General features: G+C 43.0%; 3 protein-coding genes across 5 annotated transcripts; 1 reads left to right on the top strand and 2 right to left on the bottom strand.

Annotated features, from left to right (window-relative positions):
- Positions 1-10321: 10321 nt before the first annotated feature.
- Positions 10322-26992, bottom strand: lrguk (leucine-rich repeats and guanylate kinase domain containing). The gene is made up of 20 exons (XM_078282241.1): positions 26987-26992; positions 25867-25968; positions 25559-25640; positions 25204-25304; positions 24824-24905; positions 24263-24387; positions 22705-22848; positions 22079-22159; positions 21721-21807; positions 21393-21499; positions 20468-20590; positions 19537-19633; positions 17370-17483; positions 16318-16519; positions 15381-15497; positions 15095-15258; positions 14705-14793; positions 14122-14181; positions 10935-11098; positions 10322-10512 (listed from the first exon to the last, which is right to left on the bottom strand). Exons 1-20 carry the CDS (start codon positions 26990-26992, stop codon positions 10322-10324), a joined length of 2238 nt encoding a protein of 745 aa, XP_078138367.1.
- A 926-nt stretch (positions 26993-27918) lies between these two features.
- On the bottom strand, positions 27919-153914 carry exoc4 (exocyst complex component 4). Its single transcript, XM_071905708.2, has 20 exons — positions 153812-153914; positions 152419-152608; positions 150167-150361; positions 143749-143942; positions 141856-141965; positions 139045-139145; positions 138735-138889; positions 132052-132232; positions 114560-114705; positions 114142-114230; positions 100098-100194; positions 72668-72770; positions 71716-71832; positions 57430-57566; positions 55809-55964; positions 53861-54039; positions 45109-45253; positions 41852-42030; positions 41232-41391; positions 27919-30123 (listed from the first exon to the last, which is right to left on the bottom strand). The coding sequence occupies exons 1-20, from the start codon at positions 153889-153891 to the stop codon at positions 29886-29888; spliced, it is 2952 nt and encodes a 983-aa protein (XP_071761809.1). The 5' UTR covers positions 153892-153914; the 3' UTR covers positions 27919-29885.
- A 7379-nt stretch (positions 153915-161293) lies between these two features.
- On the top strand, positions 161294-236681 carry chchd3a (coiled-coil-helix-coiled-coil-helix domain containing 3a). Of its 3 annotated transcripts, none has more exons than XM_078282030.1 (9): positions 161294-161516; positions 162379-162786; positions 163258-163369; positions 172581-172674; positions 183161-183341; positions 206087-206170; positions 217386-217456; positions 232525-232660; positions 235825-236681. In XM_078282030.1, the coding sequence occupies exons 1-9, from the start codon at positions 161436-161438 to the stop codon at positions 235846-235848; spliced, it is 1191 nt and encodes a 396-aa protein (XP_078138156.1). In that variant the 5' UTR covers positions 161294-161435; the 3' UTR covers positions 235849-236681. The 3 variants fall into 3 exon arrangements, with proteins under 3 accessions (XP_078138156.1, XP_078138157.1, XP_078138155.1); XM_078282031.1 differs by having other exon boundaries at positions 162379-162657; XM_078282029.1 differs by having other exon boundaries at positions 162379-163369.
- The last annotated feature ends 11321 nt before the right edge of the window (positions 236682-248002 follow it).

The raw sequence follows: 248002 nt of genomic DNA on the forward strand, positions 1-248002 counted from the left end.
AAAAAACAAACACTGCGGTGTGTGTGTTTTGTACCCTGATTCATTTATTTATTAAGCTACTGACTTGTGAATCCAGGTGTTTCTGTAAAATAATACTGCTTGGTAAGAGCTAGGAACGGGAATTTTGACTAACCTCAACGCCGATTAAACCTCAGCTATCTCAGAGAGAAGATGCCAAAAACCAGATGGAATTTACAGCTCTTTTCTGTGAATGCCTGAAACAAGCAAACTCTCTACAATCCAGGTGACAGAAGGTTACTATTGGTTAAAGTATATCTAACTGACTAGTATTTTTCTGACCACTAGTATGTCACCCAGCTAATCCACCAGTTGATTAATCATCTCCATCCCTGGTAAAAGCACACAGCATAGCTTGAGACCAAAGAGAGCGCAGTTCGAAAGGTTATCATGTTGAAGTAATTTACTGCAGGAATTATGCTTCGATGTTTTTCCACACAGCTGAACATAATCCAGCTCTACTGAGCAGAGCAGAGCAGAACTGGACTTAACTGAGCTCACACAGCCACACTGTGAAGGACAGTACAGAATGTAATCAGGTAAGCAGTATGGCAGTACATAGTAGAGAAATACAACAGGTGTGTCGGTATGCTAAAGTAGTCTGCTTAAGAGTTGGCACATGTAAACACTATAATCTACTGAATATAGATGAGATAATGTAAGCTCATGTTCTGATTATTAAAACCACAATTATAAATGCTGGCATATGCTGATATTAGTCATGATACTAAGGTATGTAAACACATTATTCCACTGTTGTTGATTTAGTGGGAGTTGTGGCATTCCGAAAATTCTCTTACTTCACGTATGTGGATAGCTGTGAATGGGATTTGAAGATGCATTCTCTATATTCACCATATCCTGAATTGGACCTTAGCCAGGGTATGAGCTAATATCTGGAATACTCTGTGGATGTAAACACACTCAATAAGAAAAAAAAAAAAAAAAAAAAGAAATCCCTCCATCAGTCAGGCAGTGAACTCAGTGGAATGTTCTTGTGTAGTACAATATCACATGTTGGCTGAGGTTGGGAGATGACACACACACACACACACACACACACACACACACACACACACACACACACACACACACACAAGCAGAGACAAGTCTGCTGTGTGTCTGCTGAGAGCAGGTCACTGGAGCTCTGTAGTAGTACTCAATGGAATGGAAAATGGCTGAGGGCGGACCGCGGCGATGAAGGCTGCCTCTTCATGTGCGTTATGCAAAAGAACATGATCGCATCGAGATTCAGGTGAGTCGTTATTGCATACAAACATGGCAGCCAACAGAGACGTGGAGATTTAGATGTGGTTCAGCCATGCGGAAAAAAGACAGTGGCGTAATTCCTAACATAAACTAAACCGCTTCAGTACGTTTCAAACCCCAGACATGGTGTGTGATTTTATTAACTGAGTATAAGGTTGCCATTTACTGACCTTTACAATGTTCAAATTTTATGGAAACGACAAAACCAAAGCGAAGATTTGGCTAAATAATGAAGTCAAGGTAAACACAAATACCAGACACGCACACACACAAACATGCACAGCCTTTCTCATCCATCTGGCCTTTTTTTGACACACACCCCTGCTCACTGAACTTCACACACCCTTCCTTTCCAGGAGTAAATAGATCACAAATTCATCAGAGCTTGAGCATATGGTGAGGTGAAGGATTTCAAAGCGGGGACACCTGGGGGTTTTCACAACAGTCACATAACCTTTGTCCTCATAATCCACCTCTCTCTCCTCCCTCCGCTGTAACAGTCTCTTCTGACTCCTCTCCCCCCATCATCTGGCCTTTGAAATCTTCCTCTTTGGTCTAATTTAATATGTGCGGCACAGTTTGGGGGGCCGAGGACGGTAATTTGTTGAATAGTCTGAGTCTCTTCCTCCTGAGGATGCTATCGAGAGGAAATATCCACTAGAGAGAAGTGGATCACCCAATTTCACGGGAAGTGGACTGCGGGTGTACAACAAGGCAACAACTCTTGAGAAATGAGAGGAGAAAGTGGAGGAGGAGAGGATAATGAGAATACCATGGAAAGGCTGCAGTGATACAACGAGGGAGGAGGAGTGAGGGAAATAACAGGGAAAAGGAATGATTTGTAAAAGACAAGATGAAATTCGAAGATGCTGAACAGAGAGAAAAAGAAGAGTGAAAGAGGGAGAGAAAGAAAGCCAAAACCCCCCAAAAATGTGGGTTATTGTTAACACGTGGCACATTTGTTATATTGTATGGTATAGCGTTCCTGGCTAAAAGGTTCAGCACTCAGTCTCACAAGAGAGGAACGAGTGGGAGACAGAGAAATGGAGTGATGGAGACAACATGTAGTGGAGGTGGAGGAACAGACTGAGAAGGATAACATCTGCAGCAGGAAAGAGAAACACATGGAGGAGGAGGAGGAGGAGGAGGGGAGAGAGAATGGGTGAGACAGAGAGAGTGAGAGAGAGAGAGAGAGAGAAAGAGAGAGAGAGAGAGAGAGAGAGAGAGAGAGAGAAAGGTTCAGGAAAATTGCTGTCATCCTCCTAAGGAGATCGAATGTCAAAGCAAAGGTCAATGTTCGGTCAAAGGTGAAAACCCCTAAAAATAGGAGCAAAGATGAAGTAAGTGTACACATTAACTCTCTCTCACTCTCAAACACACACACACACACACACACACACACACACACACACACTGCTCCCCTGAGGCTGCCATTCCCAGGCTCCCAGGTGAGGTCAGCCCACCCTGGAGGGGGCAGTGTTGTTCCACTAGGGGTATTTGTCTGGACATGCCCACCTCCGCCTCCTGCTGCCTGGATACTACACATCTCCCTCCGCCTGGCCCGCACCCCGGGGCGACCAGCTGGATGGGGCAAGAGGAAGAACGAGGGGTGGGGGTGTGTGGGTGTGTTAGGGAAAAGATACTGGAGGAAAGAGAGTGTACAAAGTTAGAGAAAAGCAAAGATGAAGACCTGTGCCCAGTTGCATGAAGCATCTTAATTCAAGATTTTGCGTACTGTGGGAAACAGCCTCGTATTTCTTTCTTACATAAGAATCAGTGAGATGTTTGTTGCAACTCTGGTGTCAGAGGTGTGGATGGATAGATGAATAGATGGATGGATGGATAAATGAATGAATGGACTGGTGGAAGAATGGATCCCATAGAGTTTTATTCAAAATATACAAAAAAATGACCAAAAAATATATCTGTATATGTAGATGACATTCATTAAAAAAATGTTTTGGCCACTGGAAATCCATTTTCTTCCTGTGCACTGTTGACAAAATACAGCAGCCACTCAAAATATATATTGAATGAATATCATCTATGTCTACAAATCTGGCCAATGTTTGTTTATTTATTTATAAAGATAAACATTCTGTATCTCTAAACATCTGTGAAATGTATTTCTTTCCATATGGGATGGATAGATGGATGACTGGATAGATAAATAGATAAGGCTTTGGAAAATAGAAGGGAAGGAAAGGAAGTGGTACTTATAAAGCCTGTCAGTTAGAATCAGCAGTAGATAATAATTTGAGTAGTCTTGTCTGGGTCATTATTTACTGAGGTAGGGGGTTTCAAAATGCTGCATTCTTTCCACCAAACAGCCGAAAGATGAAGATGACAACCGTTGTCATGTGCCAGTTAGCATTTCTTTTAAAAATGGAAATGTGAAAATCAGCAAGCAAGAACAAACTCGTGCACATGCGCGCACACACACACACACACCAAAACTAATTGTCTAGAATTTGTTTTGTCATTGCACCCAAGAGGATGTCTGTGAATAACAATGTCAGATTCACAGAGCAACATTTAAATAAGCTAAACAGGGAGAGAGGGGAGGAGGAGGAGAATATGGCAGTTTTTCAGAAATCAAACACTGCTGTAAAAGACGGCACTACTTTTTAATAGAGGGAGCAAAAGACCCAATTGAGTGGTCGCCACTGGTGACCACATGGTAGAGTATCTGGTGTGTGTTAGTCTGGAGAAAGTTATGCCTCGTGGGACTAAAAAACCCATGACAGTGGTGGTGATGTATGGCGTGATGACTACTGATGGCTAATAAAGTGCGTCAGTGCTTCACACATGGATGGCTTGACCAGATCGTGCCATCTCTCCTGTATATCTGTATATTGATGAATGGTGAGTTCCTTAGTATGCATAGTGTATTGATTATTGCAATTACACACTATTACGGTTCCATTATTCGCACTGACTGTCTTTAATTACACTAGAGAGCAAGAAGGAGAATGAAAGGAGAGAGAGAGAGAGAGAGAGAGAGAGAGAGAGAGAGAGAGAGAGAGGCTGCACAGATAGATAGATGAAGGGAGACACTGCGCTGAACTAATTAAAACAGAAACTTTTTGTTTCAGCAAGTTGACAGGGAATGAATCTGGCAGGGAATTAATCTGACCGCAGGGAACACAGTGAGGAGTCACACACACACACACACACACACACACACACATACATACACAAAGGGAGGTGCAGTGCAGAGTGCTGTTGCCATAGTTACTGACTGTGGCGCCACATCATGCTGCAGCGTTAATGCAGAGGTGTGTGTGTGTGTGGGTGTGTGTCTTACTTACGCTTTCATTATATCACCGCCCTGACCTATTCCAACATCCACTACACACACACACACACACACACAGAAAGAGAGCAAGACAGAAAAGTTGCAGAGATAAATACAAAGTGCTCTTGTTGAAATAGCTAAGACTTCCTAATATCTAGCTAACAGCTTCCAATTTGCTGGTCATTTGAAGCCAGTTGAAGCACTATCCAGGCTGATGTGCTGGGTGATAAAAGGTGAGAAAAAACCTTTTGGCAAGTAAAGGTAAGCACTTCAATTCAAGTCAAGGCCTAAAGAATGCATTCCTTTAACCTGATGAAACGGATTACTAATTACATTCTGAACACTGGCTTGTGCCTGTAGGGTGTAAGGTCAGTGATTTCTGTGTGACTACATGCATGCTCCCAAGTGTGTTACAGTAAGCGAGTCGATGTGTGGGAGAGAGAGAGAAGAGAGAGAGAGAGAGAGAGAGAGAGAGAGAGAGTCCAGCACAACAAGTACAGCGCTGCTGCAAGTCATCCATAACAACATAACACATTGCCACTAATCCAAGCTTACAAGGACAAATCCAAACCACATGGGCACTGTCCATTCTCACAGCCCTTCAATACCGAACCATTCTCCACCATGGGCTTGCATTCATTATCGGTGAGAACATCTTCAAACGGCACCGTCAAAACAGATCCAACGCACGCAGATTTACTGACGCAAGCTCATTTTCATGCTTTGAAAACATATATACCAGTTCTCAATGTCAGCTACTATTGATTCAGTCAGTGGCTGCTCTTCAAAGCGCTTAACTTCTTAACTTAACTTCTACTTACAGTATATGTCTTAGTAAGTGGAAGTGATCTCTAATAGGTGTGGTAAAGCTAAACTTTGCTCTTTTGGCGTCTGGGAGTTGTGGGAAGAGAGGTATTTAGCATGAGAAAATGAAGAAAAACAAGGACCAATTTTATGAGTGCTGAGGAGCATCCAAAATGGAGAATGTGACTTAAGCTTTGCAGGAAGGATGTGTGTGTGTGTGTCTGAGCATGAAACGAGTAGGTGTGTCCCTGCTCTTCTGTCACATTGTACACCCTGCATGTGTGAAGGTTAGCTGCCAAGTTTACAGCTGTGCCTGTAACATATCATTGTATTTTCACAGACTATTTTCCAAGTCCATCCGCACCCTCATAACACTCCCTCTCTCCTCCTCTCCTTTTCACAAGACATTTTAAAGGGATAATTCACATTAAGGGAAACTAGCTGTAACTGCTGACCCATAACTAGTAACAAATCACTGTCGCTGTAAAAGCGGGGATATAATTGAACCCTTGCCGTAGTGCTTTGAAGTGCTGTGACAGCTCGTAAGGCTCGGTGATGGTTGCGTCCACCTGGTCAGAAGGCCTGCTGCCTCAACGAGGCCGCAGGGACAGGTGAGACTGATCCTCGTCACATGGCAGAGCCGGGACGGAGAGGTTAAACTGAGTTCAGCTATACAGAGCCCATGAAGGATCTGATTACAAAATAAGATAGCGACATCTGATATTTGATTTGAAATGTGACACCTACTGTAACAAAATGATTGCTGGCATTAAAATAAAACTCATAATTAAATATGACTGAAGTTGTTAGCTATGTGAAGACTATCATTTACAAACATGTAACATTTTAGAAGATATGGTAATTTGTATTTTTGAATTGAGCCATAAAAATCACACTTTTTTTTTAGATAGATAGATAGATAGATAGATGGATGGATGGAAGGATAGATAGATAGATAGATAGATAGATAGATAGATAGATAGATAGATAGATAGACAGATAGATACTTTATTGTCCACTTTTGTGGAAATTTGCCTTTGGTGTATATATGCCTAGAACTTTATAATGAAACTCTTCATGTATGAGTTTCAGATTCAATGCTAAAATAGTAGAATTTGGGGGTATCCCAGTGGATTGGTGGATCAGTACATGTGTGCTTGTGATGTCAGATCGGGCCTATGATCTCTAATGTGTGTCATCTCCTCTGTCTTTTACATCTTTGCTCTCCCAAATACTGTACAGTAAAGCAGAAATGCCATGTTGCCCTCCCATGCATACTATCTTGTAAAGCAGAGATGCCATAAAAAATATGATAATGTAAAACATGGAAGATCTTTGGACATGTATGCTCAGTTTATCTGTGAAGGAGGACAACTGAGTGCAAAGGTATTATTCATGGATGTTGTATTGCTTTTGAGTAATGAAGAACTTTGAAATGGCAAGGTCACAGTTACTGTAGATAGACACTTTCTTCAGTTTCTTAGACGCTCTTCAGTATCCTTGTCCCCAGGCGTTTGGTGTGTGAATATCAAAAGCAATGCAGAATAAATAATTGGTGGGCACTGTGTGCATTACGACCTTGATCCCCTCCCAAACAGCAGCTACAGCAGCTCCATTTTTTGTCATGACTTTGCACTGTGTTTCATTGGATAATTTAACTAACACAGCAATCAGAAATTCAAGGAGGGGCAGGGAAGTAAGGCATGGCTTGCTAGCTGTGCAAACGTCTGCATGTCAACGCTTTACAGTAACTAGTGCTTCATTAATCATCTCTTTTTCAAGGGAGACATGGTCAAGAAAACAGAATCAAGGCAAACATAAAAAGTGCAGACAACACAACAATGTACGAAAGCAAAATAGAATCAAAATCAGGTTTAAGTTAAGTCCAAAACTCTATATACAACTGCTCAAAAAGGCAGTAGTCCAATAGCAGTTGAGGGGCCAAACCTCTATAAGTCAGGACTAAATAAAGCGCAGACAGCACCACAGGATCCGCCATCATCAGTTTAAACCTACCAACAGAGACCAGCTCTTTTGGTTTTACATCATTTTGTAATGAGTTCCATGATGAAGGTGCAGAATACATGAAAGCTCATGAGAGCTTTACAAATTTGAAATACAATTACCAAAATTTTAATCAATGTAGATGCAGGGAAGTGGAGTCTTACTATGCAGGCATTACATTACATGTGCTATTTTTTGGAGGCTTTTATCCAAAGTGTCTTACAGTCCCAGGAGCAGCTTGTACATTTTTGAAACGGAAGTGGCCCTAGTTGGAATTAAACCCCTAATCCTGGTTCTGGATTAGTGTTAGTGTGATCCTCTGCCCACTGAGCTACGCAGGATACAGCTATACAAGACCAAGTGTATGGTATCAGAACCAAGTGTGATATTCACTCGAAATGATGCTGGAGTGTTGTTAATTCAATTTCTCTCACTAGCTTATTTCCAGACACAAAATAGAGATTAATGCCACCTCTCCTCCTAGCTCATTTCTTACAAAAATCCTTTAAAAAATGGATTCATAACATGGGGCGTTTCAGCTTTGTGAAAATTGATAACATGCTTCTGCATATTTATCCCATAATAACTCTTTTCAACCTAGCCCAGATATAAATTTCAGATGCAAGCTATTCTTTGTTTCTCCCAGAGAATATGTCCCATTTTCTCTCTGCTGAAAAGTGATGCTGTCTTAGGAGTTATGTCTAGATGAACGAGTGTGACATGTTTCTCTTTCAGCACCTGTGGAAGTAAGCCAAGATTGAGAGTTCCAATAGATGCATGATACGGCAAATGTTGTGCGCGGGTTTATAAAGCACAGAACCCCGCAGAGAGAAATACAGGTGTTGCCATCATAGAAATAAACTTTACTGCATATACTTCATGCAACAGTGATTTACTGCGCCAGCATCAGAAGGCACAGAGAATGATTTAGCAGCCTCGAGTTTTACGACATACCTATTCACTTTTCGCCTAGTTCAACATTTGAGAAAGAAGCGGCTGCAGTGGCTGCTGCAGGAGTCATGGAGGATGGATGAAGGAGATGCTTGATGGGGGGACTCGCATGTCTACCGCTGCAGACATGGAGACACAAAGACTGAAAGACAGACGGTTACGCAGATGTGAAGGCATCAACAAACAGCTAGACAAGCAGGTAGGCGGGTCAGACAGGCAGAGGGTAAATATGATTACACATCCAGAATGACATCCTCTGTTCTCCACCCCATGTTTACATCCCTGCACTGCTATTTCAACAAGCTTAAAGGCGTTTACAGTGCATGACAAATCATCTGAGACTTTCACCATGCACGTAGTTGTACTGTGCATCCAGTGTAATGCTCATGCTCAGGAAGTTGACATGTGACTCTAAGATGAGCTATAAGTAAGGGATGAAGACTGCTGTGTAAGTAGGTTAGACCCCCGGGGCCCTAAAGACACTACTGGTGGTGGAACTGTCGTGTCTCAAACTGCCAAAGAATTATGGCGGGGTTGCAACATCTGCTGCCTGAGAGGGAGACAGACAGTGATGGATGGCCAGGTGTGTGTGTGTAGAGGTTTGACTGCACATACACACACACACACACACTAAGAAACGAACATGCATATCTTCACATACACATGCATCCACAGACTGACTGAGTCACCACTTAAATAAGCAATGCACACATCTGTGACAGATGACAATTTCAATTTACTATGACTCACCAATGAACAATGTGCAAAATGCACAAACGTACACAGACACACAAGCATGCATGGCCGTGTGCACAAACACACACACACACACACACACACACACACACACACACACACTCTTGTTTTGATGGCTCACTGTTTAATACCTGTCAACATCTCCCATATGAATGCATTTCCAGTTGAATAAATAATCCCATCAGAAGAGATAAAGATTAATGATGTATTTATCATCCAATGACAAGAGTTGCACGCTACACATAAAAGATCAGTATCTAGATGTCAACGGCATATCCAATTTGATGAGATTACTGAACAGTAGGAAATATAATTCCACTTCACTGTCAGGGGAGTTAATGCTACATTTATAAAACACTAGACTTGTACTCTGTACTTTGGGGACAAGGAAAGTTTTCCAAGATAAACAAATATCTTCTGTAGTCAGGAATCTTGCACATATTAGTCTAACAGCAAAAGTGCTATTTCCTTAAACACACTTGAACACATTTCAGAATGATTGAGAAAAAAAAATCCATGTGGCCTTGAGGCCTTGGTAATGAATGGCATACTAGTCAATAAAATGTGTGTGCGTCTCTGAGTGTCTACGTTGGCTATTGAATCATGTCAACGTTACACTCCTTTAGGCCACAGTTACACACATTGCCCTCTAGTACCGTCGTATGTCACCCAGTTATTACGTAAAGAGGACAAGCGCAATTCTGTCTATAATTATACTGTAATCATCTTTATATATGGCCATTAACATCATCACCTATCATGTGTACACAATACAACCAGCGCAAAAGACCCAGACGTGTTGTGGCATGAGCAATGGATCACAGCAGAAGGTATGTGCCGACAGTGAAATCCAACCGCAAGTGTTTGGCATTGGCATATCACACCACAGTCTATGCATGTTTGAGTTTGTGGTGAGTTAGGTGCAAATATGCAGGTTTGTGGTTGACGATTAATGTTATTCCTTTTGCAGGTAAAATGTTTTGATGTTCTTTTCATTTTAAAGGCACAGTCCGTGATTTAAGTCCCGAATGAGCAATCACATAGAGAAGAAGACAGTGTCACATTCTATGTTAATGTTCTCGATTTACAATAAAACTTTATTCATAAAAGTAGAGGCTACTGGTGAATATTTACACCTTCGCTAGATAGCTAGTCAGATGCCCCAAAACCTCACAAGCCTTCCCTCCCTCTGTTCCTCTCGTCACCCTCTTTTCTCCCTTCTCAGACTGGTGGGTTTGGGCTGGGTGAAGGAGCCGGGCTGGGTGGTACAGGGGTTTTGCGACCGAAGGGGATGGGGGGCAGGATGGGCTTGGCGTTGGATCCAGGGCGTCCAGAAGAGGGAGTCATGACTGCAGAGAGTTGGTCTGTGTCCGGACGGGGGGCGTCAGGGGTCTGGCCCGATTCCACTTGTTCTGAAAGGGAAACGTTTTACTGGATATAAGCACGGATATGGACACATTATATAAACACATCTATGGTCACTAGAAATAACTAGAGTCAACCTGACTATATTATGCTCAGACGTACAGTCCTGGTGATTTATGGACGGTAATTTGTCATGTGTAGACTCAAATGATTTGTAAGAGGTTTGTAGCAATGGCCTACAACTGTCTGTGACTTGCATGAAAAGCAGAAAAACAGCCTTTTTGAAAACAGAAAAAAACAACTTAAAGCATGTCATTGGAAAGGATAGGCATGATGCAACTAATAACTGAATTTTCTCTCTCAGATGTCCTAGTTGCTAGTGGGATGAGATGCATACCGTCACCTTTGTTACATGCATATTTTCTGGCAGAGATGCCCTAAAAATAATCATAAAAAATGTATTTCTGACCTTTGAGTGTTTCTAGGGTGTGTCCCAGGGCAGAGATATCCAGAGGCTCCACGGCAGGTCCGGAGCCCAGGTCTAAGCCTCGGCCTGGGGCGACGGCCTCGGAGAAGGCCCCTGCTGAGCTGGGCACAGACAGGGCCGAACTGGCACGGGACTCATCTGAGCTGCTAGTGGAAGCAGGGAGAGAGAGGGGAAGCATTGAAGAAGGGAAGAGAACCCAGAGATGAAAGAAGGGGAGAAAGAGAGAGGGAGACGAGTGAATGAGAAGAGTTTGAGTGAAGGGGCAAACAGTTAAATGACAAAAGAGAAAAGGGGTGAACACACTTCAGCTCTTGGAGGATTGAACTTGGGACCTTCCAGTTACAGGACAGTCTCTTTAACCACTAGTCCAACCTCATGTCTACCAGTTTTTATTTTCTGATAACTCTGTTTATTTCCTACTGTACTGAACTATTGATGTATTATTTTTGTGGCATCCTTCCCCATGCAGATCTGTTATCCTGCCCTTTTCCCACCTCCACCCCTTCTTAACACTAGAGAAGCGAAAAGACCATGCCGCTGGGTGTACAGATTTGAAAATTAGATTTCTCCAGCACTGTGTATGCAGTGTACTCATCCGCCCATGGCTTTTTCTAAATATTTGCCCTTAAAATGCCTGTGTTTTTGGAATAGATATATATAAAAAATATGTTTTTTCCCACACAAAACACCTTCCTTCTGAGCTACAGGGCAATTGTACTTCAAGTGTGAATGTCTCTCCCTCCATTGAATCCATTGAATGCCCTCAAAACTCTATTGAAACTAACACACTAACTAACACATTTGATTACTCACATGCCTTCAGAACAAAAGTGTGATGAAGATGATGAAGACTTAAGCGAAAGGAGGAAGTGGCGTTAAATGGGAAAAGGCATGTACTACAATGGGAAAAAAAGCTTTAGGGCTTTGCTGTGTTATAAAAAAGAAATTCAATCAGTATAGCAACCCTAACACTCAGTATCAAAGACCTACAGAAGCTGGACAACATAACAGAAACACCTAACAATATATGAATATCAAGTACATAATAAGAAGTAGGGCCATCCTTTGTTTCCAGAACAGCTTCAATCCCTCTGTGGTACAAATCCTGAACTGTGTGTCTTGGGATATTGGACCATTTTTCAAGATGGAATGCCTCCAGTCCTTTGATATTTCTTGGCCGTTATACAACCATGCAGAGCAATCATCGGACCTAATGACTCCCATGAGAACGCCGCCCAAACTATTACAGATCCACCACCATGTTTAGACAGTTGGAAACAGACACTGTGTGTTGGAGGAACCCTTTGGCTTTCTCCGAACATAAACCCGTCTGGGTACACACAAAAAAAAGAAAGAAAGACAACTCTTCAGACCAGAAGATTCAGATTTTTTTTTTTTTTTTTTCCACTGCTCAGTGGTCGGTTTTGTACTCCTTACATCAGAGTATGGATCTTTGTGAAGCTCACGGCACACAGTTTTTGTTGAGAATGTCACAGAGGTGTTGATTTAATTCTGTGGTAAAACTGTTAATTGTCCATCTATCCTCTGCTTCAACCATCCATATTCTTTGCTAGTGCAGTTTGTCCAAGGTTGGGATTATACAGACTGCTCCCTCGCCACATGAAATCATTTTGCTGTTTTTATTGCGCCTGCAATTCTGACATTGACGATTTTGCCCTTTAGGGACTCTGTTAGATGCCTCATGTTGCTTTGAAAAAACTCACATATAAAAGTGGAGATTGCTGGACCTCTTTGAAAGCTGACACATACTTGACTTGGTATTCATCTTAATATGACTTTCCTGTGTAGCTGCCTGTAGATGTGTTTTAGTTTTAGTTCAAAGTTAAAGTCCTTTTTCATGTGTTGTTTCTGTTATTTTGTCCACGCCATGAATATTGGCTATGTCCCGATACAACGTGTTTCACAGTGATCCAACCACCCCTCCCATTATCAATGCCAGGAAACAAGTCTGTTGTCTCACTTAAGCTACAAAAGTGGGATGGAAGCTGACACCAGTAATAGAGAATGGTCTGTCAAATGTCTGCGGTGAAACACATACACACACACACACACACACACACACACACACACAGCCTATGCCAAAATCCCATCAGAGAAATAGGACAGCCTCCTCTGTTATAATATGTCAGATAGACACACAAGTAAAGACACATCCCTAATAAAAGCTAGGCCAACACAGATGTCTGGAATCCTCTATAGAAATACTGCAGGGCTGAGTAATGCTCACTTCACATACTATAGGTCATGTATCACTCACAATGCCTTGACAGAACATGTACATTGTCGACAAGTTCGGTAAAACTTGACTTCTACAAACATGAAGCCAGTGTTTGTGTTAGTGTATCTTAAATGTCTTTAGATTACTTTTGAGAAAAGGTAATGAAATAAATTTGTTCAGGTGAGGGAATACTGTGTGTGCTTGCATGCACACGCAAGCACATGCACGCACACACAGCACACACAGCACACACAAACACACTTTTCTTGATGTATGACTGCATCAATGTATAACTGATTAAACTCATATTTGCAACCAACTTGTGCAGTAAGCCTGTTTATTGAGCTTAAATATACACAGGGGGAGTTAAAAAGCAGCAAAAGCTATAAATCAGAATTTATGAGTCAGTGTAACTATAACTCTCTGTGTGTGTGTGTGTGTGTGTGTGTGTGTATATATATATATGTGTGTGTGTGTGTGTAAGTTTGTCCCCAGATGGCTCATACCAGTAAAATGAGCTCTATAAAAGTGAACATATGTTGTTAAACAAGCACAGGGAGGTAAAGAACAGTACAACAAAAGCAGTTTTCTGCTTCTCAGTGTTCAGCCTGGGATTCTGTTTTAATAAACTTCTAGACGTCCTGTGGATTCTAACATGAAGGTGGGGAAACAAGCCTTGCACAGCTCTCACCATAACTCAACATGTTATTTCTATTGAAGTTTACAAACCATATACTGCATGCAGTGAAACCTAATACAACTTCAAAATACATCTGTATCTATTATTCACATACAATTCCATCTCTCCTTACTTCAGGTCTGGCAATAATGTGTCTTTTCAATGGGTAACTACCCTTTTTTAGGGTAGGGCATTGGTAGACTGTGAGCATTGGTGAGTGTGTGTGTGTGTGTGTGTGTGTGTGTATTTACCTGCTGTCCTCATATAAATGGGGGTCAGGATCCTGATTCTGAGAGGCAGTTTGGGCAGACCTGAGGTAAAAAAAAAAACACATAGAAAAATTATTTTTTCTTCACAAGTTTAAATGATATGGAAAAGCAATTTCAAACACACACACACACATGTTCGCATGTACTCGTCATACACGATGTACAATGAGACCTCAGACTCTAAAGCCCCCGTTCCTTGACAAGGGCAGCCACCAGAAGAAGGTGAATTTCGACTTGGCAAATTGTGTGTGTGAAGATGATAGGCACAATACCTGTCATCTTCCTTGATCATTCATTCATCCGTTCATTACTTCATTCATATTAGTGTAGTCGATGACAGGTATAATTTAACTTAAATGAGAGCACCACATCACAAACCTCTATTCTTAGCCAACAGTTGGATGCAAATAATCTTCCACTTCAACATCAAGGTCAAACAGCAGCCCAAAATAGGCCATTCAAATGCAGTTAGGAGAAGTGCTCCAATTACACGTAATTTGGCTTAGTGGTGAATGCCCACTCGAATTAAGGACTGGAGCACTATGAAGTGCATGCTACTATGCACCTTTTGAAGAGCTGGCTGTAGGCCCCTGGACTCTTCCCTACTATAGCCTCTCTCACCAGCTGCTCACGTCTTCTGATGGAAGCCAGCTCCTAGGGAGGGGAGAGAGTCGAAGAGAACAAGAAGGAGTAGAGGAGGAGGAGTGGGAAGGTCAGGAGAAGGGAGCAAGAAATGCAGGCAAGAAAGAGGAGAGGAGATGAGGGGAGAGGGAGAATAATATGGAGGTGATGGGGGGGGGGTTAGAAAGAGGAGGGGAGTGAGGTGGAGAAAGGGAGAAAGATATGTAGAGTGGGAAGGAGTCCAGGAGTGCAAATGTGTGAGATGTCTTTTTTTGACATTCACTGACAGGCTGCATTACCAAATAAATGTTTCATCAGAAGTAATGTTACTCACGGCGGGGCTCTTCTGAGGGCTGAGCTGTGCCTGGAGCTTGGTCCAGTAGTTTCTGTAGGAGGGGTCTGATGGGTCCAGGGCCGGGGCTGAGCGAAACTTACTGTCTGATCCTGACCTGCTAGACGGGGCCGAAGCTGGCCTCTCCTCTGGCAGATGCCCTGAGGCTGAGAGAGAAAAATAGATATGTCAATACTGTATGTAAAGGTCACAACATACACACGCACACACACACACACTTAAGCACACATACATAAACACAGAGAGGAGACACTCGGATGGAACACACCTGTGGAGGCGTGGTCTGGGGAGGCTCTGGTGTTGTGGTCCCCTTCAGCCTGCTCCTCCAGCCCCAGGTACTCCTTCACTACCTGCCTCAGTGTCTGGTAGGCTTCTGCCTGGTCATCTACACACACACACACACACACACACACGCAACCACCAAACACATGAGTGCACTTAAACGTACATTAGCATTTACACCCATTAACACATAAGAACACACAGAAAAAATGGGTTCATGAATGTAGCCAACGTGTCTCCCATCTAATGTTAATGAATTAAAGATATGGGGATGATGACCTCAGTATAATGAGGTGCTAGCTAGCAGTGCATAAAAATGATGAGTTACCCACGCTCCCTGTACATTCAGTTCATTAAGAAAACAGCTAACATGTCTCAGTGCTTTCATGAGGGAATGATAAACACAGCCATTCGGCAGCTAATGTGCTCTTAATATATGTGGTAATTGGATTGAAAGTGTAGTGCGCGGGTTTGAGTGAAGTGTGCTCATTTATCTGTGGCTATAGCGATGACACTCAGAGTGCTCTTGGCCAGGGGGAGGCGGGGTATTTTTGACTTAGTGAGACACTAAGATGACACATTGCTTGTGAAGAGAGCAATCACGGCGCAACAATGAATTCCCTATTCCTTTGTCCGACTAAGATGCATCATATGCAAAGCCTGAGCTTTGCATATGATGCAAATGGATGATTGTTGGTAATTTCATTGTGGATATTTACACTTGTACCGTAATGAAACAATAGCAAATCACTAAATTGGATTTGAATCTCCACTGAGAGGGGTAATTTAAAACTGCCTACTAATAAACCGCTATTATTTAGCTCTGCAATCAACACTGAAACCAATAACTTAGCCCTCAACCAACATGAATGGATAAGTTCAGTGCCATGACAGTTCAATGACAAAACGCCGCCTTGCCGTACCACAGGGGATGACGTTATCGAAGAAGCCCGGCCGCTGCCTGTTGGTGTTCGCATAGAGATCTATACGTGCCACCGCCGTGTCTATCTGTGTACGGGTGTAGAGGCCCCGGCTTCTCAGGTGGCTGGTATACTGTTCCACCTGGGTGGGGATGAGCAGGATGTAGCGAGGCTCGAAGTAGCTGTTCTTCAGACTTAACACACCCTGGGAGGACAGACAAACAGTGTGGCTTTGAGGAGGAGGGTTAGCTATAGAGAAGGAAGAAGGAAGCTTCACTCTGTGGTTCATGGGTTGAAAATGGGATGTCTGTCACTCTGAGAGGTTACACTTTAGACATTTTAATCCCACTCAGAATGCAGAACAAAACTGTAGAACCATAAGAACATGATTTTCACACTGGAAGAATAAATGTAACGTTTTTAGACCTCTAAAACTGAATTTAAGCCTTAAAATGCTTTATTAAACTGTACTCAAGACTAAAGACTAAGCTGAAAGGACTAGAGTTCAGATAATATAATTTAAAACATTTTAAGACTGTTTCAGGACCTTGTGAAGAATGCTTGTCTCCTGCTTACTTCACAGTACTGTGTGTTATATACCGTATCTAATGCATTGCTGCTGTTGGGTGAAAACCTTGCATCTCAAAAAAGTCAACTTCTCAGGAATTAAGAAAAACAGCCTTGTTTTCAGGTTTGATGGCCATGCATTTTTTAGTTTATCCAGTTGGTTTTGGAAGGGTTTCATTACCTCAAGGGCTGTAGAATTTTCTCAGCCTATAGAAAACCAGGCAGTCCTTCAATTTAAGTTAAAACATGAAAATCACCAAATTTGGAATTACAAGGTTTTCACCTGACAGCAATAATATACTATACTGTATCTACAGTAACATATACTGCATACTGAAGGTTGTTAGTGGCTAGGTGAAAATCTCTCTGTCTTCCTTTGGCTTTCTCTGTCTCTCTGCCAGTCTCTATTTTATTAAACACACGTGTGACTGCTTGATGTACTCCAGCCTGCACATGCAAGTCTGTGTATAGGCGTTCTCCATACGCACCTCTAGCTCCATATGCACACAGCAGGCCAGGCCTTCGCTGGCTACATCCTCTATGGCGTCCCTGGTCAGGCCGTACCTGTGACCCCCATACTGCATGGTCTGGATAAACTTACCCTGAGGGGGAATTTCCAGTTGGGGGGGAAATAATGAGAGAACTTTTTAGTGTACCATCGCCACAGACCACTTTACTACCACAGTATTCATCATCTTACCACTGTTATGAGCTACATTAATCTCCTCAAGTGGACATAATACTTGACATACATATATGACCCCAGCCTGTTCTGACAAGATTAATAATCTCAGTTACTTCCCTTCCTGCGAGCTGAACTCTTGACCCCAGTGGTCAGGGCAAAAATCCCTCTCTTTGTTACTTCTCACACATGACCCCTGACCTTTTGTCTACCTTCATCTGGGGCAGTTTTATTTGAGCTGCATAATTTATCACTCTCAACAAGCCTATGGCCAGATCCCAGCTTGGAATACAGCATGCACACTTAAATGTAATACCTGTTCTTTGGTTTGGGATAGTAATAGTGAATGCAGACCCACAGTTGATGGCAATAAAATCCAACAAAGTCTGTTTGATACTTCAAATCAAGATGTCCCCTGCAGACCTGAGTCAAACAGGAATTTAAGTTTCATCAAATGCTTTGTTTGTGTGCATCATCCAACCTAAATTAGTCATAGAAAAGCATTCAAACTCTCATTTACCAATGTCACTCACAGAATGGCAGAACCATATTAGATTTAGTTTGGCTGCTGTCTTGTGATTCCATATTACCAGACTTGGCAACCACTCAGCCAAAATGACACAGCATGCTAATCTTCCCTGTATTTACGGCCCAGTGAAACAGTATAATAAGTACTTAGTACTGCTGATTGGGGTTAATTTTGTATAAGAACAGCCACAAGGAGTGGATACAAGAGGTTATGATTACATAGTTACAGAACAGTACATCTGGGGGAGCGAGGGAGGGAGGGAGAGGGGAGTGGAGGGGAAGAGGACGGCTGACAGAGGAGAGATGAGAGCATGAGGAGAAAGACCTGAGTAAGAAGGAAAGGCGAGGAGGGGAGAAAAAGAGAGGAGCGATAGTCTAAGAAGTTGGCAACAAAGGAGACAGATGGATGAATCCAGTAGAGGGAGGGATAGACAGTAAAGTTAAGCTGATCCACTTCCTCTGTTGGAGCAGACAAACGGCATCGATACAGCATCAAAGCCGTGCCTGTGTAAATCACTCCCTGACCCAGACCTCTATCCATCATCCCACCACACTTACATAATAGCAGCTTGAAGAGAGGGACAAGCTGGGAGAGAAACCAAACGTGCCCCAGACCTCAGGCCTCCTATCCAGGACTCATTTTTCTGACTCTAAACAATATTTGATTTGACTAGTGTAGATTTGATGCTTTTGTTATCTTCGAGGAGTATGACAACACGGCTGAAGTGATGAATGAGAGACGGTTACTTTCGATTCACACAAATACAAAAAATTGATGTCTGATCACGCATAGGAAATCTACGGAGCCTGGCAGGGGCCGTCCTGTAAGGAAGATGTATTTCGTGGTATATAAAACATGAGCTCGAGTTACAGAAAAAGTATGTGAATAGATATAAAACATGTGCACATAATAACTTGACCGATGCTCTATAATATCCCTCAAGTCTGCATACTGATGATGGCAGAGCCCATTAACCTACTTACTAGTAATATTGTCTTGCATGGCAAGTGTTTTCAGTAGGTATTGCCTTGATTACTCATCCTCAGTTTTTTTACCTAAAGTAGACTTTAATCAACAAATATATCCAGTATACCTTAACAAAAGCCTCATTCAACTAAATATATCTTTATCAAGAAGATATCAGGACAATTACACTAACTACTACTAAATAAATCAATACAATAAAGTAAATTCTACTAATTATGGCGAGTTAAATCAGTTTGAAACTTGCTCAAGGAGATAAATCGAGCAGTTTTAAAAAACGTGCACATTTAATTAACTTGTGGGAATGTGTTAATTAGTTTGTCTGCATGAATTATGAAATTGTGCGCACAAAACAATCAAATTGTGGTCTCGAAATGTATATTTTATTCTCCTGCGGCCACTCCCAGGCTCTGTAGAATTCAAAGTGATGAACCGAAAGCTTCATGACAAAGTAACACACCATGTGAATCAAGTTCTGGAAATCTTCCTCACTGACAAAATGGTAGTCACTCCCATCCTCCTCTCCAAAGTAGGGCCCCCTTGTGGTGTGACAGGATCTGTGGGAACACACACACACACACACACACACACACACACACACACACACACACCTGAGTCTGGGTCAGTGTGTAACACATCCAGCCATATAATTTACGAGGACTAAGTATTTGAAATATCCTGGGCCTGCAACCACTAAAGAGGGCCGGTAGGGGGGCTAAGAGACGGGACAAGCCCCCTGGGCTCCTGGAATGTTCCAGACAGTAAAACCAACCACCAGGTGAGAGCCAGAGAAATGCCATCACCAGCAGATGCGAGTTTGACCTTCATACTGCCGCATGTGTTGCCACGATATTTAATGTATGTGGGCTATGGATCTATCTTTCAATAAGGAAGCATGCTATTGGTCACTTATCGTGTGTTTTTTAAGATGATTACTTTAAGCACATAAGATATGCTTGACAAGGGAAGTGATATTCAGTGGAGATGGATAGATAATTGAGGATCATTGTGATAATACAGCTTAAGAACATTTTAGGTCAGAACTGAAAATTGTCTGTGGGCTCGTTTATCACTATACACTGATGTTTCTTTTTGCCAGACTCCCACACTGGATCTTGCTAATGCAGAATGTAAAAGCCACAAAAGAGCCAGCTGATATGAGGCATTATTTTACTCATCATACCACTATGGCTACACCAATATGTCCTGTAATGCAAACAGGTGGCCATTTACTTAAAGAACTCAAATGTTGAGAGTGGCTGCACTTTCAATTCAATCAATTTAGGAAGTTACGTTATAATTTTGAAGTGACCTGACTAACTTTAATTGACACCACCTCTGAGCACCAGGCATGTGACTGATGTTATATGTACCAAAAGTATGAGACTGACCCGTAGGCGAAGTATTCGCTGAACTCGTGACAGAGTTTGTGGGCCAGCTCTCTCTTCCCACAGGCTTGAGGACCGGTCAGCACCAGCATAGGATAGGGAGAGTCTATACTGGGCAGGGTACTGCTAGGACACACACACACACACACACACACACAAACAAACACACACAGAGACAAATGTACGCACACACACTCACACATACACACAGGTTTCTGATTAGTTTAGCAGTAAGTTTTTAGCTTCTCTCTCTCAGATGAGTAAGACTTAGTTATTACAATAAAGCATGAAACCAGAGCACAAGCTTCTCCATGCTTGTCAGCCACTCCTACAGTACAGTCAATACAGACGGGAGCCTTATGGGCAATATGGATGTGCTCTCTCTAAGAAGCATAGTGTAGAATGGTGAATTGATTGTAGCTGCAGCATTTTATTTGCTGATGATGGATGTTTTCCAAAAAAGTGCTGATGCATTAACTCATTTTTTTTTCTTTTAGGTGGTAGATAATATGAGCAACATAGAAACACTGCAGATAAAATGTGGCTTATGTCTGAAAACCACATTCTTGGTTGGTTATTTTACAGAGGGCGCTTGATTATGACTAATCCTCACATTGTGATTGCTTGTAAACATCCATATTAAGATCCCTTGGCCCACTTCCCAAACAGCATTTCAGCATCTCACCTCAGACAATCTTTTGCCTTTATTTTCTTTTGTCCTTTTTCTTCCTGAGTTGAGATTATGTCACCTTGACTCAAGTCACAAGGTGGTCTTCAGTCAAAAAAGTCAACTTTCAACTCAAGATCCAATATGACACACTAAATCACTAATGCAATGGAACAAAGATCTTACCACTAACATGTTTTTGAGATACGGGGCACTGGACCAATCAGAAGTGACGATATTTAACAATATATTTATACCAACCTATCATAGAGGACCTGGGGCTGCATCAGCTGATACACCAGGTGGGTCATGTGATCCGTGGCTGCCACCACATCCAGAGGAGGGTCATACTTGTTCACTGATGACACCTGGGATTTAAGGTCAATAACTTGGGGTCATACGCCACCCCACATCCAAGGAGAATATGACAGCTACATTAAGTTGGTGGCATTCATTCTAGCCCTGGACAAAAGGGAATAGACTAATATCCTGATTGAACATGAAAATAATGTGCCTTGATAAGCTGTTGTTTGTGCTGATGTCCAGTCAAGATAGTTTACCTTGTGAAAGATATTATGTGTATTCATACCTTCTCCTTGGCAGTGACTTTCTCCTGGTCCAGTCTAGTCAGGTGTTGGAGGAGGAAGATGATTGACAGTCTGTAATCTGGCTGCTCCTACCAATCACATTAATATAGCATACATTACATCAACATTAGGTTGTGGATCACCCAGTGATGGAGCTCATTTTACTTGAAGGACATTTTCCTCCGTTGTTCAACTTAATACAGTATACACAGCTGCCTGGGTAAAATAGCATAAACCTTAAGAAGCAATACAGATAGACCATCATATAAGGCCCAGGGCTTACAGGCTAGCTGCAGTATGCATGCGTACAGTGAATGTTCCCATAATAGTAACAGTCTGTGGTCAGTAGGATTGGGTTACCTGCACTGGGTTTCCCTGCAGATTGAGGTCCCTCAGCAGGAATAGATCATGGATGTGTGTGCACTCCTTAATTTCACTAATCTGAAATCAGTGAAACATGAACATAAATTCATTCAGTAGAATCATTGTTTGCTGATGCAATGTATTACTATTAAATATTATTTCTAGCTATAAAACCGGTTGGCGGTGTACCTCATCATTTTGTGGTAAAGTTCTGGGCCAATATGAAAAAGGTATTTTAGAACAAGACCAGTGATCCTACATATGCACAGTATAACAGTATAACGCATTTACCTGAACCAGAACCCGTTTACACAACAGCAACATAATGAGCAGCAGGATGGCCTAGTGCTAAACAGATTGACTGGATAAGAGTGTCAGCTAAATGCCTATGAAATTAGCAATATATGCAATATCATAAAAAAATGATGTCAAAATGATGTTTGATGTCAAAATGCATATGCAGGCTATTTCCTTCGTTTTCAGTAAGTTTTACGCCCAAATTTAAATTCACCTTGGCATTTAATTCTTACAGATGACCTCAATTTCTGGAAGGGTTTGGATAAACATAAATCTGCTGTAAACCAATTCTAAGATACTTTCTAAAAATGGTTCCTGATCAGTACCAGGTTGTTCTCCAGGTTGATGGAGCCCAATAGGTGGAGGTTCTGGAGGCCGGACAGACTGGTGATGCGGTTCAGAGACAAGTCCAGAACCTGCAGGCTCCTCAGGTTCTCCAACCCTTCAATCCTCTCCAGCTGGTTCCCCCTCTGGACAGGGAGGAATGATCAGACCGTTACTGAGGACACAAGTAAGCAGACAAGTACAAACATATTTGCACACACACACACACACACACACACACACACACACACACACTTGCACACGCACACACAAACAGCAGCAGTCTGTCTCACAAGAGGCTTCCAACTGCTAGTTCTTCTCTCCCTCCTCTTCCACAATCTTCAGTTCCACTAATCAAAATTAACTGAGTGTCCCCCGGTCGAGCTGCGGGGTGCCTGCCTCCACCTTCTTCCCCCTCAGTGCTGGGATGAGTGGCAGGCCTGCTCCTCTCTGCTAAATCCTGACAGGTGAGGACTGACAGCCCAACAGCTGGCGAGGTGCTAGCGCAGCATGCTAACCTGCTAAAGAACCAGACCCAGGCTCCCCTCCCCTGCCAGGGTCCCCAGCCTCCCTCTCACTCCCTTTCACTGACTAAGGTTGTTATCCCGGCCTCTGGCTACACCTCACCCTGCTCTCGCCAAGCACGTTGCCTGGCAGAGGGCTGCCGTCAGCGGGGGAGGGTGACCGCGCCGGTCCCTTGAAGCTCTGGGGCTGCGGTGTGATGGGCTGGGAAACAGACTGGCTGACAGGGGCATGCTGTTTGGGGAGGCAGCATGCGAGCAAGAGGGGTTAGGGATGGGATTAGATGGATGTTGGATGGACAAGGTGTGCATGAGTGTGTGTGTGTGTGTGTGTGCGTGTGTGTTGAACTACTTCCAGGCTCACTCAAACGCCGGCAGCTGGTCCCAAAGCAAAGCTACAGACAGCGGAGGACACAGCCAGACTGATGGCTGCTGACAACGAGGAAACACTGATAAAGGACAATACACGCATGCGCGCCGCACTTACACACACACACACACACACACACAAAAGCAAGGGAGGGACAGAGAGAGAGAGAGAGAGAGAGAGAGAGAGAGAGAGAGAGAGAGAGAGAAAGCGGGACAGAGAGAGAGAGAAAGTGAGAGAGGCCTGCTGTTGGGCCATATGGTGATTCCAGAACAGGAGGCCAGGGTTTTACTGAATGTAAAAACGAGGCCAAGAAAAGAGACATAAACAGAGAGAAAGACAGAGGAAAGGAGAGAATAGAGAAAGAAACAGACAGGTGAAATCGAGCTTACAGGAGATGAAAGACAGGGAATGAGAAACAACAACTCTATGTGTGTAGATACCAGTCAACACATGGAGGAACAACATCTTGAAAAGTGATGACATACCGTAAATGGAAGTATGTCAACTGCCAAGCGATGGCAAGCATACAGCAAGGTGAATGGAAAACAACTGAGCTGCATGTTTAACATGCATGTTTATAAGTCTGTGTTTGTATGCATGCGTGTGTGCATATGTGTGACAGTTTGTGCTCGGACCAAATGTGAAATAACACACAAGAGGAGGACCTACAAGGCAGAGGTCTATGAGAGGCAGTTTGTCCAGGCCGCTGATCTTGGAGATCTTGTTGTAAGCCAGGCTGAGATGGGTGAGGCTGCAACACTGCTCAAGACCACTGATCTCGCTGAAGCTGTTGTCTGAGGCCAGGTATGGACACGTTAAGAATGATACACAAGGGAAAAAGACAGGAATATATGAAGAGCTTTGTTCCAAAACGAGATATCTACCATTTGAAAAAAGTGATGCCTACTCTTACAAAATGATTGATAGTCCAAAATCAAGATGAATCAAGGTGCTTTTGAATGATAGTGGGTAACTTATGTTCTTGGCTGACAAGATGGTAACAATTTTACAGTCAATATCTTATATATTTAAAAGGTATAGAATGACAAAGTTAAGATAATGATTTCTTTCTAAAATGTATACATAGGGTTTTGGAAAGACTCTTTAGTTTTGTGAGTAAGAGAGAGTGTGTGATTAACAGAGAAAGAGAGAGAGAGAAAGAGAAAGAAAGACAGATAGAGGAAGTGTGTGTGGACATGGATGAATTCAACTGTTTCTCAATAAGGATACAGTCCAGTTCCAGTTTACAAAGAGATGAAAAGGCTGACAAATCCTTCATTTTTGTCATATGGTTGTGGGAGAAATTGACCTCCTGAAAAAAGCCACAGATTAGCATAACCATGGCATAAACATAAGTCGTGAAAGCCACATTGTCAAGAATCTAACTTGAAGCATTTCTTCAACAAAATCCATAGAGTAAGGGAAAGATTTTTGAAACTGGTAAAGTTCATTGTCATCCAAGGACAGTTAATGCCTTCTAAGCATATTCAAAGCGACTACAGATGGGCTATGGAAATCCAGGCCTATCTTATGGGAATAGCCCTATACAGTAAAACCCAAGCCACCAATCAAACATTGTCTTATCCTGTCAGCCCAAGGTCCTTCGTTACCTTCAGGTTCTTGGGTGGCTGGAATCCAAAGAAGTCGGAGAGTTCATTGTGGGAAGCATCCAGGATGATGAGGTAGAGCATGTGGCTCACACAGGATAAATCTATCAGTTGACAAACGTTAAGGGAGTTGGGTTGATCAGAGGGGAAAGACGGCAACATCAAAGTAAAATCATTCAAATCATATCATTCACCTTATCATTCAAATTAAAATAAATGAGTTCTTAATAGCACCAATAAAGTGCATATCTTCGACAATCTGTTAGTAATATGGTCACAGGCTGATATAAACAAAAAAGCCTATAATAGCAGCTGTTTGTAAAGGCATAGCCTATCATTTGAACATTAGAAGGCTTACCTTTGATTTTGTTGTGTGGCAGCTCAAGCTTTTGGACATGGACATAATTGCATAAAATGGAGACATCGCTCAGATTGTGACCCTGGGGTAAACAAAAACACAACCTTGGCTGAATTAAATTTGTCACAAAATGAAATTGCAAAGGGAATAGCCTGACTTAAGTGCAATACAATATGACACAATCATTAGGTAAACCAATTTGTCTGGGATTGCTTTGTCTTGGTAAATCAGATAGCAAACATTATGCTTTTAAGCCATAATGCCAGATGCGCGTGGTGTGTGTTTGTGTGTATATGTGTGTGTCTTACGGGCACTGAGAGGTACTGGTAGTAGTGCTGCAGTCCAGTACCAAAGCTTCCAAGGTTAGATAGGCAGCTGGACACCACCTCTGCAGTTAAAACACCATCCTTCTGTTACCATAGAGAAATACAGTTCAGGGTGACTCAGGATTTTTGTATACATGGTACAGTAATAGAACAGTGAAGCTATTGTCTTTAGCCCTTGCAGCTTTTACAACAGTGTAGTAGCTTTCCTGCAATAAAAGTGTGATTACACAATTTAAAGAGTTTGTCTGCAAGGCACATGGAATGAGGCCACTACAAGCATGGCATGGCGCTCACAGCTTCCTGCCCCTACAAGCACACACACACACGCACGCAAGCAAGCACATAGATACACACACAGATTATGCTGAGGATGCACAGACACATTCTTTTATGTTACAGCGACTAGGCTGCCATTACAAATTTCTAATTATCAATGATAATAGCAATGTGACCTTGCAGTGCTGCTTTATCTCCACAGACCTCTTGTACAAGGTTACCTGCTTTACCTGTTGCATGTGGAATAAATATGAAAGTTGTTCAATGAATGGATACGTTCAAGTGCTCTGGCTCTACTGAATCACTCTCCTTACAGCATTTTCATGGTCAAAGAGACCAAAGGAGAACATCAATGATCCTCACAACAATAACACACACATTATACTGCTGCTCCATGACAACAGTTAACAGTCAAGGAAATCACATATTTATCACAGTAAGATCATTTATCAAATAGAGTGAAATACAGGTTTCAGCAAGATTTTGGCGGACTATAAGACTTGTAATGCCAGTTCAAATTACATTTTAAAGCATTTTCACCCCCCAAAAATTAGCCCGAAGTGTAAAAAAAAGCAGTTAAATATGCGTTTGCGAAACCAGGGAAATGTCTCACTAGAAAGGGAGTATATTAAGTTAGTTAGCGTTAATGCACCGAGAAAGGGGTAAGCTAGCTCTGGAACATGGTATTTAAGACTCAAACGCAAAATGTGGCCGTATTTAAAACCTTTTGAGGCCTTGACTTTATATAAATCAATTTAAAGTATTTTAAGGACTCTACAGACACCCTGCATAGGTAAACTTTCACTGGCTAAGCTGTCATGCTTACCTCCATCTCCCTGTTTCCTTCTTCCACACAGGTTGAAGCCTCTGCAAAGGGAGTGTTGTCAGTCAGTGACCCTGGGGGACTGCAGCCAGCAGTAGGCGACACTGAAGGAAACCGTGGACTCGTTTCCTTCATTATTTCCTGCTGAAAACGTCGAGGTGGAAGACAAAGGATGCTTACTGATTTGATAAGCAGTCAAAAAAGAGAATTTAGTCCGAAAAAATATTCAAAACATTTGTGTACAAGCGCGCTAGCTAGCTTTTAGCTTGAAGCGTCCCCCACGTCGCTAGGCAACGATGAGGCGAGCGTGAGATGAAATGAACTGTGGGACTTGTAGTTATCTTGCTGACTGACAGCATGCCAGGCTTTTGCACATTGAGGGAGGTAGCCAGGGGTGCTGTGTTCTCTATCCAGTTACACATTCAGACTTCATAACAGGGTTTGGGAGTGTCACATTGAGTATTAGTTGGGGCCTCATAAAACCATGCCAACAAGTGTCCAATAAACATGGATATAGGCCCACGCCAACACAGAAAAGAATGCCTTTCTTGTGGAATGTTGTCTGTGTTTATTTTTCTGATCCCATTATGCAGTGCTTTAGCGCTTCATGCGTCAAAATGTCACACAACACATGACACCTGACAGGTGAAGTACATTCCTCAGGTGTTGGTTTTGGATGTGTCTCATTGATATGATATGATACACTCAGTCTGAGTTAGTGTACAACCCAGATAACATCTATGGTGCATCAGACCGTTGACAGACTATGTTGGCATGTGTGGCAGAGGGTTTTTGTGTACATGAATTCTTGTCAGCTGTAATTTTCCAATGGAAAATATGTCTTTGTTTTGTAATCACACAAGACAAAATGATAAAATATACACTGGCACAGTCATTATGCAAAATACAGAAGAGACTCAGACAAAACTGGGATTTGGATTGTTTATTTTTTTCAGCAAGATTAGTGTACGCATTGGCAAATCATCTGTCCTTAATTTAGCGTAGTGACAAATTCAAAGCATTTATGAGAATGATGAACAACCAGAGGAAGAATGAGGATCTGAAAACTTCTTTGCAATTGTCACACTTTGACTTGAATTGAATTCAATACATTCTTTCTTGAAAAATCAAAATGACACTCATCAGACACATTTATGTGCAAAATAATCACGTTTATAACAAAGCAAAAAAAAAAAAAGTGTGTGCTGAATTTAACCTCCACTTAAATGATGGACCTTTATCACATTTCACATATTTTATCCATGAGTCAGGGGCATGAACAGCAGGAGACGTATATATTTATATTTGTGTGACAATAGAGTATGTGTGTGTGTGACATGGTATAGTCTGTAACTTTGTATTTAAGTTTCCCATGTATAATATTACAGAAGTAGCTCTGAACTGAACAGCTGAATGAGCAGATTTTAACTTTACACTAAGTGTACGTTTCAGAGCGGCAGGCGAACCCCTCAGCAGCTCCATGGTTGTTTTCCCATCGATCCCAGCCTATGTGTCATTATGATGGATTGCTCTGTGGGCTTCCGGGAGACCAGCGCTGGGCCCGCTGTATTGACAAGGCTCTCTTTCCCCTCTCCTTCTCTCGTTAAGTACTTCTCTCCCGAGTTAATGAACTAAAAACACGGAGGGGTGCGGGGAGACGAATGATTTGTGACCGTCTCTTGAGCGTCTGTGTGTTCAGTTCAGTTTAGAAGACCTCAAATTTAAGTTTTCAGCACATGTAGTGGGGAGGACAGAAAAAAGATTCACAGCCGCATCAATTTCAGTTTATTGAGCTGGTATGACTGATGAACTGTATTCCCACGCACTAGCCTCAACACAACACACACAGGTCATTCCACTGTGGTGTGCCGCTCCATGAAACATTACAGTTGAAATATACCTTGTTCTAGTTTGAGAGAGGAATGGAAAAAGTAGCTTTAGGTGATGGTACAGTGGCTTTAGGTGAAATGCTGTACTAAAAGTTCAGCAAAAAATCTTTATTACCGAGTCTGTCTCTTTCATCCAATTTATAAAACATGTTATATTAACTGACAACTTCCCACATTAGCCCCATAAGTTTACTGCACAAACTATGAGAAAAAAATGACAGATAAACAGACCATTTAACAGCCGTTAGATATGAGACAAATCTAAGCTAGGGGAATCTTTGGGGACAAACCCAAATTGGCGGCAGGCAGAAGATGCGGCCTCATTCAGACAGTGTAATCTGGCATCTGTTATTGCAGACAGAGTCAGTGGGCCCATGGGGCAGCCAGGAGAGGAGAGATAGACAGTGTAATTGAGAGCAGCAGTTTAGATCTAACAGGGAAATGAGATGAGATGGGGCCCAAGTTGGGGTGGGTGTCCAAGACAGTTGCCTTTTATCTGGAGCTGAAGTCGGGATGAGTGGTGGATTGTTTGACTCACTGCGTGTGTGTGTGCGTGTGTGTGTGTGTGCGTGTGAGTGTGTGTGTATGTGTTGCATTTGTGTGTCTTCTAAAAAGAGAGAATTGACAGTATAGTTTACCATATGACAATGACAACTTCTAATAAGTTGCAAATGTTGTTAGTGTGGATAGCGCCATCTGACCGTTTACATAGTAGAGGAAAATTCAGTTCCAGACCTTAATCAATAAGAATTTGAAATCCATTAGTCTGCCGAACTGAGATGGACACTACTTACTGACCATTCAATTGGTTTCTCCACGTGATGTAGTGTTAGCTGAAGAAGTGGATGTATTGGCTGGTTAGGGAATTTTGTGACTTCACTTGCCAATTAAATCTCAGTGATAGACATATATAGATTTCACACACTATAATGAGCCAAGTCTGGAACACACTGCTATCCCTTTTCATCAGTAACCCCTCTGAACCCCGTCTCTGAACCCCCCACATCACATCGTCACACGGTGGTGATCTTCTTGTCCTTGGTGGCCTGTTTGATGGCGGCCTGCTCGCAGATGATCTCCTTCAGCCTCTGCAGGCGGGTGTTTTGGGTGCCCAGGTCCCCCACGCCCGTCTGGCTGCGCTGGAGGAGGGACAGGGCGTTGATGTACTCCAGCTCCGTGTAGCGGACTCCCTGGTCCACCACCAGGTTCAGCAGCTCGTCCGCCGTGTTGTACAGCATCTCATAGTACTGCCTGGATGGAGGGGTGGGAGGATAGAAGAGAGAGAAGAGAAAGGGGTTGGATGATGTGTGGGGGGTTTATATAGAGAAAATGGAAGAAATAAGAAAAGAAATAGGGAGGGGGCAGCAGACAGTAGAGAAAAGGACAGAATGAAGAAAAAGAAAGAAAGGGAGAGAGAGTTAGAGAGTTAACAACACTTGGTCTTGCATTATTCCAGTGCAACATCTGATGGAGCAAAAACAACAAAGGGGAAACACAAAAGCCAAACTAACTACTGTTGCTGTCAAGCCCAGTTTTGTGAGAAAGGGCTGCGAGGACCTCACCCTGCCAGCACAGAGAGCTGAGGGAAAAGAGAGAAAACATCCACTGTCTACCAACTACTGAGACAGTTTTAATGAAACAATGCTGACAGAGCCAAAAGAGAAAAGGGCTGTGAGTAGAATTAATAGGTCCTTAACCAGGACCTAAAACCACAATGGGACATTTGAAAAAGAGAGGAAAGACCATGAAGTGCATACTGATAGAGAAGAAGAGCAAAGGGAGAGCAGGTGGCGGTGTATCACGCATACTTCCAATGCTGACTGACACATGAGGCATAAAGGTCAGATACACCAGACACAGGTGGGGTAGAGGGAATGTGCGGCACACGTATGTGTGTGTGTTTACTTTCATGTACGCTGTCTGCGTTTCTTCTGTTTAACTGGATGTGTAGTTGCGGCCCCCGTGTGTATGTGAGCACAGGATGGAAATACAAATCGTTAGCATCAACTCACAGAGGAGCACACGGTGAATTGCAATACATATGGATTCTAGTAGGACGGTAACCTCATACAACCTCAACCTCATACACGCAATTCACACACTTCTGTGCACAAAGTGCTGCTTGGTATGGAGCTGGAAGTAATGCACTGGGGAGTGCCGCGATGCAGGGCAGACTATTTTTCTCTGCTTGGGGGCTAAACAGGTCAAATACCTTGGAGAGTGTGTGTTTGAGGGCTTTTGTAGGCCACAACTATGCTATCTAACACACACACCACCACACTGGCACACACACTAAGACAGATTCAGTCCCTGGTCTGCCCCTGGCTACAGGAGAAATCCCATTCACTTAAGATATACTGAATGTTACGCTTCCATAATGGTGGAGGGAGGGAGAGTAAGAGGACAGCAGACAAAGACACACACACACACACACACACACACATACATACTATGAAAAGTATGTTTTAAATTACAAAAGAACAGAGATTATCAAGAACATAAAAATTTTGCATTTTTTTAAAAAACAGTACTTAGCACTTTTCTCACTTTCCCTTCGGCACAGTGTTTCTTTAACAATGAGTGAGGCTGTTTCTTATGGGCCCCGTATGACAAGAGTAGCAATATATTTTAATGAGCCTGTGTCTGCGGGTGACACTGAATATTCTCAGTTTGGGTCCTGGGCTGAAGTAGTCTCAGCTCCAACATTTCTCCTTCTAGACTAAAGAAACTTCCTTTACTAGCATAAATTGGCCACCTTGGCCAAGGGCAGATGCCAGTCACTCAACAATAGCGGCTCCTGCTGCTTTGTGAGTGCAGCAGTTCAGTGGAGAGAGATAATCGCAGTCCCTCACATTGTTAGGCTAAAGAAAGGTGGTGTGGCTGGAAAAATCTTAAGTCCACCTGTTTTTAAATCCCTCTTTTTGTGACAAAGGAGAAAAAGAGTGATTTATATTTCTGTCCATCAAAGCATATGGAGGAAGAGAGGGTTACGCCTGGAAAAGCTCTCTATTGTGCCAGAGGAAGTGGAAAGCACACAGATACAAATCTTTAGTGATTTCTAATGTGGTGCAGGAAAAAAGACACCTTCATAAGAAAAGCTATTCTTATCTCATTTGTTTAGCTCCACCACCCATCCAAGACCCATTCCCTTCTCAAGGTGATTATTTTAGATGCTAACGAGGCGTTAATGAGCACGGTGTTTTATGTGCTGTCATTCTGGAGATACAACGGCAGAGATAGAGGTGGAAAGCGTAAAAGGAATGATAGAATGAATGAGAGGGAGACAGAGAGAGATACAAAGTAAGAGCGAGGGAGAGAGTGATGAAGACACATAAAGAGATGAGTGAGGAACTGAAGTGCACAATATCTGTTTTAATATTTTCCTCTTTCCTTGACAAGTAATGCCCTTGGTCACGGGTGCATTTGCATTCTCGCTCACTCTCCATCCCGCTCTCAATTTCTCTCCAAGGTCTTGTTCATTTTTTCATTCCTAAGCTCATTTCACGAATGAGCTTGTCAATATTGATGAGGGGTCACATTGGTTCACTCCTTCACCGTGGGCATGACGGCAGCCAGGAAAGAACCTGCTTAAAAAGATGGGTCCCGCTTGTGCTTTTATCTCATAATGAAATGTGCGGTGTGTTTGTGTATGTAAGTGTGTGTGTGTATCGGTGTGTTTGTCTTCCCTTCTGATAGGTGTCTGTAAATGTCGGTGCCTCTGGATGTGTGTGTCTGCTTTTGTATCCGCTTGTTTGCGTGTGTGTGTGTGTGTGTGTGTGCAGTGTGTGTTTGAGCGTTAGCACATTCACCTCACAAACACAGCAAAACACCAACTCTAAAGCATTCCCATTTCATTCCCCACACCCAGCGATTAACTGCACGCTTGAGGCAAATTCACCTCGTTATATGATCTAATGGGAAAACCACACACGACCAAAACACACTCGCTCGTTTCTTTTGTTGAGAGAGGGAGCTTTGAACAGAAGGCTTCCCTCTTTCAAATATCCATCCGTGACTCTCAAAGGGAAGCAGGATAGCAGAGGAAAAACATGTTGATTTGAAAGAGAGCAATAAACAAGAGTAGAAAGTGCACCTGTCTAGCTGGGACTATTTCCATTTGTACTTTTTAAAGTGGCTTTGTAGGTTTAACAGTTGTTTTGAAGCTATGCAGATGCATGCTAAGTAGCTATATATGAGATTTTGATATATTGTTGAAATTATTTGCCATGACACATTCCAAATCTAAAAAAGGAACCCTTCTGATCAACTGGTGACTTATGCACAGGGTAAATCAACCGCAAATATGCCTGCTGATGGCTGAAATGATGACTGTGGCCACTTTGACAGGTACCAACCACTGTTTGGACATTCTTCTCTGTTCAAAAAAAAAAAAATGATTTGGCTGGTGAAAGCGCCTGGTAAAATTTGGAATCGGCCTGTTGATGTAGCCAGGAGCGAATAAAAAGTACTTTATAGGAGCTATAAAACACAGCACTAATATAATAGCAACTATAATTCACTTAGCAATGATATATTTAGGGAAAATCCTACACAGGTTACCTTTGAAAAGGATCTGCTATAGGGCCCATTTATAATTGATGATTGGGTACGAAATCCACTGTGCAGTTTGTTGTTCCTATTAGGTAGGATCCAATATCGCAATAGAAAAGGAGTATCCACTGCCAAACAATGTGCTGGTGTGTCGCCTGCTTGTTGGTGTGTGTGTGTGTGTGTGTGTGTGTGTGTGCATGTGTGTGTGTGTGTGCATGTCAAAGGGTGGTGAGGACACCTGGCAATCTGCAAGCCTCTGTTCAGTACAAAGGGGAGGGGGAGAGAGGGTTGGTTCAGAGAGAGAAAGTGTAAGTGAGTGTGTGTGTGTGTGTGTGTGTGTATGTGTGTGTGTTTCTGTCTGTGTAATGTAAGTATGTGCTGAAAACAGCCAAACACTTCCAAACACTTCATTACCCAGGCGGTTGGAAAGCCATTTGCCAAACAGCGGAAGGGCTGTTAATAAGATTAAAATCTCTAGGCACCCCACCATCAAGACAGAATCCCCCGCCCCCCGTCAGCACCACCTACACACACCTACATACACACACACACACACACACACACACACACCTATTTATCCATATAGATATAGCTAGTTAATGAAGAAACCAGTGGTACCAAATGCATTGTTGTTTGCATTGTCCCCTCCCTGGAATTCTCTGTCTCTCACACACACACACACACATACACACACTCAGTCTCTGTCACACACACACACACACGCACTTACTTCACTAATTTCTACCTGCTTCCATCCAAACTCCCAACCACAAGAGCTCTGCTTCCATAATCAGCTTGCGTGTGAGTGTGTGTGTGTGTGTGTGTGTGCATGTGTGAGAGTCTACGTGCACTAGTGTGCCAGCTTCCGCGGTGTGCTTTCTATTAAATTTTAATTAGCCCACCCCGCTTCCCTCGTATACAAAGAATATTAAGTAAATTTATGATGCGTGGATGCAGCAGAGGACGGACAGATATGTATGTCAATGGCGCGCGAGAGGGAGACAGATGGGGGGAGAGAAGGAGAGCGGGAGGAGGAGAGAAAAGAAAGAGAGAGAGAGAGAGAGAGAGAGAAAGCGGGAGAAAGACAAGAATCAGCACAATTCATTTCCCCTCATTTCCAGCGTGTACAATATTAAGGCCATTACAGGCTGCCTCTGTCAGCGCATTTGGAACAACACATTAGTTAGTGGAGGAGAGATGAGGAGGAGGAGGAGGAGGAGGGATGGAAGACTCTCTGGATGATCCTCTCCATCAGCCGGAACCGAGGCTTGTTGCTGCGGTAACAAATGCCGAGGCTACCGACACCGGCGACAAGGCTGTTGACTTCCCTCTCTGTTTCTTTGTCTCTCTCTCGGTCTGTCCATTCCTCTATCTCTTTTCTCAACCACTCTCCTATCTTGTCCTGCTCTCTCACTTCCTAATGTCTCTCTCCCTCCCTTCTGTCTCTCTCTCCCTCCAGAGCGGAGCATTTGTCTCTCCTCTGGTAATGAGGAAAGGTCTGCAGAGACACAGACTGAGGCTTCATCAGCAAAGACCAGTCTCATCATGCTGCGCCATGCGCATGCACAACACACACACACACACACACTTTTCCACACATCTACCCTATACACAAACACACATGCACACTCTCAGACTTCATCAGCAAAGACCAGCGTCATCACGCTGTGAGACGCACACACACACACACACACACTCTTTCTCTCTCACAGGTTTCATCAGCAAAGACCAGAGTCATCATGCTGTGAGACACACATACACAAACTCGCACACAAACACACACATGCACACACGCACTCTCACGTCTTCATCAGCAAAGACCCATCCCAACATGCACCTTGTGCCCACACACACACACACACACACACACACACAGGAGCAGAGAAAGGGAGGGGTTGGAAGGAGAGGGCGAGAGAGAGAACAACAATTCAGCAAAGATGGTGCAGGTGGTTGGACGGTAGGAAAGAAAAAGAGACAAGGAGGGAGAAACGAAGAGAAAGAAACTGAGAGAGGAGGAAGAGGGAGATAAAGAGAGAGACACAAGGTGACAGGAAGAGAGGAAGAAGCAGAGCAAAGTGACAACGCACCGAAGCCGGGCCTAAATACAAACAGTTTTATCTGTTGACACCCACTACCTCCTGACACGGCCGTCAACTGTACTTATTACCACATTCTCTGTAGACACACCAACCTGTCACCCCAACACACACACACACTGGGGTTTAGACACACACACACACACACACACACACACACAACCAAAGACAGTTTATACACTGACACAAGCACCGGAGTTCAGAGACACACAGACACAGGGGCAGGACACACCTGAACAAGAAAGTACACACATGCACAGGAAAGGCACACACACAAAGAAAGAACAGACAAACACACACACACACACGCACCTAAAGACACCCTAGTAATTTCCAGTAGCAGACAGGTGGGTGCGATGTGCTGAACCCTGGGGCATCTCTGCAGTGAGCCTGTCAGACTGGTGTTTAGCCTAGCTGCGGGCTAAGGGGCCTGGCCAGTTATCGTCACCACTCTGGACGCTGCTAGCTAGGGATGTTATGACAGCACCGCAACCTGCCAACACGGGTCACTGGGCAGCTCCGCTCCGTGTGTGTGTGTGTGTGTTCGTGATAGTGTGTGTGTCTGGTATTTCTGTGCGTGAGTTTGTCATTTCCTTGTGCGCGTCTGGAGAAACATACCTTAAGTGTTGCTGCGCCAGACATAGCAGACATGTACGCACACAAGCCTCACACACGTACTTAGACATCGCAGTAACACATGCACGCTCACACACACACACACACACACCTTGTAGTACAAAATACATGTCTGTAGTGTGTAGTGAGTGTCCTTTCAGCAGCGCAGCCTCTCTACTGGTGTGCTGCAGTAAAAGTTGCTTGTTCCAACAGAATGGTAATTCCGGGCTTAGTCGACCTGTGTGTGTTGAATTGCTAAGCACCCACACTATCATACAGACACACACACACACGTTATCTAGCTACTTAATAATCCCATACTTCGGCGACCAGTGGAGATAGCTACAGCCTTCAGTGTCATTTTTTAAGGAATTACATGTCTACTACATTTTGTCAAACCGACGGAGCTTTGTGACGTTAATCCAGTCAGCCTTAGCCAACCTGATCTAAAACAGCACACTGCACCATGATCATGCATATAAAGCTACTGTACAGCCACAGGGGAAAAAGATGGGACATTCAGACAACATGCACACACTATGAGGACAATGTGCTTCATCAGAATGGATGTTGACTACAGGTTCCTGGTGGGTGTGTGGAGGACTGATTGGTGAGTTGAGGAAAATACAGTGAGGAGAAAACCCTTCAACCTAAAAAGTTAAGAGTTGCAACACCAAGGGAACTAGGACATCTTTAAGTTTTTCACTTGCTGGCCAAGCTGCAAAGTAAACAAAATATGCTTTATCTTCAAATCTCTGTGACAGCAAATTATTTTTGGATCCCTATTTAAGGTTACTAAATTTGTTGCCAAGCAAAATAAGCAAAAAATCTCTCTATAGGCTGGAGTGGACTGTTGCCAGGCAACACAGGTTTATTGAACCTTTTATTTAAGATTGGTTGGGAACTATTAAGGCTTCTGTTGCTTTCCAGATAAAAGACTCTCGAACATCTTTGCCCATTCATCTCATCACTCCCTCTGTCAGGAAACCAGAAAACAGCAGAGAGAGAGAGGGAGAGGAAGAGAGAGAGAGGGACCGATAGGAGAGTGAGAGGAGATATCAATGGAGTGACGAAGAGTAGGGAGGGAGAGGTGGGGAGTTCAACACACACACACACACACACACACACACACACACACACACACACACACACAGATGTGACGATCACATTGCAGTGACACACTCAGGTCTCCACGATGGGACCAAGCTCCTGTACAATCTCTGAGCAGATGGTCGGTATGCACTTACTTGTGTGTGTGTGTGTGTGTGTGTGTGTGTGTGTGTGCGTGTTTGGGCTGACCTTAACCCAAGAGCTGATCTGGTTCCAAAACTTCTGACTGAGAGGCAAAAGACCCCCATGGGCCCTTGCTACACACACACACACACACACACACACACACACACACAGCATAAGCATTTCTACACCCATTTATACATAATAACATTGGACCTATGTTTTCAATGGATTTTATACAAATGTAGAGTACATGCATTTAGCCACTAGGTGACACTGTTTCCCCATCCTTCTTCACAACCTGTGAGAGTGTGTGTGTGTGTGTGTGTGTGTGTATGTGTGTCCTCAGGAGTTCTGCAGTGCTGGTTACCGGGCCTCTCCTTAGTTTTAACTCAGATCAATGGTTATTACTGTGTCCTTGCCTGGGTCTCTCTCTCTCTCTCTCTCGCTCTCTCTCTTTCCCACACACGTACACAGATGCAGACAGACAAGCCTAAACACACACTCACACACACATACACACAGATAAGAAACACAGAAATACACAGGTACATAACACAGGCAAGCATCAGCAGCCTTTCACAAAAACAGGCTTCCTGCTGCTATCTCTTCTCTTCCTCATCTTTCTCGTTTCTCCAGAGGTGCTCATAAAATACAGATGAATATTCCCTTTTCAACCACTCTTCCTCGGCCTGTTTTCCACTGCTGCTCTCCTCTCTCAGGCAGGTCAGGTGATAGGAGCAGAGGACATGTTTTACTTCCCTTTTCCACTGTATCCCTGTCAAGAGGCCTGTTCCAAAATGCTATATATCCAATTTAGAAAACAATCATCACCTGAAGCCCATCATTCACTGTCTCTAAAATATAGAGGATCCCGTTTGTTAGTTTCATTTTGTCCAACAAGATCTTTAGTTGCCTAATACCCTTGAAAAGTAATAATTATGAGTAGTCAAAATGTGTAGATGTAGATTTTGTGCTACTAATTTGTAAGAATGTGTCACATTTTCAAAAGGGGTGATTTTTGGGAATGAAACTCGTCAATCTCTTTTCCCTCTTCTACTCTTCCCTTCTCTACATCTGTTCAATCTTTGCTTTGCATTCTGTCTGCATTTCTCTCAGCCTCTGCATTTCACAACTAAAACCCTTAATGCAGTATGTTCATGTAACTTAAATACCATAAAACTTTGTTTATCCAAACTTCTGACTTCTGAACCAGCCAACTGAGCAGGCAGAATGGGCTGAAAACCTCCCAAAGTGTGCATTCAAGCATAGGTACAGTATATATGTATATATGTATTAGAACGGTAGATTATTATATTTCAGAATGCATGTGTTTTTTTTTTATTTTGAATAAGCTCTAGCCTGGATTTAAATGTATTTTAGAAATCTGAAAATATTACTTCCCTCAATGACCTCTATTACCAAGAAGTTCAAATAATCAAGGTTCTACTTCTTCTTGTTAGAGCACCAACACATCATATAATCTTATTCACATAATCATATCACTCTTTTACAGGCAATATGGTCTGTTCCACAAGTGGATGTATGCTATACTCACCGAGCACTTTATTAGGAACACCTTACTAATACTGGGTAGGTATCAGCTTTCAGCTCAATGTCAACCGGCTACCAAAGTACCATCCGCCTCCAGGTTGGACGTGTTGCATTCTGAGATGCTTTTCTGCTCACCACAGTTGTAAAGAGTTGTTTATCTGAGTTACTGTAGCCTTTCTGTCAGCTCCAACCAGTCTGGCCATTCTCCTCTGACCTCTCTCATCAACAAGGCGTTTCTGTCTGCAGAACCGCCGCTCACTGGATGTTTTTTGTTTTTCGCACCATTCTGTGTAAACTCTAGAGACTGTTGTGTGTGAAAATCCCAGGAGATCAGCAGTTTCAGAAATACTCAAACCAGCCCGTCTGGCACCAACAACCATGCCACGGTCAAACTCACTTAGATCACATATTTCCCCCATTCTGATGCTTGATGTGAACGTTAACTGAAGCTGCTGACCTGTACCTGCATGATCTTATGCATTGCACTGCTGCCACACGATTGGCTGAATGGATAATTGCATGAATAAGCAGGTGTACAGGTGTTCCTAATAAAGTGCTTGGTGAGTGTACATGAATATGCATGTCCTATGCATGAATATGGTGATTTGAAAATGCTGATTTTCTCGGCTGAGTGTCTGTGCATGGGGTGAGAGCAGGGGATGTGTGTGTGTGTGTGTGTGTGTGTGTGTGTGTGTGTGTGTGTGTGTACAGTATGTGTGTGTGTTTTGGAGCCGGAGGCTGGTCAATCCAAAAAGCCATGAATGTGTAAACAATGTGCACTGCAATTCCCAATCAACACCTACACACCGCCCACGCCTCGCAATCACAGAGAGAGTGGGAGAGAGAGAGAGAGACAGAAAAGCCATCACTGGCATTTCTCCATAATGAAAGTTGACAGAGGGGAGAAATAACATACTAATCAATGGTCCACCGCCTCCAAACACTGACAACACATGGACACACATACACACATACATATAAGTACGCACACACTCCAAGGACTGTATAAAGAAAGAAGCTGATTAACCCTACACAATTTCAAAGGGACAACATGACAGACACGAGCAAATACCCCCCCCCCCCCACACACACACACTCATTCTACAACATGTAACACTATGTATTAGATGCAGGGAGACTACTCATCTCCTTACACATGAGAGAGTGCAACAGAAAAGAAGAGGGGAAGGGCAAGACAGAGAGAGGGAAAGAGAGAGATTACACATTGATCCCTCTAACCAAAAACTGTTATGTCCTTGTGCAATTCAAGCCTCCAACTGACAAAGTCTGATCTCACGCTACCCCTGTCTTTCTCCTCTCACACTCTCCTCATTCCAGCTTCACCTTTTCAATAATTTCCTCTCTCCGTTTTTCAATTTCTCTCACCCCAAGCCCTCCCCTCTTTCTCTATCTTTTCCATCACCCCTTCCTCTCCCATTCTCGCTCCTGTCAGGGAAACAGACACGTGAAAGAGAGAAATCATGAATACTATGATTCACACTTCTCTTTCGGTCTTCTTCTCTCTTTCCACCATCCTGCTCTCTCCCACTCCGCCTCCCTCCCTCATGTACTGTTCAGGAGGGTATCAGAGCACTGGTGTGCTGTCAGGGCCGGGCAGCACTGGGCAACAGCAGGTAGATTCACAAAACATAGATGTATAAATAAGAAATAAACACCCACATGCACGCACATATAGACGCACAGTGTGTTTGACGATCTGCTTGTCCATCTGTCTACCTCTTTGACATAGTTGCTGTTTGAACTTGAGGACATACTGTGTGTCAGCGTGTCTCTGAGTGACAGTGTACTAGGGTTAGACTGATATATCAACCTATATAGGCTGAAAAATTGCTTATTGGCCAGTTAGTGTTGTCTATTTCTGAGGTGATGGATACGATGTGGTTTTGTTTGATTACATATTTTGTTGTATAATTGATCAATATTACACTCAGATTGTCTATGCAAAATCCTTAACCTGAACTAAGGTTAATGCACCTAATGGACTATGATCGGATTCCGCACAAGTATGCATTATGTGTTAATATTACTATTTTTATGATTATTATTATCCTGGGTTTTAATGGAGAGTTTTAGTCTATGGACTAAATGCTGTTTCAGAGGCATTTTCACCCTGACAAGAATAAAACTTTGGGGGAAACACTGAATACTCGTAATAAAAAAAAAAAAAAAATGGCATTAAAATAGCAATTAAGACTTAAAGATATTGAATATTGGCACAAAATATCAGCAGCTTCAATCTAATCACAAAGCCATATCGGTCAAACCCTAGTGTGTACGCCTCAGTCTGACCTGGCGAAGTCGAGGTCGGCCTCCCTGGACATGGTGATGTTGGTGAGGTTCTGCTGGAGGACAAAGATGTTCCTGCACATCTTCTTGATACCAGACTCACTGATCCTCTTAAAGTACTGGGCCCCGTTGATCAGAATGCAGGAGATCAGATGACCCAGACCTAGAGGGAGAGAGGAAACGAGAGAGGGAATGAGAGAGGGAGTGAGCGAGGATGAGGGTTGTGGGGTGAGAGAAAGGGGGAAGCAGTGGGAGTGAGGGATTCCTCATTAGTCATATCCTCCATTTACCACAAAATCTCTTTCAAAATCCATTCACCAACATGCATCTCTCCAATCCATTTTCCCATCCCATCCTTTCCAGCCCCTGCCAACCCCAGTCTTCCACCTTCAAACCCCATCGTAAACACTCCCATCCACAACTACCTCATCGTTGACCGTTCCCCTAACACCACAATCTCCACAGGTCATGTTGTGGTACATAAAACCACACTGTGAATTCATATCATAAAGATTTACTTTAGCTTGAAAAAGGGTGGGTGAACTGGATATCTCAAATATAAAGGTGGGTGTGCTGCATTTAATTGGGGTTGGCCCTCCGCTGCACCTCTGGCCTACACTGACCTTCGAAGATGTACTGGAACTTGTGCTGCTGCAGGGCGGCCCCCATGGCCTCCTCTATGGCTGAGATGTCTTTATTCAGTTTAACCACCAGCGGGTCGTAGTCCATGCTCTCCACATTAGCCACGATGGCATAGTTGCCCTGCTTGGCCAGGGGGATCAGGTAGTGGAAACAATGCACCCTGGACAGAGAGATGGATAGAGGGAGAGGAAAGAGAGAGTGGAGGATTAGATGTTAGAATAACATATCATATAAAATGTCTCAGTTTCTTCTCCATCCATTTAAGCCCTTGTGATGAAACTTAATAGCCTATGGGGGAAACAGTGCGCCCAAGATGGACAGAGAGAGGGAATGTGGTTGAGGGAGAAAAGTGGGTAAAAGGAGTATTACTCTCTGTTTTCTATTTTGGAGAGAACAAGATAGCATGCAAAATCAGTGAAAACAGTACACTGTAGATGTCTAATGAAAGGTAAAAGCAGACAAGGATGTTGTGCTTTGATATATCAATGAAGAAATTGTATTTCACTGGATAGTCTTCAGCCCTGAAATCAAATTAGTTGGGGACAACCTGTAATTTCATCTTATAAAAAGGTCTTCCACTTGAGGCCATCTGATGAAACACAGCAGCCTGCCGTTCTCTATGAGTCTACTTCATTCTGTAGACAGCTCTTTTATGTCCAGAAATAATGGTGAATCATGCCTTCAATAGGGTTTCATACACCTATTCATAGTATTCTGTTACATCACCACACGGCCATCTTGGTAGGAAAATAACAGCTGATTATAATAAATTAAGTCAACAGCCAATGAGCTGTGTATATGGTAAAGCACCATATTGGTAGGAAATGCATGTGACATCATAGAAGTACTATGTACAGAATCTAATGTCAGGGCACATTGAAGCTGTTCTTACCAGTGGTGGCCAAACACCATAAGACACTGGATTACAGTGTTTCCTTTATTTTAGAAATTACTTTTTTTTTTTTACCTTGATTTTTCCAGGGGAAGTTGACTAAGCACACACCCTGCTTGCCACTCACACTGTTAGACATTCACATCTGGGAACTCCCCACTACCAGACCTGGGTCAAATAGTACTTTTTCTTGTTTTGCAGTATTTGTTTTGCCATGTTTAAAGGGCCAGATGGGTGGAGTTTGTAACATGTATTGATATTTAGCATCAGGCCAAATTTATCCAATCAGAGAATGTTTGTCTGAAAGCTTCCAAAATACTGTTCTGTGAATGATAACTTTCCTACCCAAAAATAGAATTGTATTAAAAGTCAAACCCCACCCACCTGGCACTTCAGGTTGACTAAAATTAAATTATTAAGTATTTCATATAATTATTTGACTCGGGTCTGCCCAGTACAACCACAGACTTCTACTGTTGGCCAGTAATTGTAATTGTGGGTTAAGAACTTTGCCCAACGGTACCTTATTCACTTTCCTCTCCCAGATTGTCCTAGCTGGTCTGGGAACTGGCTACCATACTTCACACTTCCCTAACCTCTAGGTTGCCCCCTATATGTGACAAATCGCCATGAACCCAGACTCATTTAACTTTACAGAAGATTTTACACCAGAAAAAGTCAAAATGCACTTTCTGATTGCAAAATAATAATAATTCAAACAAAATAATTTCTTGATCCTATTATGTAATATGACATGTTTACGCTCTAAATGCAAATAACAATAATCTATGAGAAACAAACAAATGGTCACATGGTATGTATGTGGTGACTTACGACTTAGTTACCTCTATTTCTGTGATGGGTAAAAGAGGTTGGATAAGAGGATAAGGTGAATCTTAACCTATGTCTAATTGTTCTCTATCCATCTAAAGACTTCCAGTAAAGGTCGTCAGTGATTAAGTTTAGCTCTATAGACATCTCTTTATTGTCTAGACATAAGGAGTCAATACTCTCATAATGCCACAATCACAGTGCCTTGAGCAGAAGGCTATAAATGATATGAGTGAATGCCTCCACCCCCGAAGGCAAAACCAACATCTACTCCCTTTTCAGAGCCTCCATTTCTGCCCCTTCTCTCTCTATCTAAACCCAAGTCTCTCATTTCTCTTACTTAGCTACCTCACTCTCTTCCCTCTCCCTTCTTTAACCCCCACCCCTTTAACCTCCACACCCTACCCCCCCTCTCCCATCTCTTCCTCCTTCCTCGCTTGCTCTCTTTCTCATGGCTTCATTTAGCTGGTACCACTATCAGGGGAAATTTGCTAGATGGGGAGAGGCAATGGAGTGTAGCATATAGCTAGACATCAGCCTCAGGGAGGGCTTTCTGCTCCAATCATAAACAATATTGCATAAGCTACACAATACCCTGAGGGGAAAAAGTGGTAGATGGAGGGATGGAGAGAAGGAGAGAGGGATGATGGAGGTCTATTAGTGTTAGTGGAAGGAAAAAGTACTTGGTGTGGTAAATTAACTTGGACATCATCATTCAAATCACATACACAAAACACAGCGCAGAGGCTCTGGCAATCTGACAGATGAGTAGTATCAACATACGGACCCGTGACTGCTTGCAAAGGAGGAGAGAGTAGGTGTTTCAGTTCGAACAAAATCATCCTCTTAATTACTGACTCCGTGGTTTTGGCCACATCTAATTAGCTTCCAAGACTCTTTCGCTTCAAAAAGTCTGGTTAGTTTGGGCGAAGCAGATCACTAGCCTGGAATAACCTGCAATGAAACATCTACAACACAACTCTTTATCTCTTACCAGGTATACACACTGGCATAAAGACTGTGTGTAATTTAATGCATGGGCTAAATATGAACCATATGAACCCCCTGAAGAACAGCTAATAAACAACATCAAATTAAATTTGATGACAGAAATTGAACAAATTGATGAACGTATGTCTCAAATGGATATCTCAATGGATATTTGGCGCAGCAATTTAAAAATACTAATGAGCTTCTTCTGCATAGCACTTTGAAAAAAATCAAACATCATGCACATGAAATCATTTAAAACATTAAAGCACAAGCCATCACAAGAGTAAAAGCAATATAACTGTACAAATAGCTAAAGACATCACACAAAAGCCGTTTTTTAAAAATAAATTTTAAGGAATGGTAATGTTTAATGAAGATGATCCTGCTAAACTATGTTCCTGAAATCCTGTAATATAGCGTAGACCTACCCGTGCTTTAAAATACTTGAAGATGTAAAACATTGATGTGTATGTTTTCATTTCTCCTGTTCCTGTGATGTGTGTGTGTGTTCGTTCTGCGTACCTGACCTCCAGGTGCAGGGCAAGGAGGCAGCGGTCAGCGATGTCCTGGAAGCCTCTGGACAGGTCGCTCAGGGTCTGGAGGATCTGCTCCCTGCTCCGCTCACTCTCACCCACCACCTGGCTGTCTGCCGAGCCTGGAGACGCACCTGAATGACACACACACACACATAGAACAAGATATGTATCAACACACACAGGAGGTCAGAGTCAAGGTCAAGAGAAAGGAAAGTTTCCATATAGACATCATTACATCATTATTACTGTGGCCTGTATGTGCGCACATATACTGCATACATAGGTCACTTGACGACAGACATGTACGCAATTCATGTCAACATCCCTAGGGAAGAGAAGTGTGCGTGTTGGTGCATATACTGTATATGTATTTACATAATCAGGTAAACAACACCAGCACACACACACACACATATGAAAGCAAGTTGTTAAACTTCACACAGCCGTGGAAACTTCCTGAGTCCTTCAGCATGTTCTTGCACTTTCTTCTCGTCACTTCTGCTGAGATAGCAGGAGCATGTGTCAGTGCACTGCATTGTAAAACACACAAAAGACCTGTGTGTGTGTGTGTGTGCGCGTGTGTGTGTGAAAGAGAGAGAGAGAGGGCAAGGGAGCATGATGAGTGTATATAAATTCAGCCCAGTGTAGATCAATGGCCATAAATTAGCGAGGGGAGGAAAGGGAGAGAAATTGGCCCCGTCACTCATATGTAAGTCTATTTGGTCAATGAGGCGGTGTGTGTGAGTGTGTGTGTGTGTGTGTGTGTGTATGTGTGCGTGTGTGCGTGTGTGTACGAAGAGTGACTGTTGAGCGGGAAAGCGCAGGGGTCCACGATCGATGTGCCGCAGTCAGGGCCAGCTCCCCAGTTACTCTTCCTGCCCTTCCGAAGGTCACACACACACACACACACACACACACACACACACACACACCCACACACACACAGACACACACACCCACACACACACAGAGATACAGAGTGGCACCAAATTTAAACTGAGACTGAAATAATCTGGCAACCATCTGGCAACCATGTCAAAATCTGTACATTGATTCATTCACATACAGTATTTATTTATGTTTATTTGAAAGAGGAAAAAAGCTCACACTATCGCCATGTAAGTCTGAGATTCCCTGCATGGTGTGTGTTCTTGTGTATCTGTGCCTGTGTGTGTGTGTGTGTGTGTACATTTGTGTATGCACTGGTGTGCCTCTGTCCCTATTAAAGTCATTTTAAATTGGCCCCTGATAAGCGGAGAGGCCATTGGCTTAGGCAAACAGCGCTGAGGTGTGTGTCACGGTGGTCCAATCTACAAAGCAAACACACATACAACATGTGACATCAATGACAGCTGCGCTTATGGCCAGTGTGTTTGACATGCAGAGATGACGACTGGAGATTGTAGTTCCTATTAAAGTCGTGTGTGTGTGTGTGTGTGTGTGTGTACTGTATGTGTGTGTGTGTCTGTGTATGTACAAGTGTTACATGTATCTGTGAAGTCACTCGCTAATTAACTGTCTCCTTGGGTAAACCTCTTGATAGTGTGTGCCTGTGTGCTGTGTGTTATGTGTGGGGGCACAAAGAGGTAAAGAGTACTGGAAGATTTGCGGCAGTCACAGACATTCTTTAACAGGCGGCTTCAAGTCACAATGAAAAAGAAACTGGAATAAAAGACCTGCCAGAGAAATCTGTTGGCAAGAAGACCTGGTTTATGTGACGGCTGGTGGGTTCTTTAAAGGAGAATGTCAATCAAATTCAGTGCTATTCCAAAAGAACATATGACAGCTACATTTGTGGTTGCCTTAGAGGTGGAGATATTTTCCACTATTCCATAAGAATAAGAGAGCCATGGATCGGTTTATTGGTCTAGCAATACCACAATTAATCAATCCTAAAAGAGCCACAGAGACAATACACAAGTGTGGGCTTAACAAGGAAAAATCCACAATGATTTCTCAAGGGAGGGAAGCATAATGATATTATTTGACTTCATTTGATTGTATTTAGCCCATGTTGTTAATTTCCCCTGGTCAGCTTACAAGATCATTAACAGATAAAGAAGCCAGCATTAAAAATGCAACACTGCCACTCATACTAGTGGCCACACTCAATGATATACTTTACCTATATAGCTGATCAACCTTAAAGCTGCATTTATCTATGACTTTTATCGGCCTCTATTGGCAAAAAAGGAACTGCAACATCAACAGGTTTCTGGAAGCTTATGGTGGCCTGCAACTGACATAAATAATAAGTCACATTTTCACAATACAGATGAGCAGCCTAGCTAATTAGTTAGTAAATAAACAGAGTACGGGCCAGAAAGCGAGTTTTGAAAATTTGAGTCATTGGTATTGATCAACAACCCTATCAAACCCCCACAGATATATTATGGTCATTTTGTGACATGAGTAAAAATCTTACTTAATGCACCTTTAAAGAGAGCAGGTGTTTGTGTGTATATGAGAGAGTTTTGCTCTTTTGCTGTGTGTCTCTCTCTCTCTTACGTTGTGTTTGTGTGTGAGTGTGTGAAAGAGAAAAAGGGTAAGAGCGATTCTCTCGCTTGCTCTGTGTGTGGGAGGGTTTTCTCTCCCAGTGTGTGTGTGTGTATGTGCGCATGTGTGCGTGTGTGTGTGATGTGAAGGCTTCTGTTTCCTCTCATGTGCATTACACTCACTCACTTTGGCAGCAGAAGAAAAAAAAAAAGGTCTCGCTGTGGCACATACTGCTGGAGGTCTCTCCAGGGGGTGTCCGCGAAACACACACACACACACAATCGCACAGACACACACAGAAATGCACACACACACACACACACACATAGAGAAACACACACAGAGGCCCGCCACCTCCCAGGCTGTGCTGCTTTGATGATGCGAGGGAGGCGTCGCAGCATGGGGGCACCATTAGAGTCAGGGACAGACGGGCAAAAGGAGACGACTCATTGGTCCTGACTGACAACTTTCTCGCTCTCTTTTTTCTCCCTTTGCTTCTTTCCCTTTCTTTTTCCTCAAACCGAATGTCTCCCATCTCTTATTTATAAGGTCTTTGTGCGTTCGGCATGCATGATTAAATATGTGGATACGTATGTGCGTGGTGTGTACTTATTTATGCGCTCATGTGTAGGCATGCGTGTATGTGTGTGTGCGTGTGTATTGCGCTTATCCAATTATTTTCCAATCCCATCTAAGGGAAACGTCTGTTGCTTGCCATCTGCAGGAGATGAGGGTGGCAGACATTAAGGGAGAAGATCAGTGATGGAATTCACACACACATGCGTACGCACACACAAACACACACACACACACACACACACACAAACACATACCCAAGATGCTCTCATGGCTCTGCTTGTCATTAAGGACACATAATAGATTAAGAAAGAAGCCAAATAAGAAAACAAGTTGATTTGACATTTTCGATGGCATTAACAAATATAGCAGCCGAACATTTAATAAAAACCCTGACCCAGTTGTTTCTTATAAAAATAAATAAATAAATAAAAATGCAACATGCTTCAACAGAAAAGAGGAATGGGAGAAAGAATGGAGAAAGATAAGCAAAGGACGGTATATCCTGCAGGGGTGGAATGATGAATGATTCATAAATGACCGACTGACAAAGAGAGGAGAAGAGTTAATTATTTTGCTGCCTCTGGTATGGGATGAACATCTGTACCAGGAGACAGAGGGATCTGAACTTCTGACCAGAGAGAGAGAGAGAGAGAGAGAGAGAGAGAGAGAGAGAGAGAGAGAGAGAGAGAGAGAGATTTTGATAACCAAAGGCTTCCTAAAAAACATTTAAAGGTGTCTTGCAAATAGAAGTCAAAAGAGGTCAGAAATGTTGGGAAAAAAAAAAGTGGAATAAAATTACATATGGAGGAAACACAGCAAAATATTTCTACTGTTTAATAAAAAAATGTCTCCCATTGCAACTGCTCCCTCAGGCCTTTGCTGTAAATAAGAATGTGTTCTTAGTCAACTTGCCTGGTTAAATAGGGGTTAAGAAAAAGAAAAATTCTCATTGCTAGAGGAGAAAGACCTACGCTTGCCACAGTCAAGGTTAAAAAAAAATAAAGGCTTCCATGAGCCTTTCAAAGCAGAGCAACCACTGAAGAAAGAAAGGAAGTGATTCCCAAGGGAGAGCAGATGATAGAGACACAGAGGTTTGTCCAGAACCCCTGCAGCACAGATTAGAGAGCTTCAATTCATTTAAACACAGCTGCTGCATGTGGAAAGGCACACATCAACAACATGGTGCGGTCTAGGGGCCAAAGATACACACCTAATGATGGTTTGGCCTCAGAGACGGACACACACACACACACACACAAACCACTCAGACATGTGGTTCATGATAAAATGTATGCAGATACATGTTCAGTACACTAGGATACAACAGAGCTGCCAGACACGTAGCAAATATTTAAAAAAATGCCCCAAATTCTGAAGTGCCCTCACAGACACACACATAACAGCAGTCAACAAAAAACGGCTGTCATGCTGGCAGTGCCCCCTGGGTGTGTGGTGTGTCTCTGTGTGTATGTGTGTGTGTGTGTGTGCGTGTGTGTGTGGTCTCAGGTAAATATTGTCACAGAGGATTAGGTGTCCAGTGCTGCGACCAGATGGGCGATAAGACCCTTTCTCCTGCCACCTTCACGCCCAATCACCATCAGTGTCTGCCAGTGTCTGTCTGTACACACACACACACACACACAACAATAGTCCTCATTGCATGCACATGCACAGGCACGCTTGCACATAGAAAAGTTCACACACACACGCATGCACACACATTCAGTGCACGCACACACACACACTTGCTGAACGAAATTAAGATTGAATTAAGATTCAGCACCTTGAGGAAGATGGAGGGATCAAGTACGAGTGCATTTATCATGCTAATCTCCATGCCTTATTCCGGCCTTAGAGCACAGCAGCGTGTGTACTGTATGTTTGCTTTACACATCCAGCAGGGTCCAATGACATAGGAAGGTGATCAAACTAAATGTCCACTGCAAAGATCACCCAGCCGTGGACTGAAAATTCCCCTTAATCTTCCAGGCCGTTACCACTCAGAGAAGAAAAAAAAACTGTCCACACTCCTGGGATGAGGAAGAGACAGACGGAGAAAGAAAGAAAGAAAGAAAAAGCAAGAAAGAGGGGGAGGAAAATGACTTGTTCATACCTGACTGCCTCTGTAATATAAAATCCAATTTGGAGGGGCATGGACGTGGGGGCGGGGGGGTGGAGGTTGAGATAAGGTGGGGTCCTTTTCCCCTGCCATACCCTAGTCTCATCTTACACAGTGCATGCTTATGTACACACACACACAAACACGCACGCATACACACACACTCATACCCACACACACATAGTCCGTCATCAGCTTGGCAAACACTAAATAATGAACAATACGGAGGCTGTCCCACCATGATAAGTGACTGCCCTATCCTTCCCATTAGTGCCACCCGCTAGAATTAATGATAATTATGTCACGTCCCCGCCCGTACTCTTATTGAATTCTTATCTATGGACAGACGAAGAGAGCTGGCATGAGAGAGAGGGAAGGGAAGAGTCTGAAAGAGAGAGAGAGAGAGACAAAGTCAAACCCGAATAAGAAAATCTGAAAAGTCTCATTTAATTATTTTATGTCTAAAAGGAAAGCTGCGATATGGGACAGCAAAATAGGAAAAGCTCAATGGGCAATCAGAGGTCTGGAGCTGGAGAGCTGTGACAATGACTGATACAAGGTTAAAGCTGTCTATACCTCAAGGGAGGGTGCATAATTTCACAGAGCTGTGCCAGAAATCCAAGGCTCTACAGTGAACACTGCTAAAAGTTTCTCCATGGTGCTGTAATACAATAACTACAGAGGTGGATGAGAAGGCTCTGCAAAGAAAGGTGACAAAACTTCTACATGCCATTTTTATCAAATGTGGTGATTATTGTGGGGTTCAATGTGTTGAAAGTGAACACAGATATACTCAAAAACTACAGAAGTGATAAATATAAACAAAGTAGATACCAAATATCTAAATGCAAATGTCTTTCAACAAGAGAAACCAAACAGGGCTCTGACAAATAAACTCCTTTTAAGACAAGCGTAACATCATTATGTCAAGAATGATAATATGCCCCCACCCAAATCCAGAAATTCAGCTTGGAGGCATTTTTTTTTAATCTTAAATAGATGAATGAGCTTAATAGAAAGACATCATAAACATGTGTCAATTAAACATGACTTCTAAACTCAATGTGAAACCGTAAAAGGGTTTCTGACATTTGCATAAACACTGGAGTAAAGCAGACATACTGTGCATTTATAGTTTTGATGGAATGAGAAAACAACTTATTTTCCACCTATAACTCCTGAAGAGCCAGGCTCAAAAACAAAACAAAGACTGGCGCTGCAAGCTATAAAAACAAACATGACCTTACTGTAAGATGCCCATTAATGGGAGTAACAACTTGCTGACTGCTTTCATATGAAGCTAATAAAAAGATATAGACTTGAAGAAGGATATTACAAGATGCTAAAATCTTTATTAGGAGATTGAACATGTACTCAGTGCGCTAATGAGGATAAAAACACCACTGTAATGATCAGTGATTAACAAGACTGTGTTGGATGGACGGACACACACACACACACACACACACACACACACCTCATTTTGATCAGTGATTAACAATACACAAATGATGAATGTGTATTGTGGGGAATGTGTGAAACGCTTCTTAGACTCGTGATAGAGGTAGACATTTATGCACACACACACACACACACGCACACACACACACGCAGAGGCAGAGCCAAGGATAATGAGTGTGTGTGTGAAGTGCTCTTTGACAACTCCAGTGGAGACGGTAATGAGTGTGTGATAATACACTCAAACAAGAACTTAATGAGGCACAGGTAAGAAGTGCTGCTACTAAAGTAGCTGGGGAAGAGAAAACTCCATGCCCCTGAATGTGATCTCATTTACACCATCCATATCTGTCGGAAAAGGTGCAATTCAGGCTTGAAAAAAATGCATATATATATACAGTATATATATATGTATACATATTCTTCTGGAGATATTGTTTTTGAGTCTGGCAGGTATTCTGACCAATTAGTACTTGGTGTGGGTGGACTCCTGCACCTTCTGAGAAATTGGTGGAATTGTCTCCTGAAAAAAATCTCCAAGAGGTAACATTGCACTATACTGTAAAATATCAGTGGGATAGCTAACAAAAGCAAAACAATAGCTGTGAAACATTATATAAGAGCCTCTTCAACACCTAACAAAATGCAAACTAAGGTCGAAATGGAAGTTACTGGATGTCATGGCTCACTGGCTCCTTGTGGTGGGCAGAATCGCTAGCATCTTGTTTATTTTTTTTTTTGTTTTTTTTGTTTAGTATACAGCATTTACCAGACTGACAAGCAGCGAAAAGTACAATCAGAACCTGTATCGTTCCCCGTGTGCATTTATCCCCTCCAGACAGGAGATTGGACATATGTGTATGCCAGAGTATGTGGAATGTATGGGAAGCAACCCATCTGTTGTTGACAAACTAGGCTAAATGTACTCCACAGGTTGCTGCGCATGCATGTCTATGTATGTGTAGCCGTGTGCATTGTGTGTTGTATGTGTGTAGAGTATATATGTGTTAAAATATACACGGATAGCACAGAGAATCAAAGGCATACATGTGTCATATGAACCCTTGCATGCTCAAAACCCACACACACTGCATAAGGCATTTAACACCTGGCATTAATATACATATATATGTTCTTACGAAATTAACACTGTCCTACACACTCTCCCCTCTGTAGTGTATGTGTGTATTTTGTGATACTCATAGGAGAAATTCGTGTTTTTCCTTGCCCCCCTCCACAGGAAGGTCAAAGGTCAGGTAAGCTGCAGAACACTGACCATGGAGCTACACCATCGTGCTGCCACAAGCTGCTGGATGTCACATGAACTTTCACACATTTATACATAAACATATAACTGGGTTTTTCCTGCATAGGAGAATTTCTGGCAGCCATCAAAGCCTTCACTTCGAATCATTTGACTTTTGGCGCAATGCAGCCATCCGACCAGCAGAATGCATAATCAGAATGCATAATCAATGACACCATACGGTAATTCACTGAGAGCAGCAACAGCAACAGACGTCTCCGCTTTGGCTGTAGGCAGGAAAGGTGTGTGCCAATGTTTGTATCAAAAAGTGTGATTGTACCTTGTTGTGCTCAATTCAACTTCATCAAGGGATAATTGCTTTTAAGATATCCAGTAACTAGAGATAGAGTTTAGAGTCAGGGAAATTCAAATGACTAGGCTACATCAATAGACTAAATATCAGCAAACAGTCTGTCAATCAGTCTGTATTATTATCTGCTGATATTACAGCTATTTGGCTATGCACAACTTATCTATTAATATTATAGCTTAATTATGGAAAGAAGGATGACACCAGTAATAATATCTTTCTTTGCCAAGACAGCAAGGAGAGCAGAAGATGAGGAGAAGAGTTGATGTTACCCATAAACTTTAGGCTATTACCACAACAGCGCTCAAAATGACAAAGTGGCCAGTGAGAGACTTCAGCCTGAGCATCAGTGATGAACGCTGACAGTGCGCACTGACCCTCACAACAGGGACACGTCTAAAGACCCATTTTATGGCAGAACAAACCCTGCACACCCCTCCCACACCCAACACAAAGCCTCCCCTACTCACTAGTGGCATGAGGCAGGCTGGAGAAGAAGGTCTTGAGGCGACCGGCGAGCCACTCCATGCTCTCATGGAGGTTGGCCAGAGCCTTCAGGTCACTGACGTCACGCAGGATCTCGTTCTGGGGGATTAGCTTGTCTCCTAGGTTACCGGTCAGCACCTCCGACTCCTTAGCGAAGGCCGCCCTAGACGACAGAGAGAGGGTGAGTGAACGATGTAGGGTGGAAGACAAAAAATACTGTAGGTAAGGAAAAACATAATTTGACCATCACTGTCATCATAATCACCACTGCCACCATCAAATATCCTATATACACAATGACTACTATCAAAGAAGTGTTACAACAAATACAATTCTGATGATTTTGAGGCATGGCTGTGGAAGAGCCTATAATCTGTCCATAGTAATAACTTATTTGAAGTCAATTATCAATCAAGGGTTTGCTGGTCAGACTGCAAATGTCTGGTCTACAGAGTGCATGACTTACATAAATGCTATAATTGAATTCAATTTTCAAAAGCATAAACATAATGGATTGCTGGATGGAATTGGCTGTGTGAATGTGTGTGTGTGTGTGTGTGTGTTTTATAACAATCCCACACTTCTGTGCACAATGGCTTGCTGATGTGGAGCTGAATTCAGGTCTCGCCCTTCAGTGATGCACACACATCCCAAAGTAAACCAGTTGCACAGAAACTAGAGGAGGTGAGTGAGGAGTGGTGCACGGAGATTGTGAGAGACAGAGAGAGAGGGAGAGAGAGAGAGAGAGAGAAAGAGAAAGGACAGAGGGAGGGATGGTGAAGAGTAGTTGCTTTAGAAAGATGGAGAGAGTCAGAAAAAACAAACTAGTAGTTAGTTAGATAGATAGTAGGTGGGAGAGGTGGGGAGCATTTACAGATGGAACACAAACAGATTCACACAGAGTGGAAAAACACAAAGAAATAAAGATCAAAAAGCCTTGCTTCATGATATTTACAGGAATTTCTGGGTTTGGCAGCATAATTGACTTTGGAGTGTCAGAAAAGATGGGCAGAGAGCAGGGAAGCTAAAACCCACAGTGCTGAGAGCACATGGTATGTGGACCGGCCCCGAGTCACCAGGATGCCCACAAGATCAGGATCCTTTAAACAACAGATGGGGCAAAACGCCAAATGCACAGGCAAACAAACACTCTCTCACTCACACACACACACAAGCATGTGCAGCTTATTAATGTGGCTTTATCAAAGCACTGGGTTGCCAGTCGCACGGAAGCTAATCCCCCTTTCAGAGTGATGAAAACGTCCATGGCTCTCAAATCAAAAAGCCTTATGCTCTCTTTCCTGCTATCTCTGCGCTCGCTCAGTGTGTGTGTCTGTATGTGTGTCTCAGAGAGAAAGAGAGAGAGAGAGAGAGAGAGAGGGAGGGAGAGAGAGCACACAGAACAGATTGACTTTCTCTGGCCACATAACCAATTTATTTATTTACTTTACTATTCCGCTCCAATGGGCGCCAGCGTTCCCTGAAGAGCGTGCACATTCAAAGGCAATTTCGATAAGGCTGACCCCCCCCCCCTTCCTCCTTTCCTTCTATTTTCCTATTTTTCCATCCCTCGTTTCCTCGCTTCCTTCAGATAGATGGTGCTTAAAAGAGCAATCATGACTTCTTTTATGACTGTGTCTTAGTCAACAAGGGAGGGTTCAATAATATGTGAATAAAAGAGCAAAGACGGGAAGGAGGGATTGTTTGCGTGATTGCTCTGTGTGTGTGTGTACTTGTTTACCCCACTTGCTTGAATATGGGTGTTTTAGTACTATACAATATGTTTATGTATATTTGATATAGCATAGTCCAAAAATATGAAAAGTTCTCTGTGTGTGTTTATGCACTAGTATACAAGTGTACACTATTGTCAATGTGTTTGTTTGAGTGTATTACATTTGTGTGTGTGTGTGTGTGTGTGTGTGTGTGTACCTGGTGAAGTCCTCTTCGTCCTCTCTCTTCTGTCGAGTTTGTCTGGGTTGGGCCATATTAGCCCAGTTCGGGAGCGACTGGAGCAGACGGCTGATGTCTTCGTCTTTCGACCAGGAAGCACTGATGGTCAGCTTCTCTTCACACTGGACTATTCCCCTGAAGACACACACACACACACACACACACACAACAAAATGCACACAAACACAGTTCAAGAAGTTATATAAATGATCATATATATTTGTATGTCTCCGCTGTCAACAGACTGTAAGAAGGTAAAGATGAATAACTATGTCATACTAATGGGCATAAAGACAGACTAGGACCATTGCTAGTCAGTTCATTGTACGCTGCAATTACTCGCATGGCCTGTGTGCATCTGTACTGACACATAATACATAATTACAGCAGCTCTGATTTGGTGTGAAGAAGAATTGGGGCAGACCGCCAACATGTTTTTGCTTTGTTTGCATATGTCTGGGGTGGAGAAACTGCTTGGCTCTGCATTTAATATCATACTAATACCTTGTACTTGAGACACAAGCTCTCTTGGGTTTTGCAATCACACACACACACACGCACAGAGAGAGAGAGAGAGAGAGAGAGAGAGAGAGAGAGAGAGATAGAGATACTTGTTTATGTGTAAATGCACACGCAGGTAGACAAACACACACTGCACACACACACACACACACACGCACGCACTCCTTGGCAGCCTCTGTTGGGCTTGTCTTTATTGCTCGGAGGCCCCGGTGAGACCGAGGCTGACCTGTGACAGTGTCCAGATGGACACCCAGCAGTCCATCAGTCCTCTCTTCTGCCTCTGGCCCCTTCATCACTACATCCCTCCATATCCTCTAGCCCTCCCTTCACCTGGCCAGGTGTTACATGCTCCCAGGGGAGGATGAATAGACTCTCACAAAGCAAATGTGTGTGTGTGTGTGAGTGTGTGTTTGCATGTGTGTAAAAACAAGGAATCATCCATTTGTGGACACTTCAATCCTTAAAACTCTAAAAAAAAAAAAGTAAACAAGAACATACTTATATACCAATAAAAGGAACTCATCCCTGTTGTGGAAAGCTCATAAACAATGCACATCAGCGTTTCCCCCTGAACTTTTCCTTGGCGGGGTGGAAAAACTTCTGAAACAGCATTTTGCTGTTGTGAGGTGAAAACCAGGTATCGGTTTTCAGGAATGAAAACCGACACCGAAGCTTAGTGGTTAGAGGGACTAACCCAAACATTCAGGTTCATTGCCCACAACCACCTTTGTCCAGTCCTTCAGAGAGACACTCAACCCCTGCTCACTCTGTGCTCTGTATAAGCTAAATGCCTAAAATGTAAAATAGAAAAATGTAAGATAAGAATGCTTATTTTGTCTCCACACCGATTTTGTTTTTTTGTTTTTTTAATCAGTTTTTTTATCAGGTTCCAATCGTCCAAGGATCATGAATCTTACTCAACACAAAAATGATTGTATGAACTTTCTATTCAAGTGATAAGAACAACTTAAATTACGTGGTGAAACAAATAATAATTTTAAATTGGACTGCAGCTCCTCATTTAGTGACCCACACTGGTGATTTAAGGATAGTGGAACCAGCCTCTCCCTTCTTTTACCTGTAGGCCGTGTTGCAGATGTCCTTGTACTCTTTGAGCTTGTCACAGACCATCTCGAGGAACTGGTTGGAGTAGGCACTGAGGTCCTGCATCAGATTCATTAGATCCTGGATGGACTTCTCCACTACCACCGTGCTCTGGAGAAAGAGAGAGCAAAGGAAAGAGAGCAAGAGTGAGTTCACCGATGGGTGTTTGGTTGTTTTTACTTAGGGAGAGAAGTAATGGAAGAGTTCAGTTAGGGTTTTTTGAGGGATTACTGACAAAAGATGGTCGCTGGATCATAAAGGTTGCCAAAATAACAAGTTTCAGCAGTCTTCTATGGTGCAGTGTATAAAATTGTTCCCTCGCAGCACAAAGACACGTCTTCAGGTCTTTTGAGGTGAATATAACACCACTAATGGAAATCGAGTGTAAAGCAGACAGGCTCTACCATGGATGCTAATGCCCTTGACCCACCATGTCCACTTCCTTCTACTGTCCGTCTCTCCTCAGCTCACAACAAAACTTTTTTTATTATTTTTTTTTTATTAAAGAACTGGACACAGAAAATGACAGGAGGTCTCTAGAACAGTGGTGTTGAGGTGAAGAGGGTGTCAGGTCAGATCTGGTCTGTGATAAAGCTAATGTAATAGGATGACTCTAAATTCACCTGTCTGTCTGTCTGTCTGTCACCTGCGGCTGGGCTGATGACTGCTCTTGGAGAGCTTGTCACTGTACCATGTGTGTGCATGTGTGTGTGTTTGGGTGTGTGTGTTCTGAGTTACTGTTTTCTGTGCATTCTGAGAGTGCGAGTATGTGTGTGTTTTGAGTGTGTGTGCATGTCACACAGCACACCCGTCACCAGGAGCCACGGCAGGCTGTGACAGCAGCCATTACAGATTAGCCACTGCTGCGTGACTAATAGCTGGCCCGGGAACAGCGGTGCGACTTCATGTCCACACACACACACACACACACACACACACACAGCAAACTTTCCAAAACACACACCTTTGAGCAATTCAAGAGCTGTTAAATGAGATTACAACTCAGTATGTTCCACTTTGCCTGCTCCTAGCACTTACCAATCTTTCCAACAACTCCAATAATAGTGATAACCGGCTATTAGATAGGCTGGCCGCACTCACACTGAAAGTAGCTAGCACTATAAGAGCAGTACAGCGGCTGGTGTAGGGTAAAGCACACACAAACACACAGAGGCAAGCTTAAGCACAGGAGGATATTCATCCATTACTCATAGAGTGATGGATGAATACTTACATCTTACATTTAAGTTTTTATACTTCTGCGTTGATGTGTGCGTAGCATGCCGTTAAAATCCCATACACAGGGTGGCAGTGTTTAAAAAAATTTGTATTGCTGTATCGTGGTAAAAACAAACATGGATGCGACTATAGCGATGCAGTTGGAGGAATGGGATGTGTTGGAGCAGTTTGAGCGAGGAGTTGGACGATCGCCCCTATGATCAACCAATCAGAGCTTGCGACTCAATGTAGACTCGACACAAAGTTGAGATTCTTGGGCAGGAACGCGACACCTTTTCAACCCCAAATACACGTCAAATAGTGCCAGTTTACGTGCAGAGACACTATTTTCGTTAAAGTATAAAATGTGCTTTACTATTCTTGCTGTGTCAACGTTTGCACATTTTGCGCTTTCTCCACTGTCAACAGGTTGTAAAATGGAAAGAATTAATAACTTAATATATAAACAGAGAATGACCCATGTATTTCTATATTTGGTAGTTAGAAGAGAGATAGAAACAAAAGCAAAAGTAGAGGCATCGGCAAACAGAGGCTAGCACTTTCTGTTTATTGCTGCCCGCCATAGCCTGGCAGAGAATAAAGGCACATATCAGAGTCTAAACCTTTTGATGCCACATGACAACAGTAACATGCCTGAATCTTAAAGCTGGATAATACATTTTTCATTTGGATCACAGGCTACAAAAACATGTAAGAGTCTGAGCTCTGCATGCCAGCCATAATAATTAGCATCTCTCTTATTTTTCTATTAATATAACGAGTATTTTTTTTTTATGTTGTCCCAAGTATCAGATCCCCACTCTTTGCCACAAGCCACTGATATGCAAGCTGACATTCAGGGCAAGTGGCGAGCTGCCAAAGTGACAGAACGAGACTGTAGGGGGCAGCAGTGAATAGAATTGATCAGCAACAAATGGAGGAACCCCCGATGCGATGGGGTGATATTAATATTAATAAGTCTTTCTCTGTTTCTCTTTTTCCTCTCACTCTTTCTGTCACAAGCAGGCAAGCAAGCACAAACACATATGCACACGCGCGCACACACACACACACACACACACAGAGCAGCTCCACTGAGGGAAGTAATGATCCATTGCGGTGCCCATGCCCATGCAGTGCTAACCAAGGCCAAGCCTCTGCCAAGGGAGCAGCCCTTACTGTCCATGCCTGCCTCCTCTGTCAGCCTGCCAGGGCAGAGGGAGAAATACACACACCCTGCAGGAGGGCGAGCTGGTAGTGCAGCTCTGACTGCAGCTGCTACCACAGCTTGGTGTGGGCTGCTATACCGCTTCCACTACATAACGCAGTTAAAAAAAAATAGCCACGGTAATGACATTGCTGCCAATTTCTGTTACCGTAACTACAGTGATAATGCAATTAAGGAACTAATATTACTTTATTGATCCCTGAATGGTCAGCTACAGAACAACACCGCTGGAGCTGGTAGGGATTCGGTATGATGACTGACAGACAACAACATGAATACAGCGCATGAAGGTGCAGCGGAGTCATTTTACTTTGCATGGATTATTTTAGATTACATCAGATTATATTTCTGGGGGAAAAACTGATGTGTATATGCGGCTAGATTTAAACAGAGCAGGAAATATTCCATATTTGATCAGAAACGTTTCTGCAATGCGAAACATGGATTGTTGTAGTGATTTTTCCATGTTTTAGCACTATAACAGTTGTTGCTGGCTGTGAGAAGTCAGCACAGTTGCATGACTTCAGGATATATAACCCAAGGCATACAGACACACACACACACAAACACATAAACACACACACATCAACGACACTGACAAGACACACACACACACAGACATACAGACACACACACACACACACACACACACACACACACACACAGTAACACACACCTTTCCAAGTCTATGAAGGAAAATTAACAATGATTTAGCATGCACTACATCTAAAAGACAATGAGTGATACTCCAGTGAACTAACTTTAATCCACAGTAGCAATAGCACAGGAGCATTACTCAAGCACACCACTATTCAGCTCTTGGTTCAGAGTCAATAAAAATAATAATTATAAAAAAAGTTTCTTTAAAATCCCCAAAACCAATGATATGCCATTGTCAGGATGTCTCTCCTCTTTCTTGTGTACTCAGAATTATCCTTCTGGGTTTGAACAGTGGGTCTCCTCTTTAGCTCTCTCTACTTTGAGGACACAGAACTCAATAACAGGCCAAGTCAGCGAGTGGAGAAGGGTAAACAATGGATCCCCGATCCATTACTCCTGCTCTAACAAATGCTCTGGCGCTCGGCTCCCCTTGTCTAATTCTGCTCATTTAACACAGCCATTTGTCTTAGGCAGCAGAAATCATTAAAAAGTAATCAAGGGACAGATTGAGAAAGGGAGGGAGAGAGAGGGTGGAGAGAGAAAGAGAGAGAGAGAGAGAGAGAGCATTAGCAAGGTCCTGCTGGGTCTCCTCCATCTTTTTTGACTGTCACATTGGAGAAGAAATGCACTGTGGAGGCTCCTCTCTCTCTCTCTCTCTCTCTCTCTCTCTCTCTCTTTTTCTAATAGTCTAAGCCTAAAGCTATATCATACTGCACTATCATGTAAAAAACTACAACCATATTTCTGTTGTAATTCTACTTAACTGCACTGCATTACCCCTGAAATTGAGCTTGGCTCCACTTTGCCTCAATTCCTTTATATTATCCCTACATAAAAGCACAGTCATCAATGAAAATTAGTCCTCACTCTTGCAAATGGATCTCAGAATTTCCTGGGGTAAACTGCTGTCGCTGAGAGTGAAATGAAGGCCATGGCCACAGTGGTTTAATGATAGCAACAAGGCACGACTGGCACTCAGACTGGCGCCTCGGTGGAAAAAGCTGTTGATGTATGGTCATCACTATAGAAACTGCCCAGCGTGGCGCTAAAAGTAGTTATTTTCTTTGTGGAGTGGGTAAAAAGCACAGCACAGGAAATGACATTAGCACAGTATAAGTGCAGGGATGTGATTGTCAAGCCTCACTGTGTTGCTGTATTCTGCTGGCTTAATACAAAGGATGATCTGAAGGTAGAGAAACAGGGGTGAGGGGAGAAAGTGTAGTTCAGTCACTCAAGGTTGCTTTGACTATGTGAGTACATATTACACCAAGCAGAATGGCAGTTTGCTTGAAGGGTGGGTGGGTAGGTGGGGGTTGAATCGGAAATGGATCATGAGTTTCCCCATTAAACAGTGGGGTGCCCCTCAAAATTGTGCGGGGTCAGAGTGTTTAACCCCGTGCTTTTTGCCATGTCACTCACACCCTGACCCCAAACCGCTGACTCGTGTAATGCCTCTGAAGCACCATTTGCGTATGTGGCCACGGGTTGCCACAACAATACACACACACCAGTGCACGCATACAATCACACACACACACACACACACACACATATGTATACATGTTTATATATATATACACACACAAACAAAGATAACTTCTCTCTCTACCTCCCCCTCTCTCTCTCCCACACACACACACACACACACACACACACACACACACACACAGTCTTCCCCTCTCAGGGGTAAAGGGGAGCTGGGCATGAGTGGGACAGCATCTTGACAGATCATTCATCAACGTCAGGGCAGAGGCACACTTGGAAAACTCCCCTGACACACACCGGATGGCCCACATGCTTCTGCCTGCTCAACTGTAACACACACTTCTTTGTATGTGTGTGTGCGTGAGAGTGTTTGTGCATTCGAGTGTGTTTGAGCTTTGTCATCCAGTTTGTGCGTTTGTGTTTGTTCAAGTGTGTAACGTCACAAAATGAGAGGCCATCTAAAAAAGCACCCACTGAGCAGTTCCCCATGTAAACCCTCATGGGAAAGCATTAAGCATGCTCATGTCTGCAATGTAAAATCTAAATTAAATGTATTATATTATCAATATTTCTTAGGTCCTGATTAAACTTACTGTTCTTAAGAAATCTGAATTATGCTGTTTCAGAATCAGAAATTCATCACTTTATAAACTCCACACTTAAAAGACTTACAAGCCTTAATCTTGTTTGCATGCAAGCACACAAGATTAACACATACACAATACACACACACACACACACACACACACACACACACACACACACCAGGGTTCTTCCTGCATGACCTGGAATGCACCAATCACAACCTGTCACCTCTAATCACGTCCAATCAAATTACCCTCGGATGGACTGCAGCGCAGATCATAGCCAATCAATCATTTTGGGCTGGAAAAAGTGCTGGTACAACAGTGAAAATCAAATAACACTGTATACAAGGGTTTAGTTGTGATGATTACAGAAGGGCTTAATAAACATGTAATTATGCAATGAATAAAAGTATAAACTTTCTGGGTGGACAAATTTGAGCTAGTGAAAGAGATCGACCATCTTCACCATCATCATCCCTACCGTAAAGCTTAATGCAGTGTTTGTAGTTGTTGTAATTGAGAGATGAAGACCAATATCACACTTGGCTGACTACAGATGGGCTTCCATACTACACACACACACACACACACACACACACACACACACATACACATACACATACACATACACACACACACACAGACACAGAGTGAAATATGGAGGTCCTGCACGCTACACTAATCCTAGGAATCACCCCAGTGTTCAGATTATATGCAGTTTGATGCCGTATGCTAACCCAAAAGTCCCTCCTACTAATCATCCCATGTTCCTCTGAGGATTTCTACACTGATCATCACATCATTACCTTCGAGTAGCGGTGGGAGGGGCTGGAGTGTCTCCTCCACCCCACACTACATAAATCTCATAGCAACCGCTGGGTTGGGCCATCAGTATGGAAATGTTACAGCAAGTGTGTATGTGTGTGCCTGTGTGAGCGAATGAAAGTTTGCATGAGAGAGTGAGAGAGAGAGAGAACGTATTGTATTTTAATGCTTTCTGCGGGGGGTATATGTTCCCTCTCTGTGCTCCATTAGGCCCATATGGAGCCATTGTATTGGCCCACGTGCACAGACCCAGGCACACCCACACACACGCACACAAACAATATGTGTGTAGTGTGCTCGCAACAACACAAAGATTGTCATTTGTAAATTCAGCGCATTAACTTGCTTCTAAAAACTCAAGCTGTAAGTTTTATCAGACGCCCACAGCTGAAACCTTCTTTCCTTCAAACCAAAGGGCATGTTTGCGGTAGAGCTGACATTTCAACTTCTCTCTCTCTCTCTCTCTCACTCACTCACTCTATCACTCCAAAGGCAAAGATTATGTCTTGTTGCACACAGTGACTCCGTCAGCGGTAGCACTGCATGGTGGGAACCTGTTCTACCTTAGGCTGAAGTCGTTCTGTTTTTCGAGACTCATTCAGAGCCTCTCTCTTTCACTACAAACACACACTCATGCACGGACACACATACACACCCACACACACACACACACACACACAAACAGCTGTGTCACATTTGTGAGAAAAGAACATCTCCATAGCCCAGGCAGGTTGGAGGCCCTGGGCGGCTGGGCACAAGCCTGGGGAGTACATGTGTTTGGTGGGAGATAACCAGGCGAAGGTAGGTGGTTGGGGATTGTTACACCTTGAGTAGTGAGGAAGGAGGTAGAGGAGAAATAAGGCTTTGAGGTGAGCCAGCGCTGTCCTCAGCTAAAGAAACTCCAAGTCAAGAAATAGTCATATCAGGATTTTATTCCATTTAGTAGACAAATAAAAAGTGACTTCTTCCATATTACTGTGCTGGGGCAAATCGAGTTTATCAAAGAAGACTAATACATATGACATATGTGTGAAGTTTATGCTGATGCCAGATATGTACTTTTAATTTTCAAGAAAGAACTCATACAATATGTTTAAAAACATTTATAAATCGGACTAATCAACTGATAAAGTCTTGATCCAACGAAAAATTTTACCAAGACGGGGAAGTCCAACAGGCGAGCTAGGGGAAGATGAGATGAGATCAGAAACACATACTGAGCAATTCCAAGAGGTGATTATGTGCATATATACTACAATGTGTCTCATGTGGCATGGTGCAAAAAATAGAAATTAATTTGTTCGTTCATCTATTTGGTCAGCCATGCGTCCATTCATTCATTCATTCATCCATTCATTCATTCAATACTTGTAGACTGACTGGAAATAATTATCTGGATTTCAGTACCTTTGAACTGAAATACTGACCACAACATGGATATCAGAATGGAGAAAAAGACCTCTTCTCCTGACATATTACCCATTTATATACATATTAAAAAGTCATATTTGAAGCACTAGAGGACTGGTCCCATGACAGGGACCCTCTTCAATGATTTTGGAGGAGGAGACAAGAACAGAATTGACAAATATGATATTCCTGTAACCTTTTCTTAACCTTGTTCAAGCGAGGAAGCAATTCTTTTCGTTTGACATGCTGCTCATGCTTGAAGTTCAACCGAGGCCAAGATGAGATCATAAAATCAAACCACCTTTGGAAACCACCATGCTCCCTTAGTGATTACAACTTTATCTCTTTTTGGTAGAGGAGGAAGAGGAGATTGGGGCAACTCATTTCAAGTGCAGCCAAAATTGCTGCAAGTAAGTGTGGCACTTTTTATTAGGGTGCCAAATCCCTTGATAATTCTAAACAGCTGTAAAATTGTCAACTGGGTGCTTAGGCACAATCCATTTCATGACAGATAATGCGGTAGAGGGCTCCAGAAAACATTTGGGCTAAATGGAATAGCATTTAAATGATTTCTTTTACTGTGAATAGGCCTATTTTGCCAGAATTAAATTGGGTGTTCTGCAGTTTCGCTGAGAATCTCTTTTTGCTAATAAACATGGGAATGGCTTTTGGTTGTGTTTCCGGTAATGTTTGTGGTGTGTGTGTCTCTGTATGTGTAGAGGTGGCATGTGTGAGTGACTGCTTGCGTATTGCATATTTGTCTGTGTGTATGTGTGTGTGTGTGTACACAAACCACCCTAATACTCCCCTTTCCTCCTTCCTCCCACTCCCACTTGTGTCCCAATCACAGGGCACGGCTGATGCAGCTAACAGGTGCACTGTGTTGTGATTGCTGTTGTTGTTGATGGGAGCTGGGTGCTGAGAGGCTCCTTAATAAAGAGATCCCCCCCCATGCCTTGGTCTCCACTGTGTGTGTGTGTGTGTGTGTGTGTGTGTGTGTGTGTGTGTGTGTGGTGGCGGTGATGGGTGGTGGTACAGCAGGGAGCCAATCAACAGGAAGCGATCAGCCCCCCACAAATAAACATTGGCTACACACACAACATCACAAATAAAAAGGTCAGTGTCATTACAGTTACTGGAGGTGGGTGAGCGAGTGCGTGTGTGTATGCACGCGTGTGTGTCTGTGTGTGTGTGCGTGTGTGTGTATGTGTGTTGTTGTGTGTGTGTGTGCAAGTAAATATGTTTATATGTGTGTATGCCCATCTCCACCTTCCTCTCTCACACAGCTACATGTAAATAGGAAATTTAAAAGGTCAACATCATTAGCAGGCCATTGGCAGCTGAACACATCTGCAATACAGTGAGCGTTTTGGCAGATGACATGGACTGAATGAAATCAGTCATTATCTGGCCACACAACAAGTCATGTGTGAGTACGAACATCCATACACAGACACACACACGCACACATGAATAACAAATGCAGGCATATACACTTAAATACACACACGCGCAAACATACACAAACACACACAAACACAAACAGACTAGTTAGCGGCTATTGTGTAGAGACGGCGGGGGGACAAAGCTGAATGATACTTAGCAGCTGGAGAGTGGGAGCCAATGTGTGGGAATTATGCTTAATGTAATTATGGCTTTGGTGTGGTCTTGGCTGATGAAGTAAACAAACAGAACACAAACAACGCACTTCATCCAAACTCACAGTCTCTTTCTTACACACACACACACACACACCAAATGAGTTGGCATGTAGGTGGCTTGACACCAGTGTCTTACGGAAAGAGAAATAAGTTAGCCTATTTATTGCTTTGGTAGGTTTGTCTCTTTGCACTCGCGTGAAACTGCATACGTGCATCGGGATGTTAAAGCGTGTGTGTGTGTGTATCTGTTTGTATGTGAGTATGTCACAATGTAAGTGTGTAAAGGGGACGTGGGGGGTTCTACCAAGATTAATGGAGCCAATCTCCAGCGCTATCCAGCGGAGTGACCATACCCCCCCTATCCTCCTCTCTTCCTCTATTCCATTCCCCCTCTCCCTCTCTCCTACCTCTTTCCCCTGGATCTAACTCTAATTAAATGAATCAATCAGTGGCAACGGCAATGCTGGACAGATAGCATCACACTGCTAGTGCTAACAATGTGTGTGTGTGTGTGTGGGAGGGGGGAGGGGGGTAGAAAGAGGATGGAAATAGGAGAAAATGGAAGGAGGGAAAAAGTAGCAGAGTGAGAAAAACAGAGAACGTGGAGGATAAACAAAAGGCGACAGAGATAAGTAGGAGTAGAGAGTGATGAGATGGAGACAGGACAACAGAGTCCAGGACACCAAACAGAAAATGCTGAAAAATAAGAGCAAAATTGATAGGAAGTAAACGATCACGATCACAAATAAAAAGACAGGAGGAGGAGATGCGTGGCCTGGCTCTCTTAGGATCACTGCTCGTCTAGAGACTTATCAGGCCAGTCCATGCTATCACACACACACATGAATGGACATTAACCTTTCCAACTGAACTATACTGCCACACTTAGCCCTTATCTTATTGTCCTAGTGGACAATATATAGCCACTGTCAAGCTCATATTAATATCATACTCACTATGATCACATCACTACATATATATGTACATTATATGCAGTGCTTTGACACTTCTGGTACCTAGTGATAGGCAAATCATTTCCTATATCCATATCACTTATTAACTTAGGTCCCAGACTGCATGCGTATTGCTTATTATCTGCTGTTTAACCAGACCTAAGGTGTGATATTCACCTTGACTCCCATACAACGTTCCCCCAAAGTCACTTTGTCCATTTCTACCAAGCAGGTATCAGTGACAAAGGGTCAAAGGACCCATATAATAGAAATCTATTCAATAATACGGGTCCAGTCAAAAGCTAATGCTATGGAAATGCATTCATAAATATTCTCTTCATGCTGCATTGGGGTAGCAAAACTAACCTGAAGGCAATCTCACACCTTATAGCAGAGGGTCAGAAAAGGATAGAAATATTATATATTTGTATACTTTGATACTTCTAAAAAAGAGAAAAAAGTACCTAACTGTGTATATGTGTGTGTCTCCACAAAAGAGTCAGTGTGCATTGGCATATGCATATGTGTGTTCATCATCTGTGTGTGTTTGGCAGTGAAAACCTAAACTCCATCCCAGAACATACAACCACACATGCTGAACGCTAATGTCTTCCTCCCATTCGAACCGATGCACATGTTAATGTGTGCTGCGGTGGACTGGAGAGAGCAGGTGCGTCTATAAATGCGCTCCCCTATGGTTTTCCCTGTGTGGTGGCAGCCAAGGTGTATGAGTGTGTGTGTTTAATGGTGTAGCAATATTGAGCGTCCTCCCACCCGTCTCTCTCTCCCATCAGCCACACTGGTTCTGATGCCAATGGTGTGTGTCTCTCACCGATAACACCTGGCACAGGAAGTTTCATGCCACCTAAAGGGAGCACATACATGTATGCACAGGAGAACACACACACACAACCACATCTGCTCCATTATTAGAATCCCTATCAACCGTTATAGAGTACTGTCACTACTAGGGCCGGGTATCGAGAACCAGTTCCAATGTAGTCCCGGTTCCAAATTGCCTAATTCACCGGAATCAATAAGCCACGGCACTGACAATACCTCTTATCGATCAATGTTGAACAGCTGAATGCTTCTGGGGTAGCTGTGCTTTTTACGCTTTTGGTGTGCTGTCAATCGCAAATGATGATGTAATTGGGACGGAGGCGTTTTGTGACGTACGTACTCACCTTCATGTCAGTCATCACACTGGTGAAGTTTGTATGTCCATAGAACATACAGTGAGTTGGCTAGCACAGCTCTGTGGCAGCCTTCTTCAAAACAACAGAAGTTGCTTGAGACCGTTTATTTAGAGTTCCAAAAATGGCAAAAAAACATTTAAAAAATAAAAAAAGACCATAAAATTACTCCAAACAGCTCGTGCAGCATATGTGTTTTGAAGCAAAACGATTGCATTATGGGTCCAAAAGTCCAATATTACATTTTCCTCACTTGTTCTGCACCGCACCAACCGTCACAACAGCAGCTGTAGGAAACATTGTAATTGCAGGTAGAGCACGCAATAAAGTGGTAAATACAAATGGGAATCCAATTACTTGAAATTTTTTAACTTGTGCTTATATTGTGTTCTTTCAAGAAAGGCATTATGCCAAATGGGCCTTAGCTGTTTTGAAAAGTAGAACTGAAACAAAAGTGAATGTACACAGCAATGTCTTTCTTGAGTATTAAAACAAAGTTAACTCCACTAAAGCTGTCTGTAGTCTTTTACCACTGGCAATTTATACAGTAGGAATCGATAAGGGAATCGATAAAGAATCGGATCAATAAGAAGAATCAAAATTGGTAAAATCCTAATGATACCCTACTCAAGTCACGTTAAATAGATAAATAGATTCACCACCTGACCTAACCCACACAGGTAGCAAGACCTTCACTCACATCCCTTTGCATAAATACACATGGGAACAGAAGCTCAAGACTCACAGACACACAAGGTACAAATGTATTGAAAACGCACTCACACACACACACACACACACACCGTCCTGGCCCTATAATGCGCGTGGCAGGAGAACAGGAGCGGAAGCCTCTTTGATTTAGCCTAATTAAAAAAGGCAAAAAGCCCAAACAAAAGGAGCGTTTTATTGCGCGCCCCACTACCAGCAGAAAGGCTCATTAGCCCCAGCAGCGTAATTAGCAAGATGCTGCAGTCCTCGTTAAGGAGGGGCCCGAGCCGTAAACAAACCCTGCTGAACTCCAAACGCCCACGGTCTCTCTCTCTGTAATGAACTGCCACCGCTGTTCCCTCCCTGTGAGAGAACCAGGCACAGAGACAGGAAGGGCCTGACAGGAGCAAACACACAACATAACAAAATACACACTCACAAACACACACACACACTGACAAGCACAGATGCAATACCCGCAACATAAACACAAATAAACTACCTCTCTAAGACACTATGTCTTTATTCATGTTTGCGTGGACAAAAACACCCACACACAGACACGTATAGACAATATGTGTGTGTAGGCAAATACATGGACATGAATGCTTTATTTGCAAACAGCAATTCTACTGTTTCTACAAAAGATTTCAACAATATGAGTTCTTTGCAATACTGGAGAGACAGGGGGGCATCCTCCAGCGCACAGCCAGACTACCTGACAGCTGAGATGGAGAGAAATCTTGCCAACTGTCTGGATCTTGTCTCTGGCAGTGCTGTAATCCTCAGGCCGCCATCAGCCTGTTTTGAATAAGCAATGGCTGCCAATATCAGCATCATGGGCCCCTGTGTACTGTGTACCGCGGTACAGTATGGCTGCTATGCTTTATGTTCAATGTTTTTTTAATTAATAACAGTCAATAAGGCCCTCAATATCAATTAGTTTCATTAATGAAATAAATCAAACATACATGACATAATTTGATCACCAAGTTGAAGCATGCTTTACATGCTGAATTTCAAATGATATCAATGGGATGCTGTATGTCTTGACGCATCACTCTGACACTGGCATATTTGTATTGGAGCGTTCAATAGTGACCAAGTAATGGCTGGTATTTCAACTGTTAGAGAAGCCTTGATCCATGCGCAGCTCAGAGGAACAGCATATTTCTTCAATCATAGTCACATGCACAGTCACATGTGCCTGATTGAAAACAAAACACACCGAGACACAAACATAAATTCTTTCCCCCCCTTGGAATTTAGTCCAACAACACTTGCGGAATGTCAAGATCCTAGTGCATTCTGGATGGCCCTTTATAGAAAATAATGAACCTCAAACACATACACACACACAAACACACAGCTAGCACCATATAGAAAGACATCCCCAAAACAAACACAGTGAAGCCATGTAGAGGCACAATCATGGTGAGTCTGTGTGTGTGTGTGTGTGTGTGTGTGGGCGTGTGTGTGTGTGTGTGGGCGTGTGTGTGTGTGTGGGGGCGCATGTGTGGTTACAGAGTGAATTTGAGCCAAAAACCCTCAACCTCTCTTTGTAGGACAACCATCGTAATCATAGACTTACTTTCTGTAGGAAATGGCCTTGGGGAAGAGAATGGTAGATACAAGTGTTTGTGTGTGTGTGTGTGAAGTTATATAACCACCAGTTAGCAGCAGGTACTGACTCGAAGAGGATCAAGCGCTATTTCAGCCGCAATTATGATCCTGGGAGATAGGTGGCAGGGTGGGCAAAATGATCTAGAGAGAAAGAAAGAGAGAGAGAGAGAGAGAGAGAGAGAGTGTGTGTGTGCGTGTGTGTGTCTGCTGATGAACCAACGAAGATCATAGAGAACTACAAGGTGAGTGCAATCAAGAGAGCCCTCCTACAGCGAGGTACAAGGTATAAGGTACAAAGGTGGTGCCAAAGGGTGCCAAACAAATGGGCAGTGCAAACCTGTTTGTTTAGCCTCTCTGACTATTCACACATGTATGTGCTACACACAACATCAGAAACTATGATGTTGACTAATTGAATTGTTGGATCCATATAAAGCACACCTGTCAAAGCAGGTCTGTGGTGGTGGTATGGGGGTAAATATAGCTGAACTACAATTTCCTTGCATGATTTTGAAATGCTAACAACACTGGTTTGCAAAGAATGTGTTTCTGGGTAAATTCACTTGCCATTTTATTGAAAGCTGAGATATTTAAATTCTAAAATTCAACACAGTCGTCAATTGAGGCCTCAGCCTTTTTAGTGTTTAAAGTGTGTTTGTGTGTGAGTGAATTTGTGAATGTACATGTATAGCTGGACATCCCTCACCTGCAGCAGGGGTCTCTGGACACCCAGAACCTTCATGGTATCAGCGTTGGCAAGGATCTTCAACGGGTCAGATGCCTTGCTCACCGCCTCAATTTCCTTGTTGATCTCTGTTCGCACCTAATGGATCGATGACAAAGGTTTACATTAAATGGGCAATACTAAATGCGCAAAAGACAGGAGGAGCACACACACCACTGTGTTGTTTGTGTTTGAGTTTCGATTTGTCACTTCCAGTGGGCGGAGAGAGGATTTCCCGCCAGTTTACACACCCGTCACCAGAATTTCATTTGGGCAAACAGGGTGAATCTACAGCATCCAAATTAGAGGGGACGGGATGCTCTTTGCTATCGTAGCTCGACTTTATGATTTATGCTGAAAAAACAGATGTATTTTACAAAAACAACTTTGCTTGGTGAAGCTTGGATTGGATGTTGAAGAGTGGGTAAATAAGAGCAGGTATGTTATTGGGGTTATACTAAATGGGCTTAATAATACCATGTTCTCCAGCACCACTTCATTGTGTTATTTAAGTACGTTTTGAGATATTGTGAACAGGTACAACATTCAGGTCGGTTGACATTGAGGAACAAGCCCAACAGGTGAGTCAGTTGAGTTTTTATAACCAATAGAGTATGAAAGGTTCCAGTTGTAGGATAACAACTCCCAAGAACAGACTGTAACTCCCAAGAACAGACTGCAACAAAGACTCCTGTCAAAAGGCACAAAGCTTATCTTGGGTTTTTTTCTGACAAAAGAGTACCATGCATTAAAACAGAAAAATAATGGTCACAGTCTGTTCTTGGGAATTGCTGGTGTCCCACAGCTGGGATTTTTAATATGAAGATATTATCTTTTTGGACAAGCTCCCATGTCCCACCAAAGTCTTGTTTGAAGTGCTGGCACACCACTCTGTTAGACAGTATGGAAGTCATCATCCTGTCATCTTACTGACCTGGTTGAGGAAGAGGTCATTGATGTAGTAGGTGAGGAAGGTTCTGAGCTGGCACTGCTTGGCCTGGCCCGGCCCCATGTTCATCTCTATCTCCTGTATGAACCTGGAGACAGTCAACACAAGGAAACATCAGAACAGATTGGAGACACAAACTAACACCACCTGGAAATGGAAGCAAATTCACCAACACTGTTACAATGATATTACAGGAGCAATGACAAATGGGCTTGTGACCAGAAAGTAAGAAAGCTTGTGTCACTGGTTCCAATACATGGAATACCATACCATACCATAAAATAACCATTGTTATTATAATTAATATAAATTAATTCTAAATGCAAGCTATACACACACAAACACACATGCACGTTGACTCCTTAATGATATGAATTAGATCAGAACATGCCACGATATGCTTGTCCAGAAAGCTGGTGTTAGGTTGGTCAGACAGGGTCAGACAGTAATGTATGAGTTGGCAGAGGCATACACACACACCTCGTTTGTCAGGGAATCACTGCTCAATAGCCTCGTCTCACACACTAACACACACCACAGGGCAAACCATGCAAGAGCGAGTGTGTTCTCAAGCGCTCAGCACACATAAATGCACAAATAAATCAAACTCCTCACAAAAGAATGCTTTGACCTATAACAAGACCTGAACTTATGGAAAAGGAGGGAGGGGGAGAGAGAGAGAGAGAGAGAGAGAGACAGAGAGAGAGAGAGAGGAGGTATCATACGATGAAAACCTAAAGTAGGGAGAGAGGTGGAAGACAGAAAGGGGAAAAATGAGACAGGAGTGAAGGTAAAAAGATGACTCCAGATGGTGATTTGGATGGACAAAGCCATTTGTACAATGGAGGAGGAAGGGAAAAAAGACGTGTTTGCTTGGAGATAGCGTCTGTGCTCTAGTGATGTGCAGGAGAAGGTACAGTAGAATCAGGAATCTGCCGGACTGCAGACAACCAGGGACATGAAGCCAGGCAGCAGCTATAGATCAGTGGATCTGGGTGATGGATTAGCTAAGGTTTACCATGCATGTACACACACACACGCACATGCATACACATGCACACACACACAAAAAACACACATTCACGCAGACACAGAAGGAGTAGGATCATACTACTCAGCATCTGTACCCAATTAGTCAGCAGAGCTGAGGCAAGTGTGTGTGTGTGTGTGTGTGTATATGTGTATGCTTGCGTGTCAGAGGGAGCGAGAAAGAGAGAGAGTGAGCAAGGAACCTAGACCTAAGCTAAATCCTTCATTGATTCCCACTGAAACTCTACCACAACAGAAAGTTAAGCAGGAGAAACTCTTCTGTGGCCCCATTAAAAAAGTCAAGCTTGCAAAACAATGGAGGCCAGGCATCCAGCGTCTCTGTATAAATATGTGGAGAGCATAGCTTAAACGCTACTCCTTTACACAAAATACAATTTCTGCTGACAACTTCATTTCCAAAAATCGATCTCAGGACAAAAGTTGCCAGTTTAAACGTGCGTCGCGTTGTTCCGAGATCCATCATGCGCTGTCATTATTGTCATTGTTTCAATACGAGCGTCAAGGTGATGGATCTTCAAGTTAGTGTGTGTGCACAGATGGATTTTTGTAGGCAGGGGTGATAACGTTTGAGTAATGTAGCAGGGACGAGGCAGTAAAACGGCTTTGTCTATCCGGACGGCCATCTGGAGCCGAGCCCCAGGCCCCTTCACGAGGACACTGAACACACACATGTCGCACTGAGTTTAGCTGAGGTAACTGGGCTAAATGAACTGCTGGGACCCCCGACGCTCTGAGAACTTCAAGGCCACAAAGTCGGGAAGTTTGTGTTCTGAGAGTATTGCTTTAGTGACCAAGATAACAAACATTTGAGATTTGAATACAACATACAAACTCTTTCTGTGAGAGGATTCAAGGAAATCGTTTGGAATGTGCAGTCGTCGCATTGGTTGAAAGGCAAACTTATAGATAAAACGGGGCAAAGCACAGCATGAGCTTAAAGATCTCTGAATGGATCTTGAAAGAAAATCTCTCCCAGCTCATTATCATTAGAACCACATCTTCCCGTCTTCTGCCTTACTGACAGATGGCGTGACATACATAGGATAACAGCTACTGGTGATGATGATGGTGATGATGATAATAAATGACACTAAACGACCAAACAGACGCATGTACACACACACATACATACGCACATGCGCACATAAACACACATTCCAAGGCCGTCAACTCGTTTCAACTACAAATGAATCAGAAATCACCAAAACTTTGCACTATCTGTAGGTTGTTGCCTGTCCAATGCCGTTTGCAGAAATCCTCGCCCCGAGCCAGCCTACAGAATTCTAAACCACCTCCACAAAAACATGGTGAGACTGTCTGAACTCTCACTGGAGAATGACATCGAGCCTCATTTGATCTGCAAGGCTACAATTGAGCTTGACATTACATTGGTCTAAATTGACATTTTCACCAGTTGTCGTGAGCTGCTGCTCGATGAATCAAAAACTGACCTGGTTTGATAGATTCTCGAATTGGCGGGCTAGATTTGCCTTCATATTAACAGTGAAAGCTTGGGGAGGTCTGAAAACATTCTGTACATCAAATATTCAAAAAAACATTTTCAGGCTCATTTTTGAAGGGAAAAGTAGCACTGTTTCATAAAATCATGAATAATGTCAGTCAAGCCCTGCTATGGTTACTGGAACAGACATGCTTGTACAATCTAACTCACCACACACTTTAACAGCTTAACAAGCATACCATACTACTTCACCACACAGCTGCGTATAAAGCTGCATTCCTAATGAAAGGGCCCATTTAATGGTTACCAGTTCCATAAATGGAGTAAATATTTCCCTAAATAACCTCCATTTTCCTGAAGAAAAAAATACTTGCTTATATTACTCATTCATTCAAAGGACGCATTAAAATCCATTCAGAACCACAAGAATTCAGAAATGATGTGTACAATGATGTGTACAGTTGGACCCAATGTGACATTAACGACATCAATTTGGTTGCCAGGTGACAACACGAAACACCAGCCGACCATATGGCACCTGACACAGCTGAGGTGTGAGCCAAGTCGCTAAGGAGATGCCACGGAGACGCCATGGAAATGCCACGGAGATGCAGCAACTACACAGTATGGACTCGCCCCTGTCTGTGAAATCTTAATTAATAACCTTAAGTAATCTGCTTATCTACCCTCACACACACACACAGGCAAACAGTCAGATACCCTTTCCAATTGGTCCAACAATACTGTAGCACACATACCCACACACACAGGCATGCAGCAGAGGTTAGAGCAGTAGGCATCAGTCTTAACAGACAACAGTGTCTGTGGTGCTTATGCTAAATAATAATAACAATAATAATAATAAAACAGCTGGGTGGAGGCTTGCTGAGATGGCGAAACAGACTAAGACATGGGCACATATAAGTACCTCCTACTTCAATACCAACATAAGAATCATGTTTCTAGCTTTGGGAAAGAGTTGTTCATTTTCACAAATACTACAACTGGGATGTAACATATTAGAGGCTAATTGTGAAATTTGTGAAATAGTTTAACTACTGTTTTCATAAAATTCAGTATACATTAAACAAAGTAGAATAACAAAGCTGTGAGTTTCCTGATAATATATTTTTTAAGAAAATAAAATGACTGATTTTTTTTATTGGTGGTTGTTCATTTTAGTGGTCACCAGGTAGAGATGAGAATAATGTGATGTGTGACTGGCATTCCTGAAAACCTGAGTAGCATTCCCCCTCATACTAAGGTGAGTTTTTAGAGATCCATCCCAGCAGACTGTTCATTTTTTCCTCACCAGAGGCACAACAACTACATTGACCAAGCAGATAGGACACACAACCTAAACCAATTTGTCCATCTAGAAGTCTAAGACCGGCTCCGGCATTAAGCAGTCTGCACACACACCTTCACTAGTCCATACACTCATTACTGGGCCCACAGGCCCCAAGCAACCTATCACTCACACTCAAACATGCACACATACACACACATGTATGCACATGCCCCACACACACACACATACAAACACACACACGCACACAGACTAACATTCAAATTCAGAAGGAGTGTGCAACAGCATCCCTGCTCCCTTCAGGGCATGTTGTCTCCTCTGGATCCACCATGGCTCTACCAGTCGTACTCCAATCCCAGTTCCTTAGCGGCGACTGCCGTTGATTGCACTTGACAGCATCTAATTATCTGTCATTAGGAAACAGATGTCAGAGCCTAGGGTCTGGAGCTGGATAATTGTAGATGCCATGCCCTATGTGTATGTTGTTAGAGGAATAACATTGCTGAATGGCATAATGTACTTATACCAACGGGGATTTGGCTGATTAGTGAACCCACTGCATCCTAATGGCTTTAAGATTATTCAGTGATGTCAAGGTCTGATTTTTTTTAGAGAGGATAACTGAAACAAATGGAAATGGACATGGACAAAGATATAGCAGCCACGCTGAATTGGTTTCCCATTGGAAGCTAAACCTACGGTAACAAATGCTTCTTTAAATGGAAAGGGTTGGGATCCCATCATCGATCTCTATCTGCAGCGCTGCCGCTTTCAATGGTGTAATGATACCGAAAGAGAAATGGGATAAAGACAGAGATGTAAAGAAAGACAGCAGAATAAGCGAGTGCGCCAAGATAGATTAGAGGACTCAGCATTTTTTAAATCTCCCAGAATTCCCCCCAGGCACCAAGCTATCATGGTGGCCATGGTGAATTCTGATTTCCCCGCTCAGTGAGGGAGGCTTGTCCTGCAAAGATACACACCAAGGACAGGACACACCGAACGTCTGGGGGGGGGGGGGGAACACACACACGCACGCACACACAGAAACACACACACACACGTCTAGCCACATGCCAATACTTATATAGACCACATCCAGTGAGTGCAAACTTGAAAGCACTCGTCTATCTGTGGTTATTTTTACAACATCATCACCATCAGCGCTAGCCAGTCACCTCAGGAAGATTTCAAAGTCATAAAAGGAGTTTAATGGATGGGGAAACTTTATGGGTTTTATGGCACATCCAACATTAGCTTTCATTCCAGCAGAATGAGACAATGAATTCTAGAATGACAGCTTTTAATTGTTATCCAACTGCGAATTCAATATTGACTCGCTGGGAATATTATGCACTCCAATACACACTACTTAGTCATTTCTAAAGCAGTGTAAAATTAACTTAGTCACAGGCCAGCATAAAAAGACCTATTAACTTAAACAATTTCAAAGCACACAGCTATAGCACTGCATTAAAGAACAAGACAATTGATAGGACGGATGAGGACAAAGCATATGTGAACCAATTTGATTGGCTCCCGGCTTGATCCAGAATATCCTTTTATCCATAAAACTGCTATTTTTGATACAATTGGCCCCTATCATACTTTTCATTGAATATGACTTCAAGTCCCGCAGCAATTACCACCAAGGCCACTGGATGGCACTGTGACAGCTTTCTCTACCAGCTCAAGCTGCATGACCAGTTGACTGAAGATTATTTTATCACAAATGGTTTTGAGGAAGAATTAAGATTCCATTTGGTGGGTTACCATCTGAAACCTGTACAGCATTTGCTGTTTGTGTGCACATACACATACACGTGTGTGTGTGTGTGTGTGTGCGTGTGTGTGTATGTGAGAGAGAGAGAGAGAGAGAGAGAGAGAGAGAGAGCAAGAGAGAGAGACAAAGAGAAAGAGAAAGGGATGGGTAAATATCGAGATTGTTTTTTGTGAGAATACTGTGTGTGTGTGTGTGTGTGTGTGTGTGTGTGTGTGTGTGCGTGCTCATCAGTGCGCAGCAGCAGAAGCAGAAACAACAAGGCCTGGTGAAATGCATATGGTCTTCCCACACACCGCCCACACCTCTGCCAGTCTCCCTGCTGTTTATGCCCTGCGCTTGCCCCTAATTCTGCATCACATCCGTTGAAGGCTCTCTCTGCGTTCGTGCGTGTGTGCGTGTGTATGTGTGTGTGGGTGGGTGGGTGTGTAAGTGTGTGTTTGAGTAAGAGAACAAGAGACAGAGAAAGAGAGGTGGTGGGGGTGCTAAGATGCATTATAGAAATTATGCGAGAGAGGCAGGGGAGTGTGCGTCCACTGTGTGTGTGTATATATGTGTGTGTGTTTGTGTGTGTGTCCATCCATGCACATGCTGCAGCCGGTATAAATGGGCTTCATAATCAGGATCTTTCCCTGGGAGAGCCAGAGTAATAAGAGATATAAAACAGGCCCATCCTCCTGTAAGCCAACCTACAGAGACTACTCTGTATATTAGGGTAAGGACTCTCACCTCTATATAACCCACAGATGTTATTTGCTCCCTCTGTGTTATTTTTCTGCTTGGCCCCACCACACAAAAAGAGGAAAAAAGATCAACTTCTCAGATTCCAATGAAAAAAAACATTTTTAGATCATTAGTGCAGGGCTTCCCAAAAGATTTTGTTTGAGAAGAGTTTTCTTGTTGGATGTGATACAGAACAGGACATTTTTTTATACTGAAGGTGCGCACATAACCGTGAGGAGAGTTAAACCTGATCAGAACAATGATTCCTATAGCACTCTCTCTCTGTCCTGACTTAATAATAGTGAACTACTCCTCAACTTGCTGTATCGGTACATTGTCATATTTGCCCGTCTCCATTGTCAACAGACTGTAAATTGCAAAGAATTAATGCAAACAGGCATGAAGGGAGACTGGAAGCATTGCTATCAAGTTAGCTCTACCCCTCAAGAACCCTAATGGGCCAAATGCATCTATATATTGGCGCTGATATTAGCGTTTAGTGAGCATGTAACTCTGTCATAAATAATGTATATTACAAGCATTATGAAATCTGCAAAACACATGGAAATGCTAGATTGTAAATCTGGGGCAGTTGTAGGAAAATGTGTGTGTTGTTCATTAGTGTTTATCTGCTTGTGAAACAGAGTCAGGTATAGGTGCATATTTATATATTTGCACCAGATGTTCATTCAATGTGTGCATGTGTGCTTTTATGTGTTTTGCGTGCGTGTGTGCGCGTGTGTATGGTTGTTTGCATGCACATTTGTGTGTGTGTGTGTGCACTTATTTCTGTGAATGTGTGTACTTTCCTTTGTGTGTGTGTGTGTGTGTGTGTGTGTGTATGTGTTTGGACCTGTCGCGGTGTGGTGCAGACCAATTAAAACGGGGGAGATTGATGACCCGGGGCTGTGAGTAGCAGCAGCAGCAGCAGCGCTAGCAGACAGCTGCTTCCTGCAGACAACAGGAAATGAGATGGCCTCGTTTAGCTGACGCCGCCAACACCAACACCGCCGAGCCACAAAGACAAATCACCACCCTACTGCAGCTACTGGCCTACTACTCCATCTTCCTACATCCCGCTCTCCATCCTCCATCTCTTTATCTCTCTGTAATTCCACCCTATATTGTCTATTCTCATTAGTCTTTTCTCAAACAGTAATGCAGTCAAGGTGTATTCAAGTGATATAGCCCAGATACTAAGTATAGATATGCACAGAGAGTTGGGTCGAGGCCACTGATATACATAAGAAATAGATGCTACCTCTGCTGTTCCATCCTTAAGTGCAGCAATATTCGTCACTACTTCACTGTTCTTGCTGCCATTCTACTGTAGTTTGTTCTTCCCACATTGGTGGCATTCTGGGTATGCGAGCCTTTACTCAGCACCACCAGTCAGAGGAAACGTAACACTAGCATCAAGCCTGTAGTCAGCTCCACCAAACACAAGTGATGTATTAAGACAAGAGTCAATTCCGCCTTAGCTGGCTTGGTCCAAGATAATAGCATGCTAGTCAATTATGGTCTACTGCCCGATTTTGAGTCATTAAATTTGCAGGAGTGTGTGTTGGGTCTATCCACGACTGCAGCATTCCCCCACTCTAATGAGACCTGGCTTCAAAGACACGCGCCTTCCCTGACCCCCTGGACAAGGCAGGGAAAGCACAGCAGCAAGGGCACAAACCTGTCCACTGCTGGTACATTCCCATTCACACCACAGATTTCTACATTTCCAGTGAACCAAATGTAAACCAAATCTTACTATTTTTAATGGTCTGTCATAATAAAATTAGCCGTCACAAATTTTCCAATTTTTTTTGTCATGCTAACAGAATAAAGACGGACTCGTCGCATCGCCAGTGGTTATGGCTATTCGAGACCAATTATTATGATACAAAGTAGCACCTTGATAATACATCAAAGGGTGCAGAAACTTACACGCTGCTTAATGTTAAAGTGCTAGTTTGTCTTAATGTTATATGCTTTGAAGTTTGGACTTTGGGATACATGTTCATTAATCTTGCAAACACAATCTGCTATCCCAGCCACCGATACTTACAATATTTTCAAATCTGAAGCATCAAAGGGATCATAAATGTTTGGTATCGCCATTTCTATTGAAGTTAACAATAACACTTTATTTCAGTCAATCCCTCCATCTCGCTCCCTGTGTCTCTAACCAGCTGCATCAGGGTTGGGATTTTTAAGAGGTTTATTTAGTATTTCAGTTTTTTTGGACATGCTTCCCCCATTCATTATTGAAAAAGACAGATTACTGTTTTCCTGCGTTTCCATTTTCTTTTACTGTGTTTTTTAATCTTTTATTGTCCTATGAATGGAGAAAGACTGTGGGAGGCAGGGGTGGCTGTGCTCTCTCACACGCTACATTGAGCCATTAGGCCCACAAAGTGGAGAGGACGCCCCCGCATCAGAATGGGAGGCTACGGGGCCCAAATAACAGCTTTTGTGCATACTGTACAATGTCAGTCAATCCAGACAAAGAGGCAGGTGACAGCGCTGTTCACGGTTGGTTAAATGGTGTGTGTGTGTGTGTGTGTGTGTGTGTACGTGTGTGTGTGTGTGCGTGTGTGTGTGTGTGTGTGTGTGTGTGCGTGTAGGCACCATCAAACCCTTTGGACAGGCCCATTTCTTCTAGGTTTTTCTTAATAACAGATACCAATTGCTCACTTAGGAGCAAAACGTCCCTACGCGTACACGCACATACACACATACACACATACACACACACACAGTCACAGACACACACACTTGCCTAAAAGTCGGATAGGGCAGGTGCAGACAAATATTTGGTGTGTTTATACTCTGCTAAAAGCTCCCGCACTGAAGCATTCATCTTTCCTTATTAAACAAGTCTGATTCATAAGCAGAACACTAAGTGGCCTCCCACAGGTGCCATTTACAGAAGCAGGGGAAAGGAGAGTATTTTAAGAAAGTAATACAGGACAATAAAAAAAATAAAGCAGATAGACTACAGCACAGGAGCCACCAGTGTGTTTTTCATTCACACATACACTGCCCCATATTCTTATCCATGGTTTATCTCAAAAGTCTTGAACATGCATTTTTTCTGTAACTGCTGGCTTCCAGAAACACATCAAGGTGACCCTCCGTGGGAAACGTATGGCTTAGGCCTAATGCTTTTGGCATTTCTCTCCGCGAGTCACTTCTCAGTCTCAGCAAAAAGTGAAAGGCTTCGGGGTCAAGGGATGAAGAGAGAAAGGGAGGCTTCGGGCCTAATTAAAGGTAGTATCTGCACCGTGATTTAGTTGGCTCTTCACAGAGCCAAAGAGAGGAGGGAAACAAGAAAATACAGTCAGCGCTTGGCTCATACGATACACAAATCTTAAAGTTTGTTTGGGGCACTGATGCCTTGATTCACATTCTCAGCCTTTCCAGTAAGTCATTTCACAAGTCTAACTTTATAAGTGGTGAAAGTGAGAAGTGGGAAGAGAGCAACACATAAAGCGTGGGAGCCAAAATGATTGAGTCAGTGTTAGGCCAATTGACAACAAATCAATCACTCTCCTTCTCCCGCCTCCGTAAACACAGATACACACATACACGCACGCATCATATTCTTCCTTAACAATCAGGGTTCAAGGTGACGCTCTAGACTTTTGAACCACTGAAGGACTCGCATGGTCCAGTGAATGACTCAGCAAGACTGAATTGGACAACTATCCCTGGGAGAGCCGAGTGCAAAGGCACTTTTCAACTCATCTGAAACTACTGAGAAAAACACTTAACCCCCACACACAAAGGGCTGGTGGCAAAGATGGACATGAAGAGTCTATTTTGGCCCAAAGGGGGAGTGAACGGAAAGTGGCTCTGAAGAAAGCAGGCAAGTCCAGGTCAAAAGTGTAAAGGGCTTGTTGTGAAGAATTGGCAATGGTTTTGATATTTTCTGTATTTTTTTCTCTGAAAGTGACAATGGCCAGAGGTGAAGGAAGGTGGATGTGCTGTTAGGGTTGTAAAAAAAAAAACACACTTTTGCACAAACAGAGAATGTGCAGGTTTCCTCTCACCATTCCCATTCTGGTTGGTGTGTGAGCATGACGGTTTTTCTCCATTCCTCCCAGCAAATGCACAGTATGGAAGCAATGCATTGTATCGTAGACATCTACAGGTTCATCCTTTCCTCCAAACAGGTTGCTAGAATTGACCATTTCACATCATATTCTCCTCTGATTAAAAAAAAAAACACTTTATATTTATCACCTCTTCCCTCCTTACCGCATCCCCTTATCTCCCCCCCTCTCTATCTCTCCAACCATTCATTCCACTCTTCCTCTCTCCCTTGGTGTCATCTCTCCTGTTCTCTTATCCCCTTTAACCCTTCAAACTCTTCCCTCTCGCTCATCTTTCTCCCCTCGCCGTCTTTCCCCTAATTCTCCTTCCTCTCTCTATTTTTACTGCTCCATTGCTGTTATCTCTCTGTTGCACCGTTCCAATACACAAACCCCCCGCCTCTCTCTCTCCCCCCCCCCCCCCCCTCTCTCTCTCTCCCTCCTCCATCCCTCCCTCGGCCTTCCATTCCATTTAGACCTTTATGGTAGCGCAGGACTTTCCATCCCGTGGCGTGCAGGTAGTAAATTGAAATGGTTCTGGGGGCTCCATTGAAGGCTGATTGAATTCAAAAAGAAAAAGTGCCATAAAGAGAACTGGTGGAGGGAGGTCTGTAATACACTGAAGGGCTCCCCAAGCTATGACAATGTTGACAGGGAGAAGAGGGGAGCGAGGCGAGGGGAGGAGGTACGAGAAGGAGAGGGAAGGGAGGATGGAAGAAGGGGAGAGGAAGGGAAGAGTGCGGACAGAGGGAAGGGGGAAGGAAGCAGAGAGAGAGGAAACAGTGAGGAGGGAGTGAAGGAGGGAAGGAAAGGGAAAAGGATAAAGTGAGAGAAGGGTGAGAAGAGGGAAAGAGACAGAGAGAGAGAAAGAGAGAGAGGGGGAATGATTGAAAATGTATAAAACTCTTCATCGGCATGAAAACCAACCTATTACCTATCACACCCGGGCAGATAGACAGAAACACAAAAACCCTCACAAGCGTGCACCCTTGATAGTGACACCTCGCAGAAATGCCTCAATCACGGTGTGCGTGGCCTGGAGGGGGTGAGGTGACAGGTCTCATACTGGGGACGGCCGACAAATGCAATTCCAGGAAGTCAGCTCTGGGGCTGCGTGTCTGTCATATCTACAGCTCGGATAATTCTCCCACATATCACATTACACTGCCGCAATAGCCACCCTCTCAGCATAGGGTACACACAAAATGAAGGTGGAGACACACGGACACACAGTCACATGCAGGCCTTTCTGTATACATTACTGTCTGGGGGAATATGATGTTAGGGGTTAAATTATTCATTGATCCTTTCATAGCCTGTCCGAGCCTGCTTGTTGTATTGTGGTGTCTAAGGGTTTGTGTGTGTGTGTGTGAGCCCGTGTGTGTGTCCACTTGAAAGGGCTCTCGGGGGAGAAAGACAACCTTGAGCTGGCACTGACCTTTTACTGCGCGTGCTTCACTTCAAAAAGTGACAGGTGTGTGTGTGTGTTGTATGTTCATGTACACGGCCATATGGGTAAATAGAGCATCCCCTCCATAAAACAATCTAGGTTATCAGGATGATCGGAGGGTGATGGAGGAGAGGAGAGGAGAGGAGGAGGAGAGGAGAGGATGAGGAGAGGAGAGGGAGAAGAGAGGAGAGGATGAGGAGAGGAGAGGGAGAGGATGAGGAGAGGAGAGGGAGAGGAGAGGAGAGGAGAGGAGAGGAGAGGAGAGGAGAGGAGAGGAGAGGATGAGGAGAGGAGAGGGAGAGGAGAGGAGAGAGGGATGTCCTCATCTGAGTGGAGGGTGGGAGGAAATAAATGAGTGGAAGAGAGGCAGTGGTGCATTCAGAGTTATGATGGCAAATCAAAGACCTGTTTAGCATGAGGTGTGTTTGACTGACAAGAAAGGTGAACAATAAGAATGAGGGTTGAGAGTTACATTACTCCGACATGGAGTCAACCTCCAGGGCAGCTGTATACTACAGAGGTAGAGATAGTCCTCTACTGTATCTCTACTGTACATACATACTAATTTAACTGTACAAATTATGTGCTCCATCCAAACCAAAATATGTGGTTTGGATATTAATCTACAATCAACAAAGTTTTCGCAACTCAGCCACACCTTTCCATGTGTATCTGTATCAACAGACTGTAAATGATGATGTAATGTGCTTCACATCATTGCTTAGATGAACTAGACCCAATGGACATACTCTAACCAAGCAAGATGGCATTATAGTATCTTTCAGTGTGACAGACACTTTAGCCAGCCTACCTCCTGGAATGCTCTCATTACTGATGTGCAATTGCCAAGGGAGCCGGTGTGATATTCAATACTTCTGTTTCCCATCCCTCCAATCTCATTTACACTTGACACCTGACATTTGCATAATGGGCTCGCTCCATCTCCGATTGTATGAAATAGAGGGTGGAGGTGAGGTAGTGCGTGTGTGTGTGTGTGTGTGTGTGTGTGTGTGTGTGTGTGTCTGCATGCGCTTGTTTGGTTATGATGAGTACATATGCCTATCTAGATTGTGTGTGTGTGTGTGTGTGTGTGTGGGGGGGGGGGGGGGTGTAGCGCAGGCAGGGGTTAAACGACTTCCTCCTTAATCTAGCTCATTAAGCGTGCAGAGAGCTCCGAGTGCGCCACATTGGCTGATTTGGGACAATTTGCGGAAATGTTGGCAGGAACACATAAACGTGCATGCTAATTAGGAATGCCATGACCCTAATCAGTCAGAGATGAATACTAAGGTGTCAGGAGCAAGGGAAATGAACACGGGTCTTTGTCTTTTTATAATGTAACCAAAGAGAAGGGTGAAGTACTGTGTGTGTGAAAATGGCACTCAATCAGAATGTCAGAGTCTGGCATCAAACTGGTCTCTTCGTTCATTAAGAGTGGGAGCAGACCTCCTGCTTTCTTATTCAAAGCATCACCCACTCAAGAGTTTATCAAGCACTCTGGGCACTCTGGATCAAGAAGTAGCTGCGGCAGAGCATTCTGATGTTGACACCGTGGTGAATAATATCAAGTTAAATGGCTGAACTTGCGAGCAAGTCAGCTTCAACTCAGCAACACACTTGAGGTAGGCATTACTGTGCGGAAATAATTTACTGACACTTTTCATCTTCTCCAGCTTAAAGAAGAGAGCATTCTAGGTCCTTTGGCACCGAGCACAAACATTCAGAGGGGTTTCTGAACAATTCAGATTAGAGCATCAGATTGCATTTAGAAAAACCCTCCTGGTGAAGTCAAAGTGTCTGAGAGATGACAGAGGTAAGAGAAAGAGAGAAAGATAGACAAAAATAGAGAAAGTGCAATATGGAGGGGAAAATTAAACTATACTAAGATTAGTCCCACTGGTTAGATATACAGTACAACCAACTCCACCCTTAATAATAATAAATAAATAAATACAATAGACAATAAATAAATCTGAAACAGCAGAACAATTCATTGGAGAGTTCCCTAAAGCAAAGGGAAGTGTTTGGAAGAACTCAATATGGGAAATGGAAGTTACACTGGTAGTTGATAATTGTGAGTAAAACTGATCCAAGCGGAACGTGGACTCTTTCACTGGAAACACTTCTCCATTTCATGCGTCAAAACTCCTCAACCACTCCAGTGGGCCCCTGTACAAAGTCTTCTGCCTGCTGCCTCTCGTTAGAGAGGAGTGGTAGGAATAGGAGTTGCGGACACACACACAAACATAAACATACACACAAACACACAATAAGAATGGCATATCGCTGCTGTGCAAATGCTGAGCACATCTACACCCCAAGAGGTTGTTGATTGAAAGAGAGCCTGTATTCACTCACAAAAATAAATAAATAAATCAATAAATAGCACGTACACATGCACAAACATACATACACACACACACATGTACTACACACACACACACATACACAAAACCACACTCCCATATGGTGGCGATGTTCTTCGCTTTATACCCTCGCACATCTTATAGAAAGAAACTCTCTCTCAGAATATGATATGAATTTGTCAAAAGTGCTGTGCCTCCAATATCTATCATGATATCTTTATCTAGACCGCCCAAAAGAAAAATAATATAATCCTCCCCCACATCCCTTCCAGCCAGAAAGCAAGTGAGCTAGAGAAGAGCGAAACGTCGTACTTAGCAAATTGCATTTGAAACCGGGGGGAATAAATACTACAGATAAAGACTGCTCTAATGTGCTCAAATCCATTAGAAATCTCATATTCACACATAGCAGAAATCACATTACAAGACGGCCCTAATGTCATTTCACAGGGTTTTTCCACCAGCATTCGCTGCCAGGGTGAGACAGTAACATCAAACATAATGGATTTTCGCCTTTTTCCCTTCCCTCCCCGCCTCCCTCCCTTGTTCGTTCCCCTCTCATAGTCTATTCTGTTCTAGGTTGAAATTCCGTTACAATCTTCATTGCAGAGGATGTGGGCTCTGTTTCAGATGGATGTAATGAATTTAGCCAAATAGTTGTAGAGAAAGGAAGGCTCACAGCCAGAGGGGGCTATGGTGAATGCGCTAGATTTCCACTGTTCATCAACCCTTCAGGAACGCATTGCAGCTCAGTGTTGAGAAGTTCTACTTTACCCCAAAGGTGTATTTCCCATGCTTGGCTTATTCCAGTAATAAAAAGGAGAATGGATGGGGCAATGCTGAGATATATTGTGGCCTTCTACTGGTTTGGATAACACCCCTCATAATGCGGAGTATTCAACACTTATATTGGTTCTTCCTCTCCTGAAGAGTAATTCGACAAGTGCTTTCTTTTTTCCCCCCATACTGTCTTGAGACTTGTGCCCAAAAGCTTATCTTAAAATTAAAAAAAGCATCAGTAACCTTTCTTGTGGATTATCTCATTAATCTAGATATATTGTGAGCTAGGCAATTGTCAGAGGAAAGTCATGGGATCATAGATATGTATTTAAATAAATGACCTTTCATTAAAAAAAGCTAGTGTATGAGCCTCTCATCCCCAGACACACTCCCTGCCTTTACTGCAGTCCTGCCTTTGTTGCTCTTTAGTCAACCCAAGTTCAACCATATCACTGTTTGGAAGAAGCTCAAACTTATGACCTTCCATTCAGACAAAGGTATGCACCTCTTCTTCAATTAACTTTGCCCTTCAGTCTTCAGCGAGGTTTTATAACAGTGAGGTCTCATAACTCAGCTCGAGGTTAACCTAGAGAACCTGAAATGAGACTCAGGTTTAGCCTTGCCTCTCAAACCAATAACCTTTGATTAAGGTGTTGTGAATGCTGAACCCTTCAGTTTCAGACCCCAATGAACTTAAGTGGTGTCTTGACCCCAAATCAGCATGAAGGAGTGTCATAGATGCAGATTTAAAGCCATTAGTGGGGGTAGAAAAAAGAAGAGATGCTTGGTGTTGGGTTGTAGGTGAAACCACTGGAAAAATGTATGATACTGACATAGCACAACTGTTGCCATGTCTTCACTGATGCACAAATTAACCATATAACCACTGCTGAGGATAAAGTAGTAGCTTTAAAGAGGAGAAGAGAAGAGAAGAGAAGAGAAGAGAAGAGAAGAGAAGAGAAGAGAAGAGAAGAGAAGAGAAGAGAAGAGAAGAGAAGAGAAGAGGTCGCTGTACAGACTCAATCAGAGTCTGCCAGTTTGACTTTTCCACTGGGTGCACACTCAACAGGCACACCGCAACTTCAACATGACTGGTCGGTAATCTCTGCGGTACAGATGTGGGCGGGGGTTACCCAAGAAGTCGGACCAAGAAGGTCCAAATCAAAGGCTACAGCAACTCAAATTCAAATAAAATGTTTGTCCAATGACTGGCTGAATTTGCCTCTCTTCATACCCCCAAGTGTGACGTATATATCCGTCATGTGAATGATTAAATAATTAAATTAAACAAAGCAAATTCAATTACAAACACTGGGGTATCAAGGGAGAGAGAGCAAGAGAGAGTGAGAGAGAGAGAGAGAGAGAGACAGAGAGAGAGAGAGAGAGAGAGAGAGAGAGAGAGAGAGAGACAGAGAGTGTCTTATCATGATGTAAAGAAAACCATGACCTTTGTGTAACCTTTACACTTTAATATTGTCCACAAACACACACACACAAATGCAAACATTTTCAAACTCCAATTATTAGCTGTGAGACACTTTGATTTTTATTTAGCGCCAATTTGTCTCCTATAACTGCCTGGCTTCTGCTTAGCCACTATTGGATTGCAGGCTGCATTGAGTGGAGACCATCTATCTATGAGGATAATTAACTATCCGTAGAAAGATGGACTAGCTTATGTAACCACCAATTAGGAGATCATAAACAATCCTTTCAGAGGGAGTTGGAGAATTATAATGAGCTTTAATGACTTGTTGATTGGTTGTTAGGTTTGTTTAGAAAAGTACACAGGGCAGATGTGCTGGGCGAGAGTTGGAAAAACAACCTTCCTCCACCGCCTCCCTCAACCCCTTTGCTACCTCTTATAACCGCTGCAACCATACTATACAATACCAGAAGTGCGTGGGTATGTGTGTGCGTCTGTACAGTATTTCTCACTTGGCATGTGGGTGTGTGTGTGCGTGCATGCTTGTTTATCTAGAGCTCCCCTTGAGAATCAACACTACCACCTCCACTCCACCGCCACCCCCACCCCCCCACACACACACACCCGTCCGGGCTACTTCAGAAGCCTAACCCCCAGACATGGCGAGCGGATCAATCAATTACATCTCTGCTCCAGCAATCAAACAAGGTTATTATCAGGCAGCGGCTCGCCGACCTGGAAAGGCCTGGCCAATCAAAGGCTGCTGTGATGTGGGGGCCGGCGCTCGCTCATGCGACGGTAACACAGAGTGGCAGCTCATGCCGTCAAGGGATGGAGAGATGGAGGGAGGGATGAGAGATGAGGGAAAGAAAGGACAGAGACTGAATGCAAAGGAGAGAGATAGAGCAGAAGGGAGTGCGTGAAACAGTGTGAGGGAACAAGAACAGGAGAATATGTGAAAATCTCCCATCTCCAACACTCTGTCTTCACCTTGACATTACACTCTGAAGGACAGAAGACGAGAAACACACAATACCTTTTTAGTTTTTTTTGTCAAGATTTCATTTTTAGTGGACCTACAACTCTCATTCATTTCAACTCGGAGATTACTGTTCTACTTTTGTGTAGCTGATCACATCCCTGAGAGATGCAGCAAATCAGACGAGAGAGAGAGAGAGAGAGAGAGAGAAAAACAGAGACAAAGAGAAGAGTGAGAGAGGTGGCAGAAAGCAACACATTTTTGAAACATCTCTTCATTGTGGTTCAGTAATTCTCTTCTTGGCAACAGCTCCCTCCGGCATTCATTCAGTGAGCATTAAGGACATTCTGTCTCCCACTTGTGTCCTTTCATAGCAACAGGTCTGAAGAACCATATTAGGCTTAATTAAGTTATTGTACACTTTCAAATGGAGCCACAAGATTCCCTTTCATTAAATCATTGTTGGTAACACAACACACACACACAGACACAAAAACCCACAAATCTCATGAGAATACAACTAATCCCATTCAAACACAGCCAATCAGGGACAATCATGCGTTGCGGGGGGCAACATCGGTGGGGACGGCATGACTGTGTGAACATCTGTGTAATGCTGACCTGGTCTTCTGGCCAAGCTTCAGATGTCTGTGTGTGTGTGTGTGTGTGTGTGTATGTGTGTGTGTCTGTGTGTGTCAGGTATGTTTGTCTTTGTGTCTGTGTTCCAGCACAATTTCTGCCTCTAATCTGACCTGGCAACGCTTCCCAGTGTCCAGCGTTTGCCTCCACACAGGCCCAAAACCCTCAGGGACCTTCAAAGCCGACTTCATAAGAAGTGCACTGCTGAGCATTCAGACAAACTAGTCCCCCTTAAGCCCCGAGTGACGACTGTCTGCTTCGCGTGGGCCTGTTGGGATGGTTGCCTTGGGAACAGAGTCTGATTCCATTATGGGATGGATAAACACAATCAAAGAGTTTATCCACCTTTTATAGCCAGAGAAAAGACCCCCGCAATGATGGATCTAATCTCCTGCACAATACCTTTGTGTGTGTGTGTGTGTGTGTGTGTGTGTGTGTGTGTGTGTGTGTGTGTGTGTGTGTATGAATCCATGCGAGTGTGTCTATGTAGTGTATGTGCCCCGGTGTGTGTCCGTGTCTCCATGCATCAATGTGTGTGCGTGCTTGTAAGACATGAGAAGATTGAAAACTCTGCACCGCACCAGAAAGTGGCTGAAGTTGCACTTTTGGAAAGCGATAAAACCAGCAGTATTATTTACAACATGCTGCGTGTGTGCATGTGTCTGTGTGTGTGTGTGTGTGTGTGTGTGTGTGTGTTGTCCTGTGGGGAGGGCATCACAGAGATAAAAGAAAGACGAAATGGCGGTTGCCGCGGCTAGCGACAGGTAGGTGCAACCTCATAGATTCATAGCAGGCTAGCATGGCACCCAGCAGACATCCTATATAACAGCCTCTCTTTTTCTATACACACTTCCTTACTTCCAATCTGTCTTTTGCTCTGCTTATCTCTCAGTCTACTCTCCTTCCATGTATGCTTTTGTTTCTTTCTCTCCATTCTCATCATATTTCTCTTTGTTTTAATTGTAGACAGTATCTGGGTTACTGTATTATTACTGTTTAGTCGTCTCAAGTCTCTCTGTTCTGGTCCAGTAATACCAACAGTATCTAACTGTACTAGACGGTGCTAATCAAGTGTATATATCAATATATGTGAGTGTGTATGTGCACCTAGGCACCTCAGATTCATAGCAGCACAACAGCCAGCACAAATGCTATCTAAGAGCCTCTCTACTCCTCTGCACTTTCTTTATTTCCTTCTGTCTTGTCTCATTCTACTCTCCTTCCACCTGTCTGTTATCGCTCTCTTTTTTTTTCTCATCTTCTCCTTTGTGTTTTTCATTCACTGCCTCCCATCTGTTCTCTTCTCTGTTGTTAGTTTCTTTCTTCTAGCTTCTTTATCTCTCTCTCTCTGACCTTTCCAGTGTAAAATCCCCTCTCTCCCTGATCTATAATTCCCAGCTATGCTCCCAGTCTTTAATGGGTGCGGGATAGAAAGAGTGAGAGAGGGCGGCTGCTGTTTACTGAGGAAAATCCTCCTGAACGAGTGAGAAAAGATTAGTAAAGAGAGAGAGAGCTGGCAGAGCGGAGCAGTACGTGCTTGTGTGTATGTGTGAGTAAGACTTAAGACTAGACATCCATGCTGCATTTTAATACTGTTTATGTGCATACACCTGTTTGAGGTGGGCTAAAGATAGTATTGCTGAAGGAAAACTGTATGCTTTACCAGTAATCATGAAGCTATTGCCTGACTTAATGAGCGTGACTTCAACCCAAACATTAGCTGAAAACATATTTCTGGTCATATTTTTGTTTGTTGAGAACCAGTTACATTTTGTGTATTTTGCCATTTTCACTAAGACCGGATTTCAAAACTCAAAAGTTGTGATGCAGCAGGAGTCTTTGTATTTGGACCATGTTCCAGACAACAAAGGTCACACACACAATGCAACTCTGAGCACCAATGTTGCCAGGGAAGTCATCCCAGCAATGTGTCTTTGATCAAAAAAATCTTGTTGCCTGGACATATTTGAAAAGAAATTCAATCCTGTGTTTCACTTGTCTGTTACTGGGAGTGTTGCCCATTCGCACTGCCCAATAAATTGCCTGGTGTATCAGCATCTTAAAAGCTGTGTGATTGCACAACTTCTATGGATCACAAAGACCAATGTGTCTCCTGCCATGCAGCAGGAGGGACCAACTAGACAGGTTACTGTGGCGCTGCTCTGACAAACAAAGCATTAATCAAACTTGTTTTTCTGTCTGCTCTTCATCAGTGACCAATAAAACACTAGAGAAAAATCCAGATGACAGGCTATCAAAACAAAACTCCCTGCTTCTATGGTGTGCCTAAAAAAGTATGCTACTTAAACAACTTTTGACAAAGTGTGACTACCTCACTTGTACTTTGAAAAATATTTAGGCTATATTGCTTTGGTGTCACATAACTCTTAACTGTTAAGGCAACCAATTTTAGACCAGGTCAATGCTGCAACTCATTCCCCTCACATTTTCATATGAAGCATCTTGTACATGAAAGAAGCCACAGAGCATGCAATGATGCCTCATCACTTTGGATTGCAGCGGTGGTTCAGAAAAGCAAAAAAGAATTTATGGCAACACCAGTATGTTCTTGCAACACTCTGAATGTGTTCCCTTCAGTTCATCACCACTGATTGAATTTGATTTGCAAGGTATAATTGTCTTCCCAGGTGTTTGAGAAATAATTATCATTCACAATGAGCTCACATGCTTTTAAAATATTGTTTTCTGAAAATAATGAAATTCAGCACAGCATAGTTTTGTCCTTCGAGAAATAATGGACATCAAAGTGTCAGCAGGAATGTGGAAAATCAAAATAAAAAAGGCCCTCTCCTTGGGTGTCTTGTTTGAGAATTCAACAGTGTGACTCAGCTAAATCAATTGAGAAACCTCAAGTACTTCTCGAAAACTTCTTTTTAGATACTCATTTTCACCTCTAACTCTTGCTCTTTCTATTAAGTCTCTGTCTCTGTCTGCGTGTGTGTGTGCATGTGTGTGCGTGTGTGTGTGTGCTTGCGCAGGAGGGGAGTTAATGAGAGTGTGAAATTAGTGCAGAGTCATGGTGTGTGTCGTTTTCACCACAGGCTACATCGGTGGGAGGCAGAGCCCTTCTGTCCTTCTTTTCCCGTCATCTAGCTTTCCATCCTCTCCTCCTTCCTTTCATCACTCGTTCCATTGTCCTTCCCTCTCTGCCTCCCTCGAGCGCTGTCAATCTCCGACCTTCTGCCTCTTTTCTTTCGCTCGCCCTTTTTCAGTCGACCACGTACACTTAGAACTGACTTTCTCCTCTGTCTTCAGTTTCCCTTCACTGTTGTGCCAACTGTTCTGGGGTGCTAATTCGCACACACACTGTGTGTATGTGTGTGTGTATCTGCGCAGCAATCGACGTGACTACTTTTAATAAGTTGATGCTGTGTGCGTGTGTGTGTGTGTGTGTGTACAAAGAGAGATGACAGAGGAACTGACTAGCTCAACCCAGTTCACCTACCAGTCCAACATTTGCTGAAGACCAGCGACCTACCAGCAATAAGCTTCACTAATGTGTACACACACACACACACACACAAAAAAATCCATACACACACACATACGCGTGCACACACTCATGCACACGCACACACAAAAAGGGCTTAAAGTCATTTCCTGAATGAGAGACGATAAATGATTTGGCAAGATCATTGGAACATTAGAAAAACCATCACCACAGGTAATTTTAAAGTCTAGGTCGAAAATCAATTTCGAGTTAGAACTAATAATTAGAAAGCAGCAAGTTCAAAAGCCAAGCGAGGTCAGGTAGAGAGGAAATTAGCCAAGCATAAGTCTGTTATTATAACGTTACGCCCTTCAGCAAGCAGGTTGATGACTTTGAGTTATTAAACCTGATTATTGTCTCAAGAGTCGATGCCAAACAAGCCAAATCTCTCTGCCTCGGTAAGAGGTGTCAAACCCAAAAGTTTGGCAATAAATATTAAAAGGCACAGAAAAAAATATCAATATCCACTTTTTACAGGCTTACCTATTGCATTTTCAGGGGCACTAGAATAGTTTCACACAGCGATGGTAAAAATTGACAAAGAGATAATATTATCTGTTGAGGGCCAAAAGATACGAGATGTGTGAGAGGGGAAATTAAAAAGGTGTGAAATATCTCAAAAACTTCCATTAAGTTAGGCCGAGAGGGTGAAAAAATGAGGGGCTGCGTGTGTGTGTGTGTGTGTGATAGCATGCCATTTAAAGCAACTTCTCTCATTTAAGCGTGATCACACAGTGCACTACATGTGTACGTGTGCGTGAACACACACAGAGACACATGTAGACACTCGCACACAAACACACAGGTACTCAGACACGAATATACACACACACACACACACACACACGTCTACGGGCTTGGCCGTGCCTGGTCATCCTGTGGGTATGCATGGTGAAGAGGGAGAGATTAGGGGCGTGCTGATGCTTCTCAAAATGCCAACCTCGGTCAGGGCAAGGGGTGTAAATACCACTCAAATGTCAGCAGGAGACCCCACAAGTCAAACTAAATTGCCTGCAACCTCCACAAACACTCCCCTATGCCTGTACTGTGTGTGTGTGTGTGTGTGTGTGTGTGTGTGTCTTTACAGGCATCCACTCTGACACACTTGGTTGCATTACTATACTTGTGAGGGCATTCCATTAACCTACCTTTTTCCATTCACTAACCACAAGCCTTAACGCCACTGAGCCTAAACCACTAAATACCTAGCTCAGGCCTTTACCTGAACCCTGGCATGGCCCTTTTCCCAAATCACATCAATCTGTGTATAGAAACATGGAGAACATTCCCAGAGAGAGGACGTTTTGTCAGTCCTGAGGACATACAATACGGTCCTCACAAGGATAGAAGCAAAACGAACGCACACACACCTAAATGCACACACGCAGAACTCATATACAAAGTTTCAGCTGCGTTTCTGCTCTTCAGCCTCATCAAAGCCCTGTGATTCAAACATAGCCATTTCCTGGTGACATTCAAACACAAACACACATATCACGCATGCATGCACACACACACTGCTGATGCTTGGCCACTGACTGTTGACACCTGAAAAGGTGCAAAGCATTTTTTCCTCCCTCAGCACCAATGCGAGTTATCTAAAAGGAAAATCCATATGTTTTATTAATACATTTTTTTTATTGTGTATAGTGTACTGTACTGTGTATTGATTGCTTCAGAGAGGCATATGCCCTAGGGCAATATCACCCTGTAGATACAGACAGAGAGGCAGGGCTTAGCAGGAAAGTGCACTGGGAGAGCACACACTGGTCCCCCACTCATAGATTCCCATGCAAAATAGGTATTTTTAGATCTTCGGTAAAACAAAACGAAAGATCTATTGTGTGTTTTTGTATGCCGATCATGATGTTAACCATGTCAGTTTTTACATGTGTGTCTGTCTCTGATGTCAAAAGACTTTAGCACGTAAAAAAAATAACTGTCTGATGCTAACAGGTAGAGATGATGAATATTGTCAAGGACCTTGTGATACAGATTGATTTCAATACTATGGGTCACAATAAGAGATATGATTTGATTTAATATGATTCAATACTTCTTACAGTCCCCATATTAGATAGAGAATACATGTGTGAGTTTGCAGTGAACTGATACAAACTAAAAAAAAAATTTTTTTTTAGTACTGTGACACATGTTTATGTGCATTATTGATATGGATTAGGGGACAAATAAAGGCAAAACTGATTTCAATATTTCCATTCCTCTTTGTTCGGTAAATTAAATGTCAACACTGAACACTTTGATGTGCTGTCATGTAGCCTACTGAAATAACTTGTAATAATAAACATGCACACTGAAAATGAACAACTCTTTATGAGTTGAACTTAAACACACACACTGATAAACAGGCTCACCCATCAGATTAAACCGCAGGCTGTTGGAAAACATCCGAGTGGCATCTACAGGTCAGGTACATGCGTAAATTAAGTGTTTTACCACAGTAATTTAACACTGAATGGCAAAGCTTATGGATAACATTAATGATACTCACCAATGGTTTGAGCAGAAGTACTCAAGTCAAGTGGGGTCGCTATACTCAAAGCTATAGCAAAATATCACTAGAGTGACACCTACGGGAGTGGAGGTCATTATAAAATAAAAAAACACAATCTCCTCTGTAAAACAACTTTTAATATTATCAATATTAAGTATTAATAGTATTAAGTATCAACAGCCTCAATAGTCCACAATGCAATGCAGTCACAAGACATATTACGTATTGATTAAGGGGCATGACTCTCATTTTAAAGTCGACTGGAAAAACTTACTTTCTTGCTGTTACTATTGCTATCACCATTGCTCTCTCCACCTCTATGTACTGAATACAACAAGTTCAAGCATCTTCTCTGGAGGTTGTACAAAGGCATTCTGGGAAATCTAGGAAATCAGTCACTGAAGTAGAAGTACACAAGGCAGGTTGACAGAGATCGGTGCACCAAAAAAGTAAATTACAACATTTAATCACAAAGTAACTACTAGAACGCACTGAACATCAGAGAATGATGATATATGTGGCATTTGTTGTGGTTCTTTGGATACCAGATATGAGCAGCACACACAGACACACACGCACACACACAAAAACACATTCCCAATTAAACATTAAGACTCTGTTGTCTCTCGTTCACCCAGGCACGTGCAGTGTCACACTCACACACACCACTGATTTCCTATGTGCCAACCCCCAACTGCTTTTGTCATTAAAGCTGCCATGAGTTGCATGGCTGGCTGCAGTAGGTGTGGTGATCCATCAGCGGAGTGCCAGGGCCCAGCCATTAGAAAACCATCTGCAAGCAACAGCGCTCCACTGGCACAAGCAGTCTGGAGAGGGCAGGTCGGAAAGAGAGAGAGAGAGGGAGAGAGAGAGAGAGAGAGAGAGAGAGAGAGAGAAAGAGGGACACAGAGAGGGAGACAGAGACAGACAGACAGAAAGAGCAACAGAGAGAGACACAGAGACAGAGAAAGAGAGAAAGAGAAAGAGAGAGAGAGAGAGAGAGAGTGAGAGAGAGAGAGAGAGAGAGTGAGAGGGCCCTGTGTGCTAGGCAGTTTACTGTGATTGATATGAACCATTACAGACAACAAGGGAGAGGTAGGCAGAGAGCTAGTCACCGTTTTATTTTCGGTCATTTGTTCAGACAAAAGCTAGGCTAGATCCACAGTAAGCAGGGGATGCACGACAGCATGTGTTGTGTTTGAGAGAGAGAGAGAGAGAGAGAGAGAGAGAGAGAGAGAGAGAGAGAGAGAGAGAGAGAGAGAGAGAGAGAGAGAGAGAGAGAGAGAGAGAGAGAGAGAGAGAGAGAGAGAGAGAGATTCATTTTGGGACAAGGCCGAAGCATCTGTGTTCAGTAATGGGACACGCACACACACACAGAGGCAACCACCTGCACAGCAAGCGACTATAAAACGCACACACGCACAAACTCGCCCACACACACACACACACACACACACACACACACACACACACACACGCACACACGCACAGTCCTTTCAGACATACATAACCAGAGAAGTCCTTTCAAAGAACATCAATCAGGCAAGCAAAAAGCAACATGACAAGTGACAATACAGCTTAGGTGAATAAGGATGTGATGAAGAACAGGAATGGATCTGATGGATGACATGCAGTCTTAGATTAACTAAAAATACACTACTTCTGATTATTACATTGGCTTTCATTCCAAGTTGTTCTCAGTCTCTCATTCGGTTGCCAGTAAACATGCACATTGTTTAGTTGCTAGTACAATTGAACCAAAAATAAAATCTGATGTTAGCCATGTTGGGTTTTACTGTACAGATTTGTCTGTATTCACCGACTGTGAGATGCAATAACTTTGTAATGCCAACCAGCATAAAGATAGCGCCACTAGCAAGTTGGCTGTACCGCGTTGTTATACAGTAAGTACCCAGATGGCCTGTGTATAGCTATAGCACTACTGGCTGTGAATAATCAAGGGACTTTTACTGTCAAATCACCTGTGAATTTCCAAAGTCATAGGATTTTTAAGAGATAAAGGGAATGGGTGCCAAACACCAAAGCCCATTCATCCTGCCGTAATGCATTAAAGAAGATGGGCCATGCTGTAAAATTTTAGTCATAGAGTATATGCCGAGCAGCATAGTGAGGAAGTAGGAAACATGCCTGTTTAATGGATCCTAGAAGGTAATGTATCGCTGCATGGAAGGCCAATCTAATTAGATTGCTTCACTATTAGATTTACACTAGTCTACTGGGACCACATTGCTATATAGGAAACTACCAGACATAGAGAACATTTACCACTAAAGACAATCCCTCAGCATGCTTGACTATACTGGGAAATAAAAGCGGGGGGTGGGGGTGGGGGAGTGGTGGGGGGAGATCCCTGGACTATATCAACAATACATTCTGAACTGAAGGTATATTATGTCATGTATGATTTAGGATATCCCACTAAACATTAAAAAGGTTAAAATCGATAGACGGCCACTAAGAGGTTGTGTAATCTAATTAGTCCACATTTTACTGGTATTGAGTCATGTCCCAGCCTTCATTCATTGTGAATGGCTTGGCTATCCTTCTTTTACAGATCAGTATGACAATAGGACTGAACAATGGAGTTAAAGGCTACATGTACATGGAGGAAGCTTCTTGAAAGGCTTCAACTGATTGTGTCAGAAACAACAGTCAAAGGAACTCTGGAGAGCTCTGACTTTCAACTCCCTACAGGCACTGGAGGCTTCACTTAACTCATGAAGAGCTCTTAATATATCTGATTCATTCATCTTATCTTGTGATTCCGCTCAGTCCATAATCATCATAGCACGATAATGCAAACAGTATTTCAGCTGCTCCTCATAGATGCAGTGTCATACTAGCAGCTGAGAACATATCATAAAGATGAGAAATAGACAGTCATTTTGCACCATCCCCACGATCACAGCCTTGCTTCATTATATCCCAGAGTGTAGTTTTAAAGTTATAAATTTATTCAAGCAGGACGCCTGTCTAGCAAACCTGGGCAAAATACAAGGTTAATTTGTATTCAGTACTTGGAAAAAACATGATGAGTGCTTGATTTATCTTATCTTGCTAGAGATAACTCCACTTTGAGACTGTTTAAGCAAAAAATGAAATAAACAAGAGTGTGGATTTTTTTTCATTTGTCAGGATTTCAGGTTATTTGGACACATAACTCCCATTAATTGCTGATAAGAGATTACAGTCTTCCTGCTTTTTTGTGTTCCTGATCACATCCCTGATAAATAAAACGCACCTCAACCGGTTGACAAACTTGAAACCATATTCAAATCTATTTTTGCTCAGATCTTAAGTGTATCACTCAGCACTGTACCTGAGGAGAGGCTGGAAGATCACAGTGATGTTCCTGGCTCCTGGTTTACACACAAACTTCATTTCTCCTCCTTCAATCAGGTTGTCATCTGCTCCGCCTAGAACACAGGAAACAGGACTTGACTGAATCAAACATATCAAAATGAACATCTATTCATAGTAGTGTTGGTGAGTGTGTGTACACTGTACAACATGTGTAACGTAAGATATAACGCAGATATATACATAGGGTGGCTTAGTGGTTCAAGTTGGTTCAAGAGACCATCTTTCAACCAGCTGACCCAGGTTCAAGGCTCATTTTAGCAAGCATCGCCCTGCCCCCTAGTGTCCTTGAGCAAGACACTAGACACCTGTTCTAGAGTCACTGACCTGTATCTGACCCTGACCTCTGACCTCCCTGAAGGGGCAAGCGGAAAGAGTATTTCCCTACGGGGATCAGTAAAGTATCACATTATGGTGAATAAAATCTCACATTCACTTCCCACTGTGTGTGTGTCTTTGTGTACTAGCATCTGTCTGTATAGGAGCGCACCTCCAGCCATGATAAACACATCATCCAATCAGCTTGGCTCTCCATCACGACTCTACATGCTTCCCACATGCTCACACTCTATGCCCCTGCGCCACTGCGTGGGTGAACCCCACAGCTAACAGGGTTAATCAGAAAATCATTGCCGTGTAACATGCTCAGACCGGAGCAAGGGAGTGAGAGAGTGGGGGGAGGGGGAGTGGGGGTGGGGAGGGGAGGTAGGGAGAAAGGGGGAGAGGGTAGATAATAGGGGAGAGAGAGAATACCGCAGCTCATTACCTCCACTCATCCTGAAGTAATCAATATAATTGACGGAAAAGAAATTGCGGCTCGCTGTCAATACAGCAAAATGTCGAGCAAAAGAGGAGGCCGTGTGTGTGTGTGTTATGCATGTATGAAACTTGTGAGATTGTGTGTACTATGCATGGGTGAATGCGTGCACACATATACTGCATATGTTCATATTAGTGCTCATATGCAAATTGTGATGGGTTGATGAATATGAATAGTACAGAGGCGAGGCGGTGGCATTTCTCTATGCAGTGGGGACAATGTTATTCATTAGAATTCCTCGATTTGGGTTTATGGTGAGGTCCCACGCCACTCAGCAACATAATATGCAGGAGAATGGAAAAAGCAGACAATGCAATAAATAACCTTCTAGATTCAAAACCAGAGGGCTCCAATTCATTAACAATTGAAGCTTGTGGGTGGAAACCTTAAGAAAAAAGCATCCTAGATTAGACTGGGAGTCTATTAGAATTATACCATCAACATGACATTGACTTCAGCTCACTATTACACCTGTCCTGGTCAGCTGACATGTGGGGCAAAGTGTATAGGAGGAATGAATGGACACACTCTGGATAGAAATCACTCGAGATGATGTGATCAAGCTTACTTTGATAGGGGTTTGGACTGGGCAAGAGAGCGTGTGTGTGTTTCGAAATGGTGAGATTTCACTCGGGTACAAAGCCTTGGCCTGCTGCCTACTTCTATCTATCTCATTTCCATGTCCAATAAGGCCTTGCAAAGCCTGTGTGATACAACACAAAGACACCTCGCCATGGTGTGAAAGCCTGTCCCGCATTACCTGCACAGCCCGCATAGCCTTGCATTCAAATGCATATCAACTCATTGTTCCCTGTGCCTGGCTCCATAATACATTTCTAATGGAACAAGTTTCAATTGAAAAGAATGGCAGACAACACTCCCCTTATTTTCATTAAAATGACAAGGGAAGCTTTCATTCCATCTGAAACTTTCAGATGATGGGTTTCTGATTCTGATCTGTTGCCATGAAATTCACCTGCGCGGTAAGCCTGCGTTCTTGTTGCTAAGTGGAAACGGAGATGAGGTCCAATTCACTCAAACTCTGTCTCTATCTCTCCATCCATTCATCCTTCCTTTGGTGCCAATTCAATTAAGACTCAATTACAGGCTCCTAAACAAAGCTGCCGCCAACGCACTCCCTTGCTCAACCTAACACGCTCTCTCGCATTCTCCGTCTTTCACGTTGTTTCTCGCTCTCTCCCTCTCTATCTTCCTTTGAGCTTCAAGGTGGAAAGAGTTGACTCAACTTTTGTTTCCTTGTCATCAACTTGCAAACATCAACAAGTCACAGAGTCTGGAGAAGTTGGCTTTACTTGCTCGCTCCGAGAGCCATGTCTAACCAGTAACTACACACACACACACACACACACACACACACCGAATTGACTGCCGTGTGTGTATTCCCAATGACAGTGACCAATTTAATTTCATGCTCTAAACATCTGCATCAGTGTCAGACAAAGGAGCGAGGGAGAGACCTCATTGATCCGTGGGGCCTGGGACCAGCTGCCAACAGGGCATAGCACTGATGAATATTAAATAGGCCAGCGTTAATATGCATGGGATTCTTCAGAGTTGTCTAGACGTGACAGGGTGGCTCCGGTTGCAGGTCAGGATGCCACCAAACTGCTGCCAGCTCTCTCTCTCTCTCAACGTAATGTGTGCAAGTGCGCTTTTGTTTGTGGATGCGCGCCCGTGTGTATGTGTGTTTGCGTCCCCCGGTGTGTGGTCTGATCCAGGATTAGCAGGAGGGGTGTGTGGAGGTGCCCTGCCCGGCGGGACAGCGGCTGGCGGCTGGAAAGGAAGGAGTGACACATTCTAATGTGGCCAAATCCGCCTGAAATCCCCCTCGAGGACCACTGCTCCTTCTGCAACACAAACACCTCCGCAGACACGGCATATGCCTTCTAGCCATATACACATCCATGGATTAAAGGGGGTGCGTACACACGGGGGCAAATGTGTATACATGCATACAGTCTTTAAGCACACACACACACAAGCTCACGCACACACTGACACCCCTCCAGCCCCCTATAGTGCCTTAGCATGCACTCCCCAGCCCACATGTAATCAAGTCAGGCAGTGACTTAGTGAAATTGCATTAGCCACACTTTCCTGAGTTTGATGAGAAATGGGTTTGATCCTGTGATGTATTCCGGCCCTGCCCAGATCTAGGCAGGGAGAGAACGGACGTGTGATGCCTTCTTTAACACACTCCTACGTCTCCTAGGAGCGGTGTGTGTTTCTGTATGCGTGTGTATGAGCGTGTGTGTGTGTGTGTGAGAGAGTTGAGGAAATCCAGACAGACCAACACAGGATCAGTCATAATCCCTAATTTACAAGTGGTGTGTGTCAGTTTGCTATGTGTAGCCAAGTGTAAATTTGTGTACGTGTGTCTATATGCACAAAAGGACAACAGCAAACACAGACAGCCGTCCAAATAGGCTACCCATAATCCACCTTTGGGAAGGTGTATGTTTGTGTGTATGTGAACATACTGTATATATACTACATGCATGTTTTCATGTATTGTATTCTTGTATTGAATAACAAACACAGTATGAAAAGCCTTCCAAACATTCAATCCTCCAACTGTGCAATCCTCCATTTACACAGTGTGTATGAACTCTGTGTGATAGCCATCCACACCGTGTGATCACAATTGTAATCTCTCATTTATAGCCAATGTAACAAGCTGTGTGTGTGTGTGTGTGTGTGTGTGTGTGTGTGTGCGTGTTATCGGAAAGGTCAACTTGGAAAGATCAAAGACACCTGTGATGGCTCTCTCTAGGTTCTTATTGGTGTGATGGACTCATAATTCTCTCTCTCTCTCTCTCTTTCTCTCTCTCTCTCTCTGTCTCTCTCTCTCTCTCTCTCTCTCTCACACACACACACACACACACACACAGATACACATACAAACTGAAACACCTTGGCTGTTGTAAGCTGGACAAATGACAGTTTCCTTCAACATATACTGTCTTATTACAAAACAGTACTGTTGAAGGAAACACCAAAATACAAAAACACTGAGACAAACGCGTTTGCAAAAAGACTTTCAGATACACCCATACATACACAAGTTGAAATATAAAGGGATCAGATGTATTCAAATGTATATTTGTGTGTGCGTGCGTGTGTGTGTGTGTGTGTGCGCGTGCGTTTGTGCTCGCATGTTTGTTGAGAATGAGACTGGCAGTCGGCTGCATATACACACAGTAGAAACCTGCTGATCTAATGAGATCAGGGTCCAGTTCAATAATGCATGAATCTCCGGTCAGTCCCGGGCATCCCATTCCACTCAGACGTCTTCATGTCTGATTGGCTCCTAATGAGAGCCTTCTATTATTAAAATTAATTTGACGGGACGGTATCTGCTGCTCCACCAACCAGGACACCAAATCAACCCCTCAGCCAAGAATAAACGGTATAAATAAATGACAATATGAATAAATAAATTCAGGTGTAAATTGAGTTGGATTAATTATTAAAAGTGTCACTGCAGCACACACTGCGTCTCCGTGGTCTTGGTTTTAATGAATGCACATCTGTCAGTGGTGAGATGACGACAATGCACTCCAGCACCAGACTGGTTATTAATTACGCAGAATGTCTCTTTTGAGACGGTAGTAAGTGTCTTCCTAAACAAGGGACATTTTTGAAAAACCCTTGAACAGCTGGAGATGTATGTTGTTTGTCTTTCAAAGATCAGGAAGGTCAGTGCAGTTTTAATCTGCCGACAGTTGGTGGCAGTGTTTTGAGTTGGAATACTGTGAAAACTGGCTTTGTATTGAAAATGTCAAAAGTTGAGGTTACATATTACACAAGCTTTAGTTTGCTTCAAGGCAACAATACTGTACATCTGTTTATTCTGCAAATTACATTTAAAATTTGTTCAGTAATGCCCAGGTAGAGATTCACAATCAGGTTACATTAGTCAGAATCCTAATTCTTACCAACTGGAAAGAAACATCTGCCAATTGGATAAACCTGTCGGCTCCCATACGCACCCTCCTCCCTTCTCCCAGACCTTTGTGCTACCATTACTGAGATAAATGTCAAATTGATACAACTCATTTATCATAATCCTAAAATATTCCTTTCCATTTTCTGTTTGTTCATAAGATTATGAGGGTATAGTGTTGAAACATTTAGGTTAGGTTAGGCTAACTCACAGTCTAGGATTTTGTCAGCCTCTTTCAGCCAGCCTTCATGCTGCAGCACTAGGCCTATTCAACCCCTTACAGCAGCTAGGAATGAGTTCTCCAGTCTGAGGAGTGAATCTAATATGTCAAGCTGACTGTGATTTAGGGTGAAAATCTATCCTATTACATCAATCATGACATGAAAGATACTGTGGATCAAGTGGCTCTCATAAATTTTGACCAATTTCAGGACCAATGACTTGGATGAGAGGAAACAAAATTAACTTGGCTATTTAAATGCAGTAGATTTGCCATTCTACTTCACAAAGATAATAGCAAGCAGTTGCCAAGCTACTAAGCTAAGGCCCACATGTATCAAAATCCGTCTGAAACTGAATCTTAAAAGAAGATACCAGTGTCAGTGTTTAGAGTTATAGCCCATTTACTACATTTCCCCCAATCATTTTGCAATGCATGCCATATGGAATTAGATTTTTTAACATGTCATTGTTTTTAAAATACCAATTTGATGATGTCAAACCTAGCTTGAAATTAACTGTTGTCCTGGCTAACAAAGATGCCCTAAATTAAAAACATGGATGTGACAATAAAGTTTATAAGCCAACATGTTTTGAAAGATTATTTCCTGGCGGAGAGTTAAATTTCTTCCTGTGGGTGTCAGGTGATTGACAGAAAGCAGAGTGTAACGTAATGTGCATGTTGATATGAAAACACTCAAGTTGGGCACAATGAAATAGGAATAAAACAGAAACTTTGACAAAGCCAAATTAAGGCTTCGTGTTTACTGTGATGGTTTATCTAGCTCAGGCAATTTTCAAGTCTGTGGAAACTCTTTTTCATACCTTACAAGAATGAATGGTAGCAAATGGATTCTTCTGAAGGTAGGAAAATGAGCCCTGATATCTCCAACTACGTTCATTGTGTGCAGACACCATGAGGAATAACATAGAGGGGAAACCTAGATGATTGGCACAAACTTTAAAGAAACACCTGTATTATCCTTTAAAGAGGTGAGTAATAGGAGATAACATATTCCCCAACAACATGTGGTTATATAACAAAGTCGACAGACCGGTCCTTCAATTATATGTATGAGAGCAACTATTCCATCTAGTATCATAATTTTGTTATATTCAGAGAAAATCCAGCAGCACCGTGCACAAACCAATCACTGAGGGTGTAAAAACACTCTAAATACTCTTTACTACTATGGTCTCTTGAATCTGTCAACCATGAGAAGGCATTACAAATGATTGAGTGATTGCGTAAATGTATGTGCATGGGTGCGTGTGTGTGTGTGCGTGTATGCGTAAGGATTGGAAGAAGTAATGGGCCAGAAAACCAAGTGTCACCACACTCTTGATTGGCCCCAGCAGGGAAGCAGAAAACAGATTGTGAGTCCTGTTCTTCACCTGATGAACCTGCTGCACTCTGGGACGGTAAGAGAGGTGCGTCCGCGTGTTTGTCTGTCTACCAACCAACCAGTATAGCCGCTTCTGTTCATGTGCCAAGGTCTGCCTCTAGCCTCAAGCCCCCGTTGCCCTTCTTCCACCCTCACTTCCCTCCCTCCGTCCCTCCTCCCTCCCTCCATCTTCTTCAATCAGCAGGTCTGAGATTAAAGGTAAACACAGGGGTGACAGTCGAAGCCGCCGATGATGACAAGTCCAACGCTGATTAAAATTAGCCCCGGGTTGGGAAAGTACACAAAGCTCTCTCTCTCTCTCTCTCTATGTGATTAAATGTCTGCACTCTGTCAACTATTACCATCGCCCAACTTCTGTTTTCTCATCACATTTAATTTCTAACTTCTCTGCATGTCACCTAGCCAGCGTTCATCAAAAGCAAGGTAATGAATGAGTGATACAATGCAGTGTTTCGTGGCTCTTTCAAGGCTCTTATTTGGATATTCATTCATTCTTTCTTAACATTTTTTCTAGCTGTGGGGGGCCGCAACAGCAAAATGTATGTAAAAGAAACAGCAGATAGGGTACAATATGCATTGCACGAGCATTGATTCTGTAGATTACAAAACCACCTCTTTCCGGTAGGTACACAAACCTATGACATTACAACTGTGAGTCAAATACTGGCAGTTTTAATATCGGCGTTAATCAAATCTAATACAAACTGTTCCATGAACCTCTCTTCAAAACCCCTGCAGTGTCTTCTCCACTACCACTCTTCTATCCATCAGTTTCCTAACCAGGGGCTTGGTCTGCTACACTACAATAAAAACCTGATATTATTATTACAAGGCACAGTGCATTTCCCACACTATCTCCCTGCTCCAATCTCATTTCAGCACCAGAGCTAATTCAATCACTGGTCCCAACACAGATGAAAACCCAACACTATGCCTTTATCTGTGTGCTTGCATGCGTGTGCGTGTGCGTGTGCGCGTGTGCGTGCGTGTGAGTATGTGAGTATGTGTGTGTGTTTGTTTGTTAGAAGAGTAGAGGAGGGAAATCACATCTCTAATGTTGTTTTAACCATTATCATCATCCTTGCTGCAATCTATGTCAGGGCAAATTGAACATGATGTGTCCAAGCTAATACACACAATATGACTACTGTGAGGTAGGGCTTCTGTGACGGTGTGTGTGAGTGTGTGTGTGTGTGTGTGTGTGTGTGTGTGTGTGTGTGTGTGTGTGTGTGCATGTTTGCCACAATATGCATAACTGCTCCATATTCGCTTTCATGCTGAACACAAATAAAGCCTTTTCACTGTAATAGCCTGTCAGGTAACGGAGGTACCTTGCATTTTATCTACAAACCCAGTTATGTCGCTGCTGGAGCAAAGCAATTCAAAAAGGTCTGGCACCAGAACAAGAGGGGAAACATGTCATTTTCCAGATATGGGCTTTTCAGCGACAGTCCTGTGGTGCATAGAACTCGTGTATGGACTCAATTACAGCATGTCATACATGTCATGCGACATAACTTACACGCATATGATATGTAGAGTACACACACAGATGACATGTCAGGCCAACATGAAAGCACTCATCAATCTTGGGGTGACATGTCCCCAACCCTTTCCCAAACCACACAGCATCATGGGTAATGTCCCACTAACAGCCCTATGAAGGACAAAATAGTGAACTGTTGAACCTGATGACATTCTGTATACAAAGAAGATTTTATTAAGTTGTTTACCCTTTATTCCTTCCTCTTTGCTTTAGCATAAGTCAATGTCAAAGCTTGTAAGCAAGCATTACCTTGAAGATCAAGAGGTGGTTCCTATAATGTATTTGTTACCTCAACTCTGAGACTGAGGTTATGTTGAGAAACAGAGAAGTCTCTCAGCAACCTGCTAGAAAGTTGTGAATTATTAGTGAATACAACATTACCTCCTATATAATTCATACCCATCAATTTCAATCTGTTGCACAACTTCAAACAAGCTGGGGCAAAAAATGTAAACAAGTGTTGGAAGAGAGAAATTGGCTCCATGGAGGATAGCCTTTTATTTTCACTTTACAGCACGTATGATTTAATTTAGTTTAAAGCGGCCAGGGGACTAAGAGCTTATAAATCAGTTAAAAGAGGAGGCCAACTCAGTATTCAAGCTACAATGTTTTTGCTCATCCACAAGAACTGACAACAAAGGGAAAAAACAGTGGCACTAGTGTTTGAAGTCTTTTGTCCTTTTGCTCTGAGAACCTGTAATATAAATACTGAATTAATATTTTGATCGACATCGGTCCATTAGTTAAGTAAGATGATTCATAGGAACGTACGGCATGTTGCTTACTTTAACAAGATTTGATTTGTTCATTCTGAGTATTCCATATTCAGACACCTACACACACACACATCTATAAACACGTCAATCTCCAATTAGCAAAGAGCAAGTGAAAGTTAACAACAAAATGAGAAACATGAGCATGAAACATGAAATCCTGACAGAGCATCAGCGTACAAGAAAGACAGCAAGAGGGAAAGAGACAGAGAGGGAGAGACAGAGACATCAATCACAAGTGAGCATGTGTCTAAGACATTCCAGCAATATAATCCCCTAATAATTATTGACTTCTCTCCCGAGGAAGTTCAATTCCATCTAAGGTTCCATTTATGAATATGATAAATCATAATTGCAAGGTCGGCAGAAGTCAAGTATTGATTGCTCTACGAGATGAGCGAACAACCGTTATCCTTGAACGGTGGCAACAAATGAAGGAGAGACTGAATGATTGAAAGGGCAAGTGAGTGGTTTTACATTAAAAACAGATTTAAGAGCCCTGGTGGTTCTGGAGTGTGTGCAAGGGATCTAAGACTCTGTACAAATCTGACAGTGGCTGTTTGTGTGAGAGTTGGGATTAGAGCTAGAAGGTATAGGTTAGCTTTGCTGAGGACCTACCTGAATGAATAAGATGGGGTATTTTTAGGATATTGTGTTCTCATGGTAGGGCTGCACAATTAATCGTAGATAATCGTTATATAATCCTAATAATAGTTTCCACAGTTAATAATCATGTAACTGTAATATTGAAGGCTTTGTTATATATTAAATTATCCTGAAAGTCCCACTGTAGTATATCAAGCTCTCCCATTACGTGGGACCAATCACAAACTTGGAATGTGCAACATGCACCCATGTGACCAAAACGAAAGTTACAATGGAGAAGCAGATAGCTCCAGTGGGATAGAAAGAGAGAAACCTTACATGGACCCAACTTTGGACAAATGTAGCGATGGGTGAAGTGGAAAAGAATGGAATGGCTCAACGTTAGAAAGGCAAATAGTTTTAGTTCCTAGACCACAATAACAGTTAACGGGCAAAAGCACAAAAAGTGGCAACTAATCATGATTAATAATCGTGATAACAATATTCAGCAAAATAATCAAGATTATAATTTTTGCCAGAATCGTGGAGCTTATTTTTGGACAAAAAGCCAATGAGTCAAATAGCCAATGCCACCTTCAGCGACCACATCACCCTGTTGAAATTTCTAAGCTTTTCTGAAAACTGTCCTTTCCAAAAACATGATATATGTCCTCCCCAACAATCACAATCCCAGTTTGGACTAGGTGTGGAACATCAGACTGTATAGGTAAGCCGTTTCGCTTGGCAGGAATAAGCCGTTACTCCTACTTCGCTCTATAAAGCAAAGGTTTTGCTTGCAACACACACACACACACACATACACACACACCTCTCTTTGAACACACGGCTATCAACATCTGCCAACCCCACCCCAGAACCCCCACCCCCGTGTCTCCCGCTAGACATTTTTCCATTTGCACCTCTTCTGCCTCCCCTCCCCATTGTGCTGTACAAAGCAGCTTGACAAGAAACACCACTTCTGGTCGCCCCAAGCAGTCACTCACTTTCCACTCCTCCTCTTCCTATTCCTCCCTCTCTCCAGGGAACACAATGCTATTATACATAAACAAGAAGCCCCTAATACAACATTGGCTTTTTTTTCTTTACCTCAGACTGAGCATTAGGTATTAAGGGGTGGGGAGAAGGAAAGCTATTTGTAACCAGATTGAATGAGCAGGGGACGCAGCAAGGCTGTTCTTTTTGTTTGCCGGACACCCGGTGAACGAGTCTAATTTGAATATCAAAAGGAAAAGGGGGAAAGTGTGAAATAGATTTGAAACACAGTAGATTATGAATACATCTTGGGAGGGGAGGGAGGTCAGAGGTGGGAGAGAGTTGGGACTGGGAGTGTGTTTGAAGTGTGTATGTTTGTTTATGTGTGTGTGTGTGTGTGTGTGTGTGTGTGTGTGGCGATAGGCAGGCTTTGTGTACGGCTGTCACACGGAGGGTTGTCACTTGGAACGTGCCCCGGGGCAAGGTAATATTGCACGCAACACAATGAATGACCGCAGCACGAGGAAAAATAAAATCAAAAAGCCCGTAAATGCATTACTGACTTGCCGTGGTGCAAGACCGCGCTAGTTATTGAGATGTATTCACACTTCACCTCCCAGATGACCACTGGGGCACTCCGAGTCATCCACCGCCTGCACAGGCGATAGAGAGGCAATAAAAAAGCAGAGGGCGAGGATGTAAAAGTCTAGTAGTTGAGAGACATACAGGGGCATGATAACATATCCATAGCTGGGAAAGTGTTATTTTCATCATTTATTCATAGGGACCGTGATTGAATCCGGATGTGGCTCTGTGATTCTGGAGTGGGGGTTTACAGAGGACACAAACACACACAAGCACACATGCATGCCTACACCCTTATATATACACACAACCACCAATCTGACGCATATGTGAACATTATGTCCCTCCTAGACAAACCTTGCCCCCACCCTTCCCCGACCACTACCACCACCACCACACACACACACAAGCGCGCACACATACACTAGTCGGCAAACTCACCTACATAAGTGTAAGCATCATGTTCTAAACACACATTTCCTCTCACAGACACGCAGCGCTGTCTATCCAGATGTGGCTACATATGGAGCTGTAATGAAGTCTTTAGATGAAGCATTGGATTAATTGAAGCGTATGGGACGTGCTTCAGTGGAGAAGGCAAGCAATTAAGTCCCCTAAGCTCCCTGTGTGTGTGTGTGTGTGTGTGTGTGTGTGTTCGCGTACATGTTAATGAGTGCCTGTGTATACGTGGGTGTGTGTGTGTAACGAGATAGATGGTGGGCCCTTAAACACGTATACAACACTCAGGAGACACATGCTACAGATATTACAGATTAATTTCAAATCCATTAGAGATGTGTTGTGGGTCTGGATAAGTTACAAAGTCATTACACATATTTTATACCAATGCTGCTGCACAGATTCTCGATCGCAGAAGATTTGGGAACCAGCAGAGAGATACTGTGTGTGGTGCATTCTAACCTTAGAGCAATTGTACTTTAGGAGCAGAATGGAGATATATTACATATCTGTATGATCAACAAATGGTATCACCCACAAGTCAGAGATATGAAATGTACTTCCCATATACAGCAGTGGCTTTTGCACAAGCTACAGGAGGATTTGTACTTCTGACTTTGTACTCTATTCAGTGCATGACGATTGTTATTCATTTGGTAACGGGGCATAGCTGGATTTAGAACGAACAATCAAACTCCTATTGCCAAGGCTATGTTGGTGAGCATCTGACTTAATAACTATATTGACTTGAAGCAGATTGTTGAGAAAGAAGAGTTTAGGAAACTCCAAGTAGAGAGAGTAAGAGACACACATGACTAAGCTTTAAGTGTTGAGTAATCCCGTAGCCAGAAGAACTCATCAACTCAATCTCTCATTTCTAACTCTTTTCCTCTCCCTCTCTCTCCCTACAGTAAGTTTAATTTGAAGAGAGAGAAAGAGTCCCTTTCCACACCATCTCAATACATATTTTTCTAATTTCTTCCTTCAGAAATCCCTTAATGGCTTCTTCGCTGGACCCTGATGAAAACAATGACTTTTAACCCTCCTCTCCCTCCTTCCCTCCATCCATCTCTCCCCTCCCTCCATCACAGTCGACTTATTTCACTTTCTAAATGATTTCTTACTCCTTCAATCTCTTCACAGCCATTCAGGCCCCGGCCTGGTCTCGTGGCCGGCGCTACGCATTGTGACAGGCGAAATGAAAGCCCAGAGAAATCTCATCTTCTTATGAACGCTCCGAGGCATTCAGCCAGTCAAAAAAAAATATTTTTTCCCCCTTCTTTCTGAGGCGCCGACAGAAGGAAGAAGAAAAAAAGTGAGCTGTTATTTGAAGACCATTTGGGGTTTTTCTTTATCCAGAGTTAATCAATGCTGTTCTTTTTTGTGGCAGGGTGGGGAGTTGAAGCAGTTCATTTTGCATACGCTTACCAGACTAGCTATAACTGGCATTTCTTATAAAAAAAAATTAAATAAAATAAGAACCATAGCTTGGAGGGCGAGGGAGCATTAATACGTCCTATCCTGTACAATACCAAATGAGCTGTTCGTCAAGTCAATCTCCCCCTGGTTGTTTTTAGGTTGAATACCTGGAGAAGCACATCTAATATAAAATCATTTACTTTTAAAAAGTTTAGCCTCAATTCTAATTATATGGATATTGTCAAAGGACCATTTTTGCGTGCACCGGGGAGTAGTCTCTATGGATTAAAAGCACTTTCCTGTTGTTGACAACGTCTCTCTCCGTCTCCTACCTCCTCTATTTTATCCAGACAATGTCAACGAGGAGCTGGGTGTGAAAAAAGAAAAACTAGCAGACAAACCGTGCTGTCAGGCACCGCTGATTGAAACCTCAAGGTCATCGCAGAGCTAGGCAGAGAAACAGAGAGGCAGAGAGCGAGAGGGAGGGAAAGATTGAGAGTGAAAGAGTGAGAGAGCGAGAGTAGGAGCAGTGGAACAGCAGAGACTCTCCAGGGTCTGGCTGTGTAGCTAGTTCTCTCAGTGTGCTTTTGTGTGTGTGTGTGTGTGTGTGTGTGTGTGTGTGTGTGTGTGTGTGTGTGTGATGTGTGTGCGAGGTAAAAGCTGAGCACAAGAGCACGCGGTGTAGCTGGGATGCATCGGCTATCTGCAGAGAAGGTTTTCAAGGCCTCTCCCTGTAGGCGGATTCTGCAAAGTCACCCTCCTCTCTGCTTCTCTTCAATTTCTCTCACTCTCTCTGTTTTTCTCGCCTCACTCCTCCTCTCTTGTCTGCCTTTCTTTCCCTTAGTGTAACTTCCTGACCTGCGACTCGCCCTTGCTATCTCCTCAACACCTTTTTGTTAAGGCTCCCTCATGCTCTCCATCTCCCCAAATCCCTCCATCACCAAACTTGACCAAAACCCTGCTCACTTCACCTCTTTCTCCATCTCCATTGGCCATTTCTTCATCACCTGTATACTCATTCCTTTATCTGTCTTCCCCTTTATCTGTCCCACCTTTTTCCTTCCCACCATCGTTCCCTCCCTTCATCTCGCCATTCTTCCACCCTCCTTCACGCTGCAGGTTTCCATTCCTGCTATTCAGGTGTCTTCTGCTCCCTCTCTCTCCATCTCTACCTCCCATTCCCCAGTCATTCCCTCTCCTCACACTTCCATCCCTCCATCCCCCGCCTCACCTTGTAATTCTCCACTCTTGCTGTAGAGTTCTCTCCTCTGCTCTCTCAGGTAGGCGCTCATGCTGATGGCGTGAGAAGATGACTCGAATCTACAACACACAGGAGATCAAGCCGGTGGGCACAAAATACAACAGTACAAAACAAAAAGCAACAAGAGACTACAGAAAAAAAAACTACAGAGGGCAGTGGCCTTGCGGTGAAAGTGAAAGAGAATAATGTAACCTTACATACATTTTTGGCCATTTAAGCCTTTTTGAATTTCAAAGCTTAACATCATAAAATATTGTCAAGGTGAATTTGTCTGAACACTTCTCTTATACAGAGGATAATTTATTCTTTCCAGAGCTTCTGAGAAAATCTCTTATATTTGGAAGGCAGGCAGCATTCAGGACTATGGAGTGAAGAGTGAGATCCTTACTTGAAGAGGGATTGCTTGGCACGCTGGGGTTTTTTCTTGGCAAAGAAGGCAGCAAACTCGCTGCCGGTGCTGGCGTAAGAGAGCTGGGCCGAGGGCTCGGCGGCACTGCGGCTGTTCTTCACATCTAGGTAGTCCATGAGCAGAACCTAGACAACACACAGCACAAGGTCAGTGGCTGGCAGAAGAACAACTGGATGATCCGGGTTCAAGCCTCTGTCCTTGCAAGCATCTGTCCTGCTGGTGTGTGTCCTTGAGCAAGACACTGATTTTCTAGGGGTGCTGTCCTGTAGCTAACCCTGACCTCTGACCTCCATGTGGAGGGGGACAAATGAAAAAGACTTTCTAATCATCATATTATTCATTATTATCATCACTATCCATGGTGGTGATCCAATGCTTCCAAGTGGGCTAAGAGGATTCGGTCACTGTCCAACAGCCTTGTCAAATGGTCTCTAACTCTAACACTAAGCACCAACTCCTCTAGGTGAGTCTGCAAACACTAAACCTGTCCATGAAATAAACCTAATTTCTGGAATGTCATGTTGTCACTAGTAATGGGCTCACTAAGATATTTTGCGCAGTCATTTTAAAACTTTATGATCTTATCCGGCTACAACACCAAAAAGCTGACAATTTTTGTGGCACTGACCTTATGATGTGAGCAAATATCTCAACAATCAATCAGTCTTTTATCATTCACCCAGGATTAGAGAAACTGATCATCGCAACTAATCCTCAATTATGGCCATATATATTCACATGCTTCCTCCCAATATCTCTGTGCCTTAGACACTGTATCATAGTATTGAGCTTACTACTGACCATAAAGCTCTCACTCATCATTGTATCTTGTATGCTTGTGTTGGCTGGCCTGCCCTGTCCACTCATCAGCTTATTCATTGGTACCTTTTTATCTGTGTTATATATATCTGTCTTTATATCTTGTCAGTCAGGATTTCTATTGTCATATGTCCCTAAGGTCAGAACTAAATTTGGCAAAAGTGCCTTCATGTACTCTGCTCCCTCTGATATGGAGCTCACTGCAAAATGAAGCTGAAAGAGCTGGTCTCTCTTGGTGAGTTTAAACTGGTAATGAAGGATCTAGAGGCAAACTCATTATGCAGTGTTTGATTTAAATAGGTTTGGCCCATTAGCCTGCTGGCTTGATACTGCCTACTACTACTGCCTATTGCAGCGCTTACAGAGAACATTTTATGTACATTGTTGTATGTCGTTTGTCTTAATGCCGCTTTCTTGGCCAGGTCTCCATGGGACTGCCTGGTTAAATAAAGGATAATTAAATAAAGTATAATGTAACCAGTTCCTCTGTATTTTTAGACAAAAACGTGGGGTAATTTTAGTTTGGTCATCAAAAACTAAAATTCACATCCATCCCTCGTTTGGCCCGATTTACAGTTCTAGGGCAGATTGTGGTGATAAAAACATTTATTCTCAATATTAGCATCACATTTTGTTGTGTTGTAGAAGGAAAGCTATATTATACTGCTATTGTAATATCACATTTTATGTAACAGTGGTGAGTATTTTCTTGCTGTGATGGCTCACCACTGCTGAATGAATACACAGGAACCATTGGTATTACTACATTACACTGTATCACACTTTATGGCAACAGGTAGTCTACAAGGCCAAACTTCAAAAACTAAACAAGATTCCAACTTTGAGAGAGAAACAGGCCAGTGGCATGTCCGGGTGGATTTTGATGACTGTCATAAAAAATCCTCCATTTCCCTGATCTGTCTGCATGATCCATGGCAAAATCCATCAACGTCAGATCACGCTTCATAAAAATCTTATCAACTTCTAACAATAGCTCAGGACAGGCACATTCAAACTGGCCAAACCGAGAAAGTTAACTTCCTATACTCTATCATTCTATCTCCATGTTCTCTCTGTCGCTTTCTTTTGCTCTCATTTTTCAAAATCTCTCAGTACTTCATCTCTCACATTCCTATTTTTTCTCTCTCCCTCTCTCTCTACCTCAGCTCCTCTTTCCCTTTCTCTCTTACCCTTCTTCATTCCTCTCTCTGTGTGAATGCATATGTTCTAAAATAGCCTCCCATATCTAATAGCTTCATAATTTAGCAGGGCCATTTAGCCAGTGTGCGTCTAATTCTGAGGCACAGCGCGGGTCAGCCCAGAGAGGGACAGGAGTAATGGCCAAGCAGATGGAGATCCATCCTGCCCATAATGATGTAATTAACGCTGCAGAGAGCACCCCCGTCATGCATGGGAAAGCCTTCACATGCACATACACACATCAATGTTAATTCAAGTGCACACACATGCACACATATTGTATGTAAGCGCATAACCACACAAAAGGACGTAAATGGGACTCAACACGGAGAAACAGGTACACTGTGGAAGAAAGATTTTTTGTTTTTCATAGATTATTGATTTTTGCATTCAGAGCTTTAAATGGTATATTACATAAAAGGGGTAAATAAATTATTTTGTTTAAATTATTAATAACTGAATCAAAAAAACAAACATTTACCCCTCTCAACTGGAACATTAAAATTCCAAGGTCACAATGTGACTCCAGGATGAGATAAATGTAGAGTAACATGGAAGCTCTACTTGAATTTCTGAGTTTGATCATTTAGGAGAGAGAGAAGAGATGGCTCTGTTTTTAACAGCATTTAAATAGCAAAATCACACAGTAGTCTAGTTACACGTACACTATTGACTGTAGTGAAACTTACAAATCTCTACAGAAATAAAACTATACAGGCAGCACATTATATTAGATATCGTTATTGATATTGTTTATTGAGAAGAAATGCAAGACAAAGGGGATGTGGGGGGGGGGTTGGAAATGGATGGAGGGGGGTTGGGTGTGTGAGGTGTTAATGTGCTCACATTGAAGAATTGGAGAATTTGTTAGAGTCTGAGTTGAAAGTTGACTCCATCTTGTCCTCCTTGTTCTTCTTCTTTTTCTCCTTACGCTTTGGAGTAAGGGCATCAGCGATTCTACGCAGCAAGCTACGTTTCTTTTTCTTCTTCTTCTCCAAAAGTTCATTGAGGTCCCTCTCGAGAACAGCAAGCTTATCCGCCATGAAGGCTTTTCTCTTTGCCCACTCTCGCTCTTTCTCCTCCAGGTCCTGCTCGTTGTCAATTTTGGCCCTGAGGAGACCGGCCCTCTCCTCCTGCTGCTGGAGGAGGCAGCTCTCTAGCTTCTGCTCAGTGTGCTTCAGAGCAGCTGTGATTTCCTGGGCCTTTTCCTGGGCCTGTGCCTGGGCCTGGACTTGGGCCTGTTCCTGGGCCTTTTCCTGGGCCTGTTCCTGGGCCTTCTCCTTGGCCTTTTCCTGGGCCTGGGCCTTTTCCTGGGCCTGTTTCTGGGCCTTTTCCTTGGCCTTTTCCTGGTCCTGGGCCTGTTCCTGGGCCTTTTCCTGGGCCTGTTCCTGGGCCTCGACTTGGGCCTTTTCCTGGGCCTTTTCCTCGGCATGGACCTGGGCATGGACTTGGACCTGTGCCTTTTCCTGGGCCTGTTCCGGAGCCTTTTCCTGAACCTGGGTCTGTTCCTGGGCCTCGACTTGGGCCTTTTCCTGGGCTTGGACCTGTTCCTGGGCCTGTTCATGGGCCTGAACCTGGGCCTTTTCCTGAGCCTTTTCCTGGGCATGGACCTGGGCATGGACCTGGACCTGTTCCTGGGCCTCGACTTGGGCCTTTTCCTGGGCCTGGACCTGTTCCTGGACCTGTTCCTGGGCCTGTTCATGGGCCTGAACCTGGGCCTGTTCCTGGGCCTTTTCCTGAGCCTTTTCCTGGGCCTGGACCTGTTCCTGGGCCTGTTCATGGGCCTGAACCTGGGCCTGTTCCTGGGCTTTTTCCTGAGCCTTTTCCTGGGCATGGACCTGGGCCTGGACTTGGACCTGTTCCTGGGCCTCGACTTGGGCCTTTTCCTGGGCCTGGACCTGTTCATGGGCCTGTTCCTGGGCCTTTTCCTGGGCATGGACCTGGGCCTGGACCTGGACCTGTGCCTCTTCCTGGGCCTGTTCCTGGACCTGGACCTCTGCCTTTTCCTGGGCCTGGGCCTGTTCCTGGGCATGGACCTGGGCCTGGACCTGGACCTGTGCCTCTTCCTGGGCCTGTTCCTGGACCTGGACCTCTGCCTTTTCCTGGGCCTGTTCCTGGGCCTTTAGCTGGGCCTGGACCTTTTCCTGGACCTGTTCCTGGGCATTTTCCTGGGCCTGAGCCTGTACTTGGGCCTGTTCGGCCAGGCCCATGAACATGAACTGGAGCTGGGTCTGGGCAGAAGAGTCCAAGTCCAGAATCTCCTTAAGATGTTCATCTGCCTCCCTCATAGTCTGGTATTCCTGGCTGGTCCATTTCCTCTGGGTCTGTTGCTGCTTCTCAGCAGAAGAGTCTAGGCCCAGAGCCAGCTTGAAATATGCTTCTGCCTCTATCATCATCAGATGCTCCTGGCTGCTCCATTTCCTCTGGACCTGTTCCTGGGCCTGGACCTGTTCGGCCAGGCCCAGGAACATGAACTGGACTTGGGTGTGGTCAGAAGAGTCAAGGTCCAGAATTTTCCTGACATATTCATCTGCTTCCCTCATCGTCTTATAGTCCTGCCTGCTCAATTTCGTCTGGGTCTGGGTCTGTTCCTCGTTCTGGACAGAAGAGTCAAGGCCCAGAACCACCTTCAACTGTTTTTCTGCCTCTATCAGCAGCAGATGTTCCTCGCTGCTGGAGACTGGGTCCAGGAGCCCAGTTTTCCTCTCCACAGGGAATTCCAGGTAGGTCTGCCGTGCAGTGCTGTGGGCGGAGCTTACCTGGGCATCCTCCGGCTCCGTGTTGTGCTGGATCTCCATGTATTTATTTCTCTTGTCTCTCTTTCTCTCTCTTTTTGTCTTGTGTGTCGCCTCCATCGCGCCAAAAAGTGAAATGCCTCTGTGCTCTGTGCACTTGGAATTATAACATCACAATGCATTCACTGCCCTCACTGTGACACCACAATGTATGAAGTTAGTGGGATTCCAAGTTCCCCTTGATTGACAGGAATGTCAAAGATTCTGTGTGTTTTGATTTGATTTTTTTGTGTCTAGCTTCAGTTAAGAGAATAAAAGTGTATTTTTTGGGGTTTAATTACAAGAAGTGTAATGTGATTTAAGATCATTCCAGTTAGTGAGTGTTTGGAAAGAGTATTTTGGTTCTTGTTGAGAACCACTGCACTATGTCATCTAACTAATGTCATCTACACATATATAAACATCTGGCAAATTTCAACATATTTTCAAGCATTTCTTTAAATATATTCTGAAATATACAGTATGTGAAATGTATTTTTTGCAGCCTGGGATAACTCTGATGTCACTGAACTGCATCTGATCCCAACAAGCATGAGCAAACCTGAGAACTGCATCTTGACTTGATTTCTTATCGGTACTGATTTGACAGTATGAAATATTTATTATTCTCAGGCAGGCTGCAGGCAAAACTCTGACTGGAAACAAATCACTTAAATTCCAAACTACAATCTCCAGTTAGACTTTTCCATGTAACCTGAGAATTCATAAATGGTTTCAATTAACTGTGCAAAGGACTAACAAGTGCTGAGATGAGCATCCATAACACTTCAATTATCTGCATTTATTTAAGCATCTACATAGCAACAAACATAACCTTGGGACATATAGGCTACATCAGTGATTCTCAACCTTTTTCATATCAAGGACCTCTAGTACACATTAGTGCCACAGACCCCCATTTGATTGAAGGACCCAAATCTGAGAATATTTTTATTGTTAGATATGATTTGTATAGAATTCCATGACTACCTGTATTGTAGGTAGAGAGATAACAGTGAAACTATGATCAAAACAGTCATTCTTCTACATTCTCTATTTGTGTTAACTTCTTGTAAATGAAATAATGGTGAAGTTTAACAATTCATCAATTTGGGTGGGGACCCCCTGGAGCCCCCTCAAGGACCTCTGGTGGTCCCCGGATCTCACGTCTGTCTACTGTACTCTACCAGACACTTCTATTGTGAAAATCAAAGTTAGTGGTTAAATAGTGAATTTTGGAAAGCAGCTGGTTTGTCTCCCTGCTGATGGTTTTTGCCCAGATCTCCCTCCAGACTGAAGGGGCCCCCTCCGGCCCTCGAAGGCCCACTGGCCATCAACACCCGACTGCAGAGGGGCCGCAGGCTCTTCACTGGGAAACTACACGGACCAGAATCCTTCACTGCCGTGTGTGTGTGTGTGTGTGTGTGTGTGTGTGTGTGTGCGCGTGCGTGTGTGTGTGTATATGTCAAACCTTTCCTGACTTAAAATGGGTTAAATGAGCCTGGGTTCATGACATTTGGTCACAAATAGTTATGCAAATATGCTAAACACACGCACACACTCTTCCACCAAATACATACAGCAGTCACTCTCCAACACACACACACACACGCACTTCCCCTCATCACAATCACTGCTCCAGCCCCCATCACACCCGCCCTCCCCAACTGGCAACACCAGGGCCTCCACTTGCCACTAGCCTCGTGCTGCAGCTAATCCTATCAGTGTATTAATTACTAATGATGAGCTGATGGAGCGAAGCCCCCACTTGCTAGCAAGCTAACGCCCCAGCAGACTTAATGAAATGCCAGCGCTGGGCTGATGAAGGGGCTCCGACCCTACTTAAATTGCATTAGCCCAGAGACAGAGTGAACTTTGGAGGCAATTAACTGGACTGCTAGGACAGAGAGAAAGAGAGAGGGAGAGAGAGATGAGAGAGGGAGGAAGTGAGACAGAAGGAAGGAAGGAAGGAAGGAGAGATAGACGTGGGGAAGAGTCGTGGGGGAGAGAAAGAGCAAAGGATTTGAGGTGGAGACAGAATACTGAACAGAATGCTAAAGAAAGGAGGGAGTAAAAAGAAAAGAGTGAGGGAAATAGAAATGGAAGTTAGTAAGGGAAAGAGGGAAGGCGAGAGAGAGACCAATGAAAGATAAATAATAAGTTAAATGACAGTTGTTGCTGACTTTAGACCTCTCAGTGAAGTTAAAAAGTGTGGTTATGACTACGCTCTAGGTTGCCCTACCTCTATTTAAGGGGTCTCCTACCAGCTTTGGCAAGGGCACAAGCCTTTAGAAGAGGTAGATCGTCTCACTACTCTATCTCCAATCAGTAGCCAGAGCTAATAACTCCTTAGCAAAGAGACGTGTTCGCTGCCATCACCTCAAAACAGCCCAATTATTTCTTTAGCCATCACAAACCTGCCTTGGCAACAAGTGCTCTATTGGTCCTAACGAAGTTACTTTGTTGTAAAGCCAAACTGGCAAATTCATACTTTGTGGGTAAGATGACATTTTGACTAAATATATCTCAATCTCACTGTGCACTGTGTAAACTAATTATAAAGAGCAACAACAGAGAACAATTTCAGAAGTTGAAGCCCTTATCCTTGTTTGTCAAGAATCTGCTTTAGTTTCTCTTAGAGACAGCCGATTTAAATTATGTCTAGTAATGTGATGCCTAGTAACAGTAATCAGTTACTAGGGAGTTATCCTCTCCCTTCCTCATAGCTGCACATGTACCTTCCAACACATCATGTCAACCACTATATTTAATTAATTAGACATCTATTTTTGAAACAGTATATTTATATGTTCGCATGAGCACTATATGACATGGTTGTGTGTGTGTGTCTCCATCCAGGCACAGGATGATCTCCCCTTCCTCTTCCCTCCTCCCCATCAGGTCAAGCACGTTAAATCTTATTAAAATCACCTTTACTCCAGCAATAGTCCATCTCTCTTTGACAGGGCCTTTTTCCTGGTTATATTAGATCTTATTACTGTCACCTTTGTGTGGCCGGGCAGCTCATTAGTGAGGCACACCTCACACAGCCACAAAGAGATACCGACACTGGGGGACACTAGCTTCAGTTGAGCCAACACTGGTGGAACCAGGAGAGACGGGAGTGTAGGAGAGAATGAAGAGAGGGAGGACAGAAAGAGTGAAAGTGAGAACGAGACAGGTAGAAGCAGAAATTAGGCCTAGGCTGGCAATAGAGAACAGGCAGAAAAAGGACAGAAAGAACTGATGGAAAGACAGAGAAAGAGGGAAAGAGAGAAGGAGAGAGATACATGGGGACATATTGGAAACTGGGCATGAGTAGAAAAGCATATAGAATAGAGAAAGAAAGAGAGAGAGAGAGAGCAAGCGAGCCAGAGAGCGAGAGGTCCTTCTGTCACAGCCAGCTTAGGGATGATGAACAGCAGCATTATCACAGCTGCCAAAACAAAGAGCTGCCCCAGTCACTGCACCCAGAGCCAAGCACCACAGCAAAGCAACAGAGCAAAGATCCACATGTGACACAAACAAACAAATTCAGTGGTCTACAGTACTGCCATTTTGCAGCGCTTCTTGAAAGTCATGCTTCTAAATTAAATTGTGCTCCTCCACTCAGACATACACAGATCAAATACATGCAAACCGTCATTACATAACCACGTTTCATAAATCTCTGTTGTGAACACATAAATATATGAAAAACATACATACACAAAAGCCCCGTCACTGTAAAAGCTAGACAAACCAAGTGACTAAAACGAAGGAACGGCGCCAAATGGCATCCTAAGACACACTTAAGTGACACTGGCAGAGGTACCCTGTGATGCTTATGAATGCAAACATCAAAATAATACTCTGTATGTTCCTTCCCCATATCAAACACTCAGATTCAATTGAATGAATGCTTCTGTACATCTCTCTTTGAGGCTGTTTCATAGTGTGAATCTCTTGCCAGTGCTTCGTATCAACAGGCAATCCTTGTTAGTTGTTGAGCCTCTGCTTAATTTCCATTGCATGCAAGACTTGTTTTGTTGAGTAAAAGGTAGGTCAGTCAATGGGCAATAATGTTGAATGATTAAAAAAAGAGTTGGCTGCTGCTAACACAGCCAATCATGTAATCTTGCCAGCTTGTAGCTTTCCTGCTGAAAGTAGCCAAGAAAATAAGTTGCTAAAGAAACCTAAATATTTAGTCAAGCTAAATTCCTGTCACCCACACAAGCCTCACATGAGATTGAATTCCCTCTCATATAACCAAACCATTTCTGCATTTTAGTGTCTAACGTACAGTAACTTGGCGCTATGCAGCATCAGTGCAACCCACAGATATTTTAGGCGAGCATCTCTCTCTTTGCCAGGATGTCTTTTCACAGGTAGACACAAACCATGTGCAGGAAACGGATGTCATGTAGCGTAACCACCTACCTTCTAGATGCTTTAGAGTTCTATGACAGAGTGGACAAAGAAAGGCCCAGCTCCGCTGATCCCTGGCTAAAAAGCCTCATGCAGAGACCACAGATTGGCCCGGTAGTGTCAGGATGAGAATGCCACAATCACTGACACAAACCTCAGTCGGGGTGACTGACTGGTACCAGGTAGAAACAAACTCCTGTCTCTTTGGGTGGAAAAATACTGTAAAGTTTCTTGCATATTTCTTGAGCTACATAAGTTCCAAAGTTGCTGACCCAGGTTAAGTTTGCTCAGTGTGCCCTGAGAAGAATCTGCTTTTTCACCTGATCTTCTAACATTAGGTGGGACAGGCTAACTGGGGTTGATTATGGTGAAAATGCATGACCCCCATTTTTTTTGAAGATCAGGATAAAAATCCTGCATAAGCATAGTTCTTAGCAGCTTCTTCAGCGTACCTAGATCTTGATCATTCGGCTGGGACGGCATCTCTGTGCTTCCACTAAAACTTTACATTGTATCTCTGCCCACACTCCAAGATTAGAGACTTGATCGAGAGATGGGAAGGAAGTGGGCCGTTTTAATGCACTGAAAATCAATATTCATGGATGCATCTGTGAAAGCGTGGATGGGGGGAAAAAAGGGGTGGTGTGTAAAGATGTGAGAAATGCCAAATGGCTCTTCACACCAGATAAGACCGAGCTGCACAGTTCTTATCAACTCAGTATTGTGTGTTTGTGTGTGTGTTGTGTGTGTGAGTTGGCGCGTGTGCTTTTCTCAAGGGCTCCCCTGGCCCTGACAAAGACAATCATTTCCACCACAACTATTCAATGTATTTCTATCAACCAACCTCATACTGCACTTGAGTGGCTTGGGTCTCGTCCCAAACTTAAATCAGCCCACTGGGCTGAGTGCTAAGTTCTATTAACCAAGGGGAAAAGCTTCATGGAAGTGTGCCTTTGTAATTCATTATCAGCACTCCCTCTATCTCTCGCCAACCCAGTGTCCTGATGTCAGCCTTTGTGCTGGAAGAAGAGGGTGCATGTGCTCATCTTCCATTCTCTCCATTAGGGCCCTAACACCCAACAAATCAGCGCAATTAATGGAGAGCAGCACTGAAAGATTTGCAGGTGAACACTTGTGATTGGATGAACTCAGCAGTCAATTAGCTAAAATGAAAGGATTAAATATCACTTTATTTTTCCCTTCCTCCTTTCCATCCTTCGTTCCCCATCAAGTCATCTTAAAAGCAGCCGAGAGAACAATCACAACACTTTGTTTCCTTCTCAAGGCTTTATTGAAATCGGTTCTTTGTTTTTCCACTAAATCCCCTGGCTGGTGTCTTGTCGCAAAACTTATTGACTGATAGCCCTTGCTGCTTGCTTGAAGTTGAAGCCAAAAGCGTCCTTGGCCGTCAAAAAAAGGGTTCTGTGTACACCCTGTATTGATCGTGTTCCAGAAACTTCAATAACCTTCCTTTTTTCAGACAGAACTTCAGCCACAACCACTCCCTCAGCACCAAACTACCGCTAACCAGTGGGGGTTCCCACCTGGAGCGTACCACATCTAGTCAATCTTTTGAAGGCTATCTTGTTGACGGTGGAAAAGAAGATGTGCCTGCATGTTCACTGAAACCCATTTTATTCATCGCTGTGTCCTTGCTTTGTCCTCAAGTTGTTTTGATGTCAAAACATTGGCATTTTTTTTTTGTTTAGAATAAAGGAGACAGAGGCAGTGTGATGGCAATAGTGGCAATAATGTAATAGTCAAATGAGAAGGATATGAGTTATTCCAGAAGCTAAGATCATACTTAGACTACACACAAAAACACCCACACAGAAGAGCAAACACAGAATGGACAGACCAACTACAGACATTGCAGACATGTGACCTGCAGACAATTACTGTCAAACATTGACCGTTTAAATTCTATATTAACTTAATTTACCATCAAGTTTACCCTTAAGTTAAAAGAAAAACAACTCTATCTGTATCTGAGCCCAATCAAAGTAATGAATAATCTTTATCTGCTGAACTCAGAATTTCATTTCTTATGAATATGTAAGATGGCATTTCGCTATGTGGTGGGGCATTACATGTTATGTTGTATAAGATAATAGAGTTTTATATTGTACTTGACCACATTAGATATATTTTTGTATATACACATACCAGTATGTCTGTGCATAGATTGTTTTTTTATTTATCTGCAAATTGTAAATGCCTATTTATAATCCATAATTTGATTTGTCAGCCCATGTTAAACCCTTTTCTTATTTTTTTATTTATTTATTATTTATTTATACATATATATTTTTTTCTTTTCTTTTTTTCTTGTACCGTCATGTCTTTTTTCTTTTCCTACACGTCTGTATGTCTATTGTTAAACCGCAAAATAAAATATATATATAAAAAAAAAAAGAATTTCATTTCAACTATAACATACACTATATCATGATATTGACTGATATATAAAAACCTGAGATTATTATTAAATTGCCATCAAAAAAGCTCTCTCTAACCCATATTTCCGTTCCGTTTGACGTTAACAGAAACCTTGTATTCTCTGATTGAAAGCTGACTGCTGTAGATGTGACCATGTTATAACACCTGTACCTGCATGGATATAGATGAAATCTGAAGAGTTAGGTTACTGAAGTTATAGTCAAAATGACATTCATAGAGCTAGGTCCTATTATACCAGAGACAGAAGACTGAATCAACATGTAAATGCATTGGTTGCAAAGAACAACATCAGCATTTGAGTCTCCTGTGAGTGTGATACTTGAGTGTCCAGCCTGAAAACGTGTGATTCATTCGAGATATACTGCTAGTTGTAGGGGGAGGGGGCTGAGCACGGAGAGGAGACACTTTCCGACACCGTCGATATGCTAGATTTCACTGCGCTCCAGAGATATGTAAATATGACAGCGCTTTGGAGGGCGGAATAAATGTGACACATTGATTAAAATGTTGGGCGAGAACAACGTGGCAATGTCTGTGCTACATATCTAATTAAAAGCGATCATTGTCTTCTGGCTGCTCCCTGGCAGTTCTATTCGCCTCGTTTTCACTCTGTTGATGAGTCGAGAGAAGGCCCTGCATATTTAAGCCCCTTGTATATTTATATATTTCTGGCACACACATAACACCTCTCCTTTGTCTTGGTTAATCTATTGGCAATGGAAATGATTTATTTATTAAGAACAGAGTTGGACTAAGCTTTAGGCTCTGGCCTGTATCTGCAAAGAGAGAGAAGGAGCATGGATGTGATAAGGAACACATAAAAGAAGGAAAAAGGAGAAACTAGAACGTTCCATTAGAAATGAATGGGAGCAGTGGGTTAAAAAAAACTGCAATCCCACAAAAACCCTGAAAAATCACAGCCCTGAAGGAGAGAGGACTTTAGTATTAAGTGTCAGAAGGCATATCTCAAAGCAGCGACAGTCACCTAAACTTAAACCTTATCATAGCTTTCTTTTCAAAATTGTACTCTTTATTCGGAGCCCACATCAAAAAAGTTCAACCCCTGCTGCTAGCTTTTTTATCTCTTGACACAATATTGAAATTGTTGATAAAGCACAAGTTTGAGTACGGTGAAGTTTGTGTGATCTAGGGATCAGTTCTTTCAGAAAGCAGATAGTCAGCATCTATCCATATTCTTGAATACAGACTCAAAGTTTCTTGTCTGGAAGACACTCATTAAAAGTGTGATCTGCACTCTGGTCACACACTCGCAGCGGACAACGGACGTGGCAAGCAGTCACCCCAGCCACGAATCGCCGCAGAATGCGCAAATGGCGAGCTAATTAACTAACCAACACGCCTCAAACTGAACGCCCGACAAGGTCAAAGGGTGATGGGAGTTGATAGCACGGCGACACGCCATGCCAAATACAGATCAATTAACACACTCCCACTGGGTGGTCTTAATGAAGGATGCATGGAGGGGCTTATGAACTGTGATCTTGTATGAACTATGTTCCCCAATTACCTGATAGTGCATTGGTGACTACCTTCTCATTAATGATTCAAAGGAATCTTCTGGATTATTTTACAGGGCACGTAATGTTGTTTTGACTAACATTTTAACTCTAAAGAACTTTAAAGAACATCACACTAAACCTGTCAGCGTGACAGATTTTCTTTTTTGTGTGATGCTGCTATAGCACATGTTTTGGGGAAGAAAGAGAAGCGTATCAAACATTACCGGATATACAGAGATTCCACTCACTGTGATTCCTTTGAAAAAGTGTAGAATGCTTTGAAGAACAGGACAGTTTTTGATGGAAGAGGGGAAAAAAGGACAGTTGTAGAGAGTGAGATAGAGAGAGCAGCAAAAGCAAGAAGTGGTGCACACTTAGAATTTAAATTCAATAATGGTGTGAATAATCAATAGCTTTACTCACACACTCTCTACAGAAAGCCACTCTTAAAAAATATAAAGTGATGTTATAACACTTCATCCAGCACCAATACTGCTGATTATCACTCAGTCTTTTATGTCTTGAATCAATACATCCACACTGAAATAAACACACAGGAGAAGCATCTCCAGCATTTCTGAAGAGGGATTACAACCACTACACGGACCTTGACTTTCAAACGCTCGTTTACAGACTCCCCATTCTGTGCCTTGCTGGGCTTCAGTCGCACATCGATGTATGGCGTTTCTCAGCCAAGGCCTTGTAACTGGTTGCCCCCCGTGTTTCTGTCGGCTCTTGCATCTGTCTGCTGGCATGTCATGTGGAAAGGTCAGCCTGGTTTCTCCATTTCTCAAAGTGGGGGAAAATAACACTTGCCAAGAGGTTTCTGTACATGTCAAACGTGTGAACTGCAATAAGCAGGAGGATTAAGACAGGTGGGGATTCAAATGATTTAACTCTAAAGGGGGAAAAAGATGGCACCAAAACATAGGCTTCCAAGTGAGTAAGAACAAGATGGACAAAAAAAACTTTTAACAAGCTGCAACAGTCTCAGCAATAAGATGACACCCTCCTCAATCCACCCAACTGGGCACCAGCAACATCTAGACAGATCTTCATCATCAACGTGTTAAGTTATCTTGCAGATGCTACCAGGAAGCTACTTGCCGTTTGTCCAAACTGTGTTAACAAGATGCCAAGGTATCGTCAAACCCTGTGGGAATCATTTCTTTGTTCACGCCTTTACACCAATTATAGAAGTGCAACTTTTAAACTGCATGACCTGTCTGTAACAGTGAACTACTGCTCGGAAAATTCATCTTTTGCTGTCTGACAAACCAACAAGAGAGATGCATGATTAGGGACCAATACTATATTCTGACCAAATCCCCTGCAGGTACATGACTAGGATCCTGTCACTGTGTGGGATGAGATGAGAACAGGCTCAGTATCCAATAAAATTCAACACAGGCACTGTGGGAGCAGTAGGAATTTAATTTCTCTCATTGTTGATCTGTGACTCTCCAAGACAGAGTGGGGTGAAGGAAAGGGTTGAAAGGGAGTGTGGGAGTTAGGAGAGAGAAAGAAAGCAAGATAATGAGATTAAGAAGGAAATTACAAGGAGCGAGAGGGGCATGCAGAAGGTACTGGGAGAATGAGAGACTGTATTAAAGAGACAGCAGGAAAGATGCTGAGGAAGGAAGGAGAAAGGGAAATGGAAACGGAAAGTTAAGACAGAAAGAAGAAAGAACAAGCGAGAGATGGGGGAGAAATGGAGAGAGGGAGGGCGGGATGGACGAGAGACTTTCATATAGATACAATCGGCCAGGAAATAATAACACGAGTGAGTGAATAAGAAAACCTCATTTCACATAATGAGTATTCTAATCAAGAGATTACATTATCTCACATCGCAAAGACAGGGGAGCGTGGAGCCCCTGGCAACTGGGTGTTGGCAGTGGTCACATGCTGGGGAATAGCTTAATGCCTTCTATTACTGCACTGGTACAGCAGAGCTATTACAGTACATGCCTACACACAGTCGCACCCTCACAAACACACACATACATACACTTAAACACTCCTGCAGTCAAGCATCCATGTATGCCAACTGGAAAAAAAACACACAGGCACACACACACACACATGCACACACAGACCTGCCCAGACCCCCCCCCCGCCTCCCCCACAGTTCCCTGGTAGTCAATGCTCATTAAGACAGTGTCCATCCCTAAAGATAACTTTTGCTAAATTCGCCTGCAAGGCCTAACTCTCTGCAGTGGCAAAGAGCAGAAGGCAACCTTAGCAACAGTTGGCAAGGCAGCGATGCTTTTGTGTTTGTAAGGGGGAGCCAAATAGAAACAGAAAGAGACAGGGAGGGGGGTCAAAAAATAGAAGTGGCATAAAGAGACAGAAATATAGGCAGACAGAAAATGAGCGAGAGAGAGACAGGCAGAGAGCGAGACAGGCAGAGAGAGAAATGGAGATAGAGAGACAGAGACCGAGAGAAAGGCTAAGAGCGAGAAAGGCAGAGAGAGAGAGAGAGAAAAAGAGAGCAAGAGAGAAAGAGGGATAGAGAGAGATAGAGGAAAGAGAGACTGATTCAAAGTCAAGGTCAGACTCCTTGGCCGCCTAGTTGATTCAGTGATGTCAAGCCCATTTACTCAGTACCAACCTGCACCATTCCACTCCTCTCTGCCCTCCCTGAGATTTGCATCTAATCTTTCCTCCTTCTCTCTGCTCATTTCCCTCTATTTATGGCTCCGGTAGTTGAAGAAAGCTGGAATGTGACTTAACATGAAGATGCAGGAAATGAGGCTACTAAATAAAAAGAGGGAGAGAAACAGAGCACAGAAAAGAAAAAAAACAAATTTGGACCACCTCCCTTTTTCCTGCCCCTGCGAATACTACATATACTTTCATTGTACATACTGCAGAGAAATCCATCATTATGTGCATCTGACTGTGACATAACATTAGTTTAGTCTCTATTTTTTTTTATTATTGCCATTGACTGGATATTCATGTGGGACACGAACGACAGCCAGCAACAAGATGCTGGTAAAGCCACTTTGGCAGGTAATCAGTCATCGTTTGGATGTGCTATTCTATTGTAAGAAAAACTGCTAGAAGTAAATTTGGGGATTTACCATCCATTGTGGCCTGTAAGCAAAAAAAGTCCCTATTTGCCCTATTTGAGAGAAACATATATCCAGTTTGTATTTATCTTATACATTTATATACTTATATTTATCATATACATTACATAGGTGAGGAAGAACTATTGATACAACTAAAAATGAAGCTACTGGTCCTCTTCAACAGAATCATGCACTCTGGCAAATTTAAAGAAACAAGAGTGGCTGTAAACTGAAGAACACAAGCGATGATTCAGAACAATGACAGAGGTTAAAGTCATTAAAATAAGTCTGAGAAAACAAGGAAGCATCAGGTAGAATGAGGCAGAGAGAAAGACAGAGAAACACACACACACACACTGCGTGCTTTGCGAGCACTGACTGCCACGGATTTTCCTCAGAGATCTGCCATAGGTCAGCTCAACAGCTGCTCATCTCCTCAACCAATCAAACGGGAGCAGGGAGCAAGAACCGGGCATAAATACACGCCAATTAAAGAACCTAAAATTAAACCAAGCAATCAAGCTTCCTGTGTCTTTTTCTCTCGCTACTTCTTGCTGACAGATTGAATGCCATCCATCACATCACAGCCAGTTTCTCTGCTGATTAATTTACTGTGTGAGAAGGTGAATTAAATTCGGGGTTTTAAGCAAAGTGCTGGGTGGAAAATAAATCAAGGGGAAACAAATCTCTAGGGCAGAGGATGAAAAATAAGAAGCCTCGGGGTATGCCAGTGAGGGAACACAACACAAACAATCCAGAGTTCACAATGAGGACGTCAATGGTGAGATTTATGGTAAGGTGAAGTGCTGCCACATGCTTCTGTACGGATACTTGTAGCAACGGTAAATCTAATGGACACTAAAAGAGAACAATGCAGTATTTCATGAATATAGGCTCACTTTGTAGGCTACACCAGCTTTGATCACGGAAGGATTAATCTATATGAATTGAACTGATTGAAATGAGAAAGCCAACGTTTTCTTTGTGTAACCCATTTTCCCTGTGGGGATCATTAAAGTTTCATCTTTATTTAATCTTTTTAGTTTTATAGTTTATTTTTTTACAGTTCCATCTTGTGTGTGTGCAGCTGTTCGTAAAACAGCCATTTGCCACAAGCTCTTTTACCATCTTACAGTATCCTGAGCACATACATTCCCGGTCTAAGTACATTGTCTCTATCACTGTTGCAAATGTATTGCCCAATATCTGACCTGCAGCACTGTCTGGATCTTGGCAGAGACGTCGGCCTGCTCGTAGAGCTTGATGCCCTCCTCGTGGGCCCCGCCCGGGCACTGCACCACGATCTGCTGCAGGTGGGCCAGCACCACACTGTGAGCCTGGGCCACCGCCTTGAACTTATCAAACAGCAGCTCCAGCAGTTCCAGCAGCAGCCTGCAGAGGGAGCCAGAGAGAGCAGAAAGGGAGGGAGGAAAGGAGAGATGGAGAGAGAGAGGGAGAGAGGAAGATCAAGAGTGGGTAGTAAGGAGGTGGGGAGGGAGGGGGGAGGGTAGAGATAAACTTATGAGTTGTGAGTCAAAGTGATATTTAGTAGAAATAACAAAATACGACACACTTTTTCACTATCAGGATCCCAAAATCACCCCAAAAATCCCTTTTTTCATTTTTAAAGGAAGATGAAATACAATACTCATTTTCCAAGCATTTATTCCATGGTCTTGTTTATCATGATCCAACAGCTAAGAGATAGACCCAACATACACGACTCTCACTAGGCAGTTTATTAGTTGAACTCCCCCATTTAAGAAAACAGATAGCTCCTAGAATGAGTCACTTGGCCATGGTTTGCTATACAAAGCAGAAAATTAGAATGGGCAAAACAAGTGGAGTGTGGTATTACTTCTGGTGCCAGGTGCACCAGTTAAACAGAAATGGCTGCCCCACTGGTCTTTGACGCATGGCAGTATCCATGGTTTACTAACGATGTTGCGACAAACACAAAACATCCAGTCAGCAGCAGTCATTTGGGTAAAACTAGATCACTTATTGGAGATGTATAAGAATGAAAGAGAATGGAAAGTCATGCAAGGTAACAGGCAAGTCACAAACAGGCAGGTCGCAGCATGGCCTAATACTTCCGATAACTTGGGAGAATCTGTGATATGTAAAATTAAAACTAACCTGCAGACAAAGACGGAATTAACAAATAGATAAGGGAATTAAGAGATAGATAATTCTACCTAATAAAATCATTATTGACTGTATTTCACATTACCCATTAGATTTTGCAGTTCCAGGTTTTTATTCACACTGTCCTATTCAGCAGACACTCACAGCTGCCTAGCCTGCAATCACAATCCAGCACTTGGCTTGGCTACTGGAAAATAAACAGTGCACCGGCCCACTTGGACTAAACAGAACAGCTACTCTCATTAGTTCTAAATGGCACTGGCTGAAGGAAAAAGCACAGCCAGAACCAAACTGACCTTCCGCTTGATCTGAGTGCTACGTTCTAGATTGACCACTCACAGTTGCCTCATCTATGCTAATGCTTTCATATGGACCCCGCTTTTCAGTCTAGCACTTCAGTGCAAGTTTCAACCACACAAGGACAAAGCTTTCAAAGTAAAGAGGGAAAGTAAAGAGGGAACACAGGCTACATTAGTTGTGTCTGAATGAGTATCCGGTATACCAGTGCCAGTGAGTGTGCACTTCATTTTAGTGAAGGTACTAGAGTTCATATAAGCACACTTGTGATCAAGTATATACAAATTGTTTGTCTAACATTGGTCTTTAATACCCTCCTCTGCCATTTTTTTTTTTTTTAAGATAATTTTTTTGGGCATTTCTGCTTTATTGGATAGTCACAGTGGAAAGACAGAGTAAAGACAGGGCAGAGGGAGGGGATAACATGCAGCAAAGGGCACAAGCCGGATTCGAACCCATGCCACTGCGATTAGGATTTAGCCTTGATATTCATCAATATGTAGTGTAGCTTTCTCTGGCCGTCACAATGTGTCCCTGAACTCGTTTGCAAGCAGTAGAATGTTGATTGAAACCAAACATCGCAACATATTTGTTGTTAATACACATGCTAAATTGTTTTCTCTCCACCTGCAGTTGAGTAAACAAAACAAAAATGTCAAAGTGAACCTTTAACAGGCATTGTGAGCAAACCCTTTTTTCCGAGTGACTCCAGCTAAACAGTTAGGGATATTGGCAGGTTGAAGTCCCTGACGCACCACAGGCAGCTGTTTCTCACAACAATTAACAGCATCTGTGGAAGTGTGCAGGTCCTCCAGGATTGACAGAACATCTGGAGCAGGTTTGTTTTCAGGGAGGTAGAGACACGTCTGACGTTATTTACACAGTAAGGATTGAAACAATTCTTATCTGAAGTTGAGAATAATGAGGAAATGCATCGCATCTCTGTGTCAGCAAATGTGGATTAATAGACATCTTTCCTTTCTTTGGCAGCTGAACAGTTTTCATGGGTTTACAACATACTGGGTCATGAGGGACTACGCTTTTATTTCTATCCTATACTTCAATCCAGACATCTAATTTCACCCCAGGAGTGAAGCCAGACACACTCGACTCACAGGCACCAGAGGGGTACGTGAGCTACGTCTGCTATAGCATAACTCCTTGATATTGGAACAAGTCCCCTTGGTCTACAGACATACTCATAATATTAATAACCTATGGGCCCACTTGCTTTCTATTGACGTAGAACAGCTTATGCTTAAAACTTTGAATATCAATTCAAATGCACAAGATTCATGCATATTATTTATAAGTGACTCTACATTGTGGGAAATGGGCACATGCTTATCTACTAGCAACTACAAACAAGAAAACAATTGTTCCCACAGCTTATTATGGCTGCCCACTCTTTTCATGAAACATTTACACTCTTTGATATAACGCACCTAGAGGAACTGATGATGTTCAAAATCTGAACCTATGGGGTCCAGAGTTGGTACCTCAAGTACTCCTAAGAAAAAAATCTGAGGCAAGTTGACTGCTCACCTACCTGTATAAAAAAAAAAATCACCACAAGCTGGAAATATTTGGGTTGAAAAAGTCTGTACTGCTATCCAGAATAAGGCTCAGGTTCCAAGTCATCAAGGATATGGCTACCTAAAACCATCTGAGCCCGTACCTCATCAGAGTCCATACAAATTACCACCTATTTAAAGGTTGCAAGGAAAGAAAGCATGCTAAAAGTTTTGGTAGGTGGCCAAGGTTTCTTGGCAAGGTATGAGGATAATGTAGAGGGGAGATGGATGTTTCACTAGGGGGCATTTTGGTTGGCTGTCTGTCACTACACTGGCAGTAGCAGAGAGTAAATGTTATTAATGGAGAGGAAAGGGGGCACAAATCACTATGAGCTATAACTCGGTGAATGGAAGATGTTCGTGAGGTGGAGAGAGGAGCTGTGAAATGCCATAGACCGAGCATCTGAACGAGTGAAAGTATACCTCACTCTGTCTCTCGCATATATAAACACAGAGGACTCCATCCATATAAAAGCAGTCAATCCAAACAAAGTCACCACCAACCTTCAGATATGGACAAAAACATACATGTTCATGTGCACATTGCATGCGCGCACACACACACACAAACACACACTTACTTACACACACATTTCACACAATTTACTGCTCTGACCTTGTCACCTCTCCTTTTTGTTCGATCTCTAAGCAGCCCCCCCTCTAAGTGAGGACAGCCCAGTCTTCCTCATTATCTCCCAGTGGAGGCCATCCTAATCCATCTCCTCTGTTCTTTGAAGCCCTAGACCTCATTTCCCCTCAGGATCGAAGCTGACACACACCTGGCTGATGAACAGTAGGGAGAGAGAGGATGGAGCTCGCACGTGGTCAAACAGTCACTGACTGACTGACTGACTCTGTGTGTGTGTGTGTGTGTGTGTGTGTGTGTGTGTGTGTGTGTGTGTGTGTGTGTGTGGTGAGTGTGTTTGTTACCTCCGCCAAGGAGGTTATGTTTTCGGTGCCGTTTGTTTGTTTGTCTGTTAGCAGGATTACGGAAAAATTACTGGCCCGATTTTCATGAAACTTCGTGGAAGGGTGTAGCATGGGCCAAGGAAGAACCCATTAAATTTTGGAGCGGATCCGGATCCGACTCACGAACAAGCAATAATAGCCCGAACCTTGGCGGAGGTCTGCGCTCTCCGAGTGCCCTTCTAGTTTCATTTTGGGATTATGTTGGACCTGAGAAGACCTGGTTCAAATAGTATATTCCTAGTGTTTGTGTTAATCTCCTTGGTGCACAAGATGGGTGGAGTTTAACATGTCAGTACAATTAGTATTGGGTTGGTTGTCAATCACAGAAAACTATACTATAGCCCACTAATGGGCGTTCAAGGTACCCCTTACAAATATTGAGTGTGCCAGGTTATCCCACTGCAATACACAAATGGACATATTGCAGAACCACATTCATGGCAAACCTCAGACTTCTGAACTGACCGGTCTACTGAACAGGTAAAATAAATGAAATGTTCAATACAAAAGATTGACATATGACTTAATTACATGTGACTGTGGTGCTTTCTAAATGGGATTTAAAGTACTTTGCCTTTTATTTTAATCTACTTTGGTCATTCAAGCACTTACTTTACTTTGAACTAATGCTCTTCCCAAGGGGTTCAGATTAGCAAAGTTCTCCTATATAGCAAAAAAAAAGGAAAAAAGAAATGAGTGTCTGGTTTTTGTAATTAAAAATGAAAAAGGGAAAATGAGTTCAACAAGTCTGATTTGATGTCATTTAAATGTGACTACTCATATAGACCAGCGGTGCATGCTAATAACTTTGCCGCATGGAGTGGGAACCTGTATGGAGTCTCTTTCTGATGTGAGAGGAGTCAGAATTGAAAAGCGCTTCCAATGAGGCTGATCATGGAGAACGTGAATGAGAAAATCATCTTCAAGGGCATTTTATCACAGCAACAGACAGCGCTATATGCTGTAAGTGCCAAGTGTTGTCTGCTAGTGTATGGTGCTATAGAATATAGTGTGCAATATGCATGACCATTGTTCCCTACAAGTGGTACATTGGTAGGAGTTTCCATAGCAACAAGCCTTGACTTTAAATTGAAGTGAACATAGGCAGGGCTAGGTGTGCGTGCATCCAAACGCAAACACACACACAATCCTCTAAGTGCACACCCAAATGCAATTCTGCATGCACTTACACAAATACGTTGTTAAGCACGCGCACACACACACACACACACACACACACACACACACAGGCAAACTAAAAACAATCTGTAAGGAGTAGAGCTGGGAATGAGCTACACGGTGGCCTATTACATTGAGGTCAGATGAGATTCAGCAGGCAACAGGAGAAGGAAGGCAGACGAGGCCTGAGAGAACATCCCTGACAGAAAACAAGACGTTCCTCTTAAATGGTTCAGGATCAATGGACTGAGACCTGCGCTTTCCAAGTCTGCTCTCTGTATGTGTGTATGTGTGTGTGTGCGCGCGAGGTGTGTCCGCAGGAGCTGACGTGACTGCTTTTAAAATGTAGCAGTCCTCCACAGCAGATGTGAAATTGTTTGTGTGTGTGTATGTGTGTTTAACCACTGCTTGTCTAGGTTTAAAGCAGCAGAGTATCTGTTTTCATGGTCTGAGGCAGGTGTGTCAGTGTGTCCCAACAGTCCCAGCCTATACAGTGTTTCATACCTGGTTGACTGTCTGACTATGGACACCCTGGGACTGCATTCAAAACATGTTGCCTATTGCCATCAATCTCAACTCCACAGACCTAAAACACCGGCATAACACCAACCACTGCGACTAATCCCAGACATATTTGTTTCCGTAACCACCTGTATTGTATCAGTGAGATGAAATCTGCAGGGGGGAAAGGTAATTGGCTATCAAGAAATGTAAACCAAGTCAATATACAGAACTGTACCACTTGAGACAGTGACTGCCTTGGAGTTAGAAAAAGACAAAAAAGCAAAAAATAAAAAAAAGCATTCCCCTTATCAGCTGAGAGGAAAGTGCTTCTCTTAGGTGCTGTCATTGTATCTCTTTTCTCTCCAGCATCTTTTGTTCTTTTTTTTTGCTCTTAACTGCGCTGACCTCTGTGGTGAACAAGAAATGAAAAAGGGAGCCGGGTGTCTTGGTTTTATAGATTAACTCCATTTGCTTAAATAAGGGAGTTATGAATAAGAGAGGGAAAATGGCTGGAATTGATCCTAGTGGGGATAATAATATAAGCGAAGACAAATAAGCAGGCAGACTACTCTGATAAAAGGACTTGGGTATAGATAGAGTACTGTGGGGATTACAAGTGGTGGCTTTATTAAGGGGCATTTTTCCACTGGTGGGAAACAACAGTGGTTAGATACTATGATTGAAATTGATTGTCTATTGAAACATTGCTAATACAACTACTTATTATTCTCTACCAGGCTACAATAACAGTTTCAAAGTATTAGCTTTTTCATCTTTACCAAGAAATGCTTACATGAAGAGTTCCCTCTTCATGTAGGCATGGCTATCTTGATGATGATGATGATGATGCATTTTATTTGTATAGCACTTTTCATTCATAGTGAATCTCAAAGTGCTACAGAGTTAAAAACATAAAAAATGAAAACAAAGAAAAAAGAGATTGCTAACAAAAGTTAACACGAAAAAGCCTTCCTGAATAAAAAGGTTTTTAGGCCTGTCTTAAAAGAGTCCAGGGTCTGCGCTGCCCCTCCCCTCTGCTTTTCCATCTTCATCAATTATTCTCCAATCTGCTGCATTTTTCCGCTAATCTGAACCAAACCTCATTCTTTATTCTCCACTCTGTGGAAGACATGGTCTGCTATCATGCTCTTCCTTTCTCCCCATCCATCCTGGCCTCCCTCCTTCCATCCACCTCCCTCATCCTCCCCGCCTCCCTCCTGTACCTGGGTTGGCTCTCCTGTGCCAGGTTTTCTCCTCTCTGGTAAGCGTGGTCTGCTATCTGGGTGGTGGACCTCTTGACGATCTGTTTCAGCTCAGGCTCCAGCCGCTCCATGATGGCCTTGATGGTCTCTGGGATCTTCTTCAGCTTGGCTAGAGCCTGGAAAAAATACAAACATTGTATTCAACTAATTCTGAATTCTGTAACATAGCTGAGTCATTGTAAGAATTTGTGTGTGTGTGTGTGTGTGTGTGTGTGTGTGTGTGTGTGTGTGTGTGTGTGTGTGTGTGTGTGTGTGTTCTTCATGTCTGTACCTTGATAAGGATGCCCATGAACTCAGCACTGTTCTCCTCTGGATCCACCTCAGGAATGTCTGTCTGGTTCAGCTCCCGTACCTCCTGTTGTAGCTCACGCACTGAGGGGGCACAAACACAGACATACACACATAAATACATATACACACATTTATATATAGACAAATGCAGGTTTCTACAGTGCTACTATGTCCATAGCATACACTCAAATAGGCACATAATATTTGTACAGATACTGTTCCAATTTAAGACCTTGTCTTTTCTCTGAAATACTGCAGACCCCTGGAACAGTGTGTTTTTTCTAATTCAACAGTTTAGCAACTGAATGTAAATCTAGCAATCATGACTAAAACATCTCATTTTTATTATTGTAACAAACCCAACCAAATAGATCATAGCTGTAACTATACTCCTCCATCCCTCTCTCTTTAACACACACACCTGCAGCTATCCTGTCCTTCTCCTCCCTCTCCTGCTCTCTCCATCAGACTTAGCCACATTAGCGGCTAAATTGAGAGTGGAAGCATCGAGTGATGCTCTAATTTCCATCAGATGGGGCCTCCCAATTCCCCATCAAAGCATGCTAAGAGAGTTAATGTTTATGGCAAGTTAATGGACTTTGGGTGTATTTCCTCTTTTCCCCCGTTCTAACTGTAGTTTGCATAATAATTACGACAATTACTAGCTACAAATGAGATGCTCTAAGGCTATTAGACAAAATGGCAAGCTACGCCATTGATGGAAGCCGGCTGCTGCGTCGCTATAGTTGCTAGCATGACGGTGTATAGGCACTTATGGCCCGGCAGTAGCTAATTGCTAGTGTTATTTTGTATAATGTAGGGAAATCTGTGGTTCAGCATTGACTTTTAGGTCCAGGGGGTGAATTGAAGGGATACTTAACCTGTATTAGTGTGAATTTGCGCATTTGTGTATGTGTATGTTGGGGGGGATAGGCACAGGTTGGAGGGCTGGCTGATGAGACACACGGAGTGAAAAAGCAGAAAAAGCAGATGTATAAAACTCTGTGTAGATTCAAGACTACGCGTTTTATAAATCTCAATCATTGTGAATTTGCGTATGTGCACAAGCCTGATGCCGACTCCCAAAAACTATTTCTATGTGGAAAATGGCGTATGCGTTCTTTTTGTCTGTATGCATCATTTCTACATCTGGGCCCTGGTTTAGCATAAATGGGTAATTGTGAAAAAGTGGAGTGCAGTGCAGTTAGTACAGGGATTATGGGAGGTGGTGGGGGGGTGGCGGAGTAAGGATAGAGAAAGATGAGAGAGGGAGGAAGTGAGATGGAAGGAAGGAAGGAAGGAAGGACTGATAGAGAGATAAAGAGGTGTCAAGAGCTGTGGGGCAGAGAAAGAGCAAAGGATTAGAGGAGATAGAACACTGAACAGAATGCTAAAAAGAGAGGAGGTAGAAAAAGAAAGAGGGAGGGAATAGACAAGTCTGAAACAGGAAGTAAGGGAAAGAGGGAAGGCAAGAGAGGGTAAAAAAGAGAAATGACAGTTGTTGCTGACTTTAACGAGATGCTGAAAGTCCATTATTTTTTTATGAGCTGAGCAAGGAATTCTGTCAGCGTAGACAATGGTCAACTTTTTGATGGCAAGGAAATGTTGGCCACAGCTTAGCTTTTGTGGCAACTTTGCTTGTCAGGAGTCAATCACATGCTAAGCATTGTTAAATGTACAGCCTATCACTGCAACTCTAACGGCGTTAAAGCCAGCAATCACCTAATCTGTCATCAAATGGTTGCTTGGTATGCCGAGAGCTCAAAACAAGATAGCGAGTAGCTAACTTAGAAAGCAAAGAGTGGGTGGTGCAAAGAAGTGCCATGCTTAATATAAAAACTCAGAAACACCAAGGGAACACCAGGTTATTGCAGGATTAACTTTTTTCATTATCTTCTTGTTTGTGTTCCCCTGTGCTCTGCCTGGAAGGAATACGGAGCAGACTCTATGCCCCTCCAACCAACAGAGAATTCATACATTCTTGAATGCAGTTACATCTGCATTATCAGCCCCTGTTAAGCGGTAGTAACAGTGTGAGCATAATGAATGCTGTTCCCCTGCTGTGATGACAGAGATGCAGGGTGACTAATGGTACAGATAGGGGGTACGAGATGATTACAATGTTAGGGAAGGAAATGTATATTATGATCATAGTTTAATGATGTTATGATATATGTTGAAAGGAAGGAAGCGTGTGCGCGTTTGTGTGTGCGAATTTGTGTGCATGTGTGTATGTGCAAAGGGGCATCAATGATGTGTTTACTCCTTTGTTCAAAAGTTTGTATCATTAGCGGTTTCTGTGTGCATTCAGTGATTTAACTGAATGCACAGTGTGTGTGTGTGTGTGTGTGTGTGTGTGTGTGTGTGTGTGTGTGTGTGTGTGAAGGTTTGGCGGAACACACCCATAATGACATGCTAATGGATGTAATGGCAGGAGCCAGAGTGATGCTAATGACTTCATTATCACTATGAACATCAGCACAGTGAAAATAAAATTGCAAACTGAAATCCACACACTTCGAGTTATCCAAAGAGACCAAGAACAGCACTGCGTTGGTGTGTGTGCATCTGTCTGTGTATCTCTATAATACTCTTAATGTATGCAATGTTAGTGGAGAGCAAACCATGTAAAACTTATGGTTATTCATAAGGCGCTCTTCGATAACTCTCATTCCCGCTAACTCCCTCTCTTCAACCGTTTTCATCTTCCCCTCCTTCTGGCAAGCCAGCACTCATCTTTTCTCCATCTTTCCCCCTTCCTCCCCTGTTTAATATGTTCTTAGCACCGCACCACTGCTGGTTCCAGGGGTGCCGAACTGCGACGAGTCCAGGAGCTTGCGTGGAGTGGACAGACTGCTGACATCCAGCATAGGCATTGGAGACGCGTCTTTGGCTGCGGAGCTGTGGAGAAAAAACATAGATCAGAGAACATCATGATCATCAAGATAAAACAACAAAGTCATCATATCAATATCATCATCATGACTGTTCAAAGTGAAAAAAAACAGCCTCCTAATGTAGTATAACATCATCAAAATTTGACTATCACAGCAAAGCAACTGCATGAGAGAAATAGGCTGAAACTAACCCCAAAGGTCTGGGGGAATAGCTACTTCTGGACATACAAAAGTTTAGTATGCACCAACAGAACATCCAAACCCTACAGTAAATGTTCCCAATACCCTGCCCTTCTCTAACAAAACCAATCCACCCCTACAACAATAAGCCTTGCATCTCTGGGTGGGAATGGTGCTGCTTTCCAATGAGCCATTTATCAAGCCTTAAGCCGGAGGTGGAAGCAATCCAGGCCCTTTAAGTTGGGCGGTATAAACACAGTGTGCCTGCTAAGTGAGTGGGGCGTATGGAGGTTGGCTTGTTGTTAGAGGCGACCCAATACAGAGAGGCCAGGACCTGTCACTCGCTGACCCTCAGTAATAAATCACTGTACCTCACCAAGCCACCGCCACCATAATTACTGCACCACACAAACACACGCGCACACACACAGGTGTGTAAACGCAAACACGCACATAGGACCTCACAAACAAGTACGAACATACGCTTAGGCTGAGTGCTTCACATTGAACACAACAGCAACAACAACAGTATGTTTAAGGCCAGTGAGTTACATTGTCCCTAATGTGTTATACGGCTGCATCATGTAACTGAGGAATTGGCTTGTTGCTGGTTGCCAGCCCATGTGTCATTCAGGCAAAGCTTAAGTTATTCTCCTCATGGCTGCAAAACCTACATTAGCATTCAAAACATCATCGGTGTCACACAGAAACTGTGCATCTCCAATTTTGGCATTTTGTTTATTTACTGGCAGTAATTGGCAACTGATATTGTCTCCCATGTGTAATAAATGTTTTAAGCCCCCATGGATATACAATGTGTAGATAGGACGCTGATGTTGTTAGCACCTATCATCACTGTGTCTGCATTCCTCCTCATTTCCCATGGATGAATTAGTGTTGTTTGCTTCTTTACAATAAATGATGTGAGGTGTTATTCTTCAGTCTCTTTGGAAGTTCAGAGCGCACGGTACAAACATGACAAAAAAGTAGAGCGACAAGTAATACAAGGTCTAATTGTTTTTGTCAGTAATTGGCTTGTTTTTCCATACAGTAAATAATTGGCTAGTTGCACTTAGTTGTCCCAGCCATGCAATAACTTATAATGAAGGCACATCTAAACAGTCTAAACTTTTCAAAGAGGCAAGTTCTTCTTTGAGACTACATTATTTCTGTTGACTACATAATAGGCCAACAATAAAGGCTTTTTAGTACCTCTGACCAAACAAACTGCCTCAAAGTTATCCCTTTTCAGCATTCCACATCTTTTTCCTCAACCTCACCCTTATACCTCTCTCTGCCTCTCTTTCTCTCTCTGAAACCTTGCACACTTGGACCTACACACCTCTCTGCTATGGTATACTGGTGAGGACATTCTATGCAATTAAAATAATCTCCAAATCCATAACCCTAACTGATACTTGTCTTACCTTAACCTCTTAACCAACTCTAATTCTAACCCCAGTCCCTTGAGCTAAAAAAAAAAAGACCTCTCCTAATGATGCTGCAGAACCGTTTTCACATGTTTTGCATTTTCTAGTCCTGCAGGGACACTTGGACCCCACCAGGTAGTAAAAACATAATCAAACACTATCCCGACTGCCCCTTACCCCGGCAGGCGAGCAGCATTCTTGTCCTTGTTCTTGTGTCCCAGGCGACTTGTGGACTTGATGTAGAGGTGTCGGTGCAGCTCATCAATGAGCACCAGGTGGATGTTGAGCTTCTTGCTGTGGAGCTCCAGGCGCAGGTCTCCCAGGCCCTCCACCTGCAGCAGGGGGCCCTCCAGCGACTCCACAGCCGAAACCTGCATAAGGGGAACGCAGAGTTAGCCACAGAACTAGGTCCAGAAACCAATACTCGCCACCACCCAAACATTATTCATAGCTGTGATTGGCCAGTCTCATTTTGTCTGGCCACTTTGGCGGGTATTCAACCGGTTCTTTCCATTATCAAATCTACCAAGGCAGCTTAGTAATTTAATTGAATGACGAAATACTACATTAACTTGACACTGTGGCCAAGTTTTGTTTCCAGCGCACTTCAAACAACAAACATCACGCAACCAACATCTGCTTAAACCTATAATAACTGCTCTCCTTGTAACAGTGGGACACACAGTCAGTGGGCGTTGATAAAGTCATACAAAAGTACATTACTAATACAGGCCTATATCTGTCTATCTATCCCTCAAACGCCAGCAGGGGACAAATGCTGCAGTGGACCGGAATACACTCCAATAATCCAGTCTGTTAAACATTTGCCTTCGCTCGACAAAATTTGCATGGTGATGGAAGTCAAATTACTCTGTCAGGTTCCTGCTCATGATCTACTCTCAACCTGCAGCAGTATCTCCATGCACTTTCCCTTATTGGCCACGAGTCGCTAGACTAGGAGCAATAGTCCGTCATGACAAGAACCGCCCACTAGATGGCATTATCAAAGGCAAGGGGTCCACAAGCTATATACAGTATGCCTTATTTTTGGCACATAATTTGTTGTCAAGGTGTTGACATACATAAGTATACCATTTGATGGTACAAGGTCTACTGAGATAACGTGCCTTTTGTTCTATTTGTGTTACTTAACGTCACTTATAAAAACATTCATTTTCTATACTTTATATTTGCAGGGAATCATGGGAAATCTTGCATAAGTAATTTTGATTGCGATTGGCTATGTTGTACGCAAATGGATTGTCATTGGTTGTTTGAAAAAGGGCAGGGAATGAATCACACTAAAGTTTTTTTCATGGGGGTATCCTTAGAAGCTAACTTCTCCTTTTGGCTATTTTTCAATACATAGTGGTGGGAAATTGCTTTATGCACTTTTTAACGCTACATTTCCACGCGATTTGCATTGTTCCGCTTTGTCCTAACGAAAATGTGTTGGTAGATCCCAACGTTAGCATTAAGAATTGTTTCAAGTTCCACAACGTTAACATTCTTGGCATCCATGAAAAGGAAAATTATAATTTTTCAACATTTGATTGTTTGAGTTAGGTTTCCATATTTTGTGTGCAAATGTTAGGAGAGATATTAATCACTAGTTTTGATGTTTTGGAGCTATTTGTATTTTGTCGTTCTCGGCCTGGCTTAAATGCTAGCGACATATTCATTTTGCTGTCCTTGACCAACAGTGGTAACACACGATAGAACCCCTACTATTCTTGTTAAGCTTGCCACTAGGTGGAGAGCTTTAATATGTTGGTTCGTCTGTAAGGAGGACCTTTCTGTGAGACAATGTTCATAGACTTCCATTCATTTTGTATACTCATTCAGTTTAATTCACTTATATCTGTAGCAGTTACCTCTACTGGTCAGCAGATAGTGCTATCTCCTATGTGATTAAAATCATGGATTGGCCTAAGCAGATGGCCTTGGGTCTTTTTTTATTTTTGTCATTTGTGTGATGTCATCAGCTTAGCCTAGAGAATTACTGAAAATTGTGAATGTGAACTTGTGAACTTTGTCAGCTTCACAGACAAAGAAAGTGACGAACTTGAAACTAGCACTAAGCTAGTTTTCACTTAAGTATTTAGGATGGAAGACCATGTCATTGTTATCTAGCTCCTACACTACACCATTGCTGTCCCATAAATTAATTTCTCCCCTCAATCAGAACAGATGTTGTCAAGACACAACAGACTAATAAAAACATCAATGGAAAAACATAAACCTTATTTATTCCTACCACTGGGCTTAGGTTAGGCAGGTTTTCAGAGATTCTTTATTTCAATGACACTTATGCAGTAAGCTTCCCCTTCTCTATATTTCTCCAACTCCAAGATGTACTGCGAAAAAAAAAACACGGGATAACTACAAACCCTAACCCGTGGTTACAATGAGATGAACAACCATCCATATTACATTACAAAAACCCAATTGTGTCAGAGTGCCATTATTTTGTTTTATTTCCTTCATGGAATTGACGTCCACCTATACATACCATTATGTATACAATTAATTTAAATCACAGAGATTAATATTTGCTGGAAGACACAGATAAACTATTTCAATCAAATAATGGGTGGCTAAACTGAACGGAGCACTCCCACTGTCCTCATGAGTCACTCCCTTTATCTCTCTCATTTGGCCTCTCTCTCCCTTCCTCCCTCCCTCCCTCCCTCCCTTTCTTCAGTTTTCATTAACAGCAACAGCGGTTGTGGCATGTTTGTATTTAATAAATCTTCATGGCACTAAATGAATGTGTACATGTGCTTGTCCGTGTGCGTATGTGTGTGTGCATCTGTGCGTGCATGTGTAGATGTTATTATTGGAGGGCACTAATGGCTGGATGATAACGCTGTGGAGAATGTGTGCATGGCTAGGGCAGGCCAGAAGGGAGCGGGTAGCAGGGAGAAGGAAGCTGGGCAGGGGGCATGGGTCAAGTGTGTGTTGATGCAAATGAGAGCCACATTAGTGGAAAGATGTGCTAATGCACTGCGTGATCAGCCCCCATCGGCTTAATAGAATAACTCGGCATGCCTGCATGGCTCTGTGTGTGTGTGTGTGTGTGTGTGTGTGTTAGAAAGAGACAGGGGGGACACAAGGTGTCTGTGTGAGATGTGTCTGTGCATGATTGCGATTATATGTGTGTGATTGTATGACTGTCAGAGCTCTGAGAGAGAGAGAGAGAGAGAGAGAGAGAGAGAGAGAGAGAGAGAGAGAGAGAGAGAGAGAGAGAGAGAGAGAGAGAGAGAGAGAGAGAGAGAGAGAGAGAGAGAGAGAGAGAGAGAGAGAGAGTATATCTCATTACCATTGGGCTGGGATGACAGAAGAAGGCTGGTTAACATCATTAGGGGGCCCAGCCTGTCAGCCTAATCAAGGATATGAAGCCTCTAGTGAATTAACATGGGAGAGAGAGGGATGGAGGGAGAGAGGGATGGAGAGAAGAATGGAGAGAGGAGTGAGGGATACATACAGGAGGAGCAGAGAGAGAGAGGAAGAGGTAAAAAGAGGGGGACTCGGATAGAGGAGATGGAAGAGAAGAGAAGAGAAGAGAAGAGGAGAAGAAATAGAGAGAAAGAGGTAGAAAGAAGAGGACTGAAAGAGGAGAGGAGAGGAGAGGGTGTGACAGCTTATCACAAGCCTCTGGGCTCCGAGGGGGGTGTCAGCAGGTGTGTGTGTGTGTGTGTGTGTGTGTGTGTGTGTGTGTGTGTGTGTGTGTGTGTGTGTGTGTGTTTGTGCGCATGCCTGGGATGCCTGTGATATTACAGGAACAAGGGAATGGAGGGAGAGATAGATGGAGGGAGGAGAAGGAGAGGACAGGAGAGGAGATCTTTTTCTGGAACCGTAGCCAGTGTCGTTCCTAACCAACCCCATGGGGTCCAAGACTGCCATTCAACAGGAGACAGAGAGCACAGTCTGAATTCTAATTGTCAACCCAGGGAGATAGGATAGAGACAGAGAGAAAGAGAGAGAGAGAGAGAGAGAGAGAGAAAGAGACAAAAACTAGGAAAGCTATTGTCTACTCCTGCCACAGTGCAAGGCAAATAGAATTTGAATTAGAAAGATGTCTTTGAAACAAACATTAAGGTACTAAAGGTGTTATACATGTGTACTGTATGTGCAAAGGTATAATATTACAACTTGCACACATTTTATTTATACAAACATACAACATATTATACACAGCACATTAGGCACCTGTGTATTTTATTTAATCATAATCTTTTTTATACTTTACTTGCGAAAGAGGAACAGAGACAAAATAGAGAGGATGAATAAAAGAGGAAAGAAGAAGCAGCAGAGGAAGCGGAGAGGAGGACAGAGGGAGCGTGTGAAAGCCAGGGAGACGTTAATCTGACAGATGAGTACAGTAATGACTGACAGCATGATGGGAATAAACACATCAGGGACTCTCAGAGGAGTGACACAGTATGGAGTTACAGGAGAGAGAGAGAGAGCTAGTGGGAGGAACGTGACTCACCGACAGTATATCAGCCTCCAATAAAAGTTTTGCACTGCAGAAAATGTCAATCTTAACTCATTCTCATATTCTCTCTAAAAATAAACAGATTTTCCTTAAAACAAGTGAAAAACGCTGCCAGAGGGGTGAGATTTCTGTTTCACAATTAAGTGTCAATATCTTGACACAAGGTAGAATAAGGCAGATCACTCCTCAAGCATGATGAAAACGACATCTGATGCAAGAAATGTGTGAATCTATTCAAACAAATTGATTTGCATTGGAAGCAAGTCTCAGTATCTCACCCCACCAGCAATTTTTTTCACCTGTTAACAAGAAGACAATATTTTATGACTCATTACCAACTTTCTGGAAAATAAGCTCTTTGATCAATTTACCACTGTGTCCTGAGAAGACCGTTTGACCTCTGAGTGTCCAGTATTTATGAAATTCACTACAGTGCATGCTAACATTTTAGCTCACTGTGTGTGTTTAGTTTGTGCTAGCTTTATATTATGTCAAAAGCACCGAAACACAGTCACCAAAAACAATGGTACGTTGATCAAAGAGCTTATTTGCAAAAAGTCGGTGGATTAATTTACAAACTAACCAAATCTGTTAATCCAAAGAGGTTATGCTGCGTCCTTTTTGTAATCATGGCCAATATTGGCATATATTTTTTGAAGTGATTGACATTTATCAATCATTTTACATGATTTATTTATCAACATATATATGTCACCATCATCCTTAGTGTACTATTTTACCTGCTTTTTCTGCTCAGGCACTACGGGTGCAAATGAGCTCTTTAGCTAACCCCTGCACATTTACATTGATGTTCCTGTAATGTTATATTGATGTTGATTAATGTGCACTGTCCCAGATAGATAAATAAATAAGTAATTAAATAAATAAATAAATACATAAACTGAAAGGTAGAATGAATGCATCTGACTGCATTTCTTCACGTAGAGGAATAAAAATGTTCCATGAAGCAAAGTTCACGTTTCTGACCAAGCAGAGCACATTTCAAGTTACTAAGTCTGACTGACTTTGAACTTTCCACAACCTTTCAAAGCATACTGTACTGATTGAGTACAGGTTGAGTGAAGTTCCGTTTCTTTCCACCTCCACAAAGAGGGCTTTTCATAGTCCTTTGGGCGCCCCATCATCCCTCTTTTTTCCTCCTCCTCAGATAACCCCATTCTAGCAAACTAATTATTACCAAAGTCTGAAGGAAGACGTGTGGGAGTGAGGAATGGAGTGAGGAAGAGAGAGAGAGGAAAGGAACAGAGAGATCACAGAGTCTGGTCGTTTAGTCCTCGGTGCCATCCTCCAGCCCCCCCGCTGAGCATACTGCAAAACACACATCAAAAGAACAGGACTACACACACACACACGCTCATACACCTGCAGTGCCCTCTTAGCCACTTTGATGAAGTTTGCTTGAAGGAAAATAGATGCGTCCACTGGACTGTTGAAGGCTAGAAAGGGATTCTTTCAAGGGATGAGAGGCGTCAGGAAATCAATCTAAGCAGCAACACTTCATAAACACTGGTGTTTATGTATTTGGACCATGCAGAGCCTGGGTCTCACAAGCGCCCTATCAGTACTGCCTCATATCCATTTGTGCTTGCCAATAAGTTTTCCCACAATTTCAAAGACTTGTCAAGCAAACAATCTGTCCCTTTCTCTATTTCTCACTTTCTTCACCTCTTGTTTACCACACAGGGAACATGCTGCTGAATTCAAGGTCCATCCAACCACAAGTAGACAATAGACTTTTACAGAAAAATATTGGCAGGCGTCCTTGTGGATCAGTGGTCTAAGGAGCGTACCATGTAAACGCGATGTCCTGGGTTCGAATCTGACCCAAGACCTTTGACATGTCATCCCTCTCTGCCTCCACTTTGAACTGTCCAATAAAGGCAAAAATGCCCAAAAAATTATCTTAAAAAAAAATATATATATATATATTGGCAAGTGTCTTTCTTCTGTCTCTCTCCATCACTTATATTCACATCCATAGCATCCGGTTCTCACAAAAACTCAAGCGGACACACAGGCACAGACACACACATATACACATGCAACCACACCTCAGCCTACCAGCCCACTCACCAGCATATCTGTGGCGTGGAGGTAGTGCTTGCTCGCCATGCAGGCTTCCAGCCTTTGAGGCACCTGCTTGATGCTCTCGATTTCGTCCAGCAGCTGGAGGACGTGCTTGTGCTCGATGCCCTCTATCCACAGCTTCCTCAGCTCGTCCCTTTTGCAGTGGAGCAGCATCTTACAGGACAGCAGGTTCTCCTTCACCTGGGGGAAAGGAGGAGTTGACATCCTACAAGTGAGACATAACACTAAGCCCCTATGTCCATTTGGCACCTTGTAGCTAGCAGCACTAAACAAATGCATGCGGGAAGTGCTGATTGTGGCTACTGCTGTTGCTAAGAGACTATTGAAAACCCATTTGAAGCACAGCGCCGTTCTGATGACAGTGGAATTATGAAACAAATAGTTCTGGTCCACACTTGTGATTGGCCGAGTCACACTCTAAGCCATTGTAAAACCAAATATACACCTGACCACATAACTGTTCGTTTAAATATTCATGCTCAAACCAACAATTAACAACTTGTCTGTTGACTTAAAACAGTGATTTCACAACAGCTAAGTGGTCTAACAACACATCTTAGCTGTTCTGAAATCACTGTAAATTGTGGCCTCTCCTGGCTTATCATTTAAGTAATTTTTAGTTGTTGGTCCCAAAAATTAACGGTGCAGGTGCCACTGCGGGACACAGCTATAAAGACTCTATGAACGTCATTTTCAGTTTAGCTCGGATGGTAAAGCATACGCTAGGTTTGCAACACCAGAGACCTGAGTTCCAAACCTGGGTGAGTCGATTTAGCAAACGCCAAACTGGTCACAGCTTATCGCGGATTAGATGCTTGTTCATTTCTTGCTCTCAGCACTGGCAGGAACATGCAATGTTCATCCATTCCAATGACAGCCAGTGCTGTAAAGAAATATCCCTGGTGGATATGCAGCCTAAATATACCCCTTTCTTGCACCTGCGACAAAAATAACTGGATTTTACTTGTAGGTTCTTGTTCACCTAAGTGATGATGTCATTCCTTACTGGTAACATAGGACAGTGAGTGTCATTAATGTGATGAGACATACCTAAAGATACCCCTTGAAAGAAATTAACATCATATCAATGTCCCTATGTGGGGGGAATCTCTGAAATGCAGGTGACACAAAGAATGGGAGGTAGTGATCTTATCTGAACACTCATTATAACACTGTGACTTTGGCTCAGCTGTTGGAGTTAATACGAATTAACAAATTTAGCATTCACAATGGAATTTACAAAGCCAGAAGAAAACAAATGAACACAAACAGCCCTTGGAGAAGAGGTTGACATCACACTGCTGTGAAATCCTCTGACAGGCTCTCCCAGAAGCTCTATTAGTGATGGAAGTGTCAAAGGCAGTGGTATAGACACACACACACACTCACTCACTCACTCACTCACTCACTCCAGAGTAATCAGCCAAACCCTGACCTCACTCATATTCAAATTTCCACTAACGTCCTTAATGACAAACTCCCTGGCACCATCACTCCACCTTCGCTGTAAATATGCATTATCATTCAACGTGTGTGTGTGTGTCTGTGTGTGTGTGTGTATGTGGGTGGGTGGATAAAAAGAGTGATTTTTCTTTGATTCATGAGTCGATTTGATTGCCTTCACCCAAGATGGCCTTAAGCTGAATTGGTATGATCCTGGTCTGCGTAACAATTTGGTTAAATCAAAATTTTATCCAGATAATATAAAGCATTGGGAATGACTTGCCGAATCTGTATTAGCCTTTGTTAGGTTGGGAGCGATAGACTGACCTCAAAATTGTGAATCATTTTAACAAGTATGATAGATTTACTTTCAAGTCTGATAGAGAAAATAGTGTCCAAGTAAAAAATAAATAACAGGTATGATTTGCCAGATTTAATATTAGATTAGTTTATCAACTTAGATAAAAAACACAAATGCTAAAAAGATACAAATAATTCCGCCATGTGTAATTCCATGAGTTTGTTATGATTAAAGTAGACAGTAGGCAGAAGGCAGTTTTCCTCTTGGGTGACCAGGATTTGTATGAATTAAGTCCGTTTTTCAGTCATGCAACATTAAGGCCTCAAAACTGAGAAAGGAATACTTTTAATGAATGAAGAATGAAGAAAGCCTTTTTGTTTTGTTATGCAGCTCAGTGTGCTCTGAAATCCATCTAAGTCTATGTAAGCAAGAATTCCATTGTTTTCAGTCCAATGTCCATTTTGTGTATGTATGGGTGTGTCTCCCCTGCTACCTGTTTGATCTTGTTGCGGGAGCTGGTGATGCGCTCGGTGATGCTCTGGTAGGTCCTGATAGCAGTGGTGAGCTCAGCGTAGTGCTGAACAATCTGCTCATCCAGGTCCCTGTCACATTTCTCAAAGGCCTCCTCCAGACGCCCCTTCTCTGTCTCCCTGTCCTGCACATCATCACTGTTGGACAAAGTCCTGGATTGGGAGAAGAGGGAAAAGGGAGGTCAAACACAAACACAAAGTCCAGGGATCTGATTCCAGCATCAGCACTTTGACAGTGGAGAGTAGTGAATCTGAGTCAGAAAATGGAAATCATCACTGTATGTAACCCTGCCTTCAGATGCTGTCAGAAATACTGTAATTATGAGCACGCTACAAGTAGGTACTTATGAGGAGCACTTGAATGCAGCATATGGTGAAGGAATTGTGGTGAAAAAAAGAGTGCATGGAAGCAGGAGCAGACAATTGTACACACACATTCACACGCCAAAACACACCTAGAGACAGCAGAGTGGACTGGTAAATTTATGCTGTATGTTGCAGCAAATGGGTCAAACAGCAGCAGCAGATTATTCAACAGGAAGGAATGGCATCAACTATTATGGCATCCATTCATATCAGGACTTCCCAAAATTTGTCCATGCCATAGACACACACTAGGTAGCAGATCCTCATTTGATAAGATTTTGTCCTACAGAAATTGTACTTGTCAATTAAGATCTAAAATAGAATTAATAGAATTAATAGAATTACATAAGTGTCTATACTGTAGGTAGGGTGATAACCACAATGTGGATTTCTCATCCTGATTCCCATTGTGCTGTATCTCTAGAATGAGCAGTAAATGAAATAATGGTGAAACAATAGTGAAATTAAACTATTACTAATTTTGCTAGGAATTCCCTTAAGGACCCCTGGAAGTCCCTGGACCCGACTTTGGGAATCACTATCTAACGTTACATCATTAAAATATCTGCAAAGCTCCGTTTTCCTCCCAGCAGCAGGGTTTTAAGTAAGGAAGGTAAGGAAGGTAAGGAAGGCTACTGAGACTGATGAATGACAGACAGCTGTCAAATCCGTTAGGCTAACTAGCGTTAGCTAGCTAATTAGCTTGATAACAGTCATTGGTGACCTTTTTCTTCCCCTTCGAGACTAAATAAAAGTGCTGTCACTATTAGGTGATGTCTAACACTAAACACAACAGGAAAACAAACTGTAGACTCGCGTGCTGTCTAATTTCTTCAATATCATTCACAATACAGGAAGGATGTAACATTAGCTTTAGCATAAGAGCTAGCTGACAAGCCATACCTGAGAGCAAGCATAAGCCCGGAAAAACAGCTGTCAAAAGTCTCACCGTCCCCATTAACTCTATACAATGAATGTGACAACTCTTACCTTATGACAGAGATTAGCAGACCAGAGGGGTCTTTGCTTTTGTTAACAGCACTCCTGTATCTCCCTGTCTCAGCTGCCATTTTTCCAGCTGCTGCACCCAAACAGGAAGACAAATGCGCGAGGGCACAGAGGGGGCTGCTGGGAGTTGTAGTTCAATCAGAATAAGACTCACGACAGAAACGGAGTGGAGTTCCAAGTGGATGGACCAATAATGTTCAGCACTGTCACAACTAGATTGACATATAGCAAAAGAAGCATAAATGACAGATGTGCAAAAAAACAACTAGGTTGATAAATAGCCTGAAGTATGTTAGATGTGTATTTTAGCAGGGTTCAGTTAAGTCTCTGATCAGTGATATGCAGGTGTTCACAAAAACAATGCAATTATAGATAAACTACGCAGTGCCAGAGGAAAAGTCTATTTCTCTGTTATAATAAAACATTTTATTGAATTACTTGAAAAATTCAAACACTCGACTAACGAAGTTTTAATCCATTCATTTCAAATCATTTTTCAATTTGTAGTTTGAATTCATACAAACTTCATAAAGATAGTGTATTATGATAAATTACTCCATGGTACACAGTCAGCCTGTTGTGCATGATGTCAAGGATTTTTAACCTGGGCTTGTTGATCAGAGTCACCACTGAGGATGGTGGTGGTGATGATGATGATTATTAAGATGATGAGGAGGAGAAGGATGAGGAAGAGGTGGTGATCATGATGTTGGGGTGGATGATTAGCATTATGATTAAGGGCTTGATAATCAGAGTTATTGATAAAGGCGAGAGTGGAGGTGGTGATGATGATGCTGCTGATGATGATGATGATGATGATATTTCCAAAATTGGACATTTCATACATATGAATACAATTGATTTCAAATATTGCTATTCTACAGTAATAGTTTGTATACAGTAGAAATGCTGTGATAGGAAAACCACACTGTTTCACTGTAACACTTTCAATCCGATCCTTGTGAGACTGATAAAAGAAAGGTTGAGCAGAGAAGAAAGGAGAGAGACAGTGTGTGTCAGCGAGTTAATGGCCTCCCCCATTTAGAACATATAGTGCTGCATTTGGCGGAGCTCTCCTGCGCTGTATCTCTGACAATCTCTGCTGTACCAAAGAGAATGGGAGAGGGCATTGATTTTGGAGCGAAGGGGTCGATTCCCAGCAGCCTGGGCTCTGATTGATGCGCCGGTGGACTGACGAGATAACATTGTGGGCGATCTTTGTGTCCCCTCCAAAAAAAGAAACAATCACTGTGTCGTGCAGGAGCCACTTTTTTCTTTTGAAGGCGCCTAGCTTCCCAGGGCCAAGTTTAATTTCGAAGTTCTTATCACCTTGCCCTGCAGCAAATGTCCCATCAGTCCAGCTAATCTACTGGGCTTCCTCTCTCCAATAACACAGTACCAAGGTTATTCCTTTCAGCTGGATGTGTGTTTGGACACTAAATGATTGCTTTGACTGACTGACCTGTGTGTGAGTAAAAGACAAGGGCAATAAGGTCTGAGTAGGACTTGCCTTTATGATCTATTAATGTATAGATCTAAATGCAAATGATGCACCTTTGGTGCTTAGGGTGATGATTTAATGGATACCTCTGACTCCATTACTCCATGTCCTTCATCTCATTTGCAATAAAGGAAATTAAGAATATATAGTGTTGATATATGCTGACATGTATTTCAGGTGGACTACACACTTTCCTTAAAAACATGAACAAGTGTTTCCTCTTCCACTGAAAAGGCTCACTTTGAATAATGGAGCAGCCACCTTGCCAAAAACAACTTAATTTGTTTAAGCTTCAGTAGATAGTTACAGTATCTAGCTCTTAGAGAAACAGTGGATTAAACTGGATTACAATAAGAGGAGCTCTGTATTTTCAAAAGCATATATTTAAGAAGCTGCTTCCATGCAAATATGGTTCCAGTGTTCCTATGCTTATGGTGGTCATAGGAATATATTTTGCTATGATTTTTGGATTCTAAAAATTTATGATTATAGCTATAATAATTACTGTAGTTGAACTGAGTTAGATGGCAAATGCTACAGAAAAATAAGAAGGTTGTGTAAATATAGTGCATTTTTTTCCCTCTCCAATTATATCCAATGGATACAAAAACAAAGGCGAAAATACTTGTTTCCACAGAAATATGTGTGAGGGAAACAGCATGACATTGTATCTATTATATTCCTCTGCATTTTTCACATCATCTTGAATTGAATGAACAAAATTGACTTAAATGACTTGTATATAATGGTCATATCTCCAACAGACTTAATCACATAGACCCACCCACATTAAGATACAACACCTCAAACTCACATCTCATAATTTAGGGGTTTCATCCCAAAATGCTATATTTTCCATTTTGAGAAAGAAATGTTTGACTGACATTTCACTTAAGTAGAGGACTCCGTTTGCAGAAATGCGAGAGAGTGATGGGATTTGAAGAAAATTTAAGGATCCCAGAGGGGAAATCAAGTCAAAAAACAGCAGATCAAGACTAGGCTATAGATAGAGATTGCAAAAAGCAGACAGCAGCGATAAATAAGGTTAAGAGGATAAGCCGTGTCCTTGGCTTGCCACCAGGAATTTTACAGGTACAAGGATATCACCAGTTACCCAATTCAGTCCAGTACAAGGTCATGCTGGGTGTGCAAAATAAAATGTGCTAATGTGCATCTACATTTCAGACACACAGATGGAGCAACATATGACCAGAATGTGACCAAGTAAAAAGGAAACTGTGCAAGCTAGTGTTTTCTCCCTTTATGCACATATTCAGTCATTGTACGGAAAATTACAGTTACAATCAGAAAACCAAGCAGCGTAATCACTCAGTGTCACAACAGTCATCATGAGTCAGTTATAGCAATGATCCTGTTTACTATTATAATGCTGTCATAAACAACAAGCTGGGCTCCTTTTCATCATCTACTGTTCAATCACTTCTCTATTCTATAAGCACTGTACACAATAGAGCCTGAGGCTTCCCAGAGAGCGCCCAGAGGGCATTGCTGCACATGGTAATGCTTTATTATGTAATCTGCTCACAATACACAGCCATGTAGAGGTAAGAGATTCCCCTTGGGAAAATATCATTCCCACTGTTTACGGGAATTGTTATTGACGTGGCCTCATTGAAAACATTTGAATGCCTATTATAACAGAGAACCAGTGAAAAAGGATAAATAAAACCTTAGAATGCACACGTGTTGTGGTGCGGTGTGTCGTGGTGTGGCGGGGTGTGTCATGGTGTGTGTGTGTGTGTGTGTGTGTGTGTGTGTTTGAGAGATTTGAATGTACGAAAATCTGCGAGTACAATCTGCCAAACAAAACTGACTTTGACAATGCCTTTGTCCCTTTTTCATGTGGACTTTCCTTCTCACGTATGCAACATGAATATCAAATTCAGACCCTGGTGCTGGGGCACACGGCTGCGAGGGCATCTGCACCCCCATCGCTCCAGGCCATGGTCCATCCCCGCAGGCCTGGTCATCCCTCCAGCCGGTCCAAACTTTTCTACCTTCTGTCTCCACGGTGTTGGAGTGACCTTCCGCCTTCAGTCACAACAGCAGAGTCGACCCCCATCTCGTGTTGTGGGCTGAAATCTTTTTCAGAAGTACCTTATGTCACCTTCTCCCCTCTGAATGATATCCTCTAACTCCCTCTAAAATCCCCTCTACCTCTCTCCCCAGCTTTGTTTTCTTGGGACTTATACTTCATATCTTTCAGAATAAACCCCTTGCCCTGTTCTCAGCCATTAATACAGTGAAATTGAGCTTTTTACACTGTATGTACAGAAGTATAATCATCATCTACTTCTTCTTTTTTTTTTCATTTTTGCAAAGTCTAGTTTAAAGTCAAAAGGTTACTAAGTATTCTCAAAAAGATCACCTAAACTTTGGAACAATCGATTTGAGGAACAAACTTTGTAAGACAAAGCAAACAACTATACAGTATATACACCTATATATTAAAAAACCTACCTAACACTTATATTGGTGTAGTTATGCAATATTAGTAGGCATTTTTTAATCTGTCTAGGTGTTCAATGTGAGATTTTGTTGAGTGGGCCTCAATGAGCCAGCTCTATCGTTGTAGCTTTGGCTTTTATTTGATGATGTACTTAGTGGTCATCAACCTGCTGAGTGAACTTTCAGTGATGTTATTATTTTTATGTGGGCACATAGCAGTGTGTTATTTCTGTTCTCTTGAGCAGGTCTAAATGTAGCCAGCACTGCACTTCTTCCCTTTATTACAGCAGAATGATAAAGTTAATCTAAAACATATCAGGTTTTATTAAGTTTCACAGAACTGCATTCCGTAGTTTTTGAATAAGATTTACATTTTTGTTCAAAGACCAAAATGTTTTTCTATAAAAAAAAAAAAAAATCCATTATTTTAGTAACTCATTTTCAATTTGTCTTTGCGATATTGATTTCAAGAACAGGGCTACAGTATATGATCTACAAAAAGTTGTGACTGTGAGTCCTCTGTGTATATGAAATTTCTCAACAATATTACACAGTACCCCAGTGAATTCTTTAAAAGGCTTTTATTGATTTATTTTTGCAGAGCACGGCAAACATACACAATGTACACCAGTCTTTGCCTGCAAAACAGAAAAATCAGCAGAAAAAAGCATTATGATTGAGTGTATTATGGAATTGTGTGTATAATATATCAAGTTTACAGGATGATTCTTATGAATTGTCATTTTTTACGGGACCTTCTCTTTGCGAGGCATATTAAATTTTCAGCTGCACTTTTTTGTCCTGCAAGGCTGCATGAGTTTCTGAAAATGCATAAGGCAGAGAAAAAAAAAACTGGAACGTTATGATTTCACAATGAGTTGGGATTATTTTAATCCACTAACATTTTACTGATCTAAAAATTTGAATTTGAAATGACTAGGCTTGAATAATAACTGATTTACTGATCATTTGATGAAAACCCATGCTCAAATAGAATGATGTAGTTGGAATCAAAGAGCAACCCTGAGCCTACTTCACATTTCTACTAACTTCCAGTCATCATCATTGCCCTTCAAAGGATGTTTTCTTTTCTTTTGTTATCATTATGCGATGCTTTTTGAGTTTTGAGGACATTCTATTCTTTGTCCGCTTTTCAAATGTTTTGTCAGAACACTTGTCATACATCAACTATTCCAGTTGACTGTGGTTTATCAAACCAATTGGCTGTGATAATTGACAAGGATGGGATGATGCCGGGGCTGGGGATTTAGTCAACAAACCAGGTAGCTCAGTGTCCTTGGGAGAAGGCCTCATCATAGCTGGGATCTGTTTTACATTTCCTCGGCACCCTTGCACACAAAAAAGTCCCCATCTGCTCCCTGTGGAATCAGGATTTTGAGGTGTATCATAGCCCAGAGGGATGAATGCCCCCCTACTGGTCCTCCAAAGCCACCAGCAGCACCTTCTAATCTGCCTCGCTCCAAACACAAACAGTGTAATGCAGAGGATGTGTGCTGGCTTTAGACTTCCTTTTTATATCCCTCCATTCCCTTTTCCTTTTCCACATTGTCATCTTCTTCTTCAGTGTGTGTCTTGCTGCCGTTTTCACCTCATATATGTAGATTTATGGTGTCTTCTTCTCAAATCTGTCAGATTAGCTGGATCTGTCCATAGCAACACCACTCAAGTTCATCTTCCATTTCGATACCCCAGTCTTCCTCTGCCATAATTTCTGATGATTCTTCTGCTGAGGTGTCACCAGTGTTTGTCCATCCATCTTTTCTGACATCAGTGGATAATGGATAACAACTCTTAGACCCCATTCTTATCTTCTACCGACCTGGAGAAGGTCATCCATGCCTTTATCTTCTCTCATTTAGATTACTGCAGCTCCCTCTACCTCAGTCAACAGTCCCTCTCATGCCTCCAGCTCACACAGAATGCACCACCAGGGTTTTAACAGAGACCACATTACACCAATCCTTGCTTCCCTTCACTAGTTACCTGTCACTTATAGTATTGATTTCAAGATTTTACTGATCATTTAAAGCTTGTTTAGGTCCCTAGCTACATCGCAGACCTTTTAACCCCATATGAGCCAGAACGCATCGGGCAGAGCTCTTTTGGACGTTCCTCAGTAGACTGAAAACAAAAGGTGACTGGGCATTTGCCATTAAAGCCCCTACACTGTGGAACGGCCTGCCTGGGGAAATTAGGCTAATAAAGTCAGTGTCTTCTTTTAAATCACTTCTCAAGACACACTTTTATAGACTGGCCTTTATCTAACTGTTTCTCTTGTTTTTAATCTTGTGTTGTTGCCCTTATTGTTTGTTCTGTTCTGTTGTGTTTTATTTCCCTCACTCTCTGTAAAACACTTTGTAAACTCTGTTTTTTGAAAAGTGCTATATAAATTAAGTTTATTATATTATGTTATTATAGACACAGCACTGTATTGATATTCTTCCCACAAGTCATTGTCCTTCATATAGCTGAGTATTTCCTGAACTGGGAATTCCTCACTCGCAGCAACTTGTTCATTGTTAATTTTTTGACCGTCACCAACAGAATGAGCAGTTTCGTTTTCATTTTCCATGACAAGTGTCTCTGAGTGTTGCTGTTCCATTTCTGAAACTGCCTGCAGCCTCTCATTATCCCATTCTGCAACTTCAGAGTGAGTCTCAGGCTATTGGACCAATTCTGAAGCTTCCTGCTCCCAACCTGGATTCCAAAAATATCCAGATATGTTCAGAAACACAGGAAACAGAACCAAAATTCAGAAACCAAATTCAAATATAATTTCAGCAAGTGCCACACAGACAGTGTTTCCAAATTCATATCATCACAATTATGAGTGCAGTTTCATGTGAGAGACAAATTTATTCTTTGGATATATGCCTGTGCTTATGCTATGCATGAATGCTCAGAGTTTAAATATTGGGAGGAGCATGTATTATTTCATGTGCTAAACCTAATAAGTATGGCGAAAAACTATTAAAAAAACAAAACAAAAAAAAAAACTATAGCAATCCTATAATACATTTTAGGGTTTTGTACAAATGTCACATGAGTATAGGAATATTATAGGAAATAATTATGGTGATACTGTAGAAGATAGAAAAATACCATTACGTATAATAATGTCACTACTGAATTCTACAATCACACTATTAGTGTCTATAAGAATATTACAATGATTATGATAATGATTTCTCATTTGGGCTATTCAGAAGTCTACTGCATGTTCTCAGTATTGATCATTGATGCACCTCGCATACACACCGTATCGAAAATATAAAAATGATTAAATAATAATAAAAAATCTGTAATGGATATATTAGGAAAAACTGAGACACTGATCCAAGTGGTGTCCCATTCATTATTTCTGCCTCTTGTAGCGAACCCCTTAACCAATGAAAAACGCTGATGAAAAGCCGGGTTGCGCTTTTCTCCAATCAGCTCTCACTTTCTTCGATTACGTCATGCTAAGGAAGTATTACCGTACATAGGCAGAGGCGTGCGGCCCCAGCCACCTGCCACTGGCTTGAAAACAAATAAACTTTACAAAAACACAAGTGGATGCCAGTAGTTCACATTGCATGTAGATAATTGTCGCTTTTGACAGCCTGCGGACTGACAATGGGAGCGAACAACAGTACCCGCCGCGTATCATTTGAGTCAGATGAGAACGACAATATAACGGTTGTGAAGGGCATACGGGTGAGTGACAGTGTACAAACACTGCTTAGTGTTGGGTAAACAAATGTTACACGACTGCATTGAAGCAATATTATTTAACATAATTGTGTATTGGGCAGCTATTAATGTTATGTGGTATATGGCTAGCAAGCAGCTATGCTAACTGACTTGCTAGCAGACTCTTGGCTACCGGTGTTTGTTGTTATCTCTTTATTCAATGGAACTTCACAGATTATATAAATTAACAACACCTGATAGCCAGGGAGTTTATGACATTCAGACAGCTACACAAAAACGTTTGTTTTGTACAGAGATTGAGATGTCCAAGTGGTTTTTCTGTCATTAGGAGGAGTGGAATGTTGACGTTGACGTCATCAGCCTCATGCCCTGCCCACTGTAATTTAATGAATGAATGAACTTGACCTGAACAGGGTAGGACAGGGCAAAGCAATCTTTGTTCTATACTTTGGAAGTTTTCATATAATCATGGAAACATGTGAATTGATATTATAAATGAAGATGTTTTTATTTTGTGGGACCTTTCACGAGTCCCTGCATGCCACAGCCTGCTAAAGTTAAATATAGGTTGAGAGGCTTTAGTCGATCACATAAGACTTGGGTGGCTCTGTCTATTATAAATCACTCAGTTGGCCAGCCAACCCAGTCAGGCTAAAGTTGTCTTCCTACTCATGTGGTGTAATCCCCTCTCATGCCAGTGCAGTTATGTTTGTATTGTTTGTCTAAACAGCCTCAAAACAAAACTCAGTCTTCCCCCTCAGTCTTGGTGGTGTTTTTAAAAACAATATATAGTTTTCCATAGGAACACTCAACAACTTAAATCAATCTTACTCTTAATCTTTCTTCCTCTCTCCCTCATTTGCAGCTTTCGGAGAATGTCATCAACCGCATGAGGGAACCTGTAGTTCCCCCGCAGCCCCAGTCACTCCCACATGCCACCACTCCTCCTCCTCCCCCTGTGGCTAGCCTCACTCCCTCTCCTCTCCTGAGGCCAGTGCCTCCCCCCTTTGACCTGGTCACCTCCTTGCCTCCTCCTCCTCTTGTTGAGCCCATTGTACCTCCAGCACCTCCTCCACCAGCTCCATCTGCTACGGAGACGGTGGTTGCACCTGCACCACCTCCTCCTCAACCTCCCAGGGAACAGGTAGCAGTGCCCACCATCACTGACATGGTGGTCCCAACCGCACCAGCCCCAGCTGCTGCTAATGCTGTTGCTGCTCCTGCTTTTGAGCCTGTGGCAACACCTCCTCCTCCTCCTGCTGTTGTTGAGCCGGTAACTTTGCCTACACCTCTCCCTCCTCCTCCTCCTCCTCCTTCTCCTGCTCCCATTGAACCCTTGGCTCCTGCTCCCTCCCCTGCTCCAGTTTTGGTGGAATCCATAACTCTGCTTGCTCCTCCTCCCCTTGTAATCGAACCTCCTCCTCCCATAAATGAATCCATTGCTCCCTCTCCTCCTGTAATTGAACCCATTGCTCCTCCACATGTGATTGAACCCATTGCTCCTCCCCCTGTAATTGAACCCGTGCCACCTCCTTTTGCTGTCATGATTGAACCCATCATTGCTCCCCCGCTTCCTGAAATGGAGCTCATCTCCTCCTCTCCTGCCGACAAGCCTGCCACCCGCTTGCCACCGCCTCTCCAGCCTCCAATGGACGCTTTGTTCCCGCAGCCTGCTGAGCCAATTGCTGCGCCTCCCCTGGCTGAGTTTATTGCTCCTTGTGAACCAGTTGCACCTCCTCCTCAGCCCCCGGTGGAACCAGTATCTCCTATTGCTGTCCCTGAGCCAGTGGCAGTCCCGGAGCCATTGGCAGTCCCCGAGTCATTTGCAGTCCCGCCACCTCCTGCTGCCCCAGCTGGTGAGTTGTATTCCACTACGCTGATTCCAGTGTCACATTTTATAAATACCCAGAACATATTTGATTTGCAACTGACTGAAACTGTGGTAAGGGGGAATACTACTTGATTTATTGCTTCATATGTTTTTGTGGAATAAGATGTTAAAGGTCCCATATTCTACACTTTCCAGTGTTTTATTTTATGTCTTGAGGTCCATTAAAAGCTGTTCGTGTGGTGTCATGTATCAAAAACGCTCTCAATACATTTATACATTTTTAATTTTCCAGCATCTCTCTGAGCCTTACCAAGAACAGGCTGTTTCTGTTGCTGTGTCTTTAAGGCTCATTAATATTAATGACCCTCTGTTCTGATTGGCTAACCGTTTCAAGAGTGAAACGTGAGACACCACAGAGCCGGCAGCTACAGGTAGGGAAAACTCTCTGGTAAATTAACAATGGCAGCCGCTCAACTGCTTTGAAAAAAACACTTTGTTAGCCTGTTATTTCTTACAGAAATGATAATGAGCGAACCTTTGTGAGGCCACAAAGTTACGGAAGTCCAAACGGCTCGTTTAGAGGCTCACTAATATGGATTGTGTGGATTTAGTAGGTGACTGTGTGTTTTGATACTTTCACAATGTTTAGATAGCACATCCAACTCCTTTATAATGAAAGAGGCAAGGGAAATCCCGTTTTCCACAATATGGGACCTTTAATTCAGATGTTCCTCCGGTGGATACCTCAGTTGATGTTTAGGAATATGCTAAACTAAAAACAAGATGACCAAGGTCCCACATCCTGGGGAAGCTTTACACAGAACAAATGGGCCCTGATTTTTGTGGACTAATTGAATGTTTTTCGAGCTCATACATAATAATGCTAACAGTTTGAAACCAGAAAATTGTTCCCTTACCCCCAGATAATTACTCTGGGTGCTTTCACTGATACTATTTCCAACTTTCCACTTAATTCTCATTGGGGCTGTGCATTAGTGTGACATCGGAGGGGGTAGGACAAACTTCTCTCTTGTTTCTGTTAACAAGGGACAGGAGAGAATGTTCACTAATACAAATTGAAAAAAATGAATTGTCCTTGCAAATGGAAGGGACATTTGAATACTGAAATTATATGGGATCCCTCTTCTGTAGCATGGTTAATTAGAAGGCAAAAGTTATGAGGGACTGAACTGTCCGAGGATTTACTCTAAGTCCAGCTATATATTGAATTTTAATGATGTTTATTGTGTGGGTGTTTACTTTAAGCCACCTTAAGCTTTTCGTCTACAACTTTTCTCGCAGATTTTAATTAGTCTTCATTCTCAAAATGGGCCTCACAGTAGCCTTGGTCATATTATGATTCATTGCCATTGCCCAACTGTTAATGGAATGATTAATTCTTTCTTGTAATAACATTAATGAATTGATGCTGTAATTAGTGGCCATCCATTCTGGCTCATCACGGTGGGGCTCAGGTTGTCATGATAACCCCTCTTCTTCCTGCAGTTTGTGAGGGCACTCATAGTCCTGCCGCTGACCTCAGCAGTATTTTCCCCTCATTTTTTGTGGTAGTGTGGACTTTTTTCAAGATTGTTTTTATAGCTTTTCCTCTTTTATAATAGTTATGGTCATACTTGAATTTTTAAAGTCAAGTTTATGGACCTGTGTTTGAAAAATCCTCATATTTACTCAAGGGAAATGCAAAGGAATTTCAGAAGAATGTGTGGCGATGTGTGACCTGTCAAATATTTTAAAGTTAACACATTTGGCAGAGTAAGTACTTTATCATTCTGAATAATTTCAGTATCAAATTCCATTGATATTGCTGAGTTGATGGAGTTCTATTGTTTTGGTAGAAAACATTTTTTTGCACCAATTGTTGACAGTGCCAGTGGAGGGGAGGCGCTGATGTGAAGTTAATGAAAATACTGCATATCCCCCCTGGCTATGCATGGGGATGACATGCTCCAGTCAGAAAACACACACACACACACACACACACACACACACACTCACACTCACACTCACACACTCACACTATATTTATTCTCTCTCTCTCTCTCCCTCTCTTTCTCTCTCTCTCTCTTAAAGTAAAGTTTTGGCCTTGTACTGTGCCTACTGTGTGGGCGCCCCCTCTCTCTTGACGTATCAGGCAGAGGACATTTGAATGTTACCTGTTCATTAGACAGTAGAGGATGGGGCGTGGGCGCAGGTTCTTCAGAGGGTGACATCCAGGGTGTGGGCAGGCTTCCCCATCCTTGACGGTGCTCAATCGGTAAGGTAATTAAAAAAGGCCAACTTATGCCACGCCACGCTGACTCTGGTGATTAAAACGACACCTCCGCAGTTTCACACAACAAACCACCAGGCCTCATTAAGAGAAGGAGGTGGTGAGTGTGTGTGTGTGTGTGTGCAACCAGGTCCTCAACTTAAAATCTTACCCAGCAAACCCCAACCACTTATCAACAGTTTTCATTTGGCCATAGGCTTTCTCTGATATGAGACTGAATTCTGTATGTGAGCCACTTGCCTTTTTGTTTGAGAACATTGGTAATACAATTGGACACTCAATAGCATTTATTCATGTGAATTTAACAAAAAACACTTTTTGTAAATCTGTGTTTTCCATTAGCTGCGAGGCCACTCTCAGAATGGTCTTTCATTTCTCTCCCCGTTGAATAAAATGATTCCTCCATTGTTCATGTTAATTGGTTTTCAGATTAAAAGATAAATACTACAATATCTCACTTAATTTTGTATCAGGTGTGGAGTGTGTTGAGTGCAACTATTATGAGAAATTGCCAGCCGCTTTCACAGCATTGGCCTAAATTTTTAAAAATGCACTTTAGGGTTTTCAAAAAAGATTAGCGGTCTACTTTTCCTTCCTCTTTTAGTGGTCAGTTATGGATGTTAGCCCTAAATTCTGAATTGGAAGGCAGGACGGTGTCATTGCTGCCGTGTCTTTCCATTCCTTTACAGCGAATTTACAGATTAGAAACACTGATAGGAAATGTGAGAAGAGGCACAGCTCTTTCTAAGATTAGAGAGTAGAAAAAGTGTTTCTCTATTCTCCTTCCTCCTTTTGTGTGTGTATGGGTGAGTGAGTGTGTGTGTGTGTGTACACGATGTAATATGTGGGAAGTCATTGGGTGCATTGTGTTTTTTCTTAGTATTGAAAGAGCTTGTACTGTCCAAGGTTTGTTACACATTGCTACATATTTTCTCACTGGGACAGATGTCACCACAATTGGAAGTATTTTTTAAACCACAATTACCATTTGAAGTGTTTGAGGCTGACTCCTTGCTGTTATTGGCCCTTGTATTCATCACACAACAGACATGTGGGTTGACATTTACTCAGGTATTTTGAATGCACTCTCCTTGCAAGGTCACCTCACTTCGCTTAATACGTACCAAGCTCACCAACCGCTGTGAAGGAGAGGAAAAAAGTCAACTTGCACCATTGATCCAGCCTGCTCATTTTAAAGAAGGAAGAAAAAAAAACCACAACGGTATGAGGGTGAATCTCGTTAAAAAGTTGCAAAGTTCAGCCCAATCCTGAAAGGTTGTGACCTTAATGAGGCGGACATTGATTATGTGTGCCCACGAGAGGTGGGTATCGAGTGAGGCTCTCAGCGGGCCGGCTGTCTCTAAATCATGCCCTGAGTCAGTGTGTGTGCTGATTACACCACAGTCAAGGTTGAGCCTCCTACACCTTCTCCAATGTGCTATAAATATTCATATGCCAGAGCCCACACACTGCGCTGGACTAATAGCCTGCTTAAAGATGTCTCCCAGGTGCACCAGAGAGAGGAAAAAGGGGAGAGACAAAGGAAAATACTAGGAGAGATGTGAGTGAGTGTGTGTGTATAAATGTGAGTGTGAAACGTGGTAACATATCACTACCCTTTTGAAATTGACTACCCTTGTCATTTTGTGAAAATGTGAAACGATCAGTTATTCCATAACGTGAGATTGAATTACAGGAAAGAGGGCGAATAAAAGAGAGGGGGGGGAAAAAAAGTCAGAAATGGCACCTGCCTGCCAGGGCTGGAAGCTTGCTCTTGGCGCTTTTCTTTTTTCCCCATTTGAACGTGGTGAAAGGTGTGCGGGGACTCGACTAAGCGCGAGCCAGGAGCGTGAGGAAGTGGTAATGTTACAGATTATGCCCTCCGTGCGGGTCCTGGGGTTAATGAAACTTCTGATGAGAAACGCAATTTGCCTCCGTCTATTATCTCCACCGTCCGCCAATAGCCTCTCCTCCGCCACCTCCTCCTCCTCCTCTGTGGGTTTTTCCACAGGGTTTAGCGATTGGAGGAAAAGGAAAGGAGGGGGACACGTCTAAAAAGATGATGAGTTTTTAATCTCTTTAACATTTACATGTCCTACTCAGGATTGACACGGGCTCTGTCGATCTGGAATTGTCTCTGACCCCAACCAGCTTCCCTCAAGGACCCCAGACAGTGTTTATCATATCAGAACCTGTTCTCCGGCTGACCCTGCGGGGCTGGAGAGGATGTGGTGATGAATGAGGAGTTGCTCAGATTTGCCTAAACTTAGCGGACTTTTAAAACTTGGTTTTTTACTGGTCAATATGTAGCACTGTGCTACAGGCTACAAGTTCTCAATGCAATTGTAAGATATTTTAAATATCACGGCTGGTCTGATAGCCAGATGCAAAAATACCAGCCTTACCCATTGGAAAAAGTTGTCAATCATTATGACAAGACTTGACCTCTGGCCTATGGTGCCAGTTACTACTGTAAGAGAGTTGGGGCTTCTTTTGTTGCCCAGTACACTTTGTATTTTTTATTTATTACTCTGCACATCTTTGGAATAGACAATAAATTGCTAAAGAGATTTTGCAAAAGGGACATTGTATTATTTTACAGTTGCTAGTTTCATAGTGGCCTAAAGCAAAATTATTGTTTGCACTCGTTGACACAGTTTTCATCATGGCAAGACGTGACATCTACCTGTTAGTCTTGTTGTTGGGAGTTGGAAGAAATGCTTGATTTTACCTAAAGGGGACTTAAGGTTATTTTTTTCTTGGTCTCCAGTAGACTGTTATTTCACTGCTATGTAGATGACAGTCACATTTACACATTTTTGTTTCTACTTATACAGCATCGTCTTTGGAGTCATAGAAAGCTCATACCATGTCATCTTATGGTTGCATGTTTTCCTGATGCAAAAATAGCATTCTTATTTCTTCCTTGACACACGCCTCTTTATGGCAGGACATACGTCAGGATGTCTTATCTGCCCTACACGTTGTCTTCCTGCCGTAGCCTTTAACAGAGCTGTAATTAGACTGTCCTCTGCAGCGAGATCAATGGTGCTTCTGACTGCTGTCAAACATGATGGATATTAGTTCCTCATGCTCTGTTTGGACAGTAGGTGACAGCAGTCTCTCTCTCAGAGGTTATACTATGCAGCGAAAAAGTTGTCAGCTGTCAATCACCTCCTCTCTCTGCACCAGTGTTTCTTCTGAGGCCCTGTCATACTAAACCTCCCTCCTCCTGACGCTCACTCATTCTCTCTACTGTATTGAGTCTGTTGTATTATGTACCGACTGTAGAGTGGGTCGTCAGGCTGAATGTTGCTGTTGTGTGCTGTTTGGTGGCTATAAAGTAAAGAAGGAAGCTATGGATAGAGATTAGAGTAGGAAGAAGAAAACACAATGAAGAGGGATGCAGAGAAAATGAGGAGTGGGTTTATTTTAATTTTATGTATTTAACCAGGAAGGTCAATTGAGGACAAATTATTATACACAATAGCCCCCTTTCCACTGAAGGCCAAAACCCCAAGAACTTTGGCCCAGGAACTCTAGCCTGGAACTTAAGCACTGGGCTAAACTTGTTAAAGTGTTTCCACTGAGCAACCTGGTCCCTGCGTAACCATGACAACTAACTTACACAACTGCTTGTCATCAAACATGGCAGACAACGCTGTTGTCAAATGTACCGTATAATCGTTAACATTAGTTTTAAGTACTTTGTGGGAAGTTTTAAAAAAGAAGAAGGTTGCAGGATGAGGCTAACATCATTCATATAAAAAAAAAAAGTGTCATTGCTGGGCAGTGATTTAAACGCCTACTGAAGGCGTTAAAGTAAAAAAAAACTGCCTTGCCTGCGTAAGCAAAGGCATTTTTTTCCCCTTTAACATTAGTCCTTTATTACTGTGTGTGTCAAACTTTGAAGTGAGTGATAGTAATTGCGGTATTTTCTAGACAGCTAAATAAGGCCAATGTTGGTGTTAATATACGGTATCAGGCTAAAAAGTTGTTTCCAACTCGTAACAGTCTTATTTATTTATTTATTTATTTATTTATTTATTTATTTATTTCTAAGATAGCAGCTGAAAGTAATGCAGATTTAAGAATTAACATAGTTAATTAACCTAGTTTCTAACAGGTAGATACTCATTAATGTAGGAATGGCTGCACTCAGTTACAGACGTTACTAAGCAACACCCCCTATTTGAAAATATATAGATTGTGATGATGTATAAGCATCAGGGCTAACAGCTTTGGCCCTGAGGATTTGGAACGGCCAAGTATGGGGCTTGAGTTCCTGGAATAGCCCTGTTTTGGCCTAGGCCAACCCAGTGGAAAGGGGTCAGGAACTCTGGAACTAAGTTCAAGCACCAGGTTTGGCCCTCAGTGGAAAGGGGGCTAATATGGACCTGACATGGCCTCTGAAGGAGCTGAAGGAAGACAGATATGACACAAGGTAGAAATGGATAGATGGAGGGAGAGATGCATGTTGATGACCAGAGATTTCACCCCCGTCTTTGACAACAGTTGCACTACCTGTGGATTTCTCTTGGCTATCAGGCGTGTATCTTTAATTCACCTTTATCAAAATATCAGCAGTCTCTGGAAAAAAAGACACCTGGAGGCTCCATTACTCCCATCTCCTCTTTGTGATTGGTGCTGAGCCAAGGCTTACACTGATGGATGGTATCAGACCTGGTATTGTCACGGTAACAAGCAGCTAGCTTTGGCCTTGAAGATTTCTGGCGAGCAGCACTTACACTTGCTGCTTCAGTTTAGCTGCTAACTTGCACAAAATGTTTATTTAGAGAAATAGCCCATATTGCCTGTTATTATGGAAAAATATTGATTGCTGAATTGAGACTAATAAACAACAACTAACAGGGAGGTGAAGACTTGGGTTTGAGTGTCACCGAGTCATGTGAGGGTTGATTTTTAGTACGAGAGAACTGCAACGTTTGAGCTTCATCAGACAATCAGGCTGGCTGATTCTATGCCAGACTGGTAGTGCAGGAATACCTTGCAACCACAGTGATAGACTGCCAGTTTAATTGGCACATACCTTCCTCCTACTGAGGAGAGTTTGCTCAGACACACACACACACACACACACACACACACACACACACACACACGCACGCACATGCCCACGTACATACACAGTCAAGTGTGCTCTAGCCAAGGCCACTTCCTAGGTGGAAACTGATGCCTCCCAATGCCTGTAGGGAAAAAAATCTCTCTCTTTTGCTCCTGTTGCTCTCATCCCTCCATCTTTCTCTCTGTCCTCCATTAGGAGTGGATCTTTATTTTCAGTCTTCACAAGGCCAAAGAGCAGAATACCCCAAAGGCGCTCCGAGGCTTGGACTGGTACAAGCAACAGTCACGAAATACACTCGCTAAAATGGAACAATTTTTCCACTATGAGGCCTTGTGATGAAGAATGTTTTTTTTTTTTTGTACACATTCACAGGTTTGATATAGATAGAGCTCGCCAGGCTTTGACTGTACTTTTTCAGCAGTATTGTGCCAGCACACCAAGAACACCGCCACTGCTGCAAGACAAAATGTCAAATTAAAATAATTTACATTTTAATTTACATTTAGCTATAATATAGAAGTGTGGTCCTAATGTTTACAAATAAGGTTTTTATTACCTCCACCAAACTGTTAGTTTGTAAGATATCTCAAAAACCTAAAACCTCTGAATGGATTTCCATTATGCACTAGAACCATAAGTTGGACTTAAACAGTGGACTCAAGACTTAAATGACCCCCAAGAGGAACTCCTTCATAAAATCACAGAGTAAACACTGGAACTAGACACAACACTGTAGCATAAAAGGCAGTTTCGCTGTAGGACTTGGAGGATTTCTCTCGATGGTGTTTTGCTGGAATATGCCTGCTGGCTATATAGCTACAGCCCGAAGATGATAGGAAAGGAATGTCCTTGTACATTTTATATGTCTTATAGATCATCTGATTTAGTTGAAATAGGGTTTGTGCATGTGTGTATGTGCTTGTGTGAGAACGTGTCCTTCACCGGCCTGCTGTTGCCACGTGTTACCAGGTAATAATGGACTTTGACAATAGGGATTATCCCCTCTAACTAATGCAGTGGGGGAGTAATCTTGACACAGTCACACACTCCCCCCACCGCTGCAGTGTCGCAGCGCACCGCATGGCTCTTCTGCCTTCAGAGCACGTTTTGGCCCGGTCGCCGGCTGGCTTCTTTACTTTCATGCCTAATTACCTGCCAAGATAGGAGGCTGAAGACATGCAGTCAGACATGTATGACACCACTGACATGAATATAGGAAGATGAGGATGGGGGGGGTGTGTATCTCTGTTATCTCTGTTTTGGAAGGAAGTTTGTGTGTGTGTTTTGTTGTTATGCTTTAATAGCCTCAATGCTGATGTGCGTTGTCGCCACTCTAGACACTCCCCTCCGCTCTCCCTGTACGCCTCATAAGGCATGGCAGCCTGAGGGCCAAGATTTCTGTCCCACCTCACTACACTCACAGCAAGCACATAGCGCGCACACACACACACACACACACACACACACTCCATTACATTTTATGGCTCACAGCAAATGTAACAGCCCAGGCCAAATCACTCCTGCAAAACATCGACTGCCTTTGTATTCATAACTAAATCATTAAGCTGTAAATGTTCATTTTGAACAAGTTTTTTTTTTTTTTTTAATAAATGCAGATTTTGTGTGTGGGCCTAACACCTGTTGGGAAAACTAGCGTGCCTCTCTCTCTCTCTGGCTCGCTTGCTCTCTTGCTCTCTCTCTCGCTCACTCTCTCTCTCTCTCTTACTTCGTGGAGAGTATCTCTCTGTATTCAACGTCCACGCAACCGCAATATGATGCTCGTCAACAAACAATTTGAAGCGGTTTACTTACAGAAGTCTCTCTCTCTCTTTCTCTTTCTTTTTCTCTTTCTTTCCCCAGTTGATGAAGAGGCCTTGAGGAAGAAGATCACTGATGAGCTGTATAAAGGCTTGGAGCAGGAGAGGGCCAAGGCAGAGCGAGAGCTGCAAGCCTGGTAAGACACATACGCACACACACACACACACACACACACACACACACGCTCCTTTTAGTGAGGCATGCTGAACCGGTAGTAGGCTGTGAACCTGTACAAAATAGTCATATTTTATTTATAATATTAAATTGCTGTGTTTTGTATTTTCATTCTGTATAAAAATGACACTTATCGATGTGCGTTGCTGATGTTTTTAATTTATTTTGTTCGGTGCAGCAAAACATTTTATTTATTTATGAGGTTATTCCATTGTTCTGATGTTGTTTTTTGGAATTGAAATGAAGATCCTTGGGCTTATTGAAAGTCAAAATTTTGGTATTGTGATCGCACACAAACTTTGCTGCTCCTTGTGTGGTGTGCATCTCTCTCTCTCTCTCTCTCTCTCTCTCTCTCTCTGTCTCTCCACTTTCTTTCACTCTCTCTCTCTTTATTTTTCTCTATCGCACCTCCCTTCTTTGGATCATGATAGATTGCATCAGGGTACCGCTCCAGTGTCAATTCTAGTTCCAGGGTTTCATTAGAATCCAACGACATTTTCAGATGTGACCATTTTCTGCTTTCATTAATAGTCAAAAAGGTCAGCACCAATCTTTCCGTTCCCCACTGTTTCCAATCTACCTCTCTTCCGAAGCACATCAGCACTTTTTCCTCCCTCTATCTCTCCCTCTCTCTTTCTCTCTGGATCAATTAATCATGCCTGAGAAAGGAGGGCGCTATCCTGAGGTAATTTCCTGGGCGCTGAGTGGGCGATCCATTAGCCGGGGCTGATGAAGAATCAGACTCTTCATCTGAGAAGCATCTTCCCATCTCCTCCTCCTCCTCATCTCTCCTCTTCTCTCCTCTCCTCTTTCACCAAGAAGGAGCAGGTGCACATACCATAATGTCCGATAAATACATTGCTCCCCCTTTTCTAATAGGTCTGGATGAGCTCCAACAGACTCTGATGAATGAACAACTGTTATTAGTCACTAAACGCACCCCTGTACTGTATGGGGGGGGGGGGTGAAACGCACCTTTTTACATCCAGGAGGAAGTAGTGTTAGGCTAGCGATTAGCCTCGTTTTTGAGGTTCATTCAAGAGGGGAGAAATTAACGAGGGTTTTTGAGAAATGATTTGTCTATTGATTTTTTTTCCATTTGTTTTATTCTTTTGATGTAACTGCTTCCTGCGGCCCACTATTGATGCCTATTCAGAGGAGTAAGTACATCAAAATTACGCCCTCCTCGCAATTAATTCAAATCGTGGCAATGATTGTTCTGGCAGCGCGGGCCTGTGTGAGGGTGGCTTTCAAGCCCTCCATTTGTGTGTCTGCTTGGCGTAGGCTACCTTTTCACTTACAAAGGCTTTAGTGAACATGGAATGGTAAATAAGCAATCATCAGTTAGCTGTTAGCCAGCACTTGTGTATGTGTGTGTGTGTGTGTGTGTGTTTATATAATTCATGTGTGCCACTTTGTATGCTGTTTGATTCTTTTCTCTTTTGCTCATTTCTTCCAAACGGTTTCATTATGTGTGTATGTGTGTGTGTGTGTGTGTGTCCATTTTTCCAGCTAATGGTGAGGCAGGCAATAAAACAGTCAGTGGGTCATTTTTGTTGATCCAGCACGTCACTCTGGTCAGACCCAAAACCACCAACCTGGACAAATCACTGTTGATGAAGAAATGTATTGTTTATTGTGCCACTTTATAAAAAAACTAAATGTAAAGTGAGTATCAGCGCTGGGTTGTTGTTTTTTTCCCTGCCTTCTTTAAACAGCATTGTTGCCGCGGTCACAGGGGGCAAAAGTGCCGTGTTGCATCTCCCCACAACACCGTTAAGGTAGAGTAGGGGCTTTATTAACCATGAGGGTTTGCTTGGACAGACGTAATCAATATTTCCTTTAATGCTGTCTCTTTCGTTCCGCTAAGTTCTCTGGCTTATTGTTTTTTTTTTTTCGTTATATATTTCTTTTACAATGTTTGTGGTTTTTGTTGACTTTGAAAGAGCCGTCAGAGGCAGTAGAACAAGGCACTACCAAGTGTTTTACCGCCCTACTACCTGACAAACTTTATATTCCAATAAACTGGCCCTATACCACCAGCCTGTTCAACTGAGCCCAGCTGAATCAAACAGGAGGGAGGCGTTCCTTTGTTTTCAGTTGATGTCACAACTACCATCTGTGGTCATTCAGCAGTGGCACTAGCCATTTGGTCCAATTTATTTGTGAATACAAAATGGTGTGAGTGAAAACAGCCCACGATCTTGGACTTGTCTGCTTTCATGGTCCTGCATTTAATGTAACAATGTAAAAGACAATGTTTCAGGTTGCTGTATGAAATCAGAATGCACCACAGGTAGTTTTATCTAAGCAATCTGATTGGTCAAAGGCATGTTTGAACTATGCTGATACTTCCTAGGCAGCTAATCATCAATCTATCTTTCTGGCTGTTTTATATTACTATGTATGTATATGTTTTTGAAGAAAACTTGTCAGTCAATACATCATCATCAGGGTTGGGTCATACACCGACTGCAAATCAGTTTTATTGGCCAAATAGGTTTGCACATACAAGGAATTCGACTTGATGTGTTGCTCACGTAGGTCACATTCAACACAACAGAACACCAAAAATATAAAAAGTGTTCAAATGTAGAAATTCAGGAAGTAGTTCTCTTTTAGGAGTAGTATATAAAGAGAGAAGTATATAAGTAGTTTACTATATAGAAAATCTATAGAACCTGACTGATTGCACTGATGGGAAGCTGTCAGTAACAGAATATATATACAGATCCACAGAATATTGCACTGAGTTCTGTTTTGAACAAAAAAAGAAAAAAACTGTACACATGTGTTGGAATGGTATGAAGAGAGTATAAATATGTATAAGTGTGTAACTATGTATCTATACAGCCAGAACAGAGTAGAGTGGTGCTGATACTAACACTACAGTGCTGTTGTCCATTGTGGTGCATTAGGATTGGTTGGCACTGCTTTGCTCCTCCTATTTTGCTTTGTAAACCAGTGATATGCTGGGATGCCTTTTTGTACCTTTTCAAACTGGTCGTGAGGCTGCTGGTAGGGGGCTGTTGGACATGGATTTCCCTGCACCTTATCAAAGTACTGTTTAGGCTGAACCACTGCTCACTATACCTGTAAATTATCTCAACGCTTTCAACCCTACTCTGACACACCACCACCCTTCAGGACTGCAAAGCTCTTACACTCCATTTTTCATCCTATCACACCCAGTACAGTAGATGACTGTTTTTTTTTTTTTTGCCATTATTGAATTTTTCTATTCATTTGTATTTATTGGGAGAAAAAGGTGCCTGGTGCTATCATTTAATTGAAATAGATGGGAGGCACAGAAGGCCGTTTTTTTCTCAGCTGGGCTGTCAAAAGGTAATTGAATTGCGATGGTATTTCGCGTTCCCACAGCGCGGGGAGAAAACTCCACAGATTTTTTGGTTATTGAAGGTGAACAGCACAGTGACTGTAGCCTTGGCTGCAGTGGAAGAATCGTCGCTTGGAGACTGCTTTGCTTTTGCAGCAAAATTGGAGTAAGTGTTGTTGTTTTTTGTGTGTGTGTGTTAGTTTGTGTGTGTATCAAAGCTCAGCTAGCCAGATCACACCATGCCTCACCAGTTTTAGAGCTCTGTGGTGAAACCGCTGCACAGCTTGAACACAGGACAGTGGAAGAACACATGGACCACACTGCCACCGGTCACAGGGAAAGGTCCTTGAGCAAGACACTGAATCCCTACCTGCTCACTCATTGTAAGTCGCTCTGGATAAGAGTGTCAGCTTTTATCAGACTATAAAACAAAGATCCATTGAACCTATAGATTGACAATTTTCATTAACGAACCCTATAACTAAGTACTCTAAATTTCCCTTTGCCCATTGCTTGCTTCTTAACTTGGTCACAAAGGCTCTATCTACAACTTAAAACTTGGCCCGTTACACTCTCGCCACTCGTACCATAGACCACAGTACACACTGTCGGGTCATTTCTGATTGGTTAAGGTCAGTAGTAGATCAATAGTTCTTGCATTCTTTGGCTGTGCACGCCGTCTTGAACTTTTGTTTTTTTACCAAGTACCCAGTACCATTTTGGAGAAAATAATGTTGAAAAAGAACATGAATAATTTATTAATGTGATTCGGCAGTGGGATAAGAGCATTGGATTAAAAGGTGGTACAAACACAGAGGAAACTGCCAAAATAAGCATCAAAATAATGTCTCCTTAAAGGACGTTAGACCTCCATGAGCCACCAGAACAGCCTCAGTTTGCCTTGGTGTGAATTCGAATTATTTCCACACTTTGTACAAATCTTCCTAAGTACGCCTTGCGGTGTTCGCTGTGTAGGGACATGTGCCCCCGTTTGAGAAACAGTGCTATTCGGATTAGGCAATATTTCTACTGTTTAGCTATAGGGCCATAAATGAACTCCAGGGACCTGGCTTTGCATGTTTTGCTCCTTTAGGAGTCAAGTAAGGGCTCTGTGAGGAGTTCTCATTTGGGTGCAGCCCGAACTCATTTGTAGTGAGGAGCGGCTGCAGGGAGCAGATTTGCCTCTGCCGCTTCTCTGTGAGGCATTGGAGCAGAACGACTGCAGAGAAAAGGATGAGAGAAAGAGGGATGAGAGAGAGAGAAAAAAAGAGGAGAGAACTCTTACACCGTCCTCCCTCTCCTCCCTCTTCCTGACTCATCCTCTGTCGCCGTTCAGTCTCTCCCTGTCTTTCAGTTTTTCCTTCTCCCAGTCTTTCTACCTTGCCTTCTCTCCCCATCTCTTGGTTTCTCTGTCTCCTCCCTCTCTTTCTCTGTTTCTCCTTATCTCCTCTCTTTCTCTCTTTCCCCTCTCCCTTTGTCCCTGTACTTCTTAATCTCTTCTCCCTCTTTACAATTTTCTTCTCTCTCTCCCATCTCGCCACCCCATTTCTCTCCCCATTTCCTTGTCTCTCTGTTTCTCCATGTCTTCTCCCTGCCTTCCTCCTCTTTCCTTCTTCCACTCTCTTTCTCCATCTCTCCTCTTCCCCTTCCCTGTTACTCTCTCACACATCTGCCCCATCAGTATTCTGTCGGTCTCCAGGTGTTAGCCGCTAGCATGTGGTGTGTTGCTGGTCCCTCAGGTATGTGTTCCTGAAGGAAGTAGCTCAGAGAGGATTGCACTCGGAAGAAGGGGGGCTTCTTTCAATGGGACACCTGAGAACTCTCCAGGGGGCCTTTTAGATGGGCCTCTAGGATGTGTGCTGCTATTTGGAGTTAGGTGTGTTAGTGTGTGCCTGTGCATGTGTCTCAGTGCACGTGTCCCTGTGTGAGTGTACCTAGTGTGTGTGTGTAGGGAGTGGGGGAGGTGGCACGTGTGTTTGAGTGTCCAACTCTGGCACTTAAAGGTTAGCCGCTGTTGTGAAACTTTTGCCCATTATTTCAGCATGTAGTCAAACAGCTTGTGTTGGCTTGTGCGGTATAATTGCATGTCAGACTTTTGAGTGAGAACACTGACCTTCTCCCAGAGCCTCTGTCTTCCCTCCCTCCTTTAACCAACCCGCCTGTTGAATTCTTTATTGCTCCTGGATCAGACTGATACAGACAGATAGTCTGGTTTTTATCCTTCACCTCATCCTCATATCCCCCTCTTTATTTTCACACACTGTCACACACACACACACACACACACACACACACACACACACACATATACACATATACACATATACACATACACACACACAAACTGTCCTACTCTGTTTAAGAACTTGAGGTTGTTATTGTTCTAAAACAAAAAGTTTCCCTATCCAACCTAATTTAGCCAGGATTGTGTCTAGAGAATCTAAGGGATATGATTCTCCCTTGGCAACATGTCTGAATCAGCAACACTGCTTCTCTCTGATCAACTCTTCTCACACACACACACACACGCACACACACACACACACACACACACACACACAGAGCAACCTTAATACCCTCAGGCTCCTACACTGAGATCATTTCACACTCACTTCACACATACATTTCTCTATGTTGCTTTTGTTTCTGGGGGTGAGTGTGTGTGTGTGTGTGTGTGTGTGTGGGTGTAGGTAGGTGTGTGTGTGTGGGTGTAGGGTCTCTTTGCTACTTGCACAAATTGATGTAATTCCCAACACAGCACTTCCTGTCCAATGATGGTCCTTGCCTGTCTTAATCCTGGTCATCTGATTGTAAATGAGTTCCCACCTTTAGTAAACAAGGTCATTTCAGATGTAAGAATAACAGCGAATGTAGGAAACTGTATGAGATACATTGTCTCGTGACTGAAACTACAGCATTTCTCAGTTTATTACCTTTTCCACTGCAGCCTGCTGTTGACCGATTCAGTAGAGCAGTTATGGTTATTGACTTTGTCCAATCTCCTAGCAAATCTGCTATCTATGGTAGTTATATTAACCAAGCCAGCCTAATACAGAGCAGATTGAATCAGTTTGAGAGAGTTCAGCACAAATACAAAGTAATTTCCTATATTGTCCCAATGGTTATGGTCCATAAAACTGGCAGCCTCTTGAATATCCTTCCGGCCTCCCAACATATTCAGCAGTACAACGCAGAGACAACATTCGCTCTGGCTCTTCCTGTCAGTCTGAAATGGTTGGATGTTGATGTGTGGATGACATTAAATCAGGAGGCTGTGATCTTTATGTACCAGGTCTGATGATTGTAGTGACAAAAAGCGCAGCACGAGACTGAAAATGACATCCACTTTTGACAGCATGCCACTGACGAGGGTTGGTCATAGTGCACCGCCCCTAGAGCATTCCTGTTCTCATTTCATAGTTGTTGGAACTGTAGAGGATGAGGACAAAATGGCTTTTACATCCACTCAGCAGTGTGAGGACGCCTATAAATGAATCTTCTCGCTATACTATCCTGAATCTCCCGTATCCCCTATTTCCACTCCCTCCCGGCATTCCATAGCACCCACGGTCAGGTGTGGTGTATGTATGTGTGTGTGTATGTGTGAGTGCATGTGTGTCAGGGGGAGGGCATGGCTCCATAAAATATTCATAGCCAGCATTCAGCGACATTATTCCTAACATCAATATTGCATGGGGCCTTTAAACGCCTTTGTTCCAAGGCACTTGGGCCGAGCCTGCGCTGTTACGCAAGTCTGTCAGAATCCATTCTGCCAGGCAGACTGCATCGAGACACAAGGCTTGGCCAGATGACAGGTAGACAACAGGAAGCATTAATGAATGAAGGGTTTAAATTGGGGCTGAGGGGAGAGGCGGAGATGGAAGGAAAGAGATGGAGAGATAAAAGGGGAAAATGTGGGAGACATAAGTTTGGAATTTCCTTTGTTTTGATGTTTGCAGGAGGAGGGTAATGTGTTTCAAATGGCTCCCGGTGGAATACTAGGTGATGACTGCTTAATGTATTTGAATTGGCTCATGCGATATTGACCTTAGCGCAGCATTTTTGACCGTGGCTGCATTTATCTTGGTTATTGGAAAGTGTGCACGCCCACAAACACACGTGCACACATGCTGCATGCCCGGCCCTAACTTTAATAGGCACTTGACCCCAAACTGCAGTATTTCAGCCACACTGCCTGTAAAGCTTTCATATAAACTGCCACAGGCCTAATCTCTCTGTCAACTTTTAAAATAGTGTCCTAAAGTACCTGAAGCATTCCCCAGTACTTTTTGTTCAAGGTTATCTGCTAAAAAAGAGTGCAGAGAGTTGCTTTTCTAGAAAGGCCGACGCGCAGACCTACACACTTACCCTCCTCCCCACTTCAAATTAATGATACCTCGATGGCTCTCTCTTGCACACTCGCTTCTTTCTCTCTTGCTCTCCTTCCATCTTTCTGTTTTCAAGGCTCGATCCACTGAGCCATCAAAACACAGGTTGCTAGGCCAAGATTATCCTCTCTCTCTATCCAGTGCCGGGGCAAACATCATCCACTTATCCGCCAAAGAGATGATACTTTTTTCTTTCCCCTACATAGGCGCTCTCTCTTTCTCTCACTCCGTCTGTCTCAACCGCTCTCTACCTCTACCACCCCGCCCCCCCCCTTTTCCTGCCCAATGCCAATCTTCTACAGTCGAATGAAAAATGCTTCCAATATCCCAGGGACAGGGCAATAATGACCAGAAAGCAATAGAGGTGAGGCAGACAGATAGCATCCAGCTAGTGATAGCAGTCTTTGCTTGGGTTAGCACTTGTGAGGTAGCAAGTTGAAAGAGTTTTCTGCTAGGCTGTGTATTTTCTTGGCCTCATTTCTTCTCATTGTTGTGGTTGTGACTTTCTGTCCGATGTTGGCGCTTGTCTAGCTTGGTTCCAATGAATTAGGCCTACGCATTTTTAGTTTCACTTGTAGTTATAGTTAACAAGTAAGCATGAGTGAAAATGAGAATGAGGGGCTAGAGTCAGGCTGGGTTTTCCACAATTTTCCCTTCAAAGCTATTGGTCGTTTCTGCTTGCTGTCCCTCCTATACTGTCCCTTCCCTGCCATAGTCGCAGCAGCAGCAGCCATAGCTTCTTGAGTAAAGGGAGCTTAGGTGCATTAGCAGTGCAGGCAGGGAGGCATGGATTGTGGGGAAATGGTGAATGTAAGAGGCCATTAGGAGGCTCCCTGTGTGTGTGTGTGTGTGTGTGTGTGTGTGTGCGTGCGCGTGTGTGTGTGTGAGTCAGAGCCCAATGATGGATGGAGTGTGCTGACGTGTGCAGCCCAGTGGACTGTGAGACTGGACATGGCTGGTCTCTCTCTCCGTCTCCCTCCATCTCTTTCTCTCACTCTTTCCTTCTCTCCCTCTTTGCTTCACTTCCTCAGGGCCAAACAACATGTCATGTCGCCACTGCTCACTCTCTCTCTCTCTCTCTCTTTCTCTGTTTCTCTCTCTGCTTGCCCTCTTTCTCTGCTCTCTCTCTTCCTGTTTCTCTTTCCCTCTCTCTCTCTGCTGTCTGACATTCAGCGGTGTTGCAGGCCAAACAGCAGCTTTTAGACATGGGCCATATTTTTATCAGACCGGTGGCCACCTACTAAAGGCCAGTCATGGATTTGGTGGTCAGTTAGAATGGTCTGTCCATCATGTGAGTCGGTATTGTCAAGTAATCTTAAACTGTATGTGAAGAAACAAATCTAAAATGTATTATAATTTTATACTTTAGAGGAAATTTTGGCTATATTCACAGATAATTTTGAACAGATGAATAAGATTAGTGTAAGATTTTTAGAATTTTGTTAATCCATGATAACTTAATCATGTTACTTTAATGTTTATGATCATAAAAAAATCTATAGACTTTTACACCCTCAAAATCCATGTAAAACAGACTTTGTATCATGACAATAAAGAGAACACCATGTAAAACCATTATTGGCGCAACAGTGTTTCAGCTGTGCGCGGCCATATTACATACAACAGATTGGACCTCTGACAACTGATGGATCACAGATGGCTCATTTGAATGTACAGGAATTCAGTACTGACACTGCTGAACCATTTACATACTTGGATGTCTTCTCATCCGTAGCATACATCCCAAACACCAGTCAACATTCACAATCACTGAGTCAACCCGTTACTCTTCAAGACTATCTTAGGCTTTTTTGTAGGCAGAAGTTTATTAAGCTCTTAACTGTCTTCATTCCCTCTGTCGACATTCGCTTAGTCTCACTCAGTCTGTTCTGTGTTTATTTTACCTTTCCACCACTGTTTGATTCCTAACAGAGCAAGACTTTCAGGGTTTCAGGGACGTTCCTCCTCTTCTCCAATCAAGCCCACCGTCGCTGAGCAGGGAGTGTGTTGCTAAGCAACTATGAGAACCCAGTGACAGGGTTCAAACGGTGGTCGTGTGTCTGCAGAGAGAGTGCTGCCTCTGTCTGTATCACTGTTTCAATGGCTGAATTATTCTACTTTTTGGAAAAAGTTATATTATAGCCAAATATCCATCCATTATAAGTTATTTGGGAAAGAATCTGAGTCGGTTTGAAATGCTGGACAGCTGTCAACTGACTGGTGCATCAGATTTTTTGACACTTGAGTCGTCAGATTCAACCTTGGACTTTTTTTTAAATGCTGATTGACATTAACTCCTCAATGTTGCCCCCTCTCTGCAAGCTGTGGAACAGCAAGAACAGCATGACATGTTACTGTACATTGTGTATGGGTGAATCTGACTTGAAGTCCGTCCTTGCTGCATCTGTGCTTCATTAGCACTATCACCACATTGACCAGTAGTACATTAGTCCTGAACCATGGGGTACATAGTTGTAGTAATGAGATGCACAAAATAAATTGGAGTAGTTTAAGAACCTGCATTCCTGAAGCTGAAATGTGTCATTGTCTGTGAAATCTGAAGTTACACTGGGTTGTGCAGGCGCTGTAAGTAATGCGAGTAATGCAAACACCACTACTGCTGTATCATCGAATAGAATTTTGAAATGGCAACGATATGTAGGAACCCTGTTAGATGTGCTGTAACTAACTCCAGTGAAATGTGTGTTGTTGCTGCTCCCCAGGCTGGAGGAGGAGAAGGCCCATGCGTCAGCGCTGGCTCAGGCCGAGGCCCAGTCACGGGTCCAGGATGAGGTGTCCAGGATCCTGACGGTGGAGCGGGCCGTGGCCCAGGAGGGCCTCCAGCACGCCATCATGAGGGAGAGGGTCACCGCTGAGGACGAGAGGCTCCGCGCTCAGCTCTACGTAAGTCAGTCCAGAAACGGTGTAGAAGTGTCTTTTAGCATCTCTTTTAGCATCAGCATTTATTCACATAAATATGCACTAAGGTAGTTGAACATACAAGCTGTCTCAACTGACTACAGTGAACACGAATACGAAGACAAGTCACATTTTATGTTCACTCCTGTTCATACACACACACACACACACACACACACACACACACACACACACACACACAAGTGAACCTATTTGCTGGATTCGACAGGTCGTGCCTGGCACAGTGACAAATGTCAGGGGTGCGAGTGTGTGAGCATAGCCGTGAGCACTAATCCATAGAACCGTCTGGACTGTGTGACCACACACACACACACACACACACACACACACACAAACACAAACACGAACACACACACACACACACACACACAGCCCTCTGACCCCTCTCTGGTATCAGCCAGTTTTCTTTTTCACTCCCAGGCCTCTGGAATGAGCCGTCACCACGACAACAACACAGCGAGGAGAACATAGGAGCCCAGGGGGGTCTGGGCTATTAAACACACACACACACACACACACACACACACACACACACACACACACACACACACACACACACAGTAAATTTAGCCAATTATTTTCAACATTATTTCTAGATTGTAACTATTGCTACAAACTACAAACTTGGAGGACAATTTCAGTTAGTTGTGAAAAACATACTGTAAGTAAACACAGTTTTTCTGTGTCCACAATCTGTAGTTCGATTTTTGTGTCCTCTTCCATATCTCTGCCTGTTCATCCTGCTCTATTACTGAAAGCTACCTTCATTTTGAGCGGCCTGTGACTTTATTTCCTGTAAATTGCCCTTGTAAACATTGTCAGCGAGCGTTCCTCACCACACACACACACACAAGCAGCGTAATGTTTTCAAAAAGAAAACACATTTTCCCTGGAGTGCGGCTGCTGTTTACGAACCTATGCTATTGATTATATAGCTCATTTCACACGCTCATCGCCGTAATAGAAAAATGAATCATTTCGTTGAGAGAGAGAAAGAGAGGAGGGTTGACGTGATTCCACGCCGCAGGACAAGTGTATCAGGGATCCCTCATTTGGAACGGCGATCAAATCAAAAGAACAAAAAAAAAATAAGACGGCGAGAGAGAGAGAGAGAGGGCGAGAGGGAGGGAGACACATGACGTGATGTGTTTTTCCCTTCAGCAGCTGTGAAGAAAGCCGTTTCAGTCCTGGGTTTTCTGTAATTTAATTTCTGTTGCTTTTGAGAGGGAGGGAGGCAGGGAGAATGAGATGAGAGGAGAATGAGGAAAGAAGGGGACAGGAGAGGAGAGGGGGAAGGACAGGAGCGCAACACCTGCCTTGTATCTGTACAGTATGAAGCAGAATAGTGGGTGGTGGTTTTTACTGAAGACCCTCTGTGTTTGTGTGTGTACGGGGTGCACATGCAAGTCTTTGCGTGCATGTTCCTGAAGTACTAACTCAAGGCTGAGCACTTAAGAGAACTTTCTCCTCCTAATATGCCATGAAGCTCATGCTTGTAACCCCAAGGCTAACCTAGGGCCATTAGCAGCCTTTGAAACTACCGATAGCAAGCACTACAGTGGCTATGCATTCATTACACAGAGAATGAGCATGCACACGTGTACACACACACACGCACATACTTATATTTTGCTCTCATCTATACAGTCTTCTTTGTCTCACTCTGTCTATAAAAGTAACTCAGTGCACATTTTCTGTATCAATCCAGTTGATAGTTTCTCGCCTCCCTCTCTAGTCTCTCTCTACTTCCTTTAAAGCACACATACTGCAGCCAAAGAATCACTGTCAGAGGGTCTTACTGCTTTAAAATGGAGTGTGTGTCTGTGTGTGTGCGTCTGTGTGATAATTTCCTCTGTTTGAGCATTCTTTTGGAGTGCTGGAGTTTTAATAGAATCCGACGGGTTATCAGTGGAGGCGCAGCGCTACTCGCAGTACTCGTGTAATTGTCAAGTCTGTCAGACACTTTCATACAGCCACTGTTCTTTTCAACTGGAAATGGACTTTTCCTTTTTAAAAGACAGCCTCTCGCCCAAGACTTCCCCCACCCATTGTCATTTCTCTCTGTGTTTGCCAAACTCCGGGATTGCAGTACCCTACCCGAAGTGACGAAGGCAGTTCCTCCGCCAGAGCCATTTTTGATGAAACATAAAAAATGTTTTTCTCTCGGTCCGTCTGTCTGTCTGTCTGTCTGTCTGCCATCCTGCCTGTTTCTGTGTCTTTCTCTGTGACCGTATCTTACTTTGTCTTCCTTTCTATGTCTTAGCGTGAGACTAATATGTGAACATATAGACTGCAGTAATGAGTTTGTTTGTTTTTGTTTTTGGCTCATTTGCACATGGGGTGCATGATCTCTTTTTAACTACCCCTCTCATCAAGCACATATCACCCGGGCATAGGCTACGCAACAAATTACATTTACATTGTTGTAAAGCACATAAGCATCAGTAATTGGAAGGTGAAATAGGTTTGGATTGCTGGGTATAAGTCGATAAGTAGTTGGAGAATGAGCTCAGGGGAGAGGTTGTGGTTTGCTGCACTAAGCACACAATCTAGTGGCTGATAGAGCTTTCAGAGGTGATTTGCCCGGTCCTTTGTCCTAGTGAGCCCTGGACTTGTTAACACCTCGTGTATTATCATATATATGTCCTTTAGCCATTGATCAGCACAGAAGATTAAATGGACTTCTTTGTATTCTGACTGATTTAGTCTTTGTTCTTGCTTTTATTCACTATTCACCCTGCTGGCATAGTCCCAATATACACATTAGTAAAAGCAAAACGTCAGACTCTACCCTATTGCTGAAGCAATTAATAACTCTGAGATGCTGTTTGGGAAACCCCGTGACATGATGGTTATCCTCTGTCTGGTTTGATGGCCTCACACACTTGGGCTTCACCGAAGTATTTTTTCTTAAAACGGTTATAAAGTGAAACAATATGCAAATGAGGTGAGATAATTTAGTTTGAATTATCAGATAATTTAGTTGAATTATCTCACTGCACTGGCAGAAAGTGAGATACTAAGACTGAATATGAGACTATATGGCTTGTTGATGACATTTTTTGCAGTGCTGTGGAGAGTGACGGAAATGTTGGGAGATGGTAGACTACATAAGCCACACTCAAACCCCTGGTCACATGGCGTGCGTCTTAGCTCACTGAGCCACCAGAATGCATCAAACTGTGGAGTACTGTTGTTGAAATGTGAGCAATATGAAGGGCCTACTCACTGAGACACCAAATTCAGGAGGAAACAGTTGAAGGAGAACACCGCTCAGTTGAAGAATTCATATTGATATTCATATTACTTTGTTCTCTCAAGTCATTTCTCAAGTGTCAAAAGTCATTTTGGCTTTTTTATGTGATTTTGAAAAGAGATTCTTAAACTTGTGTACATGGAAAAACTCTCTCCCACTTCCTGAAGCCAGAGAGTTAAGACTCAATCTTGTGATGTCATCAGGTATAAATTTGAGCTGCTCAATAGACAATGAATGGGACACTGATATTGTTGAACATTTCAGTTTCTATACCATAGAGATTTATTGTATATTAGTGCTGTCATATCTTAATCATAATATAACCTTGCCCCTCGGTAATGCCTCTGGCTTCTTTCCCAGTCAGCAGGTTTCCCATGGGCCTTGAAAATCCTGATTTGAGAAAAATAAAATTTGGCTTTAAAAGTTGTTGAAAATGAATCGATGGCCTTGAAAGTACTTCTTTATTAAAATGTACCGCCCAAAGTCATCAGTATGCCCAGCGCTCTGGACCTCTCTCTGTCCCAAGATCAACATTTCCCAAAAAAAACCCTATGATGGATATTTGCTTTGATATAGCAGCAGTTCTGAAATGAATTATTTCTTTCCTTGACAAGATCATGAGTAAAAAATGAGGCCTGTATGATGTCTAATTTAGACCAGTGTCATGTCTTACCCCAAAACATGTCAATTTTGACTACTTAAGTTTCACCAAACAAGACCTTGAAAGTCATTGAAAAGTCCTTGAATTTGATGTCCAAGTGATGTAAGATTGCTGTCCCAGTCACATTTACCATCTTTACCAATTTATTCTCTACGGGGCAGCTCCAGACATTATACATCACACGTTTGTTTAGTTCTCTGGTTTCTGGTCCTTTGGAGAGAGTTGTTCATGTTAACAAATATGGATTAGACTGTCCTACAGCATAGGAATAATCTATAGGAATTCGTAAACAACTGGGTTTCCTTGAGGAATGAAAGAGAAAGCAGAATAAACCAAGAGAAAGAAAAGAAATAGTAATAAACAGAAGTGCTAGAGTCAGGTCATTTTCAGTCAAGGCAGGAAATGGATTTGCCTCCAAATTTAAAAGCTGGAAATGTTTTGCCATTAAGTATCTAGTAAAGAAAGTAAAGTAATTAGTGAGAATTTCAGCCCTGTTTGTTATATTGACCATTTCGTTTTACTTTTCAAATTGTTTGACTTGAACGTGAATTGACCACAACCTTGTTCTCCACGTCCGCCGCTACCACAGAAACGTTTGTCTGCGGCCGCACTAGTTGTGTTCTTTATCCAGCGCAATATTGATTTGCCCCCCTCATCAAGATGCAGGTCACGGTGGGCAGCGGGACCCCATACATCCCCTCCTGTACATCACACACAATGAGAGAGATGCTGTGAGCGCTAATGCCTCCCCACGCTCACCTATAATGGCCATAGCCGCCGCAGCCTTAGCCGCACCAATTACACCGACGCCCATCTGGGAGAATTGCCCCGAGACGAGGGGTCACACGCATTATGGCTGTAATTTCTCTAAAGGTTATTTTTAGTGTTATGGCAGAGATGGTGTTTGTGTTTCATTGTTGACATACAGTAAGTGCCACATGAGCCTGGATAGCAGGGGCTATAGTTGTTCTGTTCAGTGCACTTCTTTGTTACTTATATCCATAGTTGGGTATAATTTTTGGAAGGGCCTGAGCCTTGCTGTCTCTCCCTACACTATCTACTAAAAGAACTGGTTATACTTGTCATTTCAGTAAGGTTTTTGACATCAAGTCATTAGAAATCACTAGGGTTTTTTGACATCAGGTCTGATAATAGGACACCCCAATATTGAGCATCTGCATAAGTGTAAAATAATAATAATAGTCATAATAATAATAATACAACAAATACTAACTATTTCATGTGAGAAGGAACAGAGAATTTCCCTACAGGGATCAATAAAGTATCACATTAATTGTATAGCATGCAGTAGCATTTTATACACATTTACTAAGTGATTATAATGAATAAAAAACAATAACATATGGTGAATGTCAGACATGAAAACAAAGTTAAAAAGGAATAAAATGGGCAAATAAAGGAGTAAAATAGAAACTGAAGAAAGCCTGTATATCAAAAAATGTTTGCAGAAGTGATTTCAAAGACAACCCTAACTTAGACAGCCTAAGCTCCTCAGGCATTTCTTGCGGTTATGTAAATGTAGGTCCACATTGCTTTTACCCCCCATCTCTTTACATTCATCTGTATGAACATGGTCGCTGCGTTGTGTCTGTATTGTAGCATTCTTATCACAGTGTGAGTCTGCCATCCGCTAAACTGAGCTGTGAGAATGTTGAAGCAATGCAAGCAAAATCCAATATTTGTGTGTCTAAACCTGTCATTTAATGCATCCGGCATGATTTGATAAAAGTCGCAGTACTGTCAAGTGTAGCCGGGGTCCTGGATATTCTCTTTCTCTCTCTACCTCCCCAGTGTGAGCGCTTCTCCCTCAGGCCGATCCGCTACCAGTCACTCCCTTCGCTGACAGGTTGACTGGCGGTAGGTAGCTAGCCAGCTAGTCTACCAGTAATTGAAACTTCACAGCAGCGCGGGCAGGGGTGTGTGTTGTTGTTGTCACTGTTGTTGGGTTCCTGGGGTTCTGTTGTCTGAGGGGAACGTGTTCTGTGTCAGCGCTCACACATGTCCTGCCACTCAGGGGGAACTGCAGTAACGGAGAGGGGAACACAGGCGCACTCAAGAGGTTGGCGGTAGTTAGAAGCACTGTATTGCTGTATCTGAGATTTTGGAGACTCATATTTTAGGCTTTGCACATTGTTTGTATTCACCTTTTTGTGTGCTTTGATTGTATACAGGAAGGATAGGAAATGAGGTAAGAAGTTGAATATAACTTTCAATGTTTAATTGAATGTTTGAAATTGAAATTAGACTTTTATTATCCATAGTTTTTGGAGAAGTGCATATGTTTCTTTTGAGATTTTTGGTATTTAGCTGACACTTATCCAGATCAGTGAAAAAGCTTCAACTCCTAGACCACCACTGTTACAAATAGCCAAGGGTCAAAGTCACACTGCCAAGATGAGACAAATTTCAGACCTAATTGTCTGTTGTCATGTCTTCAGCATGCTTGACAACCTAATAATGAGACTGTATCTTCTCATCATCCAGTCATTCGGAGTACTTTCTAGATGTAGTATAATTGAACGGGTAGACAGTGTGGTATGGAAGAGCTCTGAGTGGTGGCTTTTTATGGTCAAGACGGCCTCATCAAGGAGTTACTTAATGGAGTCATTACGCACAAATAAATCCTTAATTAGATAACAGGTCAATTAGCTCTTAATTACCCAGCAACATCAATTAGGAATGTATTATTCCTTTTAGAGGATAAAAGCTTAAGGCAAACCAGCACAGATCAGTGTATAAATGAGGTCCATACAAATGTAATCTTGTTTTTTTTTTATATGTATTGACAGATGAAGAGTTTAGAGAGAGAGCTTACTGGCATATGGCTTGAACAAGTCTTGTCATGCAACTCTCTCATTCACAGCCTGCATCCATCCGTCAGTCAGCGCATCTGTGTTTTAATGAAATCATAGACTCCTGCCATCCCTTCTTTTGCTTTTCAACGACTTTGCTCCCCGCGGAGCCAAACTGGCCCAGTGGCCAATCAATCACCGGCCACAGCATTTCACCCAGACACAGGCCCCAACCCTGAGGCAGACATTTCAATCAAACCCAGAGTCATCAATCTTTTATGGCTCCAAACAGTGGCCTGGGCGGGGCCTGCTCTGCCTACCTGGCGGCAGTGATTTTGTTTACTGGTGACGTTTGGTCCAAAACACTCAGTCCCTACATTTTCATTATTTACATTTTCTGCCTTTAGCTGACACACACTGAAACTTTCAATGAGTGCAGGTGTAGATTAAGCTTTGATTCCTGTATTACCAAAAATTACACGTAACCAAAACCAAGAGTGCAAGGTCAGGGTCTTGGTGCTCTTACAATATTCAGTATCCTTGTGACCATGGAACAATCGTGAGAAGAAAGGAGTGAAGTGCTCGGAAATGAATACGATGACAGCTAAGGAGAGAGATAGAAGGTTTTTTTTCCCTAAAGCCTCTCTGAATATTAATTTATTTTAATTTTTTAAAGGATAATAACTGAGAAGAACTGCTGAGTGGGACACAGATAGGGATCTTAACCATTTTAGCTTCTCTTACACAGCACTCCCATTCATTTATAAACAGATTACTATTCATCCTTTTTTCTTTCTGTGTTACTGATCAGATCCTTGTATGTGCTTAAGTAAGCATAAAATGGCTGTTAGTTTCCCACCTCACTATGGCAGGTGTCTCTTCTTCATCCTATAGTGTAACAGTGAAGAAAGGATTGTTCATATGGAGATGAGGCCCCATGAAAATATAGTGCTGATATTTCCATTCAATTCAAAGGCTTTTCCCATTATCAACCTCAAAGTTGTTTATCATGCTTTTGTTGCTCCCTCTCTCTCTCTCTCTCTCTCTCTCTCTCTCTCTCTCTCTTTCTTTCACACACACACACACACACACACACACACACACACACACACACACACATACACATACACCAGTCGCTAATGTGATTTTCCATGGTTTTTCCATCACCTCTGCTTTCACAGCAAGGGCTAATACGGCATGCTAGGGGATGTTTGTTTATCCCCCCCCCCCCCCCCCCCCCCCCCCCCCCAACACACACACACATACACACACACACTCCAAGTCCATCCTCTCAGAGCTTCTGGAGAAAATCAGTACCTACTCTTTCCTTAAACTGTGTTCTATTTGATGCTTGGTCGACTTGAAAATGACTTTGGTTAAAGCTTAACATTTTTAAGGCAACAACCCCCCAGCCCCCCCTCCCCTCCAGCCCTCTGAAAAAGTGCAGTCTCCAGCAAATGTCCTGCTTCTTTGGTGAATCTTGTGTACTTCAAATGCCCACTGTTGCATTTTAGATACAGGCGACTGGGCCTGGCTGATAATGGGCCGACAATTTAATTTCCCAGGTATTAAAGGAGACTTGCTGGGTTTTGAATTGGTGCCCGTTGGTGGTATTTAAAAAAAAAAAAAAAAAAACAGCGCTCTTTTTCTCTCAACTTATTTTTTTTCTCTCCTCACCAGAGAGGGAAGGAAAGATGGGGGGGGAAAAAGGTGCCTCATGTCTTAAAATGAGATAAAGCAAGGTAGTGGTACACTGTGATTTAAATACATTTCAAATTTGCTCAGCTCGCCTGGGACAGATTGCGTCCTATCTTTGAGTTCAATCCTGTGGGCTGTTGTATGGAGTAACCTTATCAGACTTGACGTAACATCTGGATTTAAGGGAGCCGTCAGTCTTGTTTTATTATTATTAATTTTATAGATTATTTTTCAGGTATTTCTGCTTTATTAGATAGTACACAGTGGAGAGAGAGGACAGATGGAAGAGGGAGAGAGGGGGGATGATGTGGCATAGATCATGGGTATGATTCAAACCAATAACCAACATAAAAATTCTTGGATTTTGCACAGTACCAGAATACCAGACTAATATGTTTAGGTGGCGATCTCAAACACCTTTCTATCTTAGAAAAAAAAATTGCAGCATCTTGCAGTTTGGAGTTTGCAGTAAAATGGGGATTTTGGCATTGCATCGATTTATTATGCAGCTCTGTTCACCACCCAGGCCACTTTGACCACAGGGGGTGCCCCGGCCTTTTAGCTAAACTGCCTCTCACATCTGATGTCTGAAAAACCCTCATAAATCTGATTGTCTCCACTGCTGCACTGAGGGCATCACAAGGCAAATTCAGGTCAGTCAGTCAGGCATCACTTCACTCCTCACTGCTTCATTATGGTTTACAGCACTTGAGAAGATTTTCTACAAGTAATGTCAGTTTATTGAGCTGTATCTACTTAATAAAATGAAGTAAAAGTGCTATCATTGTGAAAAGTTAACCTTAAGTATCAGTCTTCACACCTTGGCTGCAATTTTTCACACAGCTCCTACAAACGTCTTATTCAGAAAGAAATACTCTGTCTACTCTATCTTCGACTATTCATGTCAACATCTGAGGAAAGAATATTCTTTGTGGTTTTTCGTTTGTTTTGAATGAATACTATTGGAGTATATGTATATCTGATCCACCAAAAGGCAGGACTTTTTTGTTAGACCCTCTCTGTCATGGATTAAGGCAGATATTTGCACTTTGAGAATGTGTTTTAAAATCATTTTTAGCTTGCTAACTGTAGCTTGCAAAACCACAAATGCGCCTTGGGAACAGAACAGAATTTATACTTGTACTTGAAATCCAGGAGGAGACCACTGATTGGTCTTGGTTTGTCAGTTTGTTCAGTCATCTGCCCATCTATCACACACAATATCTCAGACACCATTGATCGGATTTTGACAAAACTTAGGGAAACGATGTCTCTCACTGTTGTACTCTAGCATTTTTGAAATTGCATTGATTGGCCCAAGGGGGGCGCTACAATTACAGGTCAAAACAACGTGACATTGATTTGCCCAGAGGGGGACTGCATCATTCTTTGGGAACATGTTTACTGTTGTCTTTTTTGTTAAAGTTTACATGGTCCCTTATATACTGGTTAAGTTAAACCCATTGAAAACCTATTACATAATTTAAAAAATACTCAAGTGCCAAAGGGAACAGCAGATATTTTTTTCCCTCAGTTCTTGAAAAGTTGCCTCTTTGGAACAGCAAGGCTTTCGTCCATCAGCCACACTCTTCTGTCTGGTGAATCTTGAAGGGCTGCATGTTCATGAGGTAGAGGTGTGTGTGTGTGTGCTTGTGTGCATGCATGTGTGCTTGCTTGTTGGATACAATAGAATTTTAAGTGTAGCTCTCTTGAGAATGCCCTGCTTTGGTTTGATTAAATATGTTTGTGTACTGTAAGAAGTCCACTTACATGAGCACACATTCTGTCTGCAGCGGCTCGTTTCATTGTGCACTACTAACGATGCACACGGCTACCTCCATGTCTTTTTGTGTGTCCACTCTTTTTCCATCTTTTCTCCATCTCTCTCTTTCTTCTTTCTCTTTCTGTCTCTCTTCCTCTTTCTTTCTTCTCGCTCTCTCATGCTCTCATTTGCTCGCTCCCTCTTTTGCTCCTTCTCACTGTCATTCTGTCTCTCTGTTGCTCTGTTCTTCCTCTCTTGTGTTGGAGGGTGTCCACCCAACCGTCCTTTACATATTGGCCGTCATGCCCACTCCTCACCCCTGGCCAGGCTGTGGTGCCCACACACCGTGCCAGTGTTGGGGTTAGGCGGGAGGTCAGACTCTAATTGGCTGGGCCCGTGGCTAGCACCCGGCACCAGGCCCTCACCCTGTCAGCTAATTGGCACCGCGAGCTGCCAGCGCCGGCGCCAGGATAAGGCAGCGCTTCGATTGATGGATGGATGCAGGCATCAGGAAAGCTGCTTTCTGACAAGAGAGCTTGTAAAGTCAATTTACTGCCTCAAAAGCAATGGGCGGTGTATGTATGTGTGTGTACACGTTCACCCCCCATTTATTCTGAAAATTTTTAAAAGCTGAATAGAATTACCACTGAAAAGAAGAGAGGGGCAAAAACAGGACTGGGATGTTGTATGGTTAAATGTTTTTCCGCATTCTGAATAGTTTATTGTACATATATATAGATGTTTAATATTGGCTGCTCAAAATACTTTGTGCTTTGCTACGTCATGCCTCGGTGTGCCTCAGGAAAAAGCATAGAAACCTAACCAGTGCTGCAAATTGTTCATCGATATAACAGTCTGAGTCTACAGGATCCTACTGTGCTGTGTACTTTTTTCACGTCTGTCTGAACAATGAATGCATTTGACTTTTGCAACCAGCAGCTAACTATTTAATAACATCTCTCACACAATATGCATAACTGAAAATTTGTGAGGTTTTCAGCTGAGAGTGTGAAAAAAACGCAGCCTTTGAACTTTGACGCTTATCTCTGCAAAATGATCAAACAACTGAAATTATGGTTTCTCTTGGTCTTTCTGTCTAGGAAATCTGGAGGAGAGGTTACAGATCAATGGAGAGTTAATATAATGATGATATCGGTTGATGTGATGACAAAATATCTCCATAATTGATTACAAATATTTCCAATTTCCTTAACTTTCACTTCACTTTTGTTGGTAACTGGGAAGTTACACTCACTGCCACTTTGCTGCCAGTATTTTATTCTCTCTCTCATTCTCTCGTTCACTCTCTTTTATTCTCTTTCTCTCACTCTGGCTGAGACTTAATTGGCCAGATATTGAGGCTGAAAGGTTAGGAAAGTGTCCTGATATAAGCATACTTTTATGTATGTGTGTGTGTGTGTGCGCGCGCATGTTTGACTCTATAACTGTTGCACAGTACAGTAGACGCCTCGGATGTGCAATGTGACAGGTATTTTCTTTTGAGCTTGTTTCTTGCCTTTTTCTCTGTCTTTCTCTCTGTTTTCCCTCTTGGCTCTGACAGGAGAGTAGTATTAATGAGGTTCTATGGAAGTGAACAGTTGGCTTAGCTAATGGTGCTAGGGGGAGAGAGGAGAGATTTTGATTGAACGAAGGGATGAATTGAAACATAAGGAGGGAATGAGAAGGGGAGGGGAGTCAAGAAGGCTACGAACAAGCTGAAAACCTAGATGAGTTATAGAAGAAGTGGGGGAAGACGGAGAGAAAAAAGGATAAGGGGGAATAAATTGTGGCATGTGGAAAGAGCAGAGAAGAGAGAAAGAGATATTGATTCAAAAAGCACTTTTCAGAACAAGGTTACAAAGTCCAATTAGGAAACAAACAAATCCAAAACAACACTTAAAACTTAATTAGAAAAAAGATTAGTGTAAACTTTGAACAAAGATAAAGAACCTGAGAAGAATAGGTAAAGCATTGCACTGTTGTTAGACAAAAAACGTCTATCTGTCTGTGTGTGTGTGTGTGTGTGTGTGTGTGTGTGTGTGTGGTGGCAGCAGTGATGAGCAGTTAACAGTAGGTACGGAGGGAGTGGAGGAACGAGGAGAAAGAGGCCTGTATAGAGAGAGGCATATATTCTGCTGAAGAGGTCAGTGGATTGGAGGTGACCCTGAGCCGGCCGGTGTGTGCTTGATGGACAGAAGCCAAAGGCGAGCGGAGACCACCTCCCAGCTTCCTCAGGCCTGGGCGGACCCCCCACTGCTGCAGGGAATGAATATGCATTAACGCACAACATGGGCACACACACATGTGCGTGCAGACACACACATAAACGTATGCACCGAGCCATATGTATGAAGGGATTCACTCACGCACTCTGAACATACACACACACACAAGGACGCAGGAACTCGCTTACACACGTTTAATACTGACCCAGGTATGCAGGGATTCGCTTCCACACACTCCCGACACACACACACACACACACCTTAGGAGGTCAGACATATGGAGCTGGAGTCCATGAGGTCCAATGTCACCGGCACATCCTGAGGCCATCCCTTTTCTCCCCGTACGTCTTTCCCTGTCTCTGCCTATTGTCTTCCCCTCTACACTCCTTTCACCTTCTTTCTGGGTTGTTTCCCCCCCCTTCCCTCTCCTCCACCAACTCTCTTTCCCCCTCTCTCTCTCTCATTCACTTTCCTCCCCAGGGACTTCTGTCGTCCGAAGGCAATGTGCCTTTCTCCTCTCTCAGGTCATTCACTGTGTCCTTTGCAGTCAAGTGAAGGAATTTTCCGCCTCTACTTTATGTGTCTGTCTGAATGCGTGCTAGGCATTCTCCACACTTGTTTTCACCCGCCACCTTCTTCTCCCCATAACCCATTATTCTCATTGCTGTCTCAGCTAAGCAGGGATGTGATCAGAAATACACAAATAGCAGGAACCCAATAATCACCCATTAGAAAAGAATGGAGGTTGCATGTCCAAAATAAATCCTGAATCCTGAAAATAAAACAACTAAAAATATACATCCCAGTTGGGAATATTACTACTACTTTGTGTGTCTCTTTCTCTGTGAGTAAATCCTGTCTTCATTGAGAGTATTTGAAAGGTGGTTCCTCTTCTCTATGCGTCTGCCTTGATGAATTACGTCTCCTACTGTACTGGTGTTCGTCCTCCATTATTTTCTCCCTATGCTGCCATTGTTCTTTGTATGGCCACACTCCTCCATCCATACCATACAGGAGTTTCTTCCTCTGCTTTGTGTCTAGCTCTGTCTCTGTCTCTCTATCTCTACAAGCACCAGAGTATCTTATCCCTCTTCCATTCATCCTCCACTTTGTCCCCATGTTCCCATTGTTCTCTCGGCATGCCCCCTGTTCCCATCTCTTGGCCGAGTCTTCCTCCATGCGTGCCCCCCGTGTCTCGGTAATGAACCCGCAGCTCCTCATCTCTCCTCCTTCTTCCCCTTGTGTGTTGGACATGACAGATGACTGGGGACCTCCAGAGGTTCTCTCTCCAGGGCTCTAGATAAAGGCAGCTCCCACCCCAAGATGATCAATCAATCAGTTTACACCGCAGGCGCCTGATCAGCCAATTAATCAATCTCTGAGCCAGCAGATGTTGTTGTCCCTCAGAGAAGGAGCTGGCAGAAGAGCGGCGGTGCTGGTGTCTCCAACAAAGGCCGAGAGGCTTGGAGTGTCTGGGAGTAGAAAGGGAAGTGATTTTTCATGTTTTTACCAGGATTTCAGGCCTTGTGAGCACAGGACTCACCATTGGTTTCTACTGGAGAATCCTTTTTTTCCTACCCATATTATTCCCTGCGTTCCATATTACATCCCTACAGTAAAGCTGGTAATCTTTTCATCAGCTATGCCACTGTGAGCACGCTCCTTTCGATAGAGAGTGAGTTTAGATGTAAATGATTCCGCTTATGTTTGCAATATGTTAAAGAGATGGTAAATGTGTGTGTGGGTTGGTGTATTGATCTTTCATGTGTCAGGTACATACAGCAGACACTAATGGCCTTGGTGTCTCTCTCTCTCTCTCTCTCTTTCTCCCCCTCCCTCTCCTACCATCATCAAGGCCAGCTGGTTCAGATCAAGCCCTCTATTGACCTCTGTTCACAGTCAATGAGCTACAGACTCCACAAGGGCACTTCATTTTAATGTGCCCTTAAACAACGAGCAGCTACATACATGCACACACACACACGCACACACACACACAAACATTCACACACCCACACATACACCACCTACTCCTCTTGCCCCTTGGTCCCTGTCCTGGGCAGGTCAGCCCTCTGACCCAGCAGGTCGTCCTATCATTACTCACTGCCCTAAGAGATCCCATGGGACAGTCCCGCGGTCTGCAGCCTGTGGCTCTCATGTCTCTTTCCACCAGCTCCAAGATGATGTTCAATGCCACATTCATTTGTGTGTAAAAGAGATGTAAACGAGTCAGTGACCAAAGTTGCCAAATGTATAGATGTGTGTATCTAAACAGTGTCACACCTGCATGAGTATTCTGGCACAGGGACTGATGATAAGGATTTCAGAATCAGAATCAGGTTTATTGCCAAGTAAAGTTCACAATACAAGGAATTTGCCTTGGTATGTAGGTGCATACAATAAACATGGAGAAAAATAGGAAGTAGAAGTAAAAAAGCACAACAAGTACTGTAAGTCAAAGTCAAGAATATAAATATATAAAAAAAACAAAAAGAGATATTTACAATACAGAATGTGAAGAAAAATATAATAAAAAGAAACATGTGCAATATATCTGCCATTGAAGTGACATGGAAAATGGGAAAGCTGTACAGTTAGTGCAGGGATGTGCAAAATATTGGCCAGAGGAATGTTTACTGTACAGAATGTATAAATGAACGCATTGAGTCAGATGTGGAGACTGTACGTTTCTGTAGCATGTAGTGCCTATGGGGGGAGGGGGCAAGAGTCCGTGTCAGTGGGGGTCCCGGGCCTTGTTGATGAGGCCAGCTGCAGACGGGAAGAAGCTGTTCTTATGGCGTGAGGTTTTGGTCCTGATGGACCGCAGCCTCCTGCCAGAGGGGAGTTTTTCAATTTCCTGATGGCCCGGGCCCAGTAAGACGTTGCCTTGGGCTAGTGGATAGGTCAGCCGGTGGCCCAGTTTATTTCTCACCCGGTGATAAATCTGTTACCTTTGCCCCTCTGCTATGCTATTGGCCCATCTCATTTTTTTTTTGTCTTAAAATCAGATTGGACGCCTCCTAAGAGTTAGTCAGAGACTTGCATGGAAGCTAAAATTACAGTACAAAGCGAAAAGAAAAAGGCTGTCTTTCAAAGTTTCCTTGGGTTGAAAATGCTGAATCAAACAGATTTGCTGGCCTCGTGAATTTCCCCTCTGGTTTTGTTTAGTTTTTTCCATGTTGCTTCTGGTTACATTTACAGAAAAGCTTCTGTTATTGTAACTGGTTAGTCTCCATGGGAGCTAGTAGGGTTATGGGCAGTTAATTGAGTAAGGGTTCACCTATGAATACGGGCCAACTTATGCTTTAGCAAATTTATTCACAATCAATCAATTATTTACTTTTTGTGTTTATTTTTAATAATTTCAATAATTAAAAATGAATACATAGATTTGAATATCATACACATATTAATAAAATACTCAGATTTATGAAAAACTGGTTAGTTAAATTTTTGCCTTCTAGGCCAATGGTGCAAGTAGAACTCTTATCTCCTGGCCCGACCGGGAAAGTGGAAAAAAAAATGTTAACGCTGAACCTGTTGTAGGAGTGTGAGGGATGAGAATGCACTTAGTTCCCAGGCCTGTGTGTGTGTGTGTGACTAGTGTGTTTGTCCTTTAGTGCGATCAGTCAAGGTTAAGCCCATTAACTGACCACAGTATATCTGACATCATTAAATCGCCCATAACCCTACCACCTCCCGTGGAGACTAATAGCCAGCCATGAACCTAACTGTTACTGCCTCTCAGTAAAACCCCATGATGCTAATTAACCAGCCAAAGTGAATGGTTTCCAATGGAGTTTTAGTGCTATTGCTACCAGGACCTATGTTTTATTAGTGACTCTAAGGGTAATGCGTAATACTGCTGCCAGTAAGGTCTGTGTTGGGTGATATCATTTTACACTCCATCACTTAGATTTGATCTGCCAATGATAGCTTTTAAAGATAGTGGTGGATAGCATTGTGTAATGGTTTTAGAGGCAGTTATAGGATGTACCAAGATAAGTGGGAGGATCGTGTGTGTGTGCGTGTCTGAAACAAAGTTTTGAGGTGTGTATGTGTGTCTGAGACGGAGAGTTTTGAGTCTCTGTGTGTGTTTGTCCACGCTTGACTGTGTGTGCATGCTGTATAGAGACTGTGTGTATGGAAACTTTGTGTGAGTGTGTGGTTGAGGAAAGTGCGTGTGTGTTTGTTATCGAACCACCTCTTAAAATATTCTCCAATCTCCAGATTTGACATGACTCCCGACAGCTGTCAAAAAAAACCCAATCCCACTCCTCCCAACTATCTTGTCATCCATATTCCATCCGCACATTGACCCGTCTCTCTCCCTCCCTCTCTCCCTCCCTTTCATCTTCTCTACCCCTCGCTCCCTCCCTCCCTCCCTCCCTCCCTCCCCTCCATCCATCTCTCACCTCCCACACGCCACCTACACCTCCGCCGTGCCAATTAACACCGGAGTGCGGTCACATTGGCCCGACCTTTGACCCCCTCCCTGCCTGTCGGAGCACGGCGGACCCCAGGCCTGCGGCTTCAGTATTAGTTTGTCACAGGGCCCTGTCGCGCAGCTCCGTGATAAATGGGCCCTGGCGAGCAGCTCTGACCCGCCGTGCTGCTGCAGTCACTGGGTTGGTGTGAGGGAGCATTGATTATGATGCTACTGGTGACAGGGGCGAATCAGGGCTGAGCTGATGGTGGCAGGGGGAAGACAAAAGAGACCGAGGTTATGGATGAGGTGCTGTTAGTTAATGTGATGAGATTTGATTTGAGCTCTATCGATCATGGCGTCTAGCAAGATTATTTTCATCTAGCGTGATTTATATAGCATATAGTTGGCAGGCACTGTAACAATATGTCATCGCACGTTATGTTACGATACAGAAGTCGTCATTATTGAGATGTAAAATGAAAAATGTATTGAGTAATAATCATGGCCATAATCTGATATGACCTGGTGTAATTGGATAACAAAATTCAAAAACAATGTTAGAATTTGGTGCCAAAGTAATATCACATTGCCTTCCTTTTCACTGCAGACATGAGTTGCAGAGCCTGTTGTTAGAAGTTCTGATTTTAACATACTGTAGTGTAGGTTTTCCCTAAGTTAATTAATTTCTTCATGCTCATTCGGAAGTGTACAGTGTATCTTTAAAAAGAGATGCAGGAAACATTCTCAGGAGTGCTCACATTATTATATGCTAATGTCTTTATTTTAACATCACTCACACACACAAATGCATGCACAAACTGATGTGCGCACCCACATACACAACATACACAAACACACATGCAACCGCTGTGAGCCCGCTGAACGCAGCAGGCGGGAGTTATTTTTATTTCCTTCCCTTTGGAACGCTTCAGAAGAAAAAAAGTCAAATAACACTTTATAGGAAAAAAGCAGGTGTGAAAGAAAGTGGAGTGAAAGGGAGCAAATCAGCAAGAGAAAAGAAGGCCTGACGCAGCAAAATCCGCCTGTTTTATCCCCCTCCCATCCTCCTCTCCACTCCTCTCCTCCTCTTCTTACCCTCCACCCTCGTTCTCAGCTCAAACTGCGGCAGTCGGCTAATTAAAAAACATGGCTGCCCTTAATTATTCAGCGGCTGGCTAATTGATATTCACAGAGGCGTTCACCTCGCCTAAACGATCCGTTTAATCTGACCACCAGGGTCTCACTCTCAACCCGCCTGCCACCCCCAGCCATTGTGCTACTGTACTTAATAAGAGACCAGGGGGAGATGGATACAGGAAAGGGAGTGCAAAAGTTTGTTGCTGTTGATGTTAATGCGGTTGCCTGGGGTAGTGAATGGTGGAGTGTGGAGTGTTTGGGCACTCAGTGAGAGGGTGCTGTTTTGAGTGTGTGAATTTTTACCCTGGTTTTATTTGTTTTTTGTTTTTTTTAATCTTTTATGTAGTTGCATCCACCATTTTCTACCCCCCATGCTTCATGAGCTTTCCTGCTTACCCCTCCCCATCCTCTCCACCCCCCACCTGCTATTCTGTGCTTTGTTCCCTCCATCTCTTATGCAGCAGGGGGAAATTAGGCAGAGTAATGAATTACATCATTCCCTGATCTTGCAAAGTTTTGGATATGCACATAAAATCTGGAAAACTATTGGAAAATATTGTCGTTCAGTCCTGGTAGACACATGAGTACACATTTTATGTAGTTGTAGACCCACTGTCATTTCAATTTGTATTTTGTTGTTGTTGAGGAAGGATTTTCAGCAAGAGTGATACAGTGTAGTTGTCAGTCATATCGGTGTATACTGACCAAGATCTTCACTTACACTTAAGAAATCAATGTCTGCAGAAAGTCTGGAATTTTAAGATGGAAACATGTTTCCTCCTCAGCCATCTGCAGACACTTCTCTCTTCCTCTCTCTACCTTTTTCCTCCTTTTCTCTCTTCCCCTTCCCTCCCTCTCGAGTTGTGATAGAGATCCACTTGGCCCGGGCCACATGTCCCGTCCTCTTGACTCTGACACCTCCAATGATAAATCACCTTTTATTGTCCCTCTCTTCCTTTCATCCCCTCTCTCTCTCTATTCTCCACTCTCAAGTTCGCTTTCATTTTCTTGTCCAATTCTGCCCCCCTCTCTTTCCCTTCCTCCCCCTCCCTCGCCCCAACTCGCCTCCTCCACCCGCGACCGCCTCTTCATTAGGGGAACAAAAGGTGTGTGGGCAGTGGTGAAGTCTGTCCCATTGTTTGGCCTTTAGTATGATTAGATTATCTTTAAAGCCCGCTCAATGGGGTTAATCAGTCGGAAGTAATCCTGACATAGTGTGTGTGTCTGTCTGTGTGTGTATGTGTGTGTGTGTGTGTGTGTGTGTGTGTGTGTGTGTGTCTCAAAAGAGGAGGGACAACCTGCTCCTATGGAAATTAAACACATACACACAGACGCACACACACACATACAGACACATGCACACACACAAAAGTGAAGAGAAAAGAAAATCCCTGGGTACACATTTCTGTCACAACCTCTCCTCTTTTAATGACCCCTTTAGTCTCGCCTTCAACGCACATTTATCTCTCCACCCGCTCTCTGTGAGTACAGCTGCTCCGGCTGGTGTGTCTGTGTGTGTGTGTGTGTGTGTTTGTGTGCGAGCGTGTGTGCACCGATGTGTGTGTTTGAGATCAGCGTCTGAGCTGTTGTTTGTGTCTCGGCGTCTGTGTGCATCTTTTGTCTTTCTCTGTCAAGCTGAAGGCTTTGGTAGCCACCTATAAGCGTAACATTGAATTTGGACACACTCGTGACAGTACACAACCCCCTGCCACTCCTTTCCACTGCGTTTCCCTCCATCTCTCCATCCGTCCCTACTCTCTCCTTCCTAAATTGAGCTGTTGGTGGGAGACAGTTTTTTGGCACCTCAGCCAGCTTAATCCAGTCTGCCCAGCACCAGCGTTGGGGCTCATACAAACTTTGCCAATCCATCCCAGCAGCCCTGATTGCACACTTGGAATCAATAACACATTTAAAGACCAAATTAGTCCTACTTCTAGTGTACTTGAAGCTTACTTTTTAGACTATGCTTTAGAGTGCATTCACTCTGCAATGATGCTGTGTCCAGAGCCGCTACCATCCATCTACTCAGTTGCATTTAATCCCATCATGAAGTGCAAGTGACTTTCATGAGCAGACGAATGACCCTGACGGGCCACACAATAGCACTTTTGCCTCACAATGGGACTCAATGGAGACAATAGTGGCACTGACTGCCACAATAAGGCTGGTTAATGTTAGGTTGTGCTGAGGGCAGCAGAGAGGCAGACAGCAGCACACTTTGTCATGGTGTTGCTTTGCTGAGGGTTGTCAGGGAAAGGATAAAGTAGTGCAGCAGTTTTTTTTTCTATATCTGACTGCTGCTTTGGAGGTGACAAAATGGTGTGTACGCAGGTGCTTGTCTGTGTGGGTAGGTTGTGTGTGTAGAGGGTTAGCTTGCAGTGCACGCCAGTGTAACCTGCAGCATCCCCTTGACTTTGAAACTTCCCCCGCTCATCTCAAGCGTAGACTGCCCCTCGGTAACTCTCCTCGCCGCTCCTCATCGCCATGCATGGAGCATGCAGCTCCCCCTGCACTGCGCTGAGTAGCCAAACACAGATGGTTATCAGTGTGGTGGTGATTGAATGGGGGAATGTGATTTTTTCATAAGTTGTATTTTCTTCCGGCTCTCTCTTTCCCCTCTGGCATCCTATAGTGATTAAAGAGTAGGCTCCAAGGCTCTATCTGCATGGCTGCTGTCCCACAGGACACGCTGCTGCATATACAGTCAATATGGTGTTCCATGTGTGTGTGGTGTGTGTGTGTGAGTGAGTGAGAGAGAGGGAGTGTGCATGCACATGCTCACCACATGCATACACAAAATGGTTTGTATGGGATTCCATTTTGTGTACATATTCGGTGTGTGTGTGTGTGCGCACACGTACGTGCATATGCCAGTGAGAGAGTGTTTGGGAGATATTGAGGGTGAAGTGTGAGTATTCAAGCAGAACAGCGTGGCAGCCAGTCACCCCTAGCCTCTGAATACTAAACCTCTCCAAATGTCATTTTGAAGAAGTTCATGGATGAATCAGCGCCTCTTTACACTCTTTCTCTTTCCCTCTCTCTCGTTTTCTTTCAATGCTTCCCTTATTCAGGAGATTGGATGCAAGGTAAGTCTGGAAGTCTGTGCCTTCCAACAAATCTCTTTCTTTTTTGCTCTAGGTTTCTCTCTCACTCTCTCCGCATGATAGGGTAGTGAATTTCCTTTTTGTTCCATTTTTCTTTCCACTTGGTTTTTCAACCGCTCCATATTTTTGACGTGACCCTCTCCCAACTATTTCGCTCCTAATGCTTTGTAGAATTATAAATGAGACGACAATTTCAACCAGTTTCTGTAGACTTATTAACAAAAGGGAACAATAATACGAAATGCTTTTGTTTGGCTCCTAAAGTGCAGCTTTGAATAACACAAGTCAGTGTCTTGTTTTAAGTTTTTCCATCTCCCTCCACTTTTATCTTTTTAGAATACCACAAATGCTTATTGTCCTCAAATCGTAGCCTAGTTTTGCTTGATTTGAGCAAACCAGGTTCCGATTCAACCAGTTCTTTATGTCAGAGAAAAATGTCTCTTAAGCTTACCTTTAAGTGACATGATGCCAACACATGCAAAACCCCTTTCTACCGATTTATCCATCCTGCTTTATCCCTGTTACTATCCATAGCCATCCCCTCTCATTCCTTCCCATGGCCTTTGACAAGTAGTTGGGGTTCACTTCACATTCAGAAGACTTTCTTACAAATTCCAAAATGGAAAATCTTTGGCCTTGAAAAGTTTTTTATGTCCAATCTATCAAGAAAATGAAGGCACTATCACTGTTGAGTGAATTGAAACTTTCATTTCTATTTTGATTTGAGTGAATTGACCCCAACCCTGATGTATGGGTCTGCTGTTTTTCCCTCTGGGAGCTGATACATCCAGGTCTTATCTCTCCTGTATATCACCCAGAGAGTCAGCCGTACGTTTAGTGAAGGTCACAGCAGAGGGGAGAACAGTGGAGATAGGTAGGCTGGGTAAATATATAAGCCTGGCCATGGAGTTCTGTTGTGCTGAGAACTGATGTTATCCTTTTGGCCTGATAATGGTTTGGGTGAAGATTGAACATCTGAGGACAAAGAAGCACACACATGCCAAGGCATGATCGGACTCTCTCTCACACACACATAGATAGGTTTATTGTCCGCACATAAAGCAAAATGCGCACGCTTCCTCCTACATATAAAACTCAAGCATACGGTGTGTACAGGCTTTCAGGCACAGACACTCACATCATTAAATATGACATAAAGAAACTCACAAGGTTACGCCTTTGGAAGTAGCGGAGGATGTGAGAGCTTAAAATCCTATAACTTTCCAACTTCTCCAACCTCATCTTCCTCCCCAGTATATCCATTTTAGGTCCATCTCCCCCCCCCCCCCCCCCCCCCCCAGTATTTCACAGTTTAATGTATGACAAAGAGGAGAATGCCTGTTTCTGTTCTGTGTTGTAATGTGTCATATATCATCATTCTCTCCTTTTAGACACACTTGTCTGAGTTCTCTCATTATGGGCTTCTCTTGCGTGTGTGTTTGTTTGTGTGTGTGTGTGTTTGTTTTGAGACGGGTATGTCAGATTTGGCAATGCTCCACTGAGCACATAAGTAATGGTTTTTCTCCTCTTCCTTTATGTGCGCATGTGTGTATGCTTATGTGTTGTGCTTACACATACTTTTGTGTGTGTGCGTGTGTGTGTGTGTGTGTGTGTGTGTGTTCAGGCCAAGCAGCTGGAGGCCAGAGAAGCAGAGCTAAAGAAGCAGGATGCTTTCTACAGAGAGCAGGTGGCCAAGCTGGAGGAGAGGGTAAGAGAAACAGTCTGCACCACACACTAGTGGGACAACTGTCTGAGTATGTACGTGAATGTGTAACCAAGCGCCACAAACCTAGTTCTCATTTAACAATATGGGAGACATCAAAATGCATTTTATATAATCAGTCATTAAGTAAAAGTAAAACAATTTTACTTATTGATCTCTATTATGTAATATATCATTTTAAAGCTCTGCATGCAAAGATCAATTATCTGTGAAAATCAAAAAACTATCTTCCACAACGTGTCTACTTTCCATGCAAAGACACATGGTTATTTTTCTGATAACTGCAGAAAAAAGTAATATCTGATACATCTGACTGTGAAGATTTATTTTTGTGGTGTCACTGTTACTCAGTATCATCATTATAACCCCTCTCTGGACCAGATTCTCAACCAGAATTGTAAAACACACTTATATTCATGGATTTTTGTTTAAACTTGTTTTCTCTCCTCAGAGGTCTAGTGTATAGTAAATGAGAAAATCTATTCCATATGACATTGTGCCAAAGACCCCTTTTGTGTGGTGATCTTATCTGTGCTTTATCGGTGGGGGAAAAAGCCGATACCGACACATCTTTAAAAGCCCAACACCCGCCGATAATATAAGCACACTGAAATAGCAGTTGGGCCCTAGTCTGCATTATACACTATTAGCGAAGAGCAATCTGCACCAGACACTATTAGCAAAGAGCAGTCAGTCTATACCACAAAGTACGAGCATAAACTGGTGGATTTGTTCAAACTTGGTGATGAATGGTGTGGAAGTTGGGAACTGTTGCCCATTAAATTCTCTCTAAATATCCTGCTTTTTGTTTTTGTATTGGTATAAGTTGACATTAGTACATGTAATAAATAAGAACAGAACAGAGCAGAGTAACAGAATGGGATGAAATAGAAGAACCTAATTATCCATGCAATATGGGGAATCCATGCCCAGGTGAGGCCAAAGACAACTTTCCATTTTATGTGGACAATATGATTCTATTCATTTATCAATACACAGGATATGATGTTGCTATTCCTTGTGCCATTGAGGCCCAATTGAGAGTTTAACAGAATGATATACTACCATACAAATGATAGAAAACATCAGGCTATACTGTCATAAATCTACAGCACTATAAGACAGGCAGCAACATTCACATTTCAGGGTGAGTGAGCGTAGGCAAGTCGTTGGGGTTATCAAGTCTACCGTATTTCCTCTAATAGTGGCCTGTAGTCAATTAAAAGCCGGGTCTCCGATAATGGCCGGGGCCGTCGTCGACACGAACAAATAAAGGCCGGTCTCAAATACAGGCCGGGGGAAAAAACAAAGGAAACAAGACTAGGTCAAAACCTAGTATATGACTGCACCGTGTCCGTCTCCTCTCTCCGCCGCTGCCTCTCCACCGCGCCCACGGCCCGCATGGATCCTCCCGATCCAAGCCCCGGACCCCCGCCGAAATCTCGGCCAGATCACCGGGAACACATCGGCGCCCAGGTTCAGTTAGCTTCAGTTAGCTTCAGCTTACATGCAAACAACGGTGGATACCGGTAAACTCCTGGTGCCTGTTTGTAACTGTAGTTTGTAGTAACGTACAAGTGCCACAAGATGGCTCGGCCGGCGGAAGTCTCTGGAGCGTGCCGTCGTCGATTACCGTAATTATCGTAATGCATTGCAGTAACAAAAAAACGTCTACCTAACGTACCCCAACAGAAGCAGATCAGAAAACAAGGAGGCTTCGTACTAAAATATGAGCAAATATACTTATCAAACAGAGGGAATTAGAAATAAAGGCCTGTCTCTAATATAAGCCTGCTTCCAATAAAGGCCTGGTACCCTCTGCAGTTGAGGTAAATAAAGGCCCGGGCCAATATTAGAGGAAATACGGTATTCTATATTAGTGACTGGTTTGATCAATATCCATATTGCCTTTTGACAATGAATGATTAGTCTATGATTATCTGACTATATTGTTTCCATGCCAGTCTTTATTCAGCTTTCCTCTGCGGCTTCATTGTATTCCTCTGACCAAAAGAATATACTTTAGCTTTTCAAAGTTAAAACTAACTGCTGCATTATACATTCAGCGAGCACGGTGATATCATCTCTATTTTCAAGAATATACGTCACACGCTGCAGCTCAAGCTGCCGCCTGGGGAAAAGTTTTCATAATGCAATGCACTGTTCTCTTCACGCACACACAGGCACACATAAACACACATGGCAGTGCACACACACACACACAAGCAGGTACAGGTTTGTGCACACAGCCCCAGCTGCCATATAGGCTTGGCCACCACTGGGCTCAGCCAAACTACAGATCAAAGAACCTCTCCATAAGAAATGTCACATTTATTCTTGCTTTCTATCCCACTGTCCCACTGTTCTTGTTTTCATCCTTTAAGTGAAACTCCCCATGCTGTTCTCAGTGTGGTGTGTATCTCTCTTTCTCTCTTGCTCTCTGCCTCTGTCTCTTTTGCTCTCTCTGCCTCTCTCTTTTGCTCTGTGCCTCTCTTTTTCTCTCTCCTCCTCCCGCCATTCCTCCGCCTGAAGGATAAAGGGTTAAATCTTTCTCATCCCAGTGTGTGTCCTCCTGTCCCTGAAAATGACACTACCCCACTGTTTCCTGTCATACCAGTGTCCTATAGAGGGGGACAAGGGTCAACCACTTTGCTTAGCCCACTTCAAATGGCAGCTCCATGCTGGTCCCAGTGAGAGATGCCTCCAAGGCAGGGGACTAGGGTCAAATGCCCTGTTAAAGTGTGTTAAAAACGACACCCTCACGCTGCTCTGAAATCATAAGTGTGTCCTAGGGAGGATACAATGCCCTATTTATGTGCTTAAAATGACACCTACATGCTGAGAAGGAGTTTTGTTCCCTTTGGAGGGTGCAAGAGTCAAATGCCCTGTTTAATGGAAGTAAAATGGAAGCTTCACGCCATTTCCAGCAAGATGTGCGTTCTGGCAGAGGGAGACTCTTCTCTTTGCATATGTTTATCCTCTAAAGCTAACATAAACACAAGGCTGGCAAAAAAATCACATGCTCAGTGGGCACATTGTCCTAGACAGGACTTGTCCGTGAAATGATTTGGACTTTATTCAAATGGCTCAAAAGAGATTTGTTTTTTAAAGGGGCAGCCTTGTGTGTGCTTACACATGCACTTACACGCATCATTATTAAAGATATTGCTTTGAATATATACAGTAGCTTCTTTGCTACTTAATCATTTTCTTAGCTGATTAAAGGAGCAGCACAATTGAAATGATTCAGTGTTGCAATAACCATGCTTGCATAACAGCTATCTTCAGTGTTGTTTTGTTATTAAAGTGCTCATTATGCGCAAGGCTTTCTCCCTTTGGGTCAATAAAGCTTGCAAATTTTCCTTCACTCACGGAGGCTGAATTCCTAAGCCAAGCCATTGGGTATTGAGTGGTAGTGGACTTCTATCAGTAATTGGAAGTGCACTGGTCTGTACAATTCTGGTTGGGCAGCAGAGAGGAGAGGCCATTTGCTGACGTCAGGGGAAGGTGTTGATGAATCGATGGATCATTTGCAAAGAAAAACAATGGAATATGACTTTTTCCTTCGCTTTTGTTGTCAGATTGACGCCTTGGAAAAAGACCCAAATATGTTGAAACGTTACAAGATGCAGGTCTACTTCGTATTTGAACAACTCCAGCCTTAGAGCTGGGCTTGTCTAGCTTCTGTTCCTCCGCTCTTGTCGCATTATCTCATCTTGGAACAGTGCAGCTCTACTGTATCGTACTGTAGGAGTCAGTGTGAGCGGTGATGGTAAAAGTGATGAGGAGTCCCACTAACACAGGCATTATTGACTCCTAGCAGTAGTCATCCATCAACCATGTTGGCCTCTGGTCAATATCCCTTAGACCAAAGTGTCAACAAATCACCTTCACACCTCAGAGAGAGACAGAAGGGAAGAGTGAGAAATAGATGGACGGAGGGAATCGAAAAAGAACAAGGTGGGGTAGAAAGAGACATGGGAGAGAAGCCATAGCATGTGGAGGAAAGAGGTACTAGACATTGAAGGGAGGGAAAGACAATGTAGAAAACAACATAGAAACAGGTTAGCGGAGACAAAGAAGGGAGATAAAGCATAGATGCTTGTAGAGGAAAAACAGATATTAGAAATTAAGATAGAAAGAAATTAAGATAAAATGTAATTGAGTGATAAAGAATAAGTTGAAGAGAAAGATGAGGGATGGGAAGTAAAGGGAGGAGACAGAAGGGCAGTAAAAAGATAAAATGTCATTGAATGATAAAGAGCAAGAGAGTATGATGGAGACAGAGATGGAAAGACCAGAGCACTAGATAAAGCATCACTGAATAGTAAAGTGCAAGAAAGGAAGCTTAGAGAGAGTGAAAGAACGAGGGAACGAGAGAAGCAACAAGGATCTATGAAAATGAACACTGCACACGGTCAGCCGTCTATCGATTTACGCACCGGGATTTACATGATAAATGAATTAAATTCCCAAAGCACCTTTGTCCTCATAATTTACACACAAACACACCGTTTCAATTTGTAAATGACTCCATCGGGATTTGTGGTGTTGGCCTATTGTATGTTAGCATAATTGAAAAAGCAGAATGATATTAACACACAAGGCAAACACTGTGACCAGTGGAGGAAAAACAACAGATTTGAAAACCCGTGTGTGTGTGTGTGTATTACCAGTGGCTCGTGCTTGTGGTGCGTGATCCTGTGTGTAACCGAGGATCAATGGTGGGCATATCGCGTGTTGTCTTACTGTGCAGTAAGTGCCTTGGGAATCTGTAGGGGATGCAGTTTGTTTGGACTGTGTTAATAACGCTTCTTCTTCTTGCTCTGTCTCAGCAACCCCCTCCATCCTGCACTCTGTCCACTTTCTCTTCACTGCCTTTCTCTTCGGCCACCTTTACATTACCTCTCGTCACATTGCTCTCTCTCCCTCCCTCTCTCCCTCTCTCTCTCTCTCTCTCTCTCTCTCTCTCTCTCTCTCTCTCTCTCTCTCTGTGTCTAGCTCCCTCCCTCATCCCCTTCACCCCAGGCTTCCCCCGGCATCTTTCACACACGCAGAACGAGGGAGAGGAACCCGAAAGAGCGAGGGAAAGAGAGAGAGAGAGAGAGAGAATAAAAGTCTGATATATATTACACGTCTGTTCCAATCCAACATGGCCATTCATCAGAGGGGCTTCCAGTGACAGGCCATCACCAGGCTCCCAGACAGCTCAGCCTGCTGCCTCTGCTGCTGCCGCTCATTGGGGCCCCAGCCACCAAATAGCCCCTGAAAACAATATCTATATATTTATTACATTTTCACTCAATACCTGCCCCGCTGTAAAACAATCTCATATTTAACAATCAACTTGCCGGTGTTTTTTTTTTTTTTTTTGTATTTTTTCTTCTTTTTTTTTTTTTTTTCAATGTCTCTTTCCAGCCCTCTCCTCCTCTCCCTCCCTGCTTCACCTGTCTTTCTATATCTCTCCCTCTCAGCTTTTTTTGAGTGGTGTTTTTTTTTTTCTTTTTCCATGGCTCACTTTCATTTTTTCAGCAATGATTTTTCTTCTCTTTTTTTTCTATCTTTCTTTTCGCGTTGTATATCGATGAAATTGGATTTTTCTGCTCTCCCATGGAGGACAATCACAGCAGCAATTGCCATCTCATAGCAAAGTTCCACAGCACTATGAAAGGAAGAAATACAGGGGAAAGAACATTAAAAATCAGTAATGGCTTCTCTCTGTCTCTCTCTATCTCTCTATCGCTCACTTGCTATCTTCATCTCTCTCTCTCTATGTCATTTCTTTATTCCTCTCCCTCTCAATCTCCTGACCTCTCTCTTCCCCTCTTTCTTTCTCTCTCTTTCTTGAAGGGAGGGAATACAATTATTAGTATATTGTTTTAATCTTGTTTTAATATCTTTTTTATTAATTATGATTGGGTTAATCAGTTGTCTTTACATTAGCTCTCGTCACATTGCTCTCTCTCTCTCTCTCTCTCTCTCTCTCTGCCAGTTGTATAGCTGGAGACACAGTAATCCGTAGTGAAGACATGACAGTGTGCTGTAGTGTTGAATTATTATGTCTGTGACTGTTTGCCGTTATGGCCGCATGATGGGATTCACAGGGATTTAGCAGGAAGTCTTTTCAAGGAATGGTGATTTCACAACAACAGAGTGGCACAGTCTTAAAGCATCTTACAGCAGTGACGCTCCACTGTACAGGCTGAAACAATTACATGAAGAGCTACAAACTTGTTTGAAACTATGTTAGTGGAAAAGGGGGGCACTGTGAGAAAGCTGGTCAGCGGTGTTAGCCTAAATGTGTGTGTGTGTGTGTGTGTGTGTGTGTGTGTGTGTGTGTGTGTGTGTGTGTGTGTGTGTAAAGCATGCATGCATACATACTGTGCTCTCTCACACACAAGCATACCAACCATAGGGCCCTTTATATTCTTATCCTCATTTCATTCTTAGCAACTTTGCATAGGCCATGCTTAGGCAGTTGAAGGTTTTTCCTGTTGTGTCTTCAGGCTTATGATTTTTCCTTATTGTTTACATTGTAAAGGTAAACACACAGACACACACACAGACACACACACATACACACACACACACACACAGGTGAAGAGCTTTTGGCAGCCGCAGTTCTTAGATGAATGTAATCCCACCTCCAGAAGTCAGCAGCCCCGTTCCTGGGATGTAGCTGGCCGTTATCAGCCAGCTCTTTCAGACAAGGGTTAGAGCAATGGGCAGCCTCTTTCCTGCTGTACACACACACACACGCACACACACACCTAATTTAATTACAAGAGGTTTATCAGCAGATAAGACCTCAGCAGGGGATGTCTGCATTCATTCATTAAATTTTCTGTATACACACACACACACAGTCAGTCAGTCACTTGGGCTGGTATAAATGCTTGTTTTCTCTCTCACACGGTGTCTGACCCTTAAAAAGAAGACACACATGTACATGATGAGGCTCAGTCACGCGGTAATATGTTAATACGGAGCCCCCGGGGGTCTCTTGGTGGGGAAAAAAGTCAATGTGGAAATCCGTGCTCTTTGGTTTTGCAATCCTTGTACAGTTTAACAATCTTTGCTGTCAGTTTTGAGAACTATGAGTTCGATTTACCAATTCCGTGCCCTCAAACTTTTCCAGCAAATGGACTTTGTTACACAAGCATGTTTACTATCTCAGAAAAGTGCATTTTAATATATAGTAGTGACACAGCTGTTCAAAAAAGCAGTAGCAAAAGCAAAGTAGAATGGGAGCTCCATTACATAGTGTGAATTAAGCAAGGAAAAGCACAAAAAAATGTCCAAAATCTTCTGATTCTTCAAGCAAACCTGAGCACAATAACACCTGTGCTCAACCACACACACACACACTCAACCCTTACCACACACACCACCAACCCTAACCACACACACACCCAACCCACCTACATCCATTTCCACCACCATCAAATTCCAAACCCTTCCCTATTTTTCCTGAATAAAAGATATCAGCAATGATATCTTCAAAATAATGTGCTGCCTGTATAGTTTTGTTTCTGTAGAGAATTATGTATTCGTGAATTATGTATGCGTAACTCCATCAGTTGTGTGGTTTTGCTATTTATATGCTGTTAAGAATAGAACCTTCACCTCTCTCTCTGCTAAACGATCAAACTCAGAAGTGGAGCTGACCGGAAGTCTTCCCAGTCTCACCTGCGCTTAATTGCTGAATCGAATGAAAGAATCAGTTGAACAAATCTTTTCACTGAGTGACTCATAAAGAACTGAATCTCATAAAAGAGCCAGTGTAAGTGGATTCGTATGCAAGCATAGATTGTTCCACCATTGTAGTGATGGTAAGCCACTGCTTTCAGCCCTGCTTTCCCATGTTAAAGTTACAAAATATTTGTATAAGTGGTATATAAGTGTTTCTTTCCTTCTTCTTCTTCTTCTTCAAGAAGTCATCTTCAGTCGTGTTGAGCACAGCAAGCTGTGCAACAATTAGATTGCAACTCTGGTTGGCTTCTCTATGCATCTCCACCTTGATAAGTTGTCTTGCCCTCCTAAACAAAAGAGAAAATTCTGCTTAGTCAATGCTGTCTCTGCAGGATAGGCTTAATAATAATGTAGCAGCCCCTTTGCTCTCCTTGTGGGCCAGTTACAGTGTGTCACATGGTAACACTCATTTTCACTAACACTGCAGAACCGTAATGTCAGCCGTGGTGGGGTTTCTCCCCATTTCGGCCCTCCTGCTCAGCAGCAGATAAGAGAGAGAAGCCATCAGTATGGGGAGTTATTTGTTTTACTCATTAAAAATTGGGAATTTTTTCTCTAAATTGAGCTGGAGCCTGTGTCTGGGTGCAGCTTATATCTTCTCCATATCGCTGGAGTGCATTAGCAATAATGACTTCATTTGTCTATGACACCCCCCACCAGCATTTTTGTTTGGCTCCAGATGAGCTAAAAACCAAGTGGAAAGCAAATAGAGTAAATAAGAGAAAAATGAACGGAAGCACTATATTTTATTCCTGAAGAGGTGCCTATGTGATTGCATATGGGAGTATAGACAGTACTGGGTTCCTGTAGCTAGACAATGCTGTTCATCCAATGAGAAAGAATTGCTTGGCACTAATCAAAGAACATATATTCATCAAACTTATATCAAGGTTGCTGTGCTTTGCAGCCCCTAAGTAGAATTTATTTTTGGGCGAGCGAGTAGTGTTTTCAGCCAAGTGTGGTCTCTCTTCTCTGGGCTAATAAAAGGTCAGGGCTACTCTCTAAATCAGTTTGGGGAACAGCAGGAAATCACAATTTGAGACCACTCAGTAATCACACACAATAGCCCCACAAATTACTCTGTCCGGTGGTGAGCGAGTGAGTGAGTGAGTGTGAATGTTGAGTGTGTTTTTATTTTTGTGTGTGTGTGTTTGTGTGTGCGTCAATATATCTATCTAGCCACGAGGATAGGTGTGGATGTATTTGACAGTGTGTATGCAGGTGTGTGCCCACGCTGTGTATATGTGTGTGTGTGCATGCGTGATTTTGTGTGTATTGTGGCAGGTCCTGCAATCACTGTCACGCGTGGCCTTTTGTGCTCCCAGGCGGATTAGAGTGCTGATTAGTGCCAGCTCTGCCATTTAGGCAGGTATTATTACCTTACACTTAGTATTCTAGACAGACACAACTCTAACTCGTTCTCTCTCTCTCTCTCTCTCTCTCTCTCTCTCTCTCTCTCTCTCTCTCTCTCGCTCTCTCGTTCTTTCTTCCAATGGCTCAATCTCAACACCCAGGAGAACTCTGACTCTTGCTTCTTTAGCAATCCCAAAAATCTGTCTTTTTAGTCTTTTTTCGTTCTTAACCGTTTCTTTTTACCTACACTGAAAACCACTTGATTCAAGGCCAAGAGGGCACACACACTGTGTGTGTTTGCAAGTTAACTCTTAAATGGGTGCACTCTTCTCGTTTATTTTACATACAAATTACTATTGGCCTGAGGGACAATTATAAATGTCAGTCCAAATGAAGAGAAATCCTCAAATCGCTATCAGACCCTCTGTCAGCATTGTCATGTCCCATCTCCTTATAGCTCTATAACACATGGCTATTGATCTCCTCAGCAGCTCTGTTCATTCCTATTGATCTAATCTGAACTATGATGAATGTCCTTCCTACTAGGAGGTGAAGTCAGAGCAGATAGGACCGGACACCACAGCCCGGATTTATAGGATCTAGTATAGCAGTAATTGACGCAGAATTAGTTAAGTGTTTGGTTTACAGTGGATGAGCTGTTCGTAGGTTACCTGGTCAGTGATTCAGTGTGCTTTCCGCAGTGCAAATTCTTAGCCAAGGGTTAACCTCAGGCCTTGGCTAAGAGGTAGCCCAGGGATAATTTATCTTATTTTTACACTGCATCCGTTAGCCTACAGCTAAGTTTTAGTATTCCATTGTTAACCCTGAAAAGTCTGGGTTAACACTTCTCCAGAGCAGGGCCAGCTACAGTAGCTCTGGGCTAAAGTAAGGTTAGCCCTCTTCTGAATGTGTGAAATTTTAATGTGAGAACAATCTAGATCAGGCCTCATTTCGCAATAACGATCACTCTCAGAGGTAAAGAGTGTTTTTAAGCGTGATCCTACGAAGGTGCGTTCATTACCTTCACGCGTTTCTCAAAGCAACTCTTAGGAAACACCTCACAAACTAAAGAGGCTTCGTAAGATGGATACTACGAACATCTTAGCCTTAAGATGCTTTTGGGAAACGAGGCCCAGCACTATAGCATACAGTACTGGACAGACTGTGTTTCGGCAACGGAAGTCCAATCTGTCTAATGTAGTAGATAATATATTTATTTTGTTTGCTATCACTGTCTTCTTTATGTGGAGTCTTCCACAGTAAGACTTTTGTAGCCAACTGTTATGCCATTTTTTGCCCGTGGATTAAACCTCATGCCACTACTCTCAATCAAGCTATCCATCATACTTTACAGCTTCTCACCATTTGATCATAAATGTGCATAACAGCCACTGAGGGCCGACAAAACATATCTTCCTAGAGTAGTATAAATGGTGCAGGGGCTGGGTTATACAGCCGTGTTTGAGGAGGTAATTCAGGTTGAGTGGTCCTGCTGTGGGTTCGTTTGCTATGGGTCACCAGGGGGTTATGACTGCTGCTCTGTAGGTTGTTGACTAGCGACCCACTGACCTTACAGGATTGCTGTCTGTTATTACAGCAGTCTTTTGCGAGGGGATAAGCACAAACACACACACACACACACTGCATACACACACACTCACATAGAGAGAAAACATATGCCCGCCATGCACATGTGCACACACACGCCTACACAAACATATACAGCCCATACAACCTTCTTACCCACAAACACTCCATGGCATACACCCCACTTACAAGCCACATACACACCAAGTATGTTTTGCTCAACAATGGTACACCCATTTCATAAATAATCGTTTGGGAGATGGGGCAGGGCGATGTAGGCTTGGCTCCACTGTAGGTAGGCCTATATGAGATCTATATCAAAGGGGAAAGAGGCGTCATTCAGCTGGAATGTTTCCATATGCCCAAATAGCTTCAACCTGGAGAGAGGGAAGATGTGAACAAATTGGATGTACTTACCTGTTTTATGGAAGAGATTAAAATCTGATTGTGATGCATTTCTCTCAGTCGCTGACTATTTTTCTCTCTTTCTGTGTGTCTCTCTTTCCAGAGTGCACAATTCTACAAGGTCACCACAGAGAACTACCATAAGGCTGCGGACCAAGTCAATGCCAAGTTCAAGTAAGTTCAGACACGGTTGACCAAGGTTGTTCAAAGACTTGAGATAGCAGCACTTTTATAAACTGCTATTATTCAGAAAAACCTCCACTGCAGTTCAACAAAAGAGAATTTTCAGCATTTTTCTTTTGTGTAAAAAAAAAAAAAGAAGTTGTTCATTTACAAAAGTCTTTCTTTTTCATAATAGCATATACAGGTGTTTGCGTTTGGTGAGCTTCATGTCTAAATGTGCACTACAATGAAGCCATATATTCATATAAAGCCTTACAGTTTTTACATCATGTCAGAGCGCTAAAAGTCCATTTGAACCAGTGAATGCATCATCAAATTATGTTAGCCGCATGCTAACCTATGCCTTTCAATCAGAACCACATTAGCCTGGCCCATTAGCTCATGTTGATGATGTGGTTCACTGATAGCCTCACATGGGCATGTTGACAACACATAGGTCAAAAGCTGGGCTGTCCTTGTGCTCTCTGAATTGAACAGTATTACAAGAGCATCATTTACTCGGTGACACTGACTCTCCAACCAGATGTGGGTCAAACAGTATTTGCAAATAATTGGTAGCGTTTGTTCTCAATCTACTTGGACAAGCAGATCGGTTGTGTTTACCGCATCAGGATAATTCAGAAAGTGTTAGATGATTGTCTTATGTTGCAAACCCACCCATCTGGTACACTAAATTTACAGACAAATACTATTTAACATATCAAGATATTAACTCTTGTCATTTGGTGACCACTTTTATCCAGAGCGTCTTACAGTACCATGAGTGCATACATTTTTAGCATGCATCTTTAGCAATTGGAATCCAACCCCTAACCCTGGCAGTGTTAATGCCATTCTCTACCCATTGAGCTATACAGGAGCCAAGTCTGTCTCCAGCACACCTTGCAGTGAAAGGAAAGATTATTCCATCACAGCTATTAGAGGAGGTAATATTAAACATCCAAGCTGTCATGGATGTAGCACATATCCGACACATATATGTAACTCAAGAAGATGCAGAATCCCTTCCCATCCGTGTTCCATCTGTCTTCTTAATAAGAGGCCATTAGGCTCCATAGTAATGTAGGGAAAGTGGATGAGGAGCCCGCAGGAGGTGGGGCCTGGCTCTGAGCTCTCCTCTAGGGAGGCTAGGCTAATTGTGTTAGCTTGTCATTAGCCGGCGCTAACGCTGGGATCATTGTCTCCCTCAGAAATGCTGGAAACTGATTAGCCTAGCCCACCGGGGTTTAGCGCTAGACTCGAGGAAGCTGGAGCTGAGACTTCCCAAATCACATTAAAGGAAAAAATACACTGGAATAACATTAGTGCAAAATGACAGCGCTAACTGCAAGAGAACATTGGGCTAACGTGCGGGTAGTCATGTGACACTGGACTTTGCACGAAGAGTCGTGATTGGTTGATTGGATTATGGGAGGTGCATTAGCAGGGTTGTGATTGGATTAGAATGGTGGATAGGTAAAGGAGGAGGGTGTGTATGTGTGTGTGTGTGTGTGCTAATGAAATGGCGGGAAAGTCTGGTGTTACAAGACAGGGGCAGGGAGGCAAAGAGGGATCTGAACGGAAGATAATTGGGTTTCACAGGGCGTGTTTGGTGCCATCCTTATGTCTGCTGGTGTGTGTGATCTCATGTTTGCTAGTGTATGTTTGTGTACACTGATATGTTGACCATCTTATTTTGAACATGGTGTGTGCTCAAGTGTGTGTGTGTGTGTGTGTATGGTTTCTCCAGGTACAGTATTTGTCTACACCTACACCGAAACCTCATTGCCTGTCCTCAAAGGTCGCTACTGCCTTTCCCAATGGATATTTGCTGTTGCTCTCTCTCTCTCTCTCTCTCTCTCTCTCTCTCTCTCACTCTCTCTCTCTGACACTCTCTCTCTCTCTCTCACTCTCTCTCTCTGACACTCTCTCTCTCTCTCTCACTCTCTCTCTCTCTCTCACATATGACAGAGAGCCTACGGAGATAAGATCCTATCTGTGGCCTCTGTTGAATAATAAGGGGAGATATTTTGTCTCACACAGGCTTTTGATTTCCTCAAAGTTGAAAATGCCCTCCGGAGATAAAAAAAAAAAAAAGGCAGACAGGGCTGTATCCATACTTGATAGAATTAACATGGGTTTGATATGATAATGTGGGGCTCTTATAACGTGTGGGATGTGTCTTCTTTCTCTTATTAGAATGTCTTCATTTCCCCACTCTGGGCTCATGTCAGTGCCAATGTAAAGAGAGTGATGATACTCTTACTGTGAGTCTGATTAGTGTCATTGATAAGGTTGATATTAGGCTACAGTTTATTATAGTCTAGGAGGAGATGCGTGGGACCAGAAGGGGGTTAGTCATTATTATATATAGTTAGTTATTTCTGTTATAATATCTGTAATGTATCTGTTGTTTATACACTACAGTCAAAAGTTTGGACACACACATTTTTCTTTATTTTTACTATTTTTCACATTTTAGAATAATAGTACAGCCACAACAATCAAAACAAATCAAAACTATCTTATATTTTAGATTATTTAAAGGAGCCATCCATTCCAATTTAGAAATCGGTGATACTGTATGTTTCAGCAGGTAGCCAACATGCATCACACGATACGTTCCATTCATTGCAGTGGTACAGTGTGGACGTTTTCCTTGAAAATGTTGAAAGGGAAAATAAAGTGTTAGAGGTAGGTACTCAGGGGAGAGAAGGGTGTGTGTGTGCCATGTGAGTTTGTGTATGTGTGCTGTGGTTGTTTGCGTAGGTGTGCGGTGCAGCTGCTCCCTGCCGTTCTCCTGCAGTATTCCCGCCAGAGTTCTCTGAGAATGATGGAGCTCTCCCAACCGGAACGCTACTGCATCACTGTGACCTCATTACATCCGCACACACACACACACAAACACATGCACACACACACATGCACACACAAACATGGAGAAACACAGAGAAACTCTCACACATATAGAGAAAGACATACACACACTACATCCATTCACACTTGCTCACACGTATATTTCTACACATAAACCCATAGTTACACATATTGAATGAAACCTTACTTCTCAGTTTTTGTCATTCCTACCTCAGGCGACCTTAAGTTGGAGCCATGGCAACCAAACACTTATGTTTTTTCCACAAAATGATGGGCACCTGAGCAATATTGTCTGGAGCGAGCATATGAAATGCTTAAGATAACACTTGAGATAAAATCAATCTGAATAACATGGGATTTGAGGAATAAAAGCATGAATAAATTCTGTTCTCGACAGTATATTGCCTCCAATTGTTGCTCTGAATCATAAACTGCATGGTATCCAGTGGCCCATGAAGACAGGAGACGCTTTGATTCAATGCTTCTAGCCTATGGTGTACGGTTCTTCAATATATAAATGTACACTACATGTAACAGATAATGTAATAACACAGTATGTTAGACACACACACACACACACACACACAGAGGAACCAAGCTTTTATTCATCCTCCTTGTGACACTGACTGCAGATAAGAGTTCCCAGTTGGCCGTGGAAAGGAGGCTATCTCTCTCTGCTCCTGATTTATATGCTGCCACTTTCACCACTAGTTGTTTATCCAACTCTGATGCAATATCACACTGTCCAGCACTGAATGTATGACCTTTACTGCACCACATGTATGTAAGAGTGAGAGGGTATCTGCGTATCTGCTTTTGTATGTGAGCGTGCATTCATTGAAGAGTGCCCGTGTATACACGCATACGTGCACATGCTGCATGAGAGAGTGTGTGTGTGTGTGTGTGTGTAGCGTCTCGACGGGCTGCAGTGACCCAGTGGGGCTTTAGCTTGAAATGCAAGCTGACAGGCATGGAGGAGAATGATAGATGTAAGATTATGCGAAAGAAGGAAGAGGGGAAAGAAAAAACGGTAGCGTAGTCCTAAGCCTCCTGTCAGTGGTAACCTTTGCCGCGGCTTTGGGCTTCTTTGTTGAAGATGGTCACTCCGTGTTTGTCCTGGATCCCCTGCGGAGTTGAGGATTGGACTGGGACATCACAAAGTGGTGAATAGGTGGGTCTGACAATGCCTTCTAATGCTGAGGATTGAGCCCTCTCCTCCTAATCTCTCAATCCCCCCTCTGCGCTCTCTAAAACTTGGACCCCTCCAAGAGTTTTGCCTTGGTTGTGACATTTGTCATAAGATCAAAAAAGGCAAGGTATTTGTGTGTGTGTGTGTGTGTGTGTGTGTGTGTGTCTGTGTGCGTGCGAGCGTACAAGCCCAGCATTTCAGGTCCCTGATCCTTCCAGTGGCCAGAGAGAATGAAATCTCATTTCAGTCTGTCACTTCCCTGTCACTCCTCTCCTCCCTCCGGCTACACACTCACTCCTTTTGTCTGTTGTTTATTTTTTTGCTCTTTTGAATAAATCTTTTTTTAATTTAATCCAGTTGACAATAACATCAGCCTCAGTCCTCGCCTCCTCTCTCCACACACATACACACAAAGGTAAGAAGAGGGGGTGGGGAGAAAAACTTGCGGAATATACGTAAATTGCTCGTTGTTTTTCTTCATAATGCCGGTGTTGTATGCTGTCTTGGTCAAAAGGCCACTCCTGACAGTTTGTCTTCTCCTCCCCTCCTATAGAGATGAGACTCTCACTCGTTCTTCTTCTTAACCTCCTCACCCATCCCTCCATCCACCACCTTTAACCATAAACATTTAGCAGGTGATCTTTTACAGAGCCTCATCCTATTCATTAATTCATCTAAATCAACATATAGAACAACATGGAGTTACCAACAGGCTACTTAACAATTTACATGTTCTTCATCAGAGGTGCTGCGTGTAGCATTGTAAACATCAATATGTCATTGTCAAATTAATTGTGATACCTTGGTATAATTACAATAAACAAATGAGACCATGATCGAGTTGATTGGTAGCCTGGATCTCATGCCAGTGGAAGGTTATTCTTACTGCTAGTGTTCCTCAAGAGTAAGACCAGATTTCCCACATTTCCCATAAACCGTTTGATCCCTGTCACAAAGAGTTGTTGGTCCTTGTCCCCCTTCCCCCTCCCTGGTGTCGCTCTGCATGCGTTTTACTGAGGAGGATAAATATGCTGGAAGTGATTTGTCCATCAGCCTTTCACTCCTTCCTCTATCTGCCTTTGCAAGAAACTCTGGCAGCTTTGGCTCCATTTGCCCTCTACCTGTTTTGTGCCATAAAGCAATTTCCCTTTGTGCCACAAAGCAAACCAGCATATTTCCTGTGAAATCCAATCTGCTGACACACAGCGTAAAATGCAGTGTAGAGGCTACCAATTTTCTTAGTGATGGTCTTGTTTGTTTACAATAATTGTACTAATGTCTCAAATTTAATGTAGTAATGATTTACTGATGTTAAAATGCTGCATGCAGCACCTTTTAATTATTAAGAATGACGATATGAGGAATTAAATGAATGGTAACATTCATGTCATCATGTTATCGCCCAGTACTTCAGTATATTTCAGCATTGTATACCAACCTCACTGCTCTAAGGGGAGCTGATTTCCTCTGAAGGAACGAGGCAGGACAGACTGAGCAGCGCTTTGACTCCTCTGTCAGGTGAGGGCAAACCAGAACGCCGTAGCTAGGCAACTTGGAAACAGGGACAAGATGGTGGTCAGCTGAGGAGACAGAAGTCAATAACCGCTTTAAAAGCTCTTCTCTCGGCCTTAAGAGCTTCGCTGTGCTGGCTGTAAAAAGCACACGCACATCTTGGGACCAGCATGGATACACACACACACACACACACACACACACACACAGCCTTTTAGTGGCTGATTTAGTGCCTTTATTGCTTTGCAAATGGTTGGGAAACCCACTCACAGTTTTTATTGCTTTCTTTTATTATTTTATATGTTTTTCTTTTAATATAGTATACAGCAGAGAGACATGAATGATGGGAGAGAAAGGAACTGACATACAGCAACAGCTGGACTCAAACTTGTGATGTCCAGAGTGCATGGTACTGTATGTGCCTTTGCCAATCACAAAGCACCCCCACTCCCAGTTTTTTATGAACGTCGCATGCTTGCAAGGCACCGCACGTCTCAAATATTGATCCCTAGTACTGAACCAATGTACCTCTTTCAGCTGGCAACAGTCAAAAATATATATGTGTAATTCTCTGGGTTTATCTCAAGAGTTTCTTCTGTTTGAGGCCACAGAGACCGGAGATCCTTGTGTGAGTGTGTGTGAAGGCAGGTCAGCGAGGACACACACTCCCTTTTCTCTTCACTCTCACCCGCTCATCCTTCTTTGTCTCCCTCGCTGCTCACTTAGGACCAGTGTTTTCTGTCTTTATTTTCCATTCTCTCGCTCACTCCCTTTTTCTCATTGTCTGTTTTTGTCTGCCTCTCTCACTCGCGTACTCCATCTCTGTCTGTGTCTCTGTCTCTCTCTCTCTCTATTCTCTTACAATCCTTTATGTCTCACGCCATTCTTGATTCTTTATCTCTTTCTGCCCCATCCTCCCTCTCTCTCATTCCATCTTTTATCTATGCTGATGGATTTCACTGCGGGGGGTCACTCAGGTCTACTTTTAAGAAGCGGCGTGAGCGAAATGTGTCTCATTTTTCTCCTTAACTGGATCATTTGTATTTATTTACCCCCCTCGGTACTGACGCCTGTCTTAACTAGAGAAAACATGAGAGCTTTTTAAGGGAGAACCGGCGTCCAACCCTTAACCCTATTAACCCCTAAGTGGACCCAAATGATGATAAATAGACAACGTAGTGATTTGGAACTTAATCTGGTGGTAGGCTTGGGTAATCCATACTATCTATCGATGTAGCTATGTGTTGTTTGTCTGTGTGTGGGTGGGTGGGTGGGTTGGGGTTTTTGTATGTGTTTTTTTTGTGTATATGTTTGTGTATGGGTCTTTGTTTTTGTGTATACAAGGGCATAGGAAGGAGTTAGTGATTGAGGGAGACAAACATTGGCGTGTGTGTGTGAGAAAGAGAAATCTGATCAAATCGGATTATTATGAATAGAAACTTGGTAGAATGATATAAATTTTGATCACACTATTTTACCTGATGTCTTGTATACTCTTTCCCTGTCTCGGTCCATCTCTAGTTTCATTGGGGTGAGGAGGAAGCTCTCTCTGTCCTGCATTGAGCCAACACATAACATTTGTTCTAGATCTTGGAGGTGGAAGATGATTGATATTGAACATCTAATGCCTGGAATCGGGACAAGCAGTTCACACTATTTTACCTGGCTTCTTACATCCTCTCTCCCTCTCTCTGGTTTCATTGGAGCGAGGATGCAGTGGTGTCTGTCCTACATACAGTTGTGGCCAAAAACATAGGCACCCTTGCAATTACTTCAAATATCTCACAATTTTATCTGAAAAATCTTGAAACTGATAAAAAAAAATGGTTCAAGCATTATTTTAATTTCATGGTCAATATTACAAATCTCTTGTTTTTGAATTAGAACTTAATACATCCTTGTAAATCCAAAAATGAATAAAAATGGCACTGACAAAATTACTGACACCCTAGACTTAATATTTGGTAGCACAGCCTTTGTTCAAAATAACTTCGGTCAAGCGCTTCCTATAACCATGTATTAGCTTCTGGCAACTCTCTACTGGCAATTTGGCCCACTCTTCTTGTGCAAACTGCTCCAGTTCTCGCACATTGGAAGGGTTCCTTCTCCCAACAGCTACTTTCAGATCTCTCCACAGGTTTTCAATGGGATTTAGATCTGGACTCATTGCTGGCCACTCCAGGACAGTCCAGTGTTTTTTCTTGATCCAGTCCTTGGTGCTTTTTGAAGTGTGTTTTGGGTCATTGTCATGCTGGAAAACCCATGACCTTCGACGAAGACTCAACTCTCTGACACTTCTTTCAACATTGCGCTGCAAAATGCCCTGATAATCTCCTGATTTCATGATGCCAGGCACACATGCAAGGCACCCAGTACCAGAAGCAGCAAAGCAACCCCAAAACATCAGTGAACCACCTCCATGTTTGACTGTGGGGAAGGTGTTCTTTTCTTTGAACGCTTCACCTGGTTTTCTGTAAACATAGAGGTGACGTGCTCTACCAAAAAGTTCTACTTTGGTCTCATCTGTCCACAGAACATTCTCCCAGAAGGACTTTGGCTTGTCCAGGTGTGTTCTGGCAAAATCCAGTCTAGCTTTCTTGTGTCTCTCTTTCAGAAATGGGGTCCTTCTGGGCCTCCTACCATATAGCCCTCTTTCATTGAGTTGGCGACGGATGGTGCGGGTTGAAACCACTGTACCCTGTGCCTGAAGGTCAGCTTGAATGTGTTTGGCAGTTAATCGAGGTTCTTTCTCCACCATTCTAGAAATCCTCCTCTGTGATCTTCGATCAAGTTTTCTTTTGCGGCCACGTCCTGGGAGGTTGGCTACAGTTCCATGGGCCTTAAACTTTCTGATTACATTGCACACTGTGGATACAGGAACTCCCAAGTCTCTGGAGATGGACTTGTAGCCTTGAGATTGTTTGTGCTTGGTTATAATTTTGTGTCTGACCTGCTCAGACAATTCTCTGGTCTTCTTTCTTTTATCCACGCTCATTGTTGTACAAAGAGTGACACAACACAGCAGTATGAGCTCTTTTCTATATTCAAGTGGTTAAATTAGTGTTTTTTATATTGTAGGCATCTGCAAGTCACCACAGGTGAGTTCAATTCCACAGTAAATGAGAATCACCTGACTAAAATCAGATGATTTCTAACACTTTCTAAAAGGTGCCGGTAATATTGTCCAGGCCATTTTAGGATTTCTGAGGAAAAACCTAAGATTTAATTTTTTTTTTCCAGTTTTTCTGTTTTGCTCCAATACAAAGCAAAGAAATAAACATGTAGACACCAAAATATTTGGTCTTTCAACTTATTTATAAAAGAACAGGAGAGTTATTTGAAATAATTGCAAGGGTGCCTATATTTTTGGCCACAACTGTATATTGAGAGCACTGACTCTTCAACTTTAGGTCTTTCTCTATGAAGTTAGATTCTGCAACTATCATTTTTATCTTGGCCTTGTGAGGATAAATTAAGAAACAATTAAGCATGCCGTTATATTGCTAATGTGGAGGATAGAAACTGTGAGAGAGCTCGGCTCCATCAGCTAGAGAGACTAACATTAACAATAGCTAGTTCACTGACATATTTCTACTGCATACGTGGGTGATGTGGCTAGCCAAAGTAAGGTAGTGCTAAAACCAAGTGTGAAGAAAGACGGATACAGATGGTCTGGCAGTGGCACTTGCTTGACTCCTACTCACACTATTGCCTTGGTAAAACTTAATGTTTATCGCTAACATTCAGCTTCATATTAAGTTTTCTGCACTCTTCTAAAAAACACAAAAAAAAATGTCTCTTGTTTTGCATGGTGGTAGCCATAACCTGCTCATTACCGCTCGTCCAACGCTAATTTATTACCACTAACATGGTCGAACCATGTCAGAGGAAGGAGGCAGTACTTTTACTTTAATTAGATTATTATTATAATTATCAAATCTTTTACAATAAAAGTCAAATTAGGGATCAGTGACCTCTAAGCTGAGTCATGTAACGAGCAGTTAATTTTTTGCAGGGGACAATTAAATGCTTTTCAGTATTGGAGGGGACATGTCCCCTGTGTTGCCCCTGCTTCCTATGCCCTTTGTGTGTGTGTGTGTGTGTGTATGTGTGTGTCTGTATGCATGTCTATCTGTTTGGGCATCTTTGTGTGTGTATGTGTGTCTCTTGGATAACTTTTTCTTTGTTCAGAGTAATATTGAAACCGGAATTATGACAGATGAACGTACACGTTGCCAGATGTGTCTCACACTTTGTTCAACTATTGAAGCATGGTGTATCCTTAACAGAGATCTATGGACATCATTTTAGCGCATAGCTCTACGTGGCTGTCAGTGTTACAGCAGGTGTTAGTCATGGTCAATATATGTTGGTTTGAAAAATGGAGTGATATTGCGGCCCACACAGTCCTGTGGTAACAGCACATGCATATTGTATGAAGATCCCAACATCGATCTCAATAGGTCCCCAGCTTACAGTCAATATGGTCTTTGAAGAATGTAGCAGTAGCCATAAAGCCATCGGGCTGCGTTCCCTCCATCAAAATGTGCTGACTTGTGCAGTGGAAGGCTTGAAAGAAGGGATTGTATTGTATTAGATGATATAGGGACACCTGGAGGAGAGAGGGACAGACGGAGAGAAGGAGCGAGCAGGTAATCTGTTCTGCTTTATTACATGTTAAATGGGACACATTCACCCTCTCCTCTCGTACCATTTCCGCCCCTCCTTTCACCCTCTATCTATTTATGTTCTCTCCTATAGGAAGACTTTCACGAAGCAAGTCAGCAGAGAGCAACACCTCGTGTATAGGTGGACGCTCTTCCTCTGCTTGTCCTACTCTCTCCTCCTCCTGCTCCACCTCATTATTCTCCCTCCATAGCCGTCTTCCCCCTGCATCCTTTTTCCCCACTTCTCTCCCTTTTCTGTCCTCTGTCTCGGCTACATGTGTCTACAGGTGCGCCATCGTACGATCTTAACATGCTCATATACTTCAACATACGCACACAAAGAGGCCGTCTCCGTCTCTATTTCTCTGATAAAACATCTCATCTCAATGCAGCGCCCCTCTCCCTCTGTCATATCTTCCCCCCTCCCCTCTTTTCTTCTCTCTCTCTCTCTCTATGTGATTTATGAGGGAGAGCCTAGAAACTATACTGTAGATATATATATCTTAACCAACCTCACGCCTCCCTTTCATTGCTGCTCCTATCAGTGGATCAAGGCAATGGGGACTTGGGGAGGAGGTGGGGGGGGGGGTGTTGGTATAGAGACCTTTACTGCTACTGATGGCACGATGCGAGACCCCTATATGACTGTTGAGATTTATTGTCCCCCGAGGTACAGGGGTGCAGTATACACACACACACACACACACACACACACAAATAACCAACTGTATCTCGCTAGATGTCTCTATTTGTTTCAGTGTCTCCCACTATGTGAAATTTTATTAAATATCCCATGAGCCTCTGGGGTAGGGAGGTAGGGAAGGAGAGAGGGAGAGAGAGAGAGATGGTGAGATAAAGAGCAAGAGGGAGAGAGAGAGAAGGGGGGTAGTGGTGGAGACTTTGATTGGCAGCGACTGGTTATATTACCTATATAACCTGAAGAAGAATCATTTGATTTGTGCATGTGTGCATTTATACTACTGTACTATAATTTGTGTGTGCATGAGCGTGTATGCGTGTGTGTGATTGATGAGCAAGTGTGTGTGTTTATCTGTCTGTGTGGAGCGATGTGTGTGTGTGACAGCTGTATGAAGGACAGGTGAAGAGCAGCGGTGTCTCCACTAGGACCTGAACAAAGAGCATTGTAAAACCACGACCCATCCGCTCCCACTGGTATCTCACCCAAATAGATCATAGCCAATTAACCACAACTCTGATCTCACATTCAGAACCAACCAGGGGTGAAAAATGTCAAAATCCCCCCAGTCTTCACCCCATTTTCATTTCCCATAGATCATTTAACAGCAGTTAAAAAAAGAGGTTTTTGACTCCCTATGGGAATGAGACTGAGCGTCCGTGTCTATGAATGCCTTACTACTCAGGTTACATGGGAACTGGATGATTCATAGTTGTTTCAGACTATATTTATCATTGTACTCTATGGTTCCCACAGTGGAAGAATCTACTGGTGTGTTTCAGTCTTGATATGGAGTTCAACATGAACGTCCTTATCTTCGTCTTGTTCTTAACACTGCTTGTAAAATGCTTCGCTGTGGCTATGTAGGGAGGTGTTGTCAGTGCAAATTGAAATAAATACAGTACTGCAAAATCCCCCCCGGGCTTGCCTAAAAATTATTGCAACAATGTCAGTTGGTTATTTCCATGACCAGACTGAAAAAATATGTGTATTTGGTTATCACCACGAGGACAACAGCTACCTATTTTCACATAATATTGATTTATGTTTTATTGAAAATACCATATTTTCAAGCAACTTACATGATATTACATGCTATAATACCTATCATGAATTTATATTATTTATATTATTAAGCTTTGTATCTGCTTAAAAATGTGGGTAAACTCCATTTCACATATAAAAGCGAGAGTACACCCTTTTGGTGGCTTTACCCCTCACTGCACCCCTGTTTGTAACATATTCATTACAGAGTATCTTTTCTGTATCTGCTCACCATCCTGTTATAGCCCCATAGCAGTCAGATTTAGTAAATGACATGGGGGCGCCTAATGTAAAATTGAGGAGGCAGGCAGGGAGGGAGGGAGGAGAGGTGGTAGTCTTTCCTTACCAGCTACGTGTGGTTGGCGGTGGGAACTTAATGTTAATCTTAATGATGGATGATGGAGGACACTGCGTGCCGCCACCGAGTGTGTGTGACAGTGTTATTGTCTCCGTGATTAACTCAACCACTGTCTCAGCCCCTTCCCTGCAGAGGGAACCGGAGAACAAGCGAAAATAGAAGTACCATTGACTAGTTCCTCATCAAGAAATGCTCTTCTCTCCCATCCATTTTCTCTTTCTTTCTCCCTCTCTCTGTCTTTTTCTCTCCCTCCTTTCCCCTCTCTCTCTCTCTCTGTCCCTCTCTCTCTCTCAGAGGCCATTACTGGTGATAAACACTGTGGTTTGTATCAGCAGGATGCACCTGGCATTAACGCTAACGCTTAAGAAAGTAATTAGTGGGTGTATGTGGCTCCTCCCGTCCCTGTAGATGCCCATAGGCGGTGTAATGAATGAATGCCAGGATCCATAGGAAGGGGATGGCAACGATTTCTGCTAGCGCTGCTGTCATCGTTCAATACCCTGACGCAGAGCAATGGCCTTGTCATGCCTTCAGGCAAATGACTGGATTTCTCCCCGGTGGTTCCACAAATGCAGAAGCTTCTCCGCTCCCAACAGCATAATGTTCCAGTCTGTGCTCAAAGCAAGTGGCAAAAATTGGGGTTTATGTTAAATAGCCAGGACTACGCTGGAATCAGCCAATGTTTAAGTATAACAACAAAGAAAATAATTGTAACTGTACATTTGAAATGGCAAAAACTTTCCATAATTTCTGATAATGGAAAGTGTGTTGCTCTGCGATGGTAGTTAAGGGCAGGGAAAGTGCCTCTCATGTTGTCACAAATTGTTACTGACCTGCACTGCCAAGGACTATAGATTTTTCTGGCATCCCCATGGATTAACAAATATGACCATGTGGTGATGCACATATGCACACATCTCCACTGCACCAGCTTCCTGCTGCATTGCACCCTGGGTAATGACCCGTGCGACCAATCCCCTGCTTTATAACCAACAGGAGGGTGATTTCTCACTCCAGGGGGCAAATCAAACATCTGATTCTGACTAGAGGGGCTCAGCTGCACCCCCAATATCCCTCAGAGATTTACAGAGTTGCTGACAGGGGCAAAATCTCTCTCACACACACATGCAAATTCACACTCAGCCCCATTTAGGCGTGTTTAGTGAGGCAGACTCAGTGTCCTGAGCACTGGTGTGAACCAAAGGATGACACTACCATTAGCATAATAGCCCTAGCATGTGCAAGTCTCGTCTTTATGGATTTTTATGGTGTGTGTGAAGAGACTGACAATAGCAGTTAGCACTGGACGAAGCACTGGGGCTGGTGATACAGCCCCTGCTGAGGTTGGCAAAAAGATGCAAACTCTCTGGAATACACATAATGAAAGAGACACTGAGGGTTAGTGCAGCATCTACCATTAGCTATTCTAGCATCTGTGTCATACTAGCTAGCACTGCAGCACTAAGGCTGTAGCAGAGCTTGAGGACAAACTTTAGCATGCTAGGCTAGTGATGTGTAGCCTATAACCAGGCACATTAGCATTCAGAGTCTACAACTGCCTCATGGATGCTAAGAGACTGAAATAGCCACTTAGACCAACCCAAGGTGACAGCTACCCAGTATGCGAATGGTTGATACCATCAGGCACCTATAGGGAGCCATTCTGAATCAATATGGATTCACTAGCACCCTGTAGAATAATCAATACAGTCTTCCGTGAGGCTCATGGGAGCTTTTTTAAAGGATTTTCAGTGGTAAGACACAAAAGAAATGGGTCTGATTTACCAGGAGAGTGTAATTGGCTTGATAATCATTTTAACCTTTGTCGTCATCATTATCATCATCATCACATTGGGACAATGAAGGCTTATTGCTCGTCTAGATGAAAATGACACTATTTTCTTCTTTTGCTCCGCATCAGACATCGATTTGCCGAGTTAGCTTTTTCTCCGTTACAGACATCCAATCACATAGCACTGATAGATCTGCCATTTCTGTGGGGATGAAGCCAATGTTGGAAGCTTTATTTGACGCCTCTCATTGTCCTCATAGGCCGTCTTCAGAGATCCCCCTGGCCTCTCTCATCGATGTGTTCAGGAATTGTAATAGACACATCGGCATGGTCATCACGACAGGCTGTGGAGGGTGGATTGACCTTTGACCTCCACCCAGCAAATACACTAGCACTGATCCCAGCTTTGGGTGTTATGGGACTGGATTGTCAGTAGTGGTGGAAGTGAGAAAACTGGGCTTAGATGGAAAGGGGAGGGGGTGTAGACAGAGTAGAGTCCTGTATAGCTCAGTGGGCAGAGTGTGGCACTAACAATGCAAGGGTTAGGAGTTTTAATCCCACTGAGGCCACCCATGCTAAAAATGTATGCACCCATGGTACTGTTGGGTACCTCTTGGGATAAAAATGTCCACCAATATGCTTATGTTTCAAACCCATAATGTTTGTCTCTTTCTGTTTGTTTCTCTGTCACTAATTCTTTCACTCTCCCTCCGCATCCACCTGTCTTTCCCTCCTTGTTCTCCTTGTGCTATACATTTTTCCTTTCTCTTTCTCGTTCATGCATTTCTCCCTCATTCTTTTTCTTTCACCCTTACATGTCTCTTTTAACGCACATCCCTCCCTCTGTCTCTCTTCCTTCCTTACCTCCCACCTTTCTCTCCTCCCTCTTTTTCACCCTATTTCTCCCCTGCATATCCTCTCTCTCTCCTCTCTCCTCTCTCCAGGCGGTATGAGGTATATCCTGTGTGTGCAGACCTGCAGGGCCAGATTCTCAAGTGCTACAGAGAAAACACTGGCCAGACTCTTCACTGCTCCAACATAGCGGCCCAATACCTGCAGTGTGTCAACAACGCCAAGCAGGTGTGTGTGTTTGTTCGATGAATTGAGCTATTTGCGTCCTCCGTTATCATCTGTCACATCTTGCTTCAACATAATCTGCTGCACTTTTACCAGATGTTCCTTAAAAAGTGTTTATTTTCCTATTTATATCGTTTTTTTTGTTGATACTTCCTTTGTATATGAATATTATGTATATGTGTATTGCATGTGTGCACAACTGTATTCTTTGCACGTGAGAATGAACTTGAACTCAAATCTTAAAAACCCCTCCAAAATAACACACTCTTTCCCCTCCAAAAAGGATGGCAAATATGTGCGTGCACCACCATGGACAACAGATATGTAAGTTGTAGCATTTCCCGTAGTGTAGCTTTCAGTTGAACAGATGTGTCCTCTACAGAGAAGCCCCATGTATGTGTTAGCTAGAGCAGACGTAGTATTTTGTCATTGGTCTTATGGATATAGACACTGGCTACAGTAGAGCAGATATTCCCTTTTTAAATGTCTAAATGAATTGCTAAAGTATACACACACACACTCACTACACACACGTACAGGCTTGCTTCCATTTACATGCGCCGGCTCCTCGCTTTTAGCCAGGAGAATATAATTTCCACTCGGCTACTGGCGCCTGCATAAAGCTCAGTCTAAATAGCCAGTTTAAACCTTACGGTCTATTTCCATAATACCTGCTGACACAGGCGTTCCCCTGGCTGTCTGAGTGTGTGTTTTAATGTAATAAGACCAAGGGACTAGCCGCTGCTAGTTGGATGCCATTGTCCTCCCTCCCCCCGACCGCTCTCTCCCTTCATTGCCAAGTGCAAATGTTTTTTTGTCCTTTGTCTCCCACAGTCACATATGGTAATAGTAATGTCACTCAGGTTGATATTAACTTGACTCCCGCTCTCTCACTTTGCAATATGCAATATACAAAGCCCCCAAAAAGGCCCAATTTACATTCATAGAGCTTTTCTATTAGATTTTTTCACAATTGCATTGTTTTGCCAGAAACGAGGAAAACTGAGTTTTGCGACGCTCGCTCACTCTCGCGGGTATTAGTATTAGATCTAAAAGTCAGATGCAGGCGGATTTTAAGCTATATGTCATGTAAATGGCACTATGTTTTATTCATTGTGTGGATGTGTGGGTGTATTTCTGTGTGTCTGCGCTAGAGAGAACTACCTGTAGCCTCGTCGAGATTCAGCGAGGGTGCGTTCACAATCCGCATGCTGTTATGATCTTGTAAATTGTTAGGAAGCAAGCCGGAGACGATATGGTAATCCGCTTGTGTTTATCACCCCGCGGCAATCACAGCACACTCCTGTTCGTATGCGGTTATCTCACTAAGACTTGCTTTTAAAGTCATTAGGTGAAAAAGAAACAGTTCTGTGATAAGGCTTTAAAGGAATAATATGCAGAATTACACAGCCAACAAAGTAGGGGGAAGGAAGGAGGGAGAATTGATATGAGCTGATGCAGTTTCACGATTAGGATGTTTACACAGCTTTATCAGAGCAGAGCAGGGAGCCGCACAGAGGACGAATGTCAAAGGACATGACTTTGACCTCTGGGGGTCAAAACATCAACAGCCGTCGCTCATCCCCTTTCCTTCTCTATGAAGGACACTTGATAACCTCTCCCAGACAATTTTCAAACAACAAAATCTCCATCCTCCCCCCTCAAGACTTAAAACGCCACTAAACTGCAGCGCCATGAATGGGCCCAGATAGGATTGTCCAAGACGTCATCTCACTCCCCAAATCTCACCCGCACAATATTGACCCCTCAACAGGAGTCAGCCAAGACAGAGGCCTTGTCATCGGCCCTGCCTTTGTCGCTGATAATTAGCGCTCTTATCGCCAACGGTCAGTGATAACATTTAGACCCGCTCCGCACTCTTTTATGCCCTCTTTGCCCCTTCTCCATCCCTCCCTGCCTTCCTCCCTCCCTCCGCTATCCCTTCATCCCTAGTCACATTTCCAATGCATTCAGCACTAAACGGGTCCAGATAGCAAACTGTGAGGAAGAGGCAGTGGAAGGACAGATAAAGTCTCTCTTTCTCTCTCTCTCTCTCTCTCTCCATGAATAGGAGTTTATCGCGGAGGCCGATCTCTCCAGCCGCTGCTTGGCTCTTCATTCCATATTCTTGCCGCATGACCGCCTCTTGCTCCCTGTCTTTCCCGTCTCTACTTCATTTTTTAGTCTGACCCTTCCATCCCCTTTTTACTCTCAAAGGGCCGAGCCAGATCCCCGTTTGAGGCTTCAGAAATCTGAAATGTTTGCGAGCTTCAAAATGAAAATGGAGCCCGCTCACATAACTGCTCCGACATCATCTTTAATATTGATATTAATTAAATATTGTTTCAGTCACAAGTGCTCTTCATCATGTTTAGCAAGTTTATCCCCCTCCTGGAATCAAAATGAATTCAAAGCTGTCATTTCAACATTTATTTTTAGATAATATAAAATATTATCTAAAAATCATTGTGTTGCAGTTAATATTGGTGATTTTGATTTCATCCACTATGCATAGAAGTGTGTCTATTCCTGGTCCTAACCTGGATTTTACAGTACAGTAGAGAGGTTTTTGTCTGTAATCATTTGATGGGCGGATCAATAGTGTGGAAAATAGATTGATTGATCCATTTGAAGAAATGCAGCATAGAATGGCACTGGCACGGATTTATCTAATCCACACCTGTATTATTATGTCAGTCGGTGAGGGAGAAGAGATTTCTTTCTTTCGTTCTTTCTTTCTGTCCGTCTTACTACCTTCTTTCTTTCCCTCCTTTCTGCCTCTACACCTTTTTTTTTCTCTTTCACACCTCTCCTCCTAGGCAGTTTTCATCCAGTGGCATCAGCTGCAATAATCTAGTTCAAATGGTTATTGACAGGGAGGGAGGCTATGTGCTGTGGGTTTGTGGCCGCACTTACCGCTAACATCAAATCCACTCCCCTCCGGTTCTTTCTCTACCTCCCTACCTCTCTCCATCCTTTCTTTCCTTTTATTGTATTCTTAGTCTTTTTCTCTCAATATGGCCCTCTCTCCTGTGTGACACTTTTAATATCTTTCCCTCCTGTTTGTTTTTTTTTCCTCCCCCGCTTTTTATTTGCCCCTCTCCTCCCTCACTTATATATGTCTCTCCATCTCTCTAATACACTTTCTTTTCTGTTTTTCTCTCCAGAACAAGTTGAGGACCGGGGGTTAAAGAAATGGTGCTAAAGAGAGAGAGAGGACGAAAGAAAGAGTGAGCCATGGAGAGTTTATATTGTGTGGCATTACCGATGATCGACCGACCGACAGACCAACCCAACTGGAAACGGAGGAAGAGAGGAATGAGTCAGCACCAAGACGCACCCTCAAACCCTGTGGAGAACCTGAACCTGAACCTGAACCAAACCAGAGGCACGGAACACAGCACCCCGAGAGAAATAGACGCCCCACTGCTCTTCTCCTTACTCTCTCTACCCCTCCACCCCACATACCCCTCTCTCCTACCCTCTACCCCACAACCCCACCCACAGTTTGTCTATCTCTCCCACCGAGAAAAGCTCAGTGACACAGGAGCAGTATCAAGTCACAGTAGGAACGCAGCGCCACTGTCCGCCATCTTGGAGACACAGCGGAGACGGACAGGAGGCCAGCAGGCCCGCTTGGTCCACCAGAGTTAAAGTAAAGATGAACTGCAACACTGCAAGCAAAGCCAGTCACCTCTGTCACAAGCCACACTTGGACTTGTCCACCCCCACCCATCCCCACTCACTCCAACAACCTCTAGTAAAGTAATAGTCTATTTTCTAATAAGTCACAATCCAAATCCATTACATGTCTAAATATCCAAAACATTCACAATCCACAATCCGTTCTGTTTTTCCTATTGCACTATCCTGTTACACACGGACACGCGTGCGCATCCATCTGTTGTTTGCATGTGTGTGTGTTTGTGTGTGTTATGTTAATAATGTAACTATCTTTGTGTTGTGTACCCATCCAAACCAACACTTCTGACAATGTCTGATCAGAGGAAATAAAAGAAATGATGCAGGAACTGTTGTTGAACTTTTCTCCATAAATATTCAGTGTGCTCTGTCTGTGTGTGTGTGTGTGTGTGTGTGTGTGTGTGTGTGTGTGTGTGTGTGTGTGTGTGTGTGTGTTTTATGCTAATTACATTAGAGCAAGCATTGTACATTTTTGATGGATATGCCATCCTTATGTTGTCACGACAACAGTTTGCCAAACGGAGTGAATGAACCCACAAGAGAGAGAATTAAGCGCAGGGGAAATATTCGTCCCCCAACTCTCAAACTCTTTCTCTCTCTTTCTCTCTCTCTCTCTCTCTCTCTCTCTCTCTCTCTCTCTCTCTCTCTCTCTCTCTCTCTCTCTCTTTATATAGCCCTGTTATGTGAATCCTCCGTGCGCTCTAGTTATTCAGTGAAAGAGTAGGGATTCTCTCTCTGTTTCTGTCAAACTCTCCCTCCCTCACTCCCCCGTTGTCTCTCTTTCCCCTTACTCACACTCTGTTTGCCTCCCTCTTTCTTTCTGTCTTTCTCCTTCCCTCTCTCCCTCCCTTCCTTCTGGAGTGGGTTTCTTCTCTGCCCAGTCTCCCAGGCTAATGTTGCCTTGGAGGAGACGGCTTCTCCACGCCGTCTGCACTCTGCCAGACACTCTGGGTTGGGTTTAACCGGATAGACAGACACTGTGTGTGTGTGTGTGTGTGTGTGTGTGTGTGTTTGGGTAGAGTGTGTGTGTGTATCTATGTGTGGGCAGAGTAGTAATGCAAGCATGCACACATTTTTTATAAAAGCATTAACAGTGTGGATGGGTATGTGGGTGAGTGGATGTTTATGTGCATTTCTTTTGGATATATCTAGTGTGTGTGTGTGTGAACATTCGACGCCGCCACTGCTGAGTTGGAGGAGCACTGTCTGGGTTTGATGTGGAGGCAGGTGATTACAGAGGAGACGTTATCTTAATTGTGTGTGTGTGTGTGAGACAGAGGAAGAGACAGGGTGTGTGTGCGTGCAAGCATGTGATTCGTTGTGACTAATCCCCCTCTGTCTGTCAGTCAGCTGTCCTCTTGCTATTTGACTTTTGGAGTCTGGTAGGGGTTAGGGGCTGACATCTGAACTACGGAGTGTGTGTGTGTGTGTGTGTGTGTGTGTGTGTTCTGGAGGTTGGGGATAATGGGCATTGGGGTTCAAGGCAGGTGTTTCTCCATAGAGCAGACTACTCCCCCCACTTTTTCCTTTCTTTCTCTCTCCCCCCCCCCTCCTTTCTCTCTCTGTGTCTCTGATCCATGCCGCTCTACTCCACCGCCTGACCCAATACCTCTAAACCAAGATAAGTGATTAAACTGTGTATTCTGTCTATAATGAGATTACTTCCCCTGTAATATAGTTAAAGGATAATTACAGATTTATGTGATCTAAACATGGGGCTTACCTTTTCCCTTTAAAGGCCCCCACCATGACCTCATCAGCCTATCCAAACCTATTCAACACTCCATTTAAACAGCGATCTAATGATAAGAGAGGCGAGCTTGTGGGTGGAGGGTTGCTGGTGCTCTTCCCCTCTCTGAACAAATGCTATTGAATTGCCCTTGAGCAAATGCTATTAGCCTGTGGCTGTACATGGCAACTCTCAGGCACCAATGTTGCAAATGAATGAGTGTGAATCAGAGAATGCAGAAAAAGACCTTACATGCTCCAAAAAATCTTCCTCTGATCAAATAAAAGTTACACAATGTAACTGTTTGAAAGGTCACTGGAAAATGGTGTTAAATGTGTGGCTTGGCATTCATGTTCTCCTATTTTCCTTTTTTTTCTCCCCATTTCCATTTCAATGTTGTTTCCGTCTGTCACGTCTCTGAGGTTGCCGATAGCTCAAGGATGAATCTTTTATCCTGTAGTCAAAAGTCTTTCTGCCACAACTTTTATTCTTTTCTGGTTGTTTCTTCACTTTTTCAACTGTGACAAAATGAAATGTCCAACGCTAACGCTCATGTTTTCTAAAATGGCTCCATTATTTCATTCTTTCTTATGCCATGCTTCTTCTTCCTGATCATTAATGCTAATCCACTGGGCGGATCTACACACTGAATATACTGAGGAATTTAAGATCAGACATGTGCATCAGTCACAGAAGGAAGCAGATTTTGGTGACATTCAATATTGTAGAATGACGAAACCTCTTTCCTGCAATGCATCCATTAGTGCCGTCCAATGAGAAGAAAGGAACCAGCAACTAAACTCTTGGTAATGGTTATATGCATGTCTGTCTTGCTGGCTGCTAAGTGGTTTGTAACACTGTTAGATTCACTGGCTAGATTCAAGAACTTGCAAACACACACACAGTTTTACAAGCAGCATGACTCTTCAAATAGGTACAAGCACTCATGACTTTTAGCTTCTAACAAATGCTTACACAAACACGAATTAGTCACACAACAAAAGGAGATAAAAAAAAAAGAGGTGATTATAGCTGTTATGTCTTGGTGAGGACAACGTGTCCCGTTTGCACCTCGAGATGAGAGAAGAAACAAACACACACGCACTAATGAGAGAAGGGCTAAATGACCATTCTGTAGGGTGGCTTCGAAGCGCAAAAAACAACAACATTTCACAAAACAAATGAACAAAACCGAAAACACATTTCACAAAGCAACTTAAAACCGAAAACACATTTCACAAAGCAACTTAAAACCGAAAACACATTTCACAAAGCAACTTAAAACTGAAAATACATTTCACAAAACAACTTAACAAATCACAAAACACAACATTTCACTAAACAAATCGGCAAATTCAAAAACACAACGGCAAAAGAGAAAACAATTCAACATTTCACAGAAACCGGAAAAGGTAGGTCCTGTGTCATTACCGATTGGATGACTTTGCTGCCGCTCGAGGTAACAGGAGGTGGGACAATCAAAAAATAAAGAACAGCGAGTCAAACTTTGTGTAACTGCAGTGTTCTACTTTCCTTCTTATCCAACTATGAGTCAAGGCCCAAAATGACTCACAGGTCTTATTATCACCCAATTGAACGGACTGTAAATCTGACTACTGCACTTTTACTGTTCAGTACTTACTACTCTAACGGTTTGCACACACTCTTGCACTACTCCACAACACTGTGTCAATTAAGACTTTCCACACTGGCCACTTTATAGCCTCAGGAAATATGTCTAAGTTCTATAATGCTCATAATTATTTCATGCTATCCATTCTGCTCAGTGTAACTACATCATGGTGCGGTGGATTAATGTACCAGACACTCACTGCACTTCCCTCTGCACCTGAACCATACTGTATACCTTGCTGCTCTAGTTTTGAGTTATTTATATTGTCTACTGCCTATAGTAAGTCTGTCACTGTCCCTTGCTGTATGAGGTATTTTCTTGTACCATGTGTGTCAGTATGGAGCTCTTTAAGTTGTCAGTATGTCTCTGCACCACCGCCTCCAAGACTAACTCCTGCGTGTGTATCGTACTTGCCGTATAAAACGAGCATGCCTCTGATGCTACATAATCATTTTGATGCTTTCATGATATTTCAGTCCTATAATGACTCTGTTCTCATACAAATCTGACGCAACCTTTCAACACCAGCACCGGAAAGGGAAAGGACAACATCTTCTACCATGACTTGCAGTGACCTTCTCTGGACAAAAATAACCTTTCCTATTTAAAAGTGTTCGCCACACTCCCTCCCTGACTCTTTATACTTGTGTCCTTCTGTTCCTTTTGGTCTCTTTCCCCACAGTCTATCCCAACTTTCTTCTTTGCATTTACTCCCCTTTTGTTCTTTTGTTCTGCCTTCCCCACTTTTCCCCCCGTCTTTCTCCCTCAGTCTCTCCCTCTCTAACTCATCTCGGATACTGAAGAGTAGGCTGGCAGCCTGAGGGGCGGATCTGTTGGCGGTGATTGGTGCTCCTTGCTTGCCAATGAGGTGTGAAGCGTCTGCCGCGCCGCTGTAACTCTTCTCTGAGGGCCACCCTTGTCTTCTTGTGTGCCCACACACACACACACACACACACACAGTTTTACAAGCAGTATTTACGCTTCAAATAGATACAAGCGCTTGACAAATGCATAGACCCACACAAATTAAAAATGCAGCAAACGACATTACTAAAAATGATGTGGTTATTGTCATGTCAGGGCGAGGACAACGTGTCCCATTTGCACCTCAGTAAGAGTGAATACACACACACACACACACACACACGCAAACGCAAAGAAATGTTCTCGGCTGCCAGCGATGCCAATGGGGCCTGCGGATGAAAGTAGAGCGTCATGCACTCCATTCCAGTAATGGGCAGGCAGATGGCAGGCTGCTCTGTAGCCTCTGCTTAGGCTGATGGCTCTATTCATCACGCTGCTACGCCCTCCCTACAGCCCCGCTCCGCCTGCGATTTATACAGCTTTGCCTGCTTCTCACCCCCCCTTTTCTATTCTCCCTCACTCTTATTTATTTGTGCTTTTTGTTTCAGTCCGCACCTCGTCTCTTATTCCCTCTGTGTCTGTCCAGGTTTCCCTCCAGCCACGACTTCTGCTGCTGAGGCAGTGAGCCGCTGGCTGGGTGTTAGACTACTGTTGCCTTCCCTTCCTTCTTGCCAGATTGGCGTTTTCATTCTAAAACGTTTCTCAGAGTCATAGCTTCTCTTTGGTAGGCAGAAACAATCTCATTGGATAGAATAAATAAACCTAAATGGGTGGAGCCAAAGAACCACAGTTTATTGGAATACAAGTTATCTAACTTGAGAGGCAAAGAAGGAACTCTGGTCATATAAATAAAATATATAAGACAGGCCTAAAAACCTTTTTATTCAGGAAGGCTTTTTCGTGTTAACTTTTGTTAGCAATCTCTTTTTTTTTTTCTTTGTTTTCATTTTTATGTTTTTAACTCTGTAGCACTTTGAGATTCACTATGAATGAAAAGTGCAATACAAATAAAATGCATTATTATATAAATGATTGCTTTTTTCAGCAATCTCTCTCTTCCCTTCCCCTCAAACAGTTAGGTTGCATTAACAGCATAGCAACCAAATTAAGTCCTTGTATCAATAAGAAAAATAAGGTAACTTTAAGTATTTTTACTCATTCTTGCCAGAGGTTAGTCTGACCCTGCGACAGCTATGTTAATTGGCATCAGCACTGATACGGCTGGACTGAGGACAACAAGTAGGCCATGTTAATTAAATGAGCTTTAATTATGTATAAATCAGGCTTGCTGTCCTGGTGTGGCGAAGCTTCGGAGATAAAGAACTATCTGTTGAATAAGTGATAGAATGAGAGGGAGGAGGAGGAGGAGGAGAGAGCAAGAGAGAGAGAGAGAGAGAGAGGAAGGGAGACCGAAAAGATGATGTGAGGGAAAGTGTGTAACAATTACATTGCGATCTCTATCATACTAGCTGTTTAAAAGATTTGACATCTGCAGCGGTGGTGATGGGATGGATGGCTGTGAATGAGTGTGTGTGTGTGTGTGTGTGTGTGTGTGTGAGAGAGAGAGAGAGAGAGAGAGAGTGTGTGTGTGTATAAAAGGGAGACCTGCAGTGAGTGAGAGTTTGGCTTTGACTCTCACTTTCCCTCCAGAGATAAAGTGAGCTGTAATGAGGCCCTGAGCTGCTGTGCTGAAGAGACAGGGCAGCCAGGGGTGGAGGATGACCTTGAAGACCACAGGTGCGCACACACACACACACACACACACACACACACACACACACACACACACACGCACTCTCTCACAAATACACCGAGAACAACCGAACTATGTGTTAACAAAATAATTCACTTGTGGCAACTAGCGGAATCTTACCTCATGTATATTATTACCATACATGAGGTTATAATCAGGAAAAAATACTTGACTATTCAACAATATTGTCTTTAAAATTTCCCTTAAGCACCTTCACCTGTACACTAGATTACCATGCATGTATTCTTTATCTGCTGATTCAAACTGAGCGGACTGAAGGCCTAACCAAGTAGTCCAGAGGCAAGGTTCACATATGAAGGTTCAATACTCCCTGCATGTTAGAGAAGCATATGAGTATGCCATAAGCCAGTGGCTACTAAACCTGTTACATGGCCCCACATAAGCCTATCCAGCCGTGACCTGCGGGAAGCCAGTTTAGACTAATCCCCACAACTGTAAAAAAATGTTTTCTCGCCCCTCAAAAGAGGATTTAAATTACTTTACGCTCCCAACTTGTACTCTCGCTCGCCTGTGATGTGGTGTGTGGCTGATGCCTGTAGGCTCTAGTTCCAGCCAGTGGGGGTGAGGGTGGAGGTGTGGGTGATCAAGTTCCATTTATAAACACACAGCATACACACACACACTCCCTTCCTGATGAGGAGGAACACACACATACATACACACACACACACACACGTTCAAGCATACTTTGTGGTTTAAAATGTTATCATCCCCTCATATGGTCATGTGAGATGCTTCAGCACATAAACACACGCTGTTGAGGTTAAACACAAACACACACACACACACCTGTTCACACACATACAAGCATCTCATATTCAGACAGAAGGTGCAGACACACACACACACACACACACACAGTTATTGTTATTTACATTATGAGTATAGCTCATGCACACACACACTCTCACATTGACATTGTGTCAGTGACAGTGAGTTCATGCTCCCCTTTATTACTTTGTATCCTGGGACTATATGTAGAGGGCTGGAGGGCAAACAGGAGATATTGCGCATTAAAACACACACACACACACACACACACACACAAGCACGCTTTGTGTTTGAGATGTTATCGTCCGCTCATATGCTCATATGAGGTGCCTCAGGGCATTCAGCACACACACACATTCAAACACATACTGTCAAGAGGTAACATGATTATCTCCATTTGATATCTGTGATTGGATGATATTGGGGAGGTGAGATCATCGAGACAGATATCACCAACAATACACTCACACACACACACACACACACATATAACCCATGGGACACGAGCACAAGGTCAATACTCAATGCATCTGGGCGCCTGGGAATATTGTGATTTGGCATTGAGTTTAGGTGCTGTATTGATTGTAATGTGTGTGTGTGTGTACATGCATGTGTGTCCTTAACTAGTGATGGCTTACAATTTCAAGATTGCTTCTCAGCTGCTATACTGCTATATTCTATATGTGCTGTATTTTTTGTTTTGGTGTATGGAAGCGGCGATTGTAGACGTGCCTCCCACATTATTACTGAAGGATTTTCCCAACATACACACACCTGGGGCCACGGTAACCTAAAGGTTGGAGAAACAGGCTGATGACCGGACGGTTGCCAGGTTGAATCCCCAGATTAGCTGTGAAAATCTAGGCGAAGGGGTAAAACGCTCTTCCCATCCTGCTGTCGACGTGCCCTTAAGCATGGCACTTATCCTGAACCGTTGCAGTGGAGCTGTTTGGCAGCTATCAATAGAGGACTGTAGTTTCACCTGGCGACTCCCAGGGGTGAGTGTGTGTAATTGGATGAATCAGAATCAGGGTGATGCTGAACAAAGAGCATGCAGCCCAGCAAAACCCTTCAATCAATAAAGGATGAAAAAATCTCTTGTGGGCGGAACAACAATGCACAGGAAATGTACAAACGGGGCCTTCCTTAATGGCTAACTGTGTGTACAGTGTAGACTGCATCTTTCTTCATTTGTATCATTTCCACCTGTGCTGTACTACTTCACCCAGTAGGCAATTTCTTCAAATTGAGCATTAGGGATGGAATATTTTCCCTTAACTGCCTTAACAAGAATCGGAAGTCATTTTATAATAATTTCGTAATGAAAATTGATTTCATTATCCCCATTCAATCAGCCATTCCAAACAAAAATCACCACCCCTGACTTAACCAAGAACCCCCTCCCGCCCCCACCTCAATGGTTTTCCCATCAGCCCCAGTCCTCCTCTTCAGTGGAGTGAGGCGTCCTGAGTGTCGACTAATCAAAGGCCCTTTCGCGGGGCAAAGACTGATGGCTTAATTAGGACTGCTAATGTTAATCACACTTAAATATTTATAAGGAGGAATTCCTTTTGTTTAGCCTTGACCTTTCTCTGGAGCTCATTAACATGGTTATTATTGCTACTGGTGTTGTGCTGTTGCTCTTACACATTGTTAGGACACCCCCCCCCCCCCCCCCCCACCCCCATACACACACACACACACACGCACACACCCCACCCCCGGGGGCCATTGTCGATTTTGATGGGGCGAACGTGGTGCTGTGTTAACGCTTTGCACAAACGACATTGGCTTATCAGCGTTTAGCGTTTGGTAGAGTTTAACCCTGGAGGTATGTGTGTGTGTGTGTGTGTGTGTGTGTGTGTGTGTGAGTGTGTGTGTGTACAGCACAAAGGGAGGATGGACAGCATCTTATCAGTGCGGTGAGCTCATTGTGTGTAATTGACAGTGAGGGTGATGGAAGCAGGTTCATAATCACTAAAGGACGTTTCTTGGCTTTTGTCGGCTCAGCACTTTGATTGACCATCATGATCGGAATGGAACTGTTGTTTCTTACACACACACACACACACACACACACACACAAAGAGCTGACCATCGTGATTGGAATTGTTGTTTCGTTTATAGACACACACACACACACACAGACACACAAAAAAAAGCTGACCATCATGATTGGAATTGCTGTTTCTTACACGCACACACACACACACACACACACAGAGCCAGAGGCAAAAGGTTTCATTGTCTAATACAGCAGATACAGTGGATAGGACGTCACTTCTCGCGCTCACCAAAGCCCTGTGGGTTGATTGCAGCCAACACTGAGGACGACAAGCTCTCCTTCTTTCTCTTCTTCTCTTCTTCTCTCCTCTCCTCTGACGCCCCTGTTCCCTTTCTTTCTCTCCTCACTCTCTCTGATCCATTGATGTTTTATTGGTGAGCTCTCTACTTATATCAGCATCTCTTTCCTTCCACAGGACTGAATATGCTGTTGCAGCATATCGGTAGACCCGGTAGGCATACACACACACACACACACACACACACACACACACTCACACACACACATACACACACACACACACACACACACACACTCACACACACACATACACACACACACACACAGGAGGCTTATGTGCTCGTATATTCACTGTACATGTAACATATGAACAAAAACATGTGCATTATTTATGAATAGATCATAATAGAGAGACACACATGCACACACACGCACACAAACACACACACACACACACACGTTATAGATTGCTTCCTGAAGCATCCCTATGCAGGAATGTATTTCTATATTTTCTATATGGTTCCTCGAAAACCGAAAACTCCTAAAAAATATTTTAACTGGTTTTAACTATTTAGGTCTATTTTAACTGTATGTAGGCTACCATAAGGTATATATACACTACTCATTATGTTCATATGGTCTGTAATGTAATGCTGAGAATGAAAAGTGGCATGTGTGTATGTTGTGTGTGTGTGTGCATGTATCAGTGTGTGCTGTTTTTGAATTGATTTATGGAGATGGCAGAGTCTACTGAGTTTTGAAGATCCCTATACATGTAATATCCATCAAATGTTTAAGTCAGTTTATAGTATTATAAAGTCATCTCTGTCACAGAGACAGTGTGTGTGCATTTGTGTGTCTGCACGTATATGTGAAAGAGAGACAGAGAGTGTGTGTGCAACAGAGAGATGAAAATGAGGTGTGTGTGTGTGTGTGTGTGTGAAAAACAGAGAGAGCGACAGCATCACAATGGTCCATTTTGAATAAACATGGTACCATAAGGTATGTGTGTGTGTGCGTGTGTGTGTGAAAGAGTGTGTGCGTGGAAGGGACAGAGAGCCAGGATCAAATCTCACCCTATTGAATAAACATGGTGCCAGATTGTGTGTATGTACATGTGTGTGTGTGTGTGTGTGTGTGTGTGTGTGGGCTTGAGAGAGAGTTAGAATAACCATGCGGCCAGATTGAAGGCATGAGCGAGCAGCCACTCTGTCTCCATCGCAGCTCTATAATCACCAAATGTCGTTTGGGAAGTGACCGTAAGTACTTAATACCACCTACGTATTTCACAATCAAGCCAATGAATAAAAGATTCGGGTTTTTAAGTGCCTACATTTCGAATATAAATTGAATGGAGACGCGGGACGGTGGAACAAAGCCTAAATGGAACAAATAGAGTTTGCGGCGACTCCCACCCCTCCTCGTACTTCATGCCACTTGTGGAGGCGGGACTGAAAAGCTCCTGTCTGTGTATTGCTGAGAGTTAGTGTGAGATGGAGACCAGGTGAATTGTTCTCCCGTGCTGTATGTGTGTGTGTGTGTGTGTGTGAGAGAGAGTGAGAGAGAGAAAGAGAAGGAGAAAGAAAGTTGCTGTATATAGGATAGAAATGAGGGAGCCATTGGATTTTTTTATTTTCTTTTGAAATACTGGAGTATCTGAGAGAGCGAGAGAGACAGATGGACAGAGACAGAAAGAAAGAGAGAGAGAGAGAGAGAGAGAGAGAGAGAGAGACTTTGAAAGACACAGCGACAGGGTTTTGTTTGCGTGGATGTGTGGACATTTGTGTGCCGCCGAATGCTCATGTGTGTGCAATCAGCCATGTGCTTCATCCGCTTTTTTTGTGTGCACATTGACCTACATGCGAATGCTCGCTCACACACACACACACACACACACACACACACACAGTAATAAGGCCCTCCAGGATGTGAAAGTAGTCGGGCGTAAATAGTATTATCTCCTTATTTATCCTTTTTTCACACTCAATTGACTGTGAATTGGACACAACCAGCAGCTGGACAGGTGTAGAGTGGGACGCCTCTTCATCCCTATTAAGCACAGCAGGGGCTACAGGACACACACACACACACACACACACACACACACCAAAACAGCAGGTGGCTTCCTCTACCAGTGCCAATGGTCTTATTCAATGTTCTATTCTTGGCTGTGGATGTAACACACAGGGAACGACATGAGTTTTTCTCATGATGGCGCCCCACTCTTCTTCTCCCGTTTCCATCCTGAGTCGCTGAGCGCTGTAGGCACAAGAGAGAAGGTGCTGGTGGGTTTGATGGCAGGCCAGCAGGGGCGCAAAAGCAGGATAAAACGCTAACGCTAACGCTAGCTCTGGCAACCTCAATCACTCCTCTCTTGTCTCTTCTTCTCTCGCTCTTTCATTTCCCTTGCACCTCCAACCGCTAAACTCTCTGTTTTTTCTGCACTCTTTTATCGCGTCCATATGTGCAAGGTTATCATTTCCTAAAGCTATAGCATAAGAAACTAAAGGAGAGGTAGATGCTTTGCTTCCCCATTTGAGCGACAGACCCTGAAGATCCTTCGACAG

The sequence above is a fragment of the Centroberyx gerrardi genome, chromosome 24 (genome assembly GCF_048128805.1).
Source record: "Centroberyx gerrardi isolate f3 chromosome 24, fCenGer3.hap1.cur.20231027, whole genome shotgun sequence".
Classification (NCBI taxonomy): domain Eukaryota; kingdom Metazoa; phylum Chordata; class Actinopteri; order Beryciformes; family Berycidae; genus Centroberyx; species Centroberyx gerrardi.

What these genes read in the sequence shown, in the direction of transcription:
- lrguk (XM_078282241.1), bottom strand. An exon ending in AGCCACCCAAGAACCTGAAG is followed by an intron (nt 24,906 to 25,203) that starts GTAACGAAGGAC and finishes GGCTTTTTTCAG; the next exon opens with GAGGTCAATTTCTCCCACAA. An exon ending in CCCAGACCACGCCTCCACAG is followed by an intron (nt 15,259 to 15,380) that starts GTGTGTTCCATC and finishes TTTCTCTCTCAG; the next exon opens with CCTCAGGGCATCTGCCAGAG.
- exoc4 (XM_071905708.2), bottom strand. Translation starts at nt 153,891, where the DNA reads ATGGCAGCTGAGACAGGGAGATACAGGAGTGCTGTTAACAAAAGCAAA. An exon ending in GCCAAGCAATCCCTCTTCAA is followed by an intron (nt 114,231 to 114,559) that starts GTAAGGATCTCA and finishes TGTGTGTTGTAG; the next exon opens with ATTCGAGTCATCTTCTCACG. An exon ending in GACGAAGAGGACTTCACCAG is followed by an intron (nt 54,040 to 55,808) that starts GTACACACACAC and finishes TCTGTCGTCTAG; the next exon opens with GGCGGCCTTCGCTAAGGAGT.
- chchd3a (XM_078282029.1), top strand. Translation starts at nt 161,436, where the DNA reads ATGGGAGCGAACAACAGTACCCGCCGCGTATCATTTGAGTCAGATGAG. An exon ending in CGGTTGTGAAGGGCATACGG is followed by an intron (nt 161,517 to 162,378) that starts GTGAGTGACAGT and finishes CCTCATTTGCAG; the next exon opens with CTTTCGGAGAATGTCATCAA. An exon ending in GAGCGAGAGCTGCAAGCCTG is followed by an intron (nt 172,675 to 183,160) that starts GTAAGACACATA and finishes GCTGCTCCCCAG; the next exon opens with GCTGGAGGAGGAGAAGGCCC.